At 45.9% G+C, this 279,222-nt stretch overlaps 17 protein-coding genes and 1 long non-coding RNA gene across 35 annotated transcripts; 8 read left to right on the top strand and 10 right to left on the bottom strand.

Moving 5' to 3' along the window:
* Positions 1 to 6,705: 6,705 nt before the first annotated feature.
* Positions 6,706 to 9,482, top strand: INO80B (INO80 complex subunit B). The gene is made up of 5 exons (XM_082642599.1): positions 6,706 to 6,812; positions 7,044 to 7,236; positions 7,453 to 7,571; positions 7,742 to 7,911; positions 8,862 to 9,482. The coding sequence occupies exons 1-5, from the start codon at positions 6,755 to 6,757 to the stop codon at positions 9,390 to 9,392; spliced, it is 1,071 nt and encodes a 356-aa protein (XP_082498725.1). The 5' UTR covers positions 6,706 to 6,754; the 3' UTR covers positions 9,393 to 9,482.
* Positions 9,483 to 9,850: 368 nt separating this feature from the next.
* WBP1 (WW domain binding protein 1) lies at positions 9,851 to 12,603 on the top strand. Its single transcript, XM_082643164.1, has 4 exons — positions 9,851 to 10,205; positions 11,184 to 11,286; positions 11,406 to 11,582; positions 11,920 to 12,603. The coding sequence occupies exons 1-4, from the start codon at positions 10,137 to 10,139 to the stop codon at positions 12,303 to 12,305; spliced, it is 735 nt and encodes a 244-aa protein (XP_082499290.1). The 5' UTR covers positions 9,851 to 10,136; the 3' UTR covers positions 12,306 to 12,603.
* Positions 12,604 to 12,750: 147 nt separating this feature from the next.
* MOGS (mannosyl-oligosaccharide glucosidase) lies at positions 12,751 to 16,492 on the bottom strand. Its single transcript, XM_082643163.1, has 4 exons — positions 16,004 to 16,492; positions 15,590 to 15,816; positions 14,904 to 15,100; positions 12,751 to 14,698 (listed from the first exon to the last, which is right to left on the bottom strand). Exons 1-4 carry the CDS (start codon positions 16,353 to 16,355, stop codon positions 12,955 to 12,957), a joined length of 2,520 nt encoding a protein of 839 aa, XP_082499289.1. The 5' UTR covers positions 16,356 to 16,492; the 3' UTR covers positions 12,751 to 12,954.
* A 1,301-nt stretch (positions 16,493 to 17,793) lies between these two features.
* MRPL53 (mitochondrial ribosomal protein L53) lies at positions 17,794 to 20,645 on the bottom strand. The gene is made up of 3 exons (XM_082643064.1): positions 20,543 to 20,645; positions 20,331 to 20,443; positions 17,794 to 20,238 (listed from the first exon to the last, which is right to left on the bottom strand). The coding sequence occupies exons 1-3, from the start codon at positions 20,632 to 20,634 to the stop codon at positions 20,105 to 20,107; spliced, it is 339 nt and encodes a 112-aa protein (XP_082499190.1). The 5' UTR covers positions 20,635 to 20,645; the 3' UTR covers positions 17,794 to 20,104.
* A 1,026-nt stretch (positions 20,646 to 21,671) lies between these two features.
* On the bottom strand, positions 21,672 to 28,081 carry CCDC142 (coiled-coil domain containing 142; the record flags this gene model as incomplete). The annotated part of the gene is made up of 8 exons (XM_082643063.1): positions 26,918 to 28,081; positions 26,549 to 26,635; positions 26,320 to 26,469; positions 25,865 to 26,181; positions 22,808 to 22,922; positions 22,414 to 22,591; positions 22,089 to 22,288; positions 21,672 to 21,928 (listed from the first exon to the last, which is right to left on the bottom strand). The coding sequence occupies exons 1-8, from the start codon at positions 27,978 to 27,980 to the stop codon at positions 21,672 to 21,674; spliced, it is 2,367 nt and encodes a 788-aa protein (XP_082499189.1). The 5' UTR covers positions 27,981 to 28,081.
* Positions 28,061 to 35,812, top strand: TTC31 (tetratricopeptide repeat domain 31). The gene is given in 13 exon segments (XM_082642999.1): positions 28,061 to 28,275; positions 28,346 to 28,518; positions 31,315 to 31,430; positions 31,548 to 31,776; positions 31,916 to 32,010; positions 32,437 to 32,677; positions 32,785 to 32,922; positions 32,926 to 33,146; positions 33,357 to 33,536; positions 33,608 to 33,749; positions 33,963 to 34,005; positions 34,008 to 34,063; positions 34,248 to 35,812. Coding segments are annotated over 13 exon segments (2,055 nt in total). The 5' UTR covers positions 28,061 to 28,154; the 3' UTR covers positions 34,548 to 35,812.
* A 2,909-nt stretch (positions 35,813 to 38,721) lies between these two features.
* LBX2 (ladybird homeobox 2) lies at positions 38,722 to 40,342 on the bottom strand (the record flags this gene model as incomplete). The annotated part of the gene is made up of 2 exons (XM_082642417.1): positions 38,722 to 39,107; positions 40,138 to 40,342. The coding sequence occupies 2 exons, from the start codon at positions 40,340 to 40,342 to the stop codon at positions 38,722 to 38,724; spliced, it is 591 nt and encodes a 196-aa protein (XP_082498543.1).
* Positions 40,343 to 46,014: 5,672 nt separating this feature from the next.
* On the bottom strand, positions 46,015 to 48,749 carry PCGF1 (polycomb group ring finger 1). Of its 3 annotated transcripts, none has more exons than XM_082642977.1 (9): positions 48,192 to 48,744; positions 47,667 to 47,772; positions 47,357 to 47,509; positions 47,131 to 47,202; positions 46,900 to 47,005; positions 46,663 to 46,696; positions 46,478 to 46,564; positions 46,266 to 46,346; positions 46,015 to 46,162 (listed from the first exon to the last, which is right to left on the bottom strand). In XM_082642977.1, exons 1-9 carry the CDS (start codon positions 48,282 to 48,284, stop codon positions 46,115 to 46,117), a joined length of 780 nt encoding a protein of 259 aa, XP_082499103.1. In that variant the 5' UTR covers positions 48,285 to 48,744; the 3' UTR covers positions 46,015 to 46,114. The 3 variants fall into 3 exon arrangements, with proteins under 3 accessions (XP_082499103.1, XP_082499104.1, XP_082499102.1); XM_082642978.1 differs by lacking the exon at positions 48,192 to 48,744 and adding an exon at positions 47,876 to 48,046; XM_082642976.1 differs by lacking the exon at positions 46,015 to 46,162 and having other exon boundaries at positions 46,170 to 46,346; positions 48,192 to 48,749.
* A 5,449-nt stretch (positions 48,750 to 54,198) lies between these two features.
* Positions 54,199 to 55,601, top strand: TLX2 (T cell leukemia homeobox 2; the record flags this gene model as incomplete). Its single annotated transcript, XM_082642772.1, has 3 exons — positions 54,199 to 54,598; positions 55,045 to 55,282; positions 55,385 to 55,601. 3 exons carry the CDS (start codon positions 54,199 to 54,201, stop codon positions 55,599 to 55,601), a joined length of 855 nt encoding a protein of 284 aa, XP_082498898.1.
* Positions 55,602 to 57,297: 1,696 nt separating this feature from the next.
* DQX1 (DEAQ-box RNA dependent ATPase 1) lies at positions 57,298 to 64,019 on the bottom strand. The gene is made up of 11 exons (XM_082641861.1): positions 63,762 to 64,019; positions 63,310 to 63,503; positions 62,513 to 62,897; positions 61,929 to 62,162; positions 61,739 to 61,837; positions 61,494 to 61,668; positions 61,225 to 61,416; positions 59,082 to 59,201; positions 58,716 to 58,906; positions 57,961 to 58,151; positions 57,298 to 57,748 (listed from the first exon to the last, which is right to left on the bottom strand). Exons 1-11 carry the CDS (start codon positions 63,996 to 63,998, stop codon positions 57,592 to 57,594), a joined length of 2,175 nt encoding a protein of 724 aa, XP_082497987.1. The 5' UTR covers positions 63,999 to 64,019; the 3' UTR covers positions 57,298 to 57,591.
* Positions 64,020 to 65,145: 1,126 nt separating this feature from the next.
* Positions 65,146 to 68,169, bottom strand: AUP1 (AUP1 lipid droplet regulating VLDL assembly factor). Its single transcript, XM_082641860.1, has 12 exons — positions 68,024 to 68,169; positions 67,805 to 67,942; positions 67,575 to 67,725; positions 67,190 to 67,374; positions 66,858 to 66,930; positions 66,693 to 66,766; positions 66,398 to 66,464; positions 66,200 to 66,302; positions 65,947 to 66,066; positions 65,717 to 65,832; positions 65,409 to 65,527; positions 65,146 to 65,323 (listed from the first exon to the last, which is right to left on the bottom strand). The coding sequence occupies exons 1-12, from the start codon at positions 68,071 to 68,073 to the stop codon at positions 65,287 to 65,289; spliced, it is 1,233 nt and encodes a 410-aa protein (XP_082497986.1). The 5' UTR covers positions 68,074 to 68,169; the 3' UTR covers positions 65,146 to 65,286.
* Positions 68,170 to 68,185: 16 nt separating this feature from the next.
* Positions 68,186 to 71,642, top strand: HTRA2 (HtrA serine peptidase 2). The gene is made up of 8 exons (XM_082641859.1): positions 68,186 to 68,954; positions 69,070 to 69,274; positions 69,364 to 69,558; positions 69,796 to 69,828; positions 70,060 to 70,165; positions 70,309 to 70,378; positions 71,066 to 71,161; positions 71,269 to 71,642. The coding sequence occupies exons 1-8, from the start codon at positions 68,449 to 68,451 to the stop codon at positions 71,432 to 71,434; spliced, it is 1,377 nt and encodes a 458-aa protein (XP_082497985.1). The 5' UTR covers positions 68,186 to 68,448; the 3' UTR covers positions 71,435 to 71,642.
* LOXL3 (lysyl oxidase like 3) lies at positions 71,580 to 89,113 on the bottom strand. Of its 3 annotated transcripts, XM_082641858.1 has the most exons (17): positions 88,984 to 89,113; positions 87,252 to 87,576; positions 85,367 to 85,530; positions 84,513 to 84,727; positions 77,917 to 77,973; positions 77,221 to 77,280; positions 75,197 to 75,241; positions 74,792 to 75,008; positions 74,392 to 74,572; positions 74,103 to 74,257; positions 73,717 to 73,884; positions 73,429 to 73,591; positions 72,941 to 73,184; positions 72,733 to 72,848; positions 72,516 to 72,652; positions 72,297 to 72,408; positions 71,580 to 72,135 (listed from the first exon to the last, which is right to left on the bottom strand). In XM_082641858.1, exons 2-17 carry the CDS (start codon positions 87,562 to 87,564, stop codon positions 72,062 to 72,064), a joined length of 2,421 nt encoding a protein of 806 aa, XP_082497984.1. In that variant the 5' UTR covers positions 87,565 to 87,576; positions 88,984 to 89,113; the 3' UTR covers positions 71,580 to 72,061. The 3 variants fall into 3 exon arrangements, with proteins under 3 accessions (XP_082497984.1, XP_082497982.1, XP_082497983.1); XM_082641856.1 differs by lacking the exons at positions 75,197 to 75,241; positions 77,917 to 77,973; XM_082641857.1 differs by lacking the exons at positions 75,197 to 75,241; positions 77,221 to 77,280; positions 77,917 to 77,973.
* A 537-nt stretch (positions 89,114 to 89,650) lies between these two features.
* DOK1 (docking protein 1) lies at positions 89,651 to 92,708 on the top strand. 2 transcript variants are annotated; one of them, XM_082643060.1, is made up of 5 exons: positions 89,651 to 89,966; positions 90,317 to 90,616; positions 90,785 to 90,878; positions 91,048 to 91,232; positions 91,467 to 92,708. In XM_082643060.1, exons 1-5 carry the CDS (start codon positions 89,907 to 89,909, stop codon positions 92,283 to 92,285), a joined length of 1,458 nt encoding a protein of 485 aa, XP_082499186.1. In that variant the 5' UTR covers positions 89,651 to 89,906; the 3' UTR covers positions 92,286 to 92,708. The 2 variants fall into 2 exon arrangements, with proteins under 2 accessions (XP_082499186.1, XP_082499187.1); XM_082643061.1 differs by lacking the exon at positions 89,651 to 89,966 and having other exon boundaries at positions 90,480 to 90,616; positions 90,789 to 90,878.
* A 78-nt stretch (positions 92,709 to 92,786) lies between these two features.
* On the bottom strand, positions 92,787 to 188,762 carry M1AP (meiosis 1 associated protein). Of its 7 annotated transcripts, none has more exons than XM_082643054.1 (11): positions 188,515 to 188,762; positions 169,156 to 169,447; positions 150,380 to 150,565; positions 149,275 to 149,443; positions 117,646 to 117,819; positions 113,697 to 113,859; positions 112,606 to 112,747; positions 96,521 to 96,727; positions 95,286 to 95,426; positions 94,813 to 94,824; positions 92,787 to 93,953 (listed from the first exon to the last, which is right to left on the bottom strand). In XM_082643054.1, exons 1-11 carry the CDS (start codon positions 188,559 to 188,561, stop codon positions 93,768 to 93,770), a joined length of 1,719 nt encoding a protein of 572 aa, XP_082499180.1. In that variant the 5' UTR covers positions 188,562 to 188,762; the 3' UTR covers positions 92,787 to 93,767. The 7 variants fall into 7 exon arrangements, with proteins under 7 accessions (XP_082499180.1, XP_082499183.1, XP_082499179.1 ...); XM_082643057.1 differs by lacking the exon at positions 188,515 to 188,762 and adding an exon at positions 174,362 to 174,407; XM_082643053.1 differs by lacking the exon at positions 188,515 to 188,762 and adding an exon at positions 173,765 to 174,025.
* On the bottom strand, positions 97,973 to 98,522 carry LOC309815964 (polyadenylate-binding protein 2-like). Its single transcript, XM_082643062.1, has one exon. It carries the CDS (start codon positions 98,398 to 98,400, stop codon positions 98,044 to 98,046), a length of 357 nt encoding a protein of 118 aa, XP_082499188.1. The 5' UTR covers positions 98,401 to 98,522; the 3' UTR covers positions 97,973 to 98,043.
* On the top strand, positions 187,941 to 212,749 carry SEMA4F (ssemaphorin 4F). Of its 7 annotated transcripts, XM_082643052.1 has the most exons (15): positions 188,075 to 188,147; positions 189,760 to 189,814; positions 190,396 to 190,547; positions 191,170 to 191,229; positions 191,436 to 191,534; positions 196,173 to 196,266; positions 206,046 to 206,165; positions 206,272 to 206,423; positions 206,956 to 207,134; positions 207,365 to 207,512; positions 207,640 to 207,862; positions 208,003 to 208,112; positions 208,223 to 208,383; positions 209,504 to 209,562; positions 209,800 to 212,749. In XM_082643052.1, exons 3-15 carry the CDS (start codon positions 190,476 to 190,478, stop codon positions 210,408 to 210,410), a joined length of 2,088 nt encoding a protein of 695 aa, XP_082499178.1. In that variant the 5' UTR covers positions 188,075 to 188,147; positions 189,760 to 189,814; positions 190,396 to 190,475; the 3' UTR covers positions 210,411 to 212,749. The 7 variants fall into 7 exon arrangements, with proteins under 7 accessions (XP_082499173.1, XP_082499172.1, XP_082499174.1 ...); XM_082643047.1 differs by lacking the exon at positions 189,760 to 189,814 and having other exon boundaries at positions 187,941 to 188,147; positions 206,956 to 207,131; XM_082643046.1 differs by lacking the exon at positions 189,760 to 189,814 and having other exon boundaries at positions 187,941 to 188,147.
* Positions 212,750 to 214,347: 1,598 nt separating this feature from the next.
* Positions 214,348 to 221,579, top strand: LOC309815312. Its single transcript, XR_014295841.1, has 4 exons — positions 214,348 to 216,045; positions 220,328 to 220,393; positions 220,669 to 220,718; positions 221,453 to 221,579. It is a non-coding gene; the product is annotated as an uncharacterized lncRNA (long non-coding RNA).
* The last annotated feature ends 57,643 nt before the right edge of the window (positions 221,580 to 279,222 follow it).

The raw sequence follows: 279,222 nt of genomic DNA, 5'->3' as shown, positions 1-279,222 counted from the left end.
CTACCACTTAAAAAATAATACAAAGTAAAGAATAAATGAACAAAAGCACACTTTCCCCACCATCAGAGAAAAACACTGAGACACAGCCTGGCGCCATGGCATGCTGACGCCTTATATTGGCTCGTGAGAGACAACTGCTGAATTTTCTGGAATTGTGCATTCCAGCTGTTAAACACAGCTTTAATTAATAATTGAATCATAAAAACTCACAACTAAATAAATTATATTAAAGCAAAGGTGATAAAACTCAAAATTCATCACTTCCTAATTATTTTACTGCATTTTCCCATTATCCCTTGAGGTTGTTTACATCTATAGTGTCCGTATGGTTGAAATGCTTTGTCATGGTGTGCTACTACGTGTCTTGCCAACTCTGTGCTCAGTAATGAAATTGGCCATGGTGGGAGTTTTACACAACAGAAACAGGCGAACACTGTAAACCAGGGCTCCTTTGTTTCCCCTGGGGAGATTTCGTTAAGTATTTACCCACATACCACTTGTTCACTGCATAATATTTCCAAATTTTTCCTTTTCTTACATCTGTATCTCCATCTCCCCAACTATGAAGTAGATATTTGGGAAGGGCTTATTAGCCACCCAGTATTCAAATTATCTTTCTATTGCTACACAGACCCCTACTGTGGACAACTCTGGTAGGCTGAGGCTCTACCCTCTTTTTGGCAGCTGGAGAAGGACATTCATCCTTCCTCCCACTTCTTCACAGTCCAGGGGTAGGCAGTTGGCCTAAGGCAACCAACTGGAATGCTACCAACTGGACTTTGAATCTTGAAAGAGTGAGAACAAGACACAGGGATAATTCATGAGGAGTGGTTGGCTCTGCTAGCAGGGAAATCCTCATCAGCAGGTTCCTGTGGTGAGACTTTGGTGTGGCCTCAGCATAACCTCAGCCATATGTCCCTAATGCTTGGTCTCCCAAGGGTTCCCACCCCTTATCCAGGGAGAATACAAGGTGAACCCGAAACATTTTGTAGTGCTGGGAAGTAAAAAAGTGCTAAAGGAATGATGGAGATGTGTCAGAAGGACACAGAAGTCATCTTAAAGAAATGCCCACTGACCAAATCTAGGACAAATTTAAGCATCAAAATAAATAATAGACTACAACTCATTGAATGAAACAGGAATCTACACCGATACAAATAAATACATATGAAACTGAATGTAAGGAGAAAAGAAAGCTCCACTTCACCACAGAATGCCAACTAACACGTGTAGATGGAATAACGGGAGTAGAATACCACTTGGCAATTATTAAGGTAGAACTGATTCATACAATATTCATCAATGGCTATTATGCCTGGTGGGTGGAGGTTTCATATAGGGGACAGGATATCAGAGTAGTTTCAGAGTATTTCTCCAGAAAATACTCATTAACTACAAAGTTGAAAATGGTGATTTTGTCTAGTGGTTAGGACTTGGCGCTTTCATTGCTGGGGCCTGAGTTTGATCCCTGGTTGGGGAACTAAGATCCTGAAAGCCACACAACATGGCCAAATTAAAAAATTAAAAAACAAATTAGAAAAAAGAAATGGTGACTTTACGCTGGAGCAAACTGGCAGACACCACCTTGAGCAGGTGATCAAGGTTAGCATCATCAGTGGTGGGATAAGCTGACGTCATGTGCCCCCTGATGTGATACACTGAGAAGAACACAGCATAATAATTTTTGAGTAGTACTCCTGCCAAGAATTTAAGAGTCTTGACTTGAAGAAAAACCAGATGGATCCAGGTTGAGGGACATACTACAGAATCAAAGGCCTATACTTTTTTTTTTTTGCGGTACCCGGGCCTCTCACTGTCGTGGCCTCTCCCGTTGTGGAGCACAGGCTCCGGACGCGCAGGCTCAGCGGCCATGGCTCACAGGCCCAGCCGCTCCGCGGCATGTGGGATCTTCCCGGACCGGGGCACGAACCCGCGTCCCCTGCATCGGCAGGCGGACTCTCAACCACTGCGCCACCAGGGAAGCCCGTGTACTTGTTTTTGAGGAAATACGCAGTGAACTCTTTAGGGGTGAAGTGGCATCATGTCTGCAACTTGCTCTCACAATGATCAGAATAGGAATAATGATAATGGAGAGGAAGGGGAGGAAATAGTAAATGTTAGTAATTGTAGACTCTGATTTAAGGAGCTAAGAGAGCTCTATGTACTCTTCTTGCAACTTTTCTGTAAGTTTGAAATTATTTCCTCAAAAATTATATTTAAAAAATAAGCTAAGAACTTTTTCAGAAGGACAAAATTCTTCCTTTCAGGCTACAAACCTGCTCAAACCTCTCTGACACTAAACAAAGCAAAACTAAAAACAAAACAAAATAATGGGGCTTCCCTGGTGGCGCAGTGGTTGAGAGTCCGCCTGCCGATGCAGGGGACACAGGTTCGTGCCCCGGTCCGGGAGGATCCCACATGCCGCGGAGTGGCTGGGCCCGTGAGCCATGGCCGCTGAGCCTGCACGTCCGGAGCCTGTGCTCCACAACGGGAGAGACCAAGACAGTGAGAGGCCCGCGTATGGCAAAAAAAAAAAAAAATGAAGCCCATGGCTACTTACTTACTGTCACCACTTCCTCCCTGCTGGGCATCAGGATGTTGAGGAAACACCACTGGGTCTAGTGTCAGGAAGTCTCTGTTTGATGCTGGCTCTGCCACTCCCTAACTGTGTGGCTTTGGCCAAATCATTTAACCTCTCTAAGCCTCAGTTTCCTCATGAGGGAACAATAGCATCTTCCATATGGAGTTGCCATGGGGATCAAGGGAGGGAAGGGATATGAAAGCAGGTTATAAACTCTAATATGTTTGACAAATACTAACTGCAGGTGATCCCTCACTTTAACTCCTGGTGATAGAGAACTATTGCCTTCACTCCTGCTAGAACGCATACTCTGCTTGGAGCTCAACCTAGCCTTCGCAGAACTGTACACAGTTCATCATAGCCTTCGTCTGCTGATAATCTCTGCCCTTGGGTACCTTTATTGCCTCTTCTGATCTCTTCCCAACCCTGCCTGCCCCTCTGCCTGCCTGTTCAGGACTGGTGTCCACTTGGGTTTGTTCCTGGTCCTTTCCTCTTCATCTGCTTGATCATTCTGGAATGTCTCATCTATTCCCATCCCTTGAGGGGGACCTCCATTTTTATGCTGATGATGATGCCCCAAATCATACCTTCTGCATTGGCTTCTCCTTCAGTATTCCATCTCCAACTGGGCATTCCCACATGCACTTTATTTTATTTTATTTTAATTAGTTTTTATTAGAGTATAGTTGCTTTACCATGTTGTGTTAGTTGCTGCTGTGCAGCAAAGTGAATCGGTTATACGTATATATATATATATATATATATATATATATATATATATATATCCACTCTTTTTTAGATTTTCTTCCCATTTAGGTCACCACAGAGCACTGAATAGAGTTCCCTGTGCTATACAGTAGGTTCTCATTATTTATGTATTTTACACATAGTAGTGTATATATATCAATCCCAATCTCCTAATTTATCCCACCACCCCCCTTTCCCCCTTGGTAACCATAAGTTTGTTCTCTACATCTGTGACTCTACTTCTGCTTTGCAAAGAAGTTCATCTGTATTATTTTTTCTAGATTCCACATATAAGCAATGTTATATGATATTTGTTTTTCTCTTTCTGACTTACCTCACTCTGTGTGATAATCTCTAGGTCCATCCACATCTCTGCAAATGGCATTGTTTCATTCCTTTTTATGGCTGAGCAATATTCCATTGTATATATGTACCACATCTTCTTTAGCCATTCTTCTGTCGATGGACATTTAGGTTGCTCTCATATCCTGGCTATTGTAAATAGCGCTGCAATGAGTATCAGGGTGCATGCATCCTTTCAAATTCTGGTTTTCTCCAGATATATGCCCAGGAGTAAGATTGCTGGATCATATTGTAGCTCTATTTTTAGTTTTTTAAGGAACCTCCATATTGTTCTCCATAGTGGCTGTACCAATTTACATTGCCACCAATTGTGAAAGAGGGTTCCCTTTTCTCCACACCCCTTCCAGCATTTACTGTTTGTAGATTTTTTGATGATGGCCATTCTGACAGGTGTGAGGTGATACCTCATTGTAGTTTTGATTTCCCACATGCACTTTAAATTCACCTTGGGTAACACTAAATGATATTCTTCTTACTTGCTTCTCTTCCTATGTTCTAATCTTTACTTAAAACACTATGGGGACTTCCCTGGTGGTGCAGTGGTTAAGAATCTGCCTGCCAACGCAGGGGACACGGGTTTGAGCCCTGGTCCGGGAAGATCCCACATGCCATGGTGCACGAACCACAACTACTGAGCCTGTGTGCCACAACTACTGAAGCCCGCGTGCCTAGAGCCCGTGCTCCGCAACAAGAGAAGCCACCACAATGAGAAGCCCGCGCACCACAACAAAGAGTAGCCGCCGCTCACCGCAACTAGAGAAAGCCCGTGCACAGCAACAAAGAACCAACGCAGCCAAAAATAAATAAATAAATTTATTTTTAAAAAAACAGAAAACAAAACACTACGTTCTCTCTAATACTTGGGCTAGAAATATAAAAGTCATTTTTAAATTTTTATTTATTTATTTATTTATTTATTTTAGCTGAGCTGGGTCCTAGTTGTGGCATGTGGACTTTTTAGTTGTGGCATGCGGACTCTTTTTTAAAAAAAATATTTATTTATTTATTTATTTGGCTGTGCTGGACCTTAGTTGCGGCATGTGAACTCCTAGTTGCTGCATGTGGGATCTAGTTCCCTGACCAGGGATCGAACCCGGGCCCCTTGCATTGGGAGGGCAGAGTCTTACCTGCTGGACTACCAAAGAAGTCCCTAGAAGTCATTTATTATTGTTGCTGTTTGTTTTTTGAACATCTACTATGTGCCAGATACTACCCTAGGTACTTTGCATTCTTGATTTGCTTTATTCCTTGAAAGAATCCTATACAGGAGACACTACTTCATTCCATTTTACAGAGCTGGAATATGAGGTTCAGAGAGCTTAAATAACTGTGAACCTAAGGTTACATAGCCAGTAAACTGGAATTTGATAATAGGCTTCTCCGACTCCAAAGTTCATTCTCTTAATCTTAATCACTATACTACATTGACTTCTTCCTGAATTCTCATATGTAACTGTTCATCAATTCCTTTAAATTTCATCAATGAAATGTCTCTTGAATCAGTTCTTCCCTTACTATGTTCACTATTGCTACCTTGTTCAGACATGTATCCCATATATATTATATACAGGGCTTTTTTCTAATTATAAATGTGATATATAGGCTGTAAGAAAATTCATTACAAAAAATACTAAGCAATATTTTTAAATGAAAAAGAAAGAGAGAGAGAGAGAGAGAGAAAAGGAAAGGAAAGGAAAGGAAAGGAAATTCACTACAGATCTAGATAGTGAAAGTTCCCCAACCCCAGCTTCCAAAGATAATCACCGTTAACGGTATAGTATACATTCCTTAATGTTTTTTCTGTGAATGCAGTAGCATATTATACCTTTTTAAATGGGATCACCACAGGACTTCCTTGGTGGCGCAGTGGTTAAGAATCCGCCTTCCAATACAGGGGACACAAGTCTGACTCCTGGTCCCAGAAGATCCCACATGCTTCAGAGCAACTAAGCTGGGGCGCCACAACTACTGAGCCTGCATGCCACAACTACTGAAGCCCGTGTGCCTAGAGTCCATGCTCCGCAACTAGGGAAAGCCCTTGGGCAGCAACGAAGACCCAGTGCAGCCAAAAATAAACCAATTAATTAATTTTTTAAATTTAAAAAATAAATGGGATCACCTCATCTTGAAACCTGCCTTTCTTATTTCATATGTGAGCACATACAGATCTACCTGGTTCCTTTTTTTTAAATTAGGTAAAACATACATGGTTTAGACAAAGTACAATAGGCACAAAAGGGTATATTATGAAGGATAAGTATGCCTTCACCCTCGTTCTCCCAACTATCCATTGGAATTGATGTCACCAGTTTCTTGGGTAGCCTTCTGGGCCTCATTTCTTTTAACGGCAGCATAGCTTCCCACTGTATGGATGTATCAAATCCCTGTACCAAGTTAGTTTGGTTTTTCTTTAGAGGCACACTTAGATTGTTTCCAATGCTATTGCCCACTTGGATATAAATTCCATGTCAATCTTATCAATTACTTATCAGCTCTTAGCTTTTGTGTTCCAGATTGGATAGGTGCACCGTAATTCATTTATCCATTTCTCTACTGATATAGAATTTAGGCTTAAATATCATTTGCCCTGCTGGTAGGGCACTTGTGCTGTTAAGCCCTTCTGCCATTTTGCCGGCAATACAGTTTCTTACGTACTCCACCAAATTGTAAGCTCCTCAAAAGGCAGAGAGAAGTGTTCATATTCATCTTTGTATTCTCATAGCCTAGCCCCAAATTTGGTCTGCAATATACGTTCATCATGCTTAAGTGTAGTAATAATTGAATCGCCCGCGCTGAGTTCTGATCTCGATTGTGTGGATGCGGAGCCAGCAGAAAGCCGTGGCCCTCGGACCGCTCCCGGTCTCAAAGAGCCCGGAACCCTTGTTGGAAGGAGAATTGTTTCTTCCGGAGGATTTTTAAACTGCAAAGCTTGCCCCGCACAAGCATGGTTGCTACGCACCGGAAGTACCCGGTTATTTGCTGGGATAAGTTGTTCCGTGGGGCGGAAAAGGTATGTCTGCTTGTGTTCCGATTATTTTCAGCCCCTTTTCCTTGCAGGACCCCATGAGTAAGCTGTGGCGGCGCGGGAGCACCTCTGGGGCTATGGAGGCCCCTGAGCCGGGTAAGCGCGGATCGATAAAGCAACTTAGGCCTTCGCAGAAAAGGAGTCCCTTTCTTGCTCCTCCGAGCTTCCTGGGTACTTCGCCACAGGTGGGAAAGACAAAGGCGGGGCTGTTGTTATGGTAACAGCGAATACCGCGGGAAGAGTAGGACCCCTCAGGGGTACTGGGTTCCTCTGGGATTTCCCTGAGCCGCTCCTGATGTACACCGTTGACAGGCTCTCCTTCTGCAGGGGAAGCCCTGGAGTTGAGTTTGGCGGGTGCCCACGGCCACGGAGTGCACAAGAAAAAGCACAAGAAGCACAAGAAGAAACACAAGAAGAAACACTACCAGGAAGAGGAGGCTGGGCCCACGCAGCCGTCTCCTGCCAAGCCCCAGCTCAAACTCAAAATCAAGTTGGGCGGGCAGGTCCTGGGCACCAAAAGGTGAGGCCAAGAGAGCCGAGGTTTTACTTGGGGGACTTCAGGAGCAGGTAGAGATAGAAGCAGAAGCTGGCTGCGCTTTTCAGAAGACAGAGAATGGACGCTGTGACTTCAGGGCCCAGGTTAATGCAGCAAGAACCCAAGAGGGTGAGGGAAGGCTGGATGTACTGAGCAGGAGGAGACAGTTGCTCAGCTTACAGAGTGGTTGCTTCTCTGCAGTGTTCCTACCTTCACTGTGATCCCTGAGGGTCCTCGCTCACCCTCTCCCCTTATGGTTGTGGACAATGAAGAGGAACCCGTGGAAGGAGTCCCCCTTGAGCAGTACCGTGCCTGGCTGGGTGAGAAGGGTCTGGAGGTGGGGAAACTGGGTTTCTCATTATACCTGGTTAAGGGAAGAGGGTTCGTTCTGAGGAAGGTGAGAATTTTGCGTATCCCAGTATTAACTTGGCCAAATTAGGGTTCCCCATCTGAACAATTCCACTTTTAGCTCTCCAACTTTCCTTTCCAGATGAAGACAGTAATCTGTCCCCCTCCCCACTGCGGGACTTGTCTGGGGCCTTAGGGGGTCAGGAGGAAGAGGAAGAACAAAGGTGGCTGGATGCCTTGGAGAAGGGGGAGCTGGATGACAACGGAGATCTCAAGAAGGAGATCAATGAACGGCTGCTCACTGCTCGACAGGTGAGTTAGTTCAGTCTTTACTTGCTTGCCAAATTTATATTGAGAACTTTCCATGTCCCAAGAACTGTGCTAGGCAGCAAGGATATCAGCAGTGGAGAAAAGACAGACAAGGTTTCTGTTCTTATGGAGCTGGTATTCTTGTGCAGTAAATAAATAATTTCGAAAAACCGTAAGGTTTATCACAAAAATAGGGTGATGAAATAGAAAGAAGTAGAAAAGAAACAACATTAGATAGGGTAGTCTGGAAAGACCTCTCTAAAGAGATAACATTTACAATACCAGAGGAGCTTTCCCGGCAGAGAGACCAGCAGGGGCAAAGACCCTGAGAGCGGAACATGCCTAATCATGGTCAAGGAGAAGAATAAGTGTGACTACCACAAAAGGGTTGTTTACAGAGAAGTGATGTATTTGATTTATATTTCAGTAGATTTCTTTGGTCTCTTAGTGGTGGTAAGGGATAGACGCAAGACCAGGTAGGATGCTGTTGAAGTAGGTCAGAGATGGTGGTGGCTTGAACCAAGGTGAAATGGTAGAGATGGAGAAAATCAGATGGATTCTGGATATATTTAGGAAACAGACACTTGTTGGGGGAAGGAGAGGAATCAAAGATAGCCGTTAGTTTTTGGCTTGAGCAGTTATCCAGTTGATGCTGTCCATTGAGATTAAAAGATTTAAAACAACAACAGAAAAGCCTCCAGAGAGCTGGTACAGAGTTTCGGTACACAAGGCAGGAAGGTAACATTACCAATACTTTTCCCCTTGAGAGTCAAGGATCCAAAGCTGGAAGTCTGGAGACCTGAGAGGAGGCAGTATTAAGGGCTCCTGGAGAGGGTGCTCATTGCACCCCTTCTCTCAGGCCTGTTCTCCTCAAGACCCTGCTTTCCATGTCCCCTGTTCCCCCTCCCCCGTTCAGGCAGACCTCACTTCTCTCTTTTGACGTCTCTCCCTAGCGAGCTCTGCTGCAGAAGGCTCGAAGTCAGCCTTCCCCGATTCTGTCACTACCTGTGGCCGGGGGCTGCCCGGCCCCCGCTCTCACCGAGGAGATGCTGTTGAAGCGTGAGGAGCGGGCACGGAAGAGGCGGCTGCAGGCGGCTCGGCGGGCGGAGGAGCACAAGAACCAGACTATCGAGCGCCTCACCAAGACTGTGGCGCCCAGCGGGCGGGGAGGCCGAGGGGCCGCGCGGGGCGAGAGGCGGGGAGGGCGGGCCGCGGCCCCGGCCCCCATGGTGCGCTACAGCAGCGGGGCACAAGGCTCCACCCTCTCCTTCCCGGCTGGCGTCGCCGCCCCCGCGCCTGTGTCGCAGCGGCCGTCCCCGCCTGCCCCTGTTCCTCGGTGCTCCGTCCCCGGCTGTCCACATCCGCGCCGCTATGCCTGCTCCCGCACAGGCCGGGCGCTCTGCAGCCTGCAGTGCTACCGCATCAACCTGCAGATGCGGCTGGGTGGGCCCGAGGGCCCCGGATCCCCACTCCTGGCTTCCTGAGGCCCTCACCCAATCTGGACTCCGTGCCGTCTCCTCTGGCCCGGTTTTCAGTGTCTTCCCCACCCTATTAAATTTCATCCAGTGCCTTGACTTGTACAGAATTGGGGTAATGGGGTATGGGTAGGCCAATGCCGCGTACACACATCTTGCCCCCACCGGAGCTTGCGTCGACGCCAGGGAAACGTCCACCGGGCCCAAGAACAGTAGCCAGCCCGCGCCCAGACTCCAGCCGACATTCGTGACCCTGCCTCTTCCAGAGGGATTACCTGGCGTGGTTAAGCGTTTGGCGTCATCTGGAAAATAGGGCTCAAGCCAATCAGCGGGAACTTTGCTGTTCTGGACGGCCGTTCATTGGTTGGTAACGCAAAGCCTGTTCTGTTGTCCGTATTGGCTGTTGTCGCTGTCAGTCGGGGCCATGGGTCGAACCTTACCCCACTCTTTGTCTGGGCAAGCTCTTGTTGTCTGGGAGAGTGGCGGAGGCGCTGCTGTAGATTGGTCACAGGGAGAAGCCTGTGATCTTTCCTATTGGCCCATCTGTCGGAGGGTGATGTGGATTGGTAGGACGGAACAACCTGGGTGCTAGTTGGCAGAGCTCTGGCTGGATGGAAGGTCCGGTCGCGAAGTGATGGTGGAGGCAGCGAAGATGGGCCGGGCAGGGACCATGGCGGTGGCGGCAGAGGTGGCAGGGGCGGGGTGGCTGGCGGTAGAGGAGACTGTGGTCTTCAGGGGGCTGTAGGCGGAGGCATGGCTCGGGCCAGCGGCGGGAACGGCAGCGAGGAGGACTGGGGGGCACTTCGGGTGCCGCAACAGCAGGTATCCCAGCAGCTCCAAAAGCCTATCACGACAGCCATTTATTTCTCGTTCCCCTTTCCTTGTCCCTGCCTTTTGAGGGGTGGGGGAGGAACTCACGGAGACAAAGGTACTGCAGAGTTCCTAGATATGTTCCTTGCACTCTTTGTCTAAACTTTGTAATGTACTGTAGATGCAGTTGACTTTTGCCTGCAGCTTCATAGGCCCCCATCCCGTGGCTGCAGTGGAAGCTTGCAGTGGCTCTCCAGTGACAAGAGGCATAGCGAGGCCCCAGGGAGGCTCCCTCTGTTTTGCAACTGTTATTTGTGATGTTTTTCTATGTGCCTATGATCACAACCGAGTCTGGCAGCGTCTTCTCTTGAGGGAGCAATTTGGAGAAGAGCTGGAACCCAGAGTCGCGCCTTGGATGCCGTCCTTTAGCATCCGCAGCAATCCCATCTGGTTGGGAGCCCTGCTCTGGGTCTCACACTGACCCTCCTCTACCCTAGGAAGCCTGAGACCCAGGGGTGGAAAGATCCAGCTTGGGAGTGGGGATTGGCAGACCATGGGGAATGATGATGAAAACAGCTTTGGAAATTACCTTAAACTCCTTACCCATTGTCTGAGACTTTGAGATAGCTCAGACTGTCTTCTGGCTTCTGCCAAAATACTCCCTTAACAGAAAACACCCTGGGGAGCCAGACCTGAGTATGAGAGCAGTCTCTTAATATGCAGAGCTGAAATCTGCCTCTTTGTATGTCCACACCTTGCATCTTAATCTTGGTCTCTAGACTGGTTCTTGCTATTCCAACCCCTCTTCCATGCTGGCAGCCCTTCAGATAGTTGAACACTCCTCTCAGCATCACTCTTCCCTCTCCCACAGATTTCTGTGAGCTAAACTTGGTTCACAGGGTGGGATTGTGTATGCGTATGCAGGGGTTGGGGATGGACAGTGCCTTGCGCTGGAACCCCCCTTGGTTCTAAGTGCCTCCTTGCTCCCAGCTTCGAGAGCTGTGCCCAGGAGTGAACAACCAGCCTTACGTCTGTGAGAGTGGTCACTGCTGCGGGGAGACGGGCTGCTGCACCTACTACTATGAGCTCTGGTGTGAGTCTTCAAGAGGGCTCTTCTGGGGCCCTTCTGCCCACCTGCCTTTGGACCTCCGCCTTCAAGGACCCTTCTCTGCCTGGGAGGCACCTCAGACTCTCCCTCCTCACTTCCTGCAGGGTTCTGGCTGCTCTGGACTGTCCTCATTCTCTTTAGCTGCTGTTGCGCCTTCCGCCATCGACGAGCCAAACTCCGGCTGCAGCAACAGCAGCGGCAGCGTGAGATCAACTTGTTGGCCTACCACGGGGCACGCCACGGCGCTGGCCCTGTGCCTGCCGGGTCCCTGCTCGATCTTCGTGAGTGACTTGAGGCTCTGGGCTCGCCACCAGTGGTCCCTCCCACAGCAGGACCCCGATTCATCCCACACTCCCTTTCCAAACATTTCGAAGCACACTTGTTGGCCTACCACGGGGCACGCCACGGCGCTGGCCCTGTGCCTGCCGGGTCCCTGCTCGATCTTCGTGAGTGCCTTGAGGCTCTGGGCTCGCCACCAGTGGTCCCTCCCACAGCAGGACCCCGATTCATCCCACACTCCCTTTCCAAACATGTCGAAGCACACTTTCTGCTAATGGGAAAGAGACCACTGCCCCACCCCTTGTTGCCTTCCACCAACCATGCCATTCTCTCCTGCAGGCCTCCTCAGCACCTTCAAACCCCCGGCCTATGAGGACGTGGTTCACCGCCCAGGCACGCCGCCGCCTCCTTACGCCGCAGCCTCAGGCTGCCCCTCGCCTGCCTCCAGCGAGTGCGCCTGCTGCTCCTCGGCCCACCAAGAGGGAACAGATGCGGCAGACGTTTCCTCCCACCAGGGCGACCCCCCTCATCGGGAGGGTGAGCCTGGGCCAGGGGTGAGCCCTGCCCCCACACCCCCCTTCCGCCGCTGTCGCCGCCTGACGGGGGACTCAGGTATTGAGCTCTCCCCTTGTCCTGACTCCGGTGACGGGGAGCCGGTCAAGGAGGCTAGGGTTGGTGCCGCCCCACCAGACGTGGAGGGCCAGTCCCCTGTGCACGGCCCCTAAGTCCTGTGCCCCAGGTCTCTCCTGTGGGGCTGGCTTCCAATGAAGGGGACGTCCCGTAAGCAGTTTGGGGAGGGTGGGTAGCTTCCTCGCCCACCAGAAACAGCCCTGCTCCCAACTCCCCGAGTTCTCCTCGGCCTCTCCCTGCCCTCCTAGAATCGGTCTGAAAGGGCTGGAGTCCTGAGGAGAAAGGCAGTGTTTGGGGGACTGCACTAGCTCCATCTCCTAAGACATGCACAGGAGCCTCTGATCTCATTAAAGAGATGTGAACCAGCTGCTTGTGGATTTGGGTGGACTGGTGCTCAACTTACTGCATTGCTCTTGATTGGAGGGAACAGCCAATGGCCACTTTTTCCACCTCCTCTGAAGGACAGCAGGCAGCCCTCAGGCCTGGACCGAGCTAAGACCTCTTGGTGAGGCAAAGTTGGCAAAAGCAATAGACTTTGGCATGGTTTTCCCATTTATTTAGAAAAATAGACTCTGAATTCACATTCACTCCAGGGCTACGTGGGATGTCAGCAAGGAGACACCTGAGATGAGCTGAGGAGGGTTTGAAGCACGGCTACCTGAGGGCTGGGGGCAGAAGTGAGAGACCTTGTCCCTCGGCTCCAGAGTGGCATCAGGGGCCTGGCTCCCCTCCCAAGTTCCCCCTTCAGTAGTCTTCAGCCATGGCCAGTAGGACTAGGCTGGTCCAGCCCTGGAAAGGGCGGCAGCCCATGCCCCGCCCGTCCTGGTCACTGTACTGCTCCCACAGGAAGCCCGTGGCCTGGTACTGCCGCTTCACATTGCCCACCAGATTGGAACGGAGGTCTCTGTGGAGCTTGGCAGCGCGGGCCTGGTAGGGACCCTCCAGATGCCCATAGTAGTGAAGAGCCCCCAGTGCCAGGTAGTTGACATTGAGCCACACAGCACCTCGCCAGTAGGGAGGGTCATGCTCGGAATTGCGCTGGCTGTAAAAGGGGCTGGTTGCTGCAAGGGAGCGCAAACCAAAGGGGCTCCAGAGCTGGCGGCTGTCAGCTAGAACATCCAGCAGGGGTCCGAGGCGGGATGAGTTGGGGTCCAGCAGCCTCAGCAGGAAGGGGAAAAGACTGACATAGCCCAAGGCATCCACATACTGTAAGCGAGGGTTGGGCCGGCCCACCACTCGCACCAGCCCCTGAGGGGGTCTAGGCTTCAGCTGCACTGCTTTTGTGTGATTCCCAAAGTCTGCAAAGACTCCTAGCTCTGGGGCCCAGTGCAGCTCATCCAGGCTGTCCTCTGCTTCCAGGGAGGCAGCCAGTGGGCCCAGCTCTGCAGCTGCCTCAGCCTCTCCCAGCTGCTCCGCTAGCCGCATCAGCACACGGGCACCCAGTGCCACCCAGCACCGCAGGTCCAGGTGCCGCTCGGCGGGTGAAGGGTGTGAAGCCCGGGGATAGTCATCCAACCCTGAAGGCAGCGTCTTGGGGTTCAGGAGGGTTGGCAAGGCTGGGTCCCGGCCCCGCCAGCGGTAAGATAGTGGCACTGGCCCTGCCTGGCTCTGATGAAGCCAGGAGAACCAGGCACGCAGGCGGGGGAAGGCCCTGCGGAGGAAGGCATAGTCGGCAGGGTCACCACCCTCTAGCATGTGGGCTACAGGCAAAAGCAGAGTTGGCGGGTTGGCGTGGGCTGTCCGTTGCACCAGGAACTCTGAGGGCACCCGGGCTCGGGCCTCATCCCCCAGCACCTGCTCCCGCCCAATCCAGCCGTCAGCATTTAGCAGCCCCAGCCAGTGGCCTATGGCCTCCCGGGTGAGCCGGGGATCCCACCGCTGGATCACCAGCTGGTGAAAGCCCTCGTCCCACAGGAAACCTCGAGGGAAGAATGACCGGGAGGGCACTGCTGTGAAAAGAGGGACAGGTGGAAAGAGGACTGGGTCCACCTTCTGCTTAGACCCCTCAACCTCCATGTCTGGCAACACCAGACCCTGTCCATAGAAGTAGCCAACACCACCAAGAAGCCCACTGAGGGCAACCTGACCCAAAGCCTGCTCCTCAGGGCTCAGGCCCTTCTCCTGCAGCCGGAAGGTCTTCTCAAAGCGCGCTCTAAAGGCTTCAGCATGGCTTTCCAGGGCCTGGGTCAGCAGGCTGCCTGCCAGCTGCTCTAGGGCTTGGCTTCCTCCTGCCTGGGCACTGCCTGATTCAAACACCAACTCCACAGAAAAGGGGACTTTCAGTGTCACCTGTTGTACCAAAAACTGCCCTTGTCCCTGTCCTTGCCCACTTGGGCCTCTGTCCTCCCACTTCAGAGATCCTGGCAAGCCGAGGTAGCGTTCAGGGGGAGCCCCTGGGGGCCGATGCTGAAACCAGCTATTTAGGCGGCTCTTCACCATCTCCGTCAGCAAGGGAAGTCCTGGGTTGGAGGACCAGAAGACATTGTAGCTTGAAAGGAAAAAGATAAACAGGAAATATTACTCAGGAGGAAGTGGTGGGGATTCTAAAGCGAAAACATGAGGTGGTCAGGAGTCAGGATGGGAGAGTCTTGGCAATGCAGGGAACATGGTGAAAAGAGGGTAGAATGGGGGAGATGGAACTCAGGCTAAGTCAGCATCCATACCACCACCCCACACTCTCTTCCCCCAATTACCTGCCATACTTGGGGGCTGCGTCTCCTGGACTGGTTGGTGGCATAAGTGTAAAGCGGAAGTCACCAAGTTCACTGGTGTGTCCACTGATGAACTTCAACTGCCCCTTAGCCCCAACCTCTGGCACTAGGACTTCTGTGCCATCTGTTACCACATAGAAGAACAAGGACACCAAAGGGAGAGCAGAGGTACCTGAGGCCTGGGAGACCAATGAGGACATAAACGCACAGCGTTAGGTCAGCAGCCTCTCCCCTGAGAACCAGCCTTAGGGAAAGGGACACCAGGTGAGAGCAACGTAGTGAACACCACACATCTAGCAGTGCTGAGGGTCGCTGAAAGTAAGCACCAGTGGGATGAGACAAAGAGCTCTGCACAGGGTTCTCTGGGAAGTAATAGGACTTTTGTCCCATGTACTATGCTAAGAACTCTACATATTATTTCCTTTAATTCTTACAATTCTGAGTTAGGTACCTTTTAATTTCCATTTTACAGATAAGAACACCAAGGCTTAGAGATAGTAAAAAAGAGATGGTCATACAGGCAAGTGTTTAAGGCAGGCAGCAGATTCAAACCAGGCAGCCAGGCTCAGAGTCCCTGCTATTAACCCCACTTTATCCTGCATTTGCACGCAGCAAAGGAAGGGTGGAGGAAGTCTGGGCTAGGGGAAGGGTGTCCTGAGGGCCCTGACCTGAGGCTCTACAGTCACTCTCCAGCTCCAGTTCCCTCCGTGTTGACCCCCAGGCCTCTTGACGAACTCAGTGGTGAGCCTTATGGCCCCATCCTGGATGTGTTGCCGCCCGAAGGAGAGACCGTCGTGGAACTCCCAGCCATAGGGACCCACGCCGTCTCCCTGCTCACACGTGTGCCTGAGCTTAGGGGTCCCCGGGGTGGTGCCTTGCTGCGCCCACATCAGTCCTGGGGGTAGAATGGCCAGGTAAGTCAAAGAGAGAGCAGGGGACCTGTCCCTCTGGGTCGCCGAGAACTTCAGGGTCATCCCTCTTAATAACTCTCCTGATCCACTCCTCACCACCCTTGATCTGGCGCGAAGCTGGGGCGCCCAGATTAAGTGCCCGCCTGCCTGCCCGCCCCGCGTCCAGGTTACCGGTGAGGAGGGGCTGCGGACTGCGGGTCTTCATGCCGAAGTAAACGTGAGGGCGGTAGGTGCCCCAGAAGAGGTCCGGGGCCACGGCGGGGCTGGAAGAGTCGGGAGGCAGCGCCGGGGGCGCGGAGTGCAGCGTGACAGCCCGCCGCGCACGGTGCCAAGCCAGCAGCCAGCATCCCGACAGGCCCAGGGCCAGAGACAGGACCACGACGGCCAGAGCGGCTCCCGCCGCCGCGCCCCGGGCCCGGCCGCCCCGGCCTTCCCGTCGCGCGGGGCCACCCCGAGCCGCCCTCTCAGCGGTCCGCGCTCCGTCTGCCGGCGCTCCGCGGCGCCGCCGCTCGCCCCGAGCCATCCTTGCACGGAAGTCGGCGTCGCGGGGACCCGGAGAGATGGCAACAGAGCCCGGGTCCCTGCTCGCCTCCTAGGCTCGCGCGCAGCACCTGGAACACCACTGATGTGTCAGCCGCACCCACTGGCCCGTGCCTCCCCTTCCGCTTCCGCCGGAAGTCCCGCCCCTCCACGTCAGGTTAAGCCCCAGAGCATCACAGCGCGGCGTGGCGTAGGGCTGGTCCCTGGGGTTGGCCCTCTGGGCCGCGTCCACTGGATCGGCGTTTATTTCGCGTTCTCACGCAGTTGACAGGCTAGTAGGAAAAACCAATCACATTTGTCTTTTTCTTTCTTTTAATAACTACTGTATATTAAGAGCATGAGACGCTGTCCTAAGTGTTTTACATTTAACCGCTCCCCATATTGCCCCAATCAGGTGCCTGAAAACCGTGGCCTAGAAAGTTCAAGTAACTTGGCCCTGGCTACAGAGCCAGGAAGCAGCTACCTTGGAACCCAGGTGTATCTGAATCACATCGTCCACACCTATGCCTTCTTTCCTAGTGAAATGGAGTGGATCCAAGAGGATCTGTGATTTTAGATGTCATACTTCCACTCAGTCTAGGATTCCTTATCTAGATAAACCCTAAAAGGACCATAATGGTGGTGGCTGTACTTTTTTTTTTCCTTTTCTACAACCCAGGAAGCAAAGGCACTTAGGGGAAAGATTGCTTATGTCCAGGTCAGGGAAGGCTGTAGGAAAGAGGTAGCATCTGCACCTGATGTTGTCCTAGAAGAGCCAAGATTACATTTGATGATGGTTCAGAAATGCAACTTAGGGCTTCCCTGGTGGCGCAGTGGTTGAGTCCGCCTGCCGATGCAGGGGACACGGGTTCGTGCCCCGGTCCGGGAAGATCCCACGTGCCGCGGAGCGGCTGGGCCCGTGAGCCATGGCCGCTGAGCCTGCGCGTCCGGAGCCTGTGCTCCGCAACGGGAGAGGCCACAACAGTGAGAGGCCCGCGTACCACAAAAAAAAAAAAAAAAAAAAAAAGAAATGCAACTTAGATTCAGTTACTTCTCTCCCACAGCTCAGCATAAAAGGTGTTTTCATAAAGTACAAATCTCTATCATCCTCTAAAAAAACCCACTCCACACACTTATGCTATTCTAGCTATTATCACACCTCCCATCCAAACTCTAATTATATAAAACTACTACTTCATGCTGCACACCCACTTCGTCTTCCACTATACTCTGACTTCTGGCCCCACCCTCCACTGGTAGACTTTTTACTCATTTAACAATCACCTTCTGACCAAAGCCAATGGTCAGTCCTTTCTTGCTCTCACTGCACTGGTCCACACCTACTCAATATATTGTAGCACTTAGTACACACACCTGAGTTTCACCATTCATCTTTGTATCTCAGTACTAATCAGTTGAAGTCACAAGATTGATGCTAAATATTGGTAAATCAACAAAAGTTTATTGCACACTCTGTATCAGGCACTATGCAAGGTGCGGGGGACACAGAGAAAACAGCCCCAACCTCAAGTTCACAATCTATAAGCACAGTGCCAGCACTCAATCCGTGTTTACAGCAGTGTTTGAACCATCCCTGTTTTTACAGATGAGAGTAGTTAATCTGGCCAAGGATAATAGCCAGTTAACCATGGACCTGAAGAACTCAAATCTAGGTTGTATCCTTTCGTCACTGAAGAGGCCTATAACATACGGCCTCTTAGATACTATGCTATGCTCACTCAATATTCTAGGCAGTTTACAGATATCAATTTATTGATTGATTGATTGATCTTTGGCCACGCTGCATGCAGGGATCTTAGTTCTCTGACCAGGTATTGAACCCGTGCCCCCTGCAGTGGAAAAGCAGTCTTAACCACTGGACCACCAGGGAAGTCCCAGATATCAATTCATTTAATCTCTCAACAGTTCTATGAGGTAGGTACTATTATCCCCATTTTACGAATGAAGAAACAGGCACTGAGACACTAAGTAATGTGTCCAAAGTTACATAGGTACTTAAGGGAAAAGCTAGGATTTCAATCCCAGGCTTTCTGGCTTTTTACTACACTATACTGTCTCCTGATAGTTTTCTTTCTTTTAAGGGAGAGGGGGGGAAACCAGTCCTTTGAAGATATCACCGTTTTAAGAGAGAAGTAGTAATGGGGTAGGAGGAAATATATTTGGCGAAGTACACAGCAGCCAGTGTCCAGAGATTCTTGATTGCCTAGCTGAACATTCTGAAGTTTTTCTCTAAACCAGTGGTTATCAAGCATTTTTTCCTACAACCTGCGGTAAGAAATAATTCTATACTGCAACCAAGTACATGCAGATAGACACACATACACATACTTTATATAATACCTGTATCTACATTCATGATTATGTGCTTAAAACTTACGTTTCTTAAAGAATACTTCCCAGTCCATGTGCCATCTACTGATACTTTTTATTCTATTTTACTTTGTTTTTTAAAGGCTGATTTAACCCCCTAAATTGACTTCATGATCCACATTAATGGGTGGTAACCTAGTATGAAAAACACTTTAGGCAGGGTGCCTAAAAAGTACTTTAGGCACTGTTCTCTGAAACAAGTTGTGATAATAAAACCAATGATATGCTTTGGAAAGATAAAAGTAAGCAGCAGCAAAAACGGTTAGCAACAAGGAGACCAGGTGGGAGAATGCAACAATCATACGGGAGAGTGAATGGAAAGGTAGAGAACATTTCAGGAGCTTTTGTTTAAGACAGAACATTATGAACTTACTGACTGGATCTGCAGGGAGCGAGCAGAACCAGAGATAATGCTGCGGTTTCCAGCTCAAGAGGCGGAGCAGGTGAGGTGCCTTTTAAAGGAAGAGGAAGTCAGGGGAGGAGGCAAGTACAGCTGACCCTTAAACAGTGGGGGTGGGGATGGGAGTTCGGGGCCCAACCGCTCCACGAAGTTGAGAACGGGGGTGGGGGGGTGGGGGGGTGGGGGTGGGGTGGTGGATAACTTTACAGTCAGCACCCACAGTTCCACAACCGCAGATTCAAACAACCACGGATCGTGTAGTACTTGTACTATGTATTTATTTGAAAAGCAGGCATGTAAGAGGACCTCTGCAGCTCAAACCTGCATTGTTCAAGGGTCGACTTTAGAGAGTATGTAAGATTACCGGGTTAGGGTTAGACAAAGAGTGTTGGTGGGATTTGGAGAAAATTGGTAGTAAGTACCCTGACTATAGCACAGAATTTGAGATTGGAGCCAAACAGAAATGTAGGGTTTAACCCAAGAGGGTAGTTCAAGTCATGACAGAATATGAGATGCCCCAAAAATAAAAGAGAGAAGAGAAAGAAGGAGCGTAGTATGTCTCTATGGTTAAAAGAAGAAAACGGACCTGAGCGGAAAAGAAGTTACACAAGGGAGGGAATTAAGCGTGGCAGGTGCTACTGAAATGGGAAAATGAGGACTGAGAAAACAGTACTTCTAACAAGAGTAAGAGGCACCTTGAGTCGTGCTGGAAGAAGCCAAATTCAAAGGGTGAAGCGTTGAGTGATGGTAAGAAAGTGAAATACATTCAAATTTGTCCAGACCCCTCCCCATCTTGTCTCGCCCCAGAAACACCGGTTAGATTTGTGGTCACGGGGCTCTTTCTTTTCTCTTTTGCGCTCTGTGGTCTTCTAGGTAGTGATTTGAGTAATTAAGTCAAGCTCTTCTTAGGTGTGTCCTTAGCAGTCTTAGGTGAAACCTGCTTGTTGGTCTCTTCCGCGCTGTCAGCGCCCGGTACTGGCGCCCGGCTTGTCCCCGCTCCCCGCCGCACCCCTGGCCTGGATGTGGGAGGCGAAGGCGGTGAGCATTTCCTGGGCGGTGAGGTGCGCGCCGCGCATCATCAGGCGATGCCCGTCTCCTGGGGAAGAAACCAACGAGTCAGGCACCGGGAGGACGGCGGGGCCGGCGCCGAGGGCTAGCGACTCCCTCCCGACTCCCAACCAGACCCACCGAACAGCACGTCCACGCAGGGCTCGGAGCCGTCGTGTCTCACGTCCGCTATCACCGAGCAGTTGAGGTTGGTGCTGCGAACTTTCTCGCTGCTCACAGCCTGGAGGAAGGTCCTGCGGTGAGAAAACGGCGTGAGCGCCCGGCAGAGGGGGCTAGACCCCCGGCGGGAGGAAGGCACGCCCCTCCGCGTCCGCACTCCTTCCCCCTCGTACCTTGTCGACTCCACGTTCTTCTCGAAAGGGCAGAATTGAACCCGAACCTGCTTGACAGAGCGGAGTCCGAGCCGAGCCAAGGCCGCTGCCATGGTGACCCCCACCCCGGAAGGACTCGTGCGGGCGGAAGTGTCGCTAGTGCGAGACGCTGTGGACTGCTACGCGCTTCCGCAGTCCCCCGACCTCCGCCTCGTGCGGCTTCTCTGCCACGGTCGGTGGTGCTGGTCGCCAGGCCGCCGCCCTGGGCTCCCCAGCCGAGAAGAGGAAGGCCAGGAGGGAGCCAGATGATTTCGGCACAGGGTATGGGGCGCCCAAAGTACGCAGTCAGCAAACACTACCTGTCATTAAAAGCCCCCTTCACCACGGTGAAGACAATAAATAGTGCAAAAGCCGTTTGCACCTGGCTCCGATACCACGTCTTTTGCAGCCTTCACTCCTCTGTACCCTGCTGTGCCAGATCTACGTTAACACCGTCTTAAGTGCTGGTCCCTTCCAAGGCGAGGGCACCACCACGTCAGGGATTATAAACCTACCAGGGGGTAAACTCCACTCAGGTAGTTCAAGATTAAACACGTGGAACTCTGGAGTAGCGAAGCTTACACGTGAAGGTCCTACAGCCCCATTTGAGTCTTAAATGACTAAAAATAGTGATGGGGAGGGGAGTGCAGGGTACTATTATATAGCATACGCCGTGGGACTGGTTTAGGTGTAGAAATTCCTATTCCACCTCCGTGGTTCCTGAGGAATTGACTTTGTGGTAGTGTCCTGGACTTCCAGTGTTTGGCCTGTGGCTCCTGGGGCTTAAGAGGAAGCGGCATCTAGGCTCCCTGCTTTCTGTTGCTTTTTCTCTTTCCCGTTCCCCTGGGATCCAACCCTAAAGCCTAACTCCCAGCATCTAGCCCCTTACTGCTAGTGTCTAGCTCTGAGATGTCTTCACTGACGGGGAACTAAGCCCAAGCCTCCCAAGGATGCGGACCTGCAGGTTTCTAAGTCCAGGCTCTGTGTAGCTTGTGGTTCTCAGGTATGCTTTCTTCCAAGCTCCCAATTAGGCTTTTTTAATATGCGTTTCTAAATGTCTGGGCTTTTTCAGACAGAGATAGGGGGTTCTGACGGGCTCTGATGAGGGTCCTTAGGATCCAGAACTGGTCCTCAGGCAGGAAAGAAAAGGGAAGTGCCTGCGGGGAGGCTGGTGCTGCCTCAGGGCAAGCCAGGCCTGCTGACTTCCTGCCAGGGAAGCCTCAGGGCTAGGTCCTTCTCCCCACAGTGCCCTTAGCGGCTGAGCCGTCTGGGCTGGGAGTGCTCCAGGTCCAAGAGGGGGCTCCAAGCTCTCCAGGCTGTTGAGGCTGCTGCTGGGCGATTCCGTGGTCTGGACCTCATTACATGCACCTGGTAAGGCAGGAGTGGAAGGCAGGTGGCTGGCGGTGTGTGTGGGGGGGAGGGGGGCACACGCAGAAGCCAGATCAGTGATGAGGATGGGGGATGCGGCGCATAAAGTTATGAGCTGGGGGCAAAGAGAGCCACGAGTTGGGGAGGGAGAGTGACTCACAGCAACAGGGAGGCCCCCTGTGGACTTGAGTCTTGGGCAGGGGCTGCTGCAACAGACACAGCAGGGCCCCGTCCAGCCGCTGGAAGATGCTGAGCGTGAACAGAGTCTGGCGAAGTTCTGGGGACAGGCCCCACTGCTCCTCCTCCAGCAGCTCCCTGACCACTCCGAAGTCCTGTCTGAGCTGCAGCGCCCCCTGCAGGCTGAAGGCCAAGGTACAGTGTGGCCACCCGACCCTCCCGCCTCTCGGAACGGCTCCGCCCCACCCATCCCCTCCCTTTCTTTCAGTTCCAGTCATCCCCCTGCCATGGCCTCCTTTTCTCCCCACCTGAAGCGGATCCTGTGGGTGAGGATGTGGTCAAGCCAGGCACCCAGGATGGCAGTCAGCGCCTGGCTGAGGGCAGGGGCCTGGGCTTGGTGTGGCAGCCCTTGCAGTCCTTCCAACACAGGCCCCAGCACCCTGCGGACCACCAACCCAGCATACTCACTAGGGATGCTGGGAAGCGCTGGAGTGAGAGGGGAGAGAGGGCAGGGTGTGAGGCTAGGGAGATCCATCAAGCCCCTGACGGAGCATCTGGGGGAAGAGGGCAGGAGTTCAGGGTGAGGGGACACAGAAGGCGAGGACAGGATGGAGACAGAGGAGTGGAGCCCGGATTTGGAGGGGCCGGGACACTGCGACCCCCTGAGAAGCCCTGAAAGGGAACGCTGTGATGAGGACTTACCAGGACAGAGGCGATGCCGCCAGTACCGACCCCGTGGCATGTGGAGGTCGAAGTCCTGTGTGGCTCGTTTATGACATTCTTGAAAAAAGAGACTTAGTGACTCTTCAGGCAGGAGCTGTGGGGATAAGGAGAAAGTAAAAGGGGCTTATCTCTGAGGCACTTGTCAAGTTATATGCTCTTCTAAATCTGAGGTGTTTAACCTGGCATCCATAAAGCCCCAGAACAGAATTGTATGCATAATCGTATGGGCTTGGGCATTTTCTGAGGACAGATACTATAGCTTTTATTGGATTTTCCAAGAGGTCTGGACCGAGAAAAGATTATGGACAGTTGCCCTAAGATTACCCTCCTCTCCTCAGCTTGGTTCAGAGGATGGAAATCCTCCATGTTAATTTTGTTCCATAGGAACGTTAATAGGAAAAAAAAAAAAAAAAGGGAGACACCCTCACCACCGCCAGTGTTCAAAAGCAGATTCCAGAGAGAAGTCTGCATGATCTGCAGACAGGCAGAGGCTGAAGAAAGAAAAGGGAATTGTACGATCTTCTGTCTGTCATCTATAAAAGGAAGGCAAGAACTGTGTGTAGACCAGGAGCAATGAATATAACTTTCTAAGATTCAGGAACCTTTGAAATGTCCTCACACTGAATATTCTTTATAGCCACTTCCATTTCTCCAGAGCATTGTAACCCGCAAAGCAAGAAAGGGCCCGTGTGCTGGTTTGGTTTCTTTGGTTTGATAGGTTTTGTTTTTGGAGGGGGAGAAGACAGCAAAAAGGAGGGGTCTCTACAGCCCATCTAAGAGAAGAACCCAAGAAGAGGGCTGTGTAGTGGCAGGTGTAAGGAAAAGGTGACTGTATGCCTGAGAACCTGAAGAGGAAAGGACCTGGCGGGGGCCAGTCTTGGTGGGAGAGAGCCCACGTGGCTCCCGATACCTGGGCTCTCTCCCACCAAGTCTAAATCTAAACTCTTCTTCTCTTATCCCAAACACCAGAACCCGCTTCTTCCTTATATATAACAAAGAAATTACCCTTTTGTCAACTGACATTTGTTAGGAAATTCTGCACTCAACACTCGGAAAATACAGGGTCACACTATGGGACAGTTTTTTTTTTTTTTGCGGTACGCGGGCCTCTCACTGTTGTGGTCTCTCCCACTGCGGAGCACAGGCTCCGGACGCGCGGGCTCAGCGGCCATGGCTCAAGGGCCCAGCCGCTCCACGGCATGTGGGATCTTCCTGGACCGGGGCACGAACCCACGTCCCCTGCATCGGCAGGCGGACTCCCAACCACTGCGCCACCATAGGGAAGCCCTATGGGACAGTTTTTTCTGTGGGACATTACAGTCCTGCTGAGGAGAAAACTCACATCTGATTCTTGTTTTTCATCCCAGTGCTGTATGTGGTAGAATGCCCAGAGCAGAGGCCCAGTAGCGCAGTCACCAGGCAGAGAAGCGAGGCATGAAACTGCTTTGGACAGTGTTTGGTGCACATGATGAGCACACTGTCCCTGCCCCTTTTGCTCTGTTCTCACGGCAACTACCAGGAGCTGGACCCTTCTCATATTATGTCTCCCCACCTCCCTTCTATCCTGACCACTGTAGCTGGATCAGACTCTATCACCGTCTTCACTGTTCCCCTCCTGCTCTTACAGCGGCTCCCTATCACTTATGAGATAAAGTCCAGAATCTGTGGGCGGGTGTTCAGCGCCCCCCACAACTTGATGACAACCTACTGCTTCACAATCCTCCACCCCGACCCTTGACATGCATATGCGAGGGCAAGTGTATGCTCGTGTACACACACACACACACACACACACACACACACACACACACACGGAGCTTCTGCTTTGCTCAGATCATCTCGCCAGTACTCCCCCAACGAGCTATGAACTACCCACATCCAGTAAACCCTGCTGCTCCTCTGAGGCTGCCCAGCCACCAGCTTGAGCCATAGACACTGTAAGGAGCTTCTGTTACCATGTGTCCACCAAGGCCTCCCCTGCCCAGAGCTCCCACAACCGTCACTCATGAAAAGCCTGTCCTGGGACACGTTGAGTTGACAGAGGCAGCACTAATTTGAGGTATAAATGCCCAACAGGCAGATGCAGATGGTGGATCAGGGCTAAACGGGGCGGGTGGGGGGTCCACAGCCCCAAGGCGCTGTGGAAGGCAGAGAGAACAGGAGCAGGGGGACAGGGACTGCCCTCCACAGCCACGCCCCTGTCCAGAGCAAAGAGCAGACATGTGGGCAGGAAGAGAACACAAAGCAGAGAGACATCGTCCGTGGTAGGAACCGGTACTGTGTAAAATGGGGAAAAGTTAGACGTATAATAGTTTAATTCATAAATGTAGAAGAAAATAAAATATTAGAAGAAACAGCCAAGCGTGCATGAAAGTTACCACTGTGGAACAAGGATCAGAAATCGAAGTTGGGGAGGGGCAGTTAAAGTGCCATGTTTTCATTAGAAGCCTTCTAAAATAATATTTTATTTCAGTTTTAATAAAAATACAAATTACACTTTTAGAAAACAGGAGAAACGTATCAAAAACTAGTAAATAAAAGGAAAAGTCAATCATTTATCTTGCTTTTGCTCTACAAATTATACCTCAAAGTAACCAAGTAATTTATGAGGGCAAGTTTCACTTGATAAGAGTAATCCAACTAATAATGAAGAAGGAATGATAGAATTGGGATGTCACCACCTTGCACCCTCTAATGAAATAAGGGATATAGACAATGATCATCAATCATCAGTGGCTGTTAACATCACAAAAATGAGAGCCTGACATGGGACTTGGGGGCAGGATATATAAGTGAGATAAAATTGACCATGAGTTGATGAGTATTAAAGCCTCAGTGGTAGGAAGATGGGGGTCCATTATACTCTTCTCTCTACTTTTGTATTGTTTTGAATTTTTCCACAATGAAGGGAGGACAAGAAGTGAAGAGCAAGAAAAGACAAATTGAGCGGCGATTCCAAGGCACTGAATCTACCACCACCGCAACCTCCCCACCAACCCCAAAGCTGGCCCCTGTCAGGTCGCCTGCTCTCCTTACCTGGATCTGTGCAGTCAGCTTCTGGATCTCCAGGCCCAGCTGCTGCTCCACCTCCAGGGCCAAGCTTTCCTCTGAGGCCAGGCTAGACAAAGCTTCTGCCTCATATAACAGAGGCTTTGGCAGAAACAGGGAGTGAGATCCGAGCCCAGCCCAGGATGCTCCCCTCCCCATTCCCCAGCTACTCACAGGTAAATCCTTCTGGATCAGGAGCAGGAAGGAACCTGGGGCCCACGCTGCCAGATGCTGCCGAGTTCTGCCCCAAAACCAGAGCAAGGTGGTCTGCAGGGTACAGAGCCCCAGGGCAAGGGGGGCAGGACCTGGGGAGAGGAGGGTCAGAGTATGTGAAGGGCCACGGAACACCTTTGGGAGGAGGCAGGCTTCAGAACCGAGTAAGGAGTACAGGAGATACCCTCAGCTGTTCTCTTATCCCCCCCGTCCCCCATACCTCGTCTCACCTGGAGGCCGGCAGAGGGGCAGTCCTGACCTGGGTTCTCGAAGGGGATCCAAGAGAGGAGGGAAGAGCTGTTGCAGAAGATCGGCGGTACGAGAGGACGAGGGAAGGCTGCTCTGACTTCCCCTAGCAGATGCCAAGGCCTGGCAGAAGCCTGAAGATGAGGGGGTATGGTTGGATAAGGAAGGAGCAGTCTGGGGCTTGTGTCACTGCCATTGCCCCTTCCTTCTCACCTTGATCCCAGCTCCAGATAAGAGACTGATGAATTAGGTTGTGACACAAAGAAGCCAGCTCCTTCTCACACTCCTGAGGCAGTGATGCTAGTGGGAGAAATGACTGGAGCCTGAAAACAGGGTCCCTCTTTTGCCCAACCCTGCCCCCACTCGATGGGGGAAGAGGGGAGGCTTCCCCCAAGACTCAAGGCTGGCATGGAAAGCAAGACTTTGCCTTGAAAGCCCAGAAGCTACAGCCTGAATCCCCGGGGGTGGGGTGGGGTATGTTCATTCTAAAGAGCCTGTTTTTGTAGTCAGATGGCAAGTGAGTGAGGTGAATACAGAAGAGATCCCGGCCTTCCCGAACACCCACCCAGGCCCATCACTCACCCTGACCCAGTGCCTGACTCAGCTGTTGTGCCGCTGCCCTGGGGTCCCTCCAGGGTCCTAGACTTAGGTCCAGACTCTGAGCACAGGCTGCCCACAGCATGGCCCAGTACTGGCTCCACAGGGCCCCAGCCCCTCCAAGCCCCAGTCCACTGCTGGCTGAACCCGTCACGCCCCCCATCAGGCCCAGCAGCCCTGGCAGCAGCTCCCACTCCTCTTGGCACCGCCTGCGGAGCTGGTCCCTCAAGTCAGATCCCCTGAGCGCCTCATCCAGCCAACCTGCCACCTGGCAACCCCGCTCCCCCGTCAGGAGGCGGAGCACACGGGCCGGGGGATAAGGGCGCGCTGCCCCTGGAACGTGGCTCAAGGCTTTTCCCTGCAGCTGGTGGTAGGCGGGAAGTGCCAGCAGCAGGTCGGCGATTTGGGACGATAGGCCCGGGCTGGCGGGCGCCTGGCCCAGAGCCCGAAGCTGCATCTCGATAGTAGCATCCAGGCGCTGGGCGGCTAGTCCGACGGATCGTGCCAGGAGTAGCGGCTCGGGTGTCTCCTGAAGGCCGCTTCGCAGGACCGCGCCTCCGGAAGGGTGCCCCAGCAGGTCGCGGCACAGCTGAGGCAAGTGGCCGGGGTATGGAGCGCCGGGACTCAGGATCCTCAGGAGGCGCACGGTCGCCTGTAGGTGGCGGGCGCAGTCCTGGGCGTGGAGGAGCTCCTGCCGCTCGTGGTGCAGCCGCAGCAACACCGCCCGGAGGCGCTGCAGCGCTGGAGGGGTCGGGCCGCCAGCTGCCGGCTCCCGCCCCCAGTCCACAGCGCCAGCCTCACGGTGCTCTCCTGCGTCCGCCGCCACCGCCCACCACGGCTGCCCTCTCGGAGCTCCGCCGGGCCGTGGGTCCAGGCAGGGGATGCTTCGGGCAACCGGCAGCCGCAGCCAGTCACGAACGTCCCGGCGGAGAGCGCCTGCCCGCTTTCTCTGCCACTGCTCCTCCTCAGCGCCCCCGGGCTGCGCCCGTAACGGCGGCACGGTAGCCAGCGGAGGCAGAAGGCCACCAGAGCGAGACGCTTGGGCCATGGGGCAGCTTGTCCGGAACGAGGCTAACGATTCCCACCTCCCCGTACTGCCCAATGCCTGCCACAGCCGGGGCTCCGCCCCGTCCCCGGAGCCGTCATCTCTGGCCCGGGAGCCGCCGGGACCGTCGTGCACCCTCTCGCGCTCCGTCAGCGGAGGCTTCTGCCCCCAACAAAGATGGCTGCCTACTCTGTCCTGCTCGGCCCTTCGGCCGGTATCGAATGCCAGACTTTCACTTTCGGGTCACTGTTGACGGGGATGGAGCCGATTCCGAAGACTGTGGGGCTGGTCAAGCTAGGTAAGCAGGTGAGACAAGACCGGAGGGGGTCCAGGAGGACTGGGGCAGCCCCAATTAGACCTGTTTTCAGCAGGATTTTGTGCGCGATGGGCAGAGGGCTCCAGCTCACCTACCCCGAGGCCCCCGGACGCGCCGCCGCCTTCCTTTCCTATAGACTGTCCTCTGCGGCCCGGATGCCCGCTGGGCGTCGCTGCTTTCCCCAAACTCTGCAAGGAATTCGGTCCTGAGGACTACGGCGACGAGGTAAAAAGGACTCCTTGAGAATTTCTTGGTGATCCAGGGGTTAGGACTCCGCGCTTTCACTGCCGAGGCCAGGGATCAGTACCTGGTCTGGGAACCAAGATCCCGCAAGCCTCGCGGCGCGGCCAAAAAAACAAAACAAAACATAACTCTTAGCTGCTCTTCGGCCCGTTTCCTTTACGGTCACGCCTCTTTTCAACCTTGTGTGTTGAGCCCGGCCCCGGCTCCGCCAGGGCTTTGGAGAGGCGTAACTGTGGGCCCTATTGCCAAGAAACGCAACGCAAGTGGAGGGGGCGGGGACGACTCAACGGCGATAAATGCTTGACGTGGGCAGGATCGGGCAGACGAGGGTCTCTTAGCTGAGGATTGGGGAGCGGGTAGGAGTTGCTTGGGGAAAGATATTACGAACAGAGGGAACAGTGTGTGCAAAGACACTAAAGCAAGGAAGCGTTAAGAGAACGTCACTGAAGTGAGACCTTCGTTATGGGTTTGAGAGAAGTTCGAGGCGAGCAAGAGGGCAGCAAGCGGTTTGAAAGTCCTGGTCTGGCACAGGAGTTTGGATGTCCTGAAGGAGGTGGTTGGGTTATAGAGGGAGGGAGAGGATCAGATTTGGGAGCACTGAAAAGCTATACTTCCAACCGCTACCACCAACTCAACAAGTCCAGAAGTTAATTCATCATCTTTGCAGATTCTTTGCGTTTCTTCTCATCTTGATCTTGGTTCATAACACAAACTTCCATCCAGTTGCGTAATTCAGAAGTCTGAGAATCATTCTACACGTTCCTCCCCTTTTCTTTACCTCACCTGTGTAGCCAGTCACCAAATCTACTTCTGAAGCGTCTCTTCTATCAAATCCATTACTTCCATTCCTACTTCTGCTGCCACTACCTTAGTTCAAGAACTCATTCTTTCTGGCCTGAACAGTTCTAATGACCTGCTAACTAAACATTTCACCCCTAGACTCATCTCTTTCCCCAGTGCAATTTCATCTGAGCATTTCGCTTCCCAGATTAGATCCACTCCCACCACTAACAGGACAAAGTGCAAACTCGCTGGATCACACAGTGTTCTTCCGGCACAGCTCCCGGCTGCGTCTCTATCACAGTAGCCTCCTCACCCACCTGTCTGCCTTTGCTCATTCAGCACACACTTACTGAGCACCAACTATGTACTGAACACTGTTTTAGGCACTGGGAAGAAAGCAGTAAACCAAACAGACACAAATCCCTATAGTCAGTGAATTAGCAGTGTCTAGTAGGGGCAGCCAGTCAACAAATAAACGATATAGTATGTCAAATATGAGAAGTGCAGAGAAAAGTAAAGCCAGAAGGAGGACAGGGAACACTGCCTGGAACTGAGAGATTTTGCTTTTTGAAGGGAGTGGTCAGAGAAGTCCTCCCGCAGAAGATTTAAGCAGGGATCTGAAGGGGATGCAGGAGTGAGCCATTCACTGGGGAAAGAGCATCCCAGGCAGAGGAGAAAACAGACACAAAAGCCCTGAAATGGGAGCACCCTTGGCGTATCGTAGGAACTTCAGAGGAGACCACTGCAGTTGGAGGAGGGCGAGAGGGTAGGAGATGATTTCATGAAGAGATTTGGTGGCCAGATCATGTGTGGCCAGGTAGTGAATTAAGAGAGTAGTATAGACTGTGTTTTGGGGAGAGATAGGAGGTCAAGGCGGTCCTTTCTTTGTTTGTCTTTAAAGATGGCTTTACACTAACTAGGGAAACAATCCTCGTTAGAACCACAGAATGTACAGGCCAAGCCGTGAAGATCTTGCCTCATTTTGTGAATGAGGAAGCTGAGGTCCAGAGAGGTTAAATGACTTGTCCAGGATCAAACAGCCCAGTAGTGGCAGAGCCAGAACGAAGATGCAAGCAGCTGTGCTCCAGCACAGCGTTCCCTCCGGTTCTATGCTCCCTGGCTAATTAAGAGAGCAATAAAAAGCAATGAATAATAAGGTTTTAAATTATATAACATAGGCTATGTTAATGCACCTTGGTTGAGTGAGGGCAGAGATAACTGGAAATGAAAGGGTCTGGGAAGGCTTTGTGGGGAGATGGAATTTGAACTCTTGAAGGTGAGGCAAGTTGTGGTGAGAGAGAAGCTCAGAGCCAGGAGGGATTTGAGGACAGCTGGGGGAAGACCCCAAGGCTGGAAGGAGCCTGGTGGCAGAGGGAGGACGGCAGCTAAGTAGGAGAGGATTGCAAGGGAAGACTGGAAAGGTCAGCCAGGGAGCTTTTTGGAAGGCTCCGAATCCCAGGCTAGACTCAGTCCTGCCTGTGGCCCTGGCGGTGGGGGATTACTGGAAAATTCTGAGTAGGGGAGTAATTGCTGAGAGCTTGGTTTGGGGGAGAAACAGATAAAGTGCAGGGGAGAGGCCAGCCAGGAACTGTGGCACTCATTTAGGCGTTGAGGTAGCTCCAGGGTGGATTATATGGGGGTGTTCATATTCAAGGATATGGCAGGGGACACGGCTGGAAGAGCAGGTAAGAGGGCTCCATGTCAGGGGCATCCGTGTGGCTGACCTAATGGCAGGGTGTCAGAGAAGCCTGGACTGAATGCCACCCTCAGCTCTTGGGAAGGCAGGAGAGTTAGTGAAGGCAGGTGATACACGTGAAAGTCAGGAGCAGCGTGTTTTGAGGTGCTGAGCAGGGAGAGGTCGGCCGGTAAGGTTTTCCAGGCTGGGTGGCTGGTTAGTGGTTGCCGTGGTGGAGCGGTCAACCCAGCCAAGCTCCTTGCTGTCTCCCAGAGTTCCCCACAACACCAACCTAATCTCCCCTCCCCGCCCCCTCCCAAGACATAGTGGATTTTTTTCGACGGCTTGTGGAGAATGATCCCCAGGGCCTGCGTCGGATTCGGATCCGTGTGGGTGGGAGCGGCAGGCGGCTGCAGCTGTGGCACCGCGGTGGGGAGTGCAGGGGCCGGGCCCAGGGATTAAGGCTGGTACCCTGGGGGGTGGGGGGGGCTGGCTTTCAGATGCTCCTCTCTCTCATGTTCTTTCTTTCCCTTCTCTTTCTCCCTCCTGACAGATTCCCTCCGGACCATTTCTGTTATGAGGGGGAAACAACTGGACAGGATGACAAGGCCAAGGAGGCTGAGAGCCTGGGCGCCTACCGTGGTCTCCAAGAGTCCTTCCTATACCCTCCGCGAGGGTCTGAGCCCTGCCCTCAAAGCCCTTCTGCCGCAGCATCCTGCCTCAGTGACTCAGACAACCTGCTTCAGGTGGCCATGCCGCAGAGGCTCCTGCTGTCGGAACAGGTGAGACTCTGGTTCTCCCAGTCCCCAGATCCCCATGTCTGTATTCTCTCCTAATCTGGATCTTTCAAGATTCGTTCATACTGCTCACCTCCCTTTCACTTTCTCTCTCTTTTCCTGCCACGTGCCCTTCCTCCTCCAGGAAGCCAGCCGTCTGGCTGAGGAGCTGGTGTCTGAGCAGGAGCGCATGAAACGGAAAGCAGAGAAGAAACGACTCAAAGAGAAGGCAGCTGGAGGGCAGAAGGAGTGGGGGCCCAGAGGGACTTGGGGGAGGGAAGAGGGGAGAACTCTAGGTGGCCAGGGGATCCCTCGGGGCTCAGGGACTGGAGGGTCTCCTGGAGGCCATTTGGTGCAGTGGTTCTGGAGTCACACTATGCTGTCTGGGCTGGAATCTGCCTCCTTACTATGAGCCCTCTGCCTGGTGACTGTCTTATCTGCTTTTTCACCTGTAAAATGAGGATGACAACAAAACCTACCTCATAGAGCTGCAAGGGTTAAATGCGATAGTGTATGCAAAGCTCCTAGTACGGTACCATGGCATGTAATATATATTGTCCACGTGAAGAATTGGTCTCAGGATACAAATGGTGTGTGTGTGGGGTGGGGGGGGTTAAGTATAGTGCTCAAACTACATCTTCCTCTTCCGCGTCACTGTCATTACAGCGTCATGACAAAAGGATCGGAAGCGAAGGGAGCGTTGGAGCAGGATGGCGGGGAGTCCAACGCGAATGTCCACAGGCAGGTACTAAGAGCACCAGGTACCAGGAGGTGGGGGCTGGAGAAGCAGGCGATCCCAGCACTGCACCTGTTCACCTCCCCTCCAGGCCGAGGCACTGCAGATGGGGATGGGAGCCCCCCGTCCAGCTCTGGGAGCCCAGCTCAGGGACAGTGTCGCCTGGGAGAGGTCAGGGCCCCCTTCCTTCCCTCTGTGGTCCCTGCCCACCCTCTCCTCCCACTTCTCTAGGACATGCCTCAGCCCTGCGCCTCCTTAACTTGCCTTTCTGCTCACAGGACTCACTGGATCTATCTAGTACCTTTGTGTCTCTGGCTTTGTGCAAGGTTGGGGATTGGCCCCCCAGTGGCTGCAGAGAAAAGGGACTGAGTCAGGAGCCCCAAGGCGGGAGCTTGGGTCCCCAAGAGAAGATGAGTTAGGAGGAAGGAAGCACTCCAGAAGAAGAGAGCCCCAGGCAGAGTCATAGTGCAGAGGTGAGGAGGAGGGCAGAAGAAGCTCAGCTGGAACCAGTGGGAGGGGCGCCAGAGGGCTCTGGGAAGTTACGCAGTCTAAGGGTAGAGGGCAGTGACCAGCAGAAGGAGTTCTCTGGCCCTAGGATTAAGAGACCTGGGCTCCATCACTGTCACCCTGACCCGGGGTAGTTTCCTCTGCAAGAAAGTAGGGCTGATGCCATCTTGCAGACCTGTCACGAGGATTACATGAGTTGCCTGATACAAACTGTTTAAACAAAGGAGAAGGATTTGGGAAGGCTGAGGCCTTGAGTCCTGCTTGACTTTGCTCCCCATTCCCAGGCACCTCTAGGGTTGCTGGCAGCTGCCGTACAACAGGGCCAGGAGTGAGATTCTTTCTCTCCCCTGCCTCACCCATCCCTCCCTGCGGTAGCCCCGTCTGAACCTTCCTACCCTCTCTCCTCCCCAGAGTTTGGTACCAGCTTTGCCCAAAATGGTTTCCACCACAAGGCCGTGGTCCTCTTCACCCAGGCCTCGAAGCTCGACCCCCGGGACCACCGGGAGGTGGGGGGTTGGCCCCTGTGCTGGGACCTCAGGGCAAGGCCGGGCGCCGAGGGAGGACCTGGGCTTGTGGCCACTCTGTCTTTCTCAGGTTATCTGGAAATCGCTCATTCTGCCGTGAACGGCCGGGTCAGCCGGTGTGGGCCCTGGCTGATGCCCAGGTAGCCCTTACTTTGCGGCCTGGCTGGCCCCGGGGCCTCTTCCACCTGGGCAAAGGCTTGATGGGACTGCAGGTAAGGGGTCTGAGGTTGGAAGCAGAAGAGGAATTTGAGTGGGATCGGTGGGGATCAGGTCTACACTGACATTTCCTAGTTAAGCTACTACCACGATGTCACAATGTTAGTGGTACTGGGAACTGGAGCCAGTTTGGGAAAGGGGGCAGTTTTCAGTTCCCTGACCCCACTGACACCTAAACTTTCCTCTTTCTCGTTCCTCTGGGACCGAAGCGTTTCGAAGAGGCAGCTGCCGCGTCCCAAGAGACGCTGAGAGGCGATCCCAGCCTGACGCAGCCTGCGGGCCCCACCCCTGCCTTCTACAGCTCGCTCTGCTGAGGGGACCAGACCCACTCTCGTGCTGCGGGGGCAACAGAGAGAACTGGCCGGGACTGCAACACCAAGTGATGCTTTCTGCCTCAGGCAAGTAAGGGGGATGGGCAGGAATGCATGGGATGAGGGGCGCTCGGGCAGCGCTGCTGGAAGGAGTAGCAGGTGCCCCTCCCTCTTCTTTCTCAGCAGGACCAGCGAGGAGGAAGCCCTGGGCCGCCCCTGTCAACTGGACTCCCCTGTGCATTGCCCCACGTTGAGCTGGGGCCTTCAGGCCTCCTCCCCCTCAGTTGCCCTGGAAGCGCTGCTCCGAGGGCCCCTGGCCTTCTGTCTCCACGCTTGCGTTATCCCCCACATCACCTGAGCCACTCCAGCTGGTCCCTCCCCCATACTCAGAGCAGAAGACCCTGTCCTCTCCATTTCCAGGACTCCTCAGAGGGCTGGGGCATGCCGGGACTTGGGCCCCAGCACCTACCTCACACCAGATGAAGGAGGACCTGTCCCTAATAAGGCAAGGCCATGTGTGCATGGTTGGGAACATCCCTGGCAGTCATGCCTCTTGCCACAGAGACCTTCTGATGAGAGAAAGGAGCCCTACATCCTCTGAAATAGGCTTTCTTTGGTTCTTAAGCAGATGGCTTCTTCTGGGAGCAGTAAGGAAAAATAAAATCCCCCAAGGCTCAAGAAGGGATCTGTACACAAGTTCAGGTTTTCAGACTGTAACAGACCTGGCAGTGGGGGCATTTGAGGCTTGCCCTGCTTCTTGGCCCTGGGGGACTCACTCACCGGCCAGAGCTCTGTGCTCAGGATGGGGTCACAGTAATGAATAAGGCCCAAGTCTCGCCCTTCAGCTTGACAGATGCTCACGTCTTCCTAATCCCAGTTCTTGCCCTGTTTTCTCAAGCCTGAGCTCCTCATGCCCTGTTTCCTGTCCACCCTTCCATGCATATTCTGACCTCTCCTTTGCCCAATGGTCTGATGCTCACCTCCTCCCACTGCTAGAAGATTCACCAAGGGTTTGTATTTACCAGCTTACCAGCTCCTGCCTGGAGCTGGCAGAGCCCATACATGTCCACGTACCTGCACCGCTGGCTCTCCCACTGATGGGGCCTTAGCAGGTACCCAGGCTTCTGCTACTTTGGTCATGGTCTTTCTCCACTCCAGCACTGGGCATTGTAACCAGCCTTTCCCCCTTGTGAATTGACTTAATGTTTTCCACCCAGGGTCACTGCCCCTGAAGAAGGCTAAAATCCTCTACTTTCTGTATAAGAATCATGACCTCCTTCTGGTTTCTCCTCGAAGATCCTGGCAGCTGCTCCTGGCTGGTTCCTCCCTAGCTCTGCCTGGGACTCTCAGCTCATTTAAATGTGGATCTGCAGGGGACTTTCAGGCCTCCAGAAGGCCTTTCCTAGAGGAACCATTCATCAGGATGAATGACTCTTGCTGCCTTATGGGTCTTATTCAACACCATTTGCACCGAGAGATGGGAGATGCTGAAGCACCTCTTTATTTAAGGCTGTCCCAAATTCTTTTACTGTTTATGGTTTCAGGCCCCTTAAATACTGTATGACAGATTGAAGTCTGCCATTACTAGTTGGGTCAGATTTCTTAACACCTGTGCTTCAGTTTCCTCGTCTGTAAAACGTGGGCAATCCCTACCTCACAGGGCTGTTGTGAGGCCTAAAAGTGTGAGAACCTACCTGCCGAAAGCCTGGTACACAGTGGGTGTGAAATAAACTGATTTTTATCTGCAATTGTCCTACGTATTCATGGTTCCAACACTGGGAAGAGGCGTGTGAGTGAATTGCTGCCTATTTCACAAAGTACAGAGTTCGTGGGACTGTGGTTCTCAAAGCGTGGTCCCTGGGCCCCCAGCATCAGTGTCACCTGGGAATTTTTTACAAATACAAATCCTCAGGCCCCCTCTTCTAAATCAGAAACTGAAAGAGTGGGCCCAACAGCTTGTGTTTCAATAAGCCCTCCCGGTGATCCTGAGGCACCTGACGTTTGGGAAGCTCAGCTCTAGGACCTAGCGGAGGAGACACCCATCCAGGAGGCCATTTTGGTGGGACAGGTTGGAGTTTCGTTTATCCAAGCCTTGATTATCAGAGGTGGTAGCACTGGGCTAGAATTTAGGAGGCCCTGAGTAGCAGAGGGTTACGGCTCAGAGCCAGTTAACTTGCCTGAATCCTACCTTCCTGACTGGAATTATTTGCCCTGGGAGTTCTTTGCTCATGCCTGGCTGGCAGGGGGGTGGGGTTCGGGAGAGGTAGTTGTGTTTGTTTAAGGGGTGATTATATCACAGTGCCTCCATAGCAGGCCTGCTCGTGTGGCCCTCTTGTTCTGGACTGGGGCTAGGAAGGTGGGACTTACATGCTTTGGGGACTCCACTAGGGCTCCTGGCCCCTCAAAGAAGAGCCACCCACCACTACTGTATGGCATCTTTGCTTTCAGGCTGAGCTGCTCCTTGCTCTTCCAGCCCCTCAAAGAAATGTCCCTGCCCCAGTACCTCTTAGACTGTCCTGGACTTGAATCTTTCCCAAGAGCCATAGGACTCCTGACACCTTGCCTCCACTTTGTCCCACACTCACACTGCTAACTGGTAGGGTTCTGACCCAGCAGCCTGAGTTCTGAGTCCCCAGGGCTGGAAAGCAGAATGACCAAACATCCTGGTTTTCCTGGGACTGAGGGATTTCCAAGAGCTTTCAGTGGTAAAACTGGGAAAGCCCTGGGCGAACAGGAGTGAATTGGTCACCCCCATCTAAAGGTTCCAGAGAGGCAGTCTTTAGAGGGGATGAAGGGAATACAGATGGAGCCCTGAACAGGAAGCAGGGGAGGTACGTGCGTGTCGCATATGTGTACTGTAGAGGCGACACAGGTGCAAAGAATACTGTTTGGATATAATAGGTGCCAGGTTCTTAGCTCTGTACTAGTAGTCAGTATCTGTTCCTGTCAATGATGTCATTTTCCTTCCAGTTGCCCAGGGTTTCCAGGTTGTCTTTGACTCCTCCAATCTTTGGTCACTGGAGAAATTACACTGATTCCTGTTTCATAACAACCTTCCTTCCCACTCCAAGTCTGGCCCTGAGTTCTCTCTGCTCTTACTTTTTGCAGTGGCCAGAGCTACACTCCTTCATCAGGTCTGTGCCAGGCACCCTGCACATGCAGCCGATGAGCGTGCCCTAAACACTGCTCTTATACCTCTCCCCCCTAAAGCCTCCAAGAGCCATGACATGCTCCGTCTACAGCACAGCGCCTAAATTCCTACCTTTGGCGCTTCCCTCTCTCTGCTCTGTGAACACTTCTTTCGGTTAGTAGTGCCAGCCCCCACTTACAAGCTTCATGACGTGATCGTGGGCTTCTGTGATTTCATTCTCCTTATCCTTAAAATGAAATTAAAGTCTCATCTCATGGGATTTATTGTAAAGATTAGTCCATGCAAAGCATTTGGAACTGTGTCTGAAAATGCCAGGTTCCTTTCTGCCTTCCAGCCTTGTTCACTTCCCTGAAATATCCTTTTCTGGGACTTCTACCTGCAGCTGAGGCCTTAGCTGACACACACCCCTCCCCCACCCCCAGCGCTGGCTGGATTATTCCCAGGGCATCCTGAGAGTGGGACTGTGGCACCTGAGCATGGGAAGGTCTGAGGAGGGAGGAAGGACTGCTGAGGAGGGACTCCTAAAGATGAACAGGGATGACCGGGCGTGGGGGAAGACCTGCATCACGGGGAGTGTTCCTTTTCCCTCCCCATCACATGCAGGAGGATGATTAATTACCAGCGTTAGAAATTAATCTCAGAAATGTCTGCTGGAGGCGGTGGGCTGGGCTCTCTACCCTGCAAGCAGCTACTCTAAGCTCTGCCGCAGCGAGTAGGACCAATCCTTCCCACCCTCCCGCCACCACCATCATCCTGGTGGTGACATTTTCCGCCCAAGTGCGGGGTGGGATGGAGGTCCCAGAAGCAGGGGTATGTCCCCTCTCCCAGAGCTCATCACTTTGCCTGTGTCTCAGCGTAGGATTCTCTCTGTGGGGGCGAGGAGGGGGGTCAGGACTCTATTAACAAATGACCTCAGGGTGGGGAAAAAGGAGAGTCAGGCAGGACGCTGTCACTCTGGGGCCAGTCTATTAGTTAGGTGCAAGGCCTCCCAGGTGGCAGCTGATCAAACGCCGGGTGGAGACCTGGAACTAAGGCGGCCAGGAGAGGAGGCATACGCGCCCGCAGCTACCAGAGTCCCGTGCTCTTCCCCTCATCCCGCAGTCTCCAGAGCATAAAGCTGACAAGCACCAGCTCTGAAAGCTGGTTGGATGCCTGGGTCCACATCCTGACCTAGGGGTTGTTCTTTTATAAAATGGGCAAAATTATATCACCTACCTTATAGGGTTGCGTGAGGGTTAAAGGAAACATCGGATTTAAAGCGCTCGGCACGGTGCCAAGCACGGAATCTTCGCAATAATCAGCAGATTTTGTTCTTACTGCTGGGAGCGCCAGGATTGAGGCGTGCTGCGGCGGAGTCTCAACTTTATTCTCAACAACTGGGAAAGGTGGGCGTCTGGACTGTGAGCCGAAGGGGCCCGGGTCGACACCCTCCCTTTACCCCGGAGCCCGGACAGGACGCGGAGGCGCGGAGTCCTGGGCCCCAGAGCCCTGGAGATGGCTTTGCCTTCAATCTTCCACCTGTATCTCTTCATCTGACAATTGGGACCCAGAGTCAGGCCGGGCGGGGCCAGGGCAGAGGCCTGGGGCGCCGTCAGGCAGCGCGGGGCGGCACTGGATTTCGGGGGACAGCGAGCGCAGCGAGGCCAGGTCGGCGCGCAGCTCCTCCACGTCGCGCTTGAGCTTGGCTCGCCGGTTCTGGAACCACGTGACGACCTGCGCGTTGGCCAAGCCGAGCCTCGCCGCCAGCCCGTCGCGCTCGGACGGTGCCAGGTACTTCTGGAAGACAAAGCGCCGCTCCAGCTCCAGCACCTGCTGCGCGGTGAACGCCGTGCGTGACTTCCGCCGTCTGCGGCCGGCCCGGCCAGGGCCCAGCGCGCCTGGGTCCGCGCGGCCTGCGGGGACAGGGCGGGGGTCAGCCTTCTTCCAGCTTGCGGGAATCAGGCTTCGGTCCGGGAGGAAAAGCGGGGGTGGGGTCAAGCCAGCGGGGGGGGCGTTGGTGCGGAGCGAAAAGACGGACGGGAGCCAGAACCGCCGCCCCTTCCCGAACTTTGCGAGGGGGGAGGGTGGTATTTCAGCCCGGGGGTGGGGCACAAAGTGGAACCGGCCACTGGGGTACTGGAGGCAGGAGGCTGAGGGTATCTTGCGGGGACTGGGGAGTGGGAGGAGGGCGGGACAAGCCCGAGAACTGGTGCACGGTCAGGCGGTCTAGGGCGGGGCCTTTGAGGCCGTCCGGAGCCCCTGGTGGAGCGGGCTTGCAGGTCTGGGCCAGCACCAGAGGCAGGGGCCGACCATGGTCAGAGTAGGGGCAGCCAGCGGGAATGGCGAGTGTAAGAGAGCCTGCACCGTGCCCTTCTTTAGACTCGTGGGTGTCGGGCACTCTCGGCTTATTCTGTTTGGGTGACACGGGCGCCCCCACCTCGAGCCCAAAAGGGAGAGAGTGGGGGTGCAAAGGGCGAGGAGAGGCGGAGTCCAGAGTCCCGCGGCCCCTGAGGCTCCGAGGAACTTCTGCTCCTTGCGCCCTCTCGAGAGGAGAGCGGCTTGGAGCGGAGCTCGGTCACCGGAGAGGCCGAGCCTCGCCTGCCCGCGCTTCCTGCGCCGCCCGTGCCCTGGCGCGCTCATCTGCAGCCTCCGGGCCAGGCCCTTTGTCTCCGCTCTGGCCTTTCTCTGTCGCGATTGCCCCGCGCAGTTCTCGACGGACTGGCCCTTCCCCTCGGCGCTGGCAGCCTCCAGGAGCGGGCGCGGAGCCTGGGAACTGACGGAGGGGAGGGGAGGGGAGGGAGAGGCAAGGCCCGGCACTTGGGCTGAGGGCAGGGTGCGGATTAGGGTAGCGGCCAGGGTGAACGAAGGTTCGAGACCGGGAACCTGGAGGAAAGAAATGGGGAGAAGGCCAAGTCACAGTGAGCGGCCTCGCCGGCGCTGTACCTTCAGGGGGCTGCGGAGCGTGCCCGTCCAGTACGCGGAAAGCTTTACTGGTCAGCTCCTCCAGCGCGCACAGCGGCGACGTGGGACCTTGGTTCGACTCTGGAAGCTGCGACGCAGAGGGTCCTCGGGGAACCATGTGCGGGCCTAGGATGTCTGCGATGCTGAAGGGTGTCCGGGGTGTCCGGGGCTCGGATCCCGAGCTCATGGCCAGCCGGGCTGTGGCGGTCCCGCCGCCCGCCGCGCTCGGCTCCGCAGCTGCCTGGGCCCCAGCGCGGCTCCCGATCTGGGCCCCCAGCCTCGGACCCGCCCCCCGCGCTGGGCCCGAGCCTCGAGTGCCCCTCCTCCTGCGCCCCCACCCCCCAACCCGGCCGGGTCGGCGGTGGGTCTGGAGCTGGTAGACGTCCCGGCAGCGGTATTTCTACAGGGTGGGGAGGTGTGGAGAGAAACCGGAGGAACAACCCGCCAGGCCGGGCCGCAGGGCTGCTCTGCGCTGCCGGACGCGGCGCAGTGCACACTCGGGCTGGACCCTTCCTGGGCGGCCCCCAGATTCTGTATACCACAGACTCCCCGCCTAGCCGCAGCTCTGGCTCATGAACTCGTCGGCAATAAAATTGCTTTCCCTGGCCCCAGCGGCTGGGGAGTCGCAAACTTCCGAAAAGGGAGAGCACAGCTGGCAGTGGCAGGATACGCAGCCTCACCCAGTAGGGACCTCTGTCTCCTGACCTGGCCCCTCGTTCCGCCGCATCCCTGCGGAACGCTCTTAAAGAGGTCGGGCGGCTGGAAGTTATTAGCGCGGTGCTGGGGGCTGGGGGACTCGCAACTTGGAAGGACCTGGACGGGCGGAGCGACTGTAACCGGGAATGCTGGGGATGCCGTGGGGAAGCAAATGCAGGTGAGGGGACTCTGCCGGCTCTCTGGCTGGACCCAAGGCTGTCCCGCTGGGGCTCAGAGGCCCTGAGGAAGTCAAAACACATGGAGAAGGGGCCGGAGACCTGGGCCTCAGGAGAGAGGACCCAGCAAACCAGAGCTAGTGTTACCGCCCAGGAGGGGTCTTTGCCAGTGAAGCCTGGGCTTCAGGCTTCTTTCCATCTATTCGTCGATCTGTCTGTCTTTGTCTTCTTATTAAGCTCCTGTCGTTGGAGTAGAGGTCCTTCAGCCTGGAGAGGCCCAGAAACCACCCAGCGGCGTCTACAACAGTGGAGGCGGCCACTGGTCACTGCCCAGGAGCATCAGGGTCACTGGCTATAGAAGAGCGACTTGAAGCGCAGACTTCATCTACTCAACCAGATCCTGGGACAGAACCCCTGCCAACCCAGGGGCAAATTCTAAGACCTGGGATATTCATTCCTATTTTATCTGGGTTCTGTCTTTCTCACTTCTCTCCCACAGCTAGCCCTGGGCTTATACCACAGCCCTCCTTTGTAGGAAGAAGACAGCTCTGGGACAGCACTGCTCACCAGTGGAGGCCCAACAGGGCAAGGGTTTTGTTCACGTATCACATCCCAGAGGCAGAGAAGCCCCACCATTCCTGAGGAACTCACCACTCCTAAGGGACTCGCTGCTATGATTTCTTATTTTTTTCGAACAGTGCCATGAGGAAGTGGACCAGTCCCTCCTGGATTGTCCATTATGTCACCTTCTCTGTAGACTTCTGTACCTCCCACCATTTGTGCAGTGATCCTCTGAGTCCACCTGTCTGTTCTCTGGGGCAAGTAAAGCCTGCAGTTGGGGTGCCCTGAACAGAGCTTGGGAGATCCAAGACACCCGGGTCAAAGACCCTTGACAAGGACAGGAAAACACTTTGATAATGGGGGGCAGGGAACCTCATGTAACCTGAGGCAGTGACATAGCCCACACCCAACAAAGGGTGTTCTTGGTAAAGGGCTCCCTCCCAAGGCACCCCCCCCATCCCCTAAGATTCACACAGACACTCACATAGTACCTTCAAGGCAGCCTAAGCAATAAACTCAGCCCAGTGGGCCACTGTTGGATCAGAGAGCAGACAGTGGAAAGCTGAGATGCCAGGACCTTGTTAATTGGTTATTAATGGTGGCAGGTGGAGGAGGGCCAGGAGAGATCCTCTTAGCTGGAGGCCTCAGCCCCCTGAACCATCCTGGGGGGTTCACTTAATCTGCAGTTAAAGAAGGTCTCAGGAGGCTGCAGGAACTGCCTAGCCTGTGTCCCAGGCCTGTCACCAAACAGACCCTCCAGCCTTCACTCATGCATCTCCTTATGTAGCTTTTATGTCATCTCTTCTGCTGTCATTACTCCTGTGTGTCGGTGTGGGGCTCTCCTGAAGGGCCTTTGCTTTCCTCCCCTCTGTCTCTCCAACATTTTCCCCCTTGCAACCGGGCTTAGGAATGGGGTTGGACAATGGGGTTGGGCAGTCCCCAGATGTGGGTTTGGGGGAGGAGAGGGAAGGAGAGACTAGTAAATGGAAGAGGCCACTTACAGCAGAGCCCAGCTAAGGTCATCTCAGCAGCCAGGGACTTGTCCAGACAATTGTGGGGCCACAGGAGGGGACTTTTCCCAGCAAAGCCCCTGGAACCTGAGCTGGGGAGAAACCAGATCCTCCGAGGGGGGTAGGAGGAAGGGAATGATTAATGAGGGAGATGAAGAGATTAAACCTGGGTTCTGGGCGGAGGAGGGGGGCGCTTAGCTGTCTCACAGCCTTCTCCCAGCCCCAGCTTGGCAGCGCTGCTGCTCTCCAGTGCACCTCTTCCCACCATACCTCCCACCCCCATGGTCCAGCCCTCTCTGCCTTGGGTCCTCCCCAGAGCCATCCAAAGACGTGAGCCTGCATTGCTGCCTGCCACCCCCGCTTATGCAACAGACTCCCCCCATTGTCCCTGCAGACATTTGGGGGTCCTCTGCTCACTCCTCTAGCAGAGATCCCCTTTCTCACTTTCCCTCCAGAAGGCACCTCCATTCCCACTTAAGGGTGCCTTCTCAGCCACCCGCAACACCCTCTTTCACAATTCCCTTTCCTCATCACCCCCATCTTATTTCTCATTCCCTGACGCTGCACCTCTGACCCGCCTTGCCCTCCTCAGCCTCTCAGCTTGCAGATCCCTCTACCCAGGCCTGCCCCAGATGTACCCCTCTTCTTGGCATCCATATCTGCTCAATAAATGACCTTTAGTCCCCTGGATTTTCCACCCCACGCATTTCTCTGAATTCTGTGAGTGTAAAGGGGGGCGGAATCCTCAGAATAACCTCCTTGGGTTGGTGGACGGCCGAGGACAGTCCCAAGAGATGTGCTTGTGCTCCCCCCGCCCCCACCAGGGGAAATCCCTTAACCAGAGTGAGAGGGAAGTGGGCATTTTAGAGAAGAAACTCCAGGCAGAGGAGCTGGGGTGGGGAGTCCATACATCTCACACATTTCTGGGATGGTTTTCTCTTTCAGAAAACGTTAATGCAGATATAACCGATTCAGACATAAATTTTAGTTTCCTCACCTCTAGGGCCTCAGGTCTGTGAGTTCTTTCAGGTCTTTACGCTGGCTCACAAAAAGCTCTGCGCAACTGCCTCCAAGCAGGGGTGTGCAGGCTGGGGTGGGGGAGCGGCGGGACGCTCAGACACTCCCCCACACCCCTACACTGGTGTACCCCTTGGGCCTCCTTGTTGCAGGGAAGTCCCTTTTCCCTCTCTCCTCACCCCCGCCCACCCCCAAGTCCTGGGAGAGACCGGCCAGGCTGAGAGAGACGGTCCTCCTCCGTGCCAAAGGCCAGGGCAAATCTTGGTGCCCCTCCCTCAGGTGAGTGTGGACCATGAAAGGGGTTTGGTGAGAAAGGGCATCGGGGGCAAGGGCGAGCTTGGCCCTGCAGGTGAGGACCGACGCCTCCACCCGGGCGCCCCGCGAGGTCCCGCGCGCCTGAGGGAGGGCTGCGTGCTGGGAAGGCCTTGCGGCCGCTTCTCGGAGCGCAGCGCGGGCGTTCTAGGTCGCCAAGCCCAAGAGAACCGTGGGCTTGATTTGCCCGCTGTGGCGCAGATCGAGACCCGAGTGACCCCGAGGGTCAGGATCTGCGTGGGGCAGGCCAGGGAGGGAAGTAATGGACCCACAGATGGAGGGAGAACGGCGCGGTCGCCCGCAGCTGGTCTGCATCGGCCACTTCGGGAGACGCACGGCAGCTACCGCCACCACTGCCACCCCGGCTGACAGACACACAGAAAAAGGCTCCACTGAGCTGGGGGCGAGGCGGGGAGCCGCTCCAACCCAGATCCAGGCCTGAGCACCTTCCGCTGCTTCTTGGCCGCAAGGCATGTGTCATCAAAGGCCTCATCCCGAGGCTCGGTTCTCAGGTCTCCCGTCTCCAGCAGCCTTATCTTCTGACCGGGCCTGCTAGATGTCAAGCTGCCGCCAAGCCCCTACTGGACTGCTCTGCAGGGGCGTTTCCTTTCTCCTTACCTCCACTACCGCGCGCCCCCGCCCCCGGAAATGCCCTTTCACACACAAATGCCTTGAGAACAGTCTAAGTGCTGCGTACTTGAGTGGCCTGGGAGTACCCAAGCTTAAATTCAGGGTGAAGAGAATGGGGAACCCTGGGATAGATATAATTCATCAAAACCCTCCAGATATATGCTGCTATAGAGGCAGGCCAAAGACACTGAAGGAAGCCCCGATTCTGGCTGAGGGAAGGTTTTCTGGAGGAGGTGACACTGAGGCTTTCAAGGACAGCTGGTGGGGGCGGTGGGGGGGGGGTGGGCGCGTTCCAGGCCTGAGGCCTGAAACATGTGAGGCTCGGGAACCTTGGAGGTGGTGCCAGGAAGGCACTGGGCCTGGGCCGGTGGCCCTGCAGTGTCCCTACGCTGGTCCCTGCTGCGTGCCCCGAGTTCACCAAGGGCTCTGCCTTGCTGTCTGCAGTGTCTCCACATGTGCCTTCCTCTTGGCCTACAAGCTTCATCCATGGGGAGGGAAGCCCACGCCTACTGTGCCCTGGGAGCGAGCTCAGGTTTTTGCCCCTGAGCCTCTGGCTCTTTCAGCCAGTTCAGGCCACCTTCACTATGGCCCTCCCCTGGGCCCTCTGCCACCCAAGCTCCATCTGGGGAAGCTCAGGCACCTTCAGCCCTCACAAGCTATACCCAATAGGCCCCTTGAATTCATGGAGTCAGACTGGCCAGCGCCAGATTCACGCTTTAAAATCAGGTTTAACATTTATGCTGCCTATGCCATCCAGTTTGTCTCAGATTCCACAGCAGCCCATTAGCTTCCTTCAGGAACTCCTTGCTTTGGCCTCCAGTCCCCTCCTCTGTTACTGTCTGGCTCAAACAGACAAGGAGTGCTTGTTGAATTACTCAGTGGAGTTCTCGCCTTGTTGCTTCCCTCTTGTTCCTAAAAAGTGCCTCTTCTGAGCACCAGTTCCCTCTTTTCAACTACCCTCTCCACACCCTGGCTTCACCTAGCCCAGGTACCTGAAGGCCCACTGAATCTCCTGTGGACAGCGAGGTTTCCAGCTGTGACTATCCCCATGTGTTCTTGCATCCCGATTTTTTTAAGGCTCCTCCCATAGTGCAATTCTTTGTATTTTCTTTCAAATGTCACTCTTCTTCAGTCCTGCACTGGCCACTGTCAAACCCTAGCCCCATTCTCACCACTATTGAATGAGGATACCTCCAACTCAGGCCTGCATTACATGTGGCAACATTCAAGGACGGCGAGAGCTCCCCGTCCCTTCACCAAAAAGAGCTGCTATGAATGGCCTGGCTTCACTTAGGTCACCTTCAGAGTTTTACCTATGTAGGGTCCTCTACGGCTTTCCTCTGGCAATTCACTGAGGGAACACCAACATAGAGAGGCCCTCCTTCCTGATGAAACTCAAGAGGGAAGCAGGACACAGGACAAAGCATGAGTGTGTGGCAGGAAAAAAGGGAAAAAGATGCTTTTTTAAAAGTTTTTATTTCAAAAAATAAAGCCAAGGTTAATTTCACATAAATATCTGGGGCGGGAAGGGCCGAGGGATAGGTGGGGGCTTGGCCCCTACCTCCTCTTCTCTTTCACACTGTATTGTAAGAGCAAAGGGGATGGCTGAGGAGAGAACCAAGGGAAGAAGTGGTCAGTGGGAACATTCTTACCCAAGAGGCCCCCTCGGCCTGCCCCTGCCCTGGAGGCTGCCTGGGCACTGGCTCACCTTGCCGAACCAGCGGGAGAGCCATATCTGCTTCATGGTCATGTGATCAGGGAGAACTTCATTGTCAAAAAGGAGCTGCACCTAGGAGGGAGATGGGGCACAGTTTTAAGAACTATCCTCTTGCACAGGTCAAGAACTACCCTGGTCTACCCTATACCCTGTTCCTCCTTTCTTAGCCACCCGCCCAAAAAAACTTACTATGGGATACTCACATGCTGGGGATTTAGCATCAAGCGGTGACAGAGAACCCTCCGGAGATGGCGAACTTCAGCTCTAACAGAACATCGGACGTATTTGTTCTGGGGGTGGGGAGGGCAAGGAAGAGAACAGGTGTGTGAGGGAAGGGCCATGGGGAGGTGAGTCTCCTTAAAGAGGCCCTCCCCTCAGCCCCTCTCACCTGCAGGACGCTTTTATTCTTGTCTTTGCCAGAACTGGGAGGGGAAACAGACACAGGTTAGGGAGCTCTGTCTCCTCCCCCCCCCCCCCCCCCCCCCCGCCGTCCCCTGCCCAGAGCCATGATATACTCTCTTCAAGTGAACAGACACTCCCTTACTGCTCGCCCTCTCCCTGAGCCCCTCCCTGCCTCTGGGTCATTGTCACTGTCACTTCAGATAGCCCATGACCTGTCCTTCACCTCAGCCGCTCCAGGCATAGGCTCAGCTGCTCATCATAGCGATAGTAGTGGGCTTTTGAGTGGTCGAAGCTGCTGAAGGGGAGGCCAAGGTTGCTCAGGGCTGGCTCTGAGAAAGACAGAGTGATGAGAAGAGTGGCCCAGGTTCCAGACGCCTTTTCCCCGGGGAGCAAAGCTGGGCAGGAGGAACGCTCTGGGGGTTTTCCCTTACCCTCCTGCTACCAAGAGACATACCTTCCCCGCTGGGCTGGGTGACCCGGTCCAAGCCTCGGGACTGGTAGAATTCTCGGATCCGTTTCTCTTCACCTAGAAGGGAGTGGCGTACAGGAAGTCAAATATAAGCCCTCCCTCATTCTTTGTCCCTCTAGCTGTCAACCTCTTTCCCAAAGCCCTTGTCATCTCAAGCTGTCACCCAGCATCAGTCCTCTAGAGGCCCCTCAAAGTCAGGTTGGTTACTCACTGTCTTGCAAGCCTGGCACTAGCTTGTACACGATGTCCTGCATGACCCGGTCCAGTTTGAGGTTGAGCAGTGGCTGTGTCTCGTGGATCTTGATGTTGCACATGGGGCAGTACTTGCTGGTTTGGAGGTACTTCACAATACAACTCTTGCAGACTGCAAGAAGAGAAAAGCAAACTCTCGGGCCCTCTGGAAATCGGGTTCATGGGCTGGGTGGGTCGCCTGGGTGGTTGGGGCAAGCAGCCTAGAGGCTGGCAGCCGGCTTAGTGGGAAGTGGGGCCTGGAAGAAAGAGCCAGGGTCCTGGGCACTCACACGTATGAAGACACTCTGTTATGGTGGTGGCATCCACGAAGTACCCTGCGCACAGGCAACAGACGATGTGCTCATTCAAGTCTTTGATCTTTACTCGGACCTCCTCCTGCGGACACACCCTCCGTCAACGACCACTCTCCCAACCCCAACCCATGTGCCTTCACAACTTGGAAGTCGCCTCTCATCAGACCCCAAGGCCAACACCGCACCCTGCGCCGTCAGCCGATTAGCTCCCGGGGATTGACACTCTCCCTCCGCCCAGCAGAGGGCTCCGCGCACAGCGGGGTCTCCCTCCAAGCCAACTCGCCCCACCTTCCTTTCCCAAGGGAGACTACAAAGCGGGAGCGGCACAATGCGCAGGCGTCCTAGCCTGGAGTTTGGCAACCCGACCGCAATCGCGCAGGCGCATTGGGCACCCTGTCTCTGCGCAGGCGCACTGGCGCCCGGCCAGCCACCGCCCGTCCTGTAGCCGGCCGCAGTTCGCACCGCTAGCCGACCACAGTGGTAACCTTGCCGCCCTTGCACCTCGTTCCGTAGCGGGTCCATCTTGTACACTGACTGGAGCTGGTTCCGAAGCCTCATCGCGATCGCAATCTGGCCCCCCTGAGGAGACGCCATCTTAAAGGCTGATCCCGGCCGGCCACTTCCGGTGCCGCCTGCGGGGCGGGACTTGTCGCCTCGCAACGAAGGCTTAGGTCTTTTCGGATTCGCTGACCCTCTGTAAGGCCCCGCCCATGTCCCTTTCTCCCCGTGTGCTCACCTGAGCCCCACTGGCCCCTCCCCCTCCTCAATCTGTAATTAGGGAGTCGGGGGGTGCCTGGGAAGGGGTCCTATCTCTTTGAGCTCCTGTAGTAATCATCATAATAGACCCTACACGACCTCGGGACTAACTTTTGGAGCCTGCAAAAGACGGCCGCCTTCAACTCCCAAAGGCCCGGCGGTCTCCTCCCGCCACCGCTCAGGGTCGTCGATCTCCTGTGATGATGTCCCTGCTAAAGAAGCCCCTCCAGGGCCCTCTACTTGTGTCGCCCTCCGCGGCTGACTCGTCCGCATTACGGAGCTTCATCCCGATGGTGGGCCTTGTCCCGGCTCCACAGCGGGGGTTTCTCGGAGCTTTGCGGAATCTCGTAGAGGGTGGAAGGGAAGGAGGGACCCCCAGGGACGTGGTAGTGATCGTACCCCCGCCCCCACACTCCCCCCTGCCGCCGAGGATGGGGGAGCAGGCCCTGGTTAATGATGATGATTCAATCATCGGCGCCTGCGGAGGCCTGGGACAGACTAATGCAGAGCAGATGCCCAAGAAGGAGGGGAGGACGGCTAGGACACTACCACACACGGACACGCTGAGGCAGCGAACTCCTGCGGTAGCACAGGCCCAGTTCCGTACTTGGGGAGGACGCAGGGGCCCTAGAGCTGGTACACCGACGTCCCTAGGTACTTTTTAAAAAGTGGGATTAAAAAAAAAAAAAGATAAAATTACTGTGGAATATTAACATCAGGTGCAATCGGAGACTCAAGAAGGGAGAGATACCAGTGGAGACCCCGAAAGACTTTCTGGAGGAATTGGGTCTTTGTGTGGGCACAAGTTAGAGACTGGGGGTGGGGGTGGGGAAAGGAGTGTGGTGGAAATAGAAAAGAAAGGCAAAGGGGAGGGGAGTGAACGGAGAGGGACTGGACTGAGGCCCAGGTGTAGACCTGAGAGTAGTGATAGAAGAAGCAGAGCCTTGTGGGGTTGGGACTTTAGCCTGAGGGCAATAGGGAGCTAAAAGACGTTTTGGAAGAGAGGGAGTTATCCTATGAAAGAAACATATTTGTTCATTTATCTTCAGAGTGAATTAGCGGTAAGGAGTCATGAGATTAGTGATATTTTCATCAACTACTTTTCGCTACAGCCACTGCTTACCTCTCTGTTCCAAGATGCCATTATCTCTTCTCTGGATGATTGCAGTGGCTTTTTGCCTGCTTTCCTTGCTTTTACCTTTACCCCTCTTTAGCCTATTCTAAACAGAGCAGCTCACAGTGATTCCGGTAAAACATGAATAAAAAAGAATACATGGAAAGTTTTTTTGAGTTGATGGATGTTTATTATCTTGATTGTGTTGATGGTTTCATGTGTGTATACATATGTCAGTGTATCAAATTGTACACTTTAAATATGTACAATTTATTGTATGTCAGTTTTGCCTTAAGAAAGTTGCTTAAAATAAAATTTAAAAATGAGGTTTCTTACTTTTCTGTTTAAAACCTCCCAATAGCTTCTCTTTTCAATTAGAATAAAAGTACAAGTCTTACAATGGCCTTCAAGGCCTTGCATGGTCTTCCTCAGTCCCTCAGTCTCTCCAGACACACTGGACCCCCTCACTGTTTGTTCCACAGATACACCAGGATGTACTCTTGTCTCCCCAACTTGAAATGCTCAGCTATCCAAACGGCCCTTTCCTTCCTTCAGGTCTTTACTCCATGAGGTCTTCTGTGATCAATCTAGGTAAATCATAATCCCCCACTCTTACACTTCTTCTTCCCCCTTCCTTGCTTTATTTTTCTTCTTAGCATTGTTATTATTAAGTTTATTGTATATATTTGCCTTTTCACCTGTCTTCCCCACTAGAATGTAAGCTGCTCAATGGCAGGAATGTTTGTTGTATTTACAACTATATTTCCAGTGCCAGGATCAAAATTTTCTGGATGAACACATGAATGTACGTGGTGGTGATGATGGCCTAGACTAGGCTTTTATCTGTGGAAATGGAAAGGAAGGACTGTGTATGAAACATTTCAAAGAAAAGAATAATAGGAGGAAGTGGATAAGGAGCTTGAGGGGAAGAATTTCCTCCAGCCTGTTGGACTTAAGGTGGCTAGAGTGAAAGCAGGTGGAGCTTGCCGGAAAACTAGAATGGTGGGGTGGAACACAGCAAGTGTCAGAACCAGGGACTGAGGTCTCAGAGTTTTCTGGGTAGCTGGAATAGATGGAACTATTGGAATGGATGAAACCTGAGCAGAGGTAGAGATGGGTAAAGCTGAAGTCTGAGCTCTGAAGGATGCTCACAGTCTTTGGTGGAAGAAGAAAAGTCAGTGGAGGAAAAACATAAGCAGTGACTGTGAATGTTCCAAAGACGTAGAATAATATGATATTATGGAAGCCAAAAGAATGGACATTTCAAGAAATAGTTGATGGTAAACAAAGTAAAACATGTCAGAGAAGTCCTGGATAACAGACACTGGACACGGGAGCTTTCTGAGAAAGGGTCCATGTAGTGAAGCCAGCTTGCGGTGGGTTAAAAGAATAAATAATGGGGAAATGGAGGCAATGGGTATGGGCAGTAAAAGGGGAAAAGAAACACATACTTTCTCTTGAGGAGTTGGGCAAAGACTTTGTCCAGATAGTAGAGACCTAAGGCAGTTGGGGGCAGGAAGGACTAAATTGATAAGAAAAATGATGATACAGGAGTGGGGACATGGCAGCAACAGCAGGACGGAAGACAAGATGCAGGAGGATGGGCTGGGAATGTGGCCTCCCCCTTTGAAGCTGCAGGTTTGAAGGCCTGAACACTTGAAGAGTTGGGCAGCCACACGCATGTAAAATATGGTGAGATGGACCCAAGGCAGTGTGTCTGAGAGGCGGGGGTGCTGACTCCAGAGCCTCTCTTCAACAGAAGCTAGCAGGAACCATCCTGCTAGAGAATCAGGGAACTGGCAAGGTGGAGGCAAGCCGAGAAATTCCTAGGACTGTGGCTGACAGAATTCGATGCCGTTGGTTCTTGAAGCCGAGCACTGAAATTTTTTTTTTTTTAATCCTCAGAAGATGTGTATATACTACCAGGTTTGTGACCATTCTCCTCCAGGGATCAGTTGGGTAATCTCTGGGTGGCCGTGCCATCTGTGCTGACCTCAAAAGGCAGGATGTAAAAAAAAAAAAAAAAAAAAAAGCCAGGATGTAGAGTAAGCAGGTATACAGGTCTGCACGATGCTACCTTTTCCACTTGCATTGATTCACTCATTGGTCCATTCAAGAAGGATTTATTCTGCTTGATTGGAGACACACTAGTGCTCACTGTCTCCTGAGGCCACCCCTGGAGTGGGAAAGGGGGCTGACAAACTCCTAACCTGCAGGCCAGTCCCCTTGAGAGACTTTATTTACTTTACTGTCTCCCTAGGCTCTGTGTTCTCATCCAGGGAAATCCAGCCCGTTGCTATCTCTGAAGGGTTTGCCTGAACAGTAGAGGTTTCATGCTCTATAGGAGCCCCAACCCCTCTACTGCTGAGAAAAGATGCTTGGAGTTCTGAGAAGGCTTAGGGGAGGTGGTGATATCTGTCTCCTTCACCAAGACAAAAACAGCTGCCAAAGTAGCAGTACCCGCCCCCCCCCACACCCCAGCCCTGGCAACCCTTTCAGAAGGGATTGTTGGCAGAGTGGGGGACTAGCTGGAGAAATGGATGATGGAGGTGGACAAGACTGGGGGAGGATGTCACATATTATTGATGCCCACTGCCTCCCTCCCCCATCGTTCACCCCCTTCAGATTGAGGTTTTCTGAGAACACTGAGGGGCTGGTGGCTTTGTGTGAGGAGAAAGCCTACTCCCTTTTTCTCTTCCTTATCTTCCTGCCCAGATGCCCAAATATCATTCCTGGTTCCCTGGAGAGAAAAGACCCCTTACCCTGCCCTAGGCGCCAGGCTGCCAGCCCATCTGCTAGGGAGAAAGGAGGGGCAGAGTTTCCCCCAGGAGATCCTGGAGAATCAACTGGAAGATCCGTGCTCCCAGGGAGACCCACCTACTAGACTTAGAAGGCATTTCGGCTCACACGGGTAACTGGCAGCCTGTAGGGGAGCACCGGAGTGGGCTGCAGTGGAGGGGTTAGGGCAGGCACAGTGGGGCGGGGTACTTTGGCCACCACGTGCCGAGGCAGGCCAAGCTGCTCGTCGGTGCCCACCCTCCGAGGGACGGTAAGAACATCCCCCTCCAGGCGCCCAGTCTCACCGGCTCAGAGGCGCCAGGAACCAGCCCCCCCAACCCCGGGGTCCGGGGCGGGCCGGGGAAGGTAATGTAATTCAGACCCAGCTAACCCGATTATGGCGGCCTGCACCGGGCTGGGTGGCGGCAGGGGCGGGTCTAAGGCCCAGGGGCCCGGCCGGCCCCGGGTCCCATCCCGGGGAAGGATGCAGAGTTCACACGCTCCCAGCTCCTGGGTCCTCGGCAAGAGGTCACAAGGTCACCGAGCGGCTTCTGTCTTTCCCCACCTCCCTTCTCTGACACGCTCCAGGCACAGTTTCCTGGGCTTGGGTGGAGTGAAGCAGCTATGCGAAATGAGGCGGTTAGGATCCTCCGAAGACTTCTGTGAGGTCCCAAGTGTCGCCTGTGGCGATTTCGTCCTCCCGCCTTTGGGGGGTGGGGTGGGCGGGAGTGTGTGAGAATAGACTTCCTAGGCGCAGAGTGGAGGCGCACAGTCCCGCGTTGGTGGTTCCCTGTCGGGGGCAGAACGCCAGCCCCAAGTCCCCACCAACCTGAGTTAGCTCGGGTGGAACCACGGGTCCGCTTTACACCGATTTCAGGAAATCAAAATTCTAAGCAACACTGGGCACCCATTACGGGCGCTCCCGAATGCAGCTAGGGCCCCTATGGGAGAGGCCGGGAGGAGCACCAGGATCACTGGCCCAGAGTAGTTTTTCCCCGCCCTAGCCCACCGGACGCCCTGCCACCGCCTTCCCACACCTGTCCTCTTCCCGGGCCTCCAACTCGCCGGCCCCGTTCCCCAGCCGCTTCCCATCTCAGCCAGAAAGCCACAACGAGATTTGGTCTTCGAGAGCATTTAGGCGGGGGCCACAACGAATTCGGGAGTCGTCAGGCAGGACCCATCGGGAGGCGAAGAGTAGGGGCTGTGGGAGGAGGCACCTGCCAGGAAGCCGGCGAGGCCGAGGAAACCCCAAAGGCGGAGGCCAGCGAGGATGGAGTTGCCTTGCGCATCTCGGCTGACTCAGCGCGCAGCGGCCCAAGCACCGGCCCCTCCCGTGCAAGTTCATAACACCCTCGCCGCCTTCCCCCCTCCAACACCCCCACCATTCCCGCCGGCCAGTCTTCCCCGCGCTCAGAGCAAACAGGCGTCTCTTCCCCTTTAACAGGCCCGGCCCCGCCCCTGCCCTACCCCCAGCCCCCACTGCCCACCCGAGGCTGATCTGTCAGTCACTGCCCCAGCCCGAGCCGGCCAGCCCTCTCCACCCCGGACTCGGGCAGAGGCCCCGGCAGTCCAGCGTCCATCTGCTCTTCAGAGTCAGCAAGGGCGCTCCTGGGGCCCCAGTCGGTCGTGCTCCCCCGGGATGCGAGTCCCTGCGCCGACGCCCGGCAGAGGCCGGCACGGGCGCGGTTACTCCCCGTACACAGGGATGAAGATGTCCTGGGGGGCCCGGCGCCTCTCCATGGCCAGCCCCGCAGGCCCCTGAGGCCACCGCCCCAAACGTTCCGCTGCTGGGCTCCCAGAGCTGTTTGGGGCGCGCTCCCCAACTGCCAAGCCTCCTGCGGTCCTCCCCGACCCGGACCCATGGAGCCGGCGGTGCTGGCCTCGCACAGCCTCCCGCACCACGAGCCAATCAGCTTCGGAATCGATCAGATCCTGAGCTGCCCGGAACCCCCCGGGAGCGGCCTAGGCCCGGGTCGAGCGGGCCAGGGCCATGGGGAGAGTGTGGCGTTCTCGGGTGGATTTCATGGAGCCTCAAGCTACGGCCCCGCGGGCTCGCTGGCCCCGCTACCAGGCAGCTCTGGTGTGGGCCCGGGCGGTGTGATCCGCGTCCCGGCGCACCGCCCGCTGCCAGTGCAGCCGCCCGCGGCAGGCGCGCCTGCTGTTCCTGGACCCTCGGGTTTGGGCGGCGCCGGGGGCCTAGCGGGACTCACCTTCCCTTGGATGGACAGCGGCCGCCGCTATGCCAAGGACCGGCTCACTGGTGAGGTTGCCCCATCCCTCCAGCGTCATGCCCCACACTGACCCGGTTTCCTCATCTTTGATCCTTCTGCTCCAACTCAAGGTCCCCTTTCGTACCCTCCGCCCCTAATCCCAGGGGATCCTCCCTCAATTGTATCTCTTGGTCCCGCTGCTGAGAGGCGCTGGGGAGGTAGCTGCCGTCGATGCCCGCGCCCTCCTCTGCAGTTCACTGTCCACACCGCGGGAAGGGCAGGGTGAAGCTACGGGGGACGCCTCTCCCTCACCCGAGTGGGAGGGCCATTTCCGAGGCCTTTTCTTGTCTAGAAGCCTCTACTGGTGCGGGGTCGAGCTTGGGGCACCGCAGGGACCGGGCGCGGGAGCTCTGCAGCATCGGCAGCCGCGCTCCCTTCTCAGTGACACCTCGGGCCGCCCCGAAAACCCTGCCTTGCTCTTTCTTCCTCCCTGTAGCGGCGCTCTCGCCCTTCTCCGGGACGCGCCGTATAGGTCACCCCTACCAAAACCGGACCCCCCCAAAGCGGAAGAAGCCGCGCACATCCTTCTCCCGCTCGCAGGTGCTGGAGCTGGAGCGGCGCTTCCTGCGCCAGAAGTACCTGGCCTCGGCCGAGAGGGCGGCGCTGGCCAAGGCCCTGCGCATGACCGACGCGCAGGTCAAGACGTGGTTCCAGAACCGGCGCACCAAGTGGCGGTGAGGCGCGGGGCGGGCGAGGGACCGGGCCGGGCCAAGTGGCGGTGAGGCGTGGGGCGGGCGAGGGCCGGGCTCGCTGACCCCGCGTCTCCGCCCGCCCAGGCGCCAGACGGCCGAGGAGCGCGAGGCAGAGCGGCACCGTGCGGGCCGACTGCTTCTGCACCTCCAGCAGGACGCACTACCGCGGCCGCTACGGCCGCCGCTGCCCCCGGACCCGCTCTGCCTGCACAACTCGTCGCTCTTCGCGCTGCAGAACCTGCAGCCCTGGGCCGAGGACAACAAGGTGACTTCCGTGTCCGGGCTCGCCTCAGTGGTGTGAGCGACGCCTGCCCGACCGGCCGAGCGCTCTTTTCCGGACCGAGGCGCCGCGTGGAGCCCCGGGCCCGGGGCCTTGGAGCGCACGGCCGCCCACCCCGTGGTTCCGTAGCAGTGGAGCGTGCGAGGAGGAGGTGGCCTTGAGGCTATCGTCGAGGGCTCCTCGGCCACTGCCGGCTCCCAGGCCAGCGTTGTGCTGTTGCCCTGCGCGCTTAATCGTGACCTTTCCCGCCATTTTTCACTTAGACAGTTGCACCGCGGCTGGAACCCGAGGCGCTGAGGGGGCGGGACCTGCAGTAGGATAGCCAATGTGGTGCGGGGAGGGGGGCGGGCTGGCCAATGGCTGCTCTCTTGAGGGACTCCGGATTCTTCCGTGGGTGTGTTAGAGCTGGGGTTCTGTGCGGCTGGAGTAGGTTTACAGACCTGGCTGGAATCAGGAGGCTGCAGCCCGCACGGGCTGGGTCTGTAGCAAAGGTGTCAAGGAAGGAAGGAAGACGTCAACGACAGAGGAGTAATGGAGGAGGTGCTGGAAAGCGAGTCTGACTGACCGCGACAGGAGCCAGAGGGTTATCTACGCTGGGCGTCTCATCCTTCAACTGTAAAATAATCGCTAAGGACTTTGAGCCCCATGTTGTCTGTGTGTTTAACCTGCTGACTACATCCTCTCACTTGAGCCTCACAAGTGGGTGGCAGGCGAGACGGATACTTACACACTCGATGGAAGAGAAAATCTGGGAACACTAATCTGGCTCTGGTGTCCCTCGGGGACAGAGAGGGAAGAGGAGGAAGCAATGGACGAAGTTAATGGGCCCAATGGAGTTCGGGTGAGCAGAATTTGGCAAATAATTAGGAAGTGATAGGCCTAAAAATAATCAAAGATAATTCCCAGGTTGGAAATGTAAAGGATCAAGAAATCAATGGTGTTGTGGATGATGGAAGGGAAATTGGGAAGATAGAACCAAGATTAACTCTGCAGGCAAAACTAAATGCTAGACCTAGAGAGAATAAATTCTGGAAAAATGCCTTTTGGGGGAGGTCAGTAGACATCCACACAGAGGTAGGAAATAGATGGAATGATGAGAACAGACAGAATCTCCAAGGGAGGAAACTCTGAGGCGAAAAGCAAAGTTCTAAGGATTAAAGGTTCCTTTCCATCAATTTCTATAAATACATTTACAATGTGCAAGATGATTGAGGATATCAAAATTAATAGTCCAAAGGAAGAAAAGGGAACGTAGTACCAGCTGGAAAGAGAAAAGCATGATGTCCCTGAAGTTGTTGGAAAAACTTGTGAGTGGGCTAGGGGCTGCTGGGGAGCTTATTGATGGAAAGTTAAGAGTGTGGGTTTGGCTGCAGTAGCCTTGAGGTTTAAGAAGGAGCAGGATTTAAGTGGTAGGAGAACAAAAGGGAAGACTTTGTCGGATTCTTACAGCACCGCCTTTCTTTCTCCCCTGGAGGCCAGAGCAGTGTGATAGAGGGAGGTAAGCTTTAGGCAGGGTTAGAGGCCAACTGTAGCCAAACTACTCATGTTCCATGTTAGAGACAGCTAGGTTAGTCACAGTACAAGTCTTGACTAGAGGTGGGAACCTGGCAAGAGGATATCACTGTTGGAGTTGACTCTGATTCTTTCATACTAACTCATCTCTAACTCATGGATATTGCAAATGCTGCCGCAGAACCAAACTCAAATTAGACACCATATAAAAAGAACTTTTATAGACCAAAAGGGAACACAAGGATGGGTTTGGCATAAGTTGGGTATATGAAAGGCATGTTAGTTCCTCTTCAATAAATAGAAGAAAGCTAAGGAAAGGGTCCTACTCTGTTTAGACTGTGCCTTACCCAATTCGCTCCACTCCCAGCCCACCATTTCTTGGGACTCAGGTTCCAGTATTTGACCCTTAACTTTGGGCTTCTATGGCTGGCTGCCTAGGTGCTAGCCTGAGGGAAGATCTAATGTGATGAGATGAGCTCAGCTTCACTCCGCAGGCAGGTCACTGCAGGACACAGGCAACTCCAAGCTCTTGGGTGGAGGAAGATTCACTCCCTGTTGAAGAATCTGCCATTTCTTCCCTCAGCTGGTTCAGGAAGTCTCTGCTCTCACTAGGGGGCAGGTTACTCAGGAAGTATGGAGGGGCCAATTCCACCAGCCTGACAGAGACAGTCATAATTAGATGATTTCTGTATACTCTTTTATAAGTTGTGAAACTTACTACCCCTCCCACAAACCCTGTCTCCTCAAATCATATATTACTACAAACCACTAAGACCCCCTCCTCTTCTTAGGGTCTCTAAATCCCTAGCTTTAATTTTGGCCCCAGGAAGAGGAATGGGTAGTGTAAGAGGGTTGTCAGGGAACTCACATCTGTGGTTGAATCTCAGAAACAATGGAAAGGCAGTTGTCTTTGGAAATGGAGAAATTGTGGTAAAGCACCCAGGGTGGTGGTCTGGCAGGAGCCCTGCGGCTTCTGTAGCAGCAGTATGGGGAGAGCTGGGCCACATGCTTATGGGTTAGGAGCAGGTAATTTCCAGTTCCATCTGTGTCTCGGGCCACCTCATGGAAAGACAAAGATATTGAAGGAATAAGTGAGAGTGAAGTGTCAGTCAGTAGAAGAAAGAAAAGGGGGTTGAGAAAGAATTATTAGCAAGGGTGGTGAGAGTATTAAAAGTAAAGCATAGGGCTTCCCTGGTGGCGCAGTGGTTGAGAGTCCGCCTGCCGATGCAGGGGACACAGGTTTGTGCCCCGGTCCGGGAAGATCCCACATGCCGCGGAGCGGCTGGGCCCGTGAGCCGTGGCCGCTGAGCCTGCGCGTCCGGAGCCTGTGCTCCGCAATGGGAGAGGCCACAACAGTGAGAGGCCCGCGTACCGCAAAAAAAAAAAAAAAAAAAAAAAAAAGTAGAGCATACCTCTAGGTGTTATAGCCCCACCATACTACCACACTGTATGGCATCTCCATAGCACCTTGTATCCAAAACCTCAAAGGAAAAGTTTCTCCTGGTTCTAAAGAATCCTTTGTATGGCCACCTGGACCCCAATTTCAGAGGTGACATACACCAATCTTTGCTTCCTCTACTTTCTGCTCCTTTTATGACCCTCACCCCAACTCTTTCCCCTAACCTTAAGGAAGTATCCTGACACCAGTGCTTTCTGAAGGTCTCTGCGATTCTGCTCAGAGCCAAAGGCTGGTTGAGACAAGGGAAGTTCAATCCGTTGCATGAGTTCTAGGAGTTCTCCCCGAAGTTTATGGGCTTGGCACAATGCTGCCCAGTTTAGACCCCGAGCCTGGCACCAAGCCTTGTCTGCTCCACCTAGGAATAGAAAGGGACCAGCTATAGCTAAAGCCCTTGAGACCCCCAGAAGAACCCAACCCTTGGCCAAAGGGCTTCCTTTTCCTGGGAATAGAGATCTGTCAGCTGGTTGCACACCACTTCCTCTCTTTGGAAAATCTGGATTCTGTAAGAGGATGCAGATTGGACCACTCACTCTGTATAAAGGCTTCATACACCTGGATCAGAGAGCTGTGATCACCATCCACGTGTTCTAGTGCCCGACGCAGGGCAGCTTCTTCTGCACAGAGTGGAGGACGAGTAAACCCAGGGGCAGCTGGAGGCAGAAGAGAGGAAGTTCATTTTGGGGAATGAGGAAGGACAGCAGTGCACTGAAGAGGGAGAAGTGTCACTTTGGGAACTTTATTCAAAAGACTTCTAGAGGCTGTGCAGTTTATTAGACACTGAAGATAAATAAACAAAAAACAGTCCCTGCCCTCAACAAGCTTGGGAGAGACCAACAAGTAAGCAAACTTGATAAGCCCAATCGGTGTGCAGGCCAGTACCTGAAGTCTGAGTAGGAATTAGTTCAGTGGCAAAGGGGCAGAGAGAGTATTCTAGACCACGGGAATAGCATGTTGGAGAACTGCAAGCACCTAGTATATGAGTGGGGGGGATGGCGTGTGTGGCAGGGTGGCAGGAGAGTAAGCTGGAGAGGTAGGTGTGGGCTAGGTTAAGAGAGGCCGGATGTGCTGTGCAAACGAGTTTACATTCTGTGTGGAAGGTGGAGAATAGCTGATGAAGACGAGTTTTTAAGAGTCCACGTGTTTGGAAGGAGTTCACATGGTTAGTTAGGAGGCTACGAAAGGAATCCGGCTGAGCAGTGATGAGGTAACGCTGGTACTGACTGTGAGTGTGGAGACGAACAGGTAACTTGTTTAAAAATTAGGAAAAGTGAAAAATAAAAATGAAAAAACCTGGAGAAAGTTTAGTCTAGAAGGATGATACTGGAGCTGCAGAGATGATTGTATGATTTTGTGGTGGTGGTGGTGGTGGTGAGGGGGTAGTTTAAAAAAGTGCTCAGGGGCTTCCCTGGTGGCGCAGTGGTTGAGAGCCTGCCGACGCAGGGGACCCAGGTTCGTGCCCCGGTCCAGGAAGATCCCACATGCCGCAGAGCGGCTGGGCCCGTGAGCCATGGCCGCTGAGCCTGCGCGTCCGGAGCCTGTGCTCCGCAACGGGAGAGGCCACAACAGTGAGAGGCCCGCGTACCGCAAAAAAAAAAAAAAAAAAAAAAGTGCTCAGGCTTGGGCTTCCCTGGTGGCGCAGTGGTTAAGAATCCGCCTGCCAATGCAGGGGACACGGGTTCGAGCCCTGGCCTGGGAAGATCCCACATGCCATGGAGCAGCTAAGCCCGTGCGCCACAGCTACTAAGCCTGCGCTCTGGAGCCTGCGAGCCACAACTACTGAGCCCGCGTGCCACAACTACTGAAGCCCGCATGCCTAGAGCCCATGCTCCGCAACGAGAAGCCACCGCAGTGAGAAGCCCACACACCGTGACAAAGCCCGCGCGCAGCAACCAAGACCTGACACAGCCAATAAATAAATAGGTAAAATAAATTTATTTTTTAAAAAGTGCTCAGGCTCAACAAAAACAACGGCAACAAAAGCGCTTGAGTTCAGTTCTGGGTTGAAGTATTATGGACAATTCTGATAGAAACGTCCATCAGGAGTTAGATGTATAAATCCAAGATTCAGAAGAATGATACTGTGGCATTTCAGACGATGGGGGTGAATGAACTTGCTCAGAGAGTTCAGGGAACGGGAAGACAAGAGGCAAGGACAGAAGCCTGAGGTAACCGCGGAGGAGCGGAGGAGGAAGAGCTCAAGTACGAGATTAGGGAGCGGCCAGAGGGGCCACAGAGGCGCAGGGAGGGGCCCTTTTCAGGTGGGAAGGGTTGGTGTGCTCAAGTGTCAAACGTGTTCACTGCATTAGGTCTCTAGGAGGCCACTGGTGAGCTGAAGGCTGTGTCAGTGTTGTGGTGGGCCTGAAGCTGGAATGCAGCGGGCGAGGAATACCCTAGACTGAACAGGATAGAGATTATTCTGTGTAGCCGAAGGCGAGTGTAGGGCTGAGGAAGAGGGGTGCAGTTTTAGTAACACAAGGTAGGAGAGATTTAAACATATTGAGGGGCGAGAGACAACAGCGAGATCGGAGGGGGAGAAGTGATGAAGCCTAGCTCCTCGGGCCCTGGGAGCGCTGGGAGCCAGAGCAAAGGGGGACGGGCTGGCTTTAGGAGCACCAGGACACCAGAGGGAAGGCTGAAGTGGCCGTAAGAGCCAGAGAGAAGAGCGATTTATACCAGTGAGCATGGCGGCCAGGGTGAGCATCTCATCCACACAGTCAAACTCGCACGAGGCCAGCAGGGCTTTGGCCAGATCAGGGGCCAGGGGAAATTCGGATAGGATGACTCCCAGGTCTGACAGGTCCCCATTATCATCCAGGGCTGCCAGATAGTCTAAATCTTCCAGGGCCTGCATCAGTGCTTCTGGAGCTGGAGAGGGAACAAGGCTTACAGGGCAGGGGGTCTCGGAGCCTGGACAGCAGGACTTGGGCAGGAGGGGTGCTCACCAGGCCGGTCCAGGAAGTGACACTCCCCTGGCTCTGCAATCTGTCTCCTCTTTAGTAGTAATATCAGGGGGCTCAGATTCTCCTCACACACCCTGGGCTGGGGCAGCAGGGGAGCCTCTAGTTCTAGGAAGGACTTAGGGTACAGGCAGAGGCAGGATCCTGAGGGGAGAAGGACCTGGGAAAGAAGACCACTGCAGACTTCTCAGGGCTCACGTCTGTGCTCATTGAGGGCAAAGGCTCTTACCTGGCAGGATCCCTGCTGCCCGCAGTCGTCTGGCCTCTGCCTGACACTTGCTGATCGGTCTCAACACTTGGGATTCTGCTCGGATCCGAGGACTGTAAACCTGTCACCGCCCCCCAACCAAGGCCAAGACACATGAGAGAGGGCTATTTCTATCTTTAGCCCCCACGTCCCCTCACCTCTCTTTCACTCACACTTCGAAGCTCCAGTCCTGAGTCAATGACATGTCGGACGGAAGGGAGGGAGAAGGAGAAGTCGGCCAGCCAGTGAGTGACCACAACCTTTCGGGCCCCCGATTCTACGTCCTCATACACAGCCTGAGCAGCCTGTCCACAGCCCGGGTGGAGGGGCAGCACCCGTGGTGGAGGCCCGTGGTTCTCCAAGGACCCCCCGTCCCTGGACAAGGACGCACAGCACAGGGAAATCTCCTGAGGAGAGGGGTGGGGTGTGAGGGCAGTTCTCACCTGTGTGGGTCCCAGACCCCTTTGAAAAGCTGAGGAAACACTATGGCCCATCACTCTGAAAACATGCACATGCTCAGAAAGTTGGGGTGTCATCATTTCAGGAGCTCACTGAACCACAAGCCCCTGCATCGTATGGAATCAAAGAGAGTGTGGTAGACCTTTTCACCCCGAAACCCCCGAGTTTTTCCTCAGGACTCCAATGGAGAGTAAGTACTAGAACTCCAATGTTCCTAACAAGCATTGCTCACATCCCCCCGGGACAGGAAGGGACGGACACGAGACACGAGTACCGCCTTTGGCGTCCCAGTTTTTACCTCCTCACTGGGCAAGTACACGAGCACGTCTCCTGGAGCCTCCTTCCGACACAATTCAAGCACAGCTTGGCAGGCAGCTTCCACTCTATCAGTAGGGACAGTGTCCCTGTAGACGGGAGTGGGACACCTGCCCGTCTCTCCAAGTACATGTACAATAGGAGGATTGTCCCAGAAGGCCTGGAGCTTAGGTTCGAGGGCTGGGTCAGTAACTACAACCACTCTGGGGTCCCCTGGCAGGTTTCCCAGCCTGGCATCTCGCAGGAGCCCCTGGAGCAAATCTGAGGCCACTGACCGCTCCTGAGCCTCATCCAGCACCAGCACATCCCACGCTCCAGTGCCCCGGGTCGAGGCCATCTCCTGCAGAAGCAGCCTGTCCCAGCAGAACCTGTTGACATTGGTAGTGGGCAGAGGAGTCAGTGTAGACACTGACCAGCCCCCGAAGTCCGGAGGAGCTTCTCCCCAGGGGGCCTAGATTCTGATAGTAAAGATCAGAAAAAGACCCTGTGACTGACTTCCTGAGCCCATGGACCTTTACCTGTGACCCACAACCCCACTGGTCACTGGGGACACTGTTCACAAGCTGTACTCCAGTTAGGAAAGTGAGACTTTCATGATGAGGGTGAGGTTGAATGTCTGAGGTCCCTGGCTGGGGTTAAAGGGCTGAATTCAGCAGTTGCATCATGCATGATTTAAAGGGTGAGCTAGGCTGAGGGAGGGAATGGTGAGATATCAGAAGACTGGGCTTGTTTCTACTAGATGAGGGGAAGATCTGGGGTCAGGCCTGCAGGGGGCCACACCTGAGCAGGGTGTCAGGCCCAGTGCAGTCCTCTTGGGGGATGCTGTATCCAACCTCATGACCCAGGGTCAGGTCCATTTCATCAGCAACTTGCAGGGCCAAGCTCAGGGCTGCCAGAGGGTAGGGCTGAGTCACAGTTACCCGGCCCTTCTGGAAACCCCTGGCCAGCACAAACTCTGCACACCACTGTGGGATCTGGGGTAAGGGTAGGGAAGGACAATCAGTCAGCGAGATACAGAACTCCAGTCAAAAGTGCTGGGGGAGCTGTGGCCAGTTTAATCTCTTATTTGGGGAGTCCCCTGGTCCTTCACCAGCTACCCTGGGGCCAGCCTGTCTCCTTTTACCCACCTCCCTTATTACTCCACACAGCTCCGCCCCGCGCCCCCCACCTTGTCCCGGGAAGAGCCAGTTCCCTAGCCGCCCCGTTTGTCCACTCCCAGAACCTTCCCCAACCTGGGTGCTCTTGCCAGAGCCAGGCTCTCCAGACACCAGCACCACTCCACTGGGGCTACTCTCCAACTGTTCCAGGAAGATAAAGCGAGCAGCCCAGATAGGCAAGGATCGGCGCTGCTCAAGCAGCTCGTAGTAGCGGGAAGAGAAAGGGAGCCCGTCAAAGGGGTTCACAGCCAGTTCAGAATCCCCAGGGTTTGGGCCAGACTCTTCTTCCAGCCCGAGAACCTGAGAGGCCATGGTGGCTGTCTAGCAGGACCTACAGAAGGCAGGGCAGACATCAAGGCCTCGTATTTGGTGACTGACACCATCTGCCCACCTCAGCCCTGATCCCTAACCTGTACCCTCAAGTGATAATGCCGCGGGGTCCACCCTTCCCAGTATTTCTTGCCTGCCAGGAAACAGTGGAGAGTTGAGTCTCCAAGTAAGGGACTATCCAAAGTGGACTATTGGGCTTCCCTGGTGGCACAGTGGTTGAGAGTCCGCCTGCCGATGCAGGGGACACAGGTTCGTGCCCCGGTCCGGGAAGATCCCACATGCCGCGGAGTGGCTGGGCCTGTGAGCCATGGCCGCTGAGCCTGCGCGTCCGGAGCCTGTGCTCCGCAACGGGAGAGGCCACAGCAGTGAGAGGCCCGCGTACCGCAAAAAAAAACAAGAAAAAAAAAAAAAAAAGTGGACTATTACCCTGTAGTCAGATAGTAAAAATCCTTTGACTAACACAGGGGTCCTCAGGGACAGCAGGAATTCTATGAGACATGGTAATCTGTGGGAAGGTCCCCAAGGGAACAGAATGAAGAATCAGAGGAGGAGCGGGGTAAGAATCAGGGAGCAGGGCCACAAGGATCCTGGATTCAAACCTGCTTGCAGCTCTGAGACGTGTCAGGATGGCAGCCAGTTCCAGACCCACACAGCAAGTCACCAATAACCCTGACCTGCTGTGAAGTACAAAGGTAAATTCCGGCTCCACCCTGGGGTGTGCCTCAACAGTCCTAAAGACTGTTTTGGGGTGGGGCCATGTGCTCCACCTTATTTAATCTGGTCAGTGCCCTATGGAAAATAGGCTCAAGCCACCACACTGAGCATGTGTGAACTCTGCAGACTTCGTGTATAGTGCTCCTTAGTGAAAGGCATCCTGGGACTTGCAGTTTTTCAGCTTTTTCCTCACATACCTGGGCTGAACACCCAAGCTAGGGTCCAGCTGCTTCTGGGCCTTCAGCTCAGTTACATTTCCTTAATATCACGCATCTCTTGACATGAGGAGGTGACTGCAGACAGCTCCATTCTGACCCCCACAAACCCACAAGGAAGCCCTCATCCCTGATCCCTACAACCAAGGGAAAAGGAACTTGCTATGGGGCTTCTGAGACCCAGAGAGGCAACAGAGACCTTGAGTGAAAACCCTGAATTTAATGTGATATTGGGGGGAGCCCCATCCCTCCCTTTTTACCACCCACCCATCCGGCCTGTTGTGAGTTGGGTGAGGGCTGCCCCCAGTCTCCGTCCTGCGGCTCTGGGTGCCATCCTGTACTCAGTCAGCCTCCTGGGCCAGCCTCTCTGTGAATCTCCTGTGGGACGTAAGGAGAAGACATTGCGTGGGTTTTGCCGTATACAATCTGCCCCTCCCTACCCGCTGTTCTCTAAGCCCCTCACCTTCTTGCGTATTCATACAGCGCCTGCTTGCGCTCCTGCAGACTCTCCTGCCGGGCCCAGGAGGACTTGGCAAATGTTAGGGCTGTGGGCTGAGGGGTCGCCGGGCCAGAGCTGGGGAACTGAGGTGATCACAATGTCAGAGGGCTTGCGAAGTCATCACCATTAAACACGCATCGACTCTGCCTACTTTGCAAGAGAGGCACTGCGCTAGGGTCTCAGGACCAAAAAAACAGACGTCAGGGACAGGGGATATGCAGACTGTCCCATCCCACCCCAAGTCTCGGACCCGCCCATTTCCTGGGTCTCACCTTGGGCGTGGAGGCTGTGGGAAGGGCCTGGGTCCTCTCAGTGATGTCTTCAGGCATGAAAGTTACAGCTCCCTCAAGCAGATTAGTGATAGTCAAGTCTACACAGCCAGTCCTGGCTGGGCAGGAGGGAAGAGAGGACAGGAGTGTGCTTCCCTGTTCACCTTCTCCCTTCGCCACCCACTCTCCCTCTCTATGCCTGTCTCCTTACGTGAGGCTACCCTTTCTCATACCCAGGTCTCTCTGGATGACACCCAGTGGCACATGGGGTAAAACCTCCTTCACTCTCTGCGCCAGAGTTGCCAACTGCACATCAGGAGAAGGGCCAGGGGAGGGAGGGAAGGAAGACTGGGCTGCAAAAAAGAAACCCGAAATAAGGTGAGTGGAGAACTAGGAGGACGGAGAGGCTGGCTAGTACAGGCGTAAGGAAGAAAGCACAACAGGCGGAAACAAAGCTAAAAAGCGTTGTGTCCAGAGACCACACACCTGACTGGGGGCGCAATCTGGGGTGTCTCTGTCGCTTCATGTGCTCTGCTTTGTCTGCTGGAGTGAGTTGTGTCCCTGTCTGGCCCAACTCTTTGGCCACCAGCTAGGGAGAATTGGAAGATTGGAAGTTTCTTAAGCCTTCCTCTCCTTCCCCATAAGGAAAGGACCCACCTCCACCCTGCCTGTGTCCCCTACCACCTGTTGTACACGGAGGGAGAACTCCTCACTCCCCTCCCCCAGCTGTCGATGAACAGGACGAAGCCACCTGCAAAAGACAACCCAGGACCATGTTGGGGGCACCCACTCTCCACTCTGATACCTCTTTTCCTGGAACAGTGGTGGTGAGGATAGGGGAGATAGTAAATACTTTATATTGCCTCTGTGGTAGGACCTTGATATTAAAAGATCTGCAAATGGACAGGGCAGAGGCAGCTACTTCCTTGACCTTGAGACGAGTTTCTCCCAGCCACCAAAAAGTAAGGACAGTTAATACCTTACTTGATACACCGTGAAAGGGACGAAAAGTGACCACAGCAGTTCTGAGACCCAGGAGGCATCTGACACCGTCTGAGGGGAGGACATGAGTGAGGTCTAAGCCAGGGCCAGGAGTGGGAAACTTCCCCTCCAAACCCAGAGCTTCCCTGTTGAACACACTCACCACAGAAACTAGAGGTCTCTGGACTCGCAGGGTAAGAGGCTGTACCACATCCTGGATAGAAAATGGCCAGGAACTAGAAGAGGGAAGAGATAGTAGGATGGGACTCCAGCCAACCCAGTCAGCAGCTCATACCCGACTTAAAAATGGGTAACTGTCAAACTGTACAAGTAGAACTATGGGGAATAAAGGGATTCAGGGGAAAGAACTAAAAGTGGACAGAAAGTAAATGAACTAGGAAGGGAGGGGGCAGGGCTGGAAAAGGCTGTGAAAACCCAAGGGCTCCCAGGCCTGACCACCTACACAGTTGGAGACAGATAACTGTGCTCACCCACCTGAAGCGCAGGAGCCCCTCCCGGCCATTGGTGGCCTCTTCCTCGGGGAATAGCAGCAGAGGGGTGGGGGGAAGCCTCGTTGAAGCACAGAATCTCTTGAGTGACTCCACCAACTCCCCCCGCCCATCCATCTCCATGAAGCCCCGAGACCAGCACACAAAGCTGGGGGGACTATTGAGTAGAGGCTGGGAATGGGAAGGAGAGAAAGCAAGAAGAAAAGAATGTTGGGAAATGAGAAAAACTGACAAATGGGTAGAACAGCGGGGTCAGAGGTAAGGGTCAGTATCTTGTGGTCCCCAAAGGAAACCCGGACATGGAGAGGGGAGCCTTGAGCTGGGCCCCAGGGAACCGCCCCGTGGCACTCTCGGCTTCGTCCCTAACTCACGGTGCTACAGCTGGTGAGCAGGTTGACTATGTTGTGGTCGAAAGGTGTCACGTGGTTGGAAATGAGGACCCTGACGCGGTGATCTCGGAGTCCGGAGTCCTCCTGCCGGGCCACGAGCCCCAGCACTGCACACATGGTCCGCACCACGAACCTGGGAACGCCAGCAGTGGTGACTGCGCGGCCTCCGGCCAGGCCCAGCCCCGACCCTCCCCGAGCGCCCGGGTCGGAACCTGCGAAGGACGCTGTCTGGCAGCGCGCAGCTGACCAGGAAGACGTGGATCCCAAGAAAGACGCGCAGGACGAGGAGGCAGAACCCGACTGGAGCGTAGAGCAGCAGCGCGAGAAGCAGGAAGCCGTCACCCGGGAGCCTGGGGGGCGAGAGGCGGGGTGATCGGGTGCCGAAGGCCAAGTGGTCGCGGGAGCCGGTCTCTTCCCTCCGGGGCTCTTACCGGTGCGAATCAAAGAGCCGCTCCGGCCCCGGCGACGGGGGAGGCTCCATTGCCGCCGCTTTAGGGGTGCCGGGCCGCCGCCGCCGCCATCTTCGCACCCCGCCGCAGGGGCTCTTGGGAAGGCGGAGTCTTCGGGCATCCGCCCAGGGTGCCGGGACCCGAAATCCTGAGGCGCCCCGGAAGGGCTAGCGGTCCCAGCATGCCTCGCGGGCCCTTAGGCCACCTCATAACTCGTGTCCCACTGGGACCACAATTCCCGGCATTCGCGGGGCGGGGGCGGAGTCGGCCTTCCGGAATCCCTGGTTCCGGCGTGCGCTTCTGGAGACTTCAGGTACCGGCGTGCTCCGCGTCCCGCTGTCCGCCCGCTCGCGTCCAGGGCGCCTCCTCTGTGCAGGGCGGGCGACGAGGCTTCCGAGGCGGAGCTGATGGCTGCACTGAGGGCGGGGCAGGGTGCAGTCTGGAGCCTCCGGGGATGGCGGGCTTTGGGGGGGGGTCGCTGGGGAAAGGGACCCCTGTTGACCCCTGACCTCCGGGCCTTGCTGACGTCAGGAACTCCTGACCCTCGGGCCCGAGTGACTTATGGGACCCCCAGTTTCGGGGCCCGGTTGTCTGTGGGAGTCCCTGAACCACGAACATATCTGACGTCGGGGACTTCGGATCCCCGAGCACGGCTGATCCAGGGGACCCCAGATCCCCGGATCCGGGAAGACTCAGGGACCCCTGGAACCCGTCCGCGCGTGTGGCTGGCGGTGGCGCTGGGCGCTGGGGGGGCAGTGCTCTTGTTGTTGTGGGGCGGGGGTCGGGGTCCCCCGGCCGTCCTCGCCTCGGTCGTTGGCTCGCCGCCTCCCTCTCCCCGGAGCCAGTACAACTTCATCGCGGACGTGGTGGAGAAGACGGCCCCTGCCGTGGTTTATATCGAGATCTTGGGCCGGTAACGGTGGGGTAGACCCGGAGAAACCGAAGCCGCGGGTAGAGGGCGGGCGAGAAGGAGGGGTCCGAGCCTCCTCACATCCGTGCTTCCCCAACCCCCCCCCCCCTCATCCCAGGCACCCTTTTTCGGGCCGCGAAGTCCCTATCTCGAATGGCTCAGGATTCGTGGTGGCTGCCGACGGGCTCATCGTTACCAACGCTCACGTGGTGGCTGATCGGCGCCGAGTCCGTGTCAGGCTGCCTAGCGGCGATACGTATGAGGCCGTGGTCACAGCTGTGGACCCCGTGGCAGATATCGCCACGCTGAGGATTCAGACCAAGGTGGGGGTCTGGGCAGGCCATGTCTGGTTGGGGCTCTGAATTTGCTTACATCTCCAGATGACAGGTCTCTTGTACCCATTCTCCCTTAGGAGCCTCTCCCCACGCTGCCCCTGGGACGTTCAGCCGATGTCCGGCAAGGGGAGTTTGTTGTTGCCATGGGAAGTCCCTTTGCACTGCAGAACACGATCACATCCGGCATTGTCAGCTCTGCTCAGCGTCCAGCCAGAGACCTGGGCCTTCCCCAAACCAATGTGGAATACATCCAGACTGATGCAGCTATTGATGTGCGTCCTGATACGAGAGAAATGACAGACTAGGTTGGGGGAGGGGTAGAGGTGTGTGGTGCAAGAACCAGCCGTGATAGATGGTGGATTCGCCTGTACACAGAGGTTGGGTGGCAAAAACCGTGCCCACTCCATGGGCTGGTAAAGGAGAGAATTTGGAGAAAGTGCCTCCATCCTGGTTTTGCCCCCAGGCATAGAGTCCCTGGATCTCTTCCATATTTTCTCCTTGTCCTGCAGTTTGGAAACTCTGGCGGTCCCCTGGTTAACCTGGTGAGTGGGACATCCTTTCCGAGAATCCCTGCCCCAGGTCAGTGTGGGAAGGAGTGGGTTTTCCCTAATTCAGTGATGTTTGGTCAAGTTTCTGAGCAGTTTCTTGTTGGCTGTCTCCTGGAATCCAACCAGATCTCCCCGACTCCCCAACACTCCCTGCTACTCTTGCTCAGGTACCCCCATCTCCTACTATTTGTTTGGGCTAGAGAATAGTGGGCTGTGTCCCAACAGGATGGGGAGGTGATTGGGGTGAATACCATGAAGGTCACAGCTGGAATCTCCTTTGCCATCCCTGCTGATCGCCTTCGAGAGTTTCTGCATCGTGGAGAAAAGAAGAGTAAGCCTGGCTTGGGGGTAAAGGGTTTCCTTTAAGTAGTGGGGGGTGGAGGTGGGGGCTTGTTGGAGAGGGGTCTGTTAGGAGGAGCAGGAGGGGGAAGGAAGGATGGAGCTGGGTGGGGCTCATTTGTCCCTCTGTCACAGATTCCTGGTTTGGAAGCAGTGGGTCCCAGCGCCGCTACATTGGAGTGATGATGCTAACCCTGACTCCCAGGTATGAGCTATAGGGGTAGGGCCATCAGTGTAACCAGTGATGGGCACCTGGCACTTCACTTCACACCTGGCACTTCTGTTGAGCTTCATTCTCAATTCTGTCTTTATCTGAGTTGCCTCATACTTGGAACTATCAGAAGAGCTGTCCTCTCTCATTATCTTGATTTTCTCACCCCACTCCACTTTGCATACCTCCCACCTGATTGATTTCATCCTGTTATTGCTTTGATTTACAACCTCCAATCCATTAGCCTGGTGTTTAGGGGCCATTTTCCATGTCTTCAACTCAACCTTCCAGACATGGCTTCCCTATGAGTATATTCTGTTCCGTCCAACCTGATTTCCTAATCCCATGTTTTTGTTTATGTTGTTCTCATTGTATATAAATATCAGACCGATCCTTCTAGGTTCAGCTAAAGTTAGACCACCTCCTTATAGCTTCTCTTAGGATTTTAGAATGACATTCGTGCTATTGATTGAATGCTGTGTCATTTGGAATTAGTGACCTTTTCTATACATGTCTCACTTCCTAACTGCTAGAAGGCAGAAAGCGAATTGCTTTTGTCTCAAGGGGATCCAGTGCGTGCCCGAGCCATAACTTATCAGTGTGTTGATGGGAGATTTGAGGCGAGCCCAGACTGGGGAGCGTGCCGTGGTGTGGTTACCAAAGGGATCTGTGTCCTTGCAGCATCCTTGCAGAACTGCAGCTTCGAGAACCAGGCTTTCCTGACGTTCAGCATGGAGTGCTCATCCATAAAGTCATCCTGGACTCCCCTGCACACCGGTGAGGGAGAGACTGCACTGGGAGGTGGAGACGGGTGAGGTGTTTATGTGCCCTTGAACTGGGCCATCTCTTCCCTCCTTTATCTCTCTGTCCACTTTTTGCCATAGGGCTGGTCTACGGCCTGGTGATGTGATCTTGGCCATTGGGGAGCGGCTGGTACAAAATGCTGAAGATATTTATGAAGCCGTTCGAACCCAATCCCAGCTGGCAGTGCGGATCCGGCGGGGACCGGAAACATTGACCTTATATGTGACCCCTGAAGTCACAGAATGAATGGATCAGCAAGAGTAGGAGGCTCCTGCTCTGATTTCTACCTTGCTTTCCTGGCTTGGGTTCTCATGGCACCTGGGTGGAGGATCGAATGAACCAGTTGGGGGCAGGTCCCTCCAACTACCAGCACCAATCCCTGGGCCCTGAGGAATCACAAAAACACTTTTTATATAAAATAAAATTATACTTAGCAACATGTTATACTCAAAAATGAGGGGAAGGGTGGCGCACTGCTCTTTCGCCCCCACAAAAAGGCTAGAGGTAAAGCCGTATCTCCCTGAACTGAGAGGAGATACTGGAGTTGACCATTCTGACCTCCCTATTCAAGAAAACGAGCTGTTGCTGTCTGTTTTTCTGGGCAGTCAATCAGGTGTGCCTCTTTGTGGCGTGCTTAGTTTCGTGCTGGGCCTGGGAGCAAAATTCCCCATGCCTGGCCACAGATCCAGACAGCTGGCGTAAGAAGGAGGGCAGTAACTTCTGCTTGACAGTTCTACACCCACAGTGCACAGTGGATGAGCGCTGTGGGCCTGCTGACGTCAAGGATTCCTTGGTAAGCTCCTGAGGTAATGGCAGCCTCAGACCCCTGCCATTAGGGGCCAGTTGTGGTCTGCAGAGGAGGGTGGTGGCACCTTAGATGATCTGGTTGCTGGTCTGGCCAGGGTAGCGTTCGAACCTCCTGTTGGCCTCTTCACTGAAGGCATCACCTGCAAGGTGAACAGGTGGTTTGGGCAGGAAGATAGACCCGTTGTGGGGACGGGTGGGTAGAAGTGGGTGGGAAGACATAGAAACAACCTATAGGGAGACGAGAATGGAGGCCTTTCCCTCCCGTCCCCCAGTCTTTCTGCCTTCTCTTCCCACCAAATACCAATGTGGCAGTTGTGCACCCAGATGCGATGTCCATCATATTTGCAGTTACATTTCATTGCATTGTTGGTGAAGTCACTTTCTGCTACTTCAAAATTGGGGTTGATGACCACCTGTGAGTGGGAAAATGCCAGCTTAACCAGCTGCAGTCCTCCAATCCACATGTGTCTTTCATAAGCACTCCTCCCACTCAATAGCTGGAAATCTTAGGTCCCAGCACCTGCAGAATGTAGTTTCCTGGCTTCACATCTGTGATGTCAATCCACTGGCAGTCGATGTCATGCCGGTAGAGATCCCAGCAGCCCACGGTAATGCCCTGCTCTCCGAAGTTGGCACACTCATACCTCTTGGAGACATCTGAAGAGATGAGCCCATGTCAGTGTGAGGCAAGGCTGCGGGGATGAGGAAACCGTCGTCTACTCTAGGCCCCAACTCACCCTCCTGACACTCGGTGTCTTCTAGACAGAAACTAGCTTTGTGGCCCTCAGCCACCTTGGTGCCGTTGGGGGTCAGGATATCATAGTGAGTGAAGATGTCCATACTGTGATAATGCCTGTGGGGACAAGGGGACCCCTGTTTCCTTCCCTGCCCACAGCAGGCTTGCCCCGTCCCCAGTGGCCTTGCCCTTCTACTTGACCCTCTCACCCATGACACTCATGCCACACCCAGGAGTGGCGCCCAGCCTTGGGCCTGAAGTCAGCGCGTCCCAGGTTGTGGATCTGGGAGGAGAATCGGAGCAGACGCCGGTGGCCGTAAGGCCAGTTGGCTGAGCGGGCCGAGCTGGCCAGGCAGTTCTCTTCGGCAGCGCAGTACAGCATGTGCAGGGGCCTGTCCTCAATGTACGCGGTCTCCTGCACCAGTGCCGAGTGCAGCAGCAGGTCTGACGCGGCTGCACCAAGGAGGGAAGGAGGGGGTTAGAACTCGCTGCTGAGGGGCAGGGACAGACGGGAGTGCGTCCGTTCTCAGCCCCACCCCCCGCCCCGCATCCCCTTCCCCCCACCCCCAGAAAGTCAGGTGAGACTGGTTTTCCGCAGGGAAGGCGGACCCCTCCAGACCGCAGCCCTCTCTCTCCCTGCAAAGGGGTGGCCCAGAGCCTCCCTCCCCTGGCTTGAGTCACCAGACCCTTCACTCACTCTCAGAACAAATGACTCCAGCAGTGAAGTGGCTTCCTGTCCTCTTGCAGGCGACATGGGTGCCATGATGAGCACATTGGTCCAGGGACAGCTCAGTCCCTGTGCAGTGCACTCCACTCATCACCACCTCTGTTATATTCCCTGAGTCCCAGTACCAGGTCTCCTGGGGACATACAGAGGTGTTTGGTGAGGGCACCGTCCAGCCTCCCAGGCCAAGGGGCTGACGGTCCTCTGCCCTAAACACAGCCTTCGGAGGCAACAGCCTTGGTTCCTCTCCTTCCCACTCACCTGCAGGCCATGGTTGGCATAGCCCAGTCCAAGTTGCCTGCAGGCAACCATGGCCTCCAGTGTCCCCCAGTCATCCCCGCAGATGAGGCCCCAGCGAGGGGACCCAGGTCCTCCTGTTTGCACCTCGACTCGCCCTTCATGTCGGCTGCGGCCCCCACTGAGTCGGATCTGTAGCGACACAACGGAAGTTCTGGGGGTGGAGTAGTGGGAGTCTAGCAGGCCTATGGCTGAATGATGGTTCAGAGGCACTTAAAGGGCTAGCAAGTGGTGGCATCAGGTGGGAGCTGCAGGATGGCAGGGGCATGGGGCAGTGGGCATCAGACTGCAGATCATGACCAGAACTGGATAGGATGTGAGATTCCTGAATCAAGGTGGAAATGACTGACCTTGGTCTCCACCCCAGTGTAGGGCAGGTTGCATCGGACCCCAGCATCCTGGCTATGGGAGCAGTCCTCAGCTGTGATGTTCCTGTGGGGGCACTTCCAGAGGGAGGGCTCCCGGCCAGAGCATCGAACTTCACTCAGGTGGATGGCACCCATGCCTAAGGTCAGAGGGCAGAGATCAGGAGGTCCTAACTTCCTTATCTGTCCAGGGGTCTCCTTCCTAAGCAATGTACCCTCCCCCAGGAGTGTGCACCTCCTCCTTCCCTCTCCCTCCCACCTGCACCCCCCTCACCCTGCCCCATGCGGGCACCGCTCAGAGCCTCTCGAGCACTCCCGAAGCCCAGCTCCCGACACACCACGCTGGATGCCTGCAGGTCCCACTTGCGGTCACAGACTGTGCCCCACGTGCCAGCCTTCAGGACTTCTACCCGGCCCTCTCCTGGGTGGGCTCCACCCTTTAATCGCACTCCGGCCTGTAAAGGAGAGAGAGGTGCCCAGCCGTGAATGGAAACATCAGCGCAGAGAGGGCTGAGTAGACCTGGGAGATGAATGAGATTCTGGTGGGAGGGAGCATGGGAGGTAGGAGGTTCCTCTCTGGCCTCAAAAGTCGAGGCTGTGCTTAATCAGGGGGTGGCCAGGCTAGGGGCTTCTCCGCCTGGGGTGGGGAAGGACATAGTCACTGTCTCACACACCTCCCCCTGAGGCTTCGACTGTTGCTTCTTCTGGCCACTGGACGCTGCGTAGAGAGGGCTTGGCACACAGCTCACCACCGCGGGGGCCCCCCCAGGGCACCTGGTGGTGTCATTGGCACGATAGAACTCCAAGGAGCAGAGAGAGAGGTGGGCCTCCGTGCCCACACACGCCACCCCATGCAGACCAAAGGAGTGTTGCTGCCGCTGGGCCAGCAGCCTGGGGGGACAGGAGTGGGGGCAGTCGGGTAAAGCAGTGCTCCTGCCCCTTTGCCCACACCCCTCCCCCCATCCGTGCCTCCACCCACGGCTGCGTTAGCCCCTCTCCTTCCCCTCTTCTCTGCAAAAACACAGAGACAGAGAGACAAAGGGAATGGCGAGTGTCTAGGCTGAAAGAGCCTAGATTACCTGGACGGGGGCTGGTCCTTGGGGACCTTCTGCAGCAGAAGAACCCTATGGGAAGGAAGGCTCGTCTTGACTTGCCTGACAGAAACCCTGTTCTGTACGGTTTCAGGGTGCTGGCCCTAACGGAGGCTGAGGCTGATGCCACTGTGCAAAGACAATAGGAAGCCAGGACTGCCCAGCCGGAAGAGATGGGGAGGAGGGAGCAGCTGACACAAACAGGAAGCCTCAATAGCCAGAGTGAGCAGATCCTCCTGTTACGTTGTGACTGAAATAACTAAATGAGTCAGGATGCAAAGGAGTGAGTACGTCTTGGGTCTACGTGGCTTCTTAGAGGCCAGAGGGGTCTCCAGGCCAGAGGATGACGGGCAGTTACGCAAGAACAGACAGATGGTGAACACAGAAAAGACTGGAGCTGGTATATACAGGAACGAAGATGTACAAGTGCAAGACAGACAAAGAGGGGCCACGTGACCACAGAAGGAGAGTGAATATGAACCACAGAAGGGTGAAGACATCCCCAGACCTGAGCTGAACTGTATGAGTCTTTAATGAGGTAGTCCATGCTTCTGTAGTTTAAATGAAACAGAAAGAATGTTCCATAGCCACTCAAGTGGGAAAATGGGACTAAATTAGAGATGTTAAAACTTGGAAACACAGCAGAGAGTTGCTAGAGAGAATGAGGAGACCTGCTTATTGACACCAACGGAATGAGATACGGCAGTGAGCCATGTGATGAGAGAAGTACTTTCTTCCCAGAACAGCTGGTTTGAACCCAGAGAGGAAAGGAACCAGATGAGGCCTGGTGCTGGTGGAGTGGGCCTGTGAGGCTGGTTTGGCCGTGAATTGTTGCAGTAATGTGCTCCATTACTTGATGTCAGAGGAAGGAAGGAATATGACGATTTGAAGCCATTGGCTGGGAAGACACAGAGAGATGGACAAGTTATAAACAAATCAGACAAAGGAAGCCTGGAGACTTTACAGAATACCTTTGCGAGCTCAAGATAAGTAGATTCAAAGAGACCAGGTGTTCTCCCAAAGTCCTGTCTGGCTGAAAATAAAAGTCAACGAGGCCATCAGAGGAAAAAGACATCTCTCTTCTAAACTCTCTCCTCCTTTTTCCCCCATAACTAACAAAATAAAAACACCAGTGTGCATTTTAATGTGGGGGTCAGGGAAGGCCAGAGTATGGCCATGTTGGGCAGGATGACCCTAAGCTGGAAGGGCACTACGAGAACACCCCCAAATTCCAAGCCCCTTTGAAGGCGCCAGAGGGAGGAGCTGGGGAATGAGGGGTACCAGGGCCCACTGGGTGATCTCGAAATGCTGTGAGGAGAGGAGACAATAGAAAGGGATGAATTCTCTATACCTCAACTACTGCTGGAGGAGCCATCAGAGAGACTGTTCATGCACAAACTGCCTTTAGAAACCAAGTGAGACACAATCATTGGGATTGGAAGCGTTCCATTCCCTGGGGTCCTGAAGGAACCCAGGAGGAAAATGATGGAACTGGGAGCCTAACTGTGTAAACTGGGCCAGAGATCAGGACTTTCATGTGACTCCATCCCTGATAAAGTTTCCAGAGGGGATCCTCAGTCTCACTTCTAAGCTGGTAGCACTTATTTTTAACAATTAAATAAAGGTAGTATGGGAACACGGATCCCTTAGGCAAGCTTAACTTCCTGGGGGCGAGGCAAGCGTGGCATCTGAAGGACAGGAGTGCCCGAGTGTCTACCGAAACCTGCTGGGGGGAGGTAAATACGCATGTGGAACAAGGGTAGTCAGTGGGTGAACTTCTACTGAGATTTTCAAAAATCCTGTGACAAGCGTAATTCCTCAGAGAACCGCATAAGGGCCAGTCTTACTTTACGTCTCGGTGACTCATCTGGAAGGTGGCTTGTAACAGTTGCTGCTGCTCGTCCACCTCTCGGTGGAGGCTTCTCTCGGACCCCTTCCTGACCACAGCCCGACGCCCCTGCCTCGTCACGCGGCACTCCCTCTCCTCTGCACTTAGCCTGAACTTTATTTACCTCTTGATGGGCCCCCTGCCCACTCGGGGTTTGGGTTTGGCTTTAAGCTTGATGATTGGTCTGAAAAAAGAAAGAAGTTAGTGGAGGTAGTGGTCAGGTACGTTGCCAGGGAGGAGTAAAGGATGATGATGATGATTATTTTCTGTTTCTAGGAAGGACCCTTCATGCAGAGCACGGGGAGGGGCAAAGCAAAGGCAGTCAGGTTCTCCACATATACTGCTGCACGTACCACTGAACTACTTTTGGAATACATGCTGCTCTCTGGATTCAGCAACCGTTATGAGAAAACTAGTTATGTCAACCCAGGTGGTGAGGGGAGAGGAGATAAGAGGAATGGGAAAGGGGGAAGAGAGAATGGGAACGCAGATGAATCAAGGGAGGTTAGGAGTTGGGGCAGGGGAGGAAGCATGCAGGAGCCTGAGGTTGGAGTCCAAGCTATCTGGGGGAGGTACAAAGATGCAGAGGCGTTTCCTCAGCCATTCCTGCACTATCTCCTCCTTGTGCTTCCTAAGATCAAAGCTTGCCCATCCCCATGCCTGCCTCCCCTCCCCTCCCCGCTGCAATGGCCATTTTCCAGGCGTATCCCTGATTCATCAGCTTGGGTTCTGGGATGGACATGGATAGGCTGCCTTCCATCCATCCACCTCCTGGGGTCACAGGGATGAGCAGGAGGTCCCGGGGCTCTTGCCCCATTACCTTCCAAGGGGCTTGGAGCGTCGGGCCGAGGCTTTGGCCGCTCGCTTCCTCAACTTTCTGTGAGGATAAGACAACAGCAGAGTCAGGATCAGTCTAGAACTAAGTGGGAAAAGCGAGTGCAACTGGGACCCGGGGCAAGATTGCTTTTCCAACAGTTAGAGGGCTCCTGGTGGCAGGATCATATAACATCAGGTACCTCCAAAGTTCAACCCTTCACAGCTGTTTGGCCTCATGAGCACATAACCAGACAGGTGAGCAGCAGTGAAGGATATGGACTCGGGGCTGATAAAGACCCTATACCAGGACCCACAGAAATTAGGTTAAGGCAGACAGAGAATAAGGACTCTTGGGTTGATATTAGGGCTGATCTAAACCTGGGGGGAGGGCTAGGGGAACGGGTGTAAGTAGAAGGGTGTTAGATTGTTAGGATTGCCAGAGTGACTAGGCAAGGAGAGAGAACTGGCCTGGTCACACCTAGAGAGGCTATGGATTTTTTTCTTGGATGCTCTCTGGCTTCTGGCATGTCTAGGCCTGAGGCCAGTGAACCAGGACCAAGGACCAAGACTGGATAGTAAGGGACATTAACGGTCTGACTGGGGAGCATGAGGCCAGGCTGCTTAGGATGACAGAACCCTTCCTGCTTTAGTTAAATCCCATATGCTTTAGTCATTCACAAACTGAGCTCATTTCCCAAACTTACTTCCAGGGATTAAGTTCTAAAACCTTATTTCTTCTTGATTGGCCTAAATATTTGACCTATTTTATTCTTCAAGAAGTTGCTTTAAGTCTAATGCATGGTCTGTTTCTCCACTCATTCTCCCTTTGATTTCAAAGACTTTCACTTTGCCCCCTTTGTCCTGTCCAACTACGTATAATGAATGCAGGTCTTGTCTGTCCTTACAAAATTTATGGAATTCCCTGTTATCCTGTTAGTTATCATCTCTTTGAACATGTTCCTGCTCTGCTGTTTCTCTGGAGGAGTCATCTTTGGATGTGGTATACTATGTGCAGATGTGCTAGGATTTTAATAAATAGATTTTAACAGGGCTGAATCTGCTTGGTACCTCCTGCCCTGGCTTCTTACTGAGGATATACTTAGTTGGTCTTTTTGCCAAAACATTCAATATGTCCAACATTCCTAGCAAAGAGTCTACAATAACTCTCGGGTCCCTTTCCTGAGACGTTACTAAGAGTTTAGAACCTTTCATCATATATGTATAGTGTGAAACTTTTTCTCCAGATGTGTTTTTCTCAAACATGTCTGAAATGAAATATACTTGGCACTTTCTTTCACCAGTAACCCAGAGAGGTCATTCTGATCTCCAGCGTTGTGTTCAGAAAAATGTAGTATTACCTAGAAATTTAGAAGTACTTCTTCTCTAAGTTATTTAAGGACTATATAAGGTCTTTATATTATCTATTATATGGTATATATAATAATATACATTATAAGGCAAATACAGGTTACATGAAGGACCTGGTACTTGTTTAGGACCAGTACTGGTATTTGTCTTGATTGATATTTCTTCATTCACAAATGTGCTTGTTTTCCCTATCATTTGTTCCTTCAACCATCAAACATAAAAAGCTACCTGCATCTGCACATCCTTTTCTCATTCCAACTGTCTCTCTTCTCTAAGGCCCCCGCCCCCAAACGTTTCTGAATTCCTTCCCCTCCGTTCCTTTCTCTCCTTCTCAATTGAGAAGTTGCTCATAACCTCTCCTTCCCAATCGAATCCTTTTAACATGTTCAGCTCCCTCCCTCTCTCTCTCTCTCTCTCTCACATACACACACACACACACAGCCTCCACCCCACATCCTTCTCCCTCTTTGTAGAAAAGCTTTTCAGTGGTTGTCAACACTCACCATCTTTCCTCCCACCCACTCCTTAACCCACCCCTTTCTGGTTTTCCCCACCCATCACTCTGCGATAACAAATCCAGACGATTTTGTTTTCTTCTTTTTTAGTCTTCATCCCATTGACTCTTGGTAGCATCTGACACTGCTGTTCTCTCTTTCCCTCCTTGGCTGTCACAACACTACTGGCCTCGTTTGAGTCCTAATTCTGGTTGCTCGCTCTTGGTCTTCTTCGCAGGCTCCTCCTCTATATAGTCATTTAAATTTTTAGAGCTCTAAGGCATTAAGATAATAATGCTCCAAGGCATTCTTCTCACTCCACATCCTCTCTTTATATGTTCTCGTTCACACCTAATCTTGTATATTCCATTGCCTTCTTGATGTTCCTACTTAGATATCTCAAAGTTATCTAACATTTAATGTGGGTCTAAAAAATAAATATAATTCTTCCAGCAAAATCTACGCCGGAAACCTAGGAGTCAACCTTGACTCTTCTCTTTTCTTTGGCTCCCAGAGTCAATCCGTAACCAAGTCCTGTCAGTATTCTGTCCTAAACAACTCTCTAATCCATTGGCTCTTGCTCTTCTCTAAACCATTCTCAGAAATGCAGTCAAAAGTAATCTCTCGGAGTCACAAACCTGATCATGTCCTCTCACATTAAAAAACTCCAATGATTTCCCATTACTTTTATCATAAAGATCCAAACCCTTAACATAGCCTATAAGATCTTCTATGATTTGGTGCCTAACTAACTCTCTCACCACCTCTGTATTCTGAGCACCTTTCCCAGTTCTTGGCAAATAGCAGGAGTTCAATAAATATCTATCAAACTGAAATGAACTAGAAGAGTGACTTCTTAAACAGCACTTAAGCTCTTAGAACCTCAACTTCTTTGCCTGAAAAAGGGCAGTAAAGGGTTCAATTATCTGTACCTTGTTTTCCTCTTCTAAAATCCTACAACTTTCACATGTTCTAGAGTAGAACTACCAAACCAAGTTTAAAAATGATAAATATATCACATTCTGATTTTCTTATTCTCTAAATCTTACTGACTTCCTTTAAAAGCTAGCAGATGCATCTTCTTTCTCTAAGGAAGGTAGAGTTGTTTATAACTATCTTGCCTAGCCTTTATAATTGCATTACCTACGAGGATTCTCCCTCTGTCCGACTTGACCGGTGAAGGAGTATCTATACCATATTCTAATCACAGACCTCTGTAATCTCTTTCCCCACTAAGAATGACCACTGTACTAAGTATATTTCCTTCGCCAGCCTTCATATCCCAGACTCAGTAAGAGATCCCAATATGTACACAAATATTCCTGATTTCCGAAACTTACTTGAGGCTGTATATACGTGGGGACAATTCCTGGGCCTCAAAATTCCCCGGGATGGCCCACGTCTAAAGTTAGTTCATATTAACTGGAAGCCCAGAGATGCCTGATGGATACCATCCGTCTCTTGAGCAGCTTCAGTATCATTTTAGTTATTCTCTTATTTTCTCTATTCTATCAGTCATCCTACATCTATTCATTCCCCTCTCTCCTCGTTGTCATCCTCCTAATCAGCTTCATTTTTATAACTCCTGACTAATCTTACTGCATCCAGAACTTCCTCTTCCAATTCACTACTGTCAAACTTTTAAAATCATTGGCCTTATTTTATCACTGTCCCGTACAAGTACTTTTATTTTTTAATTTTCCATAAGATGAAGGTGAAACTCTCCCATCTGGCATTAAGAGTGTTCCATTTTCTAGCCGTACTCTATCTATTCGGATCTTCCACTATTTCTCAGTATAAATCTTCTACTCTTGTCAACTGTCTTTCAAAATATCCTATTCATTTTCATCTTTGTCGGGGTCAGCAATAACTTCCATGTTGCTAAATCCAGTATTCATTTCTCAGTCCTCATGTTTTTAGACCCATCAGCGGCACTGACACACTTGATCACTCTTCCTTGAAGCACTTTACTTGGCTTCTAGGCCTCCACACTCACCTGCTTTTCTTTCTACCTCACCTCCCTGTTTGCATTTTTTTTTTTTTTTTTTTTTGGCCACGCCGCGCCACGCCATGCAGCACGCGGGATCTTAGTTTCCTGACCAGGGATCGAACCCATACCCCCTGCATTGGGAGCATGGAGTCTTAACCACTGGACTGCCAGGGTAGTCCCCTCTTTGCACTTTGCCTTATCTTGGCCTTATCTCCCTGACGCTTGATTCTGCCACATCCCTTACAGTCAATTCTTAACAAAGCAGCCCAAATAATACATAAAAAGTGGAAGTCAGATGTCACACCTCTGCCCAAAACCTTATCTCACACAGAGTAGAAACCAAAGACTCTCAAATGGCCCTACATGATCTGGCTCCCCATTCTTTCCCTATCTCCTCCTGCATCACATGTCCTATCATTTTCTCCCTTGTTCACTCAGCTCCAGCCCCAGGGGTCTCCTGGAGCATGACAAGATTCCCCCATCCCCCACATCATGATACACACCACCACACTCCCCAGGATCTTCTCATTTATGATGCCTCTTCCTGGAGATGCTCATCTAGATTTTTGCATAGCTTGTGCCTTCGCCTCCTTTAAATATTTTCTCAAATGATGCCTCCTCTGACCTATTTAAAACTGCAATCCCAGTCCCACTTCCTAACCCTTTCCCTGCTTTATTTTTATCTATTATGCCCTTTGACATCCTGACATTTTGTAATTTTACTTGTTTTCTGGTTCTTCCCTAGTCCATGAGATCAGGGATTTTTGTCTGTTTTGTTCATTATTGAATCCCTAGTATCTACAACAGTCCCTGGCACACAGTAGGCACTCATTAAATAAATGTTGAATGAATGACTCTCTACACTTTTGTTCATGCTACCCTCTTCACCTGAAATACCTGCTATTTAAATCGTACTAATCTTTCAGAACCTGGTGCTTGGATTAGGAAAGGTAAAGAACAAGCACAGGGAAAGAAATATAGCCCCAAGGTAGATAATAACAAAGGAGCACAGCACATAGACGTTTTAAACCGTATGAGTCTCTATGCCAGATAATGTATACTCCTTGGGGCTGAAAGATGTGTCTCAGAGCCAAGGCAAAGAAAATTTGAGCAAGTATGGAAAAGACTGGAGGTTGGATAAGGTACTGGTTTTTGAAAAGAAGGAAGAGAATTCCTCAATCTACAGATAATTAATATCCTAGAATAAGTTATTAAATAGAAAGTTTGTGAACACTGAGGAAAAAATATGGTGATCCTTAGAAATCTAAAAGGATTTCAGTAAAAATTAGCTCAGTCAAACCACCATGATTTCCTTTCTTGGTAAGATTACTAAATTGGAAGGCTGCAGAATGGCTGTGAACATAGTATAGCTGGATTTTAGCAAAGACTAATAAAATCTCCCATGATTTCATTATAGATAAGATGGTATAATGTTGGCTACATCATTGTAGTGTTCAGTTTGTTCCCAATTGGCTGAAAAAACATGTTACAACTAATGATTAAAGGTTTGATGTAAATCTGCTGGAGGATTCATAAGAAGAATTCGACTTTGGTTTTAAAGGTTTCAACAATTTTAACAGTCACTTTGATGAAGTCAGGCAGTATAGCTTTCATATCTGTTGAACAGAGGAGGCAGGGAGGGATGACAAGTGGAAAATAATGTCAAGATTCAAGATAATCTCATGGGATCATCATGGCTTTTCAATGGTTTTTAAATGATGTATAAACTAATAGGGTAAACTCAACAGATTTAGCTGCTCTATCAAGGATGAGGGAAGACCCCATTTAGGTGATTACAGGGTCGATATGAGCAGTGGGACGCGGCCTCAGCAGAAAGGCAGTGCAAGATCTACACATGCTTTAATTAAAAGTGAGCATTGCTGCTGTACCCTGCCCTGACCAGACCACATCTGAAGTAGTGTGCCCAGTGGAAGGTCACCCAGATGTTAAGAGGTCTTCCTGCAAAACTGATCTAAAGAAGAGATGAAGAAAACAATCATTTAAATTACAGAGAGCTTTCTAAATTTCTCAAAATGCCAAATTAGATGCTCCAGGGAAGCGAGACGCTGTTAAGCACAGAGCCGGTCACCAGCGTGATCCGTTTCCCAGAGGCCGGCGCGTACACCAGGGCTCCAGAGCAGGCGAAGCGGGCCGGGCTTCTGGGCCGAAGCATATTCGGGAAAACTTGCCTAGGAGCCCTGAGGGCTCGCGCGCTGACAGACGCCTCGTGGGCCGCCGGGACCCAGGGAGGGGCCCAGCCTCTCCCGGCGCCCTCCGGCCTTCAGGGATTGGCGCTCTGGCGGGGACCCGCCGCCCCGGGGATGCTCCGGGCCTGTCACCGTCAGACTCCCGGCGTCCGGCCCCGCCCCGGTTCCGCCTCTGCAGGGCATGGCCGCGCCCCCACCCCCCAACTCGGACCCGCGGGCTCCTGGGCCGCGCCAGCGCCGGCACCGTAACCGCCACCGCCCGCGGGCCTGCGGGCCGCTGGGCATGGCCTCGCGAGACCCGGCGCTCGCCTGCCGACCGATGGCGTCACGGGCACCGACGCCACAGCCGCCGCTCACCCCGCGCCGGCTCGGGCCGCTCAGCCTCGCCGGTCCCGTGGCAGCCTCGCCTCGGGGACCGCTTCATGGTCCCGCAAGATTTCTCAACTCTCCCGTTCAGCAGAGGCCTGCACGTTTCCCCAGTGCCCCAGCCCCCTCGGGGGTCTCTCAACACCACTCCTAACAAGCGCCCTCGTCCCTTCACCTGTAGAAGGCCACGTTGACCCTCTTTTCGCTAGGGAAGCCCAGCATCCCGCAGACCACGTGGCTGTTGTGGGCGCTCCATCCTTTGTCACACACTTGCGACCAGCCGCCTGGAAGCCTGACTTCGACCAGTCCCTCGGTCACGGGCAGGGGCCGCCTGCCCCGCCCAACGGCTGGTCGAAGTCGTACCTCTTCCACTTGCAGGTGATGCTCTACCTGGGGATGGGACCACAAGTAGAGGAGGGAATCCCAGTGACACCTTCCAGATGTCCGGCCACCCTCAAGGAACCCTGACTGAGTGTGCTTGCTGTAAACCCAAGGGCGAGACGGGGCTGAGAGGCCGGACTGCGCTCCACGAGGTACTGACTGGGGTGTGTGGGTGTGTTGACTCTCCTGCAGCCACCGGAGTGCAAGGACATGCTACGCTCTGAGAAATGACTAAGGGTCCAGAAGGAGCTGGGGAGGGAGCATCTAACTCTGCCTGGAGCCTGAGGGAGCGCTTCACAGAGGAAGTGGCATTGAAGGAGGAGGAGAAAGTAAGAAGGAGACGTCCCAGGAGAGGAGGAACATGTGAGGTGAGGGGAGCACAGTGCCCTGAGGACCAGGGGTGAAGCTGGAGAGGCTCATGCCAGGCTTAGCAACCTGAATGCTAATGCGAAAACAAGCCTGGACTATACAGTGTCTCAGAGCCCTATCATTTTGTGCCCCCCCCCAAGTCCCCCACCAACCCAAATTACCCCCTTGGGCATATGGCATCCTCTACCTTCTAGTATCTGTGCATATAACCACTCCACAGCCCTCTGTGTCTCGCCACCCTGGGTGGGGTGTGTGTGTGTGTGTTTATGAACTACAGACCTCAATGACATTGGAATCCGAGAAGCCGGGGAGGCGCTCGTCCTTGCAGATGACCCCGGCATCCTCATCATGGGTACAGTCACTGTTCCCCCAGCCCCGGGAGGCACATTCAGTCACACTCCGCTCAGTCCCACTGCAGCTCAGGTTGTCCAGCCAGATGCGGCCTGTGGAGGAGCAGGAGATAAGGCGACAGAGGGGCTTGGAGAGGTAGTATGGGGATGTTGGTGAGAATGAGCGTGGAAGCCTCATACCTGGTAAGGTAATGGGTGGGGAAGGGACAGGGGACCCCGGAAAGGAATAGGAAAGGGAGCATAGGGGTGGTGGAGGGTTGATAGTGATCTGGGGATACCCAAGAATTTGGTAGGGCGAATAAAAAAACCAAGAGTCAACACTGAAGTTCTGATCAGTCCTTACCCATTCAATGACAGCTACAATTAATCAAGTACCTACTGTACGTGAGGCAATCTGCCAAGGTATGTACATATGTGAGCATCCTTAGAGCTGCCAGAAGGTATTATCACCATTTTGTATAAAGAAACTGGAGTTCAGAGAAGTTAAGTAACTTGACTAAGACCACAGCCAATACATGGGGGCTTAGGGATTTGAGCCATTTGTGAGATTTGGAAATGTAAAATCCTTTCACCTCAGCCTTACATTTTCCCATGTGCACCCCATCTGCGTTGCCACGTTGCCCTGCGTTCTTCTCTCTGCCTGGACCAAACTGAAATGAATATCACCGACTTTCTCTCAGAATTGGGTGGCCCCTCAAAGGTTGGTCCCAGCTAATGTGCAGGGACCCCTCATGCATATCCTGACAGGACTTACCCGGCTTCTGCTGGGATACCTACCTCCTGCCCCAGCAGGCTGTTGGAACCCTCACAAAGTCCTTGAGACTCTTTTATGACTTCCCCCCCTCCAGGTCTGATTCAATCCTTTGATGCCATCCAGAAAAATCCCTCAGCCAAATGACTGTCCTCACATTTGAAGACAACCATCATGTAAGTGTTATCCAAAGCTTTTTCCTTTCATACCAAATATCCCTGGTTTCTTCAGCTATTCCTTGAAACTTGGCTTCCAATCTTTCACATCTGGCCAGCTCTCCTCTGAATGTACTTCCATTTTTAGGATCTTAGTTCCCTGACCAGGGATTGAACCTGCACCCTTGGCAGTGAAAGCGCGGAGTCCTAATCCTGGACCACCAGGAAATTCCCAGTACTTCCATTCTCTCTAGAAATGTGGCATCTAAAGTGACACTTCATTCCAGAAGTGATCTAGCTAGTGGAAACTGGGGGATTAGCTGCAGACTGCACCAGTTTCTATCAGTCTCACTATGAGCTCATACAGTGTAAGCGCCCCCAGGTCTCAGAATTGTTCCTAATCCCCTACTACCCACATTCATACTTGTCCTAGAGTTTATACTTGTCTTTGGTAAGTTCCAGCTTGTTGGTTTCAGCTCTGGTCTATAATCTGATTTTGTTGGCTGCAGTATCTGCGATTCCTTCTGGCTTTGGGACATCCAGACATCATTTACCTGCTTTCAGCTTCCCACGAAACCAGTTGTACTTTAATCATACAGGGCTCACCTGTGTCAGGGCTGTCTTTGCACGTGGCTTTGTAGAATCATACTTTTGCAGCAGAAAGGAACTTAGAGTTCACCTAGTCATTTTGCACATGGGGCATCTGAGGCTCAGAGAAGGCACTGACCAGCCTAAGTTCACACAGCTCTGAGAAGTGACTGCTGGTTGGTTTGTCCCCCATGGGTGTACTTGACACTGGCTTTTCTTGGTATTCTGTGTCCCTATGGCTGTGCCATCCTGGTGTTCCCTCTCCCTACATTTAGGTTGCACTTTGGCAATACCTAGGCTGTGCCTGGAGCATTGCTCACCTGTTCCAGGGCCGTATTTGGCACTGTGGGTCCAGCCTGTGGCCTCTGTGAAGCCCAGCTCCCGGCATAGGACGTGGGCAGCCTGCAGTGTGAAGTCGTCATCGCAGATGGTGCCCCATTCGCCAGCCCGCTGGATCTCCACGCGGCCCTCGAAGGGCTTCCTGGGGAAGCCGGCCAGCCGGAACCGTAGCCGCTGGCTCCCAGCCCTCTTCTCAGGGGCCGTGGATGGGGATGGAGATCCCAGGCACGAGCTGCACAGCAGGCACAGCAGCAGCCCCCACAGGCTCCACTGCCAGACACTGACAGGTCGCATGGCAAGGAAGGCCTGGGTGCCCCAGAGAGAGAATATGTGAGAGAAGCTGAAACTGAGCCAGGCCCAGGTCTGAGAGTGAGGTCACGAGAGGAAAAGAGACACTGGTTAAGACCAGAGACAGAGAGACAGCGCGAGAGAAAGAGAGGGACCCACGGACTAAGAGAGACAGTGAGAAAGGAACACATGCTAAATAAGAGCAGAAACACAGAGTCAAAGAGGCACACAGACTGAGAGACCCAGACTGGGGGGCGGGGGAGGGAGAGAGAGGCTCTCCCTCCCTTTTGTGAAGAATGAAACTCTCACTATTAGTTGTTATGTCTCACAATGTCCTTTCCCCAGTTCTGCTATCATCACCTCCATACCCCGACTCACGGGTCAAGGAGACCCAGTGATCAAAAGACAGAGATTAGAGACCAAGATCAGAGAATGGTCCAGATAAAGAGGAAGAGACTGAGCAAGAGACACGGAGAGGGAGACCCAGACAGAGAGAATGTGAGAGGAAGGGAAACTGTGGGAATGAAAGGGGACCAAACAGAGACAGTAGAGAGAGAGACAATGTTGAGGATGGATAGAGAGGGATCCGGAGAAAGCCTGGCACACAGAACTGGGGGGCAACTGAGAAAGGCAGGCAGTAGGTGAGGAGGGGAACTGACAAGGGCCAAGGAGCAGAAGCAGGAGGGACCCAGATGATCCTGTTCAGCCAGTCAGACAGAGGACAGATAGCTACTGACTGTGGAGAGAGGCAGGCAAGGAGGGGCTTCGGAGACCCTCGGATCTCAGGGCCCCTGGACGGGAGCCAAGCCAAGAGTCCTCTCTGGGCAGATTCCAGGCAGAGAAGGCAGAGAACCAGAATGCCCTGGAGAACTCTTGCACATCCTACATGCCCTGCAGGGTCAAGGGGCCCAGGAGGGCCAGGCCTCAAGGTGGCGGGGGGGATGGGGTGAGGTTTTCCAAGCCTCCTGCCAACACCGCCATCTCTGTCCCGGGCAAGCGGAGACGAGAGCACCAATCGGCTTCTCCGCCAAGGCCTTCCCTCTGTCTGGGGCGGAGAACAGCCCCTCTACAGCGAGCTCCCCCCTCACCCCCCCTACATGCTTCCCCCAACTCAAACAACCCAACAGGGCAGCTTTGTTTGGGGACATTTTGGCTTGGGGACCCAGGGAGAGGGCCTCACAGAGGAACCCCCAGCCTTAGGGCCCTCCCGGCTGCCCTATTTGGAACACCCTGCAGCCCCAACCCCCCCATATCTGCTTCATTTCTCCACTCTTCTTGTGTTTCACTCTTCTTTGACAATAATAAAGCCCTCAGTAGCCTGACTTCCCTTTGACTCTATCCCACATTCACCCCTTTTCCCAGGTCCCTCCACCATCCTCCATCCACAACTCTCCTTCCTCCCACGGGCAGCGTGACTCCCCCTACCTGTGGCTGAGCGGGGGCCGCAGCGGCTGGGAGAAGAGTCCTGGTCCTGGAGTTCAGTCCTAGGACTTACAAAAAAAGTGCTTGTCCAGGGGAGACTGCCCCCCTTTCTCCCCCACCCCTTTCGTTCCTCCCAAGTCCCCTTGAGCCCTCCCACACTCCGCCTCCTCCCACGACCCCTCCCAGGCCAGTTCCCTCCTCTCCTCCTCCCCTCCTCTTTGCAGCAGGCCGCAGTCGCCGCTCCACCCCCCTCCCGCCCCCCTCCCCGCCTCCCAGCCTGCTTAATAAAACTTTCTTTTCTCGCGGGTTGGGAGCAGGGTAGCTGCGGCCAGAGAGCTGGACACAGAAGAGGCCACGGGGCCGCAGACTGTCCCGGGCTGCGTCCCGTGCAGCGACGCGGCTCCGAGCTCCGGAAAGTTTTCAGTCCCTAGCCCTTCCCCCACGTCCCCTGCTCCGCGGATCTTAAATAGCCCAACTCCGGCCGAGCAGGGGGCGGGGCGGGTCTGGGGAATTGAAGCCGCGAGGGCACGTAAGATCCCTCCAATGCCCTAGGGTGCCCGTCGGCATTTTCGAGATGATGTCACGGCCTTCACTCTGATGTCACTTTGAGCATCTGACGCAGTACGCAGCCCCCAAGCCTAGGCGCCGGAGTCCTCTGACCGAAACCACGAGGTTTCCTTCGGTGGAGCCACTTGTGCGCGACCCAGGGTTGGGGTGGGGGGCGGAGGTGGTGCACCAGCCAGCTTATCTGGGTACCCCCTCCACTTCCTTCTGGCTTGTCTTCTTCCTCCCCTTTCGCGGTCCGGGCAGGTTGGAGGGGTCGGGAACGCCTCCCGCGCGAGCCCCGCCCCGCCCCGCCCTCCTCCCCGCCTCGCCCCGCCTCCGGCCCACAGGGCCAGGAAGGGCGGAAGGAACCGCCGGGGGCCATGGACGGGGCCGTGATGGAAGGGCCGCTGTTTTTGCAGAGCCAGCGTTTCGGTACCAAGGTAGTGTGGGTAGGGGCTGCCGAACCCCATCAGAGCTAGGGGTGGGCAGCTGAGCCTAGATGGAGGGAGGGGACCGGCAGCGGGTTGGAGCGCGGCGCCCCGAGCCGGAGAGCCTTGTGAATTTCCGGCTAAACTGCTTTGCACACACTCGGAAGAAGCGTCCGCCGGCCTCCGGGTTCGCCTCTCTGGCCCTGGGGGAGACGGAGCGGCATCCTCCTTGGGAAGCTTCGCCTGCCGTCGGGAAGCCTCCGACCTGAAATTGGCCCGCGCAGGTCCTTCCCTCCCCGTCGGGGCCCGGGCCGCTGGTGTTTGCCGGCTCCCTCCCCAGTGTCTCTCCGCTCTTTCCCCAGAGGTGGAGGAAGACCTGGGCGGTGCTCTACCCGGCCAGCCCCCACGGTGTCGCGCGGCTCGAGTTCTTTGACCACAAGGGGTCGAGCTCTGGAGGGGGCCGAGGGAGCTCGCGCCGCCTGGACTGCAAGGTGATCCGTCTGGCTGAGTGTGTGAGCGTGGCCCCCGTGGCCGTGGAGAGCCCCCCTGAGCCTGGCGCCGCAGCTTTCCGCCTGGACACCGCACAGCGTTCCCACCTGCTGGCGGCCGACGCGCCGTCCAGCGCCGCCTGGGTGCAAACGCTGTGCCGAAACGCCTTTCCGGTGAGGGGGCCGGGGCTGCCGGTGAGGGGCTGGGGCGAGCTGCACTGGGCCCAAGAGTCCATGCGGGGTGGGCGCAGCTACAGCGACAGAGGAACTGGGCTGGCTCAGACCCTGGGAACCGCGGTGAGGGAATTACAGTCTCCTTCATACTCTTTCTCTTTACCCCAGAAAGGCAGCTGGGCCCTGGCGCCTGCCGAGAACCCACCCAAGCTTTCTGCCCTGGAGATGCTGGAGAATTCACTGTATAGCCCCGCCTGGGAAGGTAGATGCCTGAAAAGCCCCAGCAGGGACGGCGTGGAAAGAAAGGGTGTCCTACAAGGGGAAGTAGAATGCTCCTGAGAGCTGGCTTTCAAGTGTATGCTTGGACAACCTGCTCCCTCCCCCCACCCCAGTCCTGGCCAGGTGCCAGTCTAACCGTGTATTCCTTCCAGGATCCCAGTTCTGGGTAACCGTGCAAAGGACTGAAGCCGCTGAGCGTTGTGGCCTGCATGGCTCCTATATGCTGAGAGTGGAGGCTGAGAGGCTGATTCTCCTGGGCGTGGGGGCCCAGAGTCAGATACAGGAACCACTCCTTTCCTGGCCTTACACTCTGTTGCGTCGCTATGGCCGAGACAAGGTGCAGTGCTGTTAGGAAGGACTGGCTCCCTGGGTTGGGCAGCTGTGGGAGGGGTGGGGCAGGACCCGGGAGGTGGGAAACTCTGCCTTTTGGATGACCCTTTCTTGCCTAGCCCATGGCCCCACCTCCCTTCCCAGGTGGTCTCTTCTTTGTCGGTCCCCTAACTAGTTCCAGCCCCGTGACTCACCTCCTCTGATGCCCCTGATGATGCGTTTCCCTCCACTCCCTCTTCAGGTCATGTTCTCTTTTGAGGCTGGCCGCCGCTGCCCCTCTGGCCCTGGAACCTTCACCTTCCAGACGGCACAGGGAAATGACATCTTTCAGGCAGTTGAGACTGCTATCCACCGACAGAAGGCCCAGGGGAAGGCCAGCCAGGGGCAGGATGTCCCCAGAGCTGATTCCCATGACGGAGAAATGGCAGAAGGGAAGGTGGCTCCCCCCCGGGGCCCCCAGGAGCTCGCGGGCAGCCCTCCAGCCCTGTATGCTGAACCCTTAGACTCCCTGCGCGTTCTTCCAGGCCCTTCCCAAGATTCCGTATACTCAGACCCCCTGGACAGCACCCCTGCTCAGGCGGGGGAGGGGTTACAGTTACAGTTAAAGAAACCTCTCTATTGGGACTTGTGTGAGCATGTGCAGCAGCAGCTGATAAAGGCCAAGTTGACAGACCCCAAAGAAGACCCCATCTATGATGAACCTGAGGGCCTGGCCCCAGCTGCTCTCCGGGGCCTTTATGATCTGCCTCAGGAGCCCAAGGATGCCTGGTGGTGCCAGGCTCGGGTGAAGGAGGAGGGCTATGAGCTCCCCTACAACCCTGCTACTGATGACTACGCCGTGCCACCCCCGCGGAGCACAAAGCCTTTCCCAGCTCCCAAGCCCCAGGGCCTGGCCTTCTCTGAATCCGGTGCTGCGGCTGGCAGTGGCAGCAAAGGCCATAGCTCAGACACTGCCCTGTACAGCCAGGTCCAGAAGAGTGGGGCCTCAGGTAGCTGGGACTGTGGGCTCTCTGGAGCAGGGACTGACAGGACTGGGGCCAAGTCAGAGGGCTCCACCTGAGAAGAAGGGCAAGGCTGGGGTTGCTGATAGGAGGACCACGGGGAGGCGGCACTGGGGAGCAAAGAAACCTGTTAGAACCAGCAGGAACCAGAGGGGTCTGCATGTAGAGACCAGGGTACACGGGGAGTCAAGGGAAGGATGATCTGTCCCAAGAGGTCATGGAAGTGGGACAGTTGGCAGGGGCTCAGGGGTTGGATCTGGGGGAGGCCAGCGCCTCTAAGTCATCCCCACCAAAGGAAGGGCTAGCTGCTGGAGCAGTGCTATAGAAAGGGGTGTTTGGTCAGACTAGGTACAGTGTGAGGGGCCTGTATGGAGGCTATAGGGAGGCACTGGGCTGTGTCTTGATCCTTCCCCCTGCGTTGTTCTTTGCCAGAGAGAGATTTTTTTAAAGTTGTATCCTCATTAAAGTCAGTTTGGGTTTAAGAGGTCTACGTGTGTGAGTAGTCACAGGGGACAGAGTGGCAGGCTGTGCTGGGTAGCTGTGGAGGGAATCGGGAGGAGAAGCAGGAAGGTGTTGGGGGCCACTGAAGGAGGAAAGGGCCTCGGGCAGGGGGGTCAAGCAGTGTGGTCGTTCAGAGCCTGGGTGGTCCAGTCAGGCCCACCTGGGCTTGACCCTATCCCTGTGACTCTGTGTGTAACATCTGTAACCCTCAGTTTCCCCCACTGCCCCTGTGCAAAATGGGGAAGCTTAATTACACGTACAACCTCACAGGGTTTTTATGAAAGGAGTTACATTTCTCAAGTACTTAATATGATTTCAAGTGCAGAGTAAGCATTGTATAAATGGTGGTTATCATTCTGTGGATGGAGAAAGCTGGTGGGCAGGTGTCAGGAGGGGAATAGGTCTTTTTCATGCCCCCCTCTCCCCTGTTCTCAGCTCTAGGATGCCTTCTCTCCCCTTTGTCTCACACACCGACACACGCACAAGCACACGCACGCGCGTGCGCACACTTTGCATGTAGGTACCAAGCATCAACCACGTATCTGTTTGGAGGCTGAAGGGAATTGCAGTGTGGTGGGTGTAGTGGGAGGGGCCTGGGCTTTGGAATGCGGTTCCGATTTCAATGCTGCTTGTTTTTCATGAACTCTGAAAACCGCATCCTTGTCTCCTGAGGTTCAGTTTCCTGATGGTGACCTGACTTCACCTACTTACACAGAGCTACAAGGAGAAAGTCGGGCCTGGGAATGCTCCTAGCAATGGTGGAGCCTTACTGGTTCTTTAATCTTCATTTGTGTGAACCGTATCAAGCAATCCAAAAGAAAAATGAGTCCCTGCTTGGCGAAGTTCAGTGTGTCTCTTCCCAGCCTGAAGAGTGGGGCAGTGGCAGCATGGACAGAGGAGGGAAGGCTTGTTTCCCATCAGCCACCTGGGGCTCACAGGGGCTCACGTGGGTAGGAGGCCCGTCTGTCCGCAGAAAGCCACTGTGTGAGCCTTGGCATGGATGTGCTCACACAGGGCAGCTGGGCTGTGGTGCTGGTGACTTAGGGCCCTGAGGAATACTCCTCGTCTGCCTCCTCCTCCTCCTCCTCCTCCTCCATGGAAGGCTGAAAGAAGACATCCGAGGAAGCTTTGCTGGCTGCTGGCATCTTGGGGGCTCTGCCAGGGGCGGGAGTCATAGGCAAAGGGGCCACTGTGGCTCGAGCTCGATTTGTTTGCAGTGGCCCAGCCTGCAAAGAAAGCGAGAAGAGCTTTCTGTGAAGACCAGACAGTCCCCGATCTTCTGTCCTGACTCCTTCATGTGTCCTGTGAGTGACAGCCTCAAGGCCCAGGGCAGTGGAGTCCCCTAGGCTCCAGCCTCCACAGTGCCTGTCTCCTGGCTAAGTGTCCTCCTCTGTTTGCTCGTCCACCAGCTAACTTGTGGTCGGTTCTGTTCCCACCTCTAGACTGACTGTACTTTGGAAACGTCTTTCTCTTGTAACTTCAGGTAAGACAAAGCAGGGGTTTTCCTATAGGCTCTGATATTGAGAAACAAGGAAAAGATTAATAAGGGCACAAAAGGAAGCCCAAATACTATAGAACATGGATTTCATAAAAATAAACACCCCCTGGGACTTTCCTGGTGGTCCAGCGGTAAAGAATCCGCCTTAGAATGCAGGGGACACAGGTTCAGTCCCTGGTCAGGGAACTAAGATCCCACATGCCGCAGGGCAACTAAGCCCGCGTGCCACAGTTACTGAGCTCGCACGCCTCAACCAGAGAGCCTGTGTGCTGCAAACTACAGAGCCCACGTTCTCCAGAGCCCACGCGCCACAACTAGAGAGAGAAAACCTACAGGCCACAACTAGAGAGAAGCCTGCCCGCCACAATGAAAGATCCCACGTGCCTCAGTGAAGATCCCGCATGCCACAACTAAGACCCAACACAGCCAAAAATAAATAAATAATAAAATAAATCTTAAAAAAACAAAAAGATAAATCCCCCCTTCAATTACTCTTCTCTCTCTGCTTGTCACTAGAGCCCTGTCTCTAAGCTCCTAACCTTGGCCAGCCTCCCTTTACTCATCTGTAAAATAAGCAGAACACTTACCTTGCGGGGAAGCTGTGAGGATTAAATGAGAAGAATAGGTGTGAGAGCACGTGTCACAGAACCTGGCAAGTGCCTGCTGCTCAGTAAATGCTCATTCCCCTTCCCTTGGGCATTTCTTTTCCCACCTTCCCTTAAGCCTTTTCTTTCCACAGAGGCTTGTGGTTGTAGTTCCAGTGCAGCCAGTTTGCTTAGTGGGACAATGGTCTGTTAAATGACTAATGATTTATCACAAACACTGCAATTAAGATACCTAAACATTATATGTAAATGCCCGAGCAAAAACAAAGCCCCCTTCCCGGGTAGGGGTGTAATTTTCTTTGTCTAGGGCGAAAGGCTGCTGTTTTTCTTCCTCCCCTGTATGCCGTCTTTCTGCCACAGGAGATCCAGGGAGGCTCCTCCCTTGGATGAGGGGAGCTGGGCACAGGGGAACAGGACTCTGGGATTCTGGGCGTAAAGCGCAGGGAGGGAAGTACCTTTCTCAGAGCCCGGCTCTCCCACCTTGGGTGGAGCAGGCCCTGAGGCTTGGCAAAGGTGCTGCTCAGGTGTGAGTACAGGTGGCTGCGAACCTGCAGGGGGTTGTAGGTGGGTTCTAGCTCCAGGTCATCCAGCATGCTCTGAGGAAGAGAGAGGAGGAGCCTCAGCTGGGGGTCTTGAGGCCATAGAACCCGAGATGTCAGGCAGAGACCTGAGTGTGAGAAGCTGGAGGAGGTATGATGGCTCAGGGCTTCACTGAAGGATGTGGAATAGATGCGTGTCCTGCAGGGGGTTCTGTCCCAGGTCTGAGTGCCTGTGAGGTAAGTGTCAGGCAAGGGTACCAGAAGTAGCAGCAACCTAGTGGTTAGGGACACTGAACACTCTGGCCCTGAGAACAATGTCACAGGATTCTGAGAGGGGCCAGAGTGCTATGAAGGTTACAAGGGATCCAGTGTGCGAAGCTGTGAGGGAGGGTGTGTCCCGGCTGCGGTGCTCAGTCTGCACAGCAAGTACACTGAGTTCTCGGCAGCCTTTGAGGTGAGTATAACCAGAGGACATGCCAGCAGAGCATTCCTGAGCAGTCAGGTTTTCCGGCCACAGCATCCTGTGCCAGGAACCACTGGCCCTGAAGTGAGACACTGAGTGAGCCATGGCCACTTGTGCCCACCTCTCTGCATCCCCGTGGCTGCCAAGCCAAGAGTACAATCCCAGGCTCTGTGCTCTCTGCACGTAAGTCAGCAACCTAGCAGCAATGATGTGGTTCCAGTTCTCTGTACCCAGAGGCCCCCCCTCCCCCACCTCAGCCTGGGAAGGCTGACAGAGGAAATCCAGAATCCAGATCCAAGATGAGAGGAGGGGGCAGGGAAAGTGGCCTTCAGAGCTGTTCCCTCCTTTGCATCAGTCTTATTTTACAGCTCTTCCTAGTCTCGGTGCCTACATTGGCTGTCTTTTCCTCTTTGTCTCAGACGCACACAAACACAGGTACACACACACGCACACACACATTGCAGAGCAAGCCCCGTGGGAATACACCGGCTCGCAGACGCTTACGTCCTTCTGTCTGGCCTCGGTTCCTTGCTTTCTTCTCTGCTCCTCTTGCCACACCCTCGGAACCACCTCTGCCTCCGCTCCCCTGTCCTTCCCTTCAGGGGCTCACTCCTTTCCCTCATCCCTTTCTTGAACTCTATTCTCTTTTCTCCGCTCTATATATCCCATGAGATCTGGGCTCACTTGCCTCCACAGTCTTACGGCTGTCATCAGGCACGTCCTCAGGTAGCAGGGGGAAAGGGCTGGGCAGCATCAGTTCCCGAGTGGCCACTGCCTTCACCAGCAGAGTGGGAGAGCGAGACGGCAGGATCACGTAGAAGGTGCTGGCGGGCTCTCTCAGTCTGTGTCCTTGGCTCAGGGGCTCCCCTTTGGCCAATAGCAGCCATTCTCTTTTCTGAAACAAAGACATACATAAACGCTGGTTCATCTTCAGTCTTTGGCGTGTTTGGAGGATTAGTCCCAATTGAGGCTTCCCCAAGTTCCTCTGGGGGCGTCAGGGCGGGCTGAGCCATTTCACCCTGGCCCTGGGGAGGGAGGGACTTTCTGCCTGAATCACCAGTGCCCCAGGGTACTACTCTTTTCCCCTGATTAGGGACATACACAAAGGGTTATCAATGCAGAGACAAGTTCAGAGATGAAGTAGGTGTTCACCTTACAGGGGGCTAATATATTACTCAATGATAAATGTGGAGTTTCAAGAACTGAAATCCTTAAAAACAGAGCCTTAAAACAGAGACTTCTGTGGGATGCTGTGAAAATTCAGGTCTCATTTTGAGGGTGATAAATTTTGCTTGTGATGCACAACTGGGGTTAGAGTGGGCTGATTGGGGAATGTCCCTGGAATGTCCAGAGAGGGCTTAAAAAGAAGGTGGTCAAAGTCACCTGGGAAGAGAGAGGAGGAGGAGAGATCAGGGAGAGGAAAGCTTTGGTACAAGGAGGTGGGTGGGGACAGGGCCCTTGATATCAACTCACGCCATCACAGGACAAAAAGAAGGGTCAAAATTCTGGGGGTGGCAACTCTTTGAGTGAAGGGTACTGCAGAACAGAGGGGTGACACTTTGTCATCTGCCATGGAGATTAAATAAGTTAGCATATGGGTAAGAAGAAGAGACAAGCAGACATATTACCAGATGTTCTGCATGTACCGTTTTAAACCAGGCATGGAAATGAGACAATTTTCTGTGGTAGTTTTTCAAGGAAAACCACAACTCCAGGAACCACGGAGTCGGGACTGTTACAATCATCTTTAAATCTTTAAATTGTGTTCTCTTCCTTGAGGTGATCATCATAACAGGTACATAACAGTCTCCTTGCTACATAAGATGAAAGAAAGCACACTAGCTCTACCCACTCTAACATATATGAAAAGTTGGAAGAAATAATACAAGGGGAAAGGCAAAAAGGAGAAAAAAGATTTTAAGGGGATAGAGGAATTATCAGTGTCTTGTGGAAGACAAGTGGAAAGTGACACAGTGAAGCAGTAAAAACCTGCTGTGGCATTAGAATTATACCCCAGAGCAAATGTGCTGGGGTGGGGGGTGGGGCTGGAGTTCTAGAAACTTCTTTTTTAAAAAAAATTCTTTTGTCTCCCTTTCCTCTTCCCCCCCCCACAATACACACTTTTTTAAAGTAAGGGGAATACCATGATGTCTCTCTAGCCCAGCCCCTGTAGACGTGACCCCAGGGCCTGCTGTTAAAACCACTGTAGAATTAAGAGGGGGAACTGTTGTAGTCGGGGGTCCGGGCTCGGAATCGGACTTGTGGGAAACCCTGGTCTGCTGTGCTGATGCCTGGTCTGTTGGTTCGCTTTGGGATCACCTTGATTTGTCTTCCTCTAAATAGGGAGTCATCTAAGGCCAGGGAAGCCCTCGCTGACTGTTTGTCTGAGAACCCTATATATGCAAACTCTTTGGGATGGCCACTAAATTTGTCACAGAGGATGGTAACGTGGTTGACTGAACCGCAGCCATGAAAGTGTGCCTCCAGCTCTTCCGCGGTTGCACCACAGTCCACTTTGCCAGCATAGGTGGAACGGGCGTCGGCCTCCATCTTCTCCTCAAGGGACATGGTCAGTGGGCCGGCATTGCTGGAGGTGGACTCATATTCATTTGCTTCTGTACTTCATTCTGCAGCTCCTTTAGCTTCTCAGCTTCTTCTTCCATCTCCCGACTCAAGCTTTGATTGCTTCCCGTTCCTTCTCTAGGACAACACATCAACCCTGCTGGGCCCCTTCTGGTGGTCGAGGCTGCATCACGTTATTCTCCGCAACCCCGCCCCGCCGGCCAGTCGGTCGCTGGCCCGCTTGCTCGCCCTCCTCTCACCCAGTTCTACACACGTTAAAGCAGTGTCATCATTCTGTACAGCACAGAACTCTGAGGGGGTCTGGTAAGTCAGGCAGGTGGTAGGTGCCTTCAGAAGTTCATGCTTTCTTAACATTTTGCTTATATCTGGAGATGTGCTGTCTTCCTGAAGAACAGATACAAAATGTATGGAAAGTCTACCTGATGCTTCCCAAGTCCATCAGACTGGAAATAAATGATATGGAAATCATGGTGTATGTGTGCATGGGGAGAATTTGCTCCTGCTCTGAGGACATGGCCTTTTTTTTTTAACATCTTTATTGGAGTATAATTGCTTTACAATGGTGTGTTAGTTTCTGCTGTATAACAAAGTGAATCAGCTATACACATACATATATCCCCATATCCCCTCCCTCTTGTGTCTCCCTCCCACCCTCCCTATCCCACCCCTCTAGGTGGACGCAAAGCACCGAGCTGATCTCCCTGTGCTATGCGGCTGCTTCCCACTAGCTATCTGTTTTACATCTGGTAGTGTATATATGTCCATGCCACTCTCTCACTTTGTCCCAGCTTACCCTTCCCCCTCCCTGTGTCCTCAGGTCCATTCTCTACATCTGTGTCTTTATTCCTATCCTGCCCTTGGGTTCTTCAGAACCTTTTTTTTTTTTTTTTTAGATTCCATATATATGTGTTAGCATACAGTATTTGTTTTTCTCTTTCTGACTTCCTTCACTCTGTATGACAGTCTCTAGGTCCACCCACCTCACTACTAATAACTCAATTTCATTTCTTTTTATGGTTGAGTAACATTCCATTGTATATATGTGCCACATCTTCTTTATCCATCCATCTGTCGATGGACACTTAGGTGGCTTCCATGTCCTGGCTATTGTAAATAGAGCTGCAATGAACATTGTGGTACATGACTCTTTTTGAATTATGGTTTTCTCAGGGTATATGGACATGGCCTTTTTAAGCCTGGAAGGGATGTTCTCTGGAAGGGATATTAGGAAATTGCAGGGCACTCCATTTCATTTGGCTCAAGTAACTTCCAATGTGGCTCAGGCTTTGAATTATTATCATTATTTTAATCTTCTTTTTTTCATGCTGTTTCATGAATTTGTTTGTAGATTAGTTTGTTTATTTTTTAAGAATTTATTGAATGCCTATTATGTCCCAAGCACTAGGCATGGGTATATAGAAATTCATTAGACATGTTCGTTGCCCTCTTAGAGCTTGTAATATAGTAAGCAGAAGGTTTGTAAACTAATGTTTGTCCAAGATTTAGGATGACCAACTGTTTCAGTTTGCCCATCTTTAGCACTGAAAGTCCTGTGTCCCAGAAAACACTTCAGTCCTGGGCAAACTGGGGCAGTTGGTTACCTTTCCAAGACTCCATGGAGAATAGAATATCTTGCCACGGTGGCAAGTCCCTGGGGGCTAAAACTATGGCAATATGACATTTCTTGCACCTCAGAGTTATGAAATAAATTCAAAACCACTACACCCTGGGATTACTAAGAAACTTTGAATGTGGCACACAAAAAAATTATGATCTTTAGAATTTGATTCTATTGACTTTGAGACAATAGCTAAGATTCTGTTAGAGAACTGTATGCAGAAATATGTGAGGTCTTTCAAAAGTAACTCCTGATGTGTGAACTATCAGAGGACTGGGAAGAGGCTGATTTGAAAGGATTTTACAGAATGCTTTAAAACTTCTGGGCTGATTTACAGAGAGGTTGATGGAAGGCTCTGGAAGGAAGACAGGCAAATGTACTTATTAGAGTTTGATAAAGATATTAATTTATCTGCATTTTCACTTTCCTGAGAAAGTGAGAGATAGGGAAATTGAACTTTAAGTCTTCTATTTTGACTTTGAATTTCTAACCTCTTCCTGGACAGTGATTACTTGAAGTCCAGGACCCAAGCTTGAACCAGGTCATGGGTTGACTTGTTTGTACAGGCATTGTACCTGTGATGGAAATGGTTAACTGACAAACCAGGTATCTGGGCTGAGAAAAGACAGTGGCATGGTGATGTCCCAGAAGACTAACCTTTGGAGTCCTCAAATTGAACAATGCTTAATGACTGTGGATGACTGCTGAGTACTTTAGAATATGTTTTTGCTAATTCTAAAAAAAGGAGCATGAGTTGGATGCTGAATTTACCAGAAGGCAGGTGAAAATGTGTCTATATTTATGTTGTGCTTAGGGACTTTGCTACAGAAGGTGCCAGGAAGTTTAGATTTTAGGAAGTGGGGATAGATTCTTATTAGAACAGGTGTGACAGGGACAGAATTGAATGCAATGTCATACTCCAAGCTCAGCCTGATTAAAGTCATCCTCCCCCACTTCTAACTACTAAAGCTGTGAAGGAAGGCGTGGCAGCCATTGTTGGTTTCCCGGCCACTGCTCCTCTCTCCCTTGCCCTCTCCCTTGTCTTTACCCATTTTTCAGTCTTTCAGTGACTGGTGTGGGGTGATATGTGACCCATACTTACATAATGAGACATCAGCAGAAGTTGCTGGGTGGGGCTTCTGGAAAAGCTCTGTAATACTCTGGCAGGCTGTTTGCCTCCGCACCCTACCCCTTCTTTCTCCCTAGGACAAGACTTGGTCTTAAGGTGCAGCAGCCATCTTGTGGCCATGAGGCAGCAGGCACAAGGATGAAAAGTACACCTGCTGTGGATGCTGCAGTGGGAAAATGGAAAAAGTCTGGGTCCTTGATGGTGTTGATCAACTGCGTCAGCCCCAGAATTGTCTGTCCCTGCACTTCTTGTTACATGAGAAAAATAAACTCTTAATTACTCAAAGTAGAGTTGGATTGGTTTTCTGTTAGTTACAGACAAATGGATCCTTTACAGATTTCAAAGAAAAGGAAGAGGATGTGGTTACTCACTTCTGGGTATATGGGGAAACAGGAGTAGAAGGGACAATTTTAATGGCACTGTCAGAAGGGCAGGCAGATGGGGGTTTATTATATCAGGTAAAAGCTCTAATCTCACCAAACCAGCGCTCCCTTGGTTTGCCATTAATATGATGATGTGGGACCAAATCCAACCATTAAAGAAGCGTTGACCAACTCCTGAGTGGGAGTGTTCCTGAGAGCAGGGGAGAGCAGGAGCACTCATTTTGTAGTGCTTGTGGGAAGAGAAACATTTTATTGTCACGATGCATCTAGGAAGAGAAGTCACAGCTAGTTACAGAAAAGCAATGCATACCTGGGCGTGTTTGGAATCTGGAAGGACATCAGCAAGAGGTTGTTAATTTGGCATTATTTGCTTATTCTCTGACTCCAGAAGGCAGGACCCAGGAGGGGAAGAAAAAGAAGATACAGTATCCACTACTCGGCTACTCTCATACTGGCTTCCAAAAAGGAGACCGGGGGAAGATGGTAAAAGAGGTTTCAAACCCCTAAACAGCAGATTATACATTCTTCTCAAGTGAACATGGAACATTCTCCAGAATAGGCCATAAAACAAACTACAATACATTTTAAAAGATTAAAATCATCCAGGGCTTCCCTGGTGGTGCAGTGGTTGGGAATCCACCTGCCAATGCAGGGGACATGGGTTCGAGCCCTGGTCTGGGAAGATCCCACATGCTGTGGAGCAACTAAGCCCCTGAGCCCACCTGCCACAACTAACTAAGCTCGTGCGCCTAGAGCCCGAGCTCCGCACCAAGAGAAGCCACCTCAATGAGAAGCCCGCATACCACAACGAAGACCCAACACAGCCAAAACTAACTAAATAAATAAAATTTAAAAAAAAGATATTGGATTGTATCTGAAGAACTTAAAAAAAAATCATATCATCCAAAGTATCTTCTCTGACCATGGTGGAATGCAATTAGAAATCAATAATGAAAAGAAATTTGGGAAATTCATAAGTATGTGAAAATTAAATAACATCCTCCTAAGTAATCAGTGGATCAAAGAAGAAATCACCAGGGAAATTAGAAAATAATTTGATATGAGTTTAAGTAAAAACACAACATACCAAAACTTATGAAATACAGCTAAAGCAGTGCTTAGAGGGACATTTATAGCTGAAAACTCCTCTATTAAAGTAAAAAGAAGAAAGATCTCAAATCAATAACTTAACCTTCCACCTTAAGAAACTAGAAAGAGAAGACCAAACCAAACCTAAAGTAAGTAGAAGGAAGGAAATTAAAAAATACGGGAGTAGAAAGAAATGAAATAGAGAATATAAAAACAATAGAGAAAATCATGGAACCAAAGTTGATTCTTTGAAAAGATCAAAACAAAACAAAACAAAACAAAAACAAACAAACAAACAAACAAAAAACCTGTTAGCTAGATTGATCAATGGAAAAAAGAGAAAATATCTAAGTTACTAAAATAAAAAAAAAAAGAGGTGGAATCACTACTCACCTTACAGAAATGAAAAGAATTACAAGAGAATATTGTAAACAATTATATGACAACAAATTAGATAACCTAGATGAAAAGGACAGATTCCTAGAAAGACACAAACTGCTGAGATTGACTCAAAAGGAAATAGAGGGCTTCCCTGGTGGCACAGTGGTTGAGAGTTCGCCTGCCGATGCAGGGGACATGGGTTCGTGCCCTGGTCCGGGAAGATCCCGCATGCCGTGGAGCGGCTGGGCCCGTGAGCCATGGCTGCTGAGCCTGCGTGTCTGGAGCCTGTGCTCCACAATGGGAGAGGCCACAACAGTGAGAGGCCCATGTACCACAAAAAAAAAAAAAAAAAAAAAGGAAATAGAAAATCTGAATAAATCTGTGTCAGGGGTCCCCAAGACCACTCCCAGGTTCAGTGATTCACTAAGAAGACTCACAGGACTTAGCATATAGTCATACTCATAAATATTACTTATTACATGCAGAGAATACAAAGGAAAATCAGCATGGAGAAAATCTCATGGGATGAAGTCCAGAGGAAACAAGGTGCAAGCTTTTAAGAGTCCTCTACCTATGGAGTCACACAGAATGTACTTAATTCCTCTAGTGTTGAATTGTGACAACATGTGTAAAATGTTGCCTACAAGGAGAAGTCATTAGAGAGTCAGCGTCCAACATTTTTTTGGAGGCTGGTCACATAGGCACTCTGTACCTAGCACATACCAAAATTCTAGACTCCTAGAAGAAAAGCAGATGTCAGCATATACTTTTGCACAGTTTAGGCACAGTAAGCCACTCTTATTATTTAGGAGATGGTGGAAACACTCCCTAAATCCAAGTTCCCAGATGCCAGCCAAGGGTCAATCTTGCAAGCAGGACTTTCTAAGGAAAGGAATTTCAGGTCTGCTATATTAACTTTTTTGTACAACCTATAACAAGTAAAGATATAGAATTAGCAATCAGAAAATTTTCCACAAAAAACTCAAGGCCCAGGTGGCTTCACTGGTGAATTGTACCAAACCTTTAAAGAAATAACATTAATCCTTTAGAAATTCTTCCCCAAAAACAGAAGATGAAGGAACACTTTGCAACTCATCTGTAAGGCTAGTATTACCCTGATACTAAAACTAGAAAAAGACATCACAAGAAAATTACAGACAAATATCCCTTATGAATATAGATGCAAAAATCCTCAACAACATACCAGCCAACCAAATCCAGTAATATATAAAAAGGATTATACATAACAAGAGGGATTTATTCTAGGAATACAAGGTTAGCTTCATATCCAAAAGTCAAACAATGTAATAATATATCATGTTAATAGACTAATGGACGAAACTACATAATCATCTCAATAGATGCAGAAAAAGCATTTGATAAAATTCATGATAAAAACATTCAACAGGATGGAACTTCTTCACCCTAACAAAGGCCTCTACAAAAAACCTACAGCTAACATCATAAGTAGTGGTGAAAGACTGGGTGGGTGCCTTGCCCCTAAGATTAGGAGCAAGACAAAGGTGTCTGCCCTTGTCACTTCTATTCAACAATACTGGAGGTGTATTGAAGACCAAAGGGCCATTTTCCACATTTTCTGGACTGTTAGCCCCCCTAGGATTATGAGGATGACCGTAGGGAGGGGGAGAGGCACTCATAAAGATATTGAGTGTGTCAGCATCCTAGCACTTGGGGACTAATATTTTTAAAATTTGATTTAGAAAAATATAATAATGTGACATTTCTCACATCAGAGAGCTAAGGTGCATATTCCTACCGTTTATCAGTTCTGTGAAGTTCAAAATAGATGTGGCAATAGGTACATGGGTGGGGAAGGGTCAAAAAGGATGAGTGGGTGCAGGTTATGGTGGGGGGCAGGAAAAGCTTCAGATTGAAAGTATTTAAGCAGAATCTGGGAAAAAATTAAAAATTTGTCAGGTTCATAGAGGCAAGGGGAAGGGCTCAGCATGAAAAAGGGTGTGGCTGTGTGAAGCAGTTTAGCATCTTTGGGGGACATTTAGTAATTTATTAGTGTGGCTGGAGTGGAGGATAGAAGGGGCACGGTGAAAGATGAAGCAAGAGAAACAGACAAGCTGGGTCACAAGAAGCTCACTGACGTAGTGCTATCCTGCTATTCTAGCCCCTCTCAGTATCCCCTGGAGGCTGTATACGCTAACTTCATTCTGATCATTTTTAAAAAAATAGCTCCTGGGACTTCCCTGGTGGCGCAGTGGTTAAGAATCTGCCTGCCAATGCAGGGGACACGGGTACAACCCCTGGTCCAGGAAGATACCACATGCTGCAGAGCAACTAAGCCTGTACTCCACAACTACTGAGCCTGTGCTCTAGAGCCTGTGAGCCACAACTACTGAGCCTGCATGCTGCAACTACTGAAGCCCACACGCCTAGAGCCTGTGCTCCGCAACAAGAGAAGCAACTGCAAAGAGAAGCAACTGCAATGATAAGCCTGTGTACCGCAACGAAGAGTAGCCCCCGCTTGCCGCAACTAGAGAAAGCCCGCATGCAGTAACTAAGACCCAATGCAGTCATAAATAAATAAATAAATTTATTTTTAAAAAATGGCTCCTGGGGGCTTCCCTGGTGGCGCAGTGGTTGAGAGTCCGCCTACCGATGCAGGGGACACAGGTTCATGCCCCGGTCCGGGAGGATCCCACATGCCGCGGAGCGGCTGGGCCCGTGACCCATGGCCGCTGAGCCTGCGCGTCCGGAGCCTGTGCTCCGCAACGGGAGAGGCCACAACAGTGAGAGGCCCGCGTACCACAAAAAAAAAAAAAAAAAAAAAATGGCTCCTGACCTGCCATCACCCCACTCAGCTTGGATTCTTGCTCTTGACTCTTCGCCTAATATAACCAAGAAATTTCCATTTCCCCACCCATTTACAGCCCAACCAGGTCATTGCCTATGTAATTAGACTCCTGCTGGGCATACCTTGGCTTGAATCCTGTCACTTCTGTGGCCAATTAGGGCAGACATGGCCCGTAAAACTCTGGAACGTGTCTCCAGAAACTCTGACATTTTAAGTATGAAACTGAAAGATCTAGGTGGTATTTTCATTTCTTTTCCTAGTTCAGACAGACATGACTTTGTAAGAGAAATGAGGATGTGAAAAGTGAGTCACTAGCTACATAACTGGGACTATGTAGTAGGATTTGGTAATTGAAATGATGTTTTCCTGGTGATGAAAAAATACATCTAGTAAATACTTGGAAAAATTATATATATAATTCCCTACCACATTCCACAAAGTAGTTATCCAAGTTTAGAAAAAGGCAACAACAAAAAATATAAAATAAACAATTAGGGGTATTAGGCACAGGAAAAATAAGGGTAGGGTGATAATAGAGCCAAGATTAGATAAGATCATAAAAATGCAAACCACCCATTTTTGCCAGAAGCTATGCTTATACATACTTGTAAGAAAAACCAGGAACCTGAAAATGAGAACATGGTGGAACCAGCCAACTAACTGAGGGTAAACCAGAAAAATGTATTATAGGCTGTCTAGCCAGATAAAGGATGCAAAAGGGAATAAATGAACATTTAATAACCATCAACCTCTACATTTGAGTGGGTTGGAATGGCCAGAGGCAGACTGTTTTTCCTGCCTAGTATAACTAGCAAAGCTGAAAAATATACAGAAACCATTTGTCTGAAGGCAGTGAGAAGGTGCTGAGACAATAAAAGTGAGAGGTGGCTCCGTCTCTGGAGAAGGAAGAATTCAGAGAGGTGAGGGAAGTATTGCAATTGCTTTTATCCTGAGGGCATATGTTTATTCTGAGTTGGAGGGAGTGGGGGTGGGAGCTGAGAATCTAGGATTTGTACCTCCTGAGGCACTTGTAAGGGAACAGAGAAACTACCAGAACTTTCTGGTGGAGACTTGGAAGGGGTAAGATGGGTGCTCAAGACAACTTCTCACTCAGCACATTTGCCAAATACTGGGGCTGCATGGAGCAGACAAAAACACCCAAGGAGGAAGAAAGCCTCTAGAAGTAGAGCATTTTAGAAGACTTGGGAAGGAGTGATTAGAGTTGGGATCGTCCATGGGGAGGGGATACACATTACAGACCAGGTTTTCAGTGGTAAATCCTAGAGGGCAAGGAGCAAACCAGGGTAGATTGAGACTTAGCAGGACTGCAGTCCAACCTTGACTCAGCATAGCTCCTGAGTGGAAAAGGATGATTTGCCAACACTCTATCTGCTTAGTGCAGGGCAGGATGAACCCTCTCAGAAGGGGCCAACACCAACTGGAGCCTCTACAATTTATTTAGACACAATGAGTATCTTTCACCAAAATATTACCGGGTTCACCAAAAGACAGGACCACATGTCTGAAAACCAAATGAAGAAAGAGACAACAGCAACAAGGCCACAGGTGATCCAAGTGCTGAGGTTAGCAAAGTACCTTGAAATAACTATGATTAGTTTGTTCACGGAAATAGGTGAAAATACGGAGAATTTCTCCAGAGAACTAGAATCCATAAAAAATAAACAAATGGAATTTGTAGAACTACTAACCAACCATTATGTACAAATCATATGCCAGATGTATGCTACGTGCTTTACACATGTAATATTACTTAATCATCTTAAAGACCAGGTATATTTCACGTGAGGTATATCTGTTTTACATGTGAAAGGGACAAGGGTTACTAATATGTTTGTCATGCACCTTCTCCCTTTTTTCCTTCTCTCCCACTCCACTTCTACTCATGAAAGGAGAAGCTGTGTGGGTTCTATTCCTGGATAGTTTAAATAGGTGGAGAGAGATAGGACCTAAGAGGGAGGGGATTATGTCAGAGAGGCTAAGTTAATCTATAGAATATATATATATAAATCTATATATCTGAGAGAGGAAGAAGATAGAGGAACAGGGACTGGGGATACAGACAGAGTTTTAGTTTTTGGGTGTGCGTGTGTGTGAAAGGCTCTTGAAACATCTTCAGGTTAGATATGATTGAGGGGTAGAGGAAGAAACTTTGAAACATGTCATTGTGGGTAATGAACTATGTCCTCTTTGGCGTTCTTTGAAAGCACACATAAGTTAATTTTAAAATTACTTTTTGTCCTCTGGGTAGTGCTTCTTTACATGCCATTTATATAGAGACAAAACCACATGGGACCACTAGATTTGTTAGGGTTACAAATAGATAAATACACTGAGGCTTAGAGAGGTTAAGTATATGGCCTGACTTCACACAATTGGGAAATAATGAAGCTGTCAGGAACCTAGGACCATCTGAGCCCAAAGCCCATGCTTTTCACAGACAATACGAATTACACTTTACCACAACAGATTAGAAAACTGCCTGGCCTTGACTCCCTACAAAGAGAGATAACAAAGGGAGAATTTCTACTCTAAACCTAAATTTGACTAAGCCTGAGGAATTAGTTGGTAAAACGGGGAAGTGGTAGAAATTTCAGGAAAAGGCAACCACGTTTTCCTGGATTCTGGGTAGGCAAATTTATATCATAGACTTTAACCAAAATCATAGGATCATATATTTAAAAACTAATTGAAATATGCTTGTCTTCAAAAAGAAATAGAACACACAAAAGTCTAGTGATAAATACAGGCATCCAGAAAGGCCTCATTGCAGAAGCACCATTTGAGCTGGGTCCTTCAGAATGAGGTAGGATTTGAACAGATGGAGATAGGAGAAGGGACAACACGAAGAAAGTTCAAAGGTAGGGCAAGTTAAAGTTTGTATATTAATTTGGTTGCACTGTATGTACAGGAAGGGGAATAATGGGAGACAAGGATGGAGTTTGAATACCTGGCTTAGGAATATACACTTTAAGTAGGATTAATAGTAAGCCACAAAAGAGATTTAAGCTGAAGAGTGGTAGGACCATTGCTGTGTTTCAAGAATATTAATCTGGTGGCAGATTGGAAAATGGATTGGGAAGGAGAAACACTAAAAGCATTCAGAAAACTTAAGAGATTATTGCAATATTAAAGGAAAGAGGGAAAATGAGGGAAATATAAATTAAAGGAAAGGGCAGAAAAAATACATACAGTAGATGCTATGGGGTTAGAGCAGGCAAGACTTAAGTCATTGGGTGTGATAGTTAGGGGAATGCTTCAAGAAGATTAATCTGGTCTAATGAACAGGGCAAATTAGAAGAGGGAGAGATTGGAGGTAGGGAAGCTAATTAGTTTACTGAAGAAGTCTTGGTGAGAACAAGCAGCAGGAATGGGAAGGAAAGGACAGTTACAACTTATGAGAAAAAAGTTGATACGACTTAGTGATGAAGTGGGTGTAAAGGGAGAGGAGGCTGAAAGTGACTGAGGTTACAAGCCTGGGTGAGCAGACAGTGGTGTGCTGCTATTAACAGAAAGACAGAAGTTAGAATGAGAGGTTAGCTGGAGGGGAACAGGACAATGAGAAACAGAAGCCAGGAGTCAACTAATTACATCCGAGTTTCAAAGAACATGTGAAAGAGGTGTAAGAAAGAATATAAAACCAAGGATGGACTTAAAGGCGTGCTGAAAACTTGTAAAAATAGGATCTGGAAGGTTAAAACGCTAAATAAGTCTGGTCACATAGTAGGAACTCCAAAAATATTTGTTGTTGAATGAATGAGCTGAAGCTTGTGAAGAATTCTTCCCTCCATAACACACCACCTTTCAGGCTTTTTGCTGCTTGGAGATGTCAAGTGAGAAGCAAGAAGGATGAGCCATTCAAACACAATTTTGCTTCTTCCTTTTCTAGGAAAGGAGAGTGGTCTTTGATCTGGTTGAGGTGAAACACAAGAAGCACAAGATGGGTAAGGAGCTACTACAAGTACCTAGTACTAGTTTAAGTGAATTCAAGTCCAGCGATGTACAGAAGCTTGGGGTGCTAAGTGAAGGGAGAAGAAGTAGCCTCAGTGTTGTGATCTGTGTTTATCTGGCTACACCTGGAGTAGGAATTTAGCCAAGGAGTTAAAAGTATGAGATATATAGTCAACAGAACTACATTCAACTACATTCTGACTTGGCCACTTCAGTGGCTGTGTGACCTTTGGTAAGACTTTAGACTGTAAGACCTTTGATCTCTTTAGACTTCAGTCTTCTCCATCTGTAAAAATGGGGACAACAATCTATCTCACAGAATTATTGTGAGAATTAAATGAGGTAAAGTATGCAAAGCACTTGGTTAAGTGACTAGCTCTTAGTAAGTGCTACTGAAAATGGGTATCTTATTAGACATGGGTCAACCACATACTTGTGAGTTTCCAAGGGAGAGGAGTGATAAAGAAGAGGTCTCTTTGGCCCCTACAGCTGTACCTGGCATGTAGTGCTCAATAAATTTTTGTTGAATAAATAAATAAATACAGATTCTCAAACCCCAGGTTCAGAGGCACAGAGACTCCGATCTCATATAATATAAGCCAGGATGGAAGAGGATACTCTTTCCCATCCTTACTATAAACTATTATGGCTACATAATATATTGCCATAATAGTTTATAGTACATACTGTAAACTCCTATGGTTCATTGTTTGGCTGAATTATTGTTCCTCTAACTTTTCCCCTATTTCAATTTAACCATTCCTCTATTTAGGACATTTAAGTTGTTTCCAGTTTCTTACCCTTGTAAATAACACTGAGGTAAACATGCTGGTACCTATATGTTTGCTCCCTTTTCCCATTGTTTTCTTGGGCTATATTCCCAGCAGTGGAATTGAAGTGTTGAAGGGTACCACTTTCCAGAAAATTTACACTCCCTCCAGCAGTGTATTACAATGCAACTGTCTGTTTAAAATATCATGCGCTGTCAGAAGGTACTGAAGCCCCGTGAGAGCAACTTCTCCCGAGTATAGCTCCAAGATCCTGAGGAACCGGGGAGAATATAGTAAATGGAGCTCTTGGGCTTTAACAGTTAGGAGGTATCTGTTGTCTCTGCTCTGCAAAGACAGGAGGTGGGTGTTCTTCAGATAGGAAACAGGAACTCAGCGGGTGGACCTCAAAGGGAGTGTGGGCTTTGAAACAGGAAAAAAGAAGTCTGCTTCTGACAGTGAAAGGGCCACATTACTGTGCTGTCTTGATCTCTCATATCCTACTGGGTCAAACTGTTATTCTATATCCACTTAGCAGTTATACACGTCCTTGAATTGTATTTGCAATTGTTTTATTTTGCTTTCTTGGTGTTGTATTACTGTTTCATGTATATGCTCTTTTAGTGTTTTCCTTTCAGGAAATGGTAAATCAGAAACCAGGCAGTTATTTGATACTTCGCTATTCCTCACTCCCTACATCCAGTCCTTCACATGCTCTCTTTCTCTAAAATACTTCTTTAATTGGTTTACTTTTCTCATCTTGACTTCCGACATCCAAGTCCAAGTCACAATCATCTCTTGCCTAGACTACTGCTGTGCCCTCCTACCTCATTTTCTTGTTTTCATTTTTCTTCTGAAAGTTCATTTCCAAATTTTGGCACAATTAATTGTTTAAAAACTTAAATAGATGATGTCATTTCTAATGATTTCTTTTTGTACGTAAAGTCCCACGTCGTTTGTGGACTACAAATCTTTGTATGATTTGACCCCTGCTCACGTTTGGCTGCTCACCTTTTGGCTGTCTTGGTCCTTGCTCTTTTTGTTTCAGTCACAGTGGTCATTCCACGCTTGACTTGAGGATCAGCTCTTTCCGGCCTTTGGGCCTTTGCACATGCCTTTCCCTGCACCTGGAGTGCTCTTCCTGCCACCCTTCACCTAGCTAATTCCCATTCATGTGGCAGATCTGTTTAACTGTCACCTTCACAGAGAGGCTCTCTTACAGCAATCTCTTATTTTCCCTCATAAACTTCTCACAGTTAAGAATATACATATTGGGGCTTCCCTGGTGGTGCAGTGGATGGGAGTCTGCCTGCCAGTGCAGGGGACACGGGTTCGCTCCCTGGTCCGGGAGGATCCCGCATGCTGCGGAGCAACTGGGCCCATGTGCCACAACTGCTGAGGCCTGCATGCCTGCAGCCTGTGCTCTGCAGCGGGAGGGGCCGCTGCGGTGGGCGGCCCACGCGCCGCAACGGGGAGGTGGCCTCCCGCTCGCCGCGGCTGGAGGGAGCCTGCGTGCAGCGGCGGGGACCCAGCACGGCCAAAAAAAAAAAAAAAAAAAAAAAAAAAAAGTATATACATATTTAATTCTGTCTCTTCCGTTAGAAAGTTTCTTGAGACCATAGATAATGTCCATCATAATAGACTGAATATCTAGGGCTTAGCACAATGTCTGGCACAGACTAAGTGCTCTTCATTGAAATAAACCATAATGTCCAGCACAGTGACAGGAAGAAAATAGGGTTTCAAATATAGTTACTTAAGGAAAATTCCCTGTTGCCATTTAAATGTACAAAATCAGGGATTTTCAAGTTTAGTGTCATATAACTGAATTCAGGAATTATTCTCTATAGCGTGAAACCAACAAAGGCAAGTCATATTTAATCCACATTTCAGAGTAGGTCCAGTTTTTCCCTGTCCTCTGGAAGACTGGGACAGGTTTGGGATCAGGGCAGGATTAATTAGCTGCTTCTCTGTGTTGGGTACTTTAACACTCTTCCTCTTCTTCACTGGGTGACATGGGTACTCACCAGTAGGCTGTGACACAAAGCATGGAAATGCTGCTGATTTGTTTCCAGCTCATCCCATTCCAGCTGCCAACAGCTTGTGGGTCTGAGGATGAAGGGGAGTCCATATGTCAGTGACTCACAGACCCCAGTGGATTTTAGAGCCCTGGGAAGAGACAATGGCAGTGAAAGTCTCCTCAGAGATATCCAGAGCCTCGACGCAGATCCACTTAAATTTAGCTTAAGTATAAGACCCTATTGTGAAATCCTTTAGGTTTGGGCCTGTGAATTATTCACCTTAGTAAGGCTAGCACCTATCAGGGTATGTGGCACACAGCAGAGTCTCAAAGCCTGTTAATCAATGAATGGAGCGGCCCTCACGAGGCCTCAAGACTCTGCTGGATATTCCCTCTCCTGAGCTCATTCTGTCCCATTCATTCCTGCTGCAGTGACCACATCACGCAATAGTTGCTAAACATCTGCATCCCAGGCCTAGTTCTTCCGGGGCAAGGTGCTGACAGAAGACACATTTAAGAAGAGGGTGCGTTTAAGAAGGCTCCCCAGCAGCATCCATGGTCGCAGACCCACGGACAAGCTTACTCAGATAACTGCACATGGTACTGTGACAGGAACTGGGAAGCAGTAAACATGGTCTATGCCACCATTGCTAATTCCACCCTGGAACTGATTCTTCTGGAAACAGGAATTCTAGTAAAGAAATGGGAAGGTGGGGTAGATCCTATGTGTCACTTGCTCCTTGAAGGTCAGATCTCTGTCATGATGGTATTCAATAAACCTTGACTGAATGGATAAACATCATTCTGCTGATCTTTTTTTCTTTTTTCCTCTGCATTCTCAGAGACTATCTGGATTTCCAGTTCTCATCCAGACTTCAGAATACCCTACTGAGGCACATCTTCCACAGTCTCCTCATTCATCTCCACATACTAAGCAGCCTGACCTTACTCTTTCATGCCCATACCTGTAGTTGCTGCTTTGGAACTGACTCCCTGCTGCCTGACACTTGGGGATGCCCTTTACCTCTGTTCTTCCTAGCTGTGGAACCAATAAGAATAAATATTTGCATGGATGGGAGAGGTTCTCTTGAGCCATACTTGATCACCCGGAGCTTGTAACAAGATGCTGATGATTGGGAAACCATCTGGTAGAGGGTGCTGAAGTCTCCTTTGGGGTCATCCATTCTCAAGGAGCCATCAGCTGTTCCAGGGAGCAGGGACGGGCTGAGAAGTCGCTCTTGGAGATCACATTTCAGGCACACTACAGTAAAAACGGCATTGGGGGAGGGATTGTTTGTCACAAGTTACTTCAGGCTATACGATTAAGAGAGAACATCTGCCACCCAATTCCACCTCCACCCGGCAAGTAAGGGCTGGGAGGAGGCCAGGGACTGGACAGAGGAAAGTACATTGGGAAGGCAGATCACGTCTGGAACAGTGTTGCTCTACACAGCAGGTCGCTTATTTTCTGGGTGTGGCATGATTTTTTTCTTATTTTACTTCTGGGCTGGCTGAGCAGTTGTCTCGTAGTGAGATTTCTGGCTTGAGATCGAGTCTGAGAGGAACGTGTGTTCTCTGCGGAGGAGGCGGCTAACACTGAAATATGCAGGGCCTTTTGGCGATCACAGAAGGAAACTTTGCCCCTCCTGCTTCCCTGTGGCTAAGCTTTGGCAAGACTGCAGGTCAGATGAAGGAAGAACAGGAAAGCAGAAGTCAGGCAGTCAGCTGACAGCTACTGCTTCTCTGTGAGCTCTTCTAGGGACATTCGAGGGAGGGAGAGGAATAAGTTCCTGAAATAGTTTATTTTTTAATTCCCCAAGTGAATAGAATCTTTGGGCCTTGGAACATGATTGCGGCACCAGACAACAGTTCTGGGGGGCCCTCGACTAACTGTGTATGGGTTATTCATCTGCTTCTGTATTAAGCTTTTGCTCCAGCAGGTACATTCACATGTCACAGTGTACAATGTTCTGTTGCACTAGATTTGAATCCTTGATATTATGAAGGTTTTAAATAAAATGTATATCAGGTTTAAAAACTGTTAACAAACTATGAATATATGAGTGCTGTGTACTTGTGAGAAGGCTAGTAGTTGATGTCAGTGATTTATGAAATGACTGTAGTAACTGCAACATGAGGTAAAAATGAAAGTAGAAATAATGTAGAAAAAATAGGATGCCAGAATAGGTGTCAGATCTAGCTGGCCCTCCTGGGCCTAGCAATCAGACCTAGACATCAGTTCTGGGTGAGACAGCTCTTGGCCAGGTGTGTCCTAGAGCCCAGGAAGTGTAGGAGGGACTTCGCCTAGGACTCCAGCTTCCCCTCGTTTCCTCTGTGCCTGACTGCTCCATTGTTGGGTCCCTGGGCTTTAGGACTAGATGGCTGTGCTCATCTGGCTTAGGTTCTCAACTCTGGTTGCAGTAAGAATCACCTAGTGAACTTGCATATGGTACTGATGTCTGGCCCCTACCTCACATCAATGAAATTGGGATCTCTGGGGATGGAGCTGATATTGGTATTTTAAAAAGTTCCTCATGTGATTCTTACTGTAGCCAGGGATGAGAACTGCTGGAATTGTAGTCTCAGCAATGTTCCAAAGCTGGGAAAAATGTTTTACCAGGGCTAGAGTCTAGAACCAGGTATGCTTCTCACCACTCAGACTCAGGTGCAGAGGTGGCAGACCCCAAACCCAAGATATGGGAAAAGACACTCAGCTGAGGTAGACTATGCACTGTGAAAAAGAGGCCTCTGAGGGAAGCACCTAGAGAGTGGCTGAAGGGCCCGAGGCAGCTACAGAAGCCGGTGGTGTTGGGTGGAGAACCTTGTAAGGAGCAGTCAAAGTGAACATCTGAGGAGCAGTCCTCAAAAGATTCTATAGTAGGAGAGCTCAGTGTTTTTGTCTTGTTTTGTTTTATTTTTTTGTGGGGAACCACATTTCCAGAAATCTACATATGGGGCAATGCATCAGTTTTGTAAATAATGGATAACTATGATATGGTCTTTATTGTGCTTGCTTAAACTCTCACGTGGGTCACACCCACCCCAGAGGAGGCCTACTTTCTCTGGACCTCATTCCAACTTATGCCTGAGCATCTGGATTCCAGTGAAGACCTCCTCAGCAGAAGAGTCTGGATCTAAGTTCTACCACCCATCCTGAAGACCTGTGGTTTCCAAAAAATAATTGCAGATGGGGAGATAAACATTCTGGCTCTGACCCTGGTGCTGAAAGCCATGGAACAAGGGAGGGCAAAGCAGAGAAATTCTCAACACTACCATGGGCAAATGCCATGCAACAGTAGAAGAAAGGCTGGTTGTAGGAGCTCCTGGCTTTGGATGGCCCTAGCCCTCCTAAAAAGAGATGTGCCCAGCATGAGGCAGACCCTTCACTCAAAATTGCCCAGCATGAGGCAGGTTGCATAGTAGGTAAGGGCCCAGGCTCTGGAAGTGATAGACCTGAGTTTGATGAATGTCCTCTAGGCTGAGAGTAGTCAAATGTATAAAATATAGATTTCTAATCCTAAGGGTTAAGGATGGGATATGGAGTTGCTTGGCTTCAAATTCTGGCTTGACTATTAATTTTCTGTGCAGAAATGTTTAATTTCTCTGTCTCAGTTTTCTCATCTGTAAAACAGGGATAATATTATATTTATTCATTTTAAGACACATTTTTTCTCACTTACTAACAGCTCTATATATGTCTTGCAATCACCATCGACCAGACAGGTACTCTTAACCCTTACTTACTACTCTAATCTAAAAGAACTCTCTCAGTAAGAATAAAATAATATTTCTAAGTGATAAAAAAGCAATGTGTCACATTTAATTGGCATTGTTTTTCTTTCTCAGTGGTATATAAAATAATGGTGTATCTTATAATGGACAGCATCTTAGATTCAATGACATATGATAATAGTACCTGCACCATGTTGTTGTTATGAAGGTGAAAGGGGATGATGCAATGAAAGGAGTTAACATAGTGCTTGGGGAAAATAGATAAGAAGTGAGCAATTGGTACTGTTAGTCTCGGACAAAGTGCGTGGAATGGAGGTCTTGGGAAGAAAATTTTACACACAAAAGAAAGACAGTAAAATCAAGGTAAGTTGTTAAAGGCATCCCAGGCCCTAGATTGAAATGTGGGGGAGGGGTAGGGAGATTAAGAACCCAGTGGCTATCCCCAGGAAGAAAGGACCAACGTGTGTCCTCCCTTTTGGGGATGGAAGGAAGTCTGTACCCATTTTTCTCATTGAGCTCCCACCCCTAAAGGGGAAGACAAAATTTAGTCTGTTCCCTTTGGAGCTGTGGCTGACTATACTGATGGGTCCATTTGCAGGCCCTGCCACCCAGGTCCTAGGCCAAGTTTCAAAGGGGATGGAGACTAGAAACGGCTTTATCCCTACAATCTAGTGGGACCTGAATTAAGTAACACTGCCAGCCAGAACAATATCCAGGACCTTGCTGACATGCCTGGAACACTGGTTTGACCTCTTGGTTGCCACAATCGCCAGAACATACTTTGTGAACATGGTCTAGGGCCACTAGTTGTACTCCCTGGGGCTTGCCTCTGTAGCTGCTTTAGGTCCCCTCAGTTTGGTGTCTCCCTATTGAGAAGACCTCTATTTAATCATTTAATTTTGGTTCTTTTCCTCTCCTCACAGGCCCTATTGATATTGTCAAGGTACCAGCTTACCTGAAATTATAATGTCAATAATATCTGCTGCATCAAAAATGAAAACTTGAGAAAACATATGATTCATTGTGCTCTTATGTAGTGTAGCTGATGCCCTATTATTGAGGTGTTTAAGTCTTTACACTGAAACTAACTGGCCCTTGCTGTCTGGGCTTAATCAGGCTCAATTTTCTAACTGTGGTGGTTACTTTATAGAAATTCTTTTCTTACTCCTCATGCTTACATGGAGAGCCTCATCCAAGCCTCCTCCAATCCCTAAACCTCAGCTACTCTGTATTCTGATGACTTTCCAATCTAGAGTCCTAATCCTAGACTAGGATAATTATTATCTATATAATATGTCTTTTGGGGGGTGTGTACTTGGATTATCTCTGGCTCTGGAAATGTTGCTGAAACTCCGTGAAGGAAGAAGAAGGTGGACATGTTCTTGGTCTGTTCCACTGTTATGCAGCCAGGCTTTGAAGAAAATCTCCATGCTGACAATATCATTGTCTATAGTCTGAAGGTCAATATCAGTTCCCAGGATAGAAGTCTCTGCAGAAGAAAGGGAAACAGTGGTTAAAGTGTTTAATTCTTTAATTACAAATTTTGAAAAATATAAAATATTAAATGCACCCATTTTTGGATCCATCAATTCCACCTCTAGATATCTAGCCTAGAGACGTTCTTGGACAGTACACAAAGAAACATATGCAAAGATGTTCAGTACAGCACTGTTGCGATAACAAATAATCAAAAACCCAAACAGGAAGCAATTCAAATGCCCATCAATAGGAGAATGTTTAAATAAATTATGGCACAGACTGTGGAGTATTATACAGCTGTTAACAAAGTAAAGCTAAATGTACTGACATGGAAAGCTAGGAGGTAGTAAGTAAATAAAGAAAGTTCTAGAACAGATGTATGGTATGGACCCATTTATATAAAAATAAAACTATTAGCCTAAATGCATACATATCTATGGAAATGCCTCTTACAAAGTTCTGGAAGGCTATTATCAAACTGTTAATAGTGGACAGGAAATGGGGCAGAGTTCTGAGATACATTCACTTTTTATTATTCATACTTCTATACTGTTTGTATTTTATTGTATTCATGTATTTCTTGTATTGAATATTTTTAAAAACTCTAGAATACAAGAACAGCCAAAAATAATATAGCAATGCAAGTTAAATACTTAGTTAACAAGGGGGACTTCAGTTTTATGTTGTTGTTTCACAGTGAAAATGTATTCAGTTATTATCTCTGTTATAAAAAAATAAATTTAAGAAAGACCAAAAGAAAAAAAGATGAATTCCTGAGTTCCACCTTCTGACACAGATTATACAAGTTTGCCATTGACATACTATATCTCACAAGTGTGATTAGCAGCCAAGAAGACAGGGATGGTCTGGTGGAGTGATTTGACTCCAAATCTGAATGAATGAGACTAGGTAGGTGGGGTAATGAGGCTTTGATGGTCTACTTCCTTCTTTAGGCAACACTAGCTCAGGAATTGGGATCTAGGTCTGGAGGTAAAGTTTGTCAGTAAAAACCAAGTATAAAGTGATGGAGAAAGCACTGAGAGGAAATGAGACGAGCTGGAAAGAAACTGAAGAGGAACCTGACTTTTTTTTACCTCACCATGAGGGACTCTCTGAAATACTTTTACAAAGGGCCTAAGAAAAGCCAGTTGCTCCAATGAATTAACTTCTATGTATGATTCATGGACCCCAAGGAGAAAGCTGGTTTATTTCTAGAACGACATTCCTGAGGACAAGGCTGCAGAGGTGGCAGACTCTCCACAGGAAACAAAGGGCTTCAGTCCAACATATTGGTACCCAAGCAGGGAAAGTGTGGTGAGACTTAAGTGACTTCATATTATATTTATCGACTTATTCTGTGGCTGAAAAGGGGCACCAAATGCATTTCTCTTTGACCAGTATAATTAAAACTGTACCATCGGCTGCTCTCGCCCTCTGTGACGGACCACATTCTGCCTATGGAATGTGTATCTCTCTAAATAAACTCGCTTTCACTTAAAAAAAAAAACAACCTCTACCATCTTCTGTGGATAGTTATGAGGGTTCATTAGCTTACTAGCTATTTCATTCATTGCATCAAGCAATAATATTAATTATGTACTACCTAGAAGATGAAATAATATACAAAGGTATATGATGTTCTTTGCCTTAAGGAGTTTATAAAGCAACATTATTCTTGACCATTTCTCCTTAAAATCTCATCTGCTCTACTATGTTTTCAGGTACTACAGTGATAAATATGAAGTCATTGTCAAAGAAACGTTCCTCATGAGCGAAGAGAAACGTTCTTTTTAATAATATGAAACTTACTGTGTCATAGGCAAAACAAGAAGTAATTTTTCTGAGCCTGGACTTCAACTTGGGTAAGAAGTATGGACATGACTGAACAGCTTCTCTTCAGAGAGGCAAAATGGTTATTAAAGCATAAGGAGGCAGGGCTTCCCTGGTGGCGCAGTGGTTGAGAGTCCGCCTGCCGATGCAGGGGACGCGGGTTCGTGCCCCGGTCCGGAAAGATCCCACATGCAGCGGAGCAGCTGGGCCCGTGAGCCATGGCCGCTGAGCCTGTGAGTCCGGAGCCTGTGCATCCGGAGCCTGTGCTCCGCAACGGGAGAGGCCACAACAGTGAGAGGCCCAAAAAAAAAAAGCATAAGGAGGCAGATATAGAACTAAATAAATGAAATTGAACAAAGGATCTCAAAAAGTAGAGAGGATAATATTGCTTCAAGTTCAAACAACAGAATTTTGGATAAGACAAATAAGTGTTTTTTTTCTCCCCAGGGAAAGTGGTGAAGATTAGAAATTCCTACCATGGGCAGTACATGGGGACAACAGCAAAGCTGAGACTCTGGGAATAAGAACAATAGATGTTTCCTCAAATAATTAAACAATAAAATCAACACAGAGTGATGAGGTCTATGAAAAACAGTCACCTTACAAAAGGAGAATGGGGATTTCCCTGGTAGCACAGTGGTTAAGAATCCGCCTGCCAATGCTGGGAACATGGGTTTGAGCCCTGGTCTGGGAAGATCCCACATGCTGTGGAGCAACTGGGCCTGTGAGCCACAACTACTGAAGCCCACGTGCCTAAAGCCCACGTACTGCAAGGAGGAGTAGTCCCAGCTTGCCACAACTGGAGAGAAAGCCTGAGCACAGCAATGAAGACCCAACGCAGCCAAAAATAAATTAAATAAATTAAAAAAAACATATAAAGAATAAATAAATTAAAAAAAAGGAGAATGGCTTACAGACCAGAGCAAGATTTGGCTAGAGCCTATGGATGGTACTGGCTTAACCAAAGAATGAATGTGTCCATTAGAAGGGGAGAGGGTTGGCCAGAAATGGAGCACAGAGGAAGGGAGCAACAGCAGCAGATGCTGGTAGCCATCATCCAAGCATGGCTCAGAGGAGACCGCGTGCTGGCTCTGTGAGGAATCCCGATGACAGGATGTGTTTGTCAAGTTTCTGCTCTTCTTGGTGATTATAGTGGTTATGGTTCTTCCTCTAAAATATTCTGGCTAATACTTTAGTCTTGAGCTTGATAAGATGACTCTGTCTCTGAGAGGATGTTGATAAAATCAACTTTCTGATTCTGTAAAGCTGAAGAACCAGGCCTGAAACATGTTGCCTCTGTGAAGGAAAATGCCAGTCTTCCCTGCAGACACTCCATCAATGTTGCTAAAGTTCGTTCCAACTTCTTTTTTCTCTTCCAGTTTTACTGAGATATAATCAACATATAGCACTGTGTAAGATTAAAGTGTACAGTATAATGACTTGGCTTATGCACATCATGAAATGATTAGCACAATAAGTTTAGTGAACATCTATCATCTCATAGATATAAAATTAAAGAAATACAAAAAATTTTTTTCTTGTAATGAGAACTCTTAGGATTTACTCTATAACAGCTTCCATATATAATGTACAGCAGTGTTAATTATATTTATTATGTTGTACCTTACATCCCTAGTACTTATTTATCTTATAATTGGAATTTTGTACCTTTTGACCACCTTAATTCAATTCACCCTCCCCCACCCCCTGCCTCTGGTAACCACAAACCTGATCTCTTTTTCTATGAGTTTGTTGGTTTTTGAAGTGAAATTGACTCACAACCCTATGTCAGGTACTGCTACACAACATAGTGATTTGATATTTCTATACATCCCCAAATGAACATCATGGTAAGTCTAGTCACCATCTGTCATCATACAAAGATATTACGTAATTATTGACTATATTCCCCACACTGTACATCTCATACCTGTGACTCATTTATTTTGTAATTGAAAGTCTGTACCTCTTACCCTCCCTCAGCTATGGCTCTGCTCTCCCTACTCTCCTCCCCTCTAGCAACCACCTGTTTGTTCTCTGTATCTATGACTCTGTTTCGGTTTAGTTATGTTTGTTCATTTGTTTTGTTTTTCAGATTCCACATATAAGCGAAATCTGACAGTATTTGTCTTTCTCTGTCTGACTTATTTCACTTAGAATAAACACCCTCTAGGTTCATCCATGTTGCTGCAAATGGCAAGATATCATTCTTTTCTTTCCTATGGCTGAATACTATTCCATTGTGTATATGTACCACATCTTCTTCATCCATTCATCTATGGACGGGCACTTAGGTTGCTTCCATATGTAGGCTACTGTAAATAGTGCTACAATGAACATAGGGGTGCATGTGTCTTTTCAAATTAGTGTGTTTTCTTTGAATAAGCACTCAGGAGTGGAACTGATAGATCATATGGTAGTTCTATTTTTAATTTTTTGAGGAAACTCCATACTGTTTTCCATAGTAGCTGCACCAATTTACATTCCCACTAACAGTGCATGAGGGTTCCCTTTTTGCCACATCCTTGTCAATATTTATTATTTGCTGTCTTTTTGGTAATAGCCTTCTGACAGGTGTGAAGTGATTGTGATGTTGATTTGCATTTCCCTGATGATTAGTGATGTTGAGCAGCTTTTCATGTGCCTGTTGACCTTCTGTCTGTCTTCTTTGGAAAAATGTCTATCTAGGTTCCTTACCCATTTTTAAATTGGGTTGTTCATTTTTAAAAAAATTTTATTTATTTATTTATTTTTGGCTGTGTTGGGTCTTCAGTGCTGTGCACGGGCTTTCTCTAGTTGTGGCGAGCGGGGGCTACTCTTCGTTGCGGTGCATGGGCTTCTCACCTAGGTGGCTTCTCTTGTTGCGGAGCATGGGCTCTAGGTGCATGGGCTTCAGTAGTTGTGGCTGGCAGGCTCTGGAGTGCAGGCTCAGTTTTGGTGCACGTGGTTAGTTGCTCTATGGCACGTGGGATCTTCCCGGACCAGGGCTCGAGCCCGTGTCACCTGCATTGGCAGACGGATTCTTAACCACTGCGCCACCAGGGAAGCCCCGGGTTGTTCGTTTTTTGATGTTGAGTTGTATAGGTTCATTGTATATTTTGGATATTAACCCTTTTTCAGATATATCGTTTGCAAATATCTTCTCCCATTCAGTGGGCTGGCTTTTCATTTTGTCGATAGTTCCCTTCACTGTGCAAAAGCTTTTCAGTTTGTCGTAGTCCCGTTTGGTTATTTTTGCTTTGTTTCCCTTGCCTGAGGAAACATATTCAAAAAAAATATTGCTAAGATTGATGCCAAAGAGCTTACTGCCTATATTTTCTTCTGGAAGTTTTACGGTCTCAGGTTTTACATTTAAGCCTTTAATCCATTTTGAGTTTATTTTTGTATATGGTATGAGAGTTCTTTCCAACTTCTTAACCTACAGGTTCTTGGAAGAACCACAGAGCAGAGCTTCTTCCTTTGAAAAAGTTCTCAGGTAATCGCCATAGAGGTGCTATGCTTCAGATTTGAGGGGACCTTCTCAGAAAGTCACATTATCCAAGCTAAAGACTGTGTAAACCAGAACACTTTGGAGAGAGAACTTCTTTTCCGTATTCTCTGTCACTGGTCCAGGCAGTCATTTCCTTGTGCCTGGATTATGGCAGTAGCCTCTTAGCTGTCCCATCAAACTCCATTCTTTCTCCTCTGGTACTTCTTACTACCAGTTAATTTTTCTAAGACATAGTTTCGTCAGACCCTTCCTTTCCTAAAGAGCACATACTGCCTTCCTGCTGTCATCTTCATTCCCTCCACTCATTCTGTACCACTTGTTACTACTCATTATTCCTCAAATACCCCCATTCTTCCCTTACTCTGTATGGCTCATATCAATACATTTCTCCTCTTCTCTACCTGTTGAGAACCTATCAACACCCCCACCCCTCCATCCCGCAGCTCAGCAGCTTGCAAAGAGCTGAAGATTAGCAAATGCCTGTTGAGTTAAACAACTGCTCCCTCCTCCTCAGCTCTCATTACTTTTTCCTGTAACTCTTCTGCTTCAACTGAGCTAGTCTCCCTGCCATGTGACTTCCTTCCTTAGTGCTTTTGTTACTCTTGTCAATCCATGGCCCGCAGCTCCCCCAGGTTCCAGCTCAGAATTGACTTTGTCCAAGAAGTTATGCTTAATTATATCCTCCCTATTGGTTTTAATCAGTACCTCCTGGGTATCTGTGGACTCCATACGGCCAATACTAATTATACTTGTTACTTTGTTTCTCCTGAACCTTCTCCTGAAGGTTTCCTTAACTTTTTTTGAGTTTATGAAAGGTGGTGGAATGTAGTGGAAAGACCAGGGTTTGAATTGTGGCTTGAAAGTTGTTAGCTATGTGACTTTGGGCAAAGTTAGGATAGCACAACTTATTTCGTAGTTATAGGAGGCGTAAGAAGTGAGATGATTACCTGCATGAATGGCATGCAGTAGGTCTAACAAATGGCATTTTCTTCCTTTTCTCTCATCAACAAAATGATTTGCTCTTACAGGAAAAGAATGTGCTTTCCTTTTTTAAAATTCTTTTTTTTCCAATCACTTATCTCGGTGACTTTCTCCCTGCCACCAACATCCATAAGAACATCAACCCCCGGTCCTGTGTTCCTCACAAATATAACTAAATGTACTAAACCTGGGGAATGGGAAGGAGACTTCTCAGATGTTGAAGAACAGCTTCCATATTGACTGGCTAGCAGGGACTGGTCACACTGCTATGACCTAGAAAGGTCACTGGAGTGAAGGTGGCGGCTCTCAGTGTCTGGGTGTCCCTGACAAGAGAGGAAGGCCGAGTCTGTTGCAGTCTAGCTGCAGCCGGCATTCACATTCAGCTTTTGGACTTACCCTGCCTCCCTGTGGCCATAAGCAGTGACATCCTTCACTGAGCTAAGCTTTTCTGGAAGAGGCACAATAATGGGAAAGTCTAAGAAAGCCTAAAGGTAGTAGGGTGATGCCTGCAGCAATCCTTCTCAGAAGTCAACCCTAAAATAGTGTTACAACATTGAAATGTGTTTAAAATAGGAGAATTTAACACTTTAACACATACTTACATATATAGTGGCTATATTTCTCTCTTGACATAGAATGTCTAAAGTAGAAGCCCAGGAAAATGATGCTCCTGGCCAGTCCTGCACATCCTCCCCAGTCCCCCAAAGGCCTTGACCTATAGGCCAAACCTATTTCTTTCTAAATGACCATCACGTCACCCGTCCTTGAGTGTTATGGATGGGCTTCAGGGGTTCTGGGAACCCCTGAAATTATATACAATTTTGTCTATATGTGTATAGGTGTATTTTGGAGGGGTGGAGGAGGGGGATAGGACCTTAGCTTTTATCAGATTCTCAGAAGAGCTCTGTGACCCCCAAAATGTGAAGAACCACTACAGAAACTATATAATCATGGTACCTTAGCCTTCCTGGGTCAGTTTACAATCAGTGCTGTCTACTCTGTGAATACAGGAGTGGCTTCAGGATGTTAACAACTAGGATAAGTAATCAGAGCAAACAAAGTTTGCTCAGGAACAACTGTGCAGAGTCATTCAACCACTGTCTTAAAATCAATAACTGCAAGGGGATAGTCTCTGACAGCTCAAAATGTTAGGGGCAGTCTAGCTTGTCTTTCTGAGCTCATATGCCTCATTTGTGGTGGTAATGATTGGACCCTGGGAAAAAGGAGAAGCCCTTTGAAAGGAGGTGGCAGGGGTAGTGGGGGTTAAGGCAGCGTGTCCTCTGCAGAGAAGTGAGCACAGGACTGACCAAGTGGTGATCATCTTCCTAGGGCCCCAGTCTATAAGAGGGGTTAAAACATTAGTAGAAGTGTAATGAGATAGAGAAAATTTATTTCCCAGAACTATACTCTCCCAGGGAGAGTACTGTGGCCATTCATTCATTCATTCACTTATTCATTCATTTAATTTGTCATTCAAATAATTATTTATTTAGTGCCTTCTCTGAGCTAGGCGCTGCTTGGTGTCAACAAAGAAAAAGACAAATTCTCTGCTTTCATGGTTTACCATTCTAGTGGGAGAACAGAAAATAAATAAAACAGAAAACAATTACAGATAATAATAGGTAACTATGAAGAAAAATAAATCAGGATAAGTGTGTGTGTGTGTGTGTGTGTGTGTGTGTGTGAACCTTTATCTTGGCTGGCCAGGGAAGAAGTATGCTCTAAGAAGGTAATAGTTGAGCAGAGACTTGAACCAAGTGAAGGACTGAATCATGAAAATATCTGTGGAAAGATTGTTCCTTATAAAGGAATCAGCAAGGTCAAAGGTCTTGAAGTGAGAATGAGCTTGGTATATTGGAGGAATAGCAAGAAGGCTAAAGCAGAAGGGAGGAAGTGAGGACTGGCACAAACTGCTGGGGTGAAGGGTGAGACCCCCACAAAGGAACACACTCGTGTAACAACAGGTAGTCACTACACCTATTTCTAAGAAGGGTGGGCTCCATTACTGCAAGGCTTTGGCTCTGCTGAGGGAAGTGTGCAAGACTGGGCAGAACGGAACCAGCACTCCTTTCCTTTCTCTTCCTCTTTGTAGCCTTTGGCTCCTAAACAATTGTTGAATTAGTATTTTAAAAATATTTGTTTGAAGGTGTGCCGAACTATTAGCTTGTGTGGGATGCCCACATCTCAGCCCAGGCCTCCCACACATGCTTTCTTGTTCTGTGGTGGTAGTGGGCAGTGGTGGAAAGACGGGAGAGGAATCTGGGAGTCCCAAGAGCAGAACACAAGCAGAGATCCCTCAGCTTGTAGTGGACATGCCTCTTTTCCAGCCCTAGTCAGCTACCCAGAGAGTTTTATGATGGAGGGTCAAGCTGGTGCAGCCTAAGGTGGGCTAAAAAAAAAAAAGTCTTGACTGTTAACTAAAGAATGAAATACTAATGATTCACAATGGATGATTTACATTATTAGAGACAAAATAGGGACCTGTGGGCACCTCTAGCTCTGAGACATGTCCTAACCTAATTCCAAATATTTCAGCCCTTAGTAAGAAGATGAATCAGGAAAGAAAATGTTTCCAGAGCAATTACTTTGGCTGGGAAAGTAATCTTCTCAGAATTGCTTTTTCTCAGGCCTGTGTGTTTCTAAGGGTGAAGAAGCCTGTGATTGGTGGTAGGGACTTCTCTAAGGGAGAAGCTGCACTGCATCCCCACACATCTGGAGCCGTGGGAGCAACACCCTGTGACAAGGAGTCGACAATATTCCCTGCCATCCAATCTTGCTTTTTTTTGGCCGAGCTGCATGGCTTCTTAGTGCCTGACCAGTGATTCAACCCAGGCCCCCTGCAGTGGAAGTGCAGAGTCCTAACCACTGGACCACCAGGGAATTCCCATCCAATCCTGCTTTGAGATGCCTGACTTGCCCTGCCCTGGCTAGCGCAAATAGAAAGGAGATCCTGCAGGTGCAGTAAAGAGGGTCCTGGTTATGGAAGGGTGTCTCTATGCCCGTGGATACCAGATGTAGCACCTTATCCACCTCTGCACCCTCAGCACTAGCACAGTGTCTGGAATACAACAGGAGCTCAGTAAATGCTGCACTGCACAGAAGAAACTAATCTTAGCCATTCTGCTCCTAACTTGCTCTGTGACCTTAGACCAGTCACTTCATCTCTCTAAGTTCAATTTCTTCACCTGTAAAGTGGGAATGATAATAATACCTAGGCTTAGTGTTCATTTGAGTAGGAAATGATGACACCTGAAAGCACTTTGTAGACTTTAAAGCATCATGCAACTATAATGGATGAAAGATTAGAAAGCTCCCTCCCAGCTGTCTACACACGAACGTTTTAGTTACTAAATGCCAGTGCCATTTCTTTCTTTCTTCTTTTTTTGGTGACATTTTTCTCTTAAATAAAGTATATGATTCAAGGTGTAAGAAAAAATATTTTATCTATGGGTCTCAATTAGCTCTATTTTCATTTTACTGAGGAAAAAATGCAACCCACCTTCAAAAGGGTTTGATCACTACTGATTGAGATTTACCAAAATCTAAAGCATAGTTTGACCTGGGAAACACTAGACATAGAAGGTATTTTAAAAGCCTTCTTTTCCTGCACAAACTAATTTACATATTCTATAAACAAAAAGCATTTAATGTAGATTGCAATGCAAATTAGAAAAGTGGACTGGGAAGAAGTGTTTTGATAGGCACTGAGGTGAGGAAGGAGAGTAGGGAAATGGTTATTTAGGAAAAGGAGGAAGTGGGGCTAGGAAGGCATTAAATCTGTTGGTGAGGCCCTGAGAACTAGACCAAGGAATTTTGCCTCTTTAATGCCCAAGCGAGCTGAGAGATCTACTCTGAGGTGAAAACAAAAGTAGGAGGAACCAAGAAAGAATATAAGACTTACTGGGGAGTTAGGCAGAGTAAGGAAATATTAAAAAAAAAAAAAAAGGCACAGAAACTGAAGAAAGCCCTAAAATATATCCTAAACAACAAAAGTAAAAATCTAGAAAGACTGTATAATAGCTTTGTAATCCTGTATATATGTTTGCATTTTTATATTGTTAGAGGTATATCTTCAGGGTATTGGATTCTTAGAAGTGGGAATGGTGAGTCAAAAGTAAATGCCTAAGTAGTTTTGTTAGATACTGCCAAATTCACCTCCAAATGTGTTGTACCACTGTGCGTTCTACCGGCAATGAATGGAAATGTAGCCTCACCAACAGAATGTGTTGTCATACTTTTTAACTTTTGTTGATCTAAAGGTGGGAGATGGTGTGTTGCTGTAGTCTTAGTTTTCATTTTTCTAATTATGAGTGAAGTTGAGCATATTTTTATATGTTTAAGGACCATTTAAAAATATTTTTTGAATTATCTGTTTATGTCTTTTGTCCATTTTTCTATAGGGTTTTTGGTCTTTTTTTCCCCCTTGATTTAAAAAAAATAGATCTTTATTGGAGTATAACTGCTTCACAATACTGTGTTAGTTTCTGTTGTACACCAAAGTGAATGAGCCATATGCATACATATGTCCCAATATCCTCTCCCTCTTGAGCCTCCCTCCCATCCTCCCTATCCCACCCCTCTAGGTCATTGCAAAGCACGGAGCTGATCTCCCTGTGCTATGCTGCTGCTTCCCACTAGTTAACTATTTTACATTCGGTAGTGTATATATGTCGATGCTACTCTCACTTCGCCCCAGCTTCCCCCTCCCACCCCGTGTCCTCAAGTCCATTCTCTATGCCTATGTCTTTATTCCTGCCCTGGAACTAGGTTCATCAGTACCATTTTTTTTTTTTTTTTTTAGATTCCATATATATATACGTTAGCAGGAGGGTTCCCTTTTCACCACACTCTTTCCAGCATTTACTGTTTCTAGATTTTTTGATAATGGCCATCCTGACCAGTGTGAGATGATACCTCATTGTAGTTTTGATTTGCATTTCTCTAATAACTAGTAATGTTGAGCATATTTTCATGTGCCTATTAGCTATCTGTATGTCTTTCTTGGTGAAATGTCTATTTAGGTCTTCCACCCAATTTTTTTTTTTTTGTGGTATGCGGGCCTCTCACTGTTGTGGCCTCTCCCATTGCGGAGCACAGGCTCTGGATGCACAGGCTCAGCGGCCATGGCTCACAGGCCCAGTTGCTCTGCGGCATGTGGGATCTTCCCGGACCGGGGCACGAACCCGTGTCCCCTGCATCAGCAGGCGAACTCTCAACCACTGAGCCACCAGGGAAGCCCCACCCAATTTTTAATTGGATTGTTTGCTTTTTTTTTGATCTTGAGCTCCATGTGATGTTTGTATATTTTGGAGATTAATCCTTTGTTTGTTGTTTCATTTGCAAATATTTTCTCCCATTCTGAGGGTTGTCTTTTTGACTCGTTTATTGTTTCCTTTGCTGTGCAAAAGGTTTTAAGTTTAATTAAGTCCCATTTTGATTATTTTTCTTTTAATTTCCATTACTCTAGGAGGTGGGTGAAAAAGGATCTTGCTGTGGTTTATGTCAAAGAGTGTTTTTCCTATGTTTTCCTCTAAGAGTTTTATAGTGTCTGGTCTTATATTTAGGACTTTAATCCATTCGGAGTTTATTTTTGTGTATGGTGTTAGGTAGTGTTCTAATTTCATTCATTTACATGTAGCTGTCCAGTTTTCCCAGCACCACTTATTGAAGAGGCCGTCTTTTCTCCATTGTATGTTCTTGCCTCCTTTGTTGTAAATTAGGTGATATGTGTGTGGGTTTATCTCTGGGCATTCTATCCTGTACCATTGATCTGTATTTCTGTTTTTGTGCGAGTACCATACTGTCTTGATTACTGTAGTTTTGTGGTATAGTTTGAAGTCGAGAGCCTGATTCCTCCAGCTCTGTTTTTCTTTCTCAAGATTGTTTGGCTATTCGGGGTCTTTTGTGTTTCCATATGAATTGTAAAATTTTTTGTTCTAATTCTGTGAAGAATGCCATTGGTAGTTTGATAGGGATTGCATTGAATCTGTAGATTGCTTTGGGTAGTATAGTCTTTTTCACAATATTTATTCTTCCAATCCAAGAACATGGTATATTTCTCCATCTGTTTATGTCATCTTTGATTTCTTTCATCAGTGTTTTATAGTTTTCTGAGTACAAGTCTTTCACCTCTTTAGGCAGGTTTATTCCTAGGTATTTTATTCTTTTAGTTGCAATGGTAAATGTGATTGTTTCCTTAATTTCTCTTTCTGATTTTTCATTGTTAGTGTATAGGAATGCAAGAGATTTCTGTGCATTAATTTTGTATCCTGCAACTTTACCAAATTCATTGATTAGTTCTAGTAGTTTTCTGGTGGCATCTTTAGGATTTTCTATGTATAATATCATGCCATCTGCAAACAGTGACAGTTTTACTTCTTCTTTTCCAATTTGTATTCCTTTTTCTTCTCTGATTGCCATGATAGGACTTCCAAAACTATGTTGAATAAGAGTGGCAAGAGTGAATATCCTTGTCTTGTTCCTGACCTTAGTGGAAATGCTTTCAGTTTTTTACCATTCAGTATGATGTCTGCTGTGGGTTTGTCATATATGGCCTTTATTATGTTGAGGTAGGTTCCCTCTATGCCCATTTTCTGGAGAGTTTTTATCATAAATGGGTGTTGAATTTTGTCAAAATTTTTTCTACATCTATTGAGATGATCATATGGTTCTTATTCCTTAATTTGTTAATGTGGTGTATCACATTGATTGATTTGCGTATACTGAAGAATCCTTACATCCCTGGGATAAATCCCACTTGATCATGGTGTATGATCCTTTTAATGTGTTGTTGGATTCTGTCTGCTAGTATTTTGTTCAGGATTTTTGCATCTGTGTTCATCAGTGATATTGGTGTATAATTTTCTTTTTTTGTGATGTCTTTTTCTGATTTTGGTATCAGGGTAATGGTGGCTTTGTAGAATGAATTTGGGAGTGTTTCTCCCTCTGCAATTTTTTGGAAGAGTTTGAGAAGGATTGGTGTTAGCTCTTCTCTAAATGTTTGATAGAATTTGCCTGTGAAGCCATCTGGTCCTGGACTTTTGTTTGTTGGAAGATTTTTAATTACAGTTTCAATTTCATTACTTGTGATAGGTCTGTTTATATTTTCTAATTCTTCCTGGTTCAGTCTTGGAAAATTGTACCTTTCCAAGAATTTGTCCATTTCTTTGTAGTTGTCCATTTTATTGGCATATAGTTGTTTGTAGTAGTCACTTATAATCCTTTGTATTTCTGTGGTGTCAGTTGTGATTTCTCTTTTTTCATTTCTAATTTTATTGATTTGAGTCCTCTCACTTTTTTTCTTGATGAGTCTGGCTAAGGGTTTATCAATTTTGTTTATCTTCTCAAAGAACAAGCTTTTAGTTTTATTGATCTTTGCTATTGTTTTCTTCATTTCTATTTCATTTATTTCTGCTCTGATCTTTATGATTTCTTTCCTTCTACCGACTTTGGGTTTTCTTTGTTCTTCTTTCTCTATTTGTTTTGAGTGTAGGGTCAGATTGTTTGAGATTTTTCTTGGGGTGAGATTGAATTGCTATAAAATTCCCTCTTAGAACTGCTTTTGCTGTGTCCCATAGGTTTTGGGTCATCGTGTTTTCATTGTCATTTGTTTCTATGTATTTTTTTATTTCCTCTTTGATTTCTTCAGTGATCTCTTTGTTATTTAGTAGTTCACTGTTTAGCTTCCATGTATTTGTGGTTTTTACAGTTTTTTTCCTGTAATTGATTTCCAATCTTATAGCATTGTGGTCAGAAAATATGCTTGATATGATTTCAATTTTTTTTTTTTTTTTTTTGCGGAATGTGGGCCTCTCACTGTTGTGGCCTCTCCCATTGCGGAGCACAGGCTCCAGACGCGCAGGCTCAATGGCCATGGCTCACGGGCCCGGCCGCTCCGCGGCATGTGGGATCTTCCCGGACCGGGGAATGAACCCCTGTCCCCTGCATTGGCAGGCCGACTCTCAACAACTATGCCACCAGGGAAGCCCCGATTTCAATTTAAAAAAATTTTCCAAGGCTTGATTTGTGACCCAAGATGTGATCTATCCTGGAGAATGTTCTGTGTGCACTTGAGAAGAAAGTGTATTCTGCCACATTCAGGTGGAATGTTCTATAAATATCAATTAAATCTATCTGGTCTATTGTGTCATTTAAGACTTGTGTTTCCTTATTTATTTTCTGTTTGGGTGATCTGTCCATTGGTGTAAGTGGGGTGTTAAAGTCCCCTACTATTATTGTGTTACTGTCAATTTCTCCATTCATGGTTGTTAGCATTTGCCTTATGTATTGAGGTGCTCCTATGTTGGGTGCATAAACATTTACAATGTTATATCTTCTTCTTGGATTGATCCCTTGATCATTATGTAGTGTCCCTCCTTATCTCTTTTAACAGTTTTTATTTTAAAGTATATTTTATCTGATACGAGAATTGCTACTCTAGCTTTCTTTTGATTTCCATTTGCATGGAATATCTTTTTCCATCCCTTGACTTTCAGTCTGTATGTGTCCCTAGGTCTGAAGTGGGTCTCCTGTAGACCATATATATATGGGTCTTATTTTTGGACCCATTCAGCCAGTCTGTGTCTTCTGGTTGGGACATTTAATCCATTTAAATTCAAGGTTATTATCGATATGTATGTTCCTACTACCATTTTCTTAATTGTTTTGGGTTTGTTTTTGTGGGTCTTTTCCTTCTCTTGTGTTTCCCACCTAGAGAAGTTCCTTTAGCATTTGTTGTAAAGCTGGTTTGGCGGTGCTGAATTCTCTTAGCTTTTGCTTTTCTGAAAAGCTTTTGAGTTCTCCGTCAGATCTGAATGAGATCCTTGCTGGACAGAGTAATCTTGGTTGTAGGTTTTTCTCTTTCATCACTTTAAGTATATCCTGCCACTCTCTTCTGGCCTACAGAGTTTCTGCTGAGAAATCAGCTGATAACCTTTGTGGATTCCTTTGTATGTTACTCTTTGTTTTTCCCTTGCTGCTTTTAATATTTTTTCTTTGAATTTAATTTTTGTTAGTTTGATTAATATGTGTCTTGTGTTTTTCCTAGGGTGTATCCTGTATGGGACTCTCTGTGCTTCTTGGACTTGGGTGACTATTTCCTTTCCCATGTTTGGGAAATTTTTGACTATAATCTCTTCAAATATTTTCTCAGACCTTTTTTTTTTCTCTTCTTCTTCTGGGACCCCTGTAATTCGAATGTTGGTGAATTTAGTGTTGTCCCAGAGGTCTCTGAGATTGTCTTCAATTCTTTTCATTCTTTTTTCTTTATTCTGCTCTTAGGCAGTTATTTCAACCATTTTGTTTTCCAGCTCACTTATTCATTCTTCTGCCTCAGTTATTCTGTTATTGATTCCTTCTAGTGTATTTTTCATTTCAGTTATTGTGTTATTCATCTCTGTTTGTTTGTTCTTTAGTTCTTCCAGATCTTTGTTAAACATTTCTTGTATTTTCTCAATCCATGCCTCCATTCTATTACCAAGATTCTGGATCATCTTTACTATCATTACTCTGAATTCTTTTTCAGGTAGATTGCCTATTTTCTCTTCATTTATTTAGTCTTGTAGGTTTTTACCTTGCTCCTTCATCTGTGACATATCTTTTTGCTGTCTCATTTTTTTTTTTTTTTATGAGTGGGATTGTGTTCCTGTCTTACTGGTTGTTTGGCCTGAGACTTCCAAAACTGGAGTTTGTAGGCTGGTGAGATGCGGACCTCCGTGAGATCTCACTCTGATGAATATTCCGTGGGGTCTGAGGTTCTCTGTTAGTCCAGTGGTTTGGACTTGGAGCTCCCACTGCAGGAGCTTCGGCCTGACCCCTGGCTCGTGAACCAAGATCCCATAAGCCACGTGGGACAGCAAAAAGAAAAAAAAAAGAATAACAAAGTAAAAAATAAAATTAGACTGGGAAACTAACAGATGTTAGTAATAATATAAAAATAAAAATATAGATGAAAACAACAACCGGAAGGTACAACAGTGCTGCAATAGTAGAAAAGAGGAGGAGGGAAAAGAAACAAAAAGTTGGGGGAAAGGCCTTGGCTGTGGAGGGCGGAGCCTAAGCAAGGATGAGGTTTGGGCAGCAGCCAGGGCCTATGCTTAGGACCCTCAGGGCTGGAAAAGGCCCTGGGGGCTGTGGGGGTGGGGCTTAGGCTCAGCTGAACAGAAGGGCCCCAGGCATGCCCCCCTGGGACACCTGGTCTCAGAGGGCAGGGGACCTCACCTGGGAGCCCAGCAGGCTTCGTGGGCTCGAGTGGGCAGGGCAAATGCCCTCCTTTCCTCTCCTGCTCCTCCCACCTGCCTCTCCTGTTCTCCCCTGGGCCTCCTTCCTATGGCCCCAGGACCAATGTGGCTGGCGGGAGGGGGGAGCCTTGGAGGGCAGGGGACTGGCCTGGGAGCTCAGCAGGCTGCCCCGGCCCAAGTGGGAGGGGCAAACGCCCTCAGCTCTTCTCCTGCTCCCCCCGGAGGGCCCCTCCCGCCTGCCTCTCCTGATCTCCCCGACCTCAGGGGTGCTGATCCTGTCAGCCTCCACTTATCCTCCCCCTTCAGTTCCCTCACGTCCTACCAGTTTGCTTGGGGGTTCCTCCCGTCTCTCCCCTTGTTTTTTTTTTTTTTTTTTTTTTTTGCGGTACGCGGCCCTCTCACTGTTGTGGCCTCTCCCATTGTGCAGCACAGGCTCCGGATGCGCAGGCTCAGTGGCCATGCTTCACGGGCCCAGCCGCTCTGTGGCATGTGGGATCTTCCCAGACTGGGGCACGAACCCGTGTCCCCCGCATTGGCAGGCGGACTCTCAACCACTTTGCCACCAGGGAAGCCCTCTCCCCTTGATTTTTAAGTATTCTTTATATATTAGAGATATTTGTCTTTTTTCCCCGAGATATAAATTGCAAACACTTTCTCCTAGTTTTTCAGGTGTCTTTTGACTTTGTTTATGGTGATCTTTGCCATGCCTAAGATTTTTATTTTTACATAATGAATTTTTTGTAGTTAAATAAATTATTGCACCTGGATTTTGAGTCATAGGTAGAAAACCGTTCTCTATGCTGAGATTATAAAAAAAATCACCAAGGTTTTCTTTAACTACTTTAAAAATATCATTCTTTACATATATATCCCTGATCCATTTAGAATATTTTCTAGATGGCTAACCACTTGACCCAGACCATTTTTTTTTTGCCTTATAACAAATTTAATCAGTTATACATATACATATGTTTCCATATCCCCTCCCTTTTGCGTCTCCCTCCCACCCTCCCTATCCCACCCCTCCAGGCGGTCACAAAGCACCGAGCTGATCTCCCTGTGCTATGCGGCTGCTTCCCACTAGCTATCTACCTTACGTTTGGTAGTGTATATATGTCCATGCCGCTCTTTCACTTTGTCACAGCTTACCCTTCCCCCTCCCCATATCCTCAAGTCCATTCTCTAGTAGGTCTGTGTCTTTATTCCTGTCTTACCCCTATGTTCTTCATGACATTTTTTTTTCTTAAATTCCATATATATGTGTTAGCATACAGTATTTGTCTTTGTCTTTCTGACCTACTTCACTCTGTATGACAGACTCTAGGTCTATCCACCTCATTACAAATAGCTCAATTTCATTTCTTTTTATGGCTGAGTAATATTCCATTGTATATATGTGCCACATCTTCTTTATCCATTCATCCGATGATGGACACTTAGGTTGTTTCCATCTCCGGGCTATTGTAAATAGGGCTGCTATGAACATTTTGGTACATGTCTCTTTTTGAATTATGGTTTTCTCAGGGTATATGCCCAGTAGTGGGATTGCTGGGTCATATGGTAGTTCTATTTGTAGTTTTTTAAGGAACCTCCATACCGTTCTCCATAGTGACTGTACCAATTCACATTCCCACCAGCAGTGCAAGAGTGTTCCCTTTTTTCCACACCCTCTCCAGCATTTATTGTTTCTAGATTTTTTGATGATGGCCATTCTGACCGGTGTGAGATGATATCTCATTGTAGTTTTGATTTGCATTTCTCTAATGAGTAAAGATGTTGAGCATCCTTTCATGTGTTTGTTGGCAGTCTGTATATCTTCTGTGGAGAAATGTCTATTTAGGTCTTCTGCCCATTTTTGGATTGGGTTGTTTGTTTTTTTGTTATTGAGCTGCATGAGCTGCTTATAAATTTTGGAGATTAATCCTTTGTCAGTTGCTTCATTTGCAAATATTTTCTCCCATTCTGAGGGTTGTCTTTTGGTCTTGTTTATGGTTTCCTTTGCTGTGCAAAAGCTTTGAAGTTTCATTAGGTCCCATGTGTTTATTTTTGTCTTTATTTCCATTTCTCTAGGAGGTGGGTCAAAAAGGATCTTGCTGTGATTTATGTTATAGAGTGTTCTGCCTATGTTTTCCTCTAAGAGTTTGATAGTGTCTGGCCTTACATTTAGGTCTTTAATCCATTTTGAGCTTATTTTTGTGTATGGTGTTAGGGAGTGATCTAATCTCATACTTTTACATGTCCCTATCCAGTTTTCCCAGCACCACTTATTGAAGAGGCTGTCCTTTCTCCACTGTACATTCCTGCCTCCTTTATCAAAGATAAGGTGACCATATGTCCGTGGGTTTAACTCTGGGCTTTCTATCCTGTTCCATTGATCTATCTTTCTGTTTTTGTGCCAGTACCATACTGTCTTGATTACTGTAGCTTTGTAGTATAGTCTGAAGTCAGGGAGCCTGATTCCTCCAGCTCCATTTTTCGTTCTCAAGATTGCTTTGGCTATTCGGGGGACCCAGACCATTTTTGAATCATCTTTGCTCTAGTGATTCATCACCTTCATTCTACACTAAATTTATATATGTACTTGTGTCTGTTTTTGGCCACAATCAATATTTGTATTGTGCTAACTAGTGCTCTAGTGCTAGGTATATGATAGGCATGATTTCAGATAGAGAAGCAGCCAGATTGTCCTAAGGTTGGGTGGGGAGCAATATAAGTCATCTGCCAAGTAAAGCAGGGGTGTGTTTGTTTCTGAGTGTCAGGAGATGAGGGGGAAAGAAGAGGAGAAATGAAGAGTTGGGATTTAATCAGAAGAACTTCTTTTAAGTCATAATCTCCTAAAGACACAGAGAGAAATGATGAAAAACTTGACCTTATTAACCTGAACAGAAGACGGAAGAAGAGGTAAAAAGAAAGAACGAAACTGATCAAGAGTGAATAGGGCCTTCCAATCTGGTTAGGTTCCAGTACCTAACAAACTGATCTTCCTGTAAATAACAGACAAACTCTGGATAGTATTAAAAAACAAAACAAAACAAAATAATTACCCGAGGGCTCTTGAGACTGAACAAAGATAGGTTTGTGAGAGGAGTTGAAACTTGGAGTAAGTGACCAGCAGGGAATGAGTTCCCCATTTTTTTCACCTTTGCCCTGAGGGTAGCCTCGATCACAGCAGTGTGGGGACAACAAAAGCTTCAACAGAAAGCCCTCTGTCTTTCACTGGCATTACCAGGGGAGGCAGCCTGGGGCAACCAGAGCCCCTGGAGAGCGAGGAATAAATCCAAGGAAGGAGAAAGCCAGAGCCAGAGAGCCTTAAATTATGTATTTAAACTCAGTCCAGGCAACTAGCTGAATCTAGGTGGGACAAACTGAAAGCAGTTCATAGTTTAGGCTTAAAGAATGGAACTGAGATTTGAGTGAGGGGCCTACTACAGGCCATGAAATGTTGCAGTTTGAGTCTAACAAAGTTAATTGTCTGCTAAAACAAATACTTTTCAGAGTAATACAATAGATTTCAGAGTCTATACAACATAATATTCAGAAAATACAATCCAAATGTTTTTGGCATACAGAGTCAGAAAATATGGCCCAATTTCAGAGGAAAAATACAGTCCACAGATGCAAACCCCAAGATGACAAAGATGTTATAGTTAACAGACAAGGACTTTAAAGCAGCATAATTAAAATTATGGTCATAAGGAATGGAAAATATGTTCATAATGAATGAAAAGATAGGAAATATCAACAGAGAAATAGAAAATATTAAAAAGTACCAAATGGAAATTTTAGAACTAAAAAGTACAACACCGGAACAAAAAATTCACCACATGAGCTTAACAGCAGACTGGAGATGAGAGATGAGAGTCAGTGAATTTAAAGGTAGGTCAATAGAGATCATCTGATGTGAGGAAGAGAGAGAAAAAAGTTTGGAAAAAACAAACAAGCAGAATACCACAGAGCCTTGGGGAACTGTGGAACAATTTTAAAAGGTTTAACATGTGGTAATTTGAGTCCCAAAGGAGTGAAGAGAGGGAATGAGACAGAAAAAATTTTGAAGAAATAATGGCAGCAAATTTCCCAAATTGGGTTAAGGATATAAATTTACAGATTAAAGAAGCTCAGTGAACCCAAACAAGAAATCTGTGCCTAGTCACAGCATTGTAAACCTGCTTAAAAACAAACATAAAGAGAAAATTCTTGAAAGCAGCCAGAAAAACGATCCTTTACATAAAGGGGAAAGTGATTTAAGGACTGTGACTTTTATTGAGCAACCATGGAAGGCCAGAAGACAGTGGGGCAACATCTTTAATGTGCTGAAAGAAGAGAATCCTGTCAACCCATAAGTCTATATATAAGAAAAACCTCCTTCAAGAATGAAAGTGAAATATACATTTTCAGAAAATAACAGCTAAGAGAATTTGTCGTTACCAGGACCAAACTACAAGAAATACTAAAGTTCTTTGAGCTGAAGGAAATGATACCCAAGGGAAAGCTGGATCTTTAGGAATGAATGAAGAACACTGGAAAGAGTAAATATAAAAACTATTTTTCTCTTAGTTTCTTTAAAATACACATGATTGTTTAAAGCAAAAATTTATAATATTGCCTTGTGAAGTTTATAATGTGGATGTAATACACACAACAACTACAACAGAAAGACAATGTGTGTGTGTGTGTGTGTGTGTGTGTGTGTAGGGGATAAATGGACCTACATAGTTGCAAAGTTTGTATATTTTCCATGACATGGTACTATGTTAATTCTAAGTAGGCTAAAAACAAGTTTAAAAATATATTTTAATCCTACAAGGTTTCTATATTTTATGTGAAGTACTGTAATCTTGAGGTTTCTACATTTTATGTGAAGTTTACTATATTGACTCTAAGTAGACTTTGAAAAGTTAAGAATGCATAATGTAATCCCTATAGAAACCACTAAAAGTAATGCAAGAAAATTAGCTAACGACAACAGATAAAATAGAATTCTGAAAATGTTTAATAATCCAAAGAAAGCAGGAAAGCAGGGAAAAGATGAAGAAAAATCAGAGAGGACAAACAAAAAATAAAATGACTGACCTAAATCCAACCACATCAATACTTATGGTAAATGTTAATGGAGTATATACTCCAAAAAAAAGCAGAGAATAGCATAATGGATAAAAAGCAAGACCCAATTTTATGCTGTCTATAAGAGATACACTTTAAGTATAAAGACACAAATGCGTTGAAAATAAGTGGATGGAAGAAGATTAACCATAAACACAGTAAGACCCATGAAAAATAAAAACATATGTCCATACAGAGATTTGTGTACAGATATTTGTAGGAACTTTAGACACTACAGTCAAAAACTAGACACAACGGAAACATCCATTAACAGCAGAATGGTTAAACAATATGTGGCATAGTCATACAATATACTACTACTCAGAAATAAAAAGAAGCTAACAACTACTTGTTGATATAAACAACATGGATGAATCTCAAAATCTAAATGAAAAAAGCCAGACACAAAAGAAGTATATACCATTTATACGATCCCATTTATATAAAATACAAACTAATCTACAGACAAAAAACATCAGTGGTGTATGCCAAGGATGGAGAGAGGGATTGAGTGTAAAGGGGCAAGAGGAATCTTTTGGGATTGATGGAAGTGTTCTGTATCTTGATTGTGGTGATGGGCATATACAACTGTCAAAACTCATTGAATTGTATACTTTGGATGCAACTTACAGTATGCAAATTATTCCTCAAAAGAGGTGAGGAAAAATTTTAAAAGACCTAATATTCAAATAACTTTAGATTTTCTATGGAACTCTAAAAAAATTCTTCAATTCAATTTTTGCCATTTTTCTGAGACCACGGTTTCTGACCACGGTTTTTTTAACACGTCTCTCTGTGTTAAAAGTATTTAGGTAGTAAATAAAACAGTGGTTCTAATTTAGTCTTAAAGCCACAGGGAAATGACTTTAATGTAGTTTTCAAAGACAAACTCAATGAATAGCTGCATTTTCTGGTCTATTTTTGAAGACACTGAAAGGAGAAAAAATCAATAAGTGGAGCCTGACAACTGTACTGAAGCATGAATCGTAGAAAAAAAATTTTTTTTTCTGAAACCCTTTAGGAAGCAATGAATCTTTATCTTCTGTGTTTGGGTTGTTAACATTTGGTGTTTCCTGAGAACACATATGGATAAAATACCTTTCCAAAAGAGCTTGACATCAATCCCTAGCAAAGACTAGGAGGAAATATTAAACAGATGGTTTGTGAGCACTTAGAAAGGGAACCTGATATCCTTGTGTACCAAGGCTGAGAAATGGAGGCTGGTTGACAGCATCATTAAGATGATTTGTAAATGGTTGAAAGACTTACATACCCAGTGAGTACAGACTGCTGTCAACCTGGACAGATGCCCTCTGGATGCCAAAATGCATTGATCACAGTGGCCGTTTTAGTTTTGTCATATGTATTACTTAGTCATTCTTTGGAAAGCCATTATAAATTTTTTATATGCAAATGAACACATGCAACATATATTTAAGCTATGAAGCATAACAGCAAAATGAACACTCATGAAGCCTTTATTCAACTTATAAAGAGATATCTTACTGTCTATATCCTTGGTTATCTGCTTTTTTTCTCAATATTGAAAAGATTTATCTACATTGTTGTAGGTAGCTATGGTTCACTCATTTCCACTTTGTGAATAAACCTTGTAATACTTATTCATGCCTCATTCAATGGACATTTGAGTAGTCTAATTTCTGGCCTTTTAAATAATGTCAATATTCACATTCTTGTACATGTCTCCAAGTGCACATTTGTAAAAGTTTTTCTAGAGACATTCTCCTAGGAATGGAACTGCTAGGTTGTAGGGTATTGTGACTGTTACTTTACAACAAAATGACAAGTTGTGAACCAAATTACATTCTTTCTGTCAGTCTATAAGAGTTTCCATGCTCTGCTATTGCCAACACTATGGTGAGACTTCTTAATTTTTTGCAAACTAGTGGGCATAAAATGGGATATCATTGTTTTGTGTTTCCCTGATTACTAATGAGGGTGAGAATTTTTCTTATGTTTATTTTGAGATTTCCTCTTTTGTGAAATACCTGTTCAGAGTTTTTGTTTATTTAAAAATTAGATTGTCTTTTTTAAAAATATTGAGTTTCAGGCATTCCTTATTCTGGATACCAACTCATTATTGGTCATATAAGTTGTAAATATAGTTACGATTTGTCATCACTTTCTTCATGGTGTCTCTGATGGACAGACATTCTTAATTTTGAAGTAACCATACTTATCAATCTTTTACTTTATGGTTAGCAAACTTTATTCCTCCTCCTTCTTACCTTTGGTGATAAAATTTTCTTCTATATTTTCCTGCAAAAGTTTTAAAGTTTTAACTTTCATATTTAAATCTTTAATACATTTAAAATATAGTATTGTAAATGGCATGCAGAAGGGATCAAATTTCATTTTTCCCATACGGAATACTGATAGTTCCAGTATGATTTAATGACTAGATCCATCCTTTCCTATTGCTTTGCCATGTCAACTCAGCCACATATCAAGTTTTCATATAATGTGACTGTCTGTTTCTGGGCTCTCTCATCTGTTCTAGACTGGACAATTTGCCTTTCCCTGTGTCAATACAACACTGTCTTAATTATAATAGCCCTTTCATCATCTTAATATCAGGCAAGGCAAACCTTTAGCCTTAATATATATCTTAGCATCTAATATATGTATTAGGATCAGCTTGTCAGGTTCATTAAAAAACTGATAGCATTTTGATTGGAATTACATTGATAGATCAATTTGGGGAGAACTGAATCCTTATGATATTGAATGTTTCTATCCATTAACATGCTCCACTTAATTATATCTTCTTTAAGGTGCATCAGTAAAGCTTTAAACTATTCCCAATAACTATTCTATGCATCTTTTGTTAAAATTTATTTCTAAATACTTTACTTTTTTATTATTGTAAAAGGTATTTCTTTAAAAATTGAAGTTTCTAAGAGTTTGTTTCTAATTATAGAAATGCTATTGACTTTTTAAAAAACATATTTATTGGAGTATAATTGCTTTACAATGTTGTGTTAGTTTCTGCTGTATAGCAAAGTGAATCAGTTATACGTATACATATATCCCCTCCCTCTTGTGTCTCCCTCCCACACTCCCCATCCCACCCCTCAAGGTGGTCACAAAGCATGGAGCTGATCTCCCTGTGCTATGCAGCTGCTTCCCACTAGCTATCTGTTTTACGTTTGGTAGTGTATATATGTCCATGCCACTCTCTCACTTCGTCCCAGCTTACTCTTCCCCCTCCCCACATCCTCAAGTCCATTCTCTACATCTGTGTCTTTATTCCTGTCCTGCCCTTAGGTTCTTCAGAACCACTTTTTTTGTTTGTTTTCTAGATTCCATATATATGCGTTAGCATACAGTGTTTGTTTTTCTCTTTATGACTTACTTCACTCTGTGTGACAGACTCTAGGTCCATCCACCTCACTACAGATAACTCAATTTCGAGGAAATGCTATTGACTTTTGTATGTTTATCTTATATCCAGCCAACTTGTTAAACTCTTACTAATTTGGTTATTAATGTAGTCAATTAAATATGTTTCAAATAAAAACAGTTTTGTTTCTTTCTTTTCAATCTTCATACCGTTTAGTATTTTTCTTATCTTACTAGGCTAGGACAACTATGTTGAATCAAAGTGGAGATGGGGCATCCATGTATTATTCCTGATTTTTGAAGGCAATCTTTCTGGGTATTCTTGGTTATAGGTTATTCCCTTTCACCACTTTAAATATATTGTGCCACTCCCTTCTGACCTGAAGAGTTTCTGCTGAAAAATCAGCTGATAGCCTTATGGGAGTTTCCTTGTATGGTATTTGTTGCCTTTCCCTTGCTGCTTTTTAATATTCTCTCTTTATCTTTAATTTTTGTCATTTTAATTACAATGTGTCTTGGTGTGTTCCTCTTTGGGTTAATCCTGTATGGGACTCTCTGCACTTCCTGGACTTGGGTGACTGTTCCTTTCCCAGGTTAGGGAAGTTTTCAGCTATTATGTTTTCAAATATGTTCTCTGCCCCTTTCTCTCTCTTCTCCTTCTGGGACCCCTATAATGGGAATATTAGTGCACTTGATTTTGTCCCAGAGGTCTCTCAAACTGTCCTCATTTCTTTTCATTTTTTTCTTTTTTCTGTTCAGCGGCAGTGATTTCCACTACCCTGTCTTCCAGATCACTGGTTCGTTCCTCTGTAGCATTTAGTTTACTGTTGATTCCTTCTAGTGTATTTTTCATTTCAGTTATTGTATTCTTCATCTCTGTTTGGTTGTTCTTTATATTTTCTAACTCTTTGTTAAAAACTTCTAACTTCTCACTTGTACATCCATTCTTCTCTGATCATCTTTACAATCATTACTCTGAACTCTCTTGGGTAGATTGCCTATCTTCACTTCACTTAGTTCTCCTGGGGTTTTATCTTGTCCCTTTGTCTGGAACATGTTCCTCTGTTGCCTCATTTTGTCTAAGTTGCTATTTGTATTTCTATGTATATGTTAGGTTACTTTTCTTGACCTTGGAGAAGTGGCCTTCTGTAGGAGATGTCCTATGCATCCCCTCAGCACACATTACCCTTGTCACCCAAGTTATATGCTCTAGAGGTTCCCCCCACGAGGGCCGTGTGGGTGCTTCTGTTGTGGTGGGTTATGTGGGCAGTCTGGTAGGCTTTGTTGGCCCCTAGCCAGGTTGGTTGCCAGGCCCTGCCTTGTGTGGATGCTACTAGTTGCTGGTTAGTGGGTCCTGGTCACAGGGTGGCTAATTATAGAACCTCACGTGGCCCCAGGGCTAGTGCTGGCTCACTGGTGGACAGAGTCAGGGTCCAGAAGACTCTAGATCTGTTGCCTGCCCACTGGTGGGTGAAGCCAGGTCCTGGGGCTAGTGCAAGTCTATTGGCAGGCAGATCCAGGTCCTGGAGTCTAGCTGTAAGGCCCAGGGATCCCAGAGCTGGTATCAGATTGCTGGGGGGCGGGGGGGGGGCGGAGGGCGATTCCTGTCACAGTTGGGTATGGGGTCTGGGGTGTCACAAAGCTTGTGTTGACCTGCTAGTAGGCAGGGCTGGGGCCCAGCTGATCCTAGGGTAGGGTCTGGCCTGTTGTCAGTGGGTTGGGTCTGCAGGCTGCAGGATTGTGGTTTTCTTGCATTTAGTGTCTGGCCCCTGGTGCGTGAGGCTGGTCTAGAGGTTACTGCAAGCTTCCCAGAGGGCAGGGCGGGAGCTGGGTCTTGGCCTTCTGGTGGGCAGGGTTGTGTCTAAAGGCATATCTGGAGGTGGCTGTGGGCTCAGGTAGTCTTTAGGCAGCCTGTCTGCTGATGGGTGGGGCTATGTCTCTGCTCAGTTAGTTGTTTGGTCTGAGGTGTCCCAGCATTGGTGCCTACAGGTTGTTGGGTGGGGCCAGGTCTTGGTGCTAATGAGCTAGAGGGAAGATCCCATGATGGTGCCTGCCTGCACCAGTGTCCATATGATAGAAAGCTCCCAAATATGGCTGCTGCCAGTGCCTATGTCCCCAGGGTGAGCTGCAGCTGCCCCCCATCTCTCTGGGAGACTCTCCAAGACAAGCAGCTAGGTCTGGCCCAGGCTTCTATCAAATTACTGCTTTTGCCCTGGGTCCCAATGTGTGCGAGATTTTTTGTGTGTCCTTTAAGAATGAAGTCTCTATTTTCCCCAGACCTTTGGGATTCCTGAAATTAAGCCTGCAAAGCCAAATGCTCTGGGGCTCATCTTTCTGGTGCAGGACCCTGGGCTGGGGAGCCCAATATGGGACTCAGAACTCTCATTCCTGTGGGAGAACCTCTACAATATAATTATTCTCTGTTTTGAGGGTTGCCCACCCAGGGCGTGTGGGACTTGATTATATTGTGAGTCTGCCCCTCCTACCAATCTTGTTGTGGTCCCTTCTTTATGTCTTTAGTCGTAGAAAATCTTTTCTGGTAGGTTCTGGTCTTTTTCATTGATGGCTATTCTACAGATAGTTGTGATTCTGGTGTGCTTGCAAGAGGAGGTGAGCTCAGGGTCTTTCTACTCTGCCATCTTGGCCACTCTCTTTTTTTTTTTTTTTTTTTTTTCCTTTGTGCTTAGTCTAGTTACACTTGCTCATATGGTGCTGCATGTAAAGGCCTGAAGGTAATCTTTCACCAGTAAGAACCGTATTGTAGATTTTTGATAGAAACATTTTGTCAAGTTACAGAAGTTATTTTCTATCCCTAGTTTACCAAGATTTTTCTCTTAAATAATGAATGGATGTTAATTTTATCATATGTTTTTCTGTATCTATTAAGATAACATAATTTTTACCTTTATCTGTTGATGTGGTAAATTATATTTATACATTTCTTTCTTTTTTATTGAAGTATAGTTGATTTACAATGTTATATTAGTTTCAGGTGTACAACATAGTAATTACAAAAAAATTACATAAATTATAACTCTGAAACCTAAAAATGATTGTGGACAACTGAGAGGTAATGTGCAAAAACAAAATCAGTGTAATGGGGTAGTGGAATTGTGAATGATTTTGAATTAAAAATTATTCTATAGTCACATCTTCTTTTCAAAAAAAAATATTAGAGCCTGAAATTTTCTCAATAAAAAGGCATATATAAATTTTCTCAGTAAAAAGTTTGTGTGAGGGCTTCTCTGGTGGCGCAGTGGTTGAGAGTCCACCTGCCGATGCAGGGGACACGGGTTCGTGCCCCGGTCCGGGAAGAACCCACAGGCCGCGGAGCGGCTTGGCTCGTGAGCCATGGCCATTAAGCCTGTGCGTCCGGAGCCTGTGCTCCGCAACGGGAGAGGCCACAGTAGTGAGAGGCCCGTGTAATGCAAAAAAAAAAAAAAAAAAAAAAGTTTGTGCGAGGATACCACCTCTCACAAACTCTTACTACTACTATTAATATCAACAGAAAACATTTATGCATTGCTCACATGTGCCAGGTACTGTTTTAAGTACTTTACATGCAAGTTATATTTAATCCTTGCAAAAACCCTATAGGATAGCTACTATTATTAGCCATATTTTACAAATGAGAAAATTGTGGGATGAAGAGTTTAAGTAACTTGTTCAAGGTCACAGAGTTCAAATAAAAATTCAGTTGGATGGTTAAATAAATGGTAATGAATTTATACACTAGAATACCTCACAGCTACTAAAAGGAATGGGTTAGATCTCTATATGCCAATGTGAAAAAATTATTGGATAAATAGCTAAATAAAAAAATGCAGATCAGTGGATATTATATATTTCCATTTTTGTAAAAGTGGATGATATCAAAAACCCTAATAACATTACATGTATGTTCATGTCCCTATATGTGTAAGGAAAGCAATCCAGTAGAATGTGTCCTACACTGCTGATAGCAATTATCTCTGGAGGGTAGAATTTTGGGTCATTTTGAACTGTTTATATTATACTTCTGTATAGGGAATGTTTACTTGTAATAAAAAATTAAAAAATAACTGGACAAAAGCTACCACAGAGACAGCTAGGCAGGATATTTCAGCTAAATTTCTTTTCAAGTGTATACAGATGACTTATTTCCACACTTGCAAGGGTAAGAAATGGTTCTTTAAAGCAAGCATTTACTTGAGTAAATTTTAAAACAATTCCTATGGGGTTACAGGATGGAGAATACAATCTAAGACCATTCTTATAAGCCTTAACTAAATAAGCTTTTCTAAATTAAAGAAAAACATTTTATTAAAGATTCAACATTGCTTACAACTCTGAGTGTATGTATATATGTATACATAGATGTATACATATAGCTGATTCACTTTGTTATACAGCAGAAACTAACACACCATTGTAAAGCAATTATACTCCAATAAAGACGTTAAAAGTAAATAAAGCAATGGTAAACAATTCTATGTGGTATATAATTAAATGCTAAATTGTGTTGTGTAGACCACAGGCTATGTGGTTGTTCTACGGAGTGAAAATGAATTCAGTAGTCATAAGCCTGAATTAGGCCTTAAAGGATGGGGGGGATTCGGTTGGAAGAGGATAAGGGGAGGAATTCAGAGGAAAAGATGACTACAAGTGGAGGGATGGAGATAGGAGGACAGTCAGTGAGGAGGCTGGCTTGAGAAAAGCAGAGGGTGTGTATGGCTGAGAGCTCATACACCACACAGCAAGGCTAGTCACCCTCCCGCCCCAACCAGAGCAATATCAGTGGTCCATGATGCTGGAAGGATCCACATGTGTCAGAATTTGATGGGAAACACATCCTTAGTTACCAACCCCCTAACCTAATTAGGGCGTGAAGGGAAGAGTGAGGTTATTTATGTGGAACCAGGAAGAGATCAATGGTATCAGAACAGTGGACACCTCCAGGTGTGTATAACCTTGGAGAAGACCAATATAACCAGAAAGAACTGACAGAGGGTGAACTGTAACTTGAGTGTTGGATAAATTAAAACCAGTTAAAAACCTTTTAAATGCTGTAATCTGAGAGTATCTACTTGATCTCCTGACAAAAATCTTCTCATAAATTTCCATTGCTTTAGCATGAAATCCAAATGTCTTAGAATGGGTTTAGGGCATATATGGCCTTTCTTGATCTAACCCTTGCCTGCCTTTAGAGCCTTACTCCTGTCTGCCTGACAGGCTCCTGACATAAGGAACCATGGGCTCATCTCTGAAAGTTGCTTTATCTTGCTTTCTCATGTCCCTGGGTCTCCTTTTTGAGTCCCCCTTTCCTCTTCCTCTGCTTGGTTAATTCCTGTTTGTCCTTTAAGACTCAGTTTGAATATTTTCTCTTCTAGGAAGTGTACAATTACTGGCAACTTATGTGGGATTTATTAGCAGGGATCTGAGTGCCAGTAGTCACTGGGTTGGGGCAGGCGGGCTGGGGACATCAGGGCTGGGAAGCTAGTGACTCAAAACCCATCCTGGGGAGGTGGGAGGTAGGCAGGGCACATATGAACCGAGACTATAATCCCCTGGCACATGTTCCATTGTTCCATCAAACTTCACTTACAAAACACTGATTAAGAATTTCAAGACTGCAACCCAAAAGCATTAAATCCTAAGCATAGGGGCTTTATGAACGCAGGGCCTTGTGTGACCGCACTGGTCATAGGCCAATGAAGCCAGGCGCGCATATAAGTCTCTTCATACAGCATTGGTTATAATAGCAAAATGTAATAAACCAAATTATTTATTAATAAGCAATTAAACAAACTATGGTCCAACCACAAAGTAAAAAAAATCATGTATCCAGTAAAAAATGAGGCATGTCTATAGATACTAACATAGATAGCTATACAACATGCAAAGAGGATTACAGAATATTATGTATGTCATGATCCCATTGAAATATAAAATATTTCTTCCTATTATCTATCTATCTATCTATCTGTCTATCTATCTATCTAATGGAGCATTAAGAGGGATACCCCAGTCTCCTGAGGAGGAAGGAATTTTTACTTTCTATACCTATATTTCAGGTTTTACATTAACATATATTGTTTCTAAAATTAAAAATATGATTAAAAAATTAAACTTTAACACCTAGAAACACCTGTCTGAACCACAGTAAAATCTGTTGGCTTCATTTCATTTAAGAACATAAAAAGACCATGGAAGAGGCTTCCCTGGTGGTCCAGTGGTTAAGACTTCCCTTTGCAAAGCAGGTGGTTCGATCCCTGGTCAGGGAGCTAAGATTCCACATGCCTCGCAGTCATAAAACCGAAACAGAAGCAATATTGTAACAAATTCAATAAAGACTTTAAAAATGGTCCACATCAAAAAAATCTTTTTACAAAAAAAAAAGACCATGGAAAATAATCTTCCTGATCTGTAAAATACTACTTATTAAAATCTTACCATTCTTTTAACCTTTTCTTTTAATTCTTACCGTCGTTGCTGGCCTCTTCAACAGGGGATGCTGAGTCCGTACATTCTAGGACTCCCTTTGTGATCTCAACCACCTGAAGCCTCCTGACCCTGACTATGTCTGTATCTTTCAATCCTTCCTCCAATTGTTTGACCACCTCTTTTCCAGGCTGTGAAGTCAGAACAGTAATCTGGAAATAAATAGAAGAATCAACGTGTCTACCTTCCCTGAGGTACAGAGGTTAGAATGTAACAGGTTAGATCTGAAGGATTAAACACCACAGAAATCTGTGGTAGTGGCTATTGTCTTTAGGGCAAAGACAAAGATTTATATGTAATTTGTAAATCAAATTTCATTTGACAGATTCTGGTGGGAGAGGTCTGGTGGGACAGATCATCACAGGACCCTTCCAAACAGGCTGAACCTACCCCAGAAAGTGACCAATGAGAAGCCATCCCTGTGTTTTAGTTTTAGTTTTTGTTTTTCTTTTGGTCATACTGCGTGCAGCATGTGGGATCTTAGTTCCCCAACTAGGGTTCCCTAATAAGGGATTGAACCCGCACACCCTGCATTGGGAGCGCGGAGTCTCAACCACTGGACTGCCAGGGAAGTCTCCCACTGTGTTTCAGTTTTTAAGATTGCTTGAATCATTGGCAGTATCCCTCGTGCTCAAAGTGCTTTGATTTCTTGAGGATACAAAGGAAATAGAATCCTTAAATTCCACTCATTAAATGTGTACTAAAGATCGGAGAGCTTATATGCTCTTTTCTCACAGTGGTACTTTCCATGTAGATTTCTCTCCTTGCTCAATCTGAATCTGGGTTGAACTTGAAACTCTGGAAGGCAAGTATTAAATACATGCAATTCTCTTTTGTACTTAGACATTTTTAATTGATGAATAAGCATGCAGATGAAAGCATAATTATTTTTAAACTCATTTGTCTGATGCCTGATGTTACTAGAGACTGAATGTGTTTTAACTCACAGTCACTCATGTACCCAATGGAGTACCTAGTCATGACTTTCAATGTGAATGAAACAGAGAACAACAGAAGGATGACAAACAATGAAGGATCTAGATGGACTGAAATGGGAAGATGACTTAGTGTCCTAAGCCATCTTTTACCTCCAGGGAAGTGTAGGCCAGAGCTGCACTTGTGGTCATGTGTCCACTGTACTGTTTGAACTGCTGGAGCCCATCCTTTATTGCCAGCTGCAGGGAAGTGGCTTGTGGTCTGAAACAACCTTCTCTTTGCAATATGCGGAGTTCTGAGATGCAGGCCTGCAGCCTAGCAAAGTTCCCTTTCACTTGCTGCAGAGAAAAATGAATCAAAGATGAAAATCTTCAGTGACTTAGGTTTCAGATCAACTGGCAGTCTAATCTCATTATCAATTACTCCTCAGGAGTACTTTTCCCTTCCTGAAAATCTGTTTATTTGACCAAGATCTATGGAATGCCTATTATGTTCTAGGCACTGCACTAACATCTTCCCTAGACCAGAGGAAGGAAAATTTGCAGCCAAAGGACTTTGATTATGTGGAATTACTAGAAACAGGAAAGAACGTGTTTTAACTCATTCACTCACCCAAAGGAAGGTTCAGTTGTGACTGCTTAGTTTTACTTTGGGGTGGTCTGCAAATTGGAGGCCTAGCAGCATCACTGTTAGACATTATCTTCATTTCTCAGTCAGTCTAGGCACAGCGAGCTTCTCTATTCAAGAGTGATGTTTTATCAGAAATGAGGATTTTGATCATTTTAGAACTGATAAGGTCCTACCTAATCTGCCCCTCAGGATCACTTTAAGCAGAGATGCTTGGCTTAGTCTGCAGTCAGGTCAAGGAGTCAACACATAAATCTCCTGGCTCTCCTCACTTTCCTTCACAAAAACTTGTTCTCAGGAAGTAATCTAATCTAATCTGACTCTAGATGGATGCTACGTCTCCTAAGAATATATGCATTTTGAATAAATGTGGAATTAAAATTTGTGACACTATTTGAAGGAATTCCAAGCATCCATACCAGGTGGGGGTGGGGTGAGGAGGAATTATATTTGGGGTAAGGAAACTCTCCTGATCAAAGAGCAGAATTGAGCAATATTTGCAAAATGCACATAAAATTCATGAGCATGTTACTTTGCTTACATGCTCCTCTCCCTGAATCTCTGGGAAAAACACAAGAAATAGTATATAACTCTTACACAAAGAGAACTTGTAATCTAGATAGGAAGATAAGAAACCTACTCAAGTACAGACTAGTAGCCTTTGAGCATTTCTTTTCATGTACTCCCTAAAAGAATATGAAAAATGATATACTCCTTTATACGTTTTTAAGTTGACATCTAGATTTTAAGTAAGTACGTAGTTGTTAAGGATATAACTTCCAGCATATTTAAATATCAGTATTTCAAAATAAAACTATACCACTACTCTTTAAAACATAATCCAATAGAATCTCAATATCATAGGGGTTTGATACTTGCACTATTCAATTTAAAAACTACTTGAGCAAGCTCGTCTTTCTTTTTAACAGATGGAAATTAATACTATTCATTTTTCTCCTTGAATTCATATTTCCATTTCACTTTCTCATAGAGTTTTATCATAATGTAATAGAATTTTTTGATTGGCAGCTTTTTATTGATCACCTTATCATACTTCTCTGGGTCAAAAATATTTACATGTTGTAAGATTTTAAAATTTCCTATGACTATAGGCTCTAATTAATAATCTAGATTGAGCTATTATTAAAATTATTGTTCATATACAATTGATCAAACAACATATATATTACCTATTTTGATAATTATTGGCATTAAGCATAAACTTTAATTACAAATGCATCTCTTAATGGCATGAACATGTTGCGTTCTTTTTTCAATTAGTTAAGGTATGTGTGAATAAATAAATTACTGATTGAATGGCACCAACATTCAGTATTAATCCTATTCCTATTTTCTAGGAGATTTCTAGTGTTGAGAACCATCGTCCTGATAAACATAGATGTCAATCAAATTGTCAAATTCATTCTGAGCTATATGCCAAAAATTATACAGGGATATAAATACTAATAAAAATTATTTTAATGATCTATCAGCTGCTACTCAGTTTAGTCTTTTTTTTTAAAGATTTTTTTTGATGTGGACCATTTTTTAAAGTCTTCATTGAATTTGTTACAATATTGGTTCTGTTTTTTTTGTTTTGCTTTTTGGCCAGGAGGCATGTGGGATCTTAGTTCCCCGACCAGGGATCGAACCTGCACCCCCTGCATTGGAAGGTGAAGTCTTAACCACTGGACTGCCAGGGAAGTCCCTCAATTTAGTCTTCCTTAAATTTTGTTAAAATTGGAAATCACCTGGTTGCAAAAGATTTTTAACCCAATCATAAGTCATTTACTTTCTTACATTGATGCCAATATTTTGAATTATTCCTTGTTTGGTGCCCCTGCAAGTTTTAAAACCACATGGCAATTCATCACAGTAAAATTCACAGTGGGTGAAAGATTTGTACCTCTCACCTCTTCCTTTTTATTTTGGATTTTCTTTGTGAAGTGGAAGAAGGGTAATTGTGAAAGGGATGGTGGGAATGACGAAGTAGCCTGACACCCTCATCATAGGCATAATTAGTCAGAGAAATTTTAGAAAAGAATACTAGTGGAAACTGAGGATCTATATATCAATTCTTTAAAATTATATATTCCTGTGTACTCTGGGAAGTCTTATAGCCCTAGTGGTATGTGTATCCCAGTTGAAAGAGACTGTTATAGACTATTGATACTTTAGAGATTTAGAAAAAGAAAGGTAAGTGTTGTTGGAAAGGGGGTGAGATTGGGCTGAGAATTGAAAGGGTGAGATTTGTAAAAAGAATACAATATTTTAAGTGTTTATGTGTGTGTGTTGGGGGATTGGTAGAGAGGCTGAAAGTTCAATACAAGCATCTATGGAGGTTGAAAGTGAATATAATGTGTCAGAGAGGAAGAGGAAATGTGCCTGACAAGAGTAGAGGATGTTTGTTGAAGAGTAGTGGGCACTTTAGTTAAAGAAGTCCTAGTCTTGGTTCAGGTTTTAGATCCAAATAGACTTGAGTTCCAAACCTATCTCTTCCTCTTATTGACTATGAGTCCTTAAGCTAAAATGTATTCAATTAGAAATTGGGGACAATGGAAATACTTATCTTACAGACTAACTATTAAATGACTTAGTTCACGTCACACAGTATGTACTCAGTGTTAGCTGTGGTTATTATTTTTTATCACTATCAAACCCTAAAAGCACTTAAAACATTGCTGATTAAACAGAAGGGGTTTGTATTGGCTTAATGGCCCTATTCTACAACTGACAAAAATAAGTGGAAAAAAAATAGTATCTATGTAAATGACATAGGTCCATTCAGTCATCCATTTAAAAAACATTTATTATTATGTGCTTTTAAAAAACATTTATTATTATGTGCTTATGATGTACTAGGTACCTAAAAAAAGACATAATTCCCACTTTCTACTAACTTTACAAACAAGTGAGATAAATAGCCTCAGAATAGAAAGGGATAAGAGTCACACTAGAATGACATTTTCCAAAGTATGTTGACAAGTTATTGTCTGTCTATCTCACTAGAATATAAGCTCAATATAATAATATACTAAAGGAGGAACCTGATCTATCTCTTCATTGCCAGGTCTGGAGGGCCTAGAACAGTACCTGGAACACAGTTTTATTAAACAAATTATTTTTGAATAAATGGTAAATGGATGCACATATAATAAATTTCAGGGGGAAGAAAAATATAAGTTAGAAAATATAGGTATTCTCTGTACTGCCTTTGCAACTTTTTGATGAATCTAAAATTATTCAGTAATGAGAAATTTATTGAAAAAATAAACTAGGAAACTAGTAGGAAAAAAAGGACACTATCTTCTGGTAGGGAAGGCCTTTGGAAACATGACAACAAAGGTAGGAAACCATAAAGGGAAAAATGAAGAGATCTGACCACATAAAAATTAAAATTTTCTGTTAAGTAAAGGAGAATGTGAATAAAGTTAAAGACAAAAAACAAACTGGGTAAATATTTGCAATGTATATGATTAGCATGGCATTAATAATCTTAATATGTAAAAAGCACCTACAAATAAATAAACTAGATATCTGAAACACACTCTTCCACCACCTAACAGTATACATACTAGATAAAACACAAATATCTTTTATATGCATAGTTGAATTCATAAGAAATTAAGGGAAATCCCCTGGTACCAAAGTGGGGACAACAGGAAACTACAGTGTGAGATAGGTATAAAAGCCTTGGCTTTACTTCTTGATCTTGGGAACCTAGGGCTTTGTGTTGTAAAGGAGAAGGAGACAAGGGCTTAGGCCCTCATAAGGAGAAGAGTTGGAACTGCCATGCTGGCTCAAAGTTAAGGTCATTCAAAAGGTTATTTTCTCAGTGAAAAGGTGGGCTAGAAAGAATCTACTCGCTGGTCAAGGGAGGTGACAATGAAACTTGTTGACTTATGTGAGCTCTGAGTAGAAATGAGAAAGAAATCACTGCTGGGACCTAGAAACCACATATCTCCCCTCATGTGGGTTTGGGATTTGTCTTTATCTGCAGGGTCTAGGAAACCCTAAGTTTAAAACATAACTTAAAGTGGTCCTGGGTTGATAGCACCTCAGGGCACCTGACACAAGCAAACATAAATCCTTTCTAGAGGTATACACCCTAAACTCAGGCCTCACAGAATTCTCACACATTAAGATTAGCTTAAGGTAAGCTCATAATCCAAAATTACAAAATCAGTGAGGAAACAAACATCATGAGAGAGAGTCTGCAGAAACAACAGGAGAATTAGAATACCAACAATTTCAGATATTAGAATTATCAAATATATTTAAGTACCTTTAAGATGTTTAAAGAAATAAAAGAGGGATTCAACACCATGAACAAAGAATTAAAAAACTATCAAAAAAGGACCAGAAAGATTTGAACATTACCAGGGTAACTGTACACTGAAGTAAAGGGGATAATCAGACATTTCAGGGTCTACTGGACACTGGCTATGAACTGACACTAATTCTAGGAGATCCCAAACATCATTGTTGCCCACTAGTCAGAGCAGGGTCTTGTGGAGGTCAGGTGGTCAGCGAAATTTTATATCAGGTCCAGTGGGTCCCCAAATGCAACCTGTGGCTACTTCCTCAGTTTTAGAAAGCATAATTGAAATAGACATACCTAACATCTGGCAGAATCCCCTCATTAGTTCCCTGACCTGTGGAGTGAGGGCAATTATGGTGGGAAAGGCCAAGTGGAAGCCTCTAGAACTGCCTCTACTTAGGAAAATAATAAAAGTAATACTGAATTTCTGGAGGAATTGCAGAAATTAGTGCCACCATCAAGGACTTGAAAGACGCTGGCATGGTGATTTCTAGCATATCTCCATTCAACTTGCCAATATGGCCTGTACAGAAGACAGACGGGTCTTGGAGAATGATAGTGGATTATCATAAACTTAACCAGGTGGTGACTCCAACGGCAGTTGCTGTACTAGATGTGGTTTCATTGCTTGAGCAAATTAACACATCTCCTGGTACCTGGTATGCAGCTATTGATCTGGCAAATGCCTTCTCTCCACTCCTGTCTATAAGGTCCCACAGAAGCACTTTGCTTTCAGCTGACAAGGTCAGCAATACACCTTCACTGTCCTACCTAAGGGGTATATCAATTCTCCAGCCCTATGTCATAATTTAGTTCACAGGGATTTTTGACTGCCATTCCCTTCCACAAGCTATCACACTGGCCCATTACATTAATGACATTATGCTAAGTGGATCTAGTGAGCAAGAAGTAGCACCTACTCTAACTTATTGGTAAGACATTTGTACGCCAGAGGGTAGGAAATAAATTCGACTAAAATTCAGGGGCCTTCTACCTCAGTGAAATTCCTAGGGGTCCATTGGTATGGGGCATGTTGCGATGCCCCATCTAAGGTGACGAATAAGTTTGTTGCTTTTGGAGTAGAAGAGAGCATCTAAACGTCAAACTGCCTTTTAAACAGATGTTCAACATCTTTCTACTTTTATCCCTACCTTCATTCTTACCTCCAGAAGTACTTGATTTTACCAATTCCTAAGGCTTTGGAGAACTTGGTGGTTTAAAATGCTTTCTTCCTTGGGTCTCCCACTACTGCCTTAAGATTTAGCTCTCTTGGGACTGCTAAGTCAATTATCACTTTTCACATGTATAATAGTTTCCAAAATTTTGTTGCGATTTTTCTTCTCGCATTCAACAAGCATTCAAGATTCAAAGGTTACAAAAAATATGTAGAAAAAGTCATCTTCCTACTCTTGTTCTTTAGCTAACCAGTACTTTACTGGAGGCAGTCAATATTACTAGCTTATTGGGTATCTTTCCAGAGATATTTCTTTACATGGAAGAAAATATAAATGATAAACTTGATCTTTCTTCTTACCAAAATAGAAGAGATTATGATACTCTTTCGTATCTTGATTTTGTTGCAGAGTAAATTTGGGTAATCGTTACATTCAATATATAAAGAGTGTTTTAATTTTTATGGCTACATAGTATTCCATTAATGGATGGACCATAACTTTAACCAATTCCCTATTAATTAACATTAGGTTGTTTCCAATCTTTTGCTACTGCAAACAATGCTGAAATGAATAATCTTATACTCAAATCATTTTTGCACATATGAAAACATACCTGTAGGATAAGTTTCTAAAAACAGACTTGTGAGACTTCCCTGGTGGTCCAGTGGTTAAGACTCTGTGCTCCCAATGCAGGGGGCCCGGGTTCGATCCCTGGTTGGGGAACTAAGATCCCACACATTGCAACTAAGCCCATGCACTCTAGAGTCCATGTGCCACAACTTGAGAAGCCCACGTGCAGCAACGAAGACCCAGTGCAGCCAAAACAAAACAAAACCTATTAAAAACAGACTTGCTAGGTTAAAGGGTATGTAAATTGTGATACCAAATTGCCCACTACAGAAATTGTGTTAAAATATATGCCCATAAATGGCATAAAAGGGTGTCTGCTTCTTTATATTCTCATAAACAGTATGTCATTAAACTTAAAAAAAAATCTTTGCCAGCCAAATAAGTGAAAAATAATAGCATCTCAATGTAGTTTTAACTTGCATTTCTTTTATAAGTGAGACTGAACATATTCAATGTTTCAGCATCATGTGTATTTCCTTTGATGAAAACTGTGTATATAATTTCTCACTTTCTATTGATTGTTGGTTATTATCTTTATTGATTTTTTTTTTTTTTCAGTACGCGGGCCTCTCATTGCTGTGGCCTCTCCCGTTGCGGAGCACAGGCTGCGGACGCGCAGGCCCAGCAGCCATGGCTCACGGGCCCAGCCGCTCCGCGGCATGTGGGATCCTCCCGGACCGGGGCACGAACCCGTGTCCCCTGCATCGGCAGGCGGACTCTCAACCACTGTGCCACCAGGGAAGCCCATCTTTATTGATTTTAAGGAAATCTTTACGTGGTTAGGGAAATTAACCCTATGTGATATAGAAGCAAATATTTTTCCTCATATTGTCAGTTGTCTTTAGATTTTACACACAGTATTTTTTTTTGGCCAAGTGTATTTTTCTATTTTCTATATTTATCAGCTGAATTTATTAATCTTTTATTTTCGGAATTTTGGGTTTTGTGTTATGATTAGGAAGGCCTTTCTTACTGCTATATTTCCCCCATGGTCTGTATGTTAATTGTTGACTTATTGCCTCTCAGCTAAAAATTCACCCTTCAGTATATCTCTGCAATAATAGACAGAATTCTACTTTAAGCCTTTCTCCTTTACAGTAATTGTGATGTTAAGTTTTCTGAGTAGAGTGTACTGGAGGGACATTGCAGGAGGAAGGTGCACTCCTGCTGAAACCAGTGGGGTATGAAGTTACCTGGTAGTACTCCACCCACATGCCCAGAACTTGTAGGCCCTTGGTGTTATGGACTGAATGTTTGTGTCCCCTTAAAATTCATAAATTGAAGCCCTAACTCCCAGTGTGATGGTATTTAGAGGCAAGGCCTCCGGGACGTAATTAGCTTTAGATGAGGTCATGAGAGTGGGGCCTCCATGATGGGACTGATGCTCTTAGAAGAGGAATAGACACCAGAGCTCTCTCTTCATGTACATGCACTGAGGAAAGGCCATGTGAGCACATAGCGAGAAAGCCGCTGTCTGCAAGATGGAAGAGGACTCTCACCAGAGCCTGACCAGGCTGGCACCCTAATCTTGGACTTTCAGCCTTCTAAACCTTGAGAAAATAAATGTCTATTGTTTAAACCAGCCAGTCACAGCCCGAGCTGACTAAGACATTGGGAACTTCTCAGCCCTAACCTGATCACCTGTCAGCTGTCCACTCAGCACGGACACTGCATGCTTCAGGCCTCCTGCCTGCACTGATGCCTGATTCCCTTTGCTCACCTGTCCCTCCCCTCAGAAGTTTTGTCTCCTGTGGTCCTCCAAATGCTGCTGTTCTTCCAACACGGACACTGCTTACTCCAGGCCTCCTGCCCACATTGGCTTCGCCACTCTCTGCATGCCTACGCATCAGCCACTGTGCCTACACCTGGAGGGTTGCTTCCTGCTTTCCCAGTAGCCATGGATCAGCTCTGGTTTGAGCAAACCAGTGAACTTCTTTGCATCCAGTGAGCTGCAACCATATATTCTCCAACTGGGTCTAAACCCCAGCCTTGGGAAAGGGGTCCCCTTTCCAAGTTTGTCCTTCTTTGAGATCTCTCCCTCAGCCCTAGGGTACCACAAAAAGCTCTCTTATATCTTATAATTGCTATATTATCATAGTTTAATATGTTAAACTATGTTAAAATACTCTATATACTTTTTCCTTGTTTAAATCACTGTGGTTTCCGTTTCCTGATTGGACCCAGACCGATACAGTCTGTTCTAGTACTTAGGTATTTTCAATTTTTACATTTAAATCTTAGATCCATCTGCAACTACTGAGCCTGCACTCTAGGGCCCGCGAGCCACAACTACTGAAGCCTGCACACCTAGAGCCCATGCTCCGCAACGAGAAGCCACCACAATGAGAAGACTGTGCACTGCAACAAAGAGTAGCCCCCACTCTCTGCAACTAGAGAAAGCCGGCGCGCAGCAACGAAGACCCAACGCAGCCATAAATAAATAAATAAATAAATAAATAAATAAATAAATTTATTTAAAAAAAATTTTTTTTGGAATTTATACTGGTGTAAGCTGTGTGTATGACTCTAACCTAATTTCTTCCCACATGGCTATCTAGTTTGTTGAATAATTTTTCCAACTAATGTTAAATAGCATCATTATTATACACTAAATCCCCCCATGTATTTGGGTCTATTTCTGGACTTTAAATTGTATTCTATTGCTCTGTTTTTTCAATTTCCAGTATCACACTGTGAATATGTTTAATATTTGAGAGGAAGAGTCTCTAGCTATCCTTGTTTGTTTTTTGTTTCTAATTTTAACTTTATTATCAAGATGCCTAGTTCTTCTGTTAGAAATTTTACTGGGAATTGGATTACATTTATAGATTAATTTAGAGATAACTGACATCTTTCTGGTCTGAGTCCTCCCAAGAACTAAAGACTTTTCATTTGTTCAAGTCTTCTTTTGTGTTTCTCAATAGCATTTTAATTCATATAAATCTTGCGAATTTATTATTATTTTCATTCATAAGCATTTATTTGATCATTTTTATTATTGTGATGAGAACTTTTCTGCCATTTTAACTTCTGGTTTGTTGTCCTGGAATAATATAAAGGGTACTTATTATTATTATTTTTTAAAATAAATTTTATTTATTTATTTATTTATTTATTTATTTTTGGCTGTGCTTGGTCTTCGTAGCTGTGTGGTCTTTCTCTAGTTGCGGCATGCGGGGCTACTCTTCGTTGTGGTGCACGGTCTTCTTATTGCAGTGGCTTCTCATGTTGCAGAGCATGTGCTCTAGGCACACGAGCTTCAGTAGTCGTGGCATGTGGGCTCAGTAGTTGTGGCTCACAGGCTCCAGAGCACAGGCTCAGCAGTTGTGGCGCACAGGCTTAGTTGCTCCGCGGCATGTGGGATCTTCCCGGACCAGGGCTCGAACCCTTGTCCCCTGAATTGGCAGGTGGATTCTTAACCACTGCACCACCAGGGAAGCCCTAAAGCGTACTTATATCTGTATTAATATTTGTACCTGACCATTGTCATGAATTCTTTTGTTGTTTTAAGTAATTTTCTAGTTGATTCTTTTGGGTTTTCTAGATATATTACCATTAATCTGCAAATAACGATCATTTTATCTTTTTCTTCCTTATTTCTTTTTTTTTTTGGCCATGCCTTAGGGCATGTGGGATCTTAGTTCCCCAGATCAAATCCGCGCCCCCCCTGCAGCAGAAGCGCAGAGTGTTTTTAACCACTGGACCGCCAGGGAAGTCCCTCCTTTCCTTGTTTCTATATTCTAACTTCTTTTTTATGTGTGCAATTATATCAGTGAAAATCTCTAAAATACTGTTAGATAACAGTGATGATAGTAAACTTACTTGTCTTACACAGGAATATATTCAGTGTCTTTTCATTAAGTAAGATCTGGTTTTTGAGTTGTCACAGACATACACTATGGGAATAGCCACCTGTTCCTAATTTTTTAAGGTTTTTAAAAAGAAGATTGGATGTTGCACTTTATTAAACACCATTTTTAAACTATGTATGGAAATAAACACGATCATATTTTTCTTAGATATAGTAACATAGTAAACTATATTAATATATTTCAATACTGCACCATTTCTGCATTCCTGTAGATGATTTTTTAATATGAGCTGGATCCTATTGCTAATACTTTATTTGGGATGTTTAATAGGTAGTCATAAGTGAGACTGGTCTGTAGTTTTTCTTTCTGTGTAATGTTTGCTGGATTTTAGGATCAATATTACATTATCTTCATAAAAAGAATTTGGAAGGATTTTTTTTCTTTCTGTGGTATAAAATGGTTAAAAAACTTTAACAATCTGTTCCTTAAAAGTTTGGTATTATTCCCCTGCAAAACCATTTGGTTCCAGTACTTTATTTTGGGGGAGGGTACTTCTTTCATAACTTTCCCTATTCCTTTTATGGGAAATGGCAGGTTTCTACCACTTCTGAATTCACTTTCGGTAATTATATTTTCATGGAGAATTATGCATTTCACATAAGTGTGGTTACTTTCTCCTTATCTTATTTTGGGTATATGTGCCTTCTCCCCCTGGTCTTTTCCAAAAACTAAGTTAACTAATGGCTGATCTATTTCCTATTTTTTCCCCAAAGAACAAATTTGGATTTATTCATTTGTTCTACCATTTTCTATTTTCATATTCACTACTGTTTGTTTTTATTTTTATTATTTCCTTCCTTTAGCTTTCCTTAAGCTTGTTTTTTCTTTTCTTCTTGAGTTGCTTGCTTCATTTATTTTCAGTTTTCCTGGTTTACTAATATAATTTAAAATAATGAAATTTATATTTTAAAGATATGAATTTTTCTCAGCATTAACTTTTTTTATCACATAGGTTCTGATATGCAGTGCTTCATTATTATTATTTTCTAGATATACTGCAATTTTTGCCTAATTTCCTCTTTGATTCAAAAGCTATTAAATAGCTTAAAAATTTCCAGGAGGTAGTGACTTTTGGTTCTGTATTTGCTATTTATTTCTAGTTTTATTGCATTGTATTCAGAGAATGTTGACTGATCTACTTGTACTTTTTGGAATTCATCAAAGTTTTGGGGTTTATTTGTGGCTTAACCTATGGTCAACTTTTGTGACTATTCCATGAGCACTTCAGGAAGGTGCAGACTTCTTTCATACATATCATTACATTTCTTTAAAAATTTTTGATACTATGTTATTTGGTACACTGGTATTCAAAACTGATATACTTTCAATAGACTCTCCCTCCAACAAACTCTCTTACTGAATATATTTCTTATGCTCCTCTTGATAATGCTCTACTCTTCTCTGCTTTGTGTCCTAGCATTAAAGTGCCATTCTTAGTCGTGTTTAGTGCTTTTTGCTCTAAATTCAATGATGTCTGATATTAAAATCATGTTTTTTGTTTTTTTATTACAGGGGTGCACTTGCCTAGTATACCTTTGTCCTTCCTTTTATTTTCAAACTTTCTGAATCACTTTGTTGTAGTCTCTTGAATACAGTGGAATTTTGTTCTTCAATCAAATCTGTTTTTAAAGTACTTTAATAGGTAAGTTTAGTTATTTTTAGTTATATTATTTTAAGGTATACACTGTTTTCATAGCTTTTGAAAAATCACTATACTGTGTAACTTTGTTTGCCCTATATATGTTTCCCTTGTCATAATTAGAAAGGTTTGTATTTGTTTTAGGGGTTATCTTTATAATTCCATGTTTATATAATTCCTCTAAGTTATTTCTTTAACAATATCCATTAATGAGAGATGAAAATCTCCACTATACAATAATAAAATTTGTATATTTCCTTTTCTTACTCTCCCCACCCTCCTGCAGCACTCAATTACAGTTTATTATCTTTATTGGAGTTTACCTGAACACTATTCAATATAATATATTCTTATTATTTGCCGGTTTTAAATGATTCTATTGAAGATCAGAAAGTAAGGATAAGAAAATAAATGTAATAGGCAAATTAGACCACTACTGGTCCTCAAATACCATTGTAGATCATATATGATTTAAGTAACTTCTTTGTTCTCATGAAAAGGTAAAAGAATTGGTAAAATCTTCACAGTAATGGAATTCTTCTGAAACTCTGCTTTGAGAGATTAATCATTTTGGTCAAATTTATTTATATTAAGGGCACAATAGATATAAAAGGAATTTTAATATTTTAATTATAATTCCTTTGTCAAGATTTCTCATAAAAAGTTCAGAATTATTTTATTATACTCATAAATTAAATATGAGGAGATAAATTGAGGTGTTCAACTTAGGCAAGATTTCCTACCTGCTGTCTTCCTCCACTTACATTTTGAGCTAACTCTGCAGATGGAAAACGTCAGATACTTATATAGGTCAGAGAAAATGGATTTAAGGTAATATTTTTTTCTTTAAACAAAGATTGGACTGTTCTATACATAAGGTAATGGCATTGTTTCAGTGATTTTCTTGAGCTTTTGACCGTGGTTGAACTTACTGTTCGTTTGGATGGAAATTTTGGCTTGCAATTTTTCCTGAGTTACCAGAGGCTGTTTTTAGTCTAGAACTGTCTGTCTTTCCTAATGGAGTGGATAAGGGATCAGGGATTCATCTAAGGCCAGATGTACTGAGGAGTACCAGAGGCATAGAACATAGTGAATTGAAGAAGGTAATGAAATCCTTTTGCCTTTGTTTGGGACATGAGCTCATCTCCCAAAAAGCCTCCTATGCTGAATATCTTCATTTGCCCTTCCAGATCACTCTCAACTTTTCTTTACCCCTATTGCCTGACAGAAGATAGATATCACAGCCAAATGTGGTCATGGGACAGACATGCACGAGGAAGATGGCACAACAGAGGAACACACTTGCTGTGTGGTGGTAAACATCACTATCACCTTCACTCTGTCCTCAGTGTACTTGCAGGAAACTCCAGTTTTATGGAGTGAGAGTTATACATTGTGTTTATCCATTGACCAGTTAACAGACATTTGCAGCTCTGTTGTTTAGTGGGTACACATTTAAGATTGCTGTCTTTTGTTGGATTGACTCTTTTTTTTTCTTTTGGAAAAAATTTTTTAAAAATTATACTTGATATACAACGTTGTGTTAGTTTCAGGTGTACAGCAAAGTGATTCAGATACAGTTGTGTTAGTTTCAGGTGTACAGCAAAGTGATTCAGATACATATATATGTATACACACACATATATATTCTTTTTCCTATTCTTTTCCATTATAGGTTATTACAAGATATTGAATATAATTCCCTGTGCTATACAGTAGGCCCTTTTTGTTTATCTATTGTATATATAGTAGTGTGTATCTGTTAATCCCAAACTCCTCTAATTTATCCCTCCTCCCTTTCCCCCTTTGGTAACCATAAGTTTGTGTTCTCTGTCTGTGGGTCTGTTTCTGTTTTGCAAATTCATTTTGTATCATTTTTTTAGATTCCACACATAAGTGGTATCATACGGTATTTGTCTTTGTCTGACTTACTTCACTTAGAATGATAATCTCTAGGTCCCTCCATGTTGCTGCAAATGGCATTATTTCATTCTTTTTTATGGCTGAGTAAAATTGTATATATATACCACATCTTCTTTATCCATTCATCTGTCGATGGACACTTAGGTTGCTTCCATGTCTTGGCTATTGTAAACAGTGCTGCTATGAACACTGGGGTGCATGTATCTTTTCAAATTAGGGTTTCCTCCAGATATATATGCCCAGGAATGGGATAGCTGGATCAAATGGTAACTCTATTTTTAGTTTTTTAAGGAACCCCCATACTATTCTCTATAGTGGCTGCACCAACTTACATTCCCACCAACAGTGCAGGAGGTTCCCTTTTCTCCACAACCTCTCCAGCATTTATTACTTGTAGACATTTTTGATGGCCATTCTGACTGGTGTGAGGTGATACCTCATTGCAGTTATTTGCATTTCTCTAATAATTAGCAGTGTTGAGCATCTTTTCATGTGCCTGTTGGCCATCTGTATGCCTTCTTTGGAGAAATGTCTATTTAGGTCTTCTGCCCATTTTTAAAATTTATTTATTTATTTTTAATATTGAACTGTATGAGATGTTTGTATACTTTGGAAATTAAGCCCTTGTTGGTCACATCATTTGCAAATAGTTTCTCCCATTCTGTAGGTTGTCTTTTCATTTTGTTTATGTTTCTTAGTTTGATTAGGTCCCATTTGTTTATATTTGCTTTTATTTCTTTTGCCTTGGGAGAATGACCTAAGAAAAGATGGCTACAATTTAGGTCAGAGAATATTTTGCCTATGTTCTTTTCTAGGAGTTTTATGCTGTCATGCTTTATATTTAAGTCTTTAAGCCATTTTGAGTTTATTTTTATGTATGGCATAAGGGAGTGCTCTAACTTCACTGATTTACATGTTGCTGTCCAGCTTTTCCAGTACCACTTGCTGAAGAGACTGTCTTCTCCATCGTATATTCTTGCTTCCTTTGTTGAAGATTAATTGACTGTAGGTGTGTGGGCTTATTCCTCGGCTCTCTATTCTGTTCCATTGACCCGTATGTCTGTTTTTGTGCCAATATCACAGGTTTTTTTTTTTTTGTTTTGTTTTTTTGTGGCTGCACCACACAGCATGCAGTATCTTAGTTCCCTGGCCAGGGATTGAACCCGTGTCCCCTACTGTGGGAGTGTGGAGTCTTAACCACTGGACCGCCAGGGAAGTTCCCAGGCTGTTTTGATTACTGTAGCTTTGTAGTATTGTCTGAAGTCTGGAGGGAGTGGGGGGGCGGTGGTTATGCCTCCAGCTTTGTTCTTTTGCTTCAGGATTGCTTCGGCAATTATAGGTCTTTGGGATTCCATATAAATTTTAGGACTATTTGTTCTTGTTCTGTGACTCTTTTTATCATTATGACTACATAATTTGATATATTAATAACATTTTGATTGTTATCATGGTATATCTTTTTCCATCCTTTTACTTTCAACCTACTTTTATTGTGTTTGAAGTTAGTTTCCTGTAGATAGGATATAGTTGGGTCATGCCCCCACCTCCGCCAATCTCTTTTATTTATTTATTGCCACACCGTGTAACTTGTGGGATCTTATTTCCCCAACCAGGGATTGAACCTGGGCCCCTGTCAGTGGGAGCACAGAGTCCTAACCACTGGACCACAGGGAATTCCCTCTTTCTTTTAATTGGTGTATTAAAACCATTTACATTTTAAAAATAAATTTATTTATTTTATTTATTTATTTTTAGCTGCTTTGGGTCTTCGTTGCTGCATGTGGGCTTTCTCTAGTTGCGGTGAGTGGGGGCTACTCTTCGTCGCAGTGCATGGGCTTCTTACTGTGGTGGCTTCTCTTGTTGCACAGCATGGGCTCCAGGTGCATGGGCTTCAGTAGTTGCAGCACGCAGGCTCAGTAGTTGTGGCTCGCGGGCTCTAGAGCACAGGCTCAGTATTGTGGTGCATGGGCTTAGTTGCTCCGTGGCATGTGGGATCTTCCTAGACCAGGGATAGGTGCCACCAGGGAAGCCCATAAAACAATTTATATTTAATGTAATTATTGGTATGTCAGCCTGTTGATTTATTTGTTGCTTTCTGTTTGTTCCCTCAGTTTTTCATTTCTCTGTTTTCTTTTACCTATCTTCCTGTGGGTTAATTGAATATTTTCTTAGAATTTCATTTTGATTTATCTATAGTGTTTCTGAGTGTATCTCTTTATATAGATTTTTAAGTGGTTGTTTTAACTATTGCATTATACATATACATCCTTATCACAGTATACTGGTGTCAATATTTTACCTTTTTGAATGAAGTGTAAAAACCTTAATTTTCTTTAAGTCCTTTTATCCTCCCATTTATAATGTAATTATCCTAAATAGTTCCTCTAAATACACTAGCACTAACAACCATATCAGACAATGTTATAATTTTTGCCTCAATTGTCAAATATAATTTAGAAGACTCTAGAGAAAGTCTATTATCTTTATTCATATTTTATTCTTTCCACTCTTCTTCCTTCATTCTGGATATTCCAAGAGTCTTTCTTTTATAATTTCCTTTCTGATTCAAGAACTTCCTTTAGCCATTCTGTTAAGGTAGGTCTGTTGGTGACAAATTCTCTTAGTTTTCCTTCATCTGAGAATATCTTGATTTCTGATTCATTCCTTAAGGATATTTTCACTGGATACAGAGTTCTAGGTTAACAGTTCTTTTCTTTCAGCATTTGAAAAATGTGACACTTCCTCTGGCCTTCATGGTTTCTAATGAAAAGAATCTATCATTACTTTATTGTTTCTCCCTTATAGGTAAGGTCTCAGTGTCCCACTCTCAAGAGTCTTTCTTTGTCTTTAGTTTTTAGAATTTTGATTATGATGTGTCTTAGAATGGATTTCTTTACATTTATTCTGTTTGGGGCTCCACCAGCCTCTTGAATCTTTAGGTTTATAACTTTTGCCAAATTTGGGAATCTTTCAGTGATTATTTCTTTAAATATTTGTCCAGCTCCACCCTCCTGTCCCTTTCTTCTTGGACCGTGATGACATAAATGTTAGCTCTTTGTTATAGTCTCACAGATCCCTGTGGCTTTGCTAATTTTTTTTTTCAAGTCTCTTTTCTCTCTGTTGCTGAGATTGGGTAATTTCTATTCTGTTTTCAAGTTCCTCTGTCCTCTCCATTTTGCCCATCCATAGTAGATTTTTGTTTTTAAAATTATGGGTATTGCATTTTTCAGCCTAAAATTTCTATTTGGTTTTTCTTTATACTTCTATTTCTTTGGTGAGACTTTATATTTTTCCATTTGTGCAAGCACGTTCATAACTGCTTGTTGGAATATTTTTATTATGGCTGCTTCAAAAGCATTTTCAGATAATTCTAACACCTGTGTCATCTCAGTATTGGTGTCTGTTGTCTTCTCATTCAAGTTGGGATTTTCCTGGTTCTTGATAATCATGAGTGTTTTTTTTTTTTTGTTTTTTGTTTTTGTATTCTGGACATTTGGGGTATTATGCTGTAAGACTCTGGATCTTGTTTAAGTCTTCTGCTTTAGTAGGCCTATTTTGACACTGCACCAATGGGGGAAGTGAGGTTTCCACATAATTACTGTCAGGTTGGGGTGTGACTCTATTTGGCCTCTAACTACATCCCAGAAGGGAGGGTGCCTTATTACCTCTTGGTGGGGGTGGAAGTTCATCTTCCTCATATACCCCCCCACTGACATGCTGGGGGTAGGTAAGCTTCATTACCATTAAGCTTTCCACTAGGAAAGATGTCCTAAAAGTCCTGGCTTCCCACTAGGCCTTCACTGACACCATCCTGCCTTGGAGATAAAAAGATGCCTCACTGCCACTTCCCACATGGCCTCCTCTGACACCACCTCAATAGGGAGGGGGAGAGATAGAAACCTTGTTAATGTTGGATGGGTTGGAGGGAGTCCAGGCTCCCACATGGCTTCCATGGACACTATGTGGGAAGAGGTCTTATTCACACCAGGTAGGAATCAAAGTCCTGGCTCTCCATGAGGTCTTTTCTGACTATCCCAACAGCATGGCTGCCTTAGGAAGAGGATTTACTAGAACCTCTGAAGTCTTTCCCACCCCTGAGATTCTGAACTTTGTAAAGGGGAGAAAGTGAAGATCTGAATTTGTTTGAGGAGGAAAAGAGATAGTTGTCTACGTGTGAGAGAGCTTTGTAAAAACATTGCCCTTAGCCCAGCCTTTGCCTTCTGAAACCCTAGGGGGAGTTTCACCTAAGTCCTATATGGAAGTATAGAGAAAAAATATTTTCATATTTCTGCACAGTTGGGGCTTTCTGAGCAAAAAAACCTGGAACCTGGGTTAAAGGACAAGTCTTAGAAACTTAAAGGGAGATAGAGTAGCCAGAGACCTCTAAAGAAATTTAGAGATGTACTTCCCTGTGTCTACATTTCAAAGAGGGATGAAAGAGGTCTGTTGCTTACATTCCAAAGGACTGTAAATGCCAAATTTTCTCTCTCTCTCTCTCAGGAGTGGAGGTGGGGGGTAAGATGTGGCCTATATATACTCCCATATTAATAATTTTGGGGTTCCTCTTCTGCAGTACAAATCCCCCATGTGTAGGATGACATCGGGCTCTTTCTGTTGCCTGTGGGGTATTGGGTATGGGGAATGGGCACAGTTATTACTGTAAGAATAAAAACTGTGATCTCTGCTCCAGAAACCTCATATCTGCTTTCAGGATAAAATGAACAAATATAGATATACTCACCACAAAGGGGAGGATGCACTCGTGCTGATTTTGTACAACGTATAAGCTGAAGAGGGACATGCGGCTGGGGCCCATCAAGCTGCAGGCTAGACAGAAAAAATTCTGCAGAGCCTCACAGAGGTTGGAGCAGAGGTCAGCCCAGGATGGTAGAGCGATATGCACAATGAGAAGCCTTGGAGGTTGCTGGTAAATCTGCGTGGAATTAGACGGCCCTTTACTAGTAGTTTGCCCATGATACATGGCAGCCAGACCAGGGGTGGAACTGTAGCCACCACTTAGATATTCTCTACACCTATAGGGAAGAAAAGAGAAATCATTGGCTTTCATAAAACTGAAAGTTGAAACAATGAACACAGGTCTAGGGGACTAAGTCCAGAAAAGAGGCAAACTAGGTACTAACTCAAGATTCTCTAGGCTATCCCATCTTAACAGCTGCCAAGGGATCTAGATGTTTGCCTATAATGTAAGGCTGAGAATGCTTAGAGATGTTGAGTGGAACTAATCAAAAAGTCAAACTTCAGTCTCAAAGTAAGCTATCTGCCCTCATGACTTTGTTTCTTGATTGGCATTGTACTATGATTGCCTCTCATAATGTATTGTGAGCTTTCCAAGGACAGAGAACCTGTCTTGTCAACTCTATTTATCAAAGGTTAGCAAAGTGTTTATTTGGTACATAGTAATTCTTAAAAATGAAAATATAACCACATTTTCCCCTTCAAAACCCACTCAAGACCCTTTGTGACTTGAACTTCAGCCTTATTAGAGGCTTTGTTTGCCTCAAGTTTTTTACTGAAATAAAACCAAATATACCATTCACTTCAGTGCATTTGCTCTTGCTGTTTTCTCTACCTCCAACATCTTTGCCTTCTTTCTTTACTTGCTACTTACACTTATCCCCAGGGCTCAGATTTGGAAAGGAGAACAAATGAGAACTTGGAACAAACATCAGGAACGAGAAGGGAACATCATTATAAACCCTCAAACATGAAAAAGGTTACAAGAGGATATAATGAACAACTTTATACCAGTAAGTTTAATAAAATGGACAAATTCCTAGAAAACCATATTTAACCAATACTAAATCAAAAAGAAAATTAAAAACCTAAATAGTCTATAACCACTGAAAAAATTTAATTGGTAGTCAAATATGTTCCCACAAGTAAACTACAGGGCCACATGATTCCACTGATGAGTTCCATATTACTCTCAAAGACCAAGAATTTCAGTCTTAAACAAATTCTTGCAGAGACTAGGAGAGGAACACTACTCATTTAATTTTACTAGGTTAGCATAACCTTTGATACTAAAATCAAATAATTTTTTAAGAAAAATTATTATAGAACAATCTCATCCATGAACTTAGATGTAAAAATCCTAAGCAAAATATAAGCAAATTGAAAAACAGCAATATATAAAAGGAATGTCACATCATGACCAAGTTGGGTTTATCTCAAGAACATAAGATTGACATAGCATTAGAAAAAGTCACTGTAATTCATCATGTTAAAATATTAAATGAGAAAAATTATATGATCATCTCAATAGATGCAGAAAAACAATTCATACATGATAAAGAATCAGTCTTAGTAAACTAGGAATAGACGATAGGAATAATCTGATAAAATATGTTTACAAAAATCTAGAGCAAATATCATTCTTAATGGTGAGGCTGAAAGTTTTCCATCCAAGACAAGGAGACTGCTATCATCACTTCTATTCAACACAGTAGTGAAGGTAGCAATAAGTCAAGACAAATAAATAAAAGGCATTGCAATGGAAGAAATAAAACTGTCATTATTTGCAGATGATATGACTGATTGTTTATATAGAAAATCTAAAAGAATCTACAGACTTTATAATTTCATACTTTTCCCCAAAGATCTCATCTTTTTAAAATTTTATTCTTAGAGATCTGGTTTTTTTAAATGTTAATTTATAATGACATCTTCTTAAATTCCATTTTTTGTTTTGTTGCTAATATATAGAAATAAAATTGATTTTTGTATAATGATGTTGTATTTCACAACACTGCTGCACTCTCTTACTAGTTATAATAATTTATCTGTAGATCCTTTTTGTTTACAATCGTTAATCTGTGAATAACGACATGCACCAGGATACATGAACGAAGTCAGATCATAGCAGCAAAAAGACTATTCATAATAGTCTTATTCACAATTACCCCAGATTGCAAACAACACAAATTTCAATCAATATTAGAATAGATAAATTCTGCTATATTCATACAACGATGAAAATGAATGAACTAGAGTTACGAGCAACGACATGGATGGCTCTAAATAACATAATACTGAATAAAAGAGCAAGACACAAAGAATACATATAGTATGATTCCATCTACATAGGTTTTAAAGACAAGCAAAAATATATTGTTTAGGAATGTGTACATTATGCTAAAACTATTTTTAAAAAACAAGGAAATGATTACCACAAAAATTTAGGTAGTGATTTTCTCTAGAAAGGAAGGAGGGCTTTATTAGAAGGGACAAAAGCGGAGGTTCTGGAGTGTTGGCAATGTTCTATTTCTTGACCTTTATTGTGGTTACATGGGTGTCCACTTTATAATTATTAAAGTATATATTCATATCTTATGAAATTTTCTCTAAATCGTTATATTTAACAATAAAAATATTTCAAAAAGAACATTAGGACAATCATAAAAGAATATATTTTTTAGATTAAAAAAATATGTCTCCACCTCTGGGAACTGAAATGATTCTGTACTATTGTGTTTTAGCTAAAGAATGCAGGGAAAATAAAAGCGTCTTTGATTTCCCCTGGGTCTAAGAGAAAGATGTCAATATTTATGATAATTTTCAGAAACACTTTGGAATTTAGGATTTTTATAAGTGATCCAAGAGTGCATAGATAGATGTTTTTCTCAAAATGTATCTGTGAAGTTATTCCCCTTCAAACTTTCCTTTTTGGATAGAGGAAGTCAGCATTTGTTCATTCAACAATTTTTTATTGAGTTCCAGTTGTGTGCTCTGTACTGCTGAACAAATAAATAAATGAATATGCTAATCTATTGAGAGTAACCTTGAACTAGAAATTCAAATCAATGAGTAATATATTTACCAAGAAGGTACATATCGTAAGTATCTCTTAACTATACTTTTAAATCAAGTACCTGAGACCAATGCAATGCTAAATTTCAGGCTGACACACAGACAGATTCACAGACAAACAAGCACCCAGACAAAGGCCTTATTTGATGCAGAATGAGCTTCTATGTCCCCTGTCCACCTTCCCTCACATCTGAAACTCTTGTCATTTTAGAGTATAGGCACTTCTTATTTTGCATGGTTCCAATATACACAAATCTCGGTTACTACAATTTACTTAATTAAAGTCAATCCCCCATCAACATGGTTCTAATTTCAGTTACCATGGAATATTAACTATAATTACATAAAAGTAAAAACCACAGCTAGCTCTTTAGCCCACAAATCACTACATAAATAACAGATACACATCATGATCAGTGATCAATTATGTTACTTCTTTCAAATTCTGTTGGTGACTGGTCACTGCAGATCTCTTATTCAGGTTAAGTACAGACAGCAGAGGGTAGTTTTACTTCCTTGTTTCCTAGTGATAAACACATTGACATCTTACAAAAACAGATAATTGAAAGAGGGAATTAGCCAAAAAAGATGAAAGTGTAGCCAAGAAACAATAAGTGGTAAGGCTGAAAGTGAGAGTTGAACATAAATGAACAGAAGAAAGAGCTGAGTGTGAGAATATTGACAATGCCGTTGTTGAATAGACTCTAGACAGGCAGAGAGAGGAATTTAGTGAGGTGAACTTAACATAACTGAGGAAAGTGGTTATGACAAAAAGCATGAAGATGTCTCAGAAAAAGTGCCATTGGCAAAAAACTTCATATAAAAGGAACTCTTGGAGATATTTTACAAAATTGAAAGTGCAAAGGATAAAATGTTGGCAGCTCATCCAAACTTAGAAAGGAATATAACATTTTGGTAAGGCGTATAAGAGATGCTTGCTTGAGATGCTTGAGAAGACAAGCACAAGCACTATTCAAACTATTGCTGATAAGTTTTTTTACAAAGAAAAAAACTTTCTCAATGTTTCTAATGTTTTCAATGACAGTGTGCTAAACAGATTCTAGTTTTTTATTATTTTTCAATTCTCTGTACATTTATAACTGACAGTAAGAGAATTTCTAATGTTTTGATAACAATTCTGAGATCCCGGAACAAATGTAATTGTTCCCATTGATTATTAGGATCACTTTGAATGGTTTCAGCTTCCACAGTCATTTTTAGATCCCACACTGTGTGCAATTCCAACACTGTTCTTTAAATGGGTAAAAGGCAGCTTTCTTCCTTATACTGTCAAACATGGTCAATTAATGCACCTGATGTGTCTGGGCATGGTCCTAAGCAGCACCTGACTACTTGTGATCCTATGCTCTCCGCTTTTGACAAGAAAGCCCACTTATTGGTGTCCCCCTGCAAACTGGTTAAATCTCGGCCTTGAACCACCAAAAGCCCTCAAGTCACTCCCTTACCAAAACCCTTCAATGGCTTCCAATTACACTTGGAACAAAATCTGAAATCCCTACCCTGGCTCCGGAATTCTGCATGTGTCTCCTTCCCAACTCTCCATCCTCATGCCATGCCCTAGCCGGCCACCCCCCTCCCATCGTCCACCCTCGTAGCCCCTGGCGCGCCCTTCAGCTCCACAAAGGCAGCTGGCCTCTTGCTGTGGAAGAGCAGAAAAGATTTTCGTGGGCGCTCCAATTTCATTTCCGCCCCCCTCACGTAAGGAAAAACAGAAAACAAGACCCCTTTTCTTCAGCCCTAAGGTTTCACTGTTTTCTTTTGTCTTTACAAGTTAATCTACTTCATGCCCCCCCCCCCCAAAGCGTCGTGCGCCCTCAGCACGCCGCCTACGCCGCCTGACGGATCGGCCACCCAGCCCCCAGGCCCGGCAGAGTCGGCGGAGGAGACTCGGCTCCGGTCCTCAGAACCGCTTGCGGAGGGCGCGCTCGGACGCGGCGGACCCGGGCCTCCGGCCGTCAGGCCTCCCCGGCAGCTGCCCGTGTCTGCTCGCCAGCACCCTCCCCGCCAGCAGCCGCTTGAGGGCCGGCCCGAGTCCTTCCTGCGAGGCGCTGCCCGTGGCCCTCCTCCCCGCCTGCGGCCCTCAGCCCGGCTCCTACCCCTTCCTTCGCGAAGGCAAAGACGCGGCTACGTGGCCCTTCTGGCTCTCCACGTCCGTCTGCAGTGCGAGGGCGCCCCCCTCAGGCCGGGCGGCTCATTGCGGGCGCCGCCTCAGGCTGCACCTCAGGCCCGCCTTCTTCAAGGCCTGGGCGCCAGGGGAACAACCCTTCCTTGGTGCTAAGGTAGAGTTTTGGATTTCTGTTGAGAATATTACGCTAAGCCTGACATTCCGTCAAGCTACCCCTGCCCCATGAGGCATTCCAGTGGTGCCCCCGTCATGTTCCTGGGCTGAACCTTTCTCTTCCACATCATTCCTTCACTCATTCAGGCAGTCACTTTTTTTTCTTCCAACTTTATTGAAATATAATTGACATACAGTACTGTATACGTTTAAGGTGTACAGCATAAAGCTTTGACTTATATACACCATGAAAGTTTTACCACAGTAAGTTTACTGAACATCCATCATCTCACATAGATGTGAAATTAAAGACATAAAAACATTTTTTCTTGTGATGAGAGCTCTTAGGATTTACTCTCTTAACAACTTTCATATATAACATACAGCAGTGTTATTTATATTGTACATTACATCCCTAGCACTTATTTATCTTATAACTGGAAGTTTGTACCTTTTGACTGCCTTTATCCACCACCGTCCACCCCCACCTGCCTCCAGCTCTGGTAACCACTAATCTGAGCTCTTCTCTATGAGTGTGTTTCTGTGTTTTGGAAGTATAATTGACCTTCAACACTATGTTAGTTCCTGTTACACAACATAGTGATTTGGTATTTCTATACATTTCAAACTGAACACCACAATACATCTAGTTACCATCTCTCACTGTAGAAAAGTATTACATAGTTATTGAGTATTCCCCACACTGTGCATTTCATACTTGTAACTCATTTATTTTGCAACTGGAAGTTTGTACCTGTTACTCTTCCTCACCAGTTTCTTTCCATGTCCCCCCCACCCCCCTCACCTCTGGCAACCACCTGTTTGTTCTCTGTATCTATAACTCTGTTTCTGTTGTGTTATGGTTGGTTGTTCATTTGTTTTGTTTTTTAGGTTCCACATATAAGTGAAATCATAAAATATTTGTAATTCTCTGTCTGACAATATTTCACTTAGCCTAATACACTCTAGGTGCATCCATGTTGTTGCAAGTGGCAAGATTTCATTCCTTTTTATGGCTGAGTAATATTCCATTGTATATATGTGTGTGTATATATATCTATATCTATATCTATCTATCTATCTATCTATATCTATATATGGCATCTTCTTTATCCATTCATCTATTGATGGGCTCTTGGGTTGCTGCCATATCTTGGCTATTGTAAATAATGCTACAATGAACATAGAGATGCATATATCTTTTCTACTTAGTGTTTTCATTTTCTTCAGACAAATACTCAGGAGTGGAATTGCTGGATTGTATGGTAGTTTTATTTTTTATTTGTTGAGGAATCTCCATACTGTTTTCCATAGTGCCTGCACCAATTTACATTCCCACCAACAGTGTATAGAGGTTCTCTTTTCTCCACATCCTTGCCAACACTTGTTATTTGTTGTCTTTTTGATAATAGCCATACTGATAGGTGTCAGGTGACATCTCGTTGTGATTCCGATTTGCATATCCCTGATATTAATAATCTTTTTAACAATTTTATTTATTTATTTATTTATTTTTGGCTGCATTGGGTCTTCGTTGCTGTGTGCGGGCTTTCTCTAGTTGTGGTGAGCGGGAACTACTCTTTGTTGTGGTGTGTGGGCTTCTCATTGTGGTGGCTTCTCTAGTTGCAGAGCATGGGATCTAGGTGCATGGGCTTCAGTAGCTGTGGCTCGAAGGTTTTAGAGCACAGGCTCAATAGTTGTGGTGCACGGGCTTAGTTGCTCTGCGGCATGTGGGATCTTCCTGGACCTGGGCTCGAACCCGTGTCTCCTGCATTGGCAGGCGGATTCTTAACCACTGCACCACCAGGGAAGCCCAATATTAATAATCTTGAGCATCTTTTCATGTGCCTGTTGCCCATATGTAAGTCTTCTTTGGAAGAATGTCTATTTAGGTCCTCTGCTATTTTTTTTCTCTGCCCATTTTTTAGCTGGACTGTTTTTTTGATATTGATTTGTATATTTTGAATATTTTTCCCTTATCAGATATATCATTTCCAAATATCTCCCATTTAGTAGGTGCCCCTTCTGTTTTGTTAATACTTTTCTTTGCTCTACAAAAGCTTGTCAGTTTACTGTAAAAGGTTTTCAGTTTGCTGTAGTCCCATTTGTTTATTTTTGCTTTTGTTTCCCTTGCCTGAGGAGACATATACAAAAAAATTTCTGAGATTGATGTCAAAGAGCATACTGCCTGTGTTTTCTTCTAGAAGTTTTATGGTTTCATATCTTACATTTAAGTCTTTGATCTATTTTGAAATTACTTTTGTGCATGGTGTGAGAAAGTAATCCAGTGTGATTCTTTTGCATGTAGCTATCCAGTTTTCCCAGCACCATTTGTTGAAGAGACTGTCTTTTCCCCGTCGTATATTCTTGCTTTCTTTGTCATAGATTAATTACCCATATAAGTATGACTTCATTTCTGGGCTCTCTATTCTGTTCCATTAACCTATGAGATTGTTTTTCTGCCAGTACCATACTGTTTTGATGACTGTAGCTTTGTAGTATAGTTTGAAATCAGGGATCATGATATCTCCAGCTTTGCTCTTTTTTCTCAAGATTGTTTTGGCTCTTCAGGGTCTTTTGTGCTTCCAGACAAATTTTAGAATTATATTGGTAGGGATTGCATTGAATCTGTAGCTTGCCTTGGGTAGTGTGGTCATTTTAACAATATTAATTCTTCCAATCCGTGAACATGGTATATCTTTCCATCTGTTTGTGTAGTCTTCAATTTCTTTCATCACTGTATAATAGTTTTCCAAGTACAGGTCTTTTACTTCCTTAGTTAGATTTATTCCCAGGTATTTTATTCTTTTTGATGTAGTTGTAAATGTGATTTTTTTCTTAATCTTTCTGATACAGTAGTTTGTTCTTAGTGTACGGACATGCAACTGATTTCTGTATATTAATCTTGTATCCTGAAACTTTAGTGCAACAGTGATGAGCTCTAGTAGTTTTTTGTTGGCATCTTGAGGATGTTCTATATATAGCAGCATGTTATCTGCAAACAGTGACAGTTTTACTTCTTCCTTTCCAATTTGGATTACTTTAATTTCCTTTTCTTGCCTGATTGCTATTCCTAACGTTTCCAATACTATGTTGAATAAAAGTGGCAAAAGTGGACATCCTTGTCTTGTTCCTGATCTTAGAGCAAACACTTTCATCTTATCACAATTGAGAATGATGTTAGTTGTGGGCTTATCATGTGTGGCCTTTATTATGTTGAGATATGTTCCCTTTATATGCACTTTGATGAGAGTTTTTTTATAATTTGTTTTTCAGTTTATTTTATTTATTTTCTTAATTAATTAATTTATTATTTTTCAATGAGAGTTTTTTTTATCATGAATAGATGTTTACTTTTGTCAAACTTTCTCTGCATATATTGAGGTTATCATATGATTTTTATTCTTCAAGTTATGAATTTGGTGTATCACATTGATTAAGTTGTGAGTATTGAGTTATCCTTGCATCCCTGGAAAAATCCCACTTGATCATGGTGTATGATCCTTTTACAGAATTGCTGAATTCAGTTTCCTATTATTTCATTGAGGATTTTTGAATCTATGTTCATCAGTGATATTGGCCTGTAATTTTCTCTTTTTTGTGTGATATCTTTGTCTAGTTTTGGTATCAGTGTGATGCCTGCTTTGTAGAATGAGTTTGGAAGCATTTCTTCCTCTGCAATTTTTTCGACTAGTTTGAGAAGGATAGGTGTTAACTCTTCTCTAAATGTTTGGTAGAATTCTCCTGTGAAGCCATTTGGTCCTGGACTTATTTTGGGGGGTAGTTGTTTTGTTACTGATTCAATTTCATTACTGGTAATTAGCCTGTTCATATTTTCTATTTCTTCCTGGTTTACTCTTGGGAGATTGTACATTTCTAGGAATTTGTCCATTTCTTCTAGGTTGTCCATTTTATTGGTGTATAATTGTTTGTTGTAATTGCTTATGATTCTTTGTGTTTATGTGGTGTCAGTTATACCTCCTCCTTTTTCATTTCAGATTTTATTGATTTGGGCCTTCTCTCTTTTTTTCTTGACAAGTCTGGCTAAATGTTTACCAATTTTGTTTATCTTTTCAAAGAGCCAGATCTTAGTTTCACTATTTTTTTTCTATTTTTTTTTAGTTTCTATTGCATTTATTTCTGCCCTATCTTTATGATTTCCTTCTATTAACTTTGGTCTTTGTTTATACTTCTTTTTCTAGCTCCTTTTGGTGTTAGGTTAGGTTGTTTATTTGAGCTTTTTTTGTTTCCTGAGGTAAGTTTGTATCACTGTAAACTTCCCACTTGGAACTGCTTTTGCTGCATCTCATAGATTTTGTATTGTTGTGCTTTTATTTACATTTGTCTCCAAGTTTTTAAAAAAATTTCTTCAGTGATCCATTGATTGTTCTGTAGCATATTGTTTAGCTTCCATGTGTTTGCATTTTTTTCTTGTCTCATAGAGTTGTGGTCAGAAAAGACGCTTGATATGATTTCAATTTTCTTAAATTTACTGAGGTTTGTTTTGTGTCTTAGCATGTGATATACCCTGGAGAATGATCCCTGTGTACTTAAAAAGAATGTGTATTTTGCTGCTTTTGGATGGAATGCTCTATATATATCAATTAAGTGCATCTGATATAATGTGTCACTTAAGGCCAGTGTTTCCTTATTGATTTTTTTTGGGGGGGTCTGGATGATCTGTCCATTTATGTAACTGAGGTGTTAAAGTCCCCTACTATTATTGTGTTACTGTCAATTTCTCCCTTTATGTCTGTTAATGTTTGCTTTATGGATTTAGGTTCTCCTATGTTGGGTGGATATATATTTACAATTTTTATATCTTCTTGGATTGATCCCTTGATGATTATGTAATGTCTTTCTTGTCTCTTGTTACAATCTGTTTTAAAGTTGGTTTTGTTTGAAATAAGTATTGCTATCCTGACTTTCTTTCTTTTTTTTTTTATTGAAGTATATTTGATTTACAATGTTATGCCAATCTCTGCTGTACAGCAAAGTGACTCAGTTATAGACATATATATATTCTTTTTAAAATATTCTTTTCCATTATGGTTTACCCAGGAGATTGGATATAGTTCCCTGTGCTATACAGTAGAACCTTGTTGTTTATCCATTCTAAATGTAATAGTTTGCATCTACCAACCCCCAATTCCCAGAAAGATATGGAACACTTCATGAATTTGTGTGTCATCCTTGCACAGGGGCCATGTTAATCTTCTCTGTATTGTTCTAATTTTAGTATATGTGCTGCCAAAGTGAGCACTACCCTGGCTTCCCTTTAATTTCCATTTTCATGGAATACATTTTCCTGTCTCCTTACTTTCAGTCTCTGTGTGTCTTTAGATCTAAAGTGAGTGTTTTGTAGGCAGCATATATATGGGTCTTGTTTTTGTATACATTCAGCCACTGTGTTTGTTGATTGGAGCATTTAGTCCATTTACATTTAAGGTAATTATTGATAAGTATGTATTTATTGCCATTTTGTTCATTGTTTTTGTAGTTCTTATTAGTTCCTTTCTTCTTCTTTTGTTCTCTTGTGATTTGATAACTATCTTTAGTGTTGTGTTTGGATTTTTTTCTTCTTTCCAGGTGTGCATCTATTATAGGGTTTTGGTTTGTGGTTACTGTGTGTGTGTGTGTGTGTGTGTGTGTATACTCACACACACACACACACACACACACACACATATATATATAAAATCATTTTAAGTTGCTGATCTCTTAAGGTCAAACACATTTTAACAACCCTGCATTTTTACTTCTCCCTCCATGTTTTACAGTTTTTGATATCATATTTTACATCTTTTTGTTTCATGTATCCCTTAACTACTTATTGTGGATATAGATGACTTTACTATTTTTGTCATTTAACCTTCCTACTAGCTTTATATGTGATTGATTTACTACCTTTACTGTATATATGCCTTTATCAATGAGATTTTTCCTTTCATAACTTTCAAGTTTCTATTTGTGGCCTTTTCTTTTTCTCTTAGAGAAGTTCCTTTAGCATTTCTTATAAAGCTGGTTTCGTGGTGCTGAACTGTTTAGCTTTTGCTTGTCTGTAAAACTTTTGATCTCTCCATTGAATCTAAATGAAAGCCTTTTTGGGTAGAGTATTCTTGGCTGTAGGTTTTCCTCTTTCATCACTTTAAATATATCATGCCACTCCCTTTTGGCCTGCAGAGTTTCTGTTGAAAAATCAGCTGATACCCTCCCCAAACTTTTTTTTGACCAGTAAAGAATTTTATTACGGTAGAGGCCAAACAACTTGGTTCTTTGAAAATTTTCACTTAGGAGACCAAAATTTAAGAATTCTGTATATGAAAATTATTTTTAAACAATAGGCCAAAAAGAAGAAAATGAAGAAATAGGACTTTCAAATGGAAAAGGTATTTGAAAATTGCCATTTCCCCTCTTCATATAATACAAACTCATTTAAAATATTTTTCTAAAAAAATATTTTCCCCAATGTTTTACTATTAAAGATGTATATAAATTGTCTAACACATTTTTAGTTTTTTTAAAAAAAATCTTTATTGGAGTATAATTGCTTTACAATGTTGTGTTAGTTTCTGCTTTATAACAAAGTGAATCAACAATACATATACATATATACCCATATCTCCTCTCTCTTGCATTTCCCTCCTACCCTCCATATCCCACCCCTCTAGGTGGTCACAAAGCACTGAGCTGATCTCCCTGTGCTATGTGGCTGCTTCCCACTAGCTATCTATTTTACATTTGGTAGTGTATATATGTCCATGCCCCCCTCTCACTTTGTCCCAGCTTACCCTTCCCCCTCCCCATGTCCTCAAGTCCATTCTCTATGTCTGCGTCTTTATTCCTATCCTGCCCGTAGGTTCTTCAGGACCATTTTTTTTTCTTTTAGATTCCATATATATGTGTTAGAATATGGTATTTGTCTTTCTCTTTCTGACTTACTTCACTATGTATGACAGACTCTAGGTCCATCCACCTCACTACAAATAACTCAATTTCGTTTCTTTATATGGCTGAGTAATATTCCATTGTATATATGTGGCACATCTTCTTTATCTATTCATCTGTCAGTGGACACTTAGGTTGCTTCCATGTCCTGGCTATATTAAATAGACCTGCAATGGACATTGTGGTACATGACTCTTTTTGAATTATGGTTTTCTCAGGGTATATGCCCAGTAGTGGGATTTCTGGGTCATATGGTAGTTCTATTTTTAGTTTTTTAAGGAAACTCCATACTGTTCTCCAGAGTGGCTGTATCAATTTACATTCCCACCAACAGTGCAAGAGGTTTCCCTTTTCTCCACACCCTCTCCAGCATTTATTGCTGTAGGTTTTTTTGATGATGGCCATTCTGACTGGTGTGAGGTGATACCTCATTGTACTTTTGATTTGCATTTCTCTAATGATTAGCAATGTTGCGCATCCTTTCATGTGTTTGTTGGCAATCTGTATATCTTCTTTGGAGAAATGTCTATTTAAGTCTTCTGTCCATTTTTGGATTGGGTTTTTTTTTTATATTGAGCTGCATGAGCTACTTGTAAATTTTGGATATTAATCCTTTGTCAGTTGCTTCATTTGCAAATATTTTCTCCCATTCTGAGGGCTGTCTTTTGGTCTTGTTTATGGTTTCCTTTGCTGTGCAAAAGCTTTGAAGTTTCATTAGGTCCCATTTGTTTATCTTTGTTTTTATTTCCATTTCTCTAGGAGGTGGGTCAAAAAGGATCTTGCTGTGATTTATGTCATAGAGTGTTCTGCCTATGTTTTCCTCTAAGAGTTTTATAGTGTCTGGCCTTACATTTAAGTCTTTAATCCATTTTGAGTTTATTTTTGTGTATGGTGTTAGGGAGTGTTCTAATTTCATTCTTTTATATGTAGCTGTCCAGTTTTCCCAGCACCACTTACTGAAGAGGCTGTCTTTTCTCCATTGTATATTCTTGCCTCCTTTATCAAAAATAAGGCAACCATATGTGTGTGGGTTTATCTCTGGGCTTTCTATCCTGTACCATTGATCTGTATTTCTGTTTTTGTGCTAGTACCATACTGTCTTGATTGCTGTAGCTGTGTAGTATAGTCTGAAGTCTGGGAGCCTGATTCCTCCAGCTCTGTTTTTCTTTCTCAAGATAGCTTCGGCTATTCGGGGCCTTTTGTGTTTCCATACAAATTGTGAAATTTTTTGTTCTAGTTGTGTGAAAAATGACCTTGGTCGTTTGATAGGGATTGCATTGAATCTGTAGATTGCTTTGGCTAGTATAGTCATTTTCACAATGTTGATTCTTCCAATCCAAGAACATGGTATATCTCTCCATCTGTTTGTATCATCTTTAATTTCTTTCATCAGTGCCTTATCATTTTTTGCATACAGGTCTTTTGTCTCCTTAGGTAGGCTTATTCCTAGGTATTTTCTTCTTTTTGTTGCAATGGTAAATGGGAGTGTTTCATGAATTTCTCTTTCAGATTATTCATTATTAGTGTATAGGAATGCAAGAGATTTCTGTGCATTAATTTTGTATCCTGCTATTACCAAATTCATTGATTAGCTCTAGTAGTTTTCTGGTAGTATCTTTAGGATTCACTATGTATATTATCATGTCATCTGCAAACAGTGACATAAACTGATACCCTTATGGGTGTTCCCTCATATGTAACTTGGTGCTTTTCCCTTGCTGCTTTTTTTTAAAGACTTTTTTTGATGTGGACCATTTTAAAGTGTTTATTGAATTTGTTACAACATTGCTTCTATGTTTTGGTTTTTTGGCCCCAAGGCACTTGGGATCTAGCTCCCCAACCAGGGATTGAACCCACATCCCCTGCATTGGAAGGCAAAGTCTTAACAACTGGACCACAAGGTAAGTCCCTCCCTTGCTGCTTTTAATATTCTCTGTTTATCTTTAATTTTTGCCATTTTAATTACAATGCTTCTTGGTGTGATCCTCTTTGAGCTGATCCTGTTTGGGATTCTTTGTGCTTCCTGGACCTAGATGTCTGTTTCCTTTCCCAGGAAGGGAAATTTTCAGCTATTAGGTCTTCGGATATGTTATCTGCCTTTTTCTCCCTCTCTTCTCCTTCTGAGACCCCTATAATGTGAATGTTACTATCCTTGTTGTTGTCTTAGATGTCTCTAAAACTGTCCTGACTTATTTTTATTCTTTTTTTCTGTTCAGCCTCAGTGATTTCTACTACTCTGTCTTCCAGCTCACTGATCCATTCTTCTGTATCACCTAATATACTGTTGATTACTTCTAGTGTATTTTTCATTCAGTTATTGTATTCTTCATGTATATTTGGTTGTTCTTTATATTTGCTAACTCTTTGTTTAAAACTTTTAACTTCTCATTCTGTTCATTCAATCCTTTCCTGAGTTCTTTGAACATCTTTATGATCATTACCTTGAACTATTTATTGGGTAGATTGTCTGTCTTCACTTCACTTAGTTCTTCTTCTGGGGTTTTATCTTGTTCCTTTGTTTGGAACATATTCCTCTGTCACCTCATTTTGCCTAGTTTGCTGTCTTTATTTCTGTGTATGTGGTAGGTTGGTTATATTTCCCAACATTGGAGAAGTGACTTTTTGTAGAGACATCCTATGCATCCCAGCTGCAACTGCCCTCTGGTCACCAGAGTTATGCTCTGGGTTGCCCCCTATTTGTCCTTCATGGGTCCTTCTGTTGGGCAGACTATTGTGGGCATTCTGGTAGGTGTGGCTGGCCCCCACTCTAGTTGGTTGCCAGGCTTGCATTGTGCAGAGGCTGCTGGCCACTGGTGGGTGAGGCCAGGTTCTAGAGTGGGTGGTTGCAGGGCTGGGAGGGGGGGGTTCCTGGATCTAGTGTCAGCATGCTGGTGGGTGGGGCTGGGCCTCAGGGGGTCCCAGGTCTAGTGCTGGGTCACTGGTTGGTGGAATCAGTTTCCTGGGTCTCTGACTGCAGGGCCCTGTTGGGGGGGGGGGTCCCAGAGCTGGTGTTGGGCTGCTTATGGGTGGGGCTGGATCCTGGAGTGGCTGACAAAAGAGCCCATGATGTCCCAGTGCTTGTGTTGGCCTGCTGATGGGCAGGGATCGAGTTCAGAGTCCTGGGGCTGGTGCCTGCCTACTGGTGCATGGGCTGGGTCCTGATATGGCAGGCTGAGAGGCTGAGTTCCTGCACTGTGGTGGGTGGAGCCAGGTCCTGGGGTCTCTGTGTTCAGGGCTTTGGGTCCTGGAATTGGTATCAGCCCACTGGTGCGCAGGGCCAAGGCCAAGGGGTCCTGGGGTTGGTGCCTACCCACTGGTGGGTGAGGCTGGCTGCCGGGCTAGTGGCAGCCTACTGATAGACAGAGCCATGTCCCAGGGTCTCTGGCTGCAGGTTCTTGGGGGGTTCTGGGGCTAGTGCCTGCACACTTGTGTTCAGGGCCTGGTCCTGGGCCCTCTAGTGGACAGAACCGTGTCCAGGGGTGGCTGCAGGCTCAAAGGGTCTTAAGGCAGCAGGCCTGCTGGTGGGTGGGTCTGTGTCTCCACCTGGCTAATTGCTTGGCCTGACACATCCTAGTACTGGTGCCAAAAGGCTGGTGGGTGGGGCAGGATCTTGGTGCTAATAAATTGGAGGGCAGATTCCAAAATGGCACTTGCCAGCACCAGTGTCCACGTGGTAGAATGAGCTCTCCAAAATGGCTGCAGCCAGTGTCTATGTCTCCAGTTGCCTCCAGCATCTCAGGGAGGCTCTCCAAGATCAGCAGGTGGGTCTGACTCAGGATACTTTCTTTTTTTACAAAAATTAATTTATTAATTAATTTATTTTTGGTTGCATTGGGTCTTCATTGCTGTGTGTGGGCTTTCTTTAGTTGTAGCAAGCAGGGGCTACTCTTTGTTGCAGAGCACGGGTTCTAGGCATGAGCACTTCAGTAGTTGTGGCACGTGGGCTCTAGAGTGCAGGCTCAGTAGTTGCAGTGCACGGGCTTAGTTGTTCCATGGCATGTGGGATCTTCCCAGACCAGGGCTCGAACCTGTGTCCCCTGCATTGGCAGGCGGATTCTTAACCACTGTGCCACCAGGGAAGTCCCAGCATACTTTCAAATGACTGCTTCTGCCCTGGGTCCCAGAGCACGTGAGATTTTGTGTGCATCCTTTAAGAATAGAGTCTCTATTTCCCACAGCCCTCTGGCTCTCCTGAAAGTAAGCCCTGCTAGCCTTCAAAGCCAAATGTTTTGGGGGCTCATCTTCCCAGTGTAGGACCCCTGGGCTGGTGAGCCTGATGCAGAGCTTGGACCACTTGCTACTTGGGCAGGATCTGAGAACCTCTGCTATTGTAATTATCCTTCTGTTTGTGGGTCACCCACCCAGGAATATGGGTCTTGACTATACTGCATCTCCGCCCCTTCTACATGTCTTGTTGTGGTTCCTTCTTTATATCTTTAGCTGTAGAAGAGCTTTTCCACTAGTCTTCTGGTTTTTCTCATCAATAGTTGCTCTGTAAATAGCTGTAATCTTGGTGTGCCCAGGGGAGAAGGTGAGCTCAGGGTCTTCCTACTCCACCATCTTTGCCACTCCCCTAGTATAAGTCAGTCACTCTGTTATTCAATAAATATCTGTTGAGGGCACTATGTGTCAGGCACTAGGACTGGGATATAGTGGACACACAAACAATGGTCCTTGCCTTCATGGGAGTTAGAGTCTGCCCTCAGAAAGCTCTTGTAAGTCTTTCTTCAGACTCTACGTTCCAAGAGGATCGGCCCCTCCTCTACTCACACTAACTTTCATTTACTTGCTGTTGATTCCTATAGTACCTCTGACAAAATCCAGTAGGGATAGGAGCCTCATGGTCCTCATCAGTTGTCTGGTCTGGGTCTTCAACTCTATCTGGTTGAATGAGAATTCTTCTCTGAATTAGCCCACAGGAGAGGAAAAGATAATGCTAGGACCAAACCAGAAATGGGCAAGCACTTTCTCCTGTTTCCGTCTTGATTATTGTTTCTTTACTCCTCTCAAGTTATTTGTTTGAGTTGCAGGTTGGGGAAGAGGAGGTCAGCTTACCCATGAGTGGTCCAGGATAGGTTAGAATCAATAGGAAAAGAGTTACTTGCTTATGTTCTAGTCTCATAACCACTTTTCTCCCTTCAACTGCTCCTCATTGTAAAACCAGAAATATTTAACCCAGGTGTCCCAGGTATTGTAATCTAATGTCCAACAGACTTCCTGTGTTTCAATATAAAGGATAGCTTCTCAACAGGTCTTCTTTCGTACATAGTCCAAATTTATATTCTTGTCTCTAATCTCCAGATTAGACACTTATGTTGGAAATATCTTTAAAAAAATATATTTGGTCATGCCATCCTTTGACTTAAAAACTTTGTATTTTTGGTTACAAGGTCTATTATAACTGACACCACCTCCAACAATATGCTTACTAACTCCACACCATCCATTGCTCTCAGCTACAATAAATTTCTCTATGTCTCTCTATAAGTTGTTTTATCCATCTGAAGTAGCATTCATTGGAAAATGTGCCAAGGACTGTTCCATACATGGGGGAGTATGACTTGATTCCTTGAAGACCCCACTAAAGTCTAATCATACTTATAAACTTTTGCACAGTGAAGGAGACCATAAACAAAATGAAGAGACAACCTACAGAATCGGAGAAAATGTTTGCTAACAATGCAAGCGACAAGGGCTTAATTTCCCAAATATACAAGCAGTTCAATATCAAGAAAACAAACACCCAATAAAAAAAATGGGCAGAAGACCTAAACAGACATTTCTCCAAAGAAGACATACAGATGGCCAACAGGCACGTGACAAGATGCTCAACACCACTAATTATTAGAGAAATGCAAATAACTACAATGAGGTATCACCTCACACCAGTCAGAATGGCCATCATCCAAAAATCCACAAACAATAAATGCTGGAGAGAGTTTGGAGAAAAGGGAACCCTCTTGCACTGTTGGTTAGAATGTAAGTTGGTGCAGCCACTATAGAGAATAGTATGGAGGTTCCTTAAAAAACTAAAAATACACCTACCATATGATCCTGCAATCACACTCTTGGGTATAGATCCAGAAAAAAACTCTAATTTGAAAAGATAATGCACCCCAATGTTCATAGCACTGTTTACAATAGCCAAGACATGCAAATTGGAGTTTTTGGAGCGACCTTTGCAAACCTGTCGCTCGGGGTCCGGGAGTGACACGTGCAGCCCATTTTCGAGGCAGAACGCCCCGCCTACCCCTGGGTCTAGCTTCCTCTCTCTCTGGCCTGGGCTTTTTCTCTCCTTAGTCCGACCTCCACGCAACCCGTACGGCTGAGGAGAAAATCAGCCCCATCATTGGTTCCTTCTTGAAGGGGCGGAGCCAGGTTGCGCTCTAATCCGCCGCCGCAGGCGCAGCCCCACCGAGAGCAGAGTGGGGCCGAAGCTGGCGGCGCCGAGGCTCTGACGAGGCTGCGGGGCGCGCCACACCCCGGCGGCCGGGCTGTGGCAAAAATGCCGGACTCTGCGGCGCGGCCCCGCCCGCGCCCGGGGCTGTCCCCGGCCTCGCCCTTACCCCTGCTGCTGCTGCTGCTGGAGGTGCTGAGCGGCCCGGTGTGTGGCCGCGTCCCCCCTTCGGTGCCCAGGATCTCGCTTCCGATCTCCGGTAAGGCGCGTGCGCCCTCGCCCTTATTCCTTCGCGCTGCGCCCAGACCCCGCCTGCAGGTACCCGAACCCACCTGCCCTCCCCACCCGGGAAGCCGCACCCGGGCCCGCACAGCTCAGCCCGCTGCGTCCCGCGCCGCCCAAGCCCCGGCCGGTTGCGGGCGGGACCCCCACTTGGTGCTGCTCCAGCGAGCCGGGCGACTCGGCTACTACGACCAGCCCAGGAGGCTGCCGCGGCCCCTTATAAAGGCAACCGCCCCTCACCGTGCAGACGCGGACCCTGAGGCCCAGGGAGGGGAATGGGGGCTGTCGCAAACCCTCTATTTCGAAGTCTCCTCTCCCTCACTCCGCTCTTCCCTCACACGCACCTGTGTCCGTCACGCCAGCCTGACGCCCGTCCTGCTCTCAGACCCATGGGTCTTGCATACGACTCCAAGCACCCATCCTTCCGATTACCAGCTCGGCATTTCCATCCGCCCACTTCTCAAATCCATTTGGTTCTCATCAGCTCTAACCTCCTCCGGGCCTCTTGCCCCGTTCACAGCCCGAATTTCCCTAACCCACGTACAGTCCTCTCGTGTCTGACACCAGCTCCCATGTTCCGATCCCCCGTAACCCTCCTAACCTCCTCAACGTTCCCTCTACCCATTTCCTATATTGAGCAGCTGGGAAACGATGCAATGAGTTGATTTAAAATTCTGTTTAAATGATTTTCAAAGTCTTCAGAAGGAAAAAAGGAGGAGGGAGATGTCCTTTCAAAAGATGTGAAAGAAGCCAGGGGATGCCACAAGGTTAAAAGTGATCATTGGAGTGACTCACACTTTAAAGGCTCTTTGTTGAGGCGGGCATGAGTGTAGCTATGAACCTTGTGTTTTCCTCAGTGGGCGGTGAGTGCTAGCACCTTGGGCAGACAGAACCAGTGAAGCCGAGAGTACATCCTGTTGGGAAAAACTCACAACCGGGTAATAGTAACTTAGAGTCTTCTAAATTACTTCTGTCATTTCAGACCGGTGACATATAGGGATGCTATGAATCCAGAAGACAGAGTTGTGGTCAGAGCCTGGGTTTCAGTTTGTGTTGGAGCAATAGCCACAACATGGGGTTGAGGTTGCCAGTCTGGGTTCATATCCAGGAGTCCAGAGAGGTCTATATGACAAGGCGAGGCAGCGGTGGGGATAGGAAGGGTGGTTGGGTGATCCGGGGCTTATACCAAGCATGGGATAGTAGTCAGGATACAGCACAGACATGAGTATGGGTGTGGGAGGATTGGGTGGGTGGGGCTCCATACATGAGCACATCTAAGAATGCATGGTCATTCTACTAGTCCTGAAGGTAGCTGAGCAGAGGAAGCAGGTAGACAGAGCTGTATTCATTCAGGTCCCCAGAGCCAGAGACTGAGCTAGGAAGGTAAAAATTCATCCTAACTTATTTGTTACAATCTCTAAATAGATCAGAATTTTGAATGCTGATATGGGTTAAGATTTGGCCCAAACAGAGCACATGCTTAAAGATGGAAGAAAGGAACCATTTGTGAAATACGTAGTATGTGTCAGATGCTTCCACATATGTTATCTCATTTAATTCTCAACAACCCTGGATGGTGGTGTTTACAGATGAGGAAAGTGGTGCTCAGAGAGGGCAAGTAACTAACTCAAGATCGTACGTCTGGTAAGTGGAGGAGCCACGTTTAAACCTGGGCTGGTCCATTTCCAAAGCACATACGCTTCTTGCCCCCTCAACTCTCTTACCTCTTCGGGTAGTATTAGGGTGAGGTCAAGGGTGGTGGGAGAGAGAGGAGGTGATCTCCGGATGTGTTGGTGAGAAGAGTGAGACATTTCCCTTCTAAGGAAAAAGGAGTTACTATTAAGTAGTGATTTTTAAGAAAAGGAAATTTAGAGAGAAAAGTACTTGTACCTTTTACAGGTGTTTTCAAATTATGTATCATGTTGCTATGAATAGAAATAACTATTAAATAGACTTAATATTTATGCTATTTTAATGAAGTGTTCTATTTTTATAGAAAAAGCATGCTTTACTGTGTGCTAAATACTCTGGCCTCATCAGTTATCTTTCCCTGGGGAAGTTAAATGGTTGGCCTGTCAAGGCTTTGTTTTTGCCCTTAAGGCTGCTAAATAAATGGTACTTGGAAGAAAACAAAAATGGGCCCCTTTGGCTTTGCCCTTGTGGACCCAACCCTTATGAAATGATGGCTGATATCACTTTTCACCTTCACCCTCTCTTCCTGCCAGAGGCTGACTCCTATCTCACCCGGTTCGCCATCCCTCAGACATACAATTACTCCATTCTCCTTGTGGATCCTGCTTCCCATATGCTTTATGTCGGCGCCCGGGACACCATCTTCGCTTTATCCCTGCCCTTTTCAGGGGAGAGACCTCGCAGGGTGAGAGATGAGAGTGGGGAGGACCTCAGATTCTAGAGCGTGTGATTAGATCCTTGGTTTATGGCATATGAAGGGGGGTGTTGTGGTGGGGGGGGAATGTTGGTGAAAAGGAATAAGGGTAGATCGTCAACCTCATTGTCTCAGCTGAGGGTGATGGGGGTGGGTCATGGTGACTGGGGAGGCTCTGAGAGAGGTTCATGATTATGGGGAGGAGGCCACAGTGACCAGGGTTCAGGTGGCAGTGGAATCATTAAAATCACATGACTCTAGGGCAATAACTTTCAAACTTTTTTGACCACCCCTTAGTAAGAAATATATGGTACGTTTTGACATAGTACGCCAAGTATGTACTGAAAAGAAACTTTCTTGAAACAATATCTACTCTCCTATATGTGATACATTCTGATATATTCTATTTCATTAAAAATAAAGTTGGTTGAGATTTCACAATTGATTTCATTACTCATTAATGGGTAGCGACCTCCAGTATGAAAAACAGTGCTCTGTGGTCGGGGGGTTGTCTCTGAAGTTTTCAGATTGATGGAGGTTGTAGAACTGTGTCACCTAGCCTGACTTGGGAGGAATTTGGGTGAGAATCTGAGAGAAACTCTTCCTTTCTTAGATTGACTGGATGGTGCCAGAGGCCCACAGACAGAACTGTAGGAAGAAAGGCAAGAAGGAGGTAGGTATAGATCTGGGCCGTGGCCTGAATGTCAGTTGAGGCCTTGGCCCAGCCCTGACTCTGTGTCAGTCCCCTGCAATGCTCCCATCCCAATGGGCCCAGGCAGGGACTCTAACAACATACCCAGAGCTGCATATAACTGTCCTAACAGTACTTTTCCTTGTACCTGCTGCTTCTGATTCTCTCTAACCATCTCTGACCCTTAGGAAGAATGTCACAATTTTGTCCAGATTCTCACCATTGCCAATGCCTCTCACCTCCTCATTTGTGGCACCTTCGCTTTTGATCCGAAGTGCGGGGTTATTGTGAGTGACGGGGGTGGAAGGACGGGAGGGGTCTTCTGTGAGCGGCTGTGACAGGGGTCATGCCTAAGGCAACCCTTGTGCGTGATAAGCATTGGGGTGAGGGATGTCCTCATGGGGTAGAGGCTTTGTCTACTGAAGGAGGGTATGAAAGGGAGGGGGAGGGAGGTTGTCTGTAGAAGGTAAGGAATACAAAGTGAACAGAGGGACGCAGTGGGATGGTGAAGGAAGTGAGGATGCCAGCTGGCCTGCGGGGAGGAACTTCAGAGGCCAGCAGCTCATGTTTTCCTTGTCCTGTGTATGCTTTGTCCAGGGAGCCTGGGTCCATTTCTTAATCAGCACTGTCCATACCTGTTTCTTCCTCCCGTGGCATGTGATTGTCTTCTACCACCTTCCCCACCTCCGCTGTCAGCATCCTGTGTGGGCTTTGCTCTCACAGCCTCTGAGGTCCCTGTGCGCTAAGGTCGTACCTGTTGGCCCCATGCTCTGGGTCTTGCCTTCAAGGTGGGCACTCTGTCGGCCATGTTTTCTTCTTGGTCCTGTTCATTGCTGCTAAAGCCCTGGACATCTCCAACCTCACACCCAGGCAGGCTTGGGACATGGATACTCCTAATCACATCTAGGGTGGTCATGACCTCAAAAGTCCCTGGGATTGGTGACATCTTAGGAAGGGTGTTAATGTTTTGACTCCTCACCTTTTCTCATCAGTTATCCAGTAGTCAATTACTGTTCCTCTGGCTGCACACATGTGTGACCAGGCCCTGGGATGAGTCACATGTCCTTCATATCACTGGACACTTTTTATCCCTTTCTGCTAGGGGTAGGAGGGAGTGCAACAACTCCCTTTCCTGACCCTGATCCTTAATGGCAGATCTTGACTTGATCCTTCTGCAGCCTGCAGTAATCCTTGCCACATGGATCCAGTCAGTGTGTAGCTCCAAACCTCTTTGTTAAACATCATGCTTATATTTCTGACTTAAGAATGCTATAATTGTATATGGTTGGTTGCCTTAGTCAGTCCCTCTGGGCTGTCCTTGGAGTTAGTTGCATTTATGTTGAGTTATTTTCATAATTCTGGTGATAGACTCCCTTTTGAGGTGCGAATAGCTCCCTCATCCTGGGAAGGTTTCCCAGTTCAGGGTGGTGTTGAAAATCTCTATATCCCTTCAGCTAATGCTGAGGGCCTAGTTTCCCTACAGTTCTCACAAAGCTCACAGAAGTAGCATATTGACATGTTTGTCCTTTCCTAGTATACATAGGATCAGGGAGCCCATGGGTGTGAATACCAGAGCCATGGTTTACAGACGATGTGATTACTCCAAGTTAGTTCCCCAGGGCCTTCTATTCTTCTTTGGCTCTCTGAGGTGGGACCCTAATGGTTGTTAGATAAGCATCTAGACAGAAAATGTTCTGGATGTACCTGTCAGGAATGGTGTGACTTGGACCCCTATCCATTTTTGAGGAATATCAGCAAACAAGAATGAAGCCAGGGGCCTGTGTACTGCACTCCTATGACTTTTAGCTCTTTTTCTGAACCCTCCTATCCCGCAGGCTCATGAAATGAAGGACCATCCTTTGATCAAGGCTTGTTTGTAGGAGAATATAAGGTACAGCTAACAACTGTGTTAACCCTTTCAGCATCCTGAGACTGCTCTCTGGACTTCCTGAATGTTCTTTTCTGCCTTTGTCTTATCCTGCTACCTGGCAATCCCCATCTGCTTGAGCAAGTCCTCGCCTTATCCATAGTGCTGAGCTTCTCATGTCCCAGACTGATGACTCTGAGACTGTGTGTAACAATCTGAGAACTTTGACTAGCTGATCCAGATGTAACAACTTGCTCAGAGTTGATTGCTCAGAGAAATGAAGGTTCTCACAGAAGGAAGTCTAAACACAGGACCTCCCAGTTCCAACAACGTGGAGTGTTGTCCTTCAGTGACAGCTCATCAGACACTGGGGGAAAATATTTTAATTTGTTTTTCTGAGGGAGCTCCAGCCGTTAACAGAAAAAATGTCAGACTTATAACAACAGCAACAACAACGAGAAGACTTCCCATTCAGTTGAGTGTCTACTCTGTCGCAGGCTTGGTGCTTGATACTTTACATTCACAATTGAGTTTAATTCTTATCACCATATCATGATATTTATTTATTATGATAGTGATGACACATCATGATAGTATTTATTTCCAATTTACATGAATGAAACAGAAGTTCTGAAACGTTAGGTAAACGTCTGAGATATATAGCTGGCCGAGGCCGAGCTGAGATTCAAACCCAGGTTTGTCTGGCTCTGCTCTGCTACCTTGTCCCTCTAGTCCAGCCTGCACCCTGGAAGAAGACCTTAGCTGGCTTCAGTTTCTTGTGACATTTGATTTGTTTCATGTTAACAAGGACCGTCTCCCCCTACCCCTCACCCCAACCTCTTAGGAAAGGTCCTTTATATGCCTTGCAGTCTTCTTGGCCAAAGTCAAAGGATGGGTTCTAACCCCACAGCTCAGTGAGAGCCTGCCTCCGTAGCTCTGGCTTCCAACTTGAGGGACTTGCCTTCACTACAACTCATGCTGATAGGACTGTGCTGACACAATGATGATATAATGAAGAATCTCAACATTCAGATAATGTGGTGTGTGGTCTTATCCTTTCAGACCCTAATTAAGTGTCACTTTGACCGTACAGTAATCATAACCTATGCAGTTAATCGGCTCCCTTGCTCAAAGGCTATAAACCTAGATAACGTGATGATGCCATTTGGGGAAACTGGAAGAGGACGAGTTTCAACATGTTCAGTTTTAGTAGATCATCTCTGTGAGGAAAGGAAGTCCAGCAGTCAAGTGCAAACATGGACTAGAGTTTGGAAGACATCAGGCTTTAGAGAGTTCGGGGAATGATTTGCATAGAAAGTCTGGGCAGAAATGTGAAAATTAATGAGATCTTTAAAGTATATGTGAAAAAGACTAAGGTTACATGGTTAGAGGCTGGAAACCAAAGGAGATAGAGAACCAACAGATAGGAGGAGGGGCTCCAGGAGGGTAGAATTTCAAGAGTCAAGAAGTAGACTATTTCATGGAGGGGAGTGAATCAAAAGTATCCAATGGTGCGAAAAGATCAAAGAGAATGAGAACTGAGAAAAGGCTCATCCTTTATAAGTCCTTGGTGAAGTGTAACGGAATAGTTTCAGGCATAATTTGTTTTCTAGGAATAAGAGGTGATCCAGGTTTGGTTAGAAGAAGTAGTAGTTTGGGATAAAGAGGCAATGGTGAGCCATTTTTGTCATTCTGTGGCTCAAACATTTATTAAGTCAGTGACTAATAGTCTAGGAATATTAATGTGGGGTGGGTATAGAGAGTAAATTGGGGGCAAGGCGAGGCAGTGTGGAAAAAAGGAGGTGATAAAACAGGCCACAGCAGCAGGTAATAACCCCATGTTCAGAGTGCCCAAACATCTTGGTAATCTCTCACTGAACTGTCATCTTTTTCCTCTGACTACAATGTGCCCACCACCATACAGGGCAGATGATTGTGTTTCTGTGGGGTCCTCCGTTCTGGAAGATTCTTGACCCAGTGTTCCCTTTGAGGGGACATCAGATCACATCTCTTTTTAACAGGCCTTCTTCAAGGCTCTCTCAGTAACATGAAACCCTGTTTGCCAACTACAGCAAATAAGTGAGCAGTCAGAATGGGCCAGTGGTACACTTATGCTCAGGGGACGTAGCTCTATGTTGGTTCTCCCATTACCATCACAGCAGTAAGGCTCCAGCAGCACCATATGTCCACGCTAGTTTGTGAACTAGAGACGTCGTGCCTGGTACTTCATGTTCTAACTGATTCCTAACTGGCCGTAGTTAACTTCCCTGTCAGTCCAGGTTGGAATCATCTGTGATTTTCATTGTTAGATGTTATCTTGAAGCCTCTCTTAGTGCTGGATGCTCAGCTAAGGTCATGTCTGGCTGGCTCTGTGGGACTCTTACACCTCTTGCCCACCCCCGCACCCCGGGTTAGTCCCTCTGGAGTCCCTGGATGAGGAAGACACTTGCCAAACTCTCATATCCTGACCTCAGCTTCAGGTCTTCACTGACTTTGTAGATTCCCTTCCCTCCTTCTGTGTATCCTTGACTCTGGTTCAGTCTTTTATTCGTGGGGTGGAATTAGGCGAAGGATGGCCCTTCTCTCTAGACCCCTGGGCTTCAGATGGTCCTGTATCAGCCTGTACTTTTCTTTACCCTTCCTAAGTGCTCCAACCCTCAGGAGGCCTGCTTTCTTCCCTGGTCCTCCTCATCCTGTAGCACATTCTCCAGCCAGGTGCAAAGCTGGCAGTTCAGCAGCATTTCAGAGGAAAGATCTGCCTTTCAGCTCTTGGTGTCTTCTAGTGCCATCCTAGGTGTTCCTTCATCAGAGCATGTGGGTGTTGGGTACTAGGGAAATTGAGGGAAGAGGAATAAACTGATGAAAAGAGGGATGGCAGAGGGAGGAGATGCAGGAATGGGTGGTGGAATCAGGAATAGCAGACTGGGAATATGGGGATGGTAGTGGGGGAATGGGAGGTGAATGGGAATTGGGTTTTTTCTTCATCTGACCATCTTTGTAATTCTCACCATGAACTTCCCCATGACCTCTAAACCAATTGCCCCCTTCTGGTCTGTAGGATGTGTCCAGTTTCCAGCAGGTTGAAAGACCTGAGAGTGGCCGGGGGAAATGTCCTTTTGAGCCAGCTCAGCGGTCAGCAGCTGTAATGGCTGGTGAGTGGGGAGAGATAAGAACCTGTGACTTCTTGCTGTGATTGCCTCCTTCCCCGCCCTGCTGTTGGAAGTTCTGTGTCCTTTCTTTTCTTTCATCAGAATGTCTATTATTCCCACATCTCTTTCTGGCCTTTCCTATTCTTCCCAGAGTGCTTGTGTTCTCCTGCTTTTACCCACAGAGTATCGTTTCTCTTGCTTTTCTCCAGAGAATACATCGCTGTTCACAGTAGACTGTGGACGTTTCCTCTGTTAACCTCATCTCTTTTAGTCATTTTTCCCTGTTTGTAAGAGGAATCTACTACAATGCATATTATAATAAATTTGCAAAATGTATAAAGAAGAACAGAAGAAATCTTTTAGAACAGCACAGTCCAAAAGAACTTTGTGTGATGATGGAATTGTTCTGTATCTTCACTGTGTAATACGGTAGCCACTGGTTACGTGTGGCTATTGAGCCCTTGAAATGTGACTAGTGCGACTGAAGGGGAGAATATTGAATTTCATGTAATTTTAAGTTAAATATAAAGAGCCATTCTTACCTAGTGACTACCATATCAGCACAGTTTTAGAGTATTCCTACTCTGAAAACCACTGCTAGTATTTTAGGATATTTCCTTCTAGCCTTTTTAATGTGTGTGTCCACATGCATATATACTCATGCACGTATATTTGGCTGGCCAGTCCTCTGTTGCTCAGAAAAATCAGTAATGACTATTAAAGAAATTCCTTCTGTTACTTCCTTCAAACAAACTATATATACATAGAGAGTTGCTCAAGTGTTCAATGGTTCTATCACAGATTATGCCTAAATCTTTTCTGGAGAATGATTGACTAATTCTTGGTAGCCACAAAGTGAACTGTTCTGTGCCACATAGCCTGGATTTTAGGTTAGCCTGTATTTTACTCCACATGCACCCTCCAGATTCAGTGAGAACCCAACGATTTTTCTCATGAGAGTATAAAACAAGCAGGTAAACAGAAATTTTATGAGTGTGTTTTATGAAACTTCTAAATGTCATGCTACATGGCTATAATTTTGAATATTGTCATGTGACTTTATATCATAGGCATTTCTATATAATTTAAAAATTCTTTGTGAAGAAAAATGTTAATGATATTATGCTACTCAACCTGTGAGCATATCATAATTTAATTAAAGAATTCCAAATTATTTATGTAAATTTATTTTCATTTATTTAGTTCACTTCAAAGTTTTTGCTATTGTCTCTATTACTGTAATGAACATTTTTGCACATAAATTTTAATCCTCATTTTAGATTGTCTCCTTAAGAATCCTGGAAATGGATTATTATATTAAAGGATGTGAATATTTTACAGCTCATTATCTGTTGCTAATTGAGTTTTTAGAAAGGGTATACCAATTTACACCCTAAATCAGCAGTAAATGAGAATTTTTTCACATAAATTTCACCACACTGTTTTGTTGTCATTAAACATTTTTTTGTGTGTGTGTGCTAATTCAAGGCTAAAAATAGCACCTTTTTAAAAAAATATTTATTTATTTGGCTATGTCAGGTCTTAGTTGTGACATGCAGGCTCTTCGTTGTGGCTGCAGGCTTCTCTCTACTTGTGATGCACAGGCTCTACAGTGCATGGACTCAGTAGTTGCAGCATGTGGGCTTAGTTGCCCCGTGGCATGTGGGATCTTAGTTCCCCGACCAGGGATCGAACCTGCTTCCCCTGCATTGGAAGGCGGATTCTTAACCACTGGCTCACCAGGGAAGTCCCAGCACCTTGTTTTAATTTGTATTTTTTTGAATATTAGTGAAGTTGAACATTTTTCATGTTTTAGTACTTATTTTTATTTCTGCTTTGGTCAATCCTCTGCTTATGTTCTTGGGCCAATTATCAGGTAGGATATTAGTATTCCAATCTACACCTTTTCCTTTGTGATTATATTTTTTAAGCTAAATCCTTCTTCAGTTAGAGAGCAGATAAAATTTTCCTTCTTAAATTTTTTTCCCAAACATTTTAACTCTGATTTATTTGAAACTTATTTTGACAAATGGCATGAGAAGGGAATCAAAATTGATTTTTCCCAAACTAATCAGTTGACTTAGCATCATTTATCACACTGTTTTTTTCTTCCTTCACTAAAGTTGCTGCGAACCTTATAAAATATTGGACAATATAAATTTTAATTTAAATATTGCACAATATTTTATGAAATACAAAAATTGGGATATAAGATCTAACCTTAAAATTTGTTGTTGTTGTTATGGACCATTTTTAAGTCTTTATTGAATTTGTTACAGTACTGCTTTCAGTTTTATGCTTTGGCCTTTTGGCCGCGAGGCATGTGGGATCCTAGCTCCCTGACCAGGGATCGAACCGCACCCCCTGCATTGGAAGACAAAGCCTCAACCACTGGATGCTAAACTCTTTTCTTATGCACGATTTTATTTGTAGGAAAAGTCTTAAAGGCTGCATAAATTAAATCACTCTTGGGCTTCCCTGGTGGCGCAGTGGTCAAGAATCTGCCTGCCAATGCAGGGGACGTGGGTTCAAGCCCTGGTCCGGGAAGATCCCACATGCTGTGGAGCAACTAAGCCTGTGTGCCACAACTATTGAGCCCTAGAGCCCACGATCCACAACTGCTGAAGCCTGTGCACTTAGAGCCTGTGCTCCTCAACAAGAGAAGCCACCGCAATGAGAAGCCCACACACCACAACGAAGAGTAGCCCCTGCTTGTCGCAACTAGAAAAAGCCCTCACGCAGCAACGAAGACCCAATGCAGCCAAAAATAAATTTAAAATAAATAAATTTATATATTAAAAAGTCACTCTTAGTCATTCAGTTAATGATTTACCTTTTCTGAAACGTAATGAAATAACAAAAGTTTTTGAAAATGAACATAAAGTATATATCGAGTAAATACGATATTTGAGTTGTCATTTTTATCATTCATCTACAGTTGAAGTCAGACCTTGTTTATACACATACATATTTGAATAAAAGTTTAGTCAATAGTTTATTTTTCTTAGCTTTATATCAAGCATCCTTGGCAAAACGCTGAGCCAGTCATTAAGATCATTAAGAAAGATTTCATAGGTTTAGCAGTTATGAATGTCTCTTGATTCTACATAATTGTTTATCAACAAAATGACTTCTCAATTGCAACAATCTGAAATAATTAAAATACTTTGTTTCAAGCAGCATCTTTAAGTACATTTAACCATCTGTGTGTAATTTCTCTGTGTTCTACTCAGCAAGTGGAACACAGCATGTAGTTTAAGAATGCAAATTTCATAGATAAGATAATTGTATAACAAAGAACATTTTCAAACAGGTTAAGTCTTTTTTTTCCCCCAGGTAATGAAATTTAGTGTTGCCTTTCAGCTGATAATTGATGGAGGTGTCAGAAATCACTTTCTAACAGTTTAGAATGGCTAGCTCAAGACCTAGTACCTCCATGGCTTTTTCTGTCTCAGGTCCAAGTCATAGTCAATATCGATATTATAAGTTTTCCTCTGAAGTTCTTTATAGGGCTATAATTTAAATTTTTTCTTGGTCTGACATAATGCCAATATTTAGTTGGAACTTATTATTAGTATTTTTTTTTGTGGTACGCGGGCCTCTCACTGTTGTGGCCTCTCCCGTTGTGGAGCACAGGCTCCGGACGCGCAGGCTTAGCGGCCATGGCTCACAGGCCCAGCCGCTCCGCAGCATGTGGGATCTTCCCGGACCGGGGTACAAACCCGTGTCCCCTGCATCGGCAGGTGGACTCTCAACCACTGCACCACCAGGGAAGCCCTAGTTGGAACTTTTAATGTTGATCCATTGTGTCCTACTGGCCCTTTGTTTTGAAAATAGCAGTATAGAAGATAGTGGCAATATTATTTAAGAATTAGAACCAAAATTCCCAGTTAGGAGCTATACAAATGTCCTTAAGGATAATAGACATATTTTGAAAGAAAAGAGCTTTTAGTAATGAAAATATTAGAATATAATGGAAGGAGTATTTCTTATTTTAAATTATAAAAATTGCAATTTGCATTGTGGAAAATTGAGAAAATATAGAAATGTACAAAGAAGAAAGTGAAAAGTTTATTGTAATTCAGTCATCACCAGGTAACCACTATTATTATTTCGGAGTATTTTCTCATACTCTGTGTGTGTGTGTGTGTGTGTGTGTGCGTGTGCACATTTATAATAAATTGGAATTGTCGTGCATATTTCACTTATTGTATACTGAACATTTTCTCATCATAGAATTTGTTTAATTATTCAAGACTTGATTTTTAGTGATTGTATACTTTTTCATCATATGAATGTAGCACACTTATTTAATTATTCCCATATAATTATGCATTCAGATTTTAAAATAAATTATTGCTTTTATAAATAATGCTGCATAAGGAATCCTTTTACATAAATTTTTATGTAAATCCTTTACATGAATCTAATTAATCGCATGAGTCAATCCAAAAAGTAGGATTGCTGGGCCAAAGGATATAAAAGATTTTTATAGTACTTGATGGATTTGGCCAAATTTCTCTCCAGTGAGTCTTACCAGCAGTGATGAGAGGGCCTGTTTCATTACAGCCAGTTAGCCCCAAAAATATAGTTAATAAACATAAAACAGTGACTTTCTCCAGAGTCCAATTTGATGTTTTTGATTTATATTTCTATTAGGTCGAACAGCTTTTCATGTGTTTACTGGTACTTGTATTTCTTTAGGAAAAGGTCTCAGATATCTTGTCTTCAAATTTGACATTTATCTGTACTCCACTGAGATAAAATTAACAAAAATGATCTCAGTGTCTCTATTTGCACTATTCCAATTTGGAAAAATGCAAATGTTTTGACAGTAATGTTCACATTAGCCTAAGAACATCCGCAATTCCTTCTCAGTCTTCTTTGCAGCATCTTTGTCTTCCGCTCATCCTTTAAATATTCCTGAGACTTCCACCTAAGATCCTCTTCTCTTGCATTCTTTGTAATTGTGATCTCAGCCAGCCCCGTGGATTCTGTTTCCACTGCATTCTGATGTCTCCCAATCTGATGCCTTCCAGATCTCCCCAAACTAGCCCCATGGATTCTGCTTCTACTAGATTCTGATGCCTCCCATACATTATCTGGAGCTATAGACCACATATCCATCTGCCTTCCAGACATCTCCACTTAGATATCCCACAGGAATCTCAAAGTCAGCATGTCCCAAACTGAACTCATCATCGTCACTCACCTCCCCCAAACCTTCTCCTCCACCAGTGTCCCCTTCTCTGAGTGCATAGTGCCATTACCCACCAAGGTACCCAAGCTAGAGGCAGTGATTCGTCATCTTTGGTCCTCCCTATCACATTCAATAATAAATAGGGCTCTTATAAAGAAGAGCAGAAGGGAGCCTTTGCTTTCTCTTTGCGAAGCCATCTTGTGTTTTTCTTGTCTCCTTTTGGTCTCACTGCATCTTGTGATTACTGCGTCTGCCAAGGAGCCCTGTATGTGTTCCAGGTGCACTGGGTGCTGACAGCATTTTGGGGTCAAGCTTATCTCTTAAATCCGTGAGTGTGTACCCCAAGACAGCATTCACACTTCAAAACAAGACAGTTATAGAAATCCTATATGCCAGGAGAGGAAAAGGTAGAGTAAACACTGCATCTCCAATGATCTGTAATTATGTCCTGATAATAGGCTGTTTAAAAAAAAAAAGAAAAAAAAAAGGTATCCAGCTGGCATAAACCTTAGATAAGGAAATAGAGAATATTAGGTCAGGAGCTGTCTATCCTGCAAAGCTCTGACCATGAGAAGAAAAGAGAGTGGAAGAAGGCAGGCCAGGGCATGTTTAAAACCCTCTTTTTAAAGATAATGAGTGATAATTCCTATTATAAACCTTCTTTAAAAGTGAGCATTTTGATACCAGAGTGAAAATTTGAACCCCTTCAGGGTGTAGTGAAATATTCGCTGCCATGGCTTATATCGTCTGTCAGTGTTGGGTTGCTAACATATCTGGGAGGTCTATGTTCACAGGCTTTACATCTGAGCAAGTAGGGATCTGTTTCTGCACATAATTGTCATTTTTCTTTGGCTGTGATTCTTCATCTTTGTGGCTTTCAATCTTGTTTTTCTTCATATTTCCAAAATGACAGTATCTTAATTTTGGGGGTTATAAAAGTAAAAGGTGCTAACTACAAAAAACGTTCAGTGAATACAGAAAAGTAGAGAGGAGAAAATAAAAGTTACTTGTAATTTCATTAGTCAGAAACAAACATCAGTAACACTGTCCAGCTGTAGCTCCTCCAATCTTTCCTGTGCCTACAGACATATATACATATTTTTTAAAAATAGGGTTGAATTATGCCATGTGTTTTTTTCTAACCACCTTGTTCACTAAACTCAACACCGTGGGCATCGCTCTCTTTGGCGTATCATCTTTTGCCAATAGCAGATGTACGTTTTCATGTTTGCTAGCTTGATCTAGTCAGTAATAACTTGCCAAACAACTGCACATACAGGGATATTTTATTGTATGAACAGTGCAACAGAATATTTGAAATTGACTGTTCTGGAAAATTCAGGGCATGTGGTGATCTTGTGTCTTCCCGTGGACTTCTGCCCTCGTGACTGTGATGAGTGTTGTTCCTTTTCCTCTGTGTGTGTGTGTGTGTGTGTGTGTGAAGATTGTGTTGTAAGCCCCTTAGTACTCGTGGAACACCTGAAGCCCTGCTGCTCCCTCCCAAAGTGTCCAATCCCTCCTGCTATCCCTTTGTGACCCTCTGCTCTCTCTGCTGGGTGAGTGTGCTCTTCAGCAATCCTAGGCTCCAGAGTTGCTGACTGCCCCCATTTAACCCCTTAGAAAGTTTGGGACTTGACCTCCTTCCACCACTGGGTCCTTGCATTGTTGTCTGCGGTCCTTTACTGTTTCCAGAATATTTATGAGTGTTCCCCCTCAAACACATCAAGTCATGCTTCCAAAATATTCATAACTGTCTCTTCCACCACATCTCCCCCATTCTCAGGGTATCCATGACACAGCTTCTGTCAGTAGTTTCGGTTTTAGAGTGTTTTGTGTATGATGCTTTTAGGAAAATTTTTATTCCAGTTCTGACTTCTGTGTCCTGTTTTTCCCCCTGGAACTACTGAGGATTGGCTTATTTGCTGCTCCATTAGCTGCCAGAGCCTTTGCCCCAAATCTGATTTTCTCCCTCATGAAATACTCTGGAAGGGAATGGGATGCCATTTTATAGTTGTGGCCCCCCTACCTTATGGCAACAAATCAAGCATATGCCCCCCTGAGGTTCCTAAGCAGCTGCACCTAACACATATTGAATGCCAGCCATGTGCCAGGCCCTACCTGGGGCTCGCTTTTTATCTCATTTAACCCTCAGCACTGCTCTGGGTGGAAGGTGGTATTATCCCCATTCTACATTTGAGGAACCTGAGGCTTAGGAAGGGTAATTGCCTAAGATGGTACTACTACTAAGTATTCAGAGTTCAAACCAAAACCTTCCTGACTCCAAAGTGCTTGGATTCTTTTCACAAACTCGAGTGATAGTATAGTCTTGCCTCCCACCCAGGAAGGGGCTTTCTAATTCTTTACTATTGCCCTCAGAGGGCTCCCGACCCTTTTCTTGCTCTGCATTAAGTGTTTTTAAGTGTTAGTGGTCATCATTTCAATGCCTGAGACATGCAGCTTCACAGGAGCATCTCTGAGCCCAGGACGTCGTGCTTCCCTCAAGGTGGCCCTGCCCTCTGCTGCTTCACTCAGTGCACACGACCCCGCGGCTCTTGCTGGGGTTTCTGGGCACCAGCCTCCAGCACTCCAGCCTTGCTTGCTTCTCCAGCCTCTCTGACTCTTCTGAGTAAGTGCTTTTCTGAGTTGCCTTCAAATGATGGTGCCCCAGGCCTCTCTCTCGCTTTCCTTTTCTCCCTGGCTTTCACGTTCCTGTGGTAACTTAAGCATGACTCCTAGGTTGCTTGACTCTGGCCCTATTGTCCACACCGTTCTGTTCGATTGATTCCAACCAGATGTCCCAAAGGCACGTCAACTTTAGTGGGTCCAACAACTGAACTCACCTCCTCTCCAGGCACCTCCTTTATGAGCCTTATGTCATTTCTTTGCTTGGTTCATAATATCATAATCTTCTATTATCCATCTTATAAGCGGAAACCTTAGAGACATTATTTTACTCCATTCTTTCACGTCTCATATTCAACTGATGTTCAAATCTTGTTAACGGGCTCTACCCCAGAAATCTCTCCCACATCCCACCCCTTTCTTTCCTCTACCAGTGCCTTAGTCCTGCCAGGACTGTGTGAAGGCCCTTTTAACTAGCATTTTCTTCCTAAAAAACAAAACGAATTATGTCATGCCTCCTCAAGAAAATCTCTGCAGTTTTGCCCTCACCTTTAGGATGAAGCCCACATTTTCCTGGCGTGGAAGAGCAGATTCCTCACAATTGGGTGCCTGTCTCTGCACCTCTAGCTCATCTCTGCTCACTTGCCCAGCAGCCCCTGTGCCCCGCTGGAGTGCCAGCCATGGGGAGTGCCCCACATGCCTGAACATGGCTCCCCTCTTTCCCACTTGCCTGTCTCCCCCCCAAAGTCCTTCTACCTGGCAGATTGCTCGTTCTTCAGAGCCAGCTCCGATGTGACCTCTGAGTTGCTGCTCCCCCGGTTAGATGTGGCTGGGTCCTCCTCTGGGCTCCTACACACGTCTGCGAGTCTACGCCTCTGGTATCTGATTACGTTTGTCTTCTGGACTCAAATGGGAACTCTTGGGGGGGGACAGCGATGTGCTTAGCACCCAGCGCAGTGCCTCTTACGTAGTAGGTGGTGAGGGAATGCTTCCCTGTTCTCTGTTCTCTCCAGAGTCCCTGTGATACTCAGGACTCCCCCGAGGGTTTGTGACCTCCTTGTTCCCCGAGCCATTGTCTCCACTCGTGTCCGAGCCCTTGGCGGTGTTGCTCAGCGTGGTTATAGTTCTTTCGCGTCCAGCCCGCAGAACTGCACCTCGCCTTCCTTCCCAGAACGCCTCTGATTCCTCTCTTCTCCATCCCCACCATCCCTAGACCACCTGTGCACCTCCACGGAGCCAGGAGGGAGGATCTGACTCCTCGTTGTTTCCTCTGGCTGGCTGGGAAATATCCAGAAATCCCCTACGTTGGTGTTTCTCAAAGTGAGCTCTTGAATCACCCACATCAGAGAAACTCTGACTGCTTGTTTGAAACGTAGTTCTTGGGCCAACCCCCAACCCTACTGAGTGAGAATTGCTGGGCCCGAGGCCCAGGAATCTGCATTTTGATCAGTTCCCTAAATGATGCTAGTATACCCTAAAGTTGTGACTTGTTCCAGGGCAGTATACACCCCCTAATACTCAGAAAGAACAGTAGTGCCCTCAGACATTTACCGTAGTGGGAGAACTTAAGTAAGATGGGAACATGCTGCAAAGCAAACCTCTTCCTGGAAAGTTACCATGTAATTATAGGGTAGAAAAGTCCTTAAAAACGACAACAGCAAGAAACAGACCAACAAAAAAAATCTTGCTTTTCACAGGGATAGCTTCTATTCTTCCTTCATATACATGAACATTCCAGCAGTTTTTCCGTAACACTGGTTCCCGTTACTGCCCCGGAGCACTTTATTTCTGTTTATTTTAAGTGAGGTAATGCCTGTCGTGCTTCGCATTGCCTGGCACTTAATGTGTGCTCGGCCCCTGAGGGTTCTTGCCCCTGCTTTGCTCCCTGCTCTGCCTGTGACCCTTTCTGAAAGCTTCCTCAGTGAGTCTGACAGTCCACCTCCTCCCTGTCGCCCTGCAGGGGGCATCCTCTACGTCGCCACGGTGAAAAACTACCTGGGGACGGAGCCGATTATCTCCCGGGCTGTGGGTCGTGCTGAGGACTGGATTCGGACAGAGACTTTGCCATCCTGGCTTAACGGTGGGGAGAGGGCAGAGGGGGGTGGTGCTGCTCTGGGCACAGAGTGGGTGGAGGCTGGGTGGCCCCAGGCTACATCTGTGGGATCTGAGGCCACGGGTCTCCCCAGCCCCAGCCTTTGTTGCAGCAGTGGCCTTGAGCCCAGCCGAGTGGGGGGATGAAGATGGAGACGATGAAATCTACTTCTTCTTCACGGAGATTTCCGGAGCTTTTGATTCATACGAACACGTTAAGGTCCCGAGGGTGGCCCGTGTGTGTGCGGTAAGACCCTGATCCCAGCTGTCTGTCTTGTTTTCTACTCTGCCTGTCCTCCTGTCTTTTCCTCTGGTCTCTGTGTTTCTCCTCTTTCTCCTTTTTTGATGGGCAGTGACTACTTTTCTGGGAGCTTGAGGAATGTGGCGAAAGGGCTCTGGCCTCTTTTACCAGCTTATTATCCCATGTGACACTGTAGTGTAGAGGTTAAAGGCAGGAACTGTCGACAGACCTGGGTTCAAGTCCCTGCTACACTGCTTACTGCCTGTGTGACTCTGGTGGTGTCGATTTGAGGACTAAACAAGGTAACTTATGTAAAGCATGTAGTGCAGAACTTTATAAACACAACAAACATCACTGTTGTGAGCCTGCCCGCCCCACACCTCATGGGCCTTGTCAGTTACTCTGTATCTCTGTCCTTGCATTTCTATGCATCTGTCTCCCTATCTGTCTGTGTCTGGGGGAAACTTGTATTGGTTTCCACAGTCGTCCCCTAATGTTGGTCTTCTAAAGAGAACTTCCTATGTGCTTGTCACCCCAGGGGGACCTTGGGGGCCGGAAGACCCTCCAGCAGAGGTGGACGACCTTTCTGAAGGCCGACCTGCTGTGTCCAGGGCCTGAGCATGGCCGGCCCTCCAGTGTCCTGCAGGACATGGTCATTCTTCGACCTGAGCATGGAGCGGGGATGCCCATCTTTTATGGCGTCTTTTCCTCCCAGTGGTGAGGGGGTCCTGATGTGGAGAGTTGCAGGGTGGGAGATACCTGGGGTTGGTGCAGGTCAGTGCGGTCTCCTCCAGAGGGGGTGGGCTCTCCGTGGAGCCCTGCTCCTCCTGCCGTGAAGCAGGCCGCATGGCTTCCTGTGCGTTTCTCACGGGTCATCTCATATGACGGGATGAGCTGCCTCCCCTAGTTCCCTCTAAATATCCCGCTCCAACCTGTGACTCTTCCAGGGAAGGGGCTGCCATCTCTGCCGTCTGTTCCTTCCAACCACAAGACATTCGGACAGTGCTGAATGGTCCCTTCAGAGAGCTTAAACATGACTGCAACAGGGGATTGCCTGTTGTGGACAGTGATGTACCCCAGCCCAGACCTGGAGAGGTGAGGGGGCTGGGGCAGTTCTTCACCTCACACCTGAATTGCCCCGTTAGGACAAGAGCCCAGCTAGGCATCACAGACACTTCCTGGCCCCTGGGAAGCTTTGTCACTCATCCTGTGTTTCCTTTAGTGCATCACCAACAACGTGAAGCTCCAACAGTTTGGCTCGTCACTCTTCCTGCCTGACCGTGTGCTCACCTTCATCCGGGACCACCCACTCATGGACAGGCCAGTGTTTCCAGCTGATGGCCAGCCCCTGCTGGTCACTACAGATACAACCTACCTCAGAGTTGTGGCCCACAGGGTGCCCAGCCTCTCAGGGAAAGAATATGATGTGCTCTATCTGGGGACAGGTATGTTTAATAGCCAAGCAAGTTGCCTGTCCAGTGCACACAGGTTGTCGCCATAGAGAGGGTCCCATGCATACAGGTGTCAGAGTCCCAGGCACAGGTACAGTTATGTTATTATGTCTTGCCCCTTGCTTGCTTCCTAGAGGATGGGCACCTCCACCGAGCAGTGCAAATTGGAGCCCAGCTCAGTGTTCTTGAGGATCTGGCCTTATTCCCAGAGCCACAGCCAGTTGAGAATATGAAATTGTATCAAGTGAGTTGTAGATTTTGGCGAGTCTGGTGGGGAGATACCTGAGTCCAGAGCCAATCTGTGACACTGAAGTCTGGGAGATACAACGTGTTTCTCTTCCTCCTTTTCTGTAGAGCTGGCTCCTGGTTGGTTCCCGTACTGAGGTGACACAAGTAAACACAACCAACTGTGGCCGTCTACAGAGCTGCTCAGAGTGCATTCTGGCCCGAGACCCTGTCTGTGCCTGGAGCGTTCGGCTAGCTGCATGTGTGGCCCACACTGGAGAGCATGAAGGGTGAGGGTGATGGCACTGGCTCCTTGCCTGATGTCCCCAGGCTCTGGCCTATCCATATGTCTGTGTCTGTTTCTCATGGGTTAGCGCTGCCCCCCGACCGCCGTGTTTCTTAGTGTCACCTGTGTGTCCATCTGTCAGTCCGTACTAGCCATCTCTCTGTCCTCATCAGTGTCCCTGCCTCCCTGCTGGACCTGCCCTGTGTGGTTGATTTCCATGTTGCCATATGCTTCTCAGTTTTCATTTTAATTTTTTTTTTTTTTGGCCACACCACACGGCATGTGGGATCTTAGTTCCCCGACCAGGGATCGAACCCGCACCCCCTGCATTGGAAGCGTGGAGTCTTAACCACTGGACTGCCAGGGAAGTCCCTCAGTTTTCATTTTACAAGTGCTCTTAGAAGTGTTTTCACAGTTGACAACTCCCCTCCTCCCTTCCTTGAAAAAACTCTGTCCTGTTGCCTTCTATGACTCTGCATTCTCCTGGTTTTTCTCCCTACCTCACTCTCCAGTCTGTCTCCCTTGCTGGTTCCTTTTCCATCCAGCTTCTGAATGTTGATATTCCTCAGGGTTCAGTCCTTCTCTTTACACTTTCCTGCACTCTCTAGGTGATTTCATTCTCATTGTATTCAGTACCAACGGAGTGCTGGTGACAACCACAGATGTATCTTTAGCTGAGGTATTTTGTGAAACAGAAAGTCATCTCACTGACCCTCACAGAATTTTGATTAGCTTTGATAGAAAAGAAGTTTTCTCTTTCCCTTAACAAAGAAATCTTTTAACAGAGATTTCCAGAGAAATCTTGTGGTTGTGGACCACCAGCTATACTTCTTGGAAGGTTCCTGTGTTTCTTTCAAAGTACCCCACCAAACATCTTTCTGACAGACCTAGTGCAAATTTAATTCTCTGTAGTCTGCTAGAAATATTTGTAGAATTTGACATGGCAAATGTCATGAGTATAAGAGGTATTGGGGAAAAATTTAGTGATGAAGAGAATGTTGACTGATAATTCTAGAGGTGATTTATGAGATGATGGGAGGTGCAATTGGCGAGTGAATGTTCAGTACTGAGGAGGGTAGAGGGGGTGTTGACACTGGATTTATCAAGTATTCTCTTCTTTACAGGCTGGTTCAAGACATAGAGTCAGCGGATGTCTCTTCTTTGTGTCCTAAAGAGCCTGGAGGTCTGTATGGTTTAGGGAATGTGGGTAGAGTGGATGTAAAGGGCCTAGAAAGTTATGTTTTTGGACTTAGTTTAAAACTTGTATCCTAGAAGTTATGGCAGCCTTACTCTCTTTGGGAATCCCCTTTTTAGCTTGGTGTACCATGGCCCCTTCTCATATCTTGTATCACCCCACATTTCTCTCTAACACCTCCAACCTACAGCCTCCCCACCTTTTGTGCTTTTGCTGTCTCTGCAGAACACCCAGTGGTGGTTGAAGTTCCTGTGGCTACAGCTGCACATGTGGTCTTACCATGTTCCCCGAGCTCAGCCTGGGCATCCTGTGTGTGGCACCAGCCCAGCGGAGTGACTGCACTCACCCCCCGGCGGGATGGGCTAGAAGTGGTGATATCCCCAGGGGCCATGGGTGCTTATGCCTGTGAATGTCAGGAAGGTGGGGCAGCTCGTGTGGTAGCTGCTTACAGCTTGGTATGGGGCAGCCAGCGGGGTGCTCCAAGCCGGGCTCACGTAGTGGGGGCTGGACTGGCAGGCTTCTTCCTGGGAGTTTTTGCAGCATCCCTGACCCTCCTCCTGATTGGGCGGCGTCAGCAGCGACAACGACAGAGGGAACTTCTGGCTAGAGACAAGGTGGGCTTGGACCTGGGGGTGCTACCATCTGGGACCACAAGCTACAGCCAGGACCCTCCCTCTCCCTCTCCTGAAGATGAGCGGCTGCCCCTGGCCCTGGCCAAGAGGGGCAGTGGCTTTGGTGGCTTCCCTCCACCCTTTCTGCTTGATCCTTGCCCGAGCCCACCCCACATTCGGTTAACTGGGGCTCCTCTAGCCACGTGTGATGAAACATCCATCTAGGGCTGGGCAAATAACCACTAGTGCATGAGTGACCACTGGATGGAATGACCATTGGGACGCTGGGGGTCGATGGTCATGGAAGATCGTCATGGCCTCTGAGTTTTCTTTGGCTTTTGAATGATCACTTCGAATTCCCTGTCTGCCTTTTCTGGGCCTGGATGGGCTCAGGGCCAGGGCTTTGCCCGATTCCCATAAGAGATCAGAATTGCTCTTGCAGTGAATCAGGGCTTTTCCTGCCCCTGCCCTCTCAACCCCTATGACCCCTTCAGCCCACTGTCTTGGGCCCATTAGTTTGGGGCTAGGCCCCAGGACATCGCTGTGACTTTGCTTTCCGGTTGGGCCCTGGCCAGAAGGAGGAGCCGTGCAAGTGCTAGGGGGCTAATGTGCACTGACTCCTTTTGCTGGTTCTCCCAGTTTATCCGATTCTCTGTGGAGAGTGCATGATTCCTAACCTGCAACATGCATCTCTGCCCTGAGATCCACCCCATCCCAGTTTTCCTTCTTCCATGCAAGAGCATGTGTAAATACACGGATGTTCATAGGTGACCTGGACACATGTGCATGGATGACTAGGCCGATGCTCTGGTGTATTCATGGGAGGTTGAGAGGGTCAGGTTGGAATGAGGGCAATACCTACAGGACTTTAGACCCTGTAGCCAGTGAGGGAATGGCTCTCCTTTCTAAAAGGAGAAAACCACTTCCCTGTCTCCATCACCTCTCACAGCCCTTCTGTTGAGTAGAGAAAAACTCCCAAAGTGACCTTCTGGGTGGGAAAGGCAATGGTACATCTGACCCCATCTTTCTCTTTGGTTTTGCCTCCTGGCTGCCACCACTGCCATGCACAGCTGCTCTTTCTCTGGCTAGAACCCTTTCCTTGGCTTCTATTAAAACTTCACAACATTCTAAATATCAGGGGATGAAAAAAGTGGAACAATCATTGGAAATACAAGCCGAACAAAGATAGGTTTGTATCAGTGACTTTATGACTTTACTCAGGTTGATACCCTTGCTCTAAAGCAGGAGTTCACCTGGGGTCCATGGCCTCCCTGAAATCACATGCAAGATGCTGTCTGTGTATGTGTGTCTGTATTTTTCTGGTGGTGGTGGGGCTTGGTTTGTGACTCTCATTAGATTTTCAAGCCTTAACAAAGTTAAAGGACCACTGCCCCAAGGTCACCACATGTTGGCCAAGCTGAGGTGGTGCCAGGCAGGGGCAGCTCTTCCTGCCCTTTGGCCAGACCCTGGACTGGCAGCCGCTGGATACCTTCTTGTTGCTCCATTTCCTGGAAAGTGGGCTCTGTGCATATTTGGAGACACTGTCAGCTCTCACCAAATTTAAAGACCTCTTCCTGCTTCACAACTCTCAGATGCTCTAGGCTTCTTCTGCTCAGTTCCTGTCTTGGCCTGTGAATGTGCCTCATTCATCCCTGCTGAGGGGCTCCCTTGAGCTCCAGTGAATGGTCCAGCCTTTCCCAGTTGAAGTTTTCAGCTCTACTTTCCTTGGCAGCAGCCTGTGAACTACTCAAGAGTCCCCTTGGGTTTTGAATTTTCAATGGTTTTGCCATTAATAAGTGTATGTTCCTCAGCAAGTAATCTAACCTTGGAACTATGGCTTACTCATCTGTAAAGTGGGGATAATAATACCTACCTCAGGGTTGCTGCAAGGATTAAATGAGAGAACATGTAAACAATAAAGCACTCTCTATACCAGTAGAGGTTGTTATTGTAAAAATTGGCCTCTTCTGCCATAATCATATAGCTTAACCATCTGGTAAGCATGACACATGCAGTCACTTTAAGCCTCATTTGGTGGGAGGAGAGTCATTGCCTCACACAGACATCCTGTCCTGGGGCATCTCTGGTGAGATCTTGGCTGCCAGTGTCTAGGTTTTGGGAGGCAGGGGCTGTCATTTTCATAACCTTCAGATGTCTTGGCGACCTTATTGGTCTTTCTATGTGGGAATGGAGGGGGGCTCTGTATTCTGTGGTTTATCCTCACTCACTCGGCTCTCTTGAGGTTATGGATTAGTTTCATTTCGAGGAATGAAGGGAAATGGGAGATTTCAGTAGGACCTGGGATCTCTGTGAAGAGGGGAGAAGAGTTTCCCAAGGAGGGGGAACCAGATCACAGTGGATTGGGGGCATTTGGTCCTTGAGTAGTGGCTCTGGGTGGAGGAAGATGGGATGAGGAATGTAGGAAAACTGAGGAAGGATGGAAACAGGCCTGAAGGGAGGAGAGCTGCGGCTTAGGCTGTGGAAAGTTCAAGCCCCAGGAGTGAGTGACAGCGTGGAAATGTGGAACCAGCTCCCAAAGAGACGGTGTGAATAACTGATTGCATTATCTTTGGACTGTGGGGGTGTGGGATGGGAGAGGATCCAGTGCTAAGGGAGGTGAAGAAGGGTGCAGGGTTCCTGCAGGTAGAATTGTGAGGGTTCTGGCAACCAGAGACCTGACTGGCTTTTGCGCATAAAAGCAGCCAGGGAGAGGGTTGGGGATGGGGCTTGGGTTTGTGTTTACCTGCAAACTCTAAAGATTGCCCACTTTCTGGCCTTCACTCTGAAATTCCCCTCTGTTTTTGGTTCTGGTCCCTGGTCCATACATTGTGACTCTCAGCTTGTCACCCCTAACCAGTGGTCTGCTGCTACCCACGTGACCTTACTGAAAGTAGAGCCAGAAAGAGATGCTCCCTGTTCACTCTCATGAACCAAGTGAACTCCAGCATACCGCTGGCCCTAACCCAACAGGAGGCAGACTCACATCTTTTCCCAGGAGTCTCCTGGCTCCCTACCTTTCCCCAGTAGCCCCACAGGTGATGGCAGGAGAGGGTTCCTTTAGGTATCGGCAGGGCCTTGTCCCTCCTGGCTACTCTGCCCCTGTCAGAGGGCGGTGGTCATGGCTACAACAGACTGTTCTTGGTCAACTGCACAGAGATCCTATCTCACAGGTGCGGGGATTGAACTTGCCATTTTGGTTGTAGTAGAGCCAAGGTTGGAGTTTTTAAAGATCATTTTCACCAACTGGAGGAAAAACTAGCAATCAAAGCAGTAAGAAATATTTCTACAATTTTAAAATTCTGTCTGATGGGTCCCAGGGACAGACCTTGCTGTGACATGGCAATTTGTATGACCAGTAGAGAGAAGGTGTGGTCCCAGAGAGGTCCATCTGGAATGATGTAAAATACCAGGTCCTGGTTGAGGTAGGGGGGGGCAAGCGACAGAGAGAATGACCTAGCTCCCTGAGGATGTTAGGTGGAGTCAGGGGTGTTTGGAAGAGCCAAGATGAGGGGTCAGTTTCAGAGGGCCGCTTCAGGTCCTGTGGAGAAATAAATGCAAGCCAGGAACTGTCTTCCTCTCTTTTTTCCAAGGGTTCCCAGTCCATGGGACTAGCTTTTCCTTAGACACACTGGGCCTAGGGTTTAGGGCTACAGATGAATCTGCTGCCTGCAGGTGGGTATGGCACCCATCTCATGGACTCCAGGGCTTGGCAGTGCTGAACCACAGGCTAAAGGCTTTCACCACCTGCAGCTGGAGCCATGGTTGAGACAGGAGAAGTTATCAACTGACGCTGGATCCAAAGACCAACATCACGCCCTCAGCTTCAAGCAAGTCCTTTGGGTTGAGACGCTGGGAGTACAGTCCTCCCAGGGCTGAGGTTCACTCCAGGGACTCTCTGAAGGTTATGTGTCGAGAAGGCTGATCAGACCTCTCTGATCAGAGGCTGAGGAAGAGAACTCATGGGAAAAGCTCAGCCTTCAGGCCTTTGTAGGCGTACTTCACATCTGTCAGGTAAGGGGTTCTAATCAGCCTCAGGTGGATTCACTGAAATTCTCTCCTGCGAGCCCACGAGTGCACAGACTTGGCACACGCTCTCGACGCTCTCCTTTCAAGATACGCCGTATTGTGTGTGGTAGGTAAGCTATTCCTTCCTTTATAAGAAGTGAGGAAGCAGAAGTGACCCTTCCCTGAGGTGAGGATGGAGATGGATGTTTTGTCCTTTAAGTGATGTAGAACTGTGTCCTGCTTCCATGCAGCTTCTCCAGCGCTCTGGTGGGATAGAAGGTGTGGATGCTGGAGACAGCCAGGCCTTGAGGGTTATGGGGAGGTGTCCCCATGCTTTGGTGTGGAAGGATGGATCTGCCTATCCTTTGTGTGAGGTCGGATGATGAGCTTCTCGGCAGCAACCAGGAACCAGAGGCTCTTCTTCCCTTTGCTGGGAGCCACACAAGTCCCCTGAATTCTTGTTCAGTTCTAGGGAGGAGGGTGACCATCCCCAAGATGGCTGAGATAGAATATTTTCCCCCTGAAGTGCCTGGGAGTTCAGAACCAGGTTAATTTGATTTATAGAAATAAAGTAATATTTTTGTACCTATAAGTTGTGGAGAAAAATCCATGAGCACTATAACTAATATGAGCATTTCTAAAACTAGCTGAGTCCAGAGTGCCTGCATTATGAACTGTCCTATAGATTGAGAGAGCAGAACGGACTGTAGACAGATTAGAGCTGAGTGACCACTAGTTGTCTGAAATGAGGATGAGGGCCTTCTTCCAGCCCTTTGCAGGAGCTATTCCCCCTGGTGTTGCTTGTCTGCATACATATCCACCAAATTAATTTTTTATCAGACTCAAAACCCATCACCTCTCAGATTTCCTGGATTTTGGCAATTTGTCTGTGGTCTCGTCATAATACTATAGCTCATTGTATCGTGAGCACCTTGTAATTCCCAATAAACATCCTTAGAAAGAAGGGAGCGTGAACCTGCTCCTAGTTGACAAACCAAGGTGTCCACATGCTACCACTACAAAGGTTTATGACAAAGCTGTCCTTGGAACAGTTGCTAGATAAGTTCTTATTCTTTTGGGTATTTATTGCTGTACTAGTCAGGACAGGCTTTGTTATGACACAATAACATACAACCCCATATTCTTAGTGGTTTAAAGCAACATGTTTCTTATACTACTTAGAAAGGAAGGAAGTTCTGACATATACTACAACATGGATGAATCTTGAGGACATTATGATAAGTGAAATAAACCAGTCACAAAAATACTGTATGATTCCACTTATATGAGGTACTTAGAGTAATCAGATTCACAGAGATAGCAAGTAGAATGGTGGTGGCCACGGGCTGGGGCTCAGAGGAATGGGGGTTATTGTTTAATGCATATAGGGCTTCAGTTTTACAAGGTGGAAAGAGGTCTGGAGATGGATGGTGGTGATGGTTGTACAATATTATGAAAGTATTTAATACCTCTGAACTGTACACTTAAAAATGGTTAGGATGGAAAGTTTTATGTGATTTTACCACAATTTTAAAAATTGGAAAAAATGAATAAGACACAGTCTCTGCCCCTTTGAAGCTCTTAATTCAGTGGGGAGGCAGATATACACTATGAAAAGCACTATTGTGAAGGTATGTCCCAATCCCAAGCAACCTATGGACACCTCATTCATCTTACATCTCTCTTTTTTTTTAACTTTTTATTTTATATCGGAGTATAGTTGATTAACAATGTGTTAGTTTCAAGTATACAGCAAACTGATTCAGTTATACATATACATGTATCTATTCTTTTTCAAATTATTTTCCCATTTAGGTTGTTACACAGTGTTGAGCAGAGTTCCCTGTGCTATACAGTAGGTCCTTGTTGGTTATCCATTTTAAACATAGCCGTGTGTATATGTCAATCCCAAACTCCCTAACTATCCCTCCCCCCACCAGTCACCTTTACTAACCATAAGTTTGTTCTCTAAGTCTGTGAGTCTGTTTCTGTTTTGTAAATAAGTTCATTTGTATCATTTTTTTTAGATTCCACGTATAAGCGATATCATACGATATTTGTCTTTGTCTGACTTACTTCACTCAGTATGACAATCTCTAGGTCCATCCCTGTTGCTGCAAATGGCATTATTTCATTCTTTTTAATGGCTAAGTACTATTCCATTGTATATATGTACCACATCTTCTTTATCCATTCATCTGTTGATGGACGTTTAGGTTGCTTTCATGTCTTCGCTATTGTAAACAGTGCTGCAATGAACATTGGGTGCATGTATCCTTTTGGAGCATGGTTTTCTCCAGATATATGCCCAGGAGTGGGATTTCAGGATCATATGATAGCTCTATTTTTAGTTTTTTAAGGAACCTCCATACTGTTCTCCACAGTGGCTATACCAATTTACATTCCCACCAACAGTGTAGGAGAGTTCCCTTTTCTCTACACCCTCTCCAGCATTTATTGTTTCTAGGTTTTTTTGATGATGGCCATTCTGACTGGTGTGAGGTGATAGCTCATTGTAGTTTTGAGTTGCATTTCTCTAATTAGCTATATTGAGCATCTTTTCATGTGCCTCTTGGCCATCTGTATGTCTTCTTTGGAGAAATGTCTCATTAGGTCTTCTGACCATTTTTTGATTGTGTTGTTTGTTTTTTTGATACTGAGCTGCATGATCTGTTTGTAAATTTTGGAGACTAATCCCTTATCTGTCACATCGTTTGCAAATATTTTCTCCCATTCTGTGGGTTGTCTTTTTGTTTTGTTTATGGTTTCCTTTGCTGTGCAAAAGCTTTTGAGTTTAATTAGGCCCCATTTATTTATTTTGGTTTTTATTTCCATTATTCTAGGAGGTGGATCAAAAAAGATCTTACTGCGATTTATGTCAGAGACTGTTCTGCCTGTGTTTTCCTCTAAGAGTTTTATAGTGTCTGGTCTTACATTTAGGTCTTTAATCTACTTGGAGTTTATTTTTGTGTGTGGTGTTAAAGAGTGTTCTAATTTCATTTTCTACATGTAGCTGTCCAGTTTTCCCAGCACCACTTATTGAAGAGGCTGTCTTTCCTCCATTGTATAGTCATGCCTCCTTTGTCATAGATTAATTGACCGTAGGTGTGTGGGCTTATTTCTGGGCTTTCTATCCTGTTCCATTGAGCTATATTTCTGTCTTTGTGCCAGTACCATACTCTTTTGATGACTATAACTTTGTAGTATAGTCTGAAGTAAGGGAGCCTAATTCCTCTAGCTCCATTTTGCTTTCTCAAGATTTCTTTGGCTATTTGGGGTCTTTTGTGTCTCCATACAAATGTTAAGATTTTTTGTTCTCGTTCTGTGAAAAATGCCATGGGTAATTTGATAGGGATTGCATTGAATCTGTAGATTGCCTTGGGTAATATAATCATTTTGACATTATTGATTCTTCCAATCCAAGAACATGGTGTATCTTTCCATCTGTGTGTGTCATCTTTGATTTCTTTCATCAGCGTCTTATAGTTTTTGGAGTACAGGCAGGTCTTTTGTCTCCTTAGGTAGGTTTATTCCTAGGTATTTTATTCTTTTTAATGCAATGGTAAATGAGATTGTTTCTTGAATTTCTCTTTCTGATCTTTCATTTTTAGCGTATAGAAATGCGACAGATTTCTGTGTATTAATTTTGTGACCTGCAACTTTACCAAATTCACTGATGAGCTCTAGTAGTTTTCTGGTAGTGTCTTTAGGATTTTCTATGTATAGTATCATGTCATCTGCAAACAGTGACAGTTTAACTTCTTATTTTCCAATTTGGATTCCTTTTATTTCTTTCTCTTCTCTGATTTCCATAGCTAGGACTTTCAAAACTATGTTGAATAAAAGTGGCAAGAGTAGACATCCTTGTCTTGATCCTGGTTTTAGAGGAAATGCTTTCAGCTTTTCACTGTTGAGTATAATGTTAGCTGTAGGTTTGTCATATGTGGCCTTTATTATGTTGAGGTATGTTCCCTCTATGCCCACTTTCTGGAGAGTTTTCATCATAAGTGGTGTTGAATTTTGTCAAAAGCTTTTCCTGCATCTATTGAGGTGATCGTATGGTTTTTATTCTTCAATTTGTTGATGTAGTGTATCACACTGATTGATTTATGGATATTGAAAAATCCTTGCATCCCTGGGATAAATCTCACTTGATCATAGTATATGATCCTTTTAATGTATTGTTGGATTTGGATTGCTAGTATTTTGTTGAGGATTTTTGTGTGTATGTCCACCAGTGATGTTGGCCTGAAATTTTAACTGTGATTTAAAAACCCCCAACAAACAAAAGTCCAGGACCAGATGGCTTCACAGGCGAATTCTATCAAACATTTAGAGAAGAGTTAACACCTATCCTTCTGAAACTGTTCCAAAAAATTGCAGAGGGAGGAAAACTCCCAAACTCATTCTATGAGGCCACCATTACCCTGATACCAAAACCAGACAAATATACCACAAAAAAAGAAAATTACATCTGGTCTAATGTGTTATTTAAGGCGTGTGTTTCCTTACTGATTTTCCTTCTGGATGATCTGTCCATTGATGAAAGTGGGGTGTTAAAGTCCCCCATTATTATTGTGTAGCTGTCGATTTCTCCCTTTATGGCTCTTAGTATTTGCCTTATATATTGAGGTGCTCCTATGTTGGGTGCATATATATTTACAATTGTTATATCTTCTTCTTGGATTGATCCCTTGATCATTATATAGTGTCCTTCTTTGTCTCTTATAACAGTCTTTATTTTAAAGTCTATTTTGTCTGATATGAGAATTGCTACTCCAGCTTTCTTTTGATTTCCATTTGTGTGGAATACCTTTTTCCATCCCCTCACTTTCAGTCTGTATGTATCCCTAGGTCTGAAGTGGGTCTCTTGTAGACAGCATATATACAAGTCTTGTTTTTGTATCCATTCAGTCTGTGTCTTTTGGTTGGAGCATTTAATCCATTTACTTTTAAGGTAATTATTGATATGTATGTTCCTATTGCCATTTTGCTAATTGTTTTGGGTTTGCTTTCGTAGGTCTTTTTTCCTCCCTTTCTTGTTCTCTTCTCTTGTAGTTTGATGACCATCTTTAGTGTTGTGTTTGGGTTGCTTTTTCTTTTTGTGTGTGTGTATCTATTGTAGTTTTGGGGTTTGCTGTTCCCATGAGGTTTTGTTATAGCAGTCTATATATGTACAAGGTTGTTTTAAGTTGCTGGTCTCTTTCCTGCCTAGAGAAGTCCCTTTAGGGTTTGTTGCAAAGCTGCTCTGGTGGTGCTGAATTCTCTTAGCTTTTGCTTGTCTGTAAGGCTTTTGATTTCTCTGTCGAATCTGAATGAGATCCTTGCTGTGTAGAGTATTCTTTGTTGTAGGTTCTTCCCTTTCATCACTTTAAATATATTGTTCTGCTCCCTGCTGGCCTGTAGAGGTTCTGCTGAGAAATAAGCTGATAACATTTGGGGAGTTCCCTTGTATATTATTTGTCATTTTTCCATTGTTGCTTTTAATATTTTTTCTTTGTCTTTAATTTTTGTCAATTTGATTACTATGTGTCTTGGTGTGCTCCTCCTTGGATTTCTCCTGCCTGGGATTCTCTGCACTTCCTGGACTTTTCTTTCCCAGATTGGGGAAGTTTTCAGCTATTATCTCTTCAAATATTTTCTCAGGTCCTTTCTCTCTCTCTTCTTCTTCTGGGACCCCTATAATGCAAATGTTGGTGCATTTAATGCTGCCCCAGAAGTCTCTTAGACTGTCTTCATTTCTTCTCTTTTCTTTATTCTGTTCTGTAGTGGTGATTTCTACCATTCTGTCTTCCAGCTCACTTATCCATTCTTCTGCCTCACTTCTTCTGCTATTGATTCCTTCTAGTGTATTTTTCCTTTCGGTTATTGTATTGTTCATCTCTGTTTGTTTGTTCTTTAGTTCTCCTAGGTCTTTGTTAAACATTTCTTGCATCTTCTTGATCCTTGCCTCCATTCTTTTTCTGAGATCTTGGATCATGTTCACTATCATTATTCTGAACTCTTTCTGGTAGGTTGGCTAGCTCCGCTTCACGTAGTTGTTGTTCTGGGGTTTCATCGTGTTCCTTCATCTGGGACAAATTCCTCTGCCTTCTCATTTTGACTGACTTTCTGTGATTGTGGTTTTTGTTCTGCAGGCTGCAGGATTGTCATTCTTGCTTCTGCTGTCTGCCCTCTCTCTGATGGATGAGGCTGTCTAAGAGGTTTGTGCACGCTTCCTGATGGGAGGGTCTGGTTCCTTCTCAGTAGTGGGTGGAGCTGGGTCTTGTCCCTCTGGTGGGCAGGGCTGTTCTCGGGGAGATTTTAAGCCACTTTTCTACTGATGGGGCTGTGTTCCTGCCCTGTTGGTTGTTTGGCCTGAGGCATACCAGCCTTGGAGCCTACAGGCTGTTTGGTGGGGCTAATGGCAGTCTCTGGGAGGACTCACGCCAATGAGTACTTCCCAGAACTGCTGCTGCCTGTGTCTTTGTCCCCGCAGTGAGGCACAGCTGCTCCCCATCTCTGCAGGAGACCCTCCCATACTAGCAGGTAGGTCTGGCCCTGTCTCTTATGAGGTCACTGCTTTTTACCCCTGGGTCCTGGTGTGCCTGAGACTTTGTGTGCCATCCAAGAGTGGAGTTTCTCTTTCTCCCAGTCCTTTGGAAGTCCTGCAATCAAACCCTGTTGGCCTTCAAAGCCAGATTATCTGGCAGACCCCCAGGCAGGGAAGCATGACGTGGGGCTCAGAACTTTCACTCCTATGGGAGAACTTCTGTGGTATAATTGTTTTCCAGTTTGTGTGTTGCCCACCTGGTGGGTATGGGATTCAATCTTATCACGATTCACGATTGTGCCCCGCCTACCGGCTCGTTGTGGCTTCTTCTTCTTCTTCTTTTTTTTTTTTTTTTGTGGTACATGGGCCTCTCACTGTTGTGGCCTCTCCTGTTGTGGAGCACAGGCTCCGAACACGCAGGCTCAGCGGCCATGGCTCACGGGCCTAGCTGCTCCGCAGCATGTGGGATCTTACCAGACCGGGGCATGAACCCGTGTCCCCTGCATCGGCAGGCAGACTCTCAACCACTGCGCCACCAGGGAAGCCCAGTGGCTTCTTCTCTGTCTTTGGATGTAAGGTATCTTTTTTTGTACGTTCCAGCGTATTTTTGTCAGTGGTTGTTCAGCAGTTAGTTGTGATTTTGGTGTTTTCGTAAGAAGGGGGTGAACTCACGTCCTTCTACTCCACTATCTTGAGCTAATCTCCTGTTACATCTCTTCTTAACTGGCAGCTAGACAAACAGACTTGAGACACCAACAAAAACTTCGTACCTCTAAGTGGACTCCCCTGAAGATACTGAGACAGTCTAGACATATATATGCCTTATATGGTCTTTTTTGTGTATCCAGTTTTACATAATAAAACTTTAATAAAAACAAGATGTTTTTCTGTCTGTGAAACTAGCAAAGACTTTAAAAAAGGTGGATGATACTTTGCGCTGACAAGGGTTTGTGGGGAATTGGGTATTCTCCTATCCTATTGTTGGATGTGAAATTAGTACAGATTCTATGGAAGGCATTCTGGCAATATCTTTTAAAAACATAAAAATGTATGTATCATTTGACCTAATAATTACACTTCTGGATATTGATTATTTTTAGGAAATAATGGCATAAGTGTGCAAAGACATATTTCTAAAGGTTTTCATTTTAGTATTTTATATGCCTAAAATGTTAGAAAAATCCAATTCTTCAATAAGAGAAATTTGGTTAAATTAGACCCAATATTGACTTGAAAAAAGGTCCACAACATTGTTAAGTTAAAACAAAGAGAAAACCATAAGGAAGAGAGGAGCAGCCCCTGACAGCCAGGAGCTGGCCTGACATCACTGTGGGGACCTGGAGTTCTCCTGTTTCATAGAACACCAACATCAGGTAAGGCCACTCAGCAATGTGTTGGATGGGACAAAAACAAGACCACTCTGTAATCGTGTCTGCACACAGACAAAACTGGAATATTGTGCAAACCACAAATATGACCAAGCATCTACCTGTCCCTGCTAATAGAAGTGACTGCTACTTCTTTACCTGTTCTTCACCAGCTTTAGCCTAGCTCCAGTCATCTCTCCTTCTGGGTGAGATTTATAAAGGTACCCAAGCATAGAATTATGCTGTTTCCTGGCCACACCCAATCTAGAGCAAAGCCCTGCTTCCTTAAACCCTCCTGCAAGCCACTTAGCACAAGCGTGAATGCTGTAAGTTCTTCCTAACAGTCTCTTACTGAAACACCCCACAGTTCCCTGTGCTGTGCATTCTCCCTCACTGTAGAATGATAAACCTAGATACAGCTGTGTTCGTGGTGGTCTTTGGCTGGGGATCAATGACAATCAGTTCAGTCCATTATTGTTTGTAATAGATACTTCCATTGTCACAAAAATGTATGGAATAACACACACCAAGCTGTTGGCAGTGGTAACCTGGTGAGGGATTTTACTTTTGATTTACTATTGTTTTTGGAGGGGGGAAGGGAAGAAAGGAAAGAAGAAGGAGAAGAATGAGGAGAGAATGATGACGATGATGTGATGGCAGTGGCTCTAAATGAAGTATTAAGTGTTGATAATGATGTTATTGGACTATCTTTATTCTTTAAAATTTCTACAATTAATATGTATTACATTTGAGTGAAAAATTATAGAAGTTACTTTTGAATGGAAGAAAATTGTGATTTTTCCACAGAAAATACTATATGGTCATTTAAAAATTTTTAAATAATTAAAAAAAATTGAAGTATAGTTAATTTACAATGTTGTGTTAGTTTCAGGTATACAGCAAAGTGATTCAGTTATACGTATACATACATGTATATATATATTTGGATTCTTTTCCATTATAGTTTATTACAGGATATTGAATATGGGTCCCTTGTTGTTTATGGTCCTTGTTGTTTATCTATTTTATATATAGCAGTATGTATATGTTAATACCAAATTCCTAATTTATCCCTCTCTACCCGCTATCCCCTTTGATAACCATAAGTTTGTTTCCTATGTCTGTGAGTCTATTTCTGTTTTGCAATTAAGTTCATTTATATCATTTTTTAGATTCCACATGTAACTGATATCATATGATATTTGTCTCTATCGGTATGACTTGCTTCACTTAGTATGATAATCTCTAGGTCCATCCACGTTGCTTCAAATGGCATTATTTCGTTCTTTTTTATGGTTGAGTAATATTCTGTGTGTGTGTGTGTGTGTGTGTGTGTGTGTACTCCACATCTTCTTTATCCATTCACTTGTTGATGGACGCTTGGGTTGCTTCCATGTCTTGGCTATTGTAAATAGTGCTGTTATGAAAAATGTTTATTTTTGCAATGGTATCTTGTGCCTGACTAAAATTATACACGTCATGACTAAAGTTTGAAGGCTTCCGGTATTCCAGGTCAGTTGCAGTACCAGGCAGGGTACAGTAGGTGTCGCTATTTCCCAGGGAACTGCATATTGCTAATGAAGTCCTCTCGGAGCAGTGCCCAATTCTAAACCAATTATCTGTCTGCCAGATATACCTAATCTCTAACTTTGAGTATTATGTACTTGTAATTTTCCTTCCTCTTGTCATTTTAATCCATGACTCAATCTCGATAAGATAAATTACTATAGTAAAGCACACTCCATATTCCTTTCCATAGATAGAATTTTCACGTACATATCCTATCTTCACAGTAATCTTGTGAAGTACTTCAGGCAGGTATTACATACTCCATTGTACAGATGAGGAAAGTAAAGTTAACCAGAAAACTGAAGTCATTAACAGTTCATTGGTTCAGCTTTCTTTCCCCTCCATTGGCTAGTTCTAGAAACTTGCACATATACAGCAAAACAACACTATATTTGCCTTAAGTGTATCAGTATATAAATGTATCAACAGTAAAAAATAGATTTGAATGAGTTTCTTAAAACTGCCATCCGAATGATGAAAATTGACCCATGTTGCTTGTGCAGTGTGGTTGTGCAAAAGCTCCTGATGGATGCACTGCAAAGAGGAGCCCTGAAATTTGGGCAGGTGGGCAGCTTTCAGAAGTCTGAGAGTTCTTTGCAAACACCTAGGCATCCTTGGGGAGCATGCTGAATGTGATTCATGTTTGTGTGTGACTAGGAGTTTTGTTATAAACATCCGTTATTGTGCTTTGTGGTAATACCAGATTCATAGGGTTTTTTGCTTCTTCCTTCTGAGGTTTCACATTTTTCCAACCCTTACATGTGATCATTATCCAGTTATCACTTCCTGATGCCTGCCTTGTAGTTGCTGCTTTCCCCTTTTCTAGTCGCTTTTGCTCAAATTTATGGAGTTAGAAATCAAATACCCAAGCTAGGTAGAAATGACTATAAAGTAAAGTTAACCAAGTTCAAAGCAAATCTATTTGAAGGCATTTGTATGTTACTTCCTGGTTCAGACTGATAGGGAGCTGGTCTGGAGAGATGAGGATTGACTATGTCAATCTTTTTCAAAATCCCAAGATAATCAACACCAGTCTTGATGTCAGTCTACTGAGGCACCCTGGGACTTGGTCACTCACTCCAGTGTTGTAACAATTTGAAGGGTATGCTCCAGACTGGGGTGAGGATGTCCAGCCTTATAGAGCTGGCCTGACCACCTCTGATGGCATGGTGGGTTCTGGATCAAGAGGAAAGCTGGTGGAGTGTGGGGTGAGTGTGAGGTAAAAGAAGAGGCTCAAGGGAGGGGCTGCTAGATTATGACTCAAGTTGAAACAGGGAGTTGGCAAATCCAGTCCTCTTTCTAGCAGGCATTGAGACCCAGTAGGGGCCTTCTTACAACCTCCAGGGCACAGAGTGGAGTCTTGGGAAGAGGACCAGATGCACCACGTATAGCAGCAACCTATGCCAGGCGGTGTATCTATGTATGATGAGGTGGCCAATGGCAGATGCAGGGCTCAGACACAAAACTGTGGCCAGTAGGAATGAGGTAGCAGAATGGACCCAACCAGCTCTCTGAGGTACAAGGCTGGGGCACAGTTGAGGAACATTTAAGGTACCCAAGAAACCTGGGATGAAGTTACTGGACCTGGCATGCTCTGCCCATGACCTTCAGCCCAGAAGTGGGGCAAAGAGCCTGGTATGTGGAGATACTGAGATTGCCAGAATGATTTCCAAATCCACCTACTGAGGAGGCAAAGACTTCTGCTGGATGACTGCAGGGAAGAGCACTGTCAACTTTGGGCAAGATGAGCAGACTTAGAGGGTCGGGAATTCTTTGCAAAGAGCTAGGATGGGGCTAGGACTATGTGTAGGTGCTGATACCAGGGGCCATAGTCACCTGGGGAATCAGGCCCAGGACTAGGCCTTTCTGGAACTCATGGATCGGGGGCTCTCCTTCCGAGGGGAAGAGACCAGACAGAACAGACCAATCTAGTTTTTCAGGGAGGTGAGGGTGTGCTGGGAAGTGGCCTTAGGTCACAAACACTAATCACTTCAGGATAAAAACAGCTCACCCTAATGATCTTGAAATTAGTTTTATATGCATGCCCAATGAGAACATGTTTGTGGGGAAAAGAAGAAAAGGAGATTTATTGGTTTTTCCCCCATTGTATAAATATGCTTATTATAAAACATTCAGAAAATACAGAAAAGTATAAAAAAGAAGAATCACCTGGAACCCCACAGGCCAGAGATATAACCTCTAAATATATTTTGGTGAATTTCCTTCCAGACTTCTCTTTATACACACACACACACACACACACACATATTCAACATAAGTATATAAATATATATTTAAATAGCCTGTTTCTTCCACTAGATACTATATCTGGGACACTTTTCCACAATAACATATGTAGTTCTACATCATTATTTTTGATAGCTGCATAAGATTCTTTTGCCTGATATTTCTTGTTTTAATGAGTCCTCTATTGAGTAACAACATCATATCATCTGAGGGTAATGATAAATTTGTTTTTCTTTTTCTTATTTCAGCATATTGACTAGAACTTCCAGAACAAGCTCAGATACAGCTCATTCTTGACCTGAACCTAATTTTAATAGCAGTGCCTTTTTTTTTTTTTTTGCTGTATGTGGGCCTCTCACTGTTGTGGCCTCTCCCGTTGTGGAGCACAGGCTCCGGAAGCGCAGGCTCAGCGGCCATGGCTCACGGGCCCAGCCACTCCGCGGCATGTGGGATCATCCCAGACCGGGGCACGAACCCGTGTCCCCTGCATCGGCAGGCGGACTCTCAACCACTGCGCCACGAGGGAAGCCCAGTAGCAGTGCCTTTAAGATTTCACCACTGTTTTTTCATGCTTCCTTTTGGTTTCTAATACACTTATAGTATTAAGGGAGTCTTCCTTCTATATCTCAAACACTAACAGGGCTTTGTATTTTTCTTTTAAGAGAATCAGGATGGATGTTGAATTGGGTCAAACACCTTTCTAGCATCCATTAAGATGATGGTACAGATTTTCCCCTTTAGCCTGCAAATGTCCTGGTGCTGAGTCTGCCTTGGTTTCTTGGAATGAATCCTGTGTTAGTGATTTTGCAACCTGGGAAGGGGAAGTGGCTGCTCTTGGAAATCTCACAAAAAGGCAGCATGCTTCAAGCCCTGTGCGAAACCCACTCTTTTCACAGACTGCTGTGTGTGTGTTAGAATGAGTTGGGAAGCATTCAGCCTTTTAGTGATAGATAACTAGATCAATAAAATCTGACTCAGTTAAACAGAGTTTAGATAACTTGGCAACAGTCTATTCTAGGTTTGATAAAACAGTCCTAGCAAAGACAGTTGGGGCTGGAACTCTCGCATGTATATGTGTGTGGGGGGGAGGGGGAGGTGAGGGGAAGTGGTTGTTGGATACCTTTCACATTTCTTGCTTGATACTCAAGCTTTCCCATAGCTGTGCACATCCTTCAGCACTTAGATTTTCTAAGACACGACGGAGGTAAGGAAGGTGGTAATCATTAACATTCACTGAGCACCTTTCCAGAGCCAGGCTTATTTCTAGTCCTTCTTTCAGCCATACCAGGAGCTCTTCTGTGCCTTTTTTACAAATGAAAGCAGAGCTCAGTTTGCTCAAGGCCCCCAGCTGGGAAGTTGTAGAGGCAGGATTTGAAGCCAAGTGTGTCTGCTCCTCAGTCATGCCCTGTTAACCTTGCCCATGCCCACGTTCTGCTGGGAAAGGCTGACTGGTGGGGATATGTCCTGGTAATTAGAAACAGTACCCTTCAGCTTCTGGATTATTATTTTATGTATTTATTAAAAAAATTTTTTTTACTATTTATTTGGCTGCATTAGGTCTTAGTTTCGGCATGCAGCCTTCTTAGTTGTGGCATGTGGGATCTAGTTCCCTGACTAGGGATCGAACCCGGGCCCCCTGCATCAGGAGCATGGAGTCTTAGCCACTGGACCACCAGGGAAGTGCCTGGATTATTCTTTTAGATAACAGCTCTGTGCTGCTAGCTCTATTTTTTTGTTGTTGAATCAGGTCAAATTAACAAATGTTTATGGACCATTTACCATGTGGGAAGGCATAAGGCTAGGTGCTGTAGGAAATATTGAAGCGTAAATCAAGACATTTCTGGACAAATTTAAGTCCAGTCTTGAAAAGCAATATGTAAGTAGGTTGACTGGTTAACCTTAAACTACTCTACCAGGTAATATTGTCAAACTGACTTTCTAGGAGTGAGACTGTGTATGTTAGAAAATATATGCAATCAGACCGATCTGCTCCTTTTTGGGACCCTCACACCACACACCAATGTCAACTCCAGGTCTATAAGCTTATGAAAAAATCCAACTCAAGTCATGGAAAAGCTAGCAAAGACTAGAGTATTCATTTCTATTGTGGAGGAATAGCCTTATAGGAATTGATGCTACAGAAAAAAATGAAAGAATGATACATAACAGTGGAGAATTTTAGAAAGAGTTTAAGAATACAATAAGATTATATGGGTCATATACACACTAGTATATATCAAATAGGTAACTATAAGCACCTACTGTATAACACAGGGAACTCTTCTCAATACTCTGTAATGACCTATATGGGAAAAGAATCTAAAAAAGAGTGGCTATATCTATATGTATAATTGATTCACTTTGCTGTACACCTGAAACTAATACAACATTGTAAATCAACTATACGCCAATAAAAATTTTAAAAAAAGATTATATGGGTCAATATGATAGATTATACAAAAATTTATAAAAGACATTCAAAGTTTTACAATGAGCAAGCATTACTTTTAAAATAAAAATAATGGTTTCAGTAACTTAAACCCCAGGTTTAAAAAAGCTTATTCAAATACATAAAAAACAATACCTCGGGCTTCCCTGGTGGCGCAGTGGTTGAGAGTCCGCCTGCCGATGCAGGGGACGCAGGTTCATGACCCGGTCCGGGAAGATCCCACATGCCACAGAGCAGCTGGACCCGTGAGCCATGGCCGCTGAGCCTGCACGTCCGGAACCTGTGCTCCGCAACGGGAGAGGCCACGACAGTGAGAGGGCCACATACCGCAAAACAAACAAACAAAAAAAACAATACCTCACCTTCAAATCCTGGCAACAAACATAAACAGATAATCTGCCTGATTGTATTAGTAAACTCCTTGGCCGGAGATAGGATAAAGTCAAGGAAGGGAAAAAAAGGAAGTAGTGAAAATGTCCAACACGTTCATATCCTTTAACCTAGTTTCCTCTTCCTGAGAATTTATTCTAAGGAACATGTTCTATGGATGGGGAGTCTAAATGTACAAGGAGCTCCACCATAACAGGGAAGTGGTTAACCAAACCATAGTGTATCTATGCAGTGGAATATCATTTAGTCATTAAAATAATCACATTGTGAAGACTTTGAGGCCACAGGCTAACAGAGTAAAGTTAAACGAAAACAGCAGAAACTTACCTACATAATTATTCCACTTCTGGAAAATTAAGTTCTTATGATCAGGGTTGGGAAGCAAACATGGAGAAATCAAAAGAATTGTGTTCGGAGGAAGGTAATCAGGATTTTTTAAATTTAAAAATTTAAAGTTTCTGGTCAAAAATGATTTTTTTTTTTTTTTTTCGGTACGCGGGCCTCCCACTGTTGTAGCCTCTCCCGTTGCAGAGCACAGGCTCCGGACGCGCAGGCTCAGCGGTCATGGCTCCCGGGCCTAGCCGCTCCGCGGCATGTGGGCTCTTCCCAGACCGGGGCACGAACCCGTGTCCCCTGCATCGGCAGGCGGACTCTCAACCACTGCGCCACCAGGGAAGCCCCTCAAAAATGATTTTTAAAGGAAAAAAAAAAAAAAGAAAATTGTGGTGCTGGGCTCTCTGGGCATCTCAGTGGGTTATACCAACACTGTCTACACCAACATTAGGCAGTTGTCCAGCTGGGACAGTGGAGCCGCCTCCTCTGTAGCTGGGCCCAGAACCAACTTTGGAGCTGAGGCCTTACATTCACAGAGTGCCGCTCCTCCATCAGCCTATAGCCTCGCCCCTCTCCCTGAGCCTCGTGCAGGGCATCTCCCTAGCACAGCGCTCAGCTCACGTTGGTGCTGTGTCCTGCATGCAGCTCCGAGAGCCCCTGGGTACCCCACACTCCCCTGTCCAGCTCCTCCTTCCTCATTCCCGTAACCCTTAACAGAAGTAACTCCAAATGAATGAACAAAACAGAACTGGACTTTGTCATATAGAGCAGTGGTCCCCAACCCTTTTGGCACCAGGGACTGGTTTCATGGAAGACAGTTTTTCCACGGACTGGGGGTGGGGGTGTGTGGGGAGATGGTTCAGGTGGCAACGCGAGTGAAGTGGGAGAGATGGCGAGCGGCAGGTAAAACTTTGCCCGCCAGCCCACTGCTCACCTCCTGCTGTGCGGCCCGGTTCCTAACAGGCCGTGGGCCAGTACTGGTCCACGACCCTGGGGTTGGGGACCCCTGGTATAGAGGGTAATTACCCGAGAAACAGGATGCTATATTAACCAAATTGCTTTCTAGAAGGATTAATCCAAGTTAAAGTGCAAATTTAAAAGCCTCTGAATAAAGCTTAAGAGAGAAGCAGAGAGACATGGACAACTGACAAATATAATCCAAGAATGAGGAATAACCAAATATGGATTGTAAGATTCTGGAATTCTCTGGAAAATGGTGCTAAACGTACTCAGTTAACTTGCAATTGTCTGTACAAGTGGAAGGGCACAGAAGGTAGCCATCATAAAAAACAGGGCATGATCCAGGAAAGGATCTTATTTATGGAACAGTGGGGCTGGAAGGACAGAGAGCAGACAGGGCCACCCCGTCTTGTCTTTCAGCTGAGAAAATTCAGGGCGGCCAGAGGCCCAGCCAGAATCAAATCTGATCTTCTGCTGCTTAGTCCAGTACTCTTTGTCCTTTGCTTTCTAGAGGGTTTTTTTCCCTTTATTAATTTCTGTTTTGCAAAGTTAAAATATTCACATCATTTAGAAATGAAAAATTATCAAAAGATGTACATTGAAAAGCCTCCCTCTCAACTCTTTTATTAATTTCTTATGCATCCTTCTAGTGTCTCTTTGTGAAAATACAAGCAAATCTAAAAATATTAAAATGCTTTCTTATTTCCCACTCTTTCTAACACAGTATGTCAAGGAGATCTTTCCACAGCAATGCATAGAAAGCTCCCTTGTTTAAGATATTGAACTGTAAGGATGTACCATATTATATTTAACTAGTCTCTATTTATGGACCCTTAGGTTATTTCTAATCTTTTGCTTTTACAACCTGTGCTGCCATAAATAATTTTGTACATATGTCATCTTGTAGGAATGTAGGTGTATCTGTAGAATAATTCCCAGAAGTGGGTTTACAAGGTCAAAGGATAACTGCATGTGTAGTTTTGATAGATTGCCAAACTGCCTTCCATGAGGCCTGCACCATTTTGCGTTCCAATTAGCAGAGTAGAAATATGCCTGTTTCCCCACAGCCAGAGTTGGTCCTTGCTGGAGATCTGTCTTCCCAAGTTATATTCTGCTTGAACTAATATAGAATTTTGTTTCATCTTTTGAGTAAGTACCAGTTGACATCAATTGAGGGGCATTAGTCCTGAGACATATTGGATAACCTAAGTTCCTAAGTTGGAACCAGCTTAGACTTAAAAACTTGGCATAGCTAATACATAATATGTAGTCTCGTGAGTGTCAGTGTTTCTTGCCCCAAATAAGCTCTTCCCTGTACTTCTCTTTGAGAGGCCTTTGCTCAGAATAACCTTGGATGTTGGGCAATCATGTGAGCAATTCTAATTTTATCCTCAAAGTGATCTTGTGGGATGTGAGGAGTAGTTATTACAATTTCCACTTGACAGATGAAGAAACTGAGGGACACAGGGGTGAGATAGCACTCTCTTACTGCCTGCTCCTCTCCTAGGGTGGGGCTCAGATGTAAGATTGAGGTCTTCGATTTGAGATGGGGGCATTTTGAGCTGGGGCTGTCTCCTGCTGAGGAGATGCAGGTCATGCAGAGGGAGCAGAGAGTAGCACGTTGAAGGATGGCTCTAGGCTCCAGGCTTAAGAGAGAAGAAAGAAACACTCTTTAGTTCAAGTACTACATTGAAACCTAGTTTGCTTGCATCCTTGGTGTTCCTTGGGACCAGGGACTGGGCCTACTCTGCCTCCATACCTGGCACCTCTAGGATATACAGGGCCCAGGGCAAGAGTACAAGAGGAAGATGTCAGCCTCCAACTGCCCCTTCTCATCCTTGCCCTGGCTCCACCCCTGATTCCCAAGGAGCCCTGTGCACTGGCCTCAGCCACCCCCTCAGGCCTAGAAGTTCAAACACAGGCAGTAAGATCCACCCTCCAGACCCAAGGAGGAGGCCTGTGCAGGCCCTAGAAGCAGGCTTGGGGCTGTATGGACAGGGAATTCCATCGTCTCAGTTACCTGGAGGATGGCCTAGAGGGAGGTTAAGACTCCAGGTGAGCACATCCCTTTGGGCCCATAGGTTCCTTGCCAGAGCAGAACCCTCTAAAATATAGGGCTTATGGGAGGTACTATGGGAAAGAATCCAGTCAAATTATCAATCTGAAGGCATCAGGTTGAGCTGGACAATCCAGGTATGAAAAGCCAGATGGAAGTCAGTGAAATCTATTCATAGTAAAAGGGTTTAAAGGGGCAGAAGGGAGGCAGAGGTTGTAGAAGCCCAGGAAACAGGAAAGCATAAGTACAATACATGTTATGGAACAGGATGGCCCAGGGATGGGCAGGGAGGGAACTGCCCTCGAGCTGGGGTATCTTGTCACATGAAGGTACATGGAGCTGGCTGTAAGTGGGAACCATTCTTTTTCAGACAGTAATTCAAGCCTTCTGTCCTCTACTCAGAAGGCAGAGATGTCTGTAGACTCAGGGACAAAAGTCCTCTCCAGCCTGGTTGTCAGGCCATCGTGTTCCACCCAGATTCAAAGGCTTCTGCTTCAAGCAATGTGTGGTTAGGTTTGTTGAAACAGAACTTTAGCTCAAAGGTCCCTCTGCAATATGGGTAATGCAAAATCTCAATCCACTGAGTGGTTCCATAAAAATATAACTAAGCACAAAAACCTCCAAGAAAGTCACGCCATGGTGAGTTTTCTTTGACTATCAGTCCTTCCGCCCTTGAGAGTTTATCCAAATTCTTTTGTCCCTTCAGCTATCCTAAAACGTCCCTACTATTATTTCCATTTCAGGTGATTAGAGAATCCAGCCAGCAAACCAATGCCCAATTGGCACCAGCACCAGTGTTACCAGGTTTTACTGCATTTGGTCAAATCTTCATAAGCTGTTTTGCTTTCTCACAAAATTATAGATTCCTGGAGTTGGAAGGAATTTAAAGCCTGGTGCTTGAATGCTGTTAGTAACCAAGTTCCTACAACCTTGTAAGGTAGCGAAGTCCACATTTGAGTCACTGACTTCCAAAGGTCTTCTTTAGGTTTAGCTGAAATCTATCTTCTCCAATTTTCCAATCACTAGTCTGAATCTTACCCCTTGGGGTCCATACAGAATATCTCCAGTTCCTTTCCCAGTTGACCACCATGGACCAGTTTATCACTGTAATATATCTGAGTCACCTCTGTGGATTAGACACCTCTAGTGTCTTCAACTATTTTCCATATGATGTAGTTTTAGGAACTGTCCCCTAAACCCACATACTGAGTATGTAATGTTTCAGGGGACCCCCAAGTGAAGATGCTGCAGTGGCTTTTGGATGGATAATCTGACATTTAGGCGAAAGAACTAAGTTAATGGATATAGATTTGAGAATCATTAGCTTGTGTAAGGGGTGATTGAAACTTTGAGAATAGATAAGCTCACTCAGGGAGGCTGTGAGATGAAGAGAGAATGGATTGTTCAAGGATGGGTGGACAAGGAGGGAAGAACACATGAAGGACATGGAGAAAGAGTGGTTGGAGAGGCAGGGGAATCACCAGAGAGAGTGTACTATAGAAACCCAGGGAAGAGAAAGTTTAAAGTAGGGGTAACAATGATGCCTAATGTAGCAGAGGCCCAGGCTTTTCGTAGTTGGGGGAGATGTCAGTTTCTTAGGAGAAGTGAGAGCTAGAAAACAGAGAATTGAGAATGGGAGGGGAGGAAGTAGAGTCAAGTGAGTGGAGATGACTTTTTGAGATGCTAGGCTGGGAGGGGAAGTGGAGATCTAAGGAAGGGGGAGTCTAGGAAAATCTATTTATTTTTAGAGTGGGACAGACCTGAGCTTGTTTCATTGCTAATGGGAAGGGGCTGGGAGAGAGTGAGAGATGGAAGATATATGGGGGGTGGGGAGACAGAGTATGGCTGATGGAACAACGGTCCTGAGGAAGACTGTGGGGATATTAAAAGACATTAGGAGGGATTCTTCTTGGATAGGAATGGACACCTCATTCACAGAGATGGAGGAAAGACAATGGGGTTGGGTTTCAAAGCAGATAAATCTGAATATAGGGGACTTGGCATAGTAGGTATGGTCATCTACTGATGATCAAAGGGAGCAATGGTGGAGTAGGGATCTGAGAGTAATTACCAAGGTTTGGAATGTATTGCCCTGCTCCTAACAAAATGGTATGTCTCCTGCCTGGCTCTGAGTAGCACCACAGCTCCTGATGCCCCTCCACCCCATCCACAAGATTGGATCCCTGTGGATCCCACTATTGGCTTGAATGGGACCCCGGTTTATTACCTTCAATCTTGAAGGCAAATATCTGATTAACTCCTTGGTGTCCAAACTCTTCTCTTGGATGAGAAAGAACCTGGAGGGTCAGGGCCTCTTCCAAGGGCTTTAAGAGTGTTAAATTATTTACTCCTCAAGCAACACTATGAGGTAGGCACTATTATTATCTCCATGAGGAAACTGAGGCACATGGAGGGCAAGTAACTTGCTTAAGGTCATTCAGCTGGGAAATGGATGAACAGCATTAGGGTTAGAATATCAGGTAGCTGGTTCCAGAGCCCAAGCTCTTAAGTTTCTTCAGTGAGAAAGAATGAAGATAACTTGCAGAGCAAAGGAGAGAAAGAATCTAAAGAGAGAAGGGTCTAAATAGTTTTGAGTCCCTGGTTCTAGTCCTTGAGGTCCAGGCTTTCCTGGTTGCTGTTTTCCTTAAACTTAATTCTTCAGCTATGCTTTTGATGCTGTGAGATACCCCAGTGTCATAATAAAAGGTGAAACTGGAGAGATTCAGCTGGAGGGGCTGAGTTGTTCCTGGGAGGCTAAGGCTTCACTTAGCCCTGATATCTGGGGATCTCTGATGGGGAGGGTATGGCATGGCCACAGGGGATTGTGTAGGATTTCTGCTGCCTTGCTTGTGAGAGGAGATGGGGCCGCGGAGTTTACTGAGCCAGACTGGGCAATGGAGTGTCACTTGCATTAGTTTCCTCTGTCCTCAACTTGTCTTTCCTGGTCCCCCATGCTTCATCCCTTTGAGCTCCTCACAGGTTCACCCACAGCCTGTCTAGCTGTGACACTCTGGGCATCCGTTCCTTCCAGCTTTACCTTCCTCCTTTCTCCAGCCTGGGACACACTGGCAATTGTTTCAGCTACATTCTCATCAACAACCCACCGCTTGCTTTCCCTGTGCACCTGTCAGGCCATTCCCCAGCCCTGAAAGTATCCTACTATTTGTTTTCTCTGCTGGAGTTCAGCTAGAGAAAATTCCACAACCAGGCTGACTGATTCCAGAACAAATTTATGATTTCCAACTTCAGCTGGTTTCTCAATGTTGCTAAAAATTCTTTTTATTCCTCCCTCTGTCAGTACTTTTCAGATACCTCAAGCCAACAGCTCTGAGCTCTGGCCATGCTCCTTGAGCCCCCTTGCCCCTCATTCTCTGTAATCTCCATCTTCATGGCAGGGGGAAGGGGTGGGATGCACTTTGACTGAGTAGTTAGTGGGGGTGATACAGGTTATGCCCAGAATATGAGAAGAAAGGAAATTAGAAGGTCCTCAAATCACACTATGGCTCCTGTGCTTCATATCAGAGGTATGCAAAGTCACTGAAAAGAGACAAGTTGGATCCCAGGCCTGGATTATGGTTTTAACATGTGTTCATTTACAAGTGCCTTGTTCAGCCATGGAAGCCCAGGGAAAAGGGAGTCTCAGAGGCAATCTCTAGGGGTTAACCATTTCAGTCCTTGAACAATTGCAATTGAACACACACACACACACACACACACACACACACACACTCATTGAATCCCAGTGGGACTCTAATGAGAAGTGAAATATGGCAAACTTGAACTTTGTAATGCAGCAGCCGGGAGCAAAGAATCTTCAGGACTGGGACTCTGACAGTTAAGAAGCAAGTTTGACAGCCCTGAGGCATTTGCTTTAGACAAAGTTCCATGATATAGTTGGCTCCCTAATTCATATCTCTAATGCTTGAACTTCAAACTTGTGTATGTAACTGTTTATGCAACATCTGCTCTTGAGAACTGAAAAGGTATCTCAAGTTCAAGATGACCAAAACTTAACTCCTTCCTCTGCCTGAAACCCACTTTATCTATAGTCATCTCCACCTCAGTTAATGTTTATGGAGCAGCTAAAATTGCTCATCAGCATCTAATGAAGAAATCTTGGTGATCATGAACTGTTTTTTTTTTTTTTTTCTTCAGTTGTGTTTCCTATCACAAACTTACCCTACTTTAGTTCTCTTGGGTGGTAGCTGGCTTTCACCCCTTCCTGAGCATCCCAAAAATTTGGTCTCTCATCCTGGATGAGAAGACTGGGCTGGGCTGGCCATCTTAGGGAAGGAAGCTCAAGGGTCATCCTGGAAGTTTGAATTCTGTTAAGGCAGGAAAGCAGAACAGTGATCAACCACAATGGGCTGGGTTCAAGTCCTGACTTCACCACTTACTAGCTGTGAGACCAGGCAAGTTATTTGCCTTCTAGAAGATTCAGATTCTCATCAGTAAAGTGATTAATTTTAACAATATCAACCTAAGGAAGAGAAGTGTTGATTAAATGAGAATATATATAGTTACTGGTGCATAGTGAAAACTCAGTTAAGTACTGGTGGTTATTCTTAGGATTTCCTGAGCTAGAAATAAATGAAATATATAAGAGAGCCTAAAGAAATCCTCCTGAAATTCATAAAGAGCAACACATAAAATACTCACTGAAGAGCTGAAATGGAAAAAAGATCATCTTCCCATAAATATTGGTATTTCACTTCATAGTTTTTTGCATTATTTATCCCTTAATTCATCCATTAATCCAACACACATTTATTGAATGTTTACTATGGGGCACTGTTCTAAATGCTGGGGAAGAAATCAGTGAACAAAACAGACAAAAATCCCTGTCTTTCTGGAGTTTACCTTCGAATTAGGGTCAGATATTAAACAAAATAAATAAGTTATATTCCAGGTTGGAAGGGAGGCGTGATTCATTTGAAGTTTTAAATAAGGTGATCAGGGAAGGTGCATAGCACCATGTTCTGAGCTGGTGGAAGATATAAAAATATCTTAAAATATAGTTCCAGCCCTCCCAATCTGGTTAAGGAAACCAGGCAGCATTCACATGTCAATTGGTGATGAAACAAACAAGGCATTATATAAATGGCTAATGGAGACAAGCAATGTTCTAGAAGCCTAGAGAGCTGGAGAGCAGGGGAGGGATGCAGCCCAAGGACTTGTTGGAAGGAGTGGTCTGGAAAAGTCTCATGAAAGAAGTGGAATTTAGCTGGGAAATAGTGAAGCAAGTTTTCCTTTCACCCTCTCAACCCTCCCATTAGTTGCTAGGAAGCAGCTTGTGTTGCAATGCGTTGAAATGAAATGCTAATCTTGGCCTTTTCCAGGAAGATGCTGTGATGAGAGGACACTAACAGGAACAGAAAACCATCACAGTGGCTTCAGTGGATCCCCATGTGGCTGGTCAGAATCGGCTGGAGGGAGAACATAACATTTATGTTAAGGCCAGGCTTTGGACTCAGTAGGAACCAAACTCTGTCTTGAAGTGATTCCAAACCTTTGTAGCATGAAAAGCCAAGCGGGGGTGGGGGGGGGGCTTCCCTGGTGGCGCAGTGGTTGAGAGTCCGCCTGCCGATGCAGGGGACATGGGTTCGTGCCCCGGTCCGGGAAGATCCCACATGCAGCGGAGCAGCTGGGCCCATGAGCCATGGCCACTGAGCCTGCGCCTCCGGAGCCTGGGCTCCGCAACGGGAGAGGCCATAGCGGTGAGAGGCCTGCATACCGCAAAAAAAAAAAAAAAAAAAAAAAAAAAAAAAAAAAAAAAAAAAGAAAATGGACAGACAGAACCCTAGGACAAATGGTAAAAGCAAAGCTATACAGACAAAATTGCACAGAGAAGCATACACATACACATTCACAAAAGGAGAAAAAGGAAAAAATATATATCATATATATAATAAGAAAAAGGAAGAGAGCAACCAAATCAACAAACAAATCTACCAGTGATAATAAACTCTAAATACTAAACTAAGATAAACAGAAAACCAGAAACAAATTAGATGCAGAAAGTAAACCCGAAGCCTACAGTTGATCCCAAAGTCCACCACCTGAATTTTGGGATGATTCGTTGTCTATTCAGGTATTCCAGAGATGTAGGGTACATCAAGTTGATTGTGGAGATTTAATCCGCTGCTCCTGAGGCTGCTGGGAGAGATTTCCATTTCTCTTCTTTGTTTGCACAGCTCCTGGGGTTCAGCTTTGGATTTGGCCCCGCCTCTGTGTGTAGGTTGCCTGAGGCCATCTGTTCTTCACCCAGACAGGACGGGGTTAAAGGAGCAGCTGATTAGGGGGCTCCGGCTCACTCAGGCCCAGGGGGCGGCAGGGTATGGAATGTGGGGGAGCCTATGGAGGCAGAGGCCAGTGTGACAATGCAACAGCCTGAAGCGAGCCGTGTTTTCTCCTGGGGAAGTTGTCCCTGGATCGCAGGACCCTGGCAGTGGCGGGCTGCACAGGCTCCTGGGAGGGGAGGTGTGGATAGTGACCTGCGCTTGCACACAGGCTTCTTGGTGGCTGCAGCAGCAGCCTTAGTGTTTCATGCCTGTCTCTGGTGTCCGCGCTGATAACCGTGGCTTGCACCCTTCTCTGGAGCTCATTTAGTCGCTGCTCTGAATCCCCTCTCCTCACACACCCTGAAACAATGGTCTCTTGCCTCTTAGACAGTTCCAGACTTTTTGTTGGATTCCCTGCCGGCTAGCTATGGCACACTAGCCCCCTTCAGGCTGTGTTCACGGAGTCAACCCCAGTCCTCTCCCTGGGATCTGACCTCTGGAGCCCGAGCCTCAGCTCCCAGCCCCGCCCGCCCCAGCGGGGGAGCAGACAAGCCTCTCGGGCTGGTGAGTGCTTGTCGGCTCCGATCCTCTGTGCGGGAATCTCTCCGCTTTGCCCTCCGCACCCCTGTGGCTGCGCTCTCCTCCGCGGCTCCGAAGCTTTCCCCCTCCGCCACCCGCAGTCTCCGCCCGCGAAGGGGCTCCTAGTGTGTGGAAACCTTTCCTCCTTCACGGCTCCCTCCCACTGGTGCAGGTCCCGGCCCTATCCTTTTATCTCTGTTTATTCTGTCTTCTTTTGCCCTACCCAGGTACGTGGGGAGTTTCTTGCGTTTTGGGAGGTCTGAGGTCTTCTGCCAGCGTTCAGTAGGTGTTCTGTAGGAGTTGTTCCACATGTAGATGTATTTCAGATGTATTTGTGGGGAGGAAGGTGATCTCCACGTCTTACTCCTCCACCATCTTGAAGGTCTCTCTGCCATTGGAGTCCTAACCTTTATTTTTTCATGGCTGTTTGACCTTCACCTTGAACCAATATCTAGTACAACTCATTTGCTGGGGGCCCTTGTAAAATGTCGTGATTAAAAACTTAAGCTTTAACGAAAGACATGCCTGTGTTCTCATCCTGGCCCCCTCTATTACTAGCTCTGTAGCCTTGAGCAAGTCTCTCCATCTCTCTAAGCATCAGTTTCCTTATCTGTAAAATGCGTATCATGATAGCACAAACTTCATGGGATCACTGTAACAGTCAAATTAGATAATGAAAGTAGAATATAGCACCTGGCATGTGGAAAATGCTCAACAAATGTTAGTTATTTTATTATTATTACTTAGCCAATTGAGGATGAGAGAAAATGATTGTTAAGGGACAAATATTATATAATGAGCTGGCATAAGTGAATAAAAATTATAACTTGTCTACTAATGTGGGCTGGATTCACACTTAACTGACATTTCCAGCAATGCTCCCAAGTAGCAGAGCCCCAACTGCCTTTACAGTGGTCACCAGGTTTGTCCCATCCCATCCTCTCTCCTTCTTCAAACCCAGCCCACAGGCCTTACCTTCATTCCTGAAGGTCAAGATTCTCTTCTCTTCAGTTCCTCCCAACACTGCAGATGTCCTTGTTCTTTTTTTTAAAAAAAATATTTATTTATCCATTTATTTTGGCTGCTCCAGGTCTCAGTTGTGGCACGCGGGATCCTTGTTGTGGCATGTGGGATCCTCAGCCGCAGCACGTGGGATCTTTAGTTGTGGCATGCGGACTCTTAGTTGTGGCATGCATGTGGGATCTAGTTCCCCGACCAGGGATAGAAGAACCCAGGCCGCCTGCACTGGGAGCATGGAGTCTTACCCACTGGACTACCAGGGAAATCCCTGGATTTCCTTGTTGTTTTATCCTCTGGTTCTTCAATTTGCTTCATTCAAATTATGATCATTTTCTCTTCATGAGCACTCAGCCTAGGTGAGCAAAGCTTGCAAATGTGTGGGTGAATTTAGTTTGAGGGTCAGTATGAAAGGAGAAGTACATTCATTCAGTTCAACATTCAATCACAAGTGACAATTTTTTTTGGGGGGGGTACGCAGGCCTCTCACTGTTGTGGCCTCTCCCGTTGCGGAGCACGGGCTCCGGACGCACAGGCTCAGTGGCCATGGCTCACGGGCCTAGCCGTTCCGCGGCATGTGGGATCTTCCCGGACCGGGGCACGAACCCGCGTCCCCTGCATTGGCAGGCGGACTCTCAACCACTGTGCCACCAGGGAAGCCCACAAGTGACATATTTTTTAACAGAAATTAAAATATCAATTCGGTGCCATTTTCTCTTTGTCAAAGACAAGGAAAGAATGACTATATACCTTGAGTAGGTGAGGAATATAAATTGATATAATCTTTCTGGAGAGTAATTTGGCAATGTGTATTGAAAGTATTAATATTTTCACATACTCTTGATCTTAGCAATTTCACTCCAAGGAATTTAATTGACAATGAGAGCAAAGATTTACAAGCTTGTTCATTACAGCAATTGCTTAGATATAGTGAAAAAAATGCAAATGACCTAAATGTTCCAGAGTAGGGGATTGGCTAAGTTGAGACATCCTTGTACGAGATCACTCTGTAGTCATTATGGATAATGTTGTATAAATCTATTTATGAACAATGAAAGATGTTTGTCACATGTTATCATATTAAAAAGCAGATTAGAAAGCAACATGTACAGTGTGTTATGATGACTACTTATATCTTTTTAAAGCTTCAAAAGACATATACCAATTTATATACTAGTATCTTTGGATTTGAAAATTACAGAAAATTTTCTATTTTCTTTTTGCTTCCTTATATTTTCTGATTGACCTATGTTTTCTATATTTTCTGAATGAGTGTGAATGAGTGTCATATAATTATAAGCCATTATAATTTGCATAAAAATTACTGGCAACACATTTTAGGCTTTGGGGATTCCAGAGTGAGTAAAAGGAAGAAAACTCACATTTGATGAAAATTTAAAATGTGCCAGACACTGAACTAAGGCCTTTGCATAATTTATTTCATTTACTTTTCACCATAATTTCATGAGATGTGATGGTCTCAGCTTATAACTGAGGTTCACAGAAAGTTAGAAACTAGCCCAAGATCATACATTTGTTGGGATTTGAAACAAGTCTGACTCCAAAGTACATATTGTTATATACACACATTTAAAAATTTTCCATGACACCATAGAAGCTTGAAGTCTGGAAGGGGCTTGGAACCCAAGGTCTAGGCAGACCCAGATCAGTGGCACAAGCGTGACACAACAGAGGGCCATGCAGATGCAGAGAGAGGAGTCCTTCTGACTGCTGTGATCAGGGAGGGAGATCTGGTGTGGACTTGATGTCAGATTTCAGTAATCAACAACTGGGGCAAAGACCTTTCCACAAGGCCAAAGCATATGGGTGCAATGGCAACGAGGGCCAGGTAGGAGCAGATGGAGAGTCTGGACTAGACAAGGGGAGGCTTCTGACACAAGCAGTACTGGTCTAAGGTTGTCTGGATGAGGTTTGCTGACTATATTTCATGGTTGATCCCTTTGTATCATTTATTTTCTATCAGGGAGGCTTTTGTCTCATTGATTTTCACTCCTGGGTTTGTCTATTTGTTTGAAATCTCTTCATTTCCCTTTGATTAGCCTTTATGCCCATTGAGTACTTTGAGGGTTTCCACTTCACACTCATCAAAGAGCCAGATGAGCAGGGAAGACATCTAGTCTGCAGGGACCAGGTAGAGGTTTCTAGAGGCAGTGGCCAGGCGTGGTCCCTGGTATATCACTCCCTCTTTTCTACCACCTGGAAGACCCCAGGACTGGAAGCACTAGATAGGAAGAAAAAGGAGAGGAGCAGAAGGCAGAGGTAGAGACTGGGGAAAGGGACTGGACTTTGGGGGCAGAATCCTAGGCCAGGCCTAGCAGGGCAAGTCTGGCATCTCACCTCTTCTACTACCAGGCATTGGGTCAAGTAGGGATTCATTTGGGTTATATTTTTAAATATGTCTTTGAAAAATAAATACAATTCATGATCCTGGATTGAATTCTGGATTGGAAAAAAGTTGTTACAAAGGACTGGGCAAATTTGAATGCAGACTATATATTTTATAATAGTTTGTTATCAGTGTTAAACTTTCCTATTTAAAAAATTGTATTGTGGTATATAAGAGAATGTCCTTGTTCTTAGAAGATAGATGCTGAAATATTAGGGGTTAAGGGGCATGATATCTGCAACCTATTCTCAAAGGGTTCAGAAAAAAAAATGATGTATGCATGCATGTATATATCTATCTATCCAGAGAGAGTAAAATAAATGAGGCAAAATATTAGCAATTGATGGATCTAAGTAAAAGTGTACTTAAGCACTCATTGTACTATTCTCACAACTTTTATGAAAGTCTGAATTTTTTTGAAATAAAAAGTTGAAAATTTCTCTAGAAGACTTCTGATCTGGCCAAGATGGAATAACAGGTCCAGATTTACCCGCCTTCCCGAAACAACAACAACAAAAGTAAAAAAACAAAAGAAAAGTAAAAAATATGTGGAACAATGGTTTTCAGGACTTGGACATCAGGCAATGAAGGACAGGGAGAATGTGAGGAGCAAATGAGGCGAGGCCTACAACTGTTCCAGCTCACTGCCTTGAAGGAGTTTCCAGGCTACAGCACAGGGAGAGGCACCCAAGTGGAGCCTGGCAAACTCTTTGAGTTGAAGAAACAGAGACCAAAGCGACTAGAGTTTGCAGAGCAGAGTATTGGAGAGGAGAGAGCTGCAAAAGAGAGAACTCTGGAGATCTGCAGAGAGCTCTTCTCAAGAATTCAGCTGAGTAGTGATCAGCATATGCGTGTGAAGAAAATACCTGAGAGAATTACAAGTAACAGCATTTAGTGCTCATGCAGGGCAGGGAACGGTGCCCATTCTCAGCCAGATTGGGAATGATTCATAGAGAATTGAGTGGTGTACACGGAGCACTAGGTAGTGGACACGGAACGGCCTTGCTTCAGTCGTGGGGAGCAAGTAGCCTTAGACTGAGCACTTCTCAGGACTCCCCTAAAATATCACAACCCAAAAGGATCAAACTATTTCCAAATAAATGTATCCTGGAACTAAGCTCAAGAATATTTATAGGAATACAAAAATATCTAACAACCAACAAGGTGAAGCTTATAATGTCTAGTATCCAATCCAAAATTACCAAGTATGCAAAGAAACAGAAAAATATGACACATATAAAAAACGGTGGCCCCATGCCTGTCGGCAAAGGCCAAGTAGGAAGAATCTAAACTTCTACCCTCATCTAGCTGCAGTGAGGAATCCCATCTCTTCCCAGCAGGGGTGGTGTCCCCCATAATGACCCCTGCCATGATGTCTGTGAAGGCCATGCAGGGAGGTGGAATTCTTATCGCCCCCACCCCCAACAGTAACAAGATGCGCCTCCCACACTGGGGTGTCAGTGAAGGCCAGGTGGAGAACGTGGACTTCCTTCCTCCCTCTCCGTAATGAGGCGGCAACTCTCTTTCCCTGATGGCCTAGTGTCAGAAGTAGCCTGCTAAACAGAACATTTAAATAAGATCTAGAGTCTTACAAGTCCCCGAATATCCAGGATATAATAGGAAATCACTCACCATGTCAAGAGACTAGGACAATCTCAACTTGAATGAGAAATGACAATCAGCAGATGCCAACATCGTGATTTTGAAGAAGCTGTTATAAAAATTCTTCAATAAGCAGTTATAAACATGAGTAAAACAAATGAAAAATAGAATGCCTCAGCAAAGAAACAGAAGATATAAAAAAGAACCTGTGAATTCCCTGGCAGTCCAGTGGTTAGGACTCCGTGCTTCCACTGCAGGGGGCACAGGTTTGATCCCTGGTTGGGGAACTAAGATCCCGCATGCCGCACGGCATGACCAAAAAAAAAAAAAAAAAAAAAAGATATAAAAAACAAACAAATGGAAAATTAGATAGGAAATAGATAGATTTTGGTTCAATAGAATAAAAATAATTCTAAGAAGAATTAACAGTGCATTTCCAATCTTGTGCATGTTTAAGAGAGCTTGCTAACTGTCTCTAGAAATGTGGGATTTATGAGTTGTATAAAGAGCCTAAATTTTAGGTCCCTTCAGGATGTGGCCTCTGGGGGTGTCCGACCTCATTCTCATCTGTACCACACTCCTCCCCTCTCCTCCTTTCTGCTTGTCCGCCCTTCTGAACACTTTCCTCAGGAAACCCTTCTCTCTATCCTTGCTCCATGAGTCCTCCTCCCTGAAGGATGAAAGCTCCCTCTCTCAGGTGTTCTTTGTCCCTCAGGCAGCCTTTCTCTGAGTGTTATCCATGGACCTCCTGCATTGGAAGAGCTCCTGTTGACCCTGAAAGTTCTGGGCTCCATATCAGACCTGAGGAATCAGAATCTCTGGGGGAGGGACCCTGGAATCTGCCTTTTAACAAGGTCTCTCCATGTCCCTCTGCATCTGGGAGTTGGGAAGCTCTTGTTCTATGCGACTGAAGTTGCTCAGAATGGCCTTTAAGAATCTTCACCTACTTTCCCTCCTTCCTCAAGTGGCGTAGAGGTGTTCGGTTTTCCATTGTCTTCCACTACAGATGTTCAGTATGTGATAGTTGGTTTCTAGAGTCTGCCACAGGACCTAATGACTAGAACCAGATATGACAGGAAAATGAGCTTGGAACTCTAAACAACCTTTGAAAAGTTAAAAAAATATCTTGGGAACAGAAGCCACGAATTGTCTGGGGCTACCTGTGCAGTTATTATTGAAATTACTGGAGCTGATGAATATTCAGAAATCAAATCCCAGAAACAAATTGGCTGTGCCCCTCAGTCATAAAAATATCTGGCCCTTGGAGGTTCTGATGGGTAGGGACAAACAGGGACATGGGAAGAGAATGGGGAGGTTCAGGACTGCATGAACCGAGTAGAAATGTTTGGCCAGTAGGCCAGGAGCAACTGCTCCCTGGGAACTGGGCACTTGGGACTTGCAGAGGGACAGACAAGGTCTCAGCTAGCTGACGTAATAGAAACCGCTCGCTGGAGGCGTGGGTGCAGTTCATTGGGAAGGCGAGTGGCCATCTGTCACGTGAAGGGTTTTGCTGATCTCTGACACTGGATATTTCCCCTTCCCCTGCTGCCAGGAACCAGGGGAGAGAGCTATCTGGGGCCAGAGACAGGGCCAGGAATGCCAGGCACAGTCAGGGAAGGAGCCAAAGAAGATGACCCTTGTATAAACCCTGGCCGCTTGGGGTGGAAAATAAAGCAAAGAGAAGGAATCAAGATGGTTAGGGTAGGAAGTGTGCACTCACTCACCCCATCTGTTGCTCTGCATCAGGCACCCTCCCTGCGCAAGGCCAGCAGCAGCTGCCCTGCCACTCCTGGGGGGCAGGCGAGGCAGAGGGGAGAGCCTCCTCTCTCAGTGTTAGACAGACCTGGGTTCAAGTCCCAATTCTGCTACTTTACTTACTAGTCGTGTGATGCTGGCAAACCCAAGTTCTTTCTCAGATTGCTTCTTTATCAGTAAAATGAGGATGACTAAAGCACCCGTATGTATGGTTACTGCAGAACTTGAATGGAGGTCACGTGTGTAACATGCTTAGTTTAGTGTCTGCTCATGGTTGACATTTGATAAATGTTAGTTGTTATTATTGCTATTACTAATCAGGAAAGAAAGATCTTCAATGAGATATTTGGCCCCAAATGATCAAATCTATCCTTAATCTCTTTCCCTATAGATTGGGATGGACCTGCTATCAAGAGTTTAAAGAAATGTCATCTTGTTTCCTGACTCCTTTCAGTAAAAAGTGTTTCTTCTCTGAATTTCTTTTCTACAGAAAAGAAATTGAAAGAACTTTTAGAGAACTGACATGTTCAGTCTTGAGTTTCACAGAGCTCTCTGTCTGCAGGGAAGAAAGAGGAAGAAAGAAGTAATTTCAGTCTGTGGGGGAGCATTTCAAAGAGGAGTGTGAGGGGCTCGGGCTCAATTATTAATAAGTCATGAAGAAAAGTTTTGTTACGAAGAAGAAAAGGCTCTGAGTGTATTTCTCTTTATTCCCTTGAAATTTGGAGGTCTGGTTTTAGGAAGTTGCTAAAACTTGAAAAATTGCAGGTGCTGCATAGATTTTTGACAAAAGGTTGTAAAATGTGTACTCATCACATTTAAAAGAATTATAAAGGCAACAGCGATATAGTAAGAAGAGCCCTGGTCTTGGGGAGAGAAGAGGTGGGTGTGCATTCTGGTCTACTTGCTGTATGACATAGGGTAAGTCACTAAACCACCCTGAGCCTCAGTTTATTCATCTATAAAATGGGGATGAGGACATCTACCTCCCAAGGCAATGGAAGGATTTCATACAATTGTACTCAAGATAACGGTAAAATGATGAACAAACAGGAGTTTAAAAACCAGAATCTTCCAAGCAACAAAATGCTGAATATAGCAAAATCTAGTTCAGGCTTAAAAGACTAATATTTGAGTACTTACTGTGTCTAAGCATAGTAGACCTATTTCATTTAATTTTCATAAATAACCTGTGAGATAATGCTCTTATATCCATTTTATAGATGATAAACCCAAGGCACAGAGAAGTGAAGTAACTCATCTCATATCCCCCAAACTAGCAAGTATCAAAGCCTGAATACACACATGGGTGCTTTGAGCTCAGAGCACATCCTCTTTTTTACACTGCATGCACTCATGTGCATTATCTCACCTAAAATGCACAACAGTCCTATGGGAACTGTATTATCACTTCCATTTAGTAGACGAGGAAAGTAAGGCATAGAGAGAATAAGTGACTTTCTCAAGGCCACAAAGTTAAAAAGTTTGAGTCAGGATTTAAACCAGGCAGCTCAATCTCAGGGTCTATACTCTTAACCATCACTCTGATGGAATTGTTCTAAAATTATTTTTAAAATAATCATTCACTTTCAAAATCATGGTATTGGAATGCCTGCAGAAAGAGTCACTGTGGCACAGAACACAGGGTAATGAGGTAACCCACTGGGCTGTGAGCGACCCAGATGATGACCACTGGTATGTCACAGGGGCCACCCTGAGCAATTTAGGCATAGGGCAGAGGCAACCGTGATGGAAATCACAGTGACATCAGGGAGGTGGCACTGGTAACACACCAGTTCTGACCCGTGTGGATCAATTACATGCTTTGGTGGTGAACGTTTGTTTTATAGCACTAAACCGCATTTGTGCAAATATATATCATCAATCCCCTTCCAAATCCACAAAATGGAAAGACAAACCAAAGGGAAACCTCCAGAGGACCTGTGGAGGCTAGACCAAGTCTTTTGTCAATTGTTGTGCTCTTTAGAATTAATATATTTAAACGGCAGTAATTCCAGAAGTTCCAGTAATCTGGAATATAGTCTATCCTGTCCTGAAATCCTCCTTCCAGTCACGGGTCACCCAACCACAGTGCGCTCAATTTCTCCTTTCACCTGAAGGTGGCAGCACGAGCACCGATCGCTGTCTGGGGAGGACGCTCGGGGCTGTTGAGTCCCTGAGAGACAAAATGGGGAACAGAAGATAAGAACGGGGTTAGATACAGAAATAAGACCCATGAACTCCGACTTCGGATAAAACACGTCATTCATTCAAACCCCTCCAGTCTAGCTGAACTTGAAACTCCCATTGAGCAGACCTTGTGGGCCCAGTGCGGGGCGGTCCCCTGAGCAATATCCTGCGTGGATCTCAGTCCCTTCGCGGCCAAACTGCAGCGCCAGGGCCGGCCCCTCGCATTTCCTAAGACCTGACAGAAATGCATCCCCTGCCACCGCGGATGGGGCGGGTCAGCCGCCCTCCCACGTGCTCTCCCCCCAGGCCACGGGCGAGGCCTGCAGCTCCGCACGTCCGAGGGCTGGGCGCCTGCGGGCTCCACTGCGCTGCCTTCCCGCTTACTGGAGGAGCCCGCAGAAGCGGAGGGATTGGTCCTCGCTCAGCAGTCTCGGGACAGGAGGCTTTTCCCTTTAGATCAGACCAGTTATTTTGTCCCCCACTTTTCCTGGCAGGGACTCATGCTCCGTCCCTTTCTATGCCTTCTCTCCTCCCCTCAAATGAATGCTAATCACATTCAAACCCAAAAGACTGGAGATTAAATGTGGCCTTCCTCAGGAATACTTACGTTTGTAAGAAAGGAAGTGGATACAACTGCATGATATATAATGGTGCCATTTCAGGCGTGTGGACAGGCTTTTGGGGGAGAACTTTGGGGGCAGTAGTTTTCTTTCTAGGATTCCTCACGTTGCATCTCCTAACTCGAAATCGGCTCAAGCCTTCCTTATGGCCATATGTATGTGGCCGAGAGGAAAGTGACTTACTGGCAAAAGTTCTCTTCGATGAAATATGGGTGACCTTATTCATCTGAATAGCAACTTAGAACTTCAAAATAGAAAAGGCATAAAACTAAGAAACTTCCATAATCAAAGCTGACTTTCCAGAAATTGCAGTTGCTTTTATTCAGCTACAGGTTTGGGAGATACCCATCACTCACATGGACTTCTGACAGGTAAATGTTAATCCCTGGTGTCTATAGTTATGATAATTATGTGATAATTATGTGAACAGTGTAGCTGGCATCCATTGTCATCTACTGATATAGTCCAGTGCAAAGAATCATTAACTTAGTAGGTAGCACATTCTAATTAGCTTATCTCCCCCTTCCCCCCATGAAAGCAGGTATAATGATTATTCTGCTGTAAAATTACTCCTCCTTCTACTTTCCCTGCCTAAATTCATCTGCCTTTCATGAGCTCAACCTTCTAGTGAAGATTTCTTTGTCCCTCCCTTCCTCACCTTCTAACTCCTCCAAAAACTCCTCCCTAGCTTGACAACCCAGGAAACTGTCTGGATTATGTGCTATGAAATTTGATTATAGTTGATTAAACACATTGTTGAATATTCCTCCAACTCATTCTCAGTTTTCCTTCTGAAAGCATTATCTTCCGAAGTAGGCTGTAAGTTTTGAGAAGGCAAGAACCATATTCATGAATCCTAGTCTTAATAAGATGTATTAATAAGATCAATAGGATGCTTAATAAATATTTGTTTAATAGACAGGTATCAAGATGAAACTTTAATGTTGAGAAACAGGAACTATCATCCACTTAATCTTTTGATTAAAATTTCCTGAGTTTCAGCTCTGTGCCAGACCCTGTGCTGGGCTGTGTAGAGGGTATTAAATATTAGGAAGACATGGTCCTGTCTTGATTTGTGGGAAGATAAAGCATTCATAGAGCTCACCAGAAAGCAGTGTAAATGCCTTAGAAGTGTTGGAAGCAAAGTCGAGAGGGGCAAGGAAAGAGCTTTTGTGGCTGGTGGTTGAGGAAAAATTCAGAGAAAGAGCAGGGTCTTTGAGTATAGGATTTCAGAAGGTGAAGATGGTGGGTAAAAGCTGCAGGCAGAAGGAACATTATGAGCAAGAGTAGGGGGATGGGAAACAAATCCTAAAACTTGCATGGGGAAACCAAGAGATTCAGTTTGATTGCAGTGATGTCACAATAGTAACAATACCTGGTTTTATGCTTTATGTATTTTATCTCATCCTATCCTCACAACAACACATGAGGTAGGTACAGCTAATATTCTCATTTTATAGATGGGAAAGCAGAGGCTCAGATAATTTACCCAAGGCCAAAGCACTACTAGGTTGGACTCTGACTCTGGAGCCATACTATTCCCCCTCCAAGATATATGTGGGAGGAAGTGAGAAATAAGATTGGGGATGTTATTTGGCAGGTCATATTAAATTGAGCCTTAAATGTCAAAACTCAATTTGGTAAGTAATGTGGAGCTGCTGAAGATTATTGAACAGGTAAGCCACCCAATTAAAGCCAACATTTAGGAAGATTAGTATGGTGGTTGGAGATGAGATAGACTGGAGAGAACAGAAACAGAAGAAGAAAGACCATGTAGGGGGGTGAATGCAAGTAGGGGATGAAAATTCAAACATAGAGTGGAGCAGTGAGAATGGGACATAAGAAATTGTTGTGGGAGATATTTCAGAAGTAGATTTCTGTAAGGCTTGGTCGCTTGGTGAAGTGCAGAGTTAAGGAAAGAGTGGACAGTGACTCCAAGGCATCAAGCTGAATCCTGAGGAGGTGGCAGCAACATGGACAAGCACAAGGAGGCAAGAGGAGCTACTTAAAGGTGGCTCCCTTAGGTTGGTCAGTGGAGTTGGTGAGACTATACTGGACTATATTTCGGTGGTCATGCACAATAGACAGGGGAGATGCTGGTCTGGAACACTGGAATGAGGTTAGGGCTGAGGGTATAGATTTGGGAATCCTTCACAGTAAAGCCAAGAAAGAGCCCGCTCATGGAGAGAGAGGAAAGAGAGGAAAAGAGGGGGCCAAGAGGGTACCTAGATAGAACCTTTGGGAGGAACTGGAGGAAAACAAGTCACAGAAGTAGGGCATCAGTGAGAAGGGAGACTGAGGGGACATTAAAAAGCCAATGGAGGAAATTTATAAGGCAGAAGGATGGTCAATAGTGTCATGTACTGTGGAAAATCAAAGAGAAAGAGGAGGGCTTCCCTGGTGGCGCAGTGGTTGGGAGTCCGCCTGCTGATGCGGGGGGCGCGGGTTCGTGCCCCGGTCCGGGAGGATCCCATGTGCCGCGGAGAGGCTGGGCCCGTGAGCCGTGGCTGCTGGGCCTGTGCGTCCGGAGCCTGTGCTCCGCAACGGGAGAGAACACAACAGTGAGAGGCCTGCGTACCGCAAAAAAAAAAAAAAAAGAGAAAGAGGATTGAGTGCTTTGGCAACTAAGTGGGTCACTCTGTCTAACACTAGAGAAAGAGATAAATACATTATGGCACATGCATATGGTGGAATATTCTGTGGACATGAAAAAACCCAGGTTTTCTAAGAATATTAAAGGATTTGGCAAACTGCTTATAATATAATGTTAAACAATAAATAAATAAATAAAATGATTGAGAGAAAGGCCGCAAACTATATATAACATGATCCTAAATTCATTTAGTCTTTATACCTTTTTTACATGAACAGAATATAACATACACTGGAGTGTTTTCCTCTGTTTTCTGCCAGGCTCTTCTGCTCTTGTTGAGCTAAGCAGGGTTGTAGGCAGAGCTGAGAATTGGAAGGAGTTCAAAAGACTGGATTGCTTGGTATTGGGAAGGGCTTGGAGCTACTTGCATGAAGGACCAGTGAAGATCAGGAAGAGGGCAAGAAGAGGCAAGAGTGAAAGGGTGGTGACGAAGGCAGGTGAGTCCAGGTAGGGCAAAGAGCTTGAGGGTGAGTCAGAGAAGAGAGACATGGCTTGAGTTAGTGAGACTTGGAGGAGACATAGAGGTCTTCAGATTTTTGTGCTGATGTTTGCCATGTCTTAAACAATGTGATTCCTTGTGTAGTTTATTTGAAAAACTGAAGCAAAAATTGAAATTCATTTTTTTGCCAGTTGCTGATATTTTTATTTTTATTTATTTTTTATTAACATCTTTATTGGAGTATAATTTCTTTAATTTTTTTAAAAAGTTTTTGGCTGCATCCCACGGCATGTAGGATCTTAGTTTCCCGACCAGGGATTGAACCCGTGCCTCCTGCATTGGAAGGCAGAGTCTTAACCACTGGACCTCCGGGGAAGTCCCGAAATTAATTTTTAATGACTTTTTGGATGTTGTATAGATTAATCTTCTTTTCTAAAAAAAACATTTAATGATGGAAAATTTCCAAACATTCACAAAAGTAGAGAAAATACTTTAATGAACCTGATTCACCCATCACTCAGCTTCAACAATTATTAGTACATGGCCAATGTGTTTCACCTGTACCCCCACATGCTTCTCCCACTCCATTACTTTGAAGCAGTCATATCATCTATAAATATTTCAACAGGTATCTCTAAAATACATGTTCTTCAAACATAAACAAAAACATTATCATACTTAGAAACCACCAATAATTCCTTAGATTACCAAATATTCAGAGTTCACAGTTTCTCAATTGTCTTATAAAATTTTTTTTCGTTTATTTAAATTGGGATCCATAGTTCACACATTGCCACTGCTTACTCTAGCTCATAAATCTTTTTTAAACTACAGGTTCCCCCTTCACTTCTTCTATTGTTCCTTGAATTTTGTTTTTCTTGAAGAAATCTACAGTATGGAGTTTGCTGATGATATCCCCATGGTGGTAGCATTTACTGTGTCCTTCTGTCCCTTGTATACCATGTAAATTAATAGTTTTATCTGGGTGGTTTGTATTTTCTTCTTTATATCTTTCCACATTTTTCCAAGTTTTCTACTCACCACTCCTAACTTTTATATTCAGAACTTAGGAAGTTAAAAAAATGTTCTTTAAGGTGGCTTTAGTAAAAAGCTATCTTAAAAGGATGGAATTAGATGTTGGTGAAACAATGGTGAAATTTTAATAAAGTCTGTTGTTTGTTAATTACATCAACACTAATTTCTTGGTTTTGATAAGTGGACTATGTTTATATAAAATGTTACATTTGGAGAAGATGGTTAAAGTGTGTATGGAAACATTTCTCACAATTTTTGCCACTTTTTCTTAAGCCTGAATTTCTTTCAAAATAACAAAGTTAAAACATCGAAAGAGGCATTTTCAGTGTAGAAATAGAGATTGAAGCTAGATTATAGGGAGTTAAATAAAGGGAAGATAGGAAAGAGCTCATTGGCAACATCTGGCCATTAAAAAATGTAAAGAAATTAGGAAGTAGCTCAAGGGAGTAGCAAGATTATGAAACAAAATTTTAAAATTTTGTTTTTCAGGCTTGAGGAGACCTGAGCTTGCAGGCAAGAAAGCCTGAAGAGTTTGAAGACACAAAAAGTAAATCAGATCATTTGTATTTGTCTGACTTTTCTGTAATAGAAGTATTTTTTAATAAATCAGATAATTGATGTTAAAATGAGGGATAGGATCTAGAGCAGAGAAGGGTTTGCCTGGACAAGGAAATAAAATCCTCTCTTCCTCTGAAATAGGAGAAATTTAGGAGAAGATGGTTGCGGACAGAGAGAAATTCTAGGAGAGAAACAGAATTGAGATAGCATATACCTGAAGATTTTTACTTCACAGGAGAATGAAAATGACATTCTCAGATGAAACTGAGAGACATGGGGATAAACTGGAGACTTGTGGAACCTAGAAAGTTCTTTGCAGGGGCTGAGAAAGAAGCAACAGGAAGCCAATTTCAGGTGGATAACTGTGAAAGCAGGGAGGGCCCAGATGTGGTTGGGGAGTGGTAATACTTAGCAGATCCTGTGGAATAGTTGTGATACTTTCTCTAGCAAAACTTGGCAGCTCTAGAGTGAGCAGGTGGCCAGTGACCTGGAGTATGGGTTGGTGTTGAGAGCATTGGCAGGTAAAAGGGCTGAGGGGGCCAACGATGTTAGCAAGGGCAGCACTGAATGGCTGGAGGCCAAGATCTCTGTGGTAGACTTGCCTGTCCCTGGTCATCATGCCACTGACCTTGATATATAGAGTTCTTGGAAATTCTTCATCTAGCCAAGGGGTACAGTTATTTCAGGAAAGGCCAGGTCATAAAATTACAGAGCCAGGGTTTACCTTCTTTTGTAGGTTGTTCCACCTTTGCATCTCTGTTCTTTCTGGATGAGCCACCAGTGAGTGTTAATGGCTCCACAAAGATGAGCCTCCCATCTCCTCTGTGGCTTTACCCACTGTCTGAGATTCTTGGCACTGATTACTTCCTCAGGTGGGGAGAATGGGCATTTCTGCCCAGCAATTTTCAATCACTAAGTTTGGTTCTTTGACTTTTCAGGTGGGTTCTGGGAATAACTGACCAATGACCCAGAAAAGCCACCTCTACTCACTCCTCAGGTAGAAGAGCATCCTACACATGCAACCATTGCTTCTAGTCCTCTCAGGAGGTGGCTTTGGGGAATCATTCCTCATGAAAAAGTGAAGAAGTAACTTGAATTCAGGAACATGGTTCCAAAAAGATGGTGTATTTTACTTTGCTAGAGTTGCCATAACCAAGTACAAGTTGGGTGGCTTAAACAGAAATTTATTGTCTCACAGTTTTGGAGGCTAAAAACCCAAGATCAAGGTGTTGACAGGATTGGTTCCTTATGAGGGCTGTGAGGGAAGAATCTGTTCTAGGCCTCTCTCCTTGGTCTGTTGATGGCCATCTTTTCCCTATTTCTCTTCACGCCGTCTTCCCTATATGTGTGTCTGTACCAGTGACCAAATTTCCCCTTTTTATAAAGACACCAGTCACATCAGATTAGGACCCATCCTAATAACCTTGTCCTAACTTAATTAATTACATCTGCAATGATGCTTTTCCAAATGAGGTCACATTCTGAGGTACCAGGGGTTAGGACATCAACTTGTGAATTGGGGGGGGGGCACAATTCAAACCATAATAGGTGGATTGGAACACTCCCTTTTTTCTCTCTCCCTAGCCACCTCCCTCCTGTAGGCCCTCATGACCCACTGCCTGGGGTACTGAAATTGTTTCTCATGATTCCTTGTCTCCTGTCCCTCAACTCCTGCCCACCTTGCATACGGTTGTCCAATTCAGCTTTCTAGAATTCTCACTTTTATCGTGATTCCTGATTAGAGACTATCCATGGTCCATTGCCTAAGAAAGTGGTTCCAAAACTTTCCAGTTTGGCAGAGTCATGTGGCAAGTTTAAAGAAATATAAGTTCTTGGGATCGACTCTCTAACATTCTGATTTATAAGATCTGGCATTTTTTTAAAGATCTCCAGATAATTTTAATCATCAGATTGACTGATTTAGAGAAGAGATTCAAATTCTTCACAATCTGACTGAAGTTTACTCTCCAACCTCACAATCCTCTAGAATCCTCTGTCTATTTACCGGGCTCGAAAAGTGCTCACAATCCTGCCCTAATACATCTTCATGTTATACCACCTGAGGAGGTTCTCCCTCCCAGCCTACTTCTCCAACCTGCTCTAGTCCTTCTCAAGTCCCACCTTTTCTTTAACGTCTCCATATGACTCTGTCTTACTGTTACCTCCCTTTTCTTGACCTCCTATATCTTCTTGTCTGTGTTACTCACTAGGCAGAGAGCTTTACCATCTCCTCACCCCACCTTCTGCTCTGCCTGCTGTCCCCAATCAGATGCCTCTCTCACTTCTGTTAATATTTACAGGTCCCCTTCCCCTAGAATATGTGCTTTAAACAGTTAAAATTATGAAAAACAAAAGATGTTCTGGCAATAATTTATTTAGATAACTCTGATGACAGAATCAATTGGTTATTAAGTGAGAGCAGGACAAACATCGGGGGCAGGTGGGTGGCATTTTAACCTTTTTTGAAGGATGCTGAGAAGACAACCCATTCTCCTGCAAACAATCCCTTGCTGCCTCTGCCAGAGACAACCAGGAGGGGTGTGGCAATTTAGATGTTCTTACATTTGGACTTCAGCAACTTTAGAGCAGGGACCTGGAAAGGATTCAGGTCACACGGTGCTTACATTGCTGGTGGAGACTTGAGGACTTCACAGAAAGGCTCTGGACAGAGATTTTCATGAGGATTTAGTGTCAGCATGAAGTCAACATTCCCTGGGTGGTCCCGGCTGGAACTCCTCATTCTTTGTGAAGGCAGCAGTGCTTCTGCCATTTAACTAGTAGCTATCATTTGGTGAGCACTTATTCTGTGCTAGGGACTTTTCATAAATTATTTCAGTGATTTCACAACAATTCTATTGTTTTTATCCCCCTTTCACAGATGAGGCTACTGAGATTCAAATAAGTTACATAACATGCCCAAAGTCACTAAGCTAGGAGTGTCTGAGACAGAACCACATCCAGACAGACAGAGAGGCTCCAGAGTTGGAGATTCCACCTGAAATCCAAATACTATCCATTTAAAAACTAGCTGTGAAAAAAAACATCATGAAGAACCTAAGGGTAAGACAGGAATAAAGACACAGACCTACTAGAGAATGGACTTGAGGATATGGGAAGGGGGAAGGGTAAGCTGTGACAAAGTGAGAGAGTGGCATGGACATATATACACTACCAAACGTAAAATAGATAGCTAGTGGGAAGCAGCCACATAGCACAGGGAGATCAGCTCGGTGGTTTGTGACCACCTAGAGGGGTGGGATAGGGAGGGTGGGAGGGAGGGAGATGCAAGAAGGAAGAGATATGGGAACATATGCATATGTATAACTTATTCACTTTGTTATAAAGCAGAAACTAACACACCATTGTAAAGCAATTATACTCCAATAAAGATGTTAAAAAAAAAAAGTAGTTGTGAGAATTTTAAGCAGAACTTGGGATTAAGGGAAAACACTTTGGGGTCATCCTCGCTAGGGCTGTATGAGGAAAGCAGGCACACAGAAGCAACAGTGAGGCAGGAAGCAATTGTCTCCCAGCCTGAGATACAAAAGGGCGATATCCTCACTAAATTAGTGTATCTACAGTGTCATGAGCTCGCTATCAGGCAACCCAGGTTCAAGTCTCCGGTCTGTTACGATCTCACTGTGTAGCCTTGAGAGGTGGCTAATCTCTTACTGCACACTGACACTGGACCGCAATGTCTTAATCTGTTAAGGGGAAAGATTTGACTAGACAGGTCTACAGTTTGCTCAACTTTAAACTGCTGGGATTCCATGTGTTACCTCTCCCGGATGTATTTATGATGTGGAGTAAAAGGCCTTTTACTGCTGTCTCAGAGAAGTATTTTGCAGGTCATGGATCCTTGCCCAATGCACTGGACGTGAGCATCTTGAGTTGCTGTCTACCCAAGGACAGGCCTCTCCTGTGCTAGGCCATGGCAACAGAAAGGTAAAGAAATACACCCTGGAGATAGCCTCATGCACCTGAGGGCAGACAGCAGAAGCAAGAAGAACTACAATCCTGAAGCCTGTGGAACAAAAACCACATTCACAGAAAGGTAGACAAAATGAAAAGGCAGAGGGCTATAAACCAGGTGAAGGAACAACATAAAACCTCAGAAAAACAACTAAATGAAGTGGATATAGGCAACCTTCCAGAAAAAGAATTCAGAATAATGATAGTGAAGATGATCCAGGACCTTGGAAAAACAATGGAGGCGAAGATCGAGAAGATGCAAGAAATGTTTAACAAAGACCAAGAAGAATTAAAGAACAACAAAAAGAGATGAACACTACAATAATTGAAATGAAAACTACACTAGAAGGAATCAATAACAGAATAACTGAGGCAGAAGAACAGATAAGTGACCTGGAAGAAAAAATGATGGAATTCACTGCTGCGGAACAGACTAAAGAAAAAAGAAAAAAGAAATGAAGACAGCCTAAGAGACCTCTGGGACAACATTAAATGCAACAACATTCCCATTATAGGGGTCCCAGAAAGAGAAGAGAGAGAGAGAAAGGATCAGAAAAAATATTTGAGGAGACTATAGTCGAAAACTTCCCTAACATGGGAAAGGAAATAGCCACCCAAGTCCAGGAAGTGCAGCGAGTCCCATACAGGATAAACCCAAGGAGAAACACACTGAGACACATAGTAATCAAATTGGCAAAAATTAAAGACAAAGAAAAATTATTGAAAGCAACAAGGGAAAACGACAAATAACATACAAGGGAACTCCCATAAGGTTAACAGCTGATTTATCAGCAGAAACTCTACAAGCCAGAAGGGAGTGGCATGATATGCTTAAAGTGATGAAAGGGAAAAACCTACAACCAAGATTATTCTACCCGGCAAGGATCTTATCCAGATTCGATGGAGAAATCAAAAGCTTTACAGACAAGCAAAAGCTAAGAGAATTCAGCACCACCAAACCAGCCCTACAAGAAATGCTAAAGGAACTTCTCTAAGTGGGAAACACAAGAGAAGAAAAGGACCTACAAAAACAAACCCAAAACAATTAAGAAAATGGTCATAGGGACATACATATCGATAATTACCTTAAACATGAATGGATTAAATGCCCCAACCAAAAGACACAGGTTTGCTGAATAGATACAAAAACAAGACCCATGTATATGCTGTCTACAAGAGACCCACTTCAGACCTAGGGAGACATACAGACTGAAAGTGAGGGGATGGAAAAAGATATTCCATGCAAATGGAAATAAAAAGAAAGCTGGAGTAGCTATACTCATATCAGATAAAATAGACTTTAAAATAAAGAATGTTACAAGAGACAAGGAAGGACACTACATAACGATCAAGGGATCAAACCAAGAAGAAGATATAACAATTATAAATGCACCTAACATAGGAGCACCTCAATACATAAGGCAACTGTTAACAGCTATAAAAGAGGAAATCGACAGTAACACATTAATAGTGGGGGACTTTAACACCTCACTTACACCAATGCACAGATCATCCAAAATGAAAATAAATAAGGAAACAGAAGCTTTAAATGACACAATAGACCAGGTAGATTTAATTGATATTTATAGGACATTCCATCCAAAAACAGCAGATTACACTTTCTTCTCAAGTGCACACTGAACATTCTCCAGGATAGATCACATCTTGGGGCACAAATGAAGCCTCAGTAAACTTAAGAAAATTGAAATCATATCAAGCATCTTTTCTGACAACAACGCTATGAGATTAGAAATGAATTACAGGAAAAAAATGTAAACAACACAAACACATGGAAGCTAAACAATATGTTACCAAATAACCAAGAGATCACTGAAGAAATCAAAGAGGAAATCAAAAAATACCTAGAGACAAATGACAATGAAAACACGATGATCCAAAACCTATGGGATGCAGCAAAAGCAGTTCTAAGAGGGAAGATTATAGCTATACAAGCCTACCTCAGGAAACAAGAAAAATCTCAAGTAAACAATCTAACCTTACACCTAAAGGAACTAGAGGAAGAAGAACAAACAAAACCCAAAGTTAGCAGAAGGAAAGAAATCCTGAAGATCAGAGCAGAAATAAGTGAAATAGAAACAAAGAAAACAATAACAAAGATCAATAAAACTAAAAGCTGGTTCCTTGAGAAGATAAACAAAATTGATAAACCATTAGCCAGACTCATCAAGAAAAAGAGGGAGAGGACTCAAATCAATAAAATTAGAAATGAAAAAGGAGAAGTTACAACAGACACCACAGAAATACAAAGCATCCTAAAAGACTACTACAATCAACTCTATGCCAATAAAATGGACAACCTAGAAGAAATGGACAAATTCTTAGAAAGGTATAACCTTCCAAGACTGAACCAGGAAGAAACAGAAAATATGAGCAGACCAATCCCAAGTAATGAAATTGAAACTGTGATTAAAAATCTTCCAACAAACAAAAGTCTAGGACCAGATAGCTTCACAGATGAATTCTATCAAACATTTAGAGAAGAGCTAACGCCCATCCTTCTCAAACTCTTGTAAAAAATTGCAGAGAAAGGAACACTCCCAAACTCATTCTATGAGGCCACTATCACCCTGATCCCAAAACCAGACAAAGATACTACAATAAAAGAACATTACAGACCAATATCACTGATGAATATAGATGCAAAAATCCTCAACAAAATAGTAGCAAACAGAATTCACCAACACATTAAAAGGATCATACACCATGATCAAGTGGGATTTATCCCAGGGACATAAGGATTCTTCAATATATGCAAATCAATCAATGTGATACACCATATTAACAAATTGAAGAATAAATCTATATGATCATCTCAATAGATGCAGAAGAAACTTTTGACAAAATTCAGCACCAATTTATGATAAAATCTCTCCAGAAAGTAGGCATAAAGGGAACCTACCTCAATATAATAAAAGTCATATACAAGAAACCCACAGCAAACATCATTCTCAATGGTGAAAAACTGAAAGCATTTCCTCTAAAATCAGGAGCGAGACAAGGATGTCCACTCTCACCACTATTATTCAACATAGTTTTGGAAGTCCTAGCCATGGCAATCAGAGAAGAAAAAGAAATAAAAGGAATACAAATTGGAAAAGAAGAAGTAAAGCTGTCACTGTTTGCAGATGACATGATACTATATAGAGAGAATCCTCAAAATACCACCAGAAAACTAATAGAGCTAATCAATGAATTTGGTAAATTTGTAGGATACAAACTTAATGCACAGAAATCTCTTCCATTCCTATACACTAATGATGAAAAATCTGAAAGAGAAATTATGGAAAAACTCCCATTTACCATTGCAACAAAAAGAATAAAATACCTAGGAATAAACCTACCTAGGGAGACAGAAGACCTGTATGCATGAAACTATAAGACACTGATGAAAGAAATTAAAGATGATACCAACAGATGGAGAGATATATCGTGTTCTTGGATTGGAAGAATCAACATTGTGAAAATGACTATACTACCCAAAGCAATCTACAGATTCAATGCAATCCCTATCAAATTATCAATGGCAGTTTTTATGGAACTAGAACAAATCATCTTAACATTTGTATGGAGACACAAAAGACCCCGAAAAGCCAAAGCAGTCTTGAGGGAAAAAAACGGAGCTGGAGGAATCAGACTCCCTGACTTCAGACTATACTACAAAGGCACAGTAATCAAGACAATATGGTACTGGCAGAAAAACAGAAACATAGATCAATGGAACAAGATAGAAAGCCCAGAGATAAACCCACACACCTATGGTCAACTAATCTATGACAAAAGAGGCAAAGGTACACAATGGAGAAAAGAGAGTCTCTTCAATAAGTGGTACTGGGAAAACTGGACAGCTACATGTCAAAGAATGAAATTAGTACACTGCCTAACACCATACACAAAAATAAACTCAAAATGGATTTGAGACCTAAATGTAAGACTGGACACTATAAAACTCTTAGAGGAAAACATAGGAAGAACACTCTTTGACATAAATCACAGCAAGATCTTTTTTGATCCACCTCCTAGAGTAATGGAAATAAAAACAAAAATAAACAAATGGGACCCAATGAAACTTCAAAGCTTTTGCACAGCAAAGGAAACCATAAAAGAGACGAAAAGACAACCCTCGGAGTGGGGGAAAATATTTACAAATGGATCAATGGACAAAGGATTTATCTCCAAAGTATATAAACAGCGCATATAAACAGCACATGCAGCTCAATATTAAAGAAACAAACAACCCAATCCAACAATGGGCAGAAGATCTAAATATACATTTCTCCAAAGAAGACATACAGATGGCCAAGAGGCACATGAAAAGCTGCTCAGCATCACTAATTATTAGAGAAATGCAAATCAAAACTACAATGAGGTATCACCTCACACCAGTTAGAATGGGCATCATCAGAAAATCTACAAACAACAAACCCTGGAGAGCGTGTGGAGAAAAGGGAACCCTCTTGTACTGTTGGTGGGAACCCTCTTGTACTGTTGGTGGGAATGTAAATTGATACAGCCACTCTGGAGAACAGTATGGTGGTTCCTTAAAAAACTAAAAATAGAACTACCATACAACCAAGCAATCCCACTACTGGGCATATACCCAGAGAAAACCATAATTCAGAACTACACATGCACCTCAATGTTCATTGCAGCACTATTTACAATATTCAGGTCATGGAAGCAACCTAAATGCCCATTGACAGATGAATGGATAAAGAAGTTGTGGTACGTATATACAATGGAATATTACTCAGCCATAAAAAGGAACGAAATTGTGTCATTTGTTGAGACGTGGATGTATCTAGAGACTGTCATACAGAGTGAAGTAAGTCAGAAAGAGAAAAACAAATATCGTATATTAACGGATATATGTGGAACCTAGAACCTAGAAAAATGGTACAGATGAACTGGTTTGCAGGGCAGAAGTTGAGACACAGATGTAGACAACAAACGTATGGACACCAAGGGGAGAAAACCGTGGGTTGGGGATGGTGGTGTGCTGAATTGGGTGATTGGGATTGACATGTATACACTGATGTGTATAAAATGGATGACTAATAAGAACCTGCAATATAAACAAACAAACAAACAAAAACAACTATTACTACAACTATTACTTTGGGTTATTTGTATGGAAATATGTTAATATAAATGTTTCAGACATTACATGAAATTTCTAAAAATCTTAAAAAAACCCAAAAAACAAAAAGAAATATGCCCCTGCTATGCTTCAGGCTGAGGGGTTGTACAGACTGACTCGTGTTTAAGCTCTGCTGGTGGCTGTGACTCAGTGTTGCACTATGATTACATAAGTACTCGGGAACAGGTGGCAGTACATATATGCTGGCAGCCCCAGATCTCTCCCATCATGTTCAACACTAATTTTTTTATCCTTCTTTTGGATACAAGCTTCTTTGAGTTCATCTTTGGAATGGAAATAAAAGCATTACTGTGCAACAGGCAGAACAGGAATTGCCCATCAATGAACGGAACCCATCCCTCAAAGCAAAGCTGGAACTAGAATGTGAAATCCCTGAGCCTTGAGCCTGCGTCGCGTAGCCCTGGTTTGCTGCTCTGCTGCTCTCCTTGCCTCCCTCCCTCCCTCTCACCTGTGTGGTCCACCTTCCCTCCCGGACCACCCAAGGTAGCTCCAACCCCACCAGGAGCCTCAGGAGGCCCCAAGAAGTGACTGTCCCTGGGGACAAGAAGTGAGTAAGTATGTGTGTGTGGATGGAGAGGAGTAGGGGCCAGAATGGTGCAGCTGGGGCAATGACCTCAACAGTATTTCTTCTTAGATTCTTCCAATCAGATTGCACATTTCAACCTCAGCTGTCATTTCAAGGGAAGGCTGTAGCTTGGATTTTAGCTTTCTCCCCATCTCCATTGCCTGACATCTTTATGGTCAAAGACTTATTTTACCTCTGGGTTTATTTCTCCCTGTGTCCCTTCACCTGTCTGAAGCTCACCTTCTTCATCCACTCCCTACAAACTATAAGAAAACAAACAAAAAAGCACATAGGAGTCTCCTCCCTCACTTAACCATCACTGTTTCTCTACCTTTCCTTTTTCAGATTTCTCGAATGCATGAGTCTCTCCTTGCTGCCTTCACTTCTTCATCTCCCATTTGTGTCCGACTCGACAGTACAGTGAGCTGCCCTCATGGTCCCCCGTGACCTTCTCGTCACTCAATCCCAAGACCTTTTTTTAGCCTCATCCCATTTAATCTCTTGGCAACATGTGACATGCCAGCCAGCTGCTCCTTCTTCCAGCTCTCTCTCCTCTTGGCTTCTGAGACCGGTCTCTTTACTGCTCCTTCTATGCCTCAGAAACAATCACCTCCTTCTCCGTCTCTCTGGCCAGCCTCTCTTCCCTGGCATGGACACCACCTATATGTGTACCTACACATATATTTGTAAGTAGGCAGGTACTGAGTGCCTGTCTTCTCCCAAAAAGGATTTAAACATGTTACAGAAATATACACTCCACTAGAGTAGCAAAAAAGGGAATGAGATGGAAGTGGTGGGGAAGGGTAAATTGCAGCCATAATAAATGAAGAACGCAAAACTTTAACCAAAAGGCACTATAAGATAATTAGTCCACCCAACAAATCTGATCATGTTACTTTCACCTCAAAAAGTCCTTGATGACCCATTAATGCCCAACTCCTTAGCTTAGCCTTTCATACTTGGACACCAGTTTGCTTTTCCAGCTTATTTACTATCTCTGGGCCTTGGTCCAAGCTGATTCCTCTGCTTAGAATATACTGTGCTCAACAGACAGAAAACAAAAAGCAACCCTAAACCAACCATACTAAACTTCATTAATCATCAAGGAAATGTAAATTATAGCCACAATGTACCACTGCACACCCACGAAAATGGCTAAAAAGAAGATGGAAAGTACCAAATCAAGCCTAGTGAGAATATGGAGCAAAGTGAATTCTCCTAAACTGCTGATAGAAGTGTAAATTGGTACAATTATTTTGGTAAATTGTTTGTAAGTATCTAATAAAGCTGAACATATGCAAACAAAAAATAAAACTGTCTCTGAGGATAAGCATTTCTATGTATGGACCATAACACAGAGTATGTGCGTATCTTTCCTTACCAGGGCTCAAATTCTCCCTGGATCATCTGCTGTTTAAAATCACAAAACAAATACAACATAGTAGAATGAAACTTGACAAATAACCTTCTGGAAGCTACATTGTGAAGTAAATTTCAACTCTCTGCTTTATTTCCATTTACTTCAAATGGTGAATTATTTAAAATGAGATTTTATATTTTCGTAATCATGTATTACAAAATGAAAGACTTTGGGAAAAATATTTTAACAAATTAATAAATCTCTGTAAAGATTCTTTTTTTATGGACTAAAACTTTATTCCATAAAAAATAGAATATACTGTGCTCTCCTCTTCCTCACGTTGCCCACTCAACAAACATCTACTCATTATTTAAGACAATTCCAACATCACCTCTTCTGTGAAGCCTCTCTCTGCTACTCCTGTGATAATTTATCACTCCTTTTTGGTAGCAAATAAACTTCCATAAGCTTCAGTTTCTGCTTCTGGACAATGGGAATTATAATGGAACCTAGTTTATTGTGAAGATTAAATGAGACACACACGAAAAGTGCTTAACGCAGCGCTTGGCACATGTGCATTTACTACATGTTGACAACTAGGTATTTTACCCCTTTTATAAGTGGAGAAGACAATAGCCAAGAAGACTAAGCTGTTTTCTTAAGCTAATTAGGATCCCAATGATAGAATTTAGAATAAGCCCCTGATTCCTCTTGCCTGGGCCACAGCCTCTTCTATACTTGCCCATATAGTCTCCCGAACTTTGCTCTTCATCAGTACCTGGCTGTTCTTCTCTGGAAAATCTTTTCTACCCTGAATATCAGTCTCTTCAAATTTAGACACTACTAGCTCAAGTGACTTTACCTGCTCAAGTGTGAGTATGGGCGCTGTTCAGTTCTAATCCTGTTGCCTTAGTCTTGCTGAGAACACTGCCTCTGTAATTCACTGCTAAAACAGTCTGGTCTCAGTGTGCCCTGGGATTGCCGAATGGATTCAGAAGTCAAGGAGAAGGCAACCCAGTGCCAGTGGTCAGCCAGGTACAGGGGCCACCAGACCCAGCCACGCAAGGCATTTGCTGGCCCTTGGTGCCAGGAAAGCCTGAGTGACCTAACGTATGGCTTGGGGGCCAGGGGTGGGTTCTCAAGGGCCACCTCCTCAGCAGCCCTCTGACTGTGGGCACTCGGCAGTGCATGCACATTTGTGCTTGTGTGTGCTCGGTGTGTCTCTCTGTGTGTAACTCTCTCTTGTATTCAGGGACCTTGTGGTTCCCCTGGGGGAATCTCATAATAATTATACCAATACTAAGTGGAAGTGGTGTCCATGCATATCCAGAGAGAGGAAATAGGAGGGTCAGCGAGGCCAAATGTTTCACAGTCACTTGGCTCATGAGTTGTCATATGCGATCTGCCCCACCCTGAGCCCAGGTAGCTTCCTGCACGCTTTATGCCCCTCTCAGAAAAGTAGAGGAACACACGAAGGTCCTTGTATGACCACATAAGGCGCCCTACAAGGGCTACCCTGCCTATGAAGAAGACTCCCAGTAAACATTCTTGGGGTGACCTGTATGTGGAAGTCCCCTGAGGAGGGGGATCACAGGCCCTGGGAAGCAGGAATTGAGCATTACACCTGGAAGAGTAGGCTTAGTGAGCACAGGGGGAGCGGCACGTCGGTGCTGAGAGGCTGGGAGCCAGCTCTGGGATCTTAGGCAGGTTCCTCCCAGTTTCTCCATCTTATATGAGAGGTTGGCGGAGATGACTTTGTGGTTGCTTTCTTCAGTGAGGGTTTTTCATGTGGTGTTGAACTGTCCTCTGAGATGAGGATTATTAAAACATTACTGTGAGCACACAGTATCTTACGTATGTGTGGAGCTTCATTAACATTTTCCATTGCTCTTCTGAATTTGGAAGTGCATTTCAGCTTATTCTACATAGCACAGTTTTTTTTCATATTACATGGTAATGGAGTAATGAATTTTTATGGCAACTTGAGGCAGAACCCCTATTGCTTTCACGGCAGACATTTTACCCACCTACAGGCCTCAAGGAGCAAAACACGTAGGTGGTGTCCGTCAAGGGGACAGGCAAGGCCAGGCCTGGAGAGACATGTGTGGTGAGCAGGCGCTGAAGGCTCCAGGGGGCCGCAGGCAGAGAGGACAGCCTGGAGAGCCAGCACAAGTGGGGCGCCTGCAGCTGGGGCTGGTCTGGCCCACACAGTGTTTTAAAGAAATTCAAAATAGTTGCTAAAATTGAAAATAGGGAAATTTCACATCAAAAGTCAGTGTTCTGGGCTTCTGTTGAAAGATGCGAAGGGGCATTAACCCTGTGTTCCTACTTGGCCACCTTTTGCCCAATGCAAAAGGGGGCCACACTGTTCAGTCCAGCCCAGCCCAGGGCCTGCTCCACGTGCTTCCCTCTTCCCTGTCACCTGCATTTGTGGACGCCTTACCCAAGTACTCAGCCCACTGTGTCCATCTGTATGGGAGTTAAGTCATGATCAACAAACTTATGGGCAAATAAATTTCCCAAACGTGACAGCAATCTGACCCAGTATTAGTTGTACCACAAATGAGCTGCTGAAAGATGTGAGATTTTGTACATATTGGTGCATCTTATTTTCTAGAGATGACTATGAATGCAGGCCCTCTATGCTGGGATCACTTGTTCCATGCCAGACACTGCTCTAAATATTTTAACTGCCACAACCACCTCCTGCGTGATGTAGCTACTAATATCCCCCTCTCACGCATGGAGAAACTGAGGCACAAAAAGGTGAAGCAACTTGCTCTGTGTCCAGAAAATAGCAGAGCTGGGATGGGAGCCCTGGCGGTCAGACCCCAGAGAGCATCCTCCCACCCACCCTGTTCCCATCTGCCCCAGCCACCTCAGACTTCTCCATGTCTGTCTTCTCATTCGTGAGAGGCCTGCCAGTCATCCCGGCCTCACAGGGAGCAAATGAGATCATGTGTGAGAAAGCACTTGGTAAATTGCAACATGCTCTATAATTGTTAGTTCTTACTAGTAATTACTATAACTTGCAGGTCAGGAGTCAAGCCATCAGCCTGTGACTGAGGCTACCAGCTTGTCAGTCTCTCTCCAGCTATGACTCTGTGGCCTCTAGATAGGGAGGGAGTGTCATTAGCCCTGATTCTTGACATTCCAACATGGTGTGAAAAAGGAATCAATCAGAGGAGACCCAGCAGTGTTGTAGCTGAGGTGTGGAGCCTGTTTTCAAAGGCACAGACTAGTTAATTTCAACATTCCCTCCTCCCACCACGGAGGTAAGCCCACCTATAGACACTGCTCTGTTGGGAGGTCCAAGCTCAACCAGTGCCAGGGAGAACTGGAGGGCTCGCCACCCTCTCCCTAAGCAGTTCCCAAGGCATCCACCTACAAGGCATGCAGCTGGCGGACTGCACACAGATGCCGACCAAGGGAGTAAGTGGGCACTGAAATCCAACTCATGTTTTGTTCACAAGTTGTGAGTCCTGTTGTGGGCTGCACCTGGAGGAGGGAGCCGTGTTTTTCTCTTCATGCAAAGGTGCCATCTGAGTGCCTCTGATGTGTCTACCCAACTGGTCTTCCCAGAGAGGCATCATTTTCAGTTCATATGAGGACCCCATGTGGTCTAGAGGGGGTCCTGGTTGTGTACCTTAAAAAGACAGATGACAGATTCCTTTGCTGCCCAGGAGCTCAACCCCTATCTCCAGCTTCCAATTCTCCTCCTTCTCTGGGCCCATGGGTTCCCTCCCTGAAAGGCTCACCCCATACATATTCTCTTATGACTCCCCATCTCCTGCCTTCTCCCATCTGATGCAAGACAAGGAGATCCAGGGCCAGCTCCCGAGATCCAAGGTCGTAACCCCATTTTCCTCACCTTTGTCCTCTGTTCCTGGGTTCCTTTTCTGGTAACCTCCTAGGACTCCTGCCTCCCTGCCTATACCTTCCAGTTACCCAGCCCCAAGACTGAAAAATTCTCCTAAATCCGAAGCTCAGCTACAGATTCGTGACTGTGTATAACCTGTCTGACCAGACTTCCAAATGTGGCTCTGTTGATATTGCCTGTATCCTCCCACCTGTGAGGTTAACCCCTGCTTTGTCTCACACGATTCACAGTCTGCTTCCACCAGAGCTGGAGACTACCCAAGACAGTGACACCCAACCTCGCCTGCCTGGCTGAGCATGTGGGATCAAGTTGGGTCTGAGGGTCATTTCCTGCAGTACCCATCCCACCCCAATGGTGAAGTTCCGCTGGTTCAGACCTTCCCTCCTGGACTGTCCTATGAGTAAATAAAGTGTCACGCTCAGACAAGTCCAGAGTGATGATCCAGTGGAGCAGTGGTTCTTTACCTGTGTCTTCCCAGTGCCCTGAGGAATCCACACATGGCATCAACACACAGGAGGTGCTCAGTCAATAGTTACTGAACCTTTTTGGCTGCCAATACTGTAGCCATTCTTACCTGGAAGATGTTTCAGAATTTCTTCAGGTGGGTGTGGTGGTGGTTGGAGGGAATGTAAAAATTCTCCCCTCCTCCTACTGAGAATCACAAACGCCCCCCCGTACCCTCTTAAAGCCATGTCCCCTTGGAATCACTGCACTGCAGTTTCTTTGTTGACTTTAGCTCAGAGGTGACAAGCTCTAGATATGAGAAGTGGTAGGTTCCTCTGTTTCCAACTTTCTGCTTTCTGTACCATCTCCAGTAGTATACACTTTTATTCCTGTTAGCCTGGCTCCCTGCCTTCACTCAGCAGATGGTTATGGGGGACTGAGGTTTTGTACCCCAAACTTGTCACAAGCTTGGGCTGGCTCTTAAGCCCCCAACATTGAGCAGAACTGGATTGGAGACCCAACATTCCTCATCTTCCTCCCCTCAGACCCAAGCTGGCCGAGGAACCCAAGGGCAGTGGTCTTCAGAAGGGTACCCCATTCCACCCTGCCAGAGGCTTGGGGCAACCCCCCTGAGATGTGATGACCCCAGTCTCCAACTCAGGAGTTCCCAGTGCCAGTCACTGGAACAGAAAGTCAAGCTTGGGGATGTCAGGGGTGTTGGCTCTAACAGCTCCTAGGCCCTCCCTTTACCCACAGGGGTAGACAGAAAAAACTCTTTATCCCTGTTAATGCTCTGGTCTGGGAAGTGACAGGGCACATAAGAGGTCCAACCCAGGTGAGAAGCCAGAAATCCTGTTGCCCAGTGTCCCCCCTCTCCAAGGCTTTAGAGAGGTCACTCTGGGTCTCCTCTCACAGCTGGGCTTTCTCTGGTGACCTCAGTGGTTCAGGGTTGTGCAAGTCTCCCCGCTCCCACCCATACCCATGTCCTGCTCAGCCTGGCAGGGCCCTGACTCATGGCCACGTGATTGGGCAACCAGTTTTTGGAGACTGACCATGGCAAGAGGAGGGGTGAGCATACCTCAGGGCTGACTGGGAACAGCATCCACAGGTGCTCGCCCAGGTGGGTGTTTGCATAAAATAAGAGACTATAGAGTATGCTGTCTTTTTCCTCTTACTCCCCTGATCCACCCCCCTCCCCCACCCTCTGGAACCCAGGGCCCACATGCTGCTGTCCCTTTTAAATGTCAATCCAGATTTACCTTCCCTGTGAATCTTGACCATTCCACTTGGAAACACCCTTTGTCTCTTTGCGCTCTTGCCCCACTTGAGAGAGCTCATGTATTCCCCATCTATCTCCCCCAGGAGGCTAACCACTCATGGAAGGCTGGGTCCAGAGTTCATTCATCTTGGTACCTTCAATGCTGGCCTTTGTTGCTGGCTTATATTGGGGGCTGGATAAATCATTGGTGAATGAATAAATGTGTTGAGTTAAAAGAGGAGGAAAGGAGCCATAACATTAGCTACTCGTGAGCTTAGAATGCTTTTGACATCTGGGTTGAGAGGCCAGGTTCTCTTTTACTGCCTCGTGCAGCATTGTGACACTGGCTCATTGGTTATGTCATTCTGTTACCTGCAGTAGGAGCACGTTGTGTCCTAAGCGTGTAGTCTGGAACTTGAAGCACATTTTCCCTCATAGAAACAATGCTGCAAGTCAGTAATTTTCAAATTGAAAATAAAACAAACAAACAAAAAATTCATGAAACTCTCTTCAAAAGAGATTGTTCTTTGAAGCTAATTTCCTCCTTTGTCCCCTACACTCCTTTCTTCCACTGTACCCCCAGCAGATTCCCTAGGGATTCCTAGAACCTCAGATTTGAAGCCACAGCCATAAATGAGTGTTGGGCCTTAGTAGGACCTAGGAAGCCCAGCGAGCACCTGAAATAAAGGCCTCAGTCCACTGACTACATGCCCAAGGCATGATAATGCTTTAAATGAACTTAACTCTTTCAGAGCTACATTTTCTTCATCTATGAAATGGGGAAAATGATAAAAACTTACCTTGGAGGGTGTTGGGTCTTAGAGATAATGTACGTAAAATGCCTGTGGCAATGAGGCCTGTAGTAAATGTTTGTTGATTGTATGACCTTGTCCTCAGTCTGCCAAGAAGTTTCACTCAACCTAGGAGTGTTTTTCTCTGAATTGTCCTGTGCTCATGGGGTCAGGGTCTCCAACCTCACTGCCTGTAGTGAGTAACAGGAGGAGTCAATTTATCAGTGACCCTGTAACTATCCATAAGGCATTTATATGAGAGGGTGTGGGGGAAAAATACCATCCAAGATCTACTCTAGTGAAGGATGGCCAAGTGGTCAGACATTCCTCAGAAAGGTTTGTAATGTGGGGTTAAGCATGGTAAATGGAAGTTGAAACTTTTGGGTCTAAAATCTGTCTTTTCCAATCACTAGTTTGTGCATCAGTTTCCTCATCTGTTAAAAGCAGATGATGATGACAATGATGTTGACAATGACAATGATACACATCTCCTCAAATTGATGGAAGAATAACTGAGTCGATGCATAGGCAAGTAGAGCACAGTGGCCTTGCTCACAAGTGTTAGCTGTTATTGTCCTGCTTTCCCCCTTTGCTCTTTCTGCAACTAGTGACAGAAGAATCAAGTCCTCCCACAAGAGTGTCTCTCACCCTTTTCTTTCTTTTCCTTAGCCTCTAGATTTTTTTTTTTTTTTCATCCAAGACCTGCTTAGTCAGAAAGTCTGGGGTAGGGACCCAACTTAATCTATATTTTAACAAGACTTCCAGAGGATTCCGAGGCATGCTAAAATTTGAGAACCCCCGTTAGAGATCAAACTTCTAGAACCACTTGCTTAAGAAGCTCTTGTTATTTAAGCTCTCAGAAGTCCTGGGTTATATATGTAAAATAGATGCTGCCAAAAATAACAAACCCCTAGAAAAATGTTCTACTTGCTACACTGAGACACCATATTGAAGACAGCGTTATTTTAAATGTTTCTGTAACACTTCATTTTAAGTTTATTTATTTATTAATTTTTAAATATTTATTTATTTATTTAGCTGGTTGTACCAGGTCTTAGATGCGGGTCGCGGGCTCCTTAGTTGCAGCTCGCCAACTCCTTAGTTGCAGCACATGGGCTCCTTAGTTGTGGCATGCAAACTCTTAGTTGTGGCATGCATGTGGGATCTGGTTCCCTGAGCAGGGATCTAGCACTTTAAAAAAGAACTTTGGTTCATATATCTAATTCCCTTCTAAATTTGAAAGTGGAAAGTACTTTCCCATTGTTGGCACCTATCATATGGAGTTTGTGTTAGATAGACCTACTCTGTGTTACTATAGAGTACTCACTCATTTATTCATTTGCCATCCATTCAATTAATCACCATTCAGCTCTTTGAAGTGTTGATTTATCATCTATCAGTTTAGAGCAATCTTTTATGCATTAGGAAAGAACAGATCTGCTTTTATTTTTAGGTTTTATTTTAAAAATAAGTATTTTCAATGGTGTTGGGAAGCTTGCAAAGAATTTGAGTGAAACTGGAGAAATTTTCTCTAGCACTTTAAAAGTCTCTGGAGTCCCCTTGGGCTTCTGCGACACTAATGCCAAGATAAAGTAAGAGTTTCCAGGATTTTGCTGGTTTCACTGAGTTCTAGACTCTGGGTGCAAATAAATTATATCCCAGTTCCTGGAAGGTTTTCAGGATAGAGGAATGGCAGTTCATGAGACTTGTGGGAAAGCGACAGTCACTGGCGCTCAGCCTGAGATTTTTAAGAACAGAATATGTCAGTCTGAACTTTTTCTTTCTTTAATATTGTTTCTAGGCTCATCTAATTAAGGAAATATACACTAGGCCTGGAGCAGAATAGAGACTCAATCCATATCTGTTGATTGAACAAATGGAGGTTTTTGATGAAGTCTTTTATGACCTAGTTGATAAAGCACAATGCGGGCTGGATGCAAGGGCAACTAGCTGGGTTAGAAAAGCCCAGAATATGCCATTCATACCAGTCTGGAGGCAGAGTCCTGATGCTGGGCCACAACCTCCCAGGAAGCTCTCCATGACGTGGGTGCAATATAGAGAATAGGCTCTTTGAACTGCATTGGGCAGGGCAGCATATGTGCTGAAGGATGGAATCCAGATCGACAGACCTTTCTTATCAATCTTTAAAACCTCCCCCTGCTCCCCCCATATAAGCAATACCTGCTTATTGTAGGCAGTCTGAGAAATATAAGAAAGACTAAGGAAGAAAATAAAAAGAATTCATGATCTCCTCTCACTCAAATATAACTGTAAGCAGATAAGGTAAGGGTTTCCCAGAGAAAGAGAACCAGTCATAGCTTTCTTGACGTAAGAGAAGCCACTTTTGGCCTAAGCCATTTTGTGATCTAAGCCTGGCCACAATGCTTGCCCTTGAACAGGTCTCAGTAATTAAAGATCTTAAGGGAACAAAAGAACACAGAAACTGTTATGGCAAGAGAAGTAACAATAGCAAAGATAATATATCAGGTGTAAAGACTCCCAGTTCTGTTTCAATGATAAAGATTAGCCTGAAGTGCTCAACCACCAGAGCAACTGGAACCTAAGGGAGGGTGATGTTGACCTTCTCTGACCCTTGTGACTTCCATCAGCTAAAGCTTAGACTCTGCCCCGCCCAAGCCCCTTCATGAATATGTATGTCCCCATAAACTTCCCCCAAAGGAAAAAAAAGAAATTAAAAACAAACAAACAAACAAACAAACAAAAAAACTTCCCCAAATTTGCTGTGCAGGGAGATGCTGCTTTGGGAATATCCTGGTGTTCTCCTTATTTGCTGCAAGTAATAAATTCTCCTGATCTTTGGCTTAGAGGGGAATCCAGTTTTCAGGTAACATAACCATGGCTAATATGTTGCTGTATTTCTTTGCAGAACTTAATGTATATGTATTTTTAGCTAGATAAGTTAATTTTATAACCTCTTTTCACTTAAACTAAACTCTTTTAAGGTATAATTTGTAATGATTATGTAACACTACATTATATTTGTGTTGGCTCTCCATGTATTCATTTGTTGAATTGAAACAAATAATAACAATGTTAATAGTACCATATTAATACGGTAATTTACTAAGGCCCAGAGTCTGTTCTAAGTGCTTTAAATTTATGAACTTTTTAAATCTTCAAAGCAACTCTATGAGGTATTATTATGCCCATTTTACAGCTGAAGAAAGTGAGGCATAAAGAGTTTCACTTGCCCCACATCAACCAAATACTAAGTGGCAGAGGCAGGAATTTCTCTTTCTTCTGAAGTTTTGATAGTCCACATTTATTAAATGGTATTGGAATAACTGAATAACCATCTAGAAAAAAATTAGGTTGGCTTTCACATCACACTTTACCTTAGTATAAATTCTATATGAGCCAAAGACTTAAATATAGTAGATGAAATTGTAAACATGCAAAAACAGTAGTTCTCAATGCTGGCTGAACTTTAGAACCAACTCAGGAATTTAAGAATTACCATAAAAAATGTACACAATTTTGCCATTTGCAAAATGGATGAACTTGGAAGGCATTATGCTAAATGAAGTAAGTCAGACAGAGAAAGAAAAATACTGTATGATATCACTAATAGGTGCGATCTTAAGAATACAACAAACTGGTGAATACAACAAAAAAGAAGCAGACTCACGACACAGAGAACAAACTGTGGTCACCAGCGGAGAGAAGTGTGCGGGAGGAGCAAGAAAGGGGTAGGGAAGTAAGAGATACAAACTATAGGGCATAAAATACGCTACAAGGATATATTATACAGCAGGGGTCCCCAACCTTTCTGGCTCCAGGGACAGATCTTGTGGAGGACAATTTTTCCACAGACTGGGGTGGGGATGGTTTTGGGATGATTCAAGTGCATTACATTTATTGTGCACTTTATTTCTATTATTATTACATTGTAATATATAATGAAATAATTATGCAACTCACTGTAATGCAGAATCAGTGGGAGCCCTGAGCTTGTTTTCCTGCAACTAGATGGCCCCATCTGGGGATGATGGGAGACAGTGACACTCGAAGTGTGTTGCTTATGTCCAGTCTCCTCCGTGATCTCTTTTTGGTTGCTGTCACTACAGAAAACACTGCTTCACAAGGATAGGATGTTGGAAATGGAAGCAGGCTTTTCAGTGCTTTTGTGGCAATCTCAGGATATTCCCCCTTGACTTTACTCCAGAACCTATGGAGATTTGAAGTTGTCTCAAACACACTTCTAAGGCCACCGTCACTTGCAATCTCAAGCAGTTGATCCTCTTCTAGCAGAGACAAAGTTGATTCACCTGGTTTACTCATGAAGGGGTTGCGGATCCATTCCTTCCCAGTTCAGGGGTCTTTTGTGGTTGGGAAGTAATGCCCAAACTCTTTTGAAAGCTGAGATAGGTGATCGTGCACCAGCTGGGAGAAAGAAGGCCCTGGCTCAGTCTCTTTCAAAATCTCTGTTCATGTTTGAAACATGCCAAAAATCCCAATATTAACTCATCGCCCCCATAATTCCAGTTTGGCTTTGAATGCAACCACTTTATCTGCCGACTTGAACACAGTTGTTCTCCCCTGAAGTGACAGATTGAGTTCCTTGAGCAGGTTGAACACGTCACACAAGTAAGCAAGTTTTATGACCCACTGTGTGTCACTGAAATGTGCTGCCAGTGGTGACTGTTTTTCTAAAAGAAATCTCTAGAGCGGCTCTCATAACTCAAAAACTCAGGTCAATGATCTACCTTTAGAAAGCCACCTCACTTCCATGTATGAGAGAAGATGTGTGTGTTCTGCGTTCATCTCCTCACAGAGCTGCGTGAACAGACGTGAGTTAAGGGCGTGTACTTTAATGTTGTTGATAATTTTAATCACATCCTGCAAAACGTTGTTAAGTTCAGGTGACGTTTTTCGGCTAGCCAGCATTTCTCTATGGATGACACAGTGTGTAGACCTACATTCAGAAGCGACCTCTTTGACCAGAATAGTGAAACCAGAAAGCCATCCAGTCACGGCAGCCACTCAGTCCGTGCATATACCGACACAAAATGAACAATTCAGGCTTCCTGATATGTAATCATTCAAAGACTTGAATAGTTCTGCAGCTGTGGTGTTGGTTGACAACAAAAGTGCATGTACCATATTCTCATGCACGTCCTCCTGAAAAATATATCACACAAAAACAAGCATTGTTGCCTTGTTGTCAACATCGGTAGACTTGTCAACCTGGATTGTGTACCACGGTGACACAATAATCGTCTCTAAAAATTGTGCCTCAGTATCCTCTGCTATTTCATCAATTCGTCTAGTTAGTTATGGCGCTAGACAAAAGAGGAACACATGCTACATTTTGAACTGCAGCCTCTCATAAAGGTTCATGACAAGTGTCCTTAGCAGCAGGCAGGGTCAACTCTTCACAGTAGTAAAGAGCTTCTTAGCTCTAGCAATGTTGTTGGGCACTGAGAATGATGCTCTCAGTGCAGATGTATTTGATGAAGTGGTGGCCCTCAATAATTGCTTCTGTTCTTCATGTTCACATTTTTTTCTTTTGTAAAACTCCAAAGGCTTGTCTTTTAATGCAGGGTGCTTGGGCTCCATGTGGCAAAGCAGTTTCGAAGGTTTCACGGCTTCGTTGGATAGCCAGTCGCCACATATTCTACAAAGCGGTCTTGGAGAATATGAATCACCTGTTGCAAAGGAACCCATAATTTAAGTAAGACTCTTGGTATTTTCATTTTTTTTTTTCTTTCTTTCTTTTTTTTTGTGGTATGCGGGCCTCTCACTGTTGTGGCCTCTCCCGTTGTGGAGCACAGGCTCCGGACGCGCAGGCTCAGCGGCCATGGCTCATGGGCCCAGCCGCTCCACGGCATGTGGGATCTTCCCGGACCGGGGCACGAACCCATGTCCCTTGCATCAGCAGGCGGACTCTCAACCATTGTGCCACTAGGGAAGCCCGGTATTTTCTTTTAAATGCAGCTTTTTTGTTGTTGGCAGTCTTAGAGTCTTCTGCGGTCTCATCATTGGGTCTTTCCCCCTTTTCACAGAAGCTCTCCACTGACGTTTGTTTTTTACTTATTTTGGCTATAGGGTTAGCTTGTGGGCTTACCAAAACTGACTGATTCAAGTGCGCAGTGCAGGAAAGAGGGGCAGATGGAAGTGGTAAATAACATAATGAGTGGGCCATGAGCAGACTAAAATAAGTGTCGGATTCTGACTTAAAGCCTGTCACCAGATACAGCTGTACAGCTGAAGTACATCAACTCACTTGCCACTATAAAGCCTTCCACCAGATGCAGCTTAATTGTCACTTGCCACTCACTGATAGGGTTTTGATATGAATCTGCAAGCAATTGATTTATTATGCTCACTGTTATTATGCTCAAACCTCTCTGCTAATGATGATCTGTATTTGCAACCGCTCCCCAGCACTAACATCACTGCCTCAGCTCCACCTCAGATCATCAGGCATTAGATTCTCATGAGGAGCGCACAACCTAGATCCCGCACATGTGCAGTTCACAGTAGGGTTTGAGCTCCTATGAGAATCTAATGCCCCTGCTGATCTGACAGGAGGCGGAGCTCAGGTGGTAGTGCAAGCAATGGGGAACAGCTGTAAATACAGATGAAGCTTCACTCGCTGGCCTGCCGCTCACTTCCTGCTGTGCAGCCCTGTTCCTAATGGGCCAAGGACCAGTACCGGTCTAGAGGTAAGGCCTAGGCATTCATATTTTTAAAGCTCCCCTGGTAATTGGTATGCAGCCAGGGCTGAGAAGCATTGACCAAAAGAAAAACTGTAGATTAAAAAAAAAAACTCTGGGAAAAGAGAAAGCTTTTCTATGTATTATATAAAACTCAAAAGTTCAAAAGAAAAAGTGATAAATTCAGTAGTGAGGAGTTACTGTTTAATGGGTATGGAGTTTCAGTTTGGTAAGAGGCAAAGTTCTAGAGATGAATAGTGATGACAGTTGTACAGCAATGTGAATGCACTTGACGCTATTGAACTGTACACTTAAACATAGTTGAAATGATAAATTTCAGGTTGTATAAACATTTACACAATAAAACATTGCATTAGAAAAAAAATCATAGGACTTCCCTGGTGGCACAGTGGTTAATAATCTGCCTGCCAATGCTGGGGGCATGGGTTCGAGCCCTGGTCTGGGAAAATCCCACATGCCGTGGAGCAACTAAGCCCATGTGCCGCAACTACTGAGCCTGTGCTCTAGAGCCCGTGGGCCACAACTACTGAAGCCCGCGCGCCTAGAGCCCATGCTCCGCAACAAGGGAAGCCACCTCAATGAGACGCCCGCACAATGAAGAGTAGCCCTAGCTCACCGCAACTATAGAAAGCCCACACGCAAGCAACTAATACCCAGTGCAGCCGAAATAAATAAAATAAATTTATAAAAAAAGAGAAGAAGTCATCATAGGCACAACAGACAGTTTACAGAAAAGAAAATACAAAAGATTCTTAAACACACGAAAAAAGACCATTCTCACTAATTGTAAGAGAAAATAAAATTAAAACTACACTAAAATATCATCTTCACTTAGACTGAGAAAGACAAAAATGTTGGATAACTCAATTGTTCATAAGGACCTTAGGAAACAATCATTCTTATTCCTTGCTGGTGAGAGTATAAATTTGTACATTTTCTATGGTGGGCCTATTTGGCAACATCTATTGAAATCCCCAATGTGCATAAAATTTGATCCCATAATTTCACATCTAGGAATTTATATTACAAAAATATTCATATACAAAATGACATAAGTATAAGGTTATTAACTGCAATATTATTTGAAATAGCAAAAGATAAATCCAAACACCTATCAATAGAAGACTTGTCAAATAAATTTTGGTATGTCTATTTTGTGTACTTTGGAGTACTCTGTGGGATGTTAGAAAAATAAGGTAGATCTTTACATGCTAATATGGAATGATTGTCATTATGTGAAAACAGCAAGAGAGAGGGTAAAGATAGACATAATTCTATGTATGTAAGAAAATGGTTAAAAAAAATAGTAGCCTCTGGAAAGAGGACTGGGACATAAAGAAGACATTGTGTGCTTTTTAAAATATTGATTAAAAAAGACCCCTATGAATATTTAACTTTTTTTCTTTAAATAAAGCTTCACTGGGGGAGGGAAAGAGCAATATAAAGTAGCATCTAAAATGACAAAGGGTCTAGGATTTGTCATTGTCTGCCTGTTTTTAAACAGCTGGGGAAGACCTGGGTATGTACATGTGATGCAGGGATACCATCAGTAGAAAGGAAAGGCTCCCGAGCCAGGTATCTGGGGAGTGAACTCAGGATTAGGCAGGAGGCCTTAGCTTTGGGCAGGAGCAGACACACCTCCTCCCCTGACCTGGGTGAGATAAGGGGAGGATTGGTCCCTAAACAGATGAAACTGGGATGAAACTGGGTGCGTGGGGTGAGCTTGAAGGAGCTCCAGACTCCAAGTCTCTATTTTCCCTGGAAAATATGAGATAAGTTATCTTCTGCTGCTGAGGGAGGAGCTGGTGGCCCAGGGGCATGAGGAGAGTGGTTAAAATTTAAAGCA

The sequence above is a fragment of the Mesoplodon mirus genome, assembly GCF_964341445.2.
Source record: "Mesoplodon mirus genome assembly, chromosome: 14".
Taxonomy (NCBI): domain Eukaryota; kingdom Metazoa; phylum Chordata; class Mammalia; order Artiodactyla; family Ziphiidae; genus Mesoplodon; species Mesoplodon mirus.
The sequence above is the reverse complement of the archived record's forward strand: the minus strand, read 5'-3'. Positions and strand labels throughout refer to the sequence as shown.

What these genes read in the sequence shown, in the direction of transcription:
- INO80B (XM_082642599.1), top strand. Translation starts at nt 6,755, where the DNA reads ATGAGTAAGCTGTGGCGGCGCGGGAGCACCTCTGGGGCTATGGAGGCC. An exon ending in TATGGAGGCCCCTGAGCCGG is followed by an intron (nt 6,813 to 7,043) that starts GTAAGCGCGGAT and finishes CTCCTTCTGCAG; the next exon opens with GGGAAGCCCTGGAGTTGAGT. An exon ending in GGCTGCTCACTGCTCGACAG is followed by an intron (nt 7,912 to 8,861) that starts GTGAGTTAGTTC and finishes GTCTCTCCCTAG; the next exon opens with CGAGCTCTGCTGCAGAAGGC.
- WBP1 (XM_082643164.1), top strand. Translation starts at nt 10,137, where the DNA reads ATGGCTCGGGCCAGCGGCGGGAACGGCAGCGAGGAGGACTGGGGGGCA. An exon ending in CTACTACTATGAGCTCTGGT is followed by an intron (nt 11,287 to 11,405) that starts GTGAGTCTTCAA and finishes CACTTCCTGCAG; the next exon opens with GGTTCTGGCTGCTCTGGACT. An exon ending in CGGGTCCCTGCTCGATCTTC is followed by an intron (nt 11,583 to 11,919) that starts GTGAGTGACTTG and finishes TCTCTCCTGCAG; the next exon opens with GCCTCCTCAGCACCTTCAAA.
- MOGS (XM_082643163.1), bottom strand. Translation starts at nt 16,355, where the DNA reads ATGGCTCGGGGCGAGCGGCGGCGCCGCGGAGCGCCGGCAGACGGAGCG. An exon ending in TCCGCAGCCCCTCCTCACCG is followed by an intron (nt 15,817 to 16,003) that starts GTAACCTGGACG and finishes TTCTACCCCCAG; the next exon opens with GACTGATGTGGGCGCAGCAA. An exon ending in GCAGCCCCCAAGTATGGCAG is followed by an intron (nt 14,699 to 14,903) that starts GTAATTGGGGGA and finishes TTTCCTTTCAAG; the next exon opens with CTACAATGTCTTCTGGTCCT.
- MRPL53 (XM_082643064.1), bottom strand. Translation starts at nt 20,634, where the DNA reads ATGGCAGCGGCCTTGGCTCGGCTCGGACTCCGCTCTGTCAAGCAGGTT. An exon ending in AAGAACGTGGAGTCGACAAG is followed by an intron (nt 20,444 to 20,542) that starts GTACGAGGGGGA and finishes TTCTCACCGCAG; the next exon opens with GACCTTCCTCCAGGCTGTGA. An exon ending in CTGCGTGGACGTGCTGTTCG is followed by an intron (nt 20,239 to 20,330) that starts GTGGGTCTGGTT and finishes TTTCTTCCCCAG; the next exon opens with GAGACGGGCATCGCCTGATG.
- PCGF1 (XM_082642976.1), bottom strand. Translation starts at nt 48,284, where the DNA reads ATGGCGTCTCCTCAGGGGGGCCAGATTGCGATCGCGATGAGGCTTCGG. An exon ending in TGGACCCGCTACGGAACGAG is followed by an intron (nt 47,773 to 48,191) that starts GTGCAAGGGCGG and finishes GTGTGTCCGCAG; the next exon opens with GAGGAGGTCCGAGTAAAGAT. An exon ending in AGAATAAAAGCGTCCTGCAG is followed by an intron (nt 46,565 to 46,662) that starts GTGAGAGGGGCT and finishes CCCCACCCCCAG; the next exon opens with AACAAATACGTCCGATGTTC.
- DQX1 (XM_082641861.1), bottom strand. Translation starts at nt 63,998, where the DNA reads ATGGCCTCTCAGGTTCTCGGGCTGGAAGAAGAGTCTGGCCCAAACCCT. An exon ending in GGGCAGCAGGGATCCTGCCA is followed by an intron (nt 61,669 to 61,738) that starts GGTAAGAGCCTT and finishes CTTCTTTCCCAG; the next exon opens with GTCCTTCTCCCCTCAGGATC. An exon ending in TCACTTCCTGGACCGGCCTG is followed by an intron (nt 61,417 to 61,493) that starts GTGAGCACCCCT and finishes TTCCCTCTCCAG; the next exon opens with CTCCAGAAGCACTGATGCAG.
- AUP1 (XM_082641860.1), bottom strand. Translation starts at nt 68,073, where the DNA reads ATGGAGCCTCCCCCGTCGCCGGGGCCGGAGCGGCTCTTTGATTCGCAC. An exon ending in TGCTCACCAGCTGTAGCACC is followed by an intron (nt 67,375 to 67,574) that starts GTGAGTTAGGGA and finishes TCCCATTCCCAG; the next exon opens with CCTCTACTCAATAGTCCCCC. An exon ending in TTCACGGTGTATCAAGTAAG is followed by an intron (nt 66,465 to 66,692) that starts GTATTAACTGTC and finishes TGTCTTTTGCAG; the next exon opens with GTGGCTTCGTCCTGTTCATC.
- HTRA2 (XM_082641859.1), top strand. Translation starts at nt 68,449, where the DNA reads ATGGCTGCACTGAGGGCGGGGCAGGGTGCAGTCTGGAGCCTCCGGGGA. An exon ending in CGCTGAGGATTCAGACCAAG is followed by an intron (nt 69,275 to 69,363) that starts GTGGGGGTCTGG and finishes ATTCTCCCTTAG; the next exon opens with GAGCCTCTCCCCACGCTGCC. An exon ending in ATGCTAACCCTGACTCCCAG is followed by an intron (nt 70,379 to 71,065) that starts GTATGAGCTATA and finishes GTGTCCTTGCAG; the next exon opens with CATCCTTGCAGAACTGCAGC.
- LOXL3 (XM_082641858.1), bottom strand. Translation starts at nt 87,564, where the DNA reads ATGCGACCTGTCAGTGTCTGGCAGTGGAGCCTGTGGGGGCTGCTGCTG. An exon ending in GGCAGGGGGCCCATCAAGAG is followed by an intron (nt 75,242 to 77,220) that starts GTAAATAAAGTT and finishes TCCTTCCCATAG; the next exon opens with GGTTCTTCTGCTGCAGAAGG. An exon ending in CAGGAAACTACATTCTGCAG is followed by an intron (nt 72,409 to 72,515) that starts GTGCTGGGACCT and finishes TCCCACTCACAG; the next exon opens with GTGGTCATCAACCCCAATTT.
- DOK1 (XM_082643060.1), top strand. Translation starts at nt 89,907, where the DNA reads ATGGACGGGGCCGTGATGGAAGGGCCGCTGTTTTTGCAGAGCCAGCGT. An exon ending in GCCAGCGTTTCGGTACCAAG is followed by an intron (nt 89,967 to 90,316) that starts GTAGTGTGGGTA and finishes CTCTTTCCCCAG; the next exon opens with AGGTGGAGGAAGACCTGGGC. An exon ending in GTATAGCCCCGCCTGGGAAG is followed by an intron (nt 90,879 to 91,047) that starts GTAGATGCCTGA and finishes TATTCCTTCCAG; the next exon opens with GATCCCAGTTCTGGGTAACC.
- LOC309815964 (XM_082643062.1), bottom strand. Translation starts at nt 98,400, where the DNA reads ATGTCCCTTGAGGAGAAGATGGAGGCCGACGCCCGTTCCACCTATGCT.
- M1AP (XM_082643053.1), bottom strand. Translation starts at nt 173,814, where the DNA reads ATGAGGATGGAGAGTTGGGAAGGAGACACATGCAGAATTCCGGAGCCA. An exon ending in TGAAGAGGCCAGCAACGACG is followed by an intron (nt 117,820 to 149,274) that starts GTAAGAATTAAA and finishes TTTCTTCTGCAG; the next exon opens with AGACTTCTATCCTGGGAACT. An exon ending in CTTTGTGTCACAGCCTACTG is followed by an intron (nt 96,728 to 112,605) that starts GTGAGTACCCAT and finishes TCTTTGTTTCAG; the next exon opens with AAAAGAGAATGGCTGCTATT.
- SEMA4F (XM_082643046.1), top strand. Translation starts at nt 187,997, where the DNA reads ATGCCGGACTCTGCGGCGCGGCCCCGCCCGCGCCCGGGGCTGTCCCCG. An exon ending in ATCCGAAGTGCGGGGTTATT is followed by an intron (nt 191,535 to 196,172) that starts GTGAGTGACGGG and finishes TCTGGTCTGTAG; the next exon opens with GATGTGTCCAGTTTCCAGCA. An exon ending in AGAATATGAAATTGTATCAA is followed by an intron (nt 208,113 to 208,222) that starts GTGAGTTGTAGA and finishes CCTTTTCTGTAG; the next exon opens with AGCTGGCTCCTGGTTGGTTC.